Raw genomic sequence first — 260983 nt, 5'->3', positions numbered from 1 at the left:
GAACATTTGCCTGTTTAAATCATAATAACTGTCACTATACAGAGATGTGCTTCTGAATGTGGACGATGTGTCTTCTGATTTTGTAATGCAGTTCTGCTTGTGTTGAGTGATGTAAACAACTGATCGATCTAAACTCTTTAAACGTCAAAATTGATCATTTGATTTTTTTATGACACAACAGTGGTGAGTGTTCCCACCTTCTGCTCTTTGTAACTTAACGCGATCTTTCCTTTTTCCATTTTTGGACATGATTTTGGAGTATATCTTCGCAGTAGCGATTGGCCGCAAAGTAAAGCTATACCGGAAATGTACAACCCCACATCCGGTCTCAAACCAGGAAGTTAGCATTTTCTCGTGCGCAGGGTCTCACAGCTTCATCCACATCAAGCTACTTGCTATTGGGAGAACTACACAAGCACATTTGCACTGGTGCACTAGGCTTTCCATAGGCAAACAGATACAGACATGCTACCATAAAACAACCAATTCCTCTTAGCAACTTGAATGGCATCATCTTCTTTTAGAATAACCAACTGTCCCATATTTAGTATTTTTAATGGTTTTTTGGCAAAGTTGTAGGGTAGGCTCATCTGGGAGTTTGGGAAGTAAAATATACTTTTTCATTCATGTGTTTCGTAGCACTAGCCAATGTCTGTTCATCTGTTGGTGTAGCTTGCTAACCACACTAGCTAGCATTAGCTATTAACTTAGCAATTCGCAGTCTCATATTTTGTTCAGCTGTGTTCTGCAGGTGTGTCCACTTGGCTCCATCACCTCCTGTGTATACATTGTCTGTGTCTCAATCTGTTCTCCGTATGTTTTCCCTCATGTATGTGTGTGAGCTGCTGTCCTTCTGTTAGCACTGAGTCCGTTTTGCTTTATTCCTGCTTTAGCCCCCACCTATATTCCCTGTTCACACACGACTGTGTTGCTAAACACGAGTCCAACATCATCATCAATTTTGCGGATAACACAACCATCATAGGCCTCATCACAGGCAATGATGAGACGGCCTATAGAGAGGAGGTGATGGCACTGTACGAGTGGTGTCTGGAAAGTAACCTGACTCTCAACATCAGCAAAACTAGAGAGATGATAGTGGACTACCGGAAACGACCAGTCAGAGAACACCAGCCCATCCACATCAACGGTGTCAAGGTCGAAAGGGTCAGCAGCTTCAAATCCCTTGGAGACAAGATCACAGAGGATTTCTCCTGGACCCTTCACACAGACACTGCTATCAGGAAAGCTCGCCAGCGGCTTTATTTCCTGAGGAGGCTGAGGAAGTTTGGCATGAACGCCAACATCACCTCAAATTTTTACAGCTGTGCAATTGAGAGCTTGCTGACGAGCTGCATCACAGTTTGGTACAGAAGCTGCTCTGCCAGCAGCCGTAAATCACTACAGAGGGTGGTGAAGGCAGCAGAGCACATCACTGGCACGAGGCTTCCTGCCATTCAGGACATTTATCTCCAGCGATGCCTCCGTAAAGCACACAGCATCATCAAGGACCACAGCCACCCAGCACATCAGCTGTTCTCCTTGTTACCATCTGGCAGACGTTACAGGAGCCTGTCTGCTCGGACTACAAGACTCAAGAACAGTTTTTACCTCCAAGCCATACGACACCTCAACCACAACACTTAAACACACACAACACAGTCCACAGGATGCACTCAGAAGCTACCCTGCAGCTTTACAAGTACTCTGTTTAATCTGCACTGGTCACTCCACTTTATTGTTATTAGGGCCCGAGCACTAAACGTGCGAAGGCCCTATTGTATCTGCTCCGTTTCTTATTATTATTATTCAGGCAAAACAAGGGCCAAACTCATGAAATTTTGCACACATGCCAGGTCTGGTGAAAAATTTTGTATTTTAATGCATTTACATATGAGCACTGGAAAATGGCTCTACAGCGCCACCTATGCCTTGTTAAATGCAGCCCTACGACCACATCGTTTGAGCTACATGTATGAAATTTGGCACACATGTGTATCATGCCAAGACGAACAAAAAAGTCTTGGGGCCCATTGACGCAAACCCAACAGGAAGTCCGCCATTTGGAAGAGAAGGTGACATTTTGGCTCTAATTTTGCCATTTCCATGCCTCGAACTTTTTCGAACTCCTCCTTGGGATTTGGTCGTATAAGCTTCATCTTTGTTCAGTGTCAACTACACACCTGGGCCATGTTAAATTGCGGAGCTTTTGAGTTTTCACAATACGGTGAGGCCGTGGCGCCACGGCGAATTTCGATGACTCGCCATGAAAATCTTATTGCCTCTCATTTTGTCATAGATTTTCTGACCTTGACCAAAGTGAACACATATGATAAGGCTCCAGCCCTGAACATATTTCAACTGCCATATTTGACATCAGGGACAGCGCCACCTAGTGGGAACAGGAAATGTCATGTTTTACACTTTGGGGTACAGTATTGTGATGGGTGACATCTGCAGCCTCAAATTTCTCCAGGAAAGCCTTAAGGAGTTGGTCTTGGGTTACTGTGAAAACTGTGACTTTTCGCAAAAGGGTGTGACCCCAGCAGCATGGCGAACTTTGATGTCACGCCATGAAGAAACAAATTAGTATAACTCAATGAAATCCAGTCTGATCAGTACCAGACTTTACAGGCATGATGTCAGACCCGCCCTGAACAGATTGATGTGCCCATTGTCGGGAATACGCACAGCGCCACCTAGTGGCAACAGGAAATGTCATGGCTTAAATTTTGTTGTACTGATTTTCACAGGTTCATCGTGGCCACCTCAAAAGCGGTGAATATCACCATCAGTCCTTCATGATGCTGCAGTGCGAAAATTGTGACTTTAAACTGAACGGCGCACCCTGGTGGCAACGCTGTTCACCATGAAAAATAAAGTGGCTTTTGAGGGGCTGGGAAAGTTTAAAAAGTCTTGAACTTTGGCGCACACCTCCAATGTGCTTAAGGCTTTGTTGTTATGGGATCATTTTCATTGAATATCCCAAAATGGCTCCACAGCGTCCCCTACAAAATTTCAAAATCACAGCCCCTGCTCTGTGTTTTATGTATGAGTCTGAAACCTGGTAAGCTTATAGGAGATATCAAGATGTACAAAAAAGTCTCTTGGAGCAATATCCCAAATCCAACAGGAAGTCAGCCATTTTAAAATTAATGTGCAATTTTGGCAACATTTTCCCCTCTTTTCAGGCATCGTTCTTTGACGAACTCCTCCAAGGGATTTCATCAGATTGAACTATTCTTCAGTGTGTGGAATCCAAAGACCTTTGTGTTGTTAAATTGCGAAGCTTTTTACGTTCAGGGAAACGGGGTGGTTATAGCAGCACGTGGACTCTCAATCACTCGCCAAAACGCAGTAATCTGCTGTTACTCAAAAACACAATGTCCAATCTCACCCAAAGGTCGCAGGCACAATGAGACTCGAGCTCGGAAATGTTTGTTATGCCATTTGTACATAATGGTTAGAGTGCCACCTAGTGGAACGACTAACTAATCATGAATGAATGAGTTGAAATGTTAGCTGGTGGTTAAATGCACTCCTCCTTGAATCGCTACCTTATCGTGGTGGAGGGGTTTGTGTGTCACAGGGATCCCAGGGGCTATGTTGTCTGGGGGCTTTTGCCCCCTGGTAGGGTCTCCCATGGCAAATTGGCCCTGGGTGAGGGACCAGACAAAGAGCGATTCATAAGACCCTTATGAAAAGGACACCGAGGGAACAGTTTACCCTGCCCGGGATAGGGTTACCGGGGCCTCGCCCTGGAGCCAGGCCCGGGGAGGGTGCCCGAGGGCGAGCGTCTGGTGGCCGGGCCTTAGTCCATGGGGCCCGGCCGGGCACAGCCCGAAGAGGAGACAGGGGCCCATCCTCCCGCAGGCCCACCACCCACAGGAGGCGCCATAGGGGTCGGGTGCATTGTGTGCTGGGTGGCGGCCAGGAGCGGAGGCCCTGGTGGACTGACCCCCGGCTGCCAAGACTGGCAATAGGGACATGGAATGTCACCTCTCTGGTGGGGAAGGAGCCTGAGTTAGTGCGTGAGGTTGAGAGGTACCGGCTAGATATAGTCGGGCTCACCTCTACACATGGCTTGGGCTCTGGAACCAGTCTCCTGGAGAGGGGCTGGACTCTGTCTCAGTCTGGAGTTGCCCTTGGTGAGAGGCGGCGGGCTGGGGTGGGTATCCTAATATCCCCTCGGCTTGCTGCCGGTACGTTGGGGTTTTTCCCGGTGGACGAGAGGGTTTGTTCCCTGCGCCTTAGGGTCGGGGAACGGGTCCTGACTGTCATCTGCGCTTATGCGCCGAGTGGCAGTTCAGAGTACCCAGCCTTCTTAGAGTCCCTGGGGGGGGGGGGGGGGTGCTGGAGGGTGCTCCACCTGGAGACTCTGTTGTCCTGCTGGGAGACTTCAATGCTCACGTGGGTAACGACAGCGAGACCTGGAGGGGCGTGATTGGGAGGAACGGCCTCCCTGATCTGAACCCGAGCGGTGCTCTGTTATTGGACTTCTGTGCTAACCACAGTTTGGCCATAACGAACACCCTGTTCGAACATAAGAGTGTCCATAAGTGCACGTGGCACCAGGACGCTCTAGGCCGTAGGTCGATGATCGATTTTGTAATCGTATCAGCAGACCTGCGACCATATGTTCTGGACACTCGGGTAAAGAGAGGGGCTGAGCTGTCAACTGATCACCACCTGGTAGTGAGTTGGATCAGGTGGCGGGGGAAGACGCTGGACAGACCTGGTGCACCTAAACGCGTAGTGAGGGTGTGCTGGGAACGTCTAGCAGAGGCCCCAGTCCGCGAGATCTTCAACGCACACCTCCGGCAGAGCTTCAACAGCATTCCGAGGGAGACTGGGGACACTGAGTCCGAATGGACCATGTTCAGCGTCTCCATTGCCGAAGCTGCTGCATTGAGCTGCGGCCGCAAGGTGGTTGGTGCCTGCCGTGGTGGTAATCCCCGAACCAAATGGTGGACACCAGAGGTGAAGGGAGCCACTAGGCTGAAGAAGGAGTCCTATCGGGCTTGGTTAGCCTGTGGGACTCCGGAGGCAGCCGACAGGTATCGACAGGCCAAGCGGAATGCGGCTCGGGCAGTGGCTGAAGCAAAAACTCGGGTGTGGGAGGAGTTCGGAGAGGCCATGGAAAAAGACTTTCGGACTGCCTCGAAGAGATTCTGGCAAACCGTCAGACGTCTCAGGAGGGGAAAGCGGTGCTCTACCTGCACTGTGTATAGTGCTGGCGGAGCACTGCTGACGTCGACTGAGAAAATTGTCAGGCGGTGGAAGGAATACTTCGAGGACCTCCTTAATCCCACTGACACGTCTTCCGAGGAGGAAGCAGAGTCTGGGGATGAGGGGAATGACCCGCCAATTTCCGGGGGCGAGGTCACTGAGGCAGTTAAACAACTCCTTGGTGGCAGAGCCCCTGGTGTTGATGAGGTCCGCCCCGAGTTCCTGAAGGTTCTGGACGTTGTAGGGCTGTCCTGGTTGACATGCCTCTGCAATGTTGCGTGGAGATCAGGGGCAGTACCTGTGGACTGGCAGACCGGGGTGGTGGTCCCCATCTTTAAGAAAGGGGACCGGAGGGTGTGTTCCAACTACAGGGGGATCACACTCCTCAGCCTCCCTGGGAAAGTCTATGCCAGGGTGCTGGAAAGGAGAGTTCGTCCGTTAGTCGAACCTCGGATACAGGAGGAACAATGCGGTTTCCGTCCTGGTCGCGGAACACTGGACCAGCTCTTTATCCTCTCCAGGATACTTGAGGGTGCATGGGAGTTTGCCCAACCAGTCTACATGTGTTTTGTGGACTTGGAGAAGGCATTCGACCGTGTCCCTCGGGGTGTCCTGTGGGAGGTGTTGCGGGAATATGGGGTGTCTGGCCCATTGCTACGGGCCATTCGATCCCTATACAACCGTTGCAAGAGCTTGGTTCGCATTGCCGGCAATAAGTCGGACTCGTTCCCGGTGGGTGATGGGCTCCGCCAGGGCTGCCCTTTGTCACCGGTTCTGTTCATAATTTTTATGGACAGGATTTCTAGGCGCAGCCAAGTGGCGGAGGGCTTTCGCTTTGGTGGCCTCAGAATCTCATCTCTGATTTTTGCAGATGATGTGGTTCTGTTGGCTTCATCGGGTGAGGGCCTCCAGCTCGCACTGGAACGGTTCGCAGCCGAGTGTGAAGCAGCGGGAATGAGGATCAGCACCTCCAAATCTGAGGCCATGGTTCTCAGCCGGAAAAGGGTGGAGTGCCCACTCCGGGTCGGGGATGAGTTCCTGCCCCAAGTGGAGGAGTTCAAGTATCTCGGGGTCTTGTTCGCGAGTGATGGGAGAAGGGAGCCGGAGATCGACAGACGGATTGGGGCTGCAGCTGCAGTAATGCGGACGCTGCACCGGTCCGTCGTGGTGAAGAGGGAGCTGAGTGTAAAAGCAAAGCTCTCAATTTACCGGTCGGTCTACGTCCCTACCCTCACCTATGGCCACGAGCTGTGGGTAGTGACCGAAAGAACGAGATCGCGGATACAAGCGGCAGAAATGAGCTTCCTCCGAAGGGTGGCTGGCCTCTCCCTTAGAGATAGGGTGAGAAGTTCGGCCATCCGGGAGGGGCTCAGAGTAGAGCAGCTGCTGCTCCACATCGAAAGGAGCCAGCTGAGGTGGTTCGGGCATCTGACAAGGATGCCCCCTGGGCGCCTCCTGGGTGAGGTGTTCCAGGCATGTCCCACCGGGAGGAGGCCCCGGGGCAGACCCAGGACACGCTGGAGAGATTATATCTCTCGGCTGGCCTGGGAACGCCTTGGTATTCCCCCGGATAAGCTGGAGGAGGTGGCTGGGGAGAGGGAGGTCTGGGCCTCTTTGCTTAGGCTGCTGCCCCCGCGACCCGGCCCCGGACAAAGCGGATGAGGATGGATGGATGGATGGATGGATGGATGGATGGATGGATGGATGGATGGATGGATGGTTAAATGCATGAATTCCATCAATGTGACATCAGATCGGAGGTGCTGGTTTTAGGTGTTGGGCGTGGCTCGACGCGCCGGGGGTGCTCGGGCCCTCATAAGGCTGCTTGCAGCTTTAATTGATATTTATATTTAAAAGTGCGATACTGTGATTTTCTGCTGCTCATTCCTGTGCAATATCCCATCTGCCCTCCCGTCATATTTCTTTTCAAGATTTTCTTATTTAATCACTAGTGTACATATATTTATATTTATAGATACATATATATTTAGTCATCTTTTCTCTTTTACCACGTCTCTCTAATATTTTGCTCCTTACTATTTTTTCTATTTTTTTATTATTTTATTTTATTATATTTTATTATATTTTCTTCTACTGTATCATGCTGCTGAGTGACTGCTGCTCGTCAAACACATTTCATTGCAATGTTAACCCTGTGCTATCTTGCATATGACAAATAAAACTGAAAACTGAAACTGAACTGTTTGGTTGGTTCACCTTTTACCAGCAAGTAAAAGCTGTGGTTTTGAGTTAGACTTCTGTCTGGTGACCCTGCATATGGGTCCACCCTTTGTCTCTCACGTGCCAGTTTCATGACAAATAACCTAGTGGTGACATGGATGTTTAAGTTTTACATTACCAAATTGCATGAATTAGTGTTACTTATAATTAAAGTCTATCACTAGAATTGAGTGGTGTGCCCGGACCCCCGAGGCATCTACATAATGCATGTCCATTTGCTAAAATGTGTTGTTACAGCCTTCTAAATAACCTTTGTTAGTGCCTGAAGATACAGCTATGTGCTGTCATTCCTCAGGTAGTTCCTACCACCTAATTGAGCTGCACTCCTCCCCATCCAGCCCCACTACCACCCACTCAAATTACCACATTCCTTCCTCCCTAACACACTCTTTACAGTTGGAAGAGAAGGAAGATAGTGACAACTTTTAGGGGAGAGAGTAAACTCTGCACAGGAAATTCCCTTACAGAGTGATAGGTGTGTGTTTTAAAGGAGATGGTGAGATGGTCACAGTACATATTGTTTCAGGGGGTTTTGTAATAATATAGAAGAGAATTGTCTGTGAATTCTAAGTAAATCTGCTATTTGAAAATAGTCATTATATTTCCATATCGTTTTAGGGAATCAATATTTTGACAGGTCTTGGGGATTTTGGTGTCCATGACAAGTTTTTTTCACTATTGTATCCAACTAATTAAAATTATATTTTTGGACCACCTGGCAAGAGATTCTTCTTCTGTCTTATCTGGCATGCTAAACCTAAGCGAACCACAAAAGAATGAATTAGGCTTGTACTTGTATCAGTGAAACATTCTCATGTTGGTTTCTTTTAGCAGACTGTCTTCTGTTAAATCTAAAATGTAAAAAAAAAAGATCAAGCTGATTATCAAATAACCTTCATCACCACAGTATTTTACACACTGACAGCAACTCTTACATTTATTGACCTGATTACTGCAATTATCTTACATATGAACCTTCATCTTGCTTCCAGTTACAACAAACACTTTTTTATTAAAAACATAAACAGCCAAATCCTTCAAGTTTCTCCAGCCCTGTGGGCAGCACCCCAGGACAGAGAAGGGAAAACGCAAATGTCTTTGACTCAGGAAACAGGATGTCCCGGATCAGACTAGTGCCCTCAGAAAACTCAGACCACCAAACAAAGTAACTTTTTCCAAAACACAATATGGGACAATCGGAAGCTCAGGGGCCACCCAAAGCCCTTTCTCCCTTTTGATCATTCCTTCATCTGTGTCTTTGCATCTTTTCAGAAGCAAATCTGTTTCCAAGTTAAACAGACTTTCTACAAACTCATTCATAAGATGAAGAGGGATTGTGTTTTGGTTGTTAAAAACATGTAAATTTTAAACTTCCTGCAAGCAGTCCGGTGATGGATGCTTCACTATAGCTCAGTCATTTTGGTGTCCATCATTCTAATGTGTAGGCTTCTAACAAGATAAGACTCCAGTTTCTTTATTAGGAGCAGCTTTTATGCTGAGCTGAGCATTATATTGTTAGCATTAAAATTGTGATTCTTAAGGAGGAAATTACATATTGCCAAAGCTGCAAGAACATTAGTCACATTTTCTTCCGATGATTGCTGCAAAGACTGAATTTCAAAATGCAAAATCTGTAACTGACATCTTATGTACACAGGGTATTCCACGCAGCTTAAACCTCCATCCTGACAGACCATCTTTAGGGCAGAAAGTCTAAAGCCTGGTACCTATTGTAGCCAACCTTTACATGGAGGAAGTGGAAAGGAAGGCTCTTGGCTCTTTCAAAGGAAGAGTACCCAGCCACTGGTACAGATACAGTGGGGCAAAAAAGTATTTAGTCAGCCACCGATTGTGCAAGTTCCCCCACTTAAAAATGATGACAGAGGTCAGTAATTTGCACCAGAGGTGCACTTCAACTGTGAGAGACAGAATGTGAAAAAAAAAATCCATGAATCCACATGGTAGGATTTGTAAAGAATTTATTCGTAAATCAGGGTGGAAAATAAGTATTTGGTCAATAACAAAAATACAACTCAATACTTTGTAACATAACCTTTGTTGGCAATAACAGAGGTCAAACGTTTACTATAGGTCTTTACCAGGTTTGCACACACAGTAGCTGGTATTTTGGCCCATTCCTCCATGCAGATCTTCTCGAGAGCAGTGATGTTTTGGGGCTGTCGCCAAGCAACACGGACTTTCAACTCCCGCCACAGATTTTCTATGGGGTTGAGGTCTGGAGACTGGCTAGGCCACTCCAGGACTTTCAAATGCTTCTTACGGAGCCACTCCTTTGTTGCCCGGGCGGTGTGTTTTGGATCATTGTCATGTTGGAAGACCCAGCCTCGTTTCATCTTCAAAGTTCTCACTGATGGAAGGAGGTTTTGGCTCAAAATCTCACGATACATGGCCCCATTCATTCTGTCCTTAACACGGATCAGTCGTCCTGTCCCCTTGGCAGAAAAACAGCCCCATAGCATGATGTTTCCACCCCCATGCTTCACAGTAGGTATGGTGTTCTTGGGATGCAACTCAGTATTCTTCTTCCTCCAAACATGACGAGTTGAGTTTATACCAAAAAGTTCTACTTTGGTTTCATCTGACCACATGGCATTCTCCCAATCCTCTGCTGTATCATCCATGTGCTCTCTGGCAAACTTCAGACGGGCCTGGACATGCACTGGCTTCAGCAGCGGAACACGTCTGGCACTGCGGGATTTGATTCCCTGCCGTTGTAGTGTGTTACTGATGGTGACCTTTGTTACTTTGGTCCCAGCTCTCTGCAGGTCATTCACCAGGTCCCCCCGTGTGGTTCTGGGATCTTTGCTCACCGTTCTCATGATCATTTTGACCCCACGGGATGAGATCTTGCGTGGAGCCCCAGATCGAGGGAGATTATCAGTGGTCTTGTATGTCTTCCATTTTCTGATGATTGCTCCCACAGTTGATTTCTTCACACCAAGCTGCTTGCCTATTGTAGATTCACTCTTCCCAGTCTGGTGCAGGTCTACAATACTTTTCCTGGTGTCCTTCGAAAGCTCTTTGGTCTTGGCCATGGCGGAGTTTGGAGTCTGACTGTTTGAGGCTGTGGACAGGTGTCTTTTATACAGATGATGGGTTCAAACAGGTGCCATTCATACAGGTAACGAGTGGGGGACAGAAAAGCTTCTTACAGAAGATGTTACAGGTCTGTGAGAGCCAGAGATTTTTCCTTGTTTGAGGTGACCAAATACTTATTTTCCACCCTAATTTACGAAATTCTTTACAAATCCTACCATGTGGATTCATGGATTTGTTTTTCACATTCTGTCTCTCACAGTTGAAGTGTACCTCTGGTGCAAATTACTGACCTCTGTCATCATTTTAAGTGGGGGAACTTGCACAATCGGTGGCTGACTAAATACTTTTTTGCCCCACTGTATGTGGATGACACCTGGGTCAAAATCAAGACACAAGAAGTGGAATCCTTCACTGCGCACATTAACGCTGTGAATAAAAACATCAAGTTCACCAGGGAAGACACAAAGGACAACTGTCTGCCTTTCCTGGACTGCGCCGTGCACATTGAAGAGAACGGCAATCTCAACATCAAAGTTTACCGGAAGCCCACACACACGGACCAGTACCTCCTCTTTGACTCCCATCACCCTTTGGAACACAAACTTGGAGTAATCAGGACCCTACACCACCGGGCAGAACATGTTCCCTCTAAGCCTGAAGGAAAAAAGAAGGAACACACACATGTAAAGGAAGCACTCAAAACGTGCGGCTATCCTAAATGGGCGTTCTTAAAGTCAGCAAAGAGGCACAGAAAAGAAGATCAGACACCAGCGAGGGAGGATAAGAAGGACAGACGCAACAACATTGTCATCCCCTATGTAGCCGGTGTATCAGAGAAACTCAGGAGAGTTTTCTCCAAGCATGACATCCCAGTGTATTTCAGACCCAGTAACACGCTCAGAAAAAAACTGGTTCACCCGAAAGACAAAACGCCAAAACACAAACTTAACAATGTGGTGTATGCTGTACATTGCAGCGATGAATGCTCAGACCTCTACATTGGAGAGACCAAACAGCCACTTCACAAGCGCATGGCACAACACAGAAGAGCCACCTCCACAGGACAAGACTCAGCAGTCCATCTGCATCTTAAGGATAAAGGACACTCTTTCGAGGATGCCAATGTTCACATTTTGGACAGAGAGGACAGATGGTTTGAAAGAGGAGTGAAAGAAGCCATCTATGTCCACTGTGAGCGACCATCTTTGAACAGAGGCGGTGGTTTACGACACCAACTCTCTGCCATCTATAATCCAGTTTTGAGTTCCCTTCCCAGACGCCTTAACGCCCACTCACATCCTGGGCCATCTGCCCTCAGGAATTCGCATGATAAGGTGGGGCCAGGTTTCACAATGAACACACCCGAAACTCTGGCTGATTGGGACCCACGCCCAGTTTCACACCTTGGCTCAGGCGATTAGAGGATCATCAGGGGGTCCTTTTGTCCCTCTGTGGGGGGATACTCCCACTAGGTTTATATCTGGGACTCTCCACCATTTGACCTTAGAACTGAAGAAGCTTCTCGGATGAGAGGTGAAACGTCTTCAAGCAACTTAAAGAAGTCCAGACGCTTTTCTTCGCAAGCTCCTTTGACTACAATGACCTGGATGACTGAGAACCTTCACAGACATAAAGCCTGGTACAGAAAACACTTCAAAAACAAATTTTAGAGATTTTTTTTCTTTTTATAATCAAATCATTTAAATAACATTTCAGTCCAAAACTGTGCACTGCAATAGTTCAGTTGCCGTTAATGACTTTACAAAGCCGCGTAACAGATCCCTGCCTGGCTGTTGGTTTCTGACTCTTTACCAAACTCAGTGCAGTGCAACCTCTGTGCTCTTCATGCTGATTTTATAGTGTAGCAGTGATCTCACCGCAGGATGGCTGTAACTCTGGTGGTAGAGCAGGTCACCTACTAATCAGAAGTTTGGTGGTTCGATCAAGATCTGCATGCCAAGGCTGGCAAGATACTAACTAGTTGCTCTCTGATGCATCCATCGCAGCATGAATGTGTCTGAATGTTAGATAGAAGCACTTGCATAGAAAGAGCACAGGGATAAAGTGCTTGCATGAATGGGTGAATGAGACAAGTTGTGTAAAGCACTTTGAGTAAGTAGAAAAGCCAATTGCCCTCAATTTTTTTTTAAATGGTGGAAAAAAAACAACAAATCTTCACCTTTCTAATGTGCTCTCTTTACCCATGATTCAGTGTACTGAAACTAATTGAATCTATGTTGGCAGAGCTATGACAATTAAGTGTAATGGCAGGATACAGGCTGTTGTGTCAGCATCGTGAAGAACGCCGATGAAATTATAGCCTATAACAAATTGCATTTTGTTTCATAAGAAGAAGATCAGATGCAGTTGTTGTGGTCAGCATAGCTGCATTGTACAGTTACATTTGTTGGAGATGGTGTAAGTATGCATTGTATGCACTGCACATGTGTCATAGATCTAAATCAGGATTCAGTGTAACACAAATAAACTGAAACAAATACAGTAAAACTGTGTGCCTGGAAAAACATCAAGTTCTTCTCTTTTAACACAAGCTCCAAAGTCCAATTCAACACGTCCAGAGACGCAGGAGGGCGTTTAACTGTCCATCAACAGCCACCCAGCAAACATCAAAGCCTTCAAATCTTAATGACAAAGCAGTTAAAGGAGCAATTATCTCCAAACTGACCATGTATTAGAGGACACAGAAGTAGTGATTAAGACCATAATGACTTGTTTAAAACAATTGCTTTCTCAGTATTTCTACAGAGAGGTTGGCACTTTTTGAATAGTGTCAAGTCACGTTAGCTGCCATTTGGTTAAACTCTTTGCAGTGAAGCAGTAAAACATACTTGATTGGAGGGGAAGAAATGAAATAATCACACAGAACTCTATATCTTGCATTAAATTATCTGGATTTACATTTTTCGTGTCCAGCGGCACCACAAAGGCCAATTTGAGCAGGCAGAGGAACGCAACAGGTCCCCCTGGCCTCCAAGGCCATATGATCCCTCTGCCCACAGAGGAATAAGAGTGGGCCTTTCATTTCCTCCCTGCTCTGCACTCTCTGGTGCAGATGCCTGGTTACTTTTGACTCTGTGAGTATCTGTATGTGGCTCACAGCGAGCAGATCTTAATCCACAGCGGCGGAGACCTCTCCCTGTCTGTTGTCTTTGCAGACTTGCCCCTTGCTCTTTTTTCAGCGTCAGGAGGGAAACGTTTTCCATTAGGGGAAGGAGGATGAATGGTAGCTTTGTTGGTGGGTGTTCATGTTCAGGTCTTTGAGTCCCTTATGATCACCACCACTGCACCCACCCCAAATCTCACACCTGGCATAGTTGCCTTCACTTACCTTTCTTTTAAACCTTTGCTCTCTAAAAAATAAAGTTTGTATGTATCTCTTCTTCTATCTGTTCTTGTCTGAGCCTTTTTGATCACAGGAAGTAAGAAGGACAGGGAAGCACTGGTGAACCTTTGATCCAGATGGGGCCATCTGAGAGCATGAGTAAGCCCCAAGGGCCAGGACTCAACAAAGGATTCTCAGTCCTGCAGGTCTGACCAACTTTGTTTGGTGAAGAAAAGGAAAAATTCCATCTTTTCATCTCTCACTTGTCACCATCAGCACATTTTTACTCAGAAACTCCTTTTTTGATCTCTACTCTACTACGTGCAGTGTAGTAGTAGCTTTTTTAACTTTGTGTTTAAGCACCAACCTCAGGTTGTTACTAGTTAGTGTACTGTGAATGTCCATCTCTTAAGCCTGGATAAAAGAGAGGATTGCATGAAAATCTGTGCCAAATCAAACATATGGATCCTTCCACTATGGCAGCCCCTTTGGAAATAAGGGAGAAGACCAAAGTACGTTGTTAGTTAGGCACCAAATCTGCTTGGGAAAATAGCACTTATAAAGGTGACTTTATAAATAACTGCAAGAAGTCTTGAACAAACATTTATCTTCAGTCAGCAGAGCCAGTGAGTCAAAATGACTTTATTAATGTTACCAAAGTACCAGTGGAGTGCTATCAAGTCTCAAGTTAATGCTCCCAAAGAAAGTAGTCCAGCAAAAACCTGTTTAATAATTAGTCTTTTTTTTAACACAGTACCAAAGGTTGCAATGAACACTATTAAATAAACAGGACAGAAGTTAGAAAATAGAAAAATCAGTGAGAGTCAAAGGTGTACTGTACACCTCTGACTCTTATTGCACAGAAAAGTGTGGAAGCGGAAGACATAAATCAAATCAGCTAATTTACCAAAATGCCCATCAACTCCTTTAAGAAAAGATGTTGCAGGAAATGTGTCTTCAGTCAACAAGAAACAACGGAATATTTATGTCCTGCAATCATTCAACACCATATACACCTAGGTAGCTTTGTCACAACATCAGTGGTCAAAGAGGTCACAAACACCAAACCCTTTTTCATGAATGTCTGGTGGTATCCATGGATATTGCTTGGAGAAGCATGATGGATGCTGAAAGGGGTTAGAGGGAGACAAATAGTTGAGGGTCAGTTTGTTTGGGATTCTTGAGAAGAGAGAACAGTTCACAAAGCCTTTCTAATGGGAACCAGCTGACCGTCAATAAAGCAACGGCCAGGCTGAGAATATTTGTGTTTGTTGTGGACCTTTAAGGGGGGGTCTCCTGTTTATTATGCTTAATTTTCCCAAGCGCTTCAAAAAGAAGCAAAATAAATTTTTACCCTATTGAGTTCATTGGATTTCATTGAGCTACTCTTTGGATTTTCTCAGCGTAAGAGATTTGTTGATGTAGCATAAAGTGAAAGCCTCTTGACTTGCTGACCTTGTTCAACACTTTGAGTGTAGGTTTTCTTTGGATGATGTCTTCTTTTACAGCATGAAGCTGTTATTCCAGTTACTTACGAAGCATATGATCCGCTAGGTTTTAAAATATAAGACTGCGATAAGACTAGAAGTTGATGATTTGGCAAAAGGTGTGATGGACGCATATCATGTATACATATCAAATATTTTGCCAATAATAAGTACTATAAAAATGTAATATTCACTACAGTGCAAAGGTCTTTAGCCATTCCTCCTTTATATATTTTTTAAACAGAAAAATAGGAAATAGGTGTGGCAATTTCTTAAAACGTGCAAGCATGAACGAGAATCTGGAAACATGAAGTCAAAAACATCTTTTACAGTTCTAAGGAGTCAATATTTGGTATGGCTGCCTTTATCATTCAATATAGCCTAAACCTGAAGAACATTCAAAGCTCTTCTTTGGATGTTTCTGCCTTTTTGTTCCACTCTCTGTCACGATCTGCTCTGGGGAGGCCAATAGACTGATATTTTTCCACTTTGTGTTTTTACTATCCAGTTATGCATTTTTTGCACCGACTGTGTGTTTGAGAACATTGTTGTGCTGACAAATGAGATGAGATTTCCAGATGGTATTGTAGTGTGGATTGAAATCTGACTGTAATTTCCCATGTTTATTATTCCATCACTTTTGACAAGATTCCTGATGGCATCCCCAAAACATGATAGAATCTGCTCTGTGTTTTATAGATGGCCGTTGACACTCTTGTACCTCTCTCCTGACCTACTCCATACATATTGATGATGATTGAGATTAATAACTCAAGACCTGATTTTTAGCCTCAGCCTTTTCCTTTCCCTTCTTTTTCCCTTCCTTAAGAATGACTCCTTTTTCAACCTTCCACTGAGAGGATTTCTGATGGGGCAGGTGCATCCTTCAGGTGCCGTGTCAGGTCTTTGCTGAAGTTTTTTTCTACTAAAGGACATGACTTCCAGATACTGTTCACCAGCTGTAGTTTTTTAATATCACTTCTTATTTTGTCTCCACTTGTCCAGTAGGCAAAGTTTTTGCCTAATAGAATTTGGGAAATAGCTTATTGGTAGAAAAACCCTATTCTACATCTGTCAAATTATGTAACCTTTCATAGATTCAGTCAAAGAAATGGAAACAAATTAGGAATTTTGTGGCAGATTGACCAAAATACAAAGATACAATTTAAAATTGTTTCTTGGTTGAATTTTCTGTTATGTGTGGACACAACAGTGGAAACCTGAAATGAAGCTTATGAATAAGTTCAATGAGGAAGATCTGTAATCACTCATCTGGACATTAGGCTGTTTCTCTGTTCTTTACATCACTACCACTTTCCCACTCTGTCAATCTCAATACTGACATCATTACTTATCTTCTTCCCCGCCTTATTTGAGCCAATCAGTCTCCACTTTCCATGGTTTAAATCTATACTCTTCGTCATTCTCCAATTCAGTCTCTCATTCATGCAACCCACCTCCTCCTCATGTCCACCTCACAGACACCTCAGTCAGAGCTCCATCCAAGCTTCAGTCTTCATGTTCACCACCACCAGCATCTCTAGACTCTGGTGGGTCCTGTTCTAAGTCTGATCACTGCTGGGATTCTGTTTTGCCATGATGGATCATTGGAGTCTAATTGCCAAATAAATTAATTTCTCTAGCTCAATAATTCATGTTCAGGTCTTTGAAATTATCTCTCCTTATTGAAATACCTTCATAAAGCCCGGAGAGCTTTTCCTCAAGAACATTGTAAAATATGACAAGAAATTCAACTAATTCTCTAAATCATAACTTTAAACCAGACTTTAAACATAATAGTTGTAAAGACAACTCTGTAAAACATAAAATAAAATACAAGCTGACCTAAATATGAATTCAGTATATGCTGAATGATTAATGTCTTTCTTGCAGAAAGGAATTTTTTTTCTCTATATGTAAGAGTTATTGTGGGATATTTTTAGTGTGTTAGAGCTTCATCCAGAATAAACACAGAGATCATGCTCAGTTTATGTAGAGAGACAATAGATAAAAGAGAATTTGTTTCCTTTCTCCAGTTTCATGTCTTGCATTTCCTTTTTTTTCCCCTTTTTTTCCAAAGAGAAACAAAAGTGTTTTGTTTTGTCAGAGCTTCAGATGTGCTGCAGAGCATGGCAGTATTCCTCTCAAAAGACACTTGATTAATTTCTGGAAGTAATCCAAGTTGCTGTAGGTGTTGAACTGGAATGGCTGACTGTTTTCTCCCAATAAAACCTATGTAAGACTTTGATCATTAGCAGTCTGCTTCACAATCAGGCACAGTACACAAATAGGAGGCACAAAAGCACACTGCTCGTATGGATGGTTTGGTTTTAATATGAATGAGGCATGAGCACTGGCCAATGGCAGCACACAAAGGGCAAAAAATGAAACTGAACAGTGACAACACAAGGTGACAAATTGTACCATATGTGCAGTACACAAATGTTTTGTCAAGTGGACTACATTTCAGAGCTGCTCTCCATGTGAAGCTGTTGTTCCCTTTCAATTGTTTTATGCATTTCTGTCTCCTGATCACAACTTCAGCAGAAAAGCTTTATTTGCCTCTTGGCTCCTAAAATCACCATCCATAGTTTGGGTTTTTATTTTCATTGATTGAAAATTGGCATAGCTTGAGTTTTCAATTCCCCATGGTGCACTATGTGAAAGACAATCTCCAGTATTCAGAAACATTCTGTGTAACTGAATTTTCAACAGTAAACTGGCATTTCTATGGTTTCTAATCTCATCAACCACTAAAGATTTACAGTATGAGCCAAATTTACCCTTCTAGAAGCCTATTCATGCACTTTATATAACTTGCATCCACACCTATGGCCAATTTTGAGTAATTTAACCTAGAATGCATGTATCTGGACTGTGGGAGGAAAGTGGAACACCCAGGGGAAAGTGAAAGCATGCAAACTCCAATGAAAGGCTTGAGCCAGCCAACCAGAAGAGCACTGGCATGAGCACAGGTATAGAAAGCAAACATAATGTAACTTTATCATGTCAATCAACCTGTGTTCCTCATGTCTTTGTAAGCAAATGCCACTAACAACAAAACATTTTTGCTAGTATTTACTATGAAACATGCAGCACCTGTAATACTCGAGAGAAAAAAAGCCCAGTTGCTACTGAATTGGACTGTCTGAGTTTGCACATGGGATGATGGGCTGCCAGGAAACTTGATCTTACCCATACGACTCACAAACAACGTGCAGATGTCCCAATCCGCAAAACCTTGGCAGCATAACTGACTGTAGACTAATTTGAAAGGATACATTGTCAGATGAGAATGAGCGATTTCTGGCATTTACTTGTCACTGAATTTTTCATAAATCTTTCTTTGCTTCAAAATACAGCCAAACTAGGGTTCATGTTTGCCAAGCTTGTAATTAAACTGCAGAGCCAGGAATTCTGGGAAAAACAAAAGAAGAAAAAGTTTGGAATTCAGCAACTGTATTGGATTGTTTTACGAAATGTGAGGAGAGATTTCTGGATGGATGTTGAATTGTTATTTTGGCTGCAACAGAACTCGCTCAGTACATTACAGGCGGTGATGTCTGCTTTTGAGTTTCTTCAGAAGCTTTTCAAAGCTTCTCTCTTCAGTGCAGTAAAGTAAAAATGCAGAGTGACAGCGTCACATTCGTTAAGTTGATTAATGTAGCAGTTTTCATAAAGGCATTCCCATGAGCCACATAAACCCTTACTATTCATTGTACCTGTGCCCTGAGCTGTAAGCCTCTCTCCTTTGCCGTTCCTACTCACATAATACACCTACGGAAATTCTGTGCAGTAAGTGGCTTCTCATTAATGTAACTGTAAGTCATTTTTCGGGAGAAGCAGAAATTTCAGATAGGCCTGGAAAGTGGTAATGCAGCTATTTCTAGTGCGTCAGACCCCTGGATAAATCAGGACCTTGTCTTGCCAGTATTGACACAGCCCTGTTTTCTGTAGCCTGAAAGCGTGCCCTGTGTGAATGAGGTGAACACTTCACAATACAGACTTTTAGCTACCTGAGGACGGCGTAGTTCCACATCGATGACCTAAAGGATTCATGTATAGAGAGCTTTCTGTAGAGAACGCGAGTAATGTGAGGATGAAAAGTCTTTCATCATGAAAGACACACAAATGGCACTGAAAAAAACAAACTCACTAGGCTAAGACAAAATACAAGTTTATGCGAATATTAAACTGTGAATGTTAAAAAATATCAGAAAAGACTGCAAATGTCTTTTTGGCACTTGGTTCTTTATATTTTTTCAAACATTTTCAGTCCAGTCCTTCTACCTGACCATTTTCAGAGGATTTTTTTGTGTGTGTGTTAAGTGACTTAATACTGACCTATGAATCATTCAAGCGCAAAAAGTCACCAAACTCAAGGGATGCACCGGTGTTGGATTGAATTGAAAGCTTTTATTGTCATTCTACACAGTACAACGAGATTTAAAACAGCTCTATAAAAGTGTGCATGTGCTTACCACATTGTAAAAAAACTATACAATAATATAACTATACACATAATATAAATACACAGCACTGGGTGACACAGACAGACAGCCAGAGAATGATGACATGGACAATTTTAAGCACAGTGTCTAGTGGTGCAGTGGTCAGTGCAGATTTTTCAGTGCAAATTACTTTTGTACAAGTTTGAATTGAGTATGGTGATAGCTTTGTGGAAGAAGCTATCTCCAAGTCTGTTTGTTCTGACCCGTATGGATCTGAAGCACCTGCCAGAGGGCAGTAGGTTAAAAAGATGGTAGCCGGGGTGGGTAATGATTGTGATTTCAAATTAGTAAAGAACCAATTATATTTTTAGGTACTTTGTTGTTAGCAGCCTGCTACAAAAACACGTAATTTGTTCCTGTTTTTAGGTGAATATGGAAAAATAATTTAACAGGAATAAAACTGCATTTTTGTAGCAACAAGGGGATTCCCAAAAGCCAAAGACTCTGAGCACAGTATGTCCTTAAAAGTACAGCAGATGAAAGGTATCTGAAAGCGATGCTCTTACGAAACAAAGAGCTGACTCAGGACAAGAGGTGCTTCTGGCTTTTCTCCATCTTCTCTTCCCTGATACATTATCAGAAACGGATTGGGAGGCTGGCTGTTTTTAAGCAATTTATAAGGAAGGGGAAAAGCTGAGGTATACCAGATTAAATAAGAACTGGACTGAAAATCAGTGGCAACCACTGGGAGTGATGAATCCAAATTTGGAATCTACAGCCATCTGTAAAACACAATAGAGGCTCTGTCACAATTTAGGGCTTGATTTCAGGCAGTGGTCCTGGAGAGCTTGTCAGAATCGATGGAGTTATAAACGCAGAAAAGGACCAGATTGTGTACTTTTTATGTTGTAGAATAAAGGTGGTCATATCAAATACTGGCTTTCAAGTTTGTTAGAATTGTACAAACTCTGTTTTTGCCTTATATACTGTATTTCTTTCTATGTGTGCATGTTTCAATAGATTGCTATACCTGTGTCCCCAAGATATAAAACAATGAGGCATGGTTCAAGCCTTTTGCACAGTAATGTAAGTCATTGTTTTACTCATGACCCCAGCTTTTGTTCAGTGATTCTATTCACAGACCTTTTACTTTCAGTTTGTGCTCCATTTATTGTTATGAAACCTCACAATCTAGACAGCAAGCAGTAATTGTCCAGACATGAAGCGTTCAGTGGGACACAAAGAGCCAGTTTTTAATTACTGAAATAACCCAGTGACAGTCGGAGATTCGGTCACAAAAGTAATGCTGTTTTCATTCTGAACAGACCGCATAACTAAGTGATTCAGTAATTATAGTGAACCTAGATATAATTAAAATGTAAAACTCGTAAAGCTGCATAATACTTTTTGTCACATGTGTGCTACACAGTGGTTAAACACAACTGTTTATGTGTTGTGTTTGAAATTCCTGTGCAGACTGTTTAACCATACCTCAAAAAATGTGAAAAGAGAAAGTCAGAAGTATGAACACCACACTGGGTCAGTAAAAGCGGAGCAGACAGCGAAACAAAACAAAAGTAACGTTGGAAGAAATAAAAAGAAAAAGGTGTAGAGACAGTTAGAAGTTGAGTTGAACTTTTCCACAAGCAGTGATTTTCGTCAAATGTGATATCTGGGGTACTGGGCTTACACTAAACACGGATACATTTTTAGATGTCTAACTATTGCATGCCAGATTCTATGACTATTCCTTTAAATAATATCATGAAATATCATTGAATGATCAGCAGAATGCCATGAAAAAATGATTTTATACTGTTATTTTAAACATTTAGTATAATCATGAGTATATTCATCTTGCAAATGGAGTAAATCCAATAAAAATGGGTACATTTATGACAGAGGAAGCAGTCTTACAGCTGCACAAAAGATGCTTTATTTTCCTGAGTGTAAGTAAGGCTCTCGTCAAACGTTTGCTGTACTGCACTCATCTGTTTGGGGGAGCAAACAGAGCATCGTTTGCTTCCCCAACCTTCATTTCATGCAAGGGTTTGTGCAATGTCATAAAAAGCTTCTGCTCCAGAACAGACATTTACCTGTGGAAACATCATAAAGAGAAGGACTTTTTAAAAATCCTAGCTCATTTATTCAAAATAAATCGGCTGGAGAGGGAATTTGACCCCCTACTCCCACACTAAACCAGCAGCTGGATGAATTTTTCCAAGTGGGGGGTAAAGTCATCACAACTGGCACCCTAACCGACTTCATCAGCTCTTTTACGCTCCCTCACTGTTTGGAACCAAAACATGGGAGGATATGTATGTCATCCCTCCACTCGACTGTTTCAGATCTAAGCCCTTCCTCCTCTGAAGACACAAGGCCAAACTGAAAACAAAAGTGGGCTCAGCAGACCAGGCGTGCTGTTTCCTGAGACAATAATCATGTGCACAGCAAAGCCTCTACATACTGAAAAAACTTAAGTACCAACACATGAGGTAGACATAACACTAGCTATCTTGGCTAATCATGTCTGTAACTTTTTATTTTTTAGTCCAAAAGTCAGACATCCAGATTCAGAGTCTATTCAGCAGTCAGTTGAAAAATAATCAGCCCAGTAAGTGTCATTTATGTTATTTATTAGGCTATAATGTTTTAAAGAAATGTAGCTCATCCACACTCCTTTCTGCACTCTGTGCACTTTTCTGTCGTCTCATCTCTCTGTTGCATGCGAGTTACTGGAGAAGGTCCGGTGTGCCTTACCACAGGTGAACAGAACAGCTATTCACCTGATTTCCAAAGGTATTCACTGGACCTTTGCCACATGCCAATGAAGCATGCTCAGTCCAAAAATGCTAAAAAAATACTATACCTGCACAATGTGGTGCTAAAACATGTGTTAGTAAGGGAGTGGTGGTCACAGAACAGTCCTATACTGTATAAGAGTATGAATGGCTGTGGTCCCACAGGGGAAGAACAGAGATGTGGATGCAGAAATGTACCAAAGCATAACCTCAATTCAGCAGATCTCTCCTCCATTACCTACAGTGACTCTAATACAGCCTTCTGTGTGAGAGTAAGTCCATTATTCTGGAATAAGCTCATTAAAAACAGATGATAATGCCAGCACTGCCATTTTAGACACTCCACAGTTGTTTGGCAAGAATGTTCAAATCCTGATTCATGTTGTTTAATGGTGCACTATAATCAGCTTAAAGTACTGCTGCTCCTTTACTGGGCAGGCATGCATTTCTCCCACAAGGGGGCATTTTAATCTGAATGTCTGCCATTTTAAACTAATTTGTGCCCTACACTAATTTTTGGTATAAATGCATGTTGCCTGTTCATACATACAAATACAGTCACACACACAAAGCATTCACCATGATGCACGTAGTCTCGCTTCATGTGGCTATGAGTTGCACTCGTCGCACAGCCCAATCATTCCAGTCTACTAAAATTAAACACTGTGTTTTACTATTTCCACCCCTCACACATGCTTCTCTGTGTAAAAGATTCATATTCACGAACACACATTGTGAGTAACTCCAGCCACAAGGCAAATATTCCATGATATGTTTGGTTTTCTTTTTATCTATTTAAGAGTTATCACCACCACATGGGCGGAATATTCCAGAACACTGTTTCTTTGTCCACCTATGCAGGTAGTCCTCTTAGTTGGCCCAGTGACCCGTTTCCTGGTTTTCTAAGTAGCCCTGATCTCATATTTCTCCCCTCAGCTGGAGCTGAGCTCATTTACAAAGTGGCTTTTAGTTATTTTTGGTGGCACCACGTTAGCAAAATTGAACAAAATCACTATATATAGAAAGAGGCTGGGGCAATTTCTGTGCAATGGGAAGAACTTGACCAGCAGCTTATGGACAAAAGCCATCAAAGGCTATGTTCAGGCACAGGTTCATGCTTACATACAGTCAAAATGACGCCAGGGGCATTTTACAGGCATCCATATTTCACGAGTTGATAAGTGAGATTTGCCTCATAGTGCCAAGAACAACAAAAAAAGGAACTCTGCCTGTTTGCAACACAGACTTGAAATTTCACACTGTCCTCACAGAAATCTATTTGCTGAAATGGAGTGACTGATTGACTGAACAATCAGGGTTTGCAGAAAACCATGTTTTGTTTTTTATCCATGTCTTAAAAGACCAGTAAGAATTTCTTCTTTGGGTTTTCTGGAGGAAGAATGAGAAATACAATTAGTACATCTCTACCAAGAATCATATCAAGGATGATGTGTCTATAATATGATGAATGCAAGCCTCTTTAATTCGCTCCTCCTCCACCTCTAGCACACAAAAGCAAGTTTGGGATTTTCCAGATGTCTATTTTTTGAAATGGAGAGAAAGAGCTGAGTTTTCCTTTCCTCCAATTACTGTATATCTGATAAAGAAATGAAAGCTTTACTGCATTTACATGTGTATAACATGCAAACTGAAGATCTGTGCAGCAGAACCACAGCAAATGTAGTCTGGTGAACACATGGTGAAATTACAGCTCACTGGATTCTCTCATGTCAACTGTTGTCAGTTGTCAGCGTGACTATAAATTCAGTTACACAATAAAGATAAGGCCGGGCACCCTAAATAAAAACATGGAAATAAGTGAAAACACTACTGAAGCAATATTTAATTATTTTTAACTGTGAGACTGGCCTATGCAAAATTAAGATCTTTCCCATCATGTGATTTTGAGACGGATCCCAATAAAACAGAAAGAAAAGATGATAACATTTTAACTGTGAGTGAGGACTTGACCTATCAGACAGTTTTTAAATGCATGGAAGCTGTTTGAGCAAAGCTTATATGACCACTTGCTCTGATATGCCCAGTATGATTCAGAATATAAAATAAAAAAAATTCCTCTCAAATGTTTCCTGTTAATATATTTTCTTTGACTGATTTCAGATTTTGTCTTACATTTCCAGGTGTCGGTTATTATCTCCTATGTGAGCAATTTAAACACACATTTAAACCAGCCTGTGTGGCTCAGGAGTCCTACTCTCCTGTACGACCCTTGGAGCCTTCTCAGTGTAGGGGAGCCTGTAAACAAACTGGCCATCACCTCTCCTGCCTTTTTTCCTTCTCTATATTTTTCTTTCTCTCCACCATGACTTACCTAGCCTCGCTTCATCTTAATAAACACGCTCAGTTTGTTCATTTCTGAGAGATGCCCCCTGCCTTTTCTTCCTTACCTTCACACACAGCTGAAATCATCCTTCCTAAATTACACTGCAGACGTTCTGTTTCAGCAGAAGCACCTTTATTTCTCCATTTCTTCCTCTTTTTAAAAACTTTTTTATGAGATCAGTCATCCACCGGTGGCTCTCATAGCAGACATATATTAAATCAGCAGCGTTTTCTTTTTTACAAAATGTTGAAAAGAGTCAACAGTCGGTTTGGACATTAGATGATCTTTAACCTGTCAGCTTCCCAAATAAGCTTCCTAAAGTCTGTTTGCTGTCCAAATGCAGACATGTGAGAGTAGCTCAGGTCGAGTCAGTGGGAGTCACATACAGTATCCTGCATTTAGGAATGAACAGGTCGCAGAGCAGATGCCAATGAATATTAGGGGTTATATGTCTTTCTAAAAGACACTATAGCAGTATTAGTGAGAAAAGAGGGTCATCTATCTCATTTTTTTCTTTCTTCAGTTCAGATCAAATTATCCTTTAGAGGAGATTTTGAGACATGCAAAAAGCATTCACACTCCTGAAACTATCTAAGAATAAACTCTAGAAATCTAAAAATAATAGTGTGAAAGGAACAAAGTCTAAAACCACTACAGTTAATGGCAGCAGTCAGTCCTGAGCCAGCTGCAGTTTAACACTTGAGAAGCACATTACTGCAATATTGCCAAGTATTCTTCTTTATTGTTATCTCATACTCTTTATTCCCTATCAGCTACCAGCATCTAGCCCTTCCCTAACTCACTCCCCCCCCCCCCCCCCCAAACCCCCTCTTCCCTTCTTTCTCCACAGTCCTGCCATCTCTCAGCATTCCTCAAGTTCACCACACAGAGCCCCATTGTGTTAGTGTGTTAGGGGGGGAGCACGCAGTCCAACCTCTCACCATGTGCTGCCACTGAACCCACCTTAGGGGACCACAAAGCACTGCACAGCCTCTTCACACACATACACCCACAAACACACACCTTTCCTCTTTTCTGTCTCCCTGTTTTCTCCCTCATATCACTCTCCTCCATCACCCGTGTTTTCATTCCACCTTCTTCCGATCACACTTCCACTGCTTTTGGAAATTGCCCACCATCAACATTTCACCCTATTTTAATTGAAAAAAGTGTGTTCATAGATAAACAGTCCTGCTCAAAAAGGCTATTGAGGAGACCGAGGCTTCAAAGCAAGGCAGCAGACCTGGAGGAGGAGTAATGGCAAGAGGAATGAGGGAAGGTATAATTTGAGGGGGTGTGCAGTGCTGTATAACATACCTGAGGTGCCAGAGTAAGACCTCCACCCCATCCGCTCAGTCTGGGTTGGTGGGTAAAAAATAGACGAGAGGGGGACTGAACTGCTTAAAGCCTGAGGAGAACTCCAGCAGTCTGACCTGCTGCTAATTAACAAAGTTTAGGTTTATGTAGTACTATGCTGGATGTTACAAGTATAGGTCTTAGAATCAAGTATACTTACAAAATAAAAATACTTACAGTAGTAGAAATTGGTTAATATCCAGAAAACTTTTATGCAGAGTATGTGATATTACTGGACAGTTATTGTTAATAATAAGAAAGAAAGAAAGAAAGAAAGAAAGAAAGAAAGAAAGAAAGAAAGAAAGAAAGAAAGAAAGAAAGAAAGAAAGAAAGAAAGAAAGAAAGAAAGAAAGAAAGAAAGAAATTAGGGATTTTATTTTATTTTATTTTGCAATTGGTTCAGATGAAATATTTCTGAAATCTTACATTTCCATAAAACTGTGTGAGAGTGAAGAAGAAGAAGAAGAAGAAGAAAGGTGTTAAGGAATGTAAAAGGGGAATTCCAGTCAAATGTGGAGTTTCAAATGAAACGCAATCAGTTTTGTCATTTGGTTTATGGATATAAGTCATACTCGGATTCCTGTACTACTTCAGTACAAGCGAAACTCTGTGCAAATGTTTTGTAGTGCACGAATTGACCCATTTCACCCGCCTCAAGGTTAATGAGTTCAACTGGACCCATTTGAGAGATCACCACGTGTGACTCAGAAACATAATTCTGTAAGACTCTGAAAGTCCAGGAGGGCCAGGAGTCTGAATAACAATGTTGTTTTCTTGTTAAGAAAAGCTTTATGCGTCATATACCCTGAGCGATTTGTTGAAATACAGTCAGGGCTGTGTTTCACACCTTATTTGCTTCACAGTAAATACACTAATATCTAATGAGAATGAATGGTTAAAGAATATCATACAGGTAAAAAAAAACAAAAAACTGGCACACACAAGCTGACACACAATGTCTAACTGGACTCATGCACAGTCTGAGAGTTCAGCATTCCTGAGAGGCTTAGATCTCTGCTGAAAAGAATGAGCAGCCACACAGAGGGATCTCCTCACGAGATACAGAGCCATGTGGCCTGCTTTCACACAGATTACAGAGTCAGACCTGGGGACAGGCAGGAAAAGGGCAGATAGAGAAATACACTCACATCGTTTTACAAAACAGGTAGATTAGTGTGAGCTGTTACAGTATGTTTTTCACATCGGTTCTATACCGTGCTTTCCTGACTGAATGTGTTAGATGAGCTCATCAAAGTCTCCCCATGAGTCTTTTGCCCAAAATGATTTTTAGCTGAGTCCTGAGATTCAGATCATGCTTCAGTGTGAAATGTTCTTTGTTCTTTAAACTTTGCCACTTTACTAGAAATATAATTTGGTAAAATGAGAATACACCTTCGGTAAAATGAATAAACTGCACAAAAAACATTTTCTAAATCTCCAATACAAACATTTTAAAAGAGGTAAAAATAGAAGATGTGCATGCAAAAGACAGGAGCTCCAGATTAACAGGCTTCCACTTAACTATCTCAGCTGTTACTTGGACTTAATAACATCAATAGCATCATCATCCTTTTTCTCCAAAGTGCTTGCAACGTCAACTCTGCATTAATTTATGCTTTTAAATTGATGATATTCTAGAGAACATGTTACCTATGTTCTTTGTTTGCTTTGAATTTGATATATGTTATATGTTGCAGGCACTATTTATGACATATATATTTTTTTGTTGTTGTTTTTGTAACTCTAAATATTGCAGGTTTATAGAAAAAAACAATTAACACTTTTTCCATAAATAAGTAATTTCACTAAAAAGTGACACAAAGTAAAATTTAATTCAATTCAATTTTATTTATATAGCGCCAAATCATAACAACAGTCGCCTCAAGGCGCTTTACACTGTCAGGTAGACCCTACAATAATACATACAGAGAAAAACCCAACAATCATATGACCCCCTATGAGCAAGCACTTTGGCGACAGTGGGAAAGAAAAACTCCCTTTTAACAGGAAGAAACCTCCGGCAGAACCAGGCTCAGGGAGGGGCGGGGCCATCTGCTGTGACCGGTTGGGGTGAGAGAAGGAAGACAGGATGTTTTTTCCCTACTCTGTAGGTAAGAGTGTTATAACCTAACTCTACAGATTTGATCTCATTCTAAAAAATATACTTTTTTTTGCCTCAAAGTCAATAAATGTAGAAGCATTAAAATAATTTAAAAAGTCAAAGTTATAAATTCATTTTTTGCTTTTAGCCAGTATAACTTGGAGGGTCGTAAAGGTTTACATTTATCTGTATGGCTGAATGTGATGTCAGCACCTCTCTGCAGAAACTGAGTGTTGTATCAGTGAAGTGCACAGCTACACTCAGATAACAAAACTGTGTAACACGACTGCTGTTTAAGAGGGCACAGAGCCGAGGAAGGAGTCGAGAATCTCATTCGTGTGTGAGGAATGTACGCATTTGGGAAGAGTCTGTGAGTGTGTCTGTGCCACTGTCTGCCTGCATGACTAAGCATCTATTTGTCTTTGTGTATGTGTGTTTGTGGGTGGGGGTCAGGAGTGCACCATTGTGACAGTGTTGGCTTTTATTGATTCAGCTGGAGTGAGAGAGCTGCAAATGTCAGAACTGCAACAGACAGCATCCAAAGGATTTCCACCACCAAATTTACGGCGGGACTCCATCCTGCGCAAACACCGTCTGTGGCCAAACTGGCCATTGGTGCAAGAGTCTCATAAATGTCATCAGTATCGTACTCAAGTGTGAGCTGGGTAATCCAAACGCTTAGGAAATTTTACTTCAATTCTTCATTCTCTCTAGATTTCATAGACAGAGATTCTGAGATGTAGCTCGTGGGTTTTTTGCATTTTCTCCACTGAGAATATCGTGTCATTGTGTTAACACACGTGAATCCTCCAGACCAGCAAACTTTTAAAGTAATGGCCACACTTGCTGATGGTCAGTTAAATAAGTGCACTTGATTAGCAGCACCTGACTGCTACTCCAGCCTCTACGGATAAGGTTGTGTTTAATTTCTCACAGGTCTTATGTGACTGTAGACTTTTAAAATCCCCACAGGCTGTTTTAAAAGCAAGAAGACTTTTCCTGCTTTGTGAAAAGAATAAAAGTTTCACATGAATCATAAAGCAAAGCACGCAGAGACACATGAAGAGTCACTTTAAACATATAACGTAGTACATACTGGACGCTCATGTATGTACCGGCTCACTCCTGGTGGCCGATTGGCGGGGCCTGGCGCCTGTGGCCCGGCTGGGCTCCTTCCGGGGGGTGGGAGGCCCTCAGGCCTCTGGCCTCTGGGCCTGAAGCTCGGTCCTCTCTGGCACAGCTGGCTGCCGGCAGAGCCCGCGGGCACGCCACTGCAACCCCCTCTGGCCTCTGCTGCTGGGTGACCCCTCGTTTGGGGCTCTACTCGACTCTTCCCAGGAGGGTGGCACGGTTCCCCCCCTTTTGGTGGTCCTCCTCGGGTCCTTGTACTCTGGGGCCTCTGGATGTCTGGGGCCTGGATCTCCTCCATACCTGCTTCATACCCTGGAGGACGGGGCTATGGCTCCCCCACACTCCCTAGCAGATCGTTACATGGAGAAACCTTTGGAATGCAAGCATGCTGATCCACACAGGTATGCACACAGGTGTACACACGGGTGTTCACAGACGCGGACTACAGCTTTCTTGGCTGCTGCCTCAAAGCACATTGTGCGCTGTCTATCTTGCGTGCTGCACAATATCGTTTATTATTTAGTATCTACTGTTATCTACTGCTAGCTAGTTTATTGTGATGGTGCTGTTTTTTTTATTATGTTGCTCTTTGTTGTTTGCTTTCTCTTCTGTTTTTTTTTTTCTCCATACAGGTGATCCAGGTGTTTTGTTTGTTTTTTTTTTTCTTTCTCTCCCTCTCTTTCTTTCATTCTTTCTCCCTGTCCTATCCCCCAGTCATGTCTGTCCCGTTTGTAGCAACCGAAAATAAAATAAATTCATAATTATAATAAAGGTCAATCAAATGGACCAATATGGCAAGGCCATGATGATCCACTTGGTAAAATAAATCCACTTGGCATCTTTCTTGGCCTTAAGACAACAATTCTGATGGCTAAAGATCCAAACGGGACACAAAAAAAAAATGTAGTGGAAAAATTACCTAAAACATAAACGTTGAATATAAACATGGATTGCGTTATGTCTATATGTTAGTATTATTTGGCTACTGATGACTACTATACTATATTTTATTGATATAATAGCATTTTGCTTCTTTTTTATTCTCTTATTGACCCATTTTTTATTTGTTTGTTTTTAGCTGTTTTTCTTCAGACCTGCAGAGACACAGCAGCTGTGTTCACAGCAGCACACTGTGGAGCACTCTCAATGGACTTTTTTAAAGAGTGAAGACCAGATGAGCTGAGGTGGGAAGAGTCTCAAGAGTTTTTCAAGGGGAATGACAGTGTAGTTTGAGAGAGGTATGAAATTAACTACTCTGAAATGAAAGAGAAAAACACTGAGGAATAAGCCAGAGACTGATGACTGATCAGAAACTTTTCAAACAGTCCGTTGTATAAAGTTGTCCGGCAAAAGGACACAAGTACAACTTCTCTGTTTTTCATTTACACTCGAGGTTACCTTTTTTGATCCCTCTAACACAGTCCAACTTGAGGCAATGGGAACATCTTTCCAGCGCGAAGGCACACAGCTCAATGACTTTTTGCTTTGCAGTGGAGAATTGTCCTCCTTTTCCTGTTTTTGGACAGTCTCTCTACCACATCCACCTTGATGTATTTGAGAGTTTATCTATGTCTGGTCCCACTTATTGAAATTTTCTCTCCTCTTTCCTCCACATTCAGATGATTCATGGTTTTTGGCCAAGAGCTGCGACTGTGCATTTGTATGTGGAACATTCCATTTCCAGCAGCAGACACTATTTGTCCTGATATTATGAAACTCTATAGCAGCCCAAAAACACAGGCGAGAGAGGAGCAGATGAATTTGGGGTTCTTCACTAGTTTTAAACAACAAAGTCTTGTTTACAGGTGTTGTGGGGAGACACTCCCTTTGGGTTAAAAGGTTTGGTAAAGCCTTCTGTGGCTCTAGAGGAAATGTGTGAAGACTGAAGAATGCCTCATGAAGAAGTAGATCCAAGGACTAAAATATTCTGCTGATATGAAGAAAGGACCTCAGTAGACTCATTCTCATCTTTGCTTAGCATAAGCTTGAAATTGATTGATACTCACATAATGCTCTGAAATATCGTAGTTCTTTAAACTATCTAACATATTAAATGTATTTCATAAAATCGCTAGAGTGTGGGTCTTAAATAGAGACATAGCTGTCAGGTTTAACAAGGTACTGAATGACTGAAATTGACTGAATGCAAAGCTGATGAAATATTAAAAAGAAGAAAGAAAACGGCCTCTCTTTGAGTTAATGGCATGTTTTTATATGAATGCCTGTCATCTGAAGCTCCGGCACGCTGTAACCCGACTATTACTCTATCAAGAAAGCGACTTTAATTGGTAGATTATAAGACCTACTGTAGGTTCTGCCACATTACCCTATTATCAATATACAAAAACACATGGCTCATCCAGACTGGTGTCTGTCTGGGTTTTTATGTGTCCCACTCTTCAAATTAAGTTCAAGTAAACTTGGACACGAGATAAAAAGCAGCCATATACAGTGTATGTGACTGAGTGTACGAGACAGAGGGAGATAAATGAATAAAGAGGATGGGAGGAGGGAGGCGTCTGTGTGAATTGTATACTGTTCGTTCCCTACAACATGGCACCAATTAATCTGACTGATGGCCTTATAATTGTTACCAAATGTAGGTGTGGTAAGTTAGAGCCTGAGTTGCTGTGACTTCCTGTCATTTGATGGGTGGCTTAACTATTTGAGAGGAAGTGGTCACACTTTGATATTTGTCCTTTTCATCAGCATAATTGATACATTCAGAAAGCTGCACAGTGCTGAGCTCTGTGTAGAGTGTGTGAGGCGAAAATATGATGCAGAAGGACATTTAACAAAAAAAGAGATATGACATGGAGACCCTTGATTCTTCATCTTTCATTCCAATGCAGCCGGTCAAAGGTGTGTCACAGGTGTGTGAGTATACGATGAGTTATGGAAGACCAGTTTGCTATGGCCTTCTAAATCTGTACCAAGCAGGCTGGGTTTCTCAGGAGGCTCAGATACTGTCTTTTCTTTTTCTTGCAGGAAAGTAAACTTTATTCAGCAGCACTACACAAAAGCAAATGTTACTCACTCATTCCTCATTTGCAACCTTATAAAACTGAAGCGATTAGTTAATGAATCAAGTTGTCAGTTAGTTGCAGAAATGAGAGACTCTTAAAATAGATTTTAAGCTGTTGGTCAAACAGCTGAAAGCTTCCCATCCAGTTGATTTTTTAAACAATAAAAAAACATAAAGATGATTAAAATAAATTTTAATAACACAGCTCAAAGTCTAACGGTGTGTTCACACCGAACGCAATAGACGCGACCAAAACGCACCAGACGCCCCTAGCTTGACGCATGCACATTCGCACCTCAACGCGTGTCCAATGCGAATTATTAGCGCCTCAAAATATGCAATTTTGATGCGCGTGAAGCGGAAATGTGGGAGGACGTAGTGCCAGACGGTATATTTGCAAGATGACAGCTGTCGATCTAGCGTTTGAAGAGAGAGTCTCCCTTCTCTATTTACTGTGGAGAGCAGAGCAGCGGTGTTAAGGACGTCCTCGCTGTACCTGGGTCCATCAGGTCCTCCAGAAGCAAGCAGTTTGGTGAGTTTCACCATTTGCTCCAGGAGCTGCGTCTGGATGGCGGCCGCTTTCAGCGGTACCACCGTCTTTCCCTCGCCCAGTTTGAGGAGCTGCTGTCCCGCGGCGGTCCAAGCATCGCCCGCCTAGACACCAACTACAGGTGTCATACAGCTCCGGGTGGTTTGCTACGGCGTTGATTAGCCTTCCCTCCATATGGTGTGCAGACAACAACCTGGACCTCAATACCACCAAAACAAAAGAACTGGTAGTTGACTTCAGAAGGAGGAAGTCCGAGCTGCAGCCTGTCAGCATCAACGGGGAGTGCGTGGAAAGGGTCTCCAGTTTCAAGTTTCTGGGTGTGCACATAGACACAGACCTCCAATGGAGCTCTAACACCTCTGCGGTCTTAAAGAAGGCCCAACAGCGTCTCCACTTTCTGAGAATCCTCAGAAAAATGGACCTGAAGAAGGAGCTGCTGACCGTCTTCTACCGCTGCTCCATTGAAAGTGTGCTGACATATTGCATCGGTGTGTGGTTCTCCAGCTGCACCACAGCACACAGAAAGGCACTCCAGAGGGTCATCAACATGGCCCAAAAAATCATTGGACATCCTCTTCCCTCCCTGAAGGACCTGTACAGCACTCGTTGTCTCAAGAGGGCACGCAGCATCCTACGGGACTGCACACACCCAGGACACCGGGTGTTTAAGCTGCTGCCGTCTGGCAGGAGGTTCAGGCTGCTGAGGTCCCGAACAAATAGACTCAAGGACAGCTTTTACAACAGGGCAATAGCCCTGATCAATGTAAATAGCTGACCTGACTGGATACCTCCCTGGACTTTTTAGGGGGAGGTAACAATGTTTAAAACGATAACAATAATATTTATATTTATAACAAGGTGCAATAATAATTAATGTGCAATAATAACAGTGTGCAATACACATACACTTATTCTTCTTTTTTATACTAAGTTAATATACTGTGTTGTGCTGTTTGTTACGTTGTGATGTGTCATATCGTGTCGTGTTGTGTTATATGTAGTGCCGACGTAGGACAGTTTTTCCAATTTCATTGTACTACTGTACTATGTATGACTGTGCAATGACAATAAAGAGTTATCTTATCTTATCTTATCTTATCTTATCTTATCTTATCTTATCTTATATTGAATGAAGTATGAAGGGCTTTGGCTGGACCAGCCCCTTTGACCTAAGTCAGAGCCACGTCACCAGACTCCTGATTGGTTGTCGCGACGCGAATTGACGCTGGAGTTCAGATTTTTCCAACTCGAGCGGTAGACGCGATACGCGCGAATGCGCAAAATGCAACACAAAGACTGACGCACATATTTCTATGCACGCGTCAAACGCGCTAGTTGTGCTACTTTGCGTTTGACGCGTTTTCGCAACATTTAAGCCTGACGCTCTGGTCGCGTCTATCGCGTTCGGTGTGAACACACCGTAAGCTTTTCGATGATCTTTTGCACTTTTCACTTGTATTTTTGTTGAAGCCATTAAAGTGGCTGGTATTGTTTTCACCTTGTCTTGAGTCTGTTCTGGTGCATGTGTGCATCTGTGTGTTATCTTGGTAAAATTGAGGTCCTGATGATGCCTAATGTAGTGGGAACTGCCTTAAACTGAAGTTAAGCACTTCATGGGTGTTTCCTCTGTCTGCCTGTCTCTCCGTCTGTGGACAAATTCGGTTAACATGATGCCATCATGAAACTAGTGTGTTTGCGTGTATAGTCTCACACATAAGTACAGCCCACATGATGTCGGGGATGGAAAGCCCATTGCCCCCACCACTTTACTTCCCTGTCCTATATTTTTTTTCTTTTTCATTTGCAATGCACCCCAAAACCCGTCTTTAGTTTTGTTCATCTGCCTGTGCGGTGTAAGCTGTCGTCACAAATGGTTTGTATCCTCTTGTTGTCTTTTATTTTTCTTTGTAAAATACATGGTAACCTTCTTGATAAATTTACAATGGACGCAAAAAAACCTAAAATGATTCCAAGTTAAATCTCTGTTTTCATCCCCTTCAAGATTTCACCACCTGGTTTAATCCACAGCCTTCATAAAAGGTCCCATTCACAAGCATGACTGAGACGGGTCTCCTGCAGGAAATGAGCTCCATACGTCCTGAGTGCTGAGACTCCACAATACAGTACCTCCCTCACAAACAGGGCCCCCAGTGTTTTGACTGTGTCATAGCCATCAATTATGAGATGCATATCAACATCCTTTTGATGTGTTCAACAGTTTCTTGTCAGGGAAACATAATCTGAATGGAGGAGAAAGGTTGGATCTACTTTTTTTTTAGTATTTTACTTGCATGCATATTTTAAAACAACGCATATTAAATCCATTCATTCAATTGGACACTTACAGTGGAAACAAAATTAATGAACATGCTTGACTGATGTTAGCACACAGTACCAAAACTAGCGTTACACTTTGCTTCTTCTTAACTCATTTCATACTTGGAATCCTTTCACTTGAAGATCCTGCGATGATACAATAGTGGTGTGAAATGGTAGTGGCTGAGCTTTTGAAAGTGTTTGTTCTCCCTGAAAAAAACAGCAAAGAGGAGAATAAGTTCATTGCCAGCATCTCTTCAAATCAGAGCAAAAGAATCACTCCCAGATGGATTCATATAGATCACAGTGAGGCAGTTTGTCAGCTTGTTTTTCTTTGCTGTCTTTGTTCTGATTGTTTGTTTGGCCAGTTAAAATGGGAATTACACATTTTAGTGCAGCTGTCACTGATTAGCCTCTAAACCTACACAGATAAGCCATAACATTAAAAATACTGACAATCCAATGTTCTGCTGGGAAAGCCTGGAAATCCTGGAACTGATGTGAATGCTTCTTTGACACAGACTCCACTTAAAAATTGTTGCTGACCAAGGACATCTCTCAGTGTGGGAGGCAGGTGCCATGAGGCTAGGAGGATAGGAAGGACAGACGCAACAACATTGTCATCCCCTATGTAGCCGGTGTATCAGAGAAACTCAGGAGAGTTTTCTCCAAGCATGACATCCCGGTGTATTTCAGACCCAGCAACACGCTCAGACAAAAACTGGTTCACCCGAAAGACAAAACGCCAAAACACAGACTTAACAATGTGGTGTATGCTGTACAGTGCAGCGAGGAATGCTCAGACCTCTACATTGGAGAGACCAAACAGCCACTTCACAAGCGCATGGCACAACACAGAAGAGCCACCTCCACAGGACAAGACTCAGCAGTCCATCTGCATCTTAAGGATAAAGGACACTCTTTCGAGGATGCCAATGTTCACATTTTGGACAGAGAGGACAGATGGTTTGAAAGAGGAGTGAAAGAAGCCATCTTTGTCCACTGTGAGCGACCATCTTTGAACAGAGGCGGTGGTTTACGACACCAACTCTCTGCCATCTATAATCCAGTTTTGAGATCCCTTCCCAGACGCCTTAACGCCCACTCACATCCTGGGCCATCTGACCTCAGGAATTCGCATGATAAGGTGGGGCCAGGTTTCACAACGAACTCACCCGAAACTCTGGCTGATTGGGACCCACACCCAGTTTCACACCTTGGCTCAGGCGATTAGAGGATCATCAGGGGGTCCTTTTGTCCCTCTGTGGGGGGTTACTCCCACTAGGTTTATATCTGGGATTCTCCACCATTTGACCTTAGAACTGAAGAAGCTTCTCGGATGAGAGGTGAAACGTCTTCAAGTAACCTAAAGAAGTCCAGACGCTTTTCTTTGCAGCTCCTTTGACTACGATGACCTGGATGACTGAGAACCTTCACAGACATGTTAGGCTAATAGGTTTTCCTAAATTGGCTGCAGCCATAAATGTGGCCGTGAATGGATGTCTGTCTCTCTGTGTTAGCCCTATCACAGACTGGCAACCTAACTATCATGTGCCCAGTCTGTCACCCTGTGGTACTTGGCGTAGGCTGCAGACACACTGTAAGCCTTGGATGCAAATGGGTGGATGGACGGATGGACGGACAGACGGATGGACGGATGGGTGGGTGGATGAACAAACAGATGGAATGAAAGACAGATGGTCAGATGGACAGGCGGGCGGGTAGGTGGGCAGGTGGATGGGTGGATGGACAGACAGGCGGACAGGTGGGTAGGTGATGGATCGACAGACGAATGGACAGATGGACGGACGGATAGTCAGGTGGGCAGGTGGATGGATGGATGGACGACCAAACAGATGGAAGGAAAGATGGATGGGCGGGTTGGACAGACACTCGGGTGGATGGATGAACAAAAAGATGGAAGCAAAGATGGATGGATGTTATTTACAACGGTAATTTTTTTTAGTCAGCTGTTTGGTTCAGTTGCCTTCAGAATAAGAAACAAGCAGAAAGAGAAACTGTGGTAGGCGAGAAGTTTACAGTTCAGCTAAATGCCAGCTCTTCAGACGGTTTCAGTTGTAAAGCTCAAGAGGCAGCAGAGAGCAGATGTGAAGGTTTGCTGCTGGTGTGAGACTTCACGGACACTTAAACTGTCTAAACTGGTGTTTCAGGAAGTTATGCTAACATGATTCACTTCACCTTTTTGAGGTTTTTATTTCAAAAAACCACTCAAATCTTTTAAATTTAAGAAAAATTGGTCAGATTCAGGACACAGATAAACATAAATTACTGTACCGTTATTATTAGTAGCCAAGAGCAACACCTTAAATAAACCAGTGAAGATCATCCAAGATCAGTCAACAAATTCTCAAATGAATAAGACTTTTTTTTTTAGCATGACAGTTTTCTTTGGCCTGTGATAATGAATTCAGAGCTTTGCAGACAAAACAGACATGTTGGATTTGTTTGAGGTATTCAGGGCAGAAAGCCTCACAGCCCTGCAGAGCAAAAATCCAGAATCCCAAAGCTTGGGCTGTTATAGCGGTGGGAACACTGATCACACTGATAGACAAACCAGATACATTCAGAGAAAAGGGGAAGAAAACTGGGAAACAAAGAAAGAAGTGAACAAAGATACACTCGGGGGGGGAAATGACGTGTAAAATCTTAATGTTTGTTTTCTACTTAAACTATTTTTGGTCAGTTACCTGAAATGTTTGTAATGTCTGTAATCCTTTGCAGTCTGCTACATATACAGACATACATACCTGAGTTTTTGCTTGTCTCAGAAAGCTAATCAGCAATAGTTACCAGGATTTCCTCTTCTTAAATACTTTAAAAGTCGCTTTCTTTTGAAAAATATGTGAAGCAGTTCAGTAATGTGTACGTCAGCATTCACACATGCTCGTGAAGTTTCCACTTCTTACACCCACCGCTCTCCCTCATCATCATCTCCTCTCTCTCTCTCTCTCTCTCTCAGAGTGGAGGAGTCTCAAACACATGCTCAGACCAGTGAAACCAAGCTCTTCCACAGATTTGGACTATTTCAGAGCGCACTCCACCCCAGACTCCTTTAAGAGATTTCCACAGATGCTGCCACGTTCTATTGCTTTCCTTTATTTTCCTCTCATTTTTAACTCTTACCAATTGTTAAAGTTCTCGATATCTGAAATATGTTTATTCATTTGTGATATATTTCTTCTCACTTTATTTATATCCAAACCTTATACCCTGACTTTGATTAAAAGAAATCTGGACATCTCCTAATCTTTGGGCTGACACTTTGGTGTCAGCTGCTGCTAAATCAAACAGTGAGGTCTTTGTGTGGGACGGTCACTGACTTATGTCAACATAACTGTGCAGAGTTGTGGACTGATGTAGTTCAAAGCAGACAGGAGGGTGTGTCTGAGTTTTAATCATCAGGTATTCAAAGGTGGCCATGCAGACGCACAGTAGACTGCATTAACACAGTAATGAAACACGATGCCATTGCACTTCATTCCTTCATAATTAGAAATTATGACGGTGAGTATTTCAATGTGCAGTTTGATCAGTCCACCGTTACAGTGAGAAAATATTGTTTTGATTCCTACAATAAACAAAAATTGACACCTTTGTTGTAGCTGGGAGATGTGAAATTTTTTCTTCTCTTGACTTGGTGGAAAAAGCATTTCGGCTACTTGCTAATGTCCCTATCAAAGTCAAGATTTTAACATCCTGTGGAAAACAGGAAAGCACTGTGTGCACATACCGAAACACTGCTGCCTCCAAATAGGCTTTAGTCATAACTCTAACAGCAATGTTGGAAATCAATAGACTACACTTTGTTTGGTTTATTTAGGCAAGCTGGAAGCACATAAGACTTGTAGTTCCCAGCCTCTTTTCAAGCCCCATTAATAAACAACCAATAAACACCCAAGTTCACATGGCAAGCGTCCAGATTTCATTGCTTTAAATTAAGGGCTGTTGGCTGATTAAATCATGATATCATTTATGGTAAAAGAAAAAAAAGGGTGGTGGGCTTCAGATGTCATTTTGAGTCTAAAATTAGTGAAATGAGATGTCTGTGTTATTTTCACTGTCAACACATGACATATAAAGATCCAAACCAACAATATGCTGATCCCACCAGCACATCTGTATATCAGGCACTGATATAACACAATATTTATCTGTGCCATAAACCTCAAACCACAAGCCTTCTTACTAAAACCAGTTTTGATCAAATTAATGGCTTTCACTGTTGGACTGCTGACTTGTTCATCATTATGATGAATGCAGATACTTTCTGCTCCTGTTGGATTACGTTTTGCTAACAACCAGAGTTCACAGTAGTTTCAGAATGTTAATCAGCCTTTTTTTAATCGAAATAAAATAAATACATTGAAAATAAATGGACAATGTATCTTTAGAAATACGTCTCAGATGATGGTGTAAAGTTTATTGGTTAAATGTTCAGGGTTAGGATTAGGATTCTGTGTGCGGTGTGATAATGTATCTGTGTCGCAAAACTGTGACGTCGCAACAATCTGGTTGGTCGTTTGCAATGTTGAGCTTGAACCAACATTAATTATGATGATCAACACCAACACTGGCATATCAGACCATACGGTTGGTTGCTCTGTGACTTCACAGGCTGAGGCCTTGGTGTGGAGTTTCTATATTCTCGCTGTCTCTCCGTGCGTTCTCTCCAGATACTCTGGGAGCACCACAGGTAAAAGACATGAATGGTGTTAGGTTAACTGATGACTTGCTGTGGTATAGTCTGCCTGTCGTTGAGTTATTACAGCCCTAAACTGGATAAGTGAAAGAAGACGGATCGATATTTTTTGCCAGCTGCATAATTTGATTTTTTTCATTTAATAAAAAGAAAAATAGAAATGGGAACATTTGTGGAATTTCTACAAGAACAAAACAATTCCTGTGAATAGGATATCCTCATTTGGCTCTGTAGCAGAAACTAGGCTAGTAGAAATAATCTTATTATGCCCATAGGTCAAAGTGACAGTGCCAACCAAGCTGGTGGTGATGTCATGGCTGTTGTTTCAGCAGTCTCACATGGCTTCTCCCTGCTGTGTGGCCCCTTCTCTCTTTTTCTCTCTCTCCTTCTCTCCCTTTCGTCTTCTCTTTCTCTCCATCATCTGCCTCCTTTCCATTCAGGCTTCCCAAGCCCTCCTCTCTTTCACTTTTTTCTCTCACTTTTGCTCATTTTCTATTTTTCAGCACTGCCCCTTTCTGTCTACCCCATCCCCATTTCTGTACCTGCCTTTTCTCTATACTCTGATTATCTTAACAGACTGACTTCATTGCCAAAACATAGACCTATACTTACCAAGTCCCATAAACTTGAACGGCTTTAGAGGCACAGCAGACTGAACATCACAGTAAACTAGAACTGTCACATTGTTGCTAATCCATCCATCTATTTATCGATCATCTTCCAAACAATTTGTATTTATTAATGGAGTGAGTATAATTGTTGTTATTATTTATGTGTTATCATATTAAAATTCCTTAACTTTAAAAGCATTTGGTTTTAAAAGCAAGCCACCACAAATGTAAAACAATTGTTTCCCCAACCACACATTAGCGAGGATTGTTCCTCATCTCTTTTATTTTCTTATTATCGATAAACTCCTAACATTCTCCGAGGGCAACACAGCTGTCAGTTCAACAGAGAAAAGCTTTGAAAACCTGTCCAATCCTTAAACTGTCCGTGCACACTAACAGAAAGTGAGATGAGACGCATCCAAACTTCTCTGGGATTTCTGAGTGGGCTCATCTTCAAAGACGTGTGCGAAGTGCTGGCTAAACACAAGCAAAATATCTCAAACACCCTGACTTGAAATCATGCAGTAGTGTGTGCAGCCTTGTTTTATAACTGTACAACTTTTCTGTACAAAGCAGTGTAGCCACCCAGTTACTACGAGCGATGACTAAATAACAAACTAGTGCTGATTTTAGGTCTCCAGCCTATGAATAGATAATTAGTAGTTTAGTGATCAGCAGTCATTGATCCCTGGGTTTAACAGGGTTGATGTCTCAGCCACAAGATCACAAAAGGAAAACAATTATAAATTACTAGGAACACAACTATAGATAGTCACACACTGAATTTTTTGTTCAGTCCAAAGTGTAGAAAAATGTCACAACTACTAAAATTGCAAGATGTTCAACTTTCACGACAGTTTGTGAGTGAAAACATGGAAAACACAACCCTCAGCGTAAGTAAGTAAAACAAATAGACTGAAGGGAAAACGCAAATTAAATATGACGTGGATTCACGTTTGACCATGTATGTGTTGTTTTTAAAGTTTTAGATGGCTGCTTGGAAGTTTCGGTCATTAGAATGTTTGCATGTGTTTACAACACACATTTGCACAATCAAAGATCAGTGATATAGTCTTCCTGAACCTAGTTTAAATACTCAACAACTAAATAAACTAAACTGCAGTGCAATTTTCTGACCCACTGGACAGCCGCGCCTCTTTTGAGACAGCCGACTTGCAGGAATAGCGTGAATGCTGCACGCTCGGGACACATCAGCTGCTCCTGTGTCTCAAAGGTCAAAGCTCAGGTCACAACCTGCTGCGGGGTGAGGACCCAGCATAAATGATGCCACCAAACTGTCCATGGCCAATTATTTATAGCTAGAGCTGTAGCTGGAGAGCACGAGATGCTCTTCATGCATCTCCATGAGCATTTACTTGTAACCTCAGCTACATGTAACGTGGTTGGAGTGGGAACAAGTGGGTCATTACTGCTCAAACTAAACTTCACAAGTGTGAGGGGATGCATGAATGAATGTGGTTTTAAAGCCTGTCTTCTGTTAGAAGAAGCAGTCATTGTCTATTTTTAATAAGAACAAAAGGTGTCACCTGCTGAGAAAGAAAAAAGAAAGCAAGCAGAAGAGAACAAGAGTAATAGAATAAACAGCATCACAATGATATATGGGAATATGACAGTAAATATTAAATATTAAACATTATTGTGCAGCACATAAGATCAACAGAACACAGTGTGCTTTGAGGTAGGAGCCAAAAAGGGTGTAGTCCCAGGTGATTGATATATGCATTTTTTTTTCTCTCTGCCCGTTCTGTTGGTTTTTGTCTTTTGCCCTTCTCCCCCGTCCCTCTTCTCAGCTGTTTCTCTTTCCCTCTTTCTTTCTCCCCTTCTTTCCCCCAGTCAAGTCTGTCCCGTATTCAGTAAGTGAAAATAAAATAAACAATAAAAGGTGAATCAAATGGACCATTACGGCAAGGCTGGGATGGTCAATTTGGTAAAGTAAATCCGTTGGGCATCTTTCTTTGCCTTTAGACAACAATTCTGATGCAAAAGAGCCAAACGGGACAGGCCAAAAAAAAAAAAAAAAAAAAAAAAAAAAAGAACAAAAGGTGTCTAATTCTAAAATATCGTGTAATTTAATATAAAGGTTCCTCTTTTTAGTCGGAACAGAATCAGCTGATTCTGAGTTGCATGTGAAATGTTGGTTAGGCTTGGTCGTAGCACAACTATGCATTATGTGAGTTCAAGTATTTATGTGTTACAATGCTCCGCTATGCACTGTAAAACACTGGTTTGCAGTTGGAGTCCTTTCAAGTCTGAGTGTGAAACTGGCAATTTAACAAAGCTGTGTTCTTGCAATGCTGGTGGTCACTGTATTTCTATTCAGAATGTAACACACCGGGGTGAAAAAAACTGTATAAGCAGCATGTCTTTTGATGTTTGCTTGCCCAGATTAAGGGTTAGAAATGTTTTCTGTGTGACCAACAGGAAGTCAAATACCAATGAAAGATTGTAGATATTCTACTCTAATGACAAATTCACATTTACCTTAATCTGCTGATATTAAATAGCCCATATTTTCACACTGGTTTAATGAGCCAGTTATTTCATTCTCAAAATAAACCAGTGAGACACAGAAATTACAGAGCAGATGAAACACTGCAGTTAGAAAACTGTCTGAGCAAAGTGCAGATAGTCTGAGAAACTTTGGATCTGAAAGATCATACAGCTGGATCAAGAAGATTGGCAAGGAAATAAGAGTCATTACAGCACCTAATTATCACACAGGCAGCACTTCCTGTAAGTATACCTGTGTGGCATCAAAGCAGTGAGATCTCAAATTTAAGGATCTAGAGCTAAACAAAACTGATTAAAACATTTCAGCTCCAATCTCCACGATGCTGGATGACTGTCAGCACTGACTTGTAGCTTAAAACTGCTGAAGTATGAAGTCATAAATAAAGAGCTTGCTAATTAAAAGTCTGTTAACAGGTGTACCAAGCATTGTTTACCAGCTTTACTAAGACCACAGGAACAGTAAAATAACTTACATGAAGAGAGAGACCATTAAACGGAAGTAGCTAATAAATTATAAAAAAATATGCATCAATATAGTTTTTTTTAACCTTTATTATTATTATTTGTTTTAGTCTTGCCCTCATAAATATTTAAATATTAATGTATGGTTGCGTGATTGTGATTTTTGGATGGTTTTAATGCGCCTTTGCCTCCGTTTACTGCACACATGTCACTGAACCTACATGATGAAATAAATAGAAACGCTGTCAGTTTGCGTGACGAACAGGTTGTGACATCGTTACTATGCTTTCTATGAACACGGAGGGTGAGAAAGCGGGGACGGCACCAAAATAAGAGAGAAAAAGTTTCAGGCTTTTTTTGGGTTCAGTTCAGCACGTGGGGAAAGGAGTGGCCTGGGAGCGCAATAATGGGACCAAAGAGACAGATGGGAGGGAAACTGGGCTCGGATTACAGCCTGACAGGGGGTAAGGGGCCGGCCTGATATTTGGGAATATACGAAGATTCATTGAAGGTAACCGGGACATAAAACTACAGCGTCTGGCCTGAAGCGGTCGGTGCTGAGTTTGTGCTGCAGGTCCAGGTCCTGCCGCTGGATTCCCCCATCGGTTTTTTGGGAAGGGTGAAGGTCGAATGGTCTGGCTTTTGTAATTGGGGACACAAACACCAAATAACGAGAGAAGCCTCCGCTCCTTTCGCACCATTTTTTCTCCTTCAAGGGCCCTGCATGTCTAATATTTAGACATGTTCAGCTTTATGGATTCCAGGACTATACTGCTACTTGTAGCGAGCCAAGTTTGTCTATTAGCCGTTGTGAGATGTCAGGTGGAAGACGACCGTAAGTGACAGTTTTATTTCTCTGATGAGAAAAAACTCAACTTGTATAAAGAGTATACTAAGAGTTACTCGAATAATCATATTGTAAATAATGTTTCAGCACAGTACGTGACGTGTGGAAGTTTTTGGAACTTTTACGCACAGAAAAGTCACTGATATCTTTGATGTTTTCTGTGCATGAAAGGTTATTTATGTGATGACAGAAAGATGATTTCTGTGGATCTTCGGTCTGCCGTCTGTTTATGTTTTAATTTCTATGAGATGTAGGATGTAAGTGAATGTCACATCGCGCGCGAGAATGGAATTGATGAAGATGTGGTGGAAGTTAACGGGGAAAAAACCCTCAGAGCGTGCTTTTCTTTTTTATTTCTTATTTACTTTTGCATTTATTCGTCCTAGTTTAAGTTAAAACCGAAGATCATGTGATTCTGATTCCTACTTTGAACTCAGCTCATTGCCTTAAAAGCTACCTTCCCCCTTCTTTCTCAAAGTCGAGCTGCATGACACCTGTGGGTGTTTTAAGGGCCTTCGCAGACTCTCCTTTTAGCTGCAGATTCACTTAATATAGTGGGGGAGGGGGAGGGGATGAGCAAAAAGTGAAAGGTGGTCAGGCTCAAGGGCCTTTGGTGAAAAGTATTCACATTCCTTTGCTTTCTGAGGGCATCCAGGCAAATCATGGCTTGTTGGGGCAGAAAGCTGAACTAATAACTAAAAGCTCCATCAAATATTTCAAAATAACTAGTTTACTGACACGATACTCACCCTGTTGAGAACAAATCGTCCTTCATTCCTGCAGACTGTTTATATTTTTTTAATAACTGGAGTAGGATTCTTAATCATTATTATTGATTTTAGTATCCACAAGAGAGATCTGAGAGTAAAGGTATGCCAGCAGATTTGGGGCCAGAAATAATGTTCCATATGATTTCAGGCTTTCCATCTGCTTAAAAGATTACCCATAAGCTGTGACAGTCAGTCCAGAAAGAGACAGAGCCAGGGTGCAAGAGGGGTAACTGGAAAAATATAAAGCAGGGACTTTATTATTCTGATGTGAAGAAAGTGCAGTGTTCTTAATAATATACAAGTTGAGTTCAAGAAAGCTGGAGAAAAAAAGATGCCTTTTTTCCCAGAATAGAATAGAGGGGAATAGTCATGCCAAAGCAATTGGAAGTCTCAGGTTACCCTCTCAGAGATGTCAGTTCCTGGATTCCTGGTTATAATGCGAGCCCTTCTTTCCTAGCACTTTTTGTTTTTTTTAGGGAGACGGGGTATAGAGGTGTTATTGTGACCCTAGCACAGCAAGAGGACTGGAGCTCTAAACCTTGAGGCCACCAAGTGACCGTTCTTGAGGCCATAAAGTTAATCAGACATAGGTAGAATTAGCGCTGAGACCTAAACAGTTACTAAATAAATAAGAACGCGCTTGACTCTAATGTCCTCAAAGTACACCTGGATTCACTTTACAATTTTCATTGTTTTACTCTCCTGGAAAACAGTATGGTTGCCAGCATATGGGAGAGGAGACTCACAAACTATCCCCAGTGATGAAAAGCCAGCTCTCTGTCAGTTCTCCAGTAGATAGAGGACCCCTTATCTTACAATACCCCATTACAGGAGAATCTTTCATATTACAGCCAATGAAAGGACAGGTGCAGCCCTTTCATGGTGCATCCAGGCCTGTAGAAGTTCATGTCAAAACCGCAAGGTATGTGCATAAAAGCTGGCCATTTTCTTTTCTCCGGTGGGTTTGAACTGGCATCTGATGCAGCTATGGTTTCCAGATGGGGATTGAAATGTGCCCCGTGTTTATACAAGGCAATACTTTGTGAATTGCCCACTGTTTCTTTCCAAAAAGGCCTCATTGATGGCTGCTGAGGTCCGTTTGGATACTTAGACTTAAGCAGCTCTCAAAGGTAAATATAGCTACTGTATTTGCTCCTTGTCCTCTCACCTCTCAGCAGTGCGCACCCTGGGGCCTTTCTTTTCGTCACCTGGCCGCAGTTTCTGTGACTCCATTTTTTATTTTCAAGCAGGTGTTTGGCTGCCAGGCTGGAAAACGAACACGTTTCTGATTACCCGGATCTACTGTAAAACTGTGATGCCAGTGGCGTCATTTATACCACATACAGCAGCTGTATTCAGAAGTGAACCGCCTCCAGCACGTTCTCTTGCGCCCTTCACCAGAATGTGGCCTGAGAAAATAATCCAAACGTTTTCATTAACTCAGTGCAAACTTTGCCTCTTTTGCAGTACAGTAGGGTGTCTCCAGCTCTAATTGTCCTGTACTTAACTTGTTGAGGAATTCCTACACATGGCCTCCAGCTCCTGTAAAGCTACTGGGGGTTTCCTGCAGGTCTTGCATTGCTTGTCTGTAATTCTGCGAGGCTAAACTGCCACCTTGTGGCTACTTGAGAGGTTGCATTTCTCGGTCAAGTGAAGAAAAGCTTGACTTGAAGCAGAGAAGTTGTGGTTTATGTAGACGTTCTTCAGGGCATTAATAAGTCAACAAGAGAAAAATTAGCAAAGATAATTATGATAATAAATCAGGGAACAATGACATTTTTCTTTGTTTTTAATGCCTTTCTTTGAGGAATTAATTGTTCCCCTTTACATTATTATAAACTAAATCTGGTCTGGTTTTGGACTGCCAGATTAACTGTCACTGACAATTATATGTTTTTTATTTAAGAGTACTGTGCTGATATAGTGTGTTAAATAGTCTACACACTCCCTACTTTAATTTAACTTTCTGCACTTGTGTTGAAAAACATTCACTGAAAGGCTGTTTATGGCGTTATTTTGCATGCATTATATCACAGCATATGTTTCACAGCTGAATATGACATTGTTTTGTTTTTGTCTGTCATGAAACACACGACACTGACTCCTATTCGCATCTGATATATAATCTCTCGTTTTTTCCTTCCACTGCTACCTACCCGCACCTCTTCTGTGTGTCCCTTTCCATGGTCTCACACACAGAAGAGGACGCGTTTAGCTGTGTACAAGATGGACAGCGTTATAGTGACAAGGATGTGTGGAAACCAGAGCCTTGTCGCATCTGTGTGTGTGACACTGGAACCGTCCTGTGTGATGAAATTGTCTGCGAGGAGCTAAAAGACTGCCCCAAACCTGAAATCCCATTTGGAGAGTGTTGCCCCATCTGCGCTGCTGACCAGCCTCCAACCTCTGGTTGTAATTTATTTATCTCACATCTCACATAAATAAATTACTGCTCAGGATCATATTGTTTATTTGGGGGAGAAAACGCCACATCGCCTAAATTTGGTATTAATCAAAGGTCAGGTAGCTGCTGTTTAACATGATGTTCACTCTAATGTTCTATTTGGACATCTACTGTGTGACAGCCTTTGATTTAAATACAGTTTTCGAACCCCAAAGCAAACAAATGATGAGAAATAAACAACAACAGTGACACATCTGACAGGACTTCACTGAAACGCTACCTCGCCGTAATTTTTCCATAGCTGGCTCACCTTGGCCCCATCTTGTTTGAATACTCTCTCAGTATCATGAAAACATGTGGGAGTCATTAAGGAAATACCTCAGTCAAGCAGACACGGCTTCACATTTCTACTCTATATCCTCTCTGTGGATTTCTGCAGATCTGATGGCAAGAAAACACAGTGACTGCGTACTGAGAGTTCAGACTATTAGAAGGATCTATTCACCACATTTGAAAATGCCATTGCTGCAGATATACAAACTGTATGGGTCACATTTGGAAATATAAATAAGGTCAGCTTGAGTGAAGTCACTGTGTCAGTGCATGTGTCACTGTTTTCATTGCATGCTTCTGGATTAAAATGCTTTATAATATACTTATTCTTATTTTGAAGGCAAAACTGCTGAATTTTGAATTTAAGCTTGTAATCACATAAAAACAGAGCTAATAAAAACTGAAATATATTCAGACTACCCACTATCTGACTGTGTCAAACAGCATTATGCATCTGTCAGATCTGTACTGACTTTTATTTGATCTGATAGTTCCTGATATATGTACATGTATATGTATATATTAACATATTAGTGTATGTATATCAAAATTCTAAAGATAAATGTCATCTTCAACAAGAGTGTTGCAGAAAAAACTGTTACAACTTGACAAAAATGTCATTTTGATGCTTTTATTGATATTTAAGAATCCTATGCACTCTTGTGTCAAAGTGTTTAAAACAATACTTATTTACATTTTTCATTTTTAACCAAACCTGCTGCTTTGGCTTTACTGATCATCATAGTTTAACTTCTTTGAGTTGCAAAAGAAGGAACAATGAGCTTAAAATACTGTGAAATCAACAGAGTTCCTGCCTTTGCCCACGGCACAGAAGGTTTAACGTTTCAGTAGAAATACCATTTTGCAGTCTACTCCAGCTCCTTTGCTCTCTACTCTTACCCTCACTCTGCAGCTGGTTTGCTTTTGCTTTGAGCTCTTAATGCGAGATGGCGATGCAACCAACACTTGTTTACAGTCCTGATGGGCTCTTTGTGTGATGAAAATATGATTTGGAGGTGGTCTTTGGAGCAGTTTAATTCAAGAACATAAAATTGATTCCCGGTATTAATAGCCTTTCTCCTTCCAGGACGTACTGCAAGGCCAACATAGTTTGTTCACTAACTATGATCTGTTTTCTCCCTCTCTCCTGCTCCACACATAACAGGAATACCTGGTGCTAAGGTGAGACACTGTACATGTTTAAATGCTGCATATGTATTTGTCTGTGTATGCAATCGTTATGCATGTGTGTGTGTGCGTGTGTTTAATATCAACCTCTCCCAGCAATAATAGCCATATCTGTCCCAGACTTACAGTGTTGGGGAGTAACTGAATACATGTATTTAAAATACAAAATATGAGTAACTGTATTCCGTTACAATTACCGTTTAAAGAGGTGGTATTCAGAATACAGTTACTTTGTTGAAATGAATGGATTAGACGGCGGTATTTTCCTGTTTCATAAGGCTCTGCTCTCTTTGTTTTTGCTTTCCACGCTGGTGGAAACCCAAACAAAACACGCATTAAGAGGCTCTAATGCCTGAGTCTCAATCTCGCGGCCCATGTCACCTCTACTTGCGGCCCGCATAATGACGTGAAGAAATATTTTAAAAAATTATTCACAAAAATGATTTAATATGAAGGCAATAGGCAGAGTGTTACAGGCATAGCCGTAAAGAATGGAGCCTCATGGGCAGTGTAGTCCGTGCTGCAGGGAGAATGGACTAGTGCATACCTGTTATGTGTCTGTGAGTGAGGGAGAGAGAAAAAGTCAGAAAGTACGAGCTGTCACCGAGCAGAAACGGGAGCTGACATATTAGCCAGAGGTCCCTTTACTACGGTTCGGAGCCGCGGACCTGTTTTATATACACGCGGAATAGTTTTCTATGAGATCGCTGCAAAAAGTTCAGCCTTACCTAGTTTCCACCTACTGTTATTCATTTATATTAAGATTTAAAAATCTAGTCGGTATTGCTATGGCAAGTAACCTTCAGTAATAGTAATAAATCACACCGCAATAGTACATTCATGTAGTTGTAAAAATCATGATGATATATTAAGTAATCCAAAGTATTCAGAATACGTTACTCTCATTGAGTAACGTAACGGAATACGTTACAAAAGACATTTTGGGGCATGTAATCTGTAATCTGTAGTGGAATACATTTAAAAGTAACCTTCCCAACACTGCAGACTTATATCAGGGCTGCATGAGGGCCTTGTAGTTTAAGGATTGAGATGAGGCTTTGATATGAATGAGCTTTGGCAGATGTTTAATAGCTATTTCCTGTTCACACTGCGTGCAATATTTACACGTGCACTGGCGCTGCGGGGGATACTCACTTTGAACATTTTGCTGTGACCAATTTCCCGATAAAACTGCAAATTCCATCAAAAGCTTTCATCAGATGGGCTCTTATGAGCTGTTTTTCAGAGTGTGGTTGAGAAAAAAACAGGAACTGAGAGATGTTTGAAAATAATCAAACTCTCAGCTACTAATAGAGCCGATCTTATTTGCTGTTGTGTTCTTACCTTTTTCTTATCTCAGGGCCAGAAAGGCGAACCCGGAGACATTACGGATGTAAGTTGATGCCACACTCATAACATGCAGCATATCTGTGTTGTCATTTGGAAAAGCTTGTTTGTTAACTATGTTAGAACCGTAAACCCTGAAGTGACAGAGATTTCTTTTAAACTCACAAGACACACTCAAAACTCGCCGCGAGCCTGCAGTGGAGAAGTGTTCAGGTACTTTACTGGTAACTGAACTACTAGTAAAACCAGCAGTAAAGATAATACATCACACACACAAGCAGAAGGCCAGAAATCCCCACTGTTTTATCCATTATTAGTATAACTGGTGTATTAATGCGTAAGTAAATTCATCTATTTTAAAATGTTTTAAGTTGCTCTGTTTATAAAATCATAATGTCACATTAAGCTGAAACTATCAAAAGTTTTCGTGCATGAACTCAAAACACAACCAACACCACCAGTTTATATAAGACTGAGAGTGTTAGAGAGAAGGGAAGCGCTTCTGCCAAGCCGCTCATCAAGAAGACAGCCAAGCACAATAATGGCTCCATACATTCCCCATAAAGATCCTCACAGGCCAGCAGAGCGCAGGAGGGACAGAAAGTGAGCTCCCTGCTGCTGCTGCTGCTGCTGCGGTGCTGCACCTGGAAATGCTTTACCCCACTGAGGCAATACAAGCTCATGGCAGGAAATACAAAGGCATTGTTTATTGTATGTTTCTTCTAACGCTTTGCCCGAAGAGATTAGCAGTTAACAAGTCTCCTCTGATGGGAGACAGATCATTTTTCCCAAAACCTCTCTTGTGCAACTATATCTGGAAAATGTCAAGTTTTGTTTTAGGCCCAGAGATTAAAAAATGTGTTTTATTCAAGACCAGCTGATTCTTATCAGTTTGTTTCTTCTGTCCTTGTCTTATCCAGGTTATAGGACCAAGAGGACCATCTGGCCCAACGGTATGCACCTATTTCCTCATTTTCTCATAATTATTCCCCTTTGAGCACTTTTACAGACACTGCGTAGTATCTGAACGTGTTTAGAGTAATTATATAGGTTTTACATTTAATTGGCAGAGCAGTGACTGGAAATGGAAACTGATCTGATATAACAGTAGTAGAGTTAAAAGGCTTCAGCTGTTATTCAACACACAAGTTTTGAGATTATGCCTGAAGTTATTTCACCATCTCCTGTTCACCCAGGGACCACCAGGAGAGCAAGGACCCCGAGGACCAAGAGGAGATAAAGGAGAGAAGGTCAGTGTAACGTGTAAAATATAAGAAAAAAAATTCAATGACTCTTGATTTTCTACTTTTAAAAAAAGGAAACTCAAACCCTGCCCAGCTAAGAAGTACAGTATGTGTCATTGAATCGGAGCTTTAGGTCTCGGGCAGTGGGCTGGGGGATCTGTTATAGGTTGCAGGTTTGCAGAATGGTAGCCTTTCACTGAGCGACTCAGCCTAACTAGTCATCTGTCATTTCCATTAGGCTGTGTGGTCTGCTGAGGTTTGGGGTGTTTAACAGATGTGAGGCTGTCGGAGACTCATAATGTAAACCTCTGCTGCTCTCAGAGGGCCCATAGTCAGTCAGTGTGGGAAATCAGCACCATCACATTTGCAAGGCTTTGATCATCTCAATAATGTAACATCACTCGGATGTGCTAATGGCCGCAGGCGAGGAGTTTATGCCATGTAGTCGTCTTGTTTATGCAGATTTAAGCGCAGGACGGATCGAGCTTTGGCTAACCACTGTGAAGAATCATGGGGGTTTTTTAGGTACTCGGGTTCTTTGTTTGAGATTCCCTTGCAGGGTAATTTGTCACTGCATGCACAGAGGAATGCAGGTAGTCCAATTTGGCCAGGAAAATCATCACCTGAGTAAATGTGTAATCATTTATTCAGAGTGCACACAAGCTCAAATGTTGGCCACAGGTTGGAATTAATGAATGCTAAATTAAAATATGTTATGTAACACTTTCATGTTCTTACACATGTTTTATTCTCTCTTACGTTTGCAACAAAATGGGAAGATTATTACTTAATAAGATGATATTCCTATTTGTTTTGGTACTTGAATTGTGTCTTCTCAGTTGTGAGAAGCATTAATGCAGTTCAACACAGCTGCAGATATAGAAACATATAATATTTGAATAGAGGGAAAGAAGTTAGTGAGTGAATTTATGAGCTGATCTGTTGCAAATGCTTCTCGATTTGATTTTTTTGAGATTTGACAAAATGATTTGTGGGGCATTTTGTGAAACACGAGATTTTCAATTCATCTGAATTTTATATTTATATTTAAGGGCGGTCCTGGCCCCCGTGGCAGAGATGGCGAGCCTGGCACCCCCGGAAACCCTGGCCCCCCTGGACCTCCAGGACCTAATGGACCCCCTGGCCTTGGTGGAGTGAGTATCGCATGTCTAGTAAGGGCGATAGGCTAGCATTCACTCCAGACATGGGAGCTGACAGGTTGAATACTGATTCAAGGCCAAGAATGGGTTCACTTTGGCTGCTTGGAATAACTAGAGAGAGGGGTGAAATGGAGCAAAGAAAGAATCCAAGAGTACAAAAGATGTGGGAAACTGCTGGTGTTGGGAGGAGGCAGAAAGACAACAGTGAGGGGATGCAGAGGGAAAGAATAGATCGAATGCCTCTCATTCTTTGTAGCAGAAAAGAAAGGAGGGTGACTGAGGGTGGTGGAGGTAGTATGATAGACGTAAGAAGGGGAAGGGAAGAAGTGCTTTTTGGGGGGGTGGAGTTAAAAAGAAAGAGAGTCTTTGTGAGAACGGTTCACATGCCCTCTGTCTCTCCTCTGTCTGCATCAGAATTCACATGCTAAGCTCTACTACTGACAAAAAGAAGGTCAAAAGCTGATTCTCTCTCCAGCCAAAACGATGCAGCATCATGCAGTGATGCATGACACATGAACATGCTTTGCAAGTGTTGAAATTAAGTCATCTATTCGCTCTGTTCCAGTCAAATACTTTACCCAGATTTATACTTTTATTTCCCTGAGATTTCACAAACATAATAAACCACAAACCATTTTTGTTTATTATAAAAATCCTAAATATGTCCTTTGTTTTGCCTCCTCCAGAACTTTGCTGCTCAGATGGCTGGTGGTTTTGACGAGAAGGCCGGCGGCGCACAAATGGGTGTGATGCAAGGACCAATGGTGAGCAAGTGATGATGAGAGCTGCTGCCACTCCTGTGTTGTTTTTATCACCGCCTGATTTCATCTGCAATGAGGCTAAAGTTATGAAGTTTTCAAAAACAAAGCGCTTTGAGTCTATCCACATGAAGACCTGGGTTAGAGATCTGCATCAGCCCGCATCTGCTCTGCATCCCCATCCTGCTCTTTAACTGCTCTGGGGGGACATAAACAACTTCTTTCCATGAACTAGAGAAGCATCACCTGGTCATCAAACGTGAAAACTGTGAGATGGAAACATCATCATTCTCCTTTAGGAGAGTAGTTTCCAAAGCAGGATTTAAAGTCTGGGATGGGAAGAAACAATGAAGACTTCACTCAGTGTTCCCTTTTTGTCTTTTCCTTCTTTGTTGTTGGTTTATGGATGAAACCAAGAGATAAAAGGCACGTTTTTCCTGCTGCTGGAGGAAAGAAGCTGCAAAGTTCTGGGTCACAATGGAAAATAAACACCTCACATGGAGTACAGAGGGGTAATTTTATAAACCAAGGAAGCAGCCATTGATCTTCATTATATTTCAAGCTCATGAAAAACCGCTCCTGCTGGCATGGCAGCATGCCCGTGATGGAGTGAGGAGCATACTGGGAGCTATTTTGGTTTAAAGAGCCACAGAGAGGCTTGGCTGTCTCTCAGCCCAGCAGTGGTTTGAGACGCTCTGAGGGTAGGGGGACTGAAGGCGATCACATCCCCTCAGCTAGCGTCAGAGTGTGTGTGTGTGTGTGTGGCTTAACTCCTACTGACTGTCCTACCGTATGTCTGTCTGAGAGCTCACCACAACACTGAGCCTTATTGAAGGAAGTCTACGTTTACTTTGGCTTATGCCAGCTTGCTGTTGGAGAGAGCAGTGGAAGAGCAAACTGGACTGATGTTAAATCACAAGTAAAGCTTAAAACCCTCTTATATACCTGTAAATACCCCAGCTCATATCCTGGCCTTACATAGCTATTTAAACAATGCTGCTACTGAAATGCACGCACACACACAAACATATGTGTGCCCCTCAAACACACTTTCAAACATTCTGCAGATATAAAGCCCCATTGATACGTTTCTCCCCAGTGTGGTGAGGGCTTCCCACACCCACTAAAAGGTGACTTTCATTTGATTCTGAGGACCACTGTGCCCGGCTGTGACATTTTCTTTGGCTGCAAGCCCTGATTTTTGTATGAGGCTTCATAAGAGCCACACTACTGAAAGGAATATGTTTCTATCCAAGCAAGCAGCTGTCAAAAGTCATCGGAAGTCAAACTTTTTTTTAATAAGAAGAACTCGGGGTCTTGAAAGCTCTCAGCTCACTCCCTTGAACTGAAAAAAAAAAGCACAAGGATTTGTCTCAAAACTGTTACAGAATTAGTTTGGCAACTCCGACGAGACGCAGTTGCAGAGCAGTCGGAGATAATTTAGTTCAATTTAGTTTAAGACTCTTCCGCTTAGCCGGTGCCTGAAATCTCACTTATCTAAGATGAAGATTTTCACTATAACCAACAGTGAGTCATGCAAGAAGCCATGCAGAGTTCAGCCTCCTCTCTTAAAAATGCAACCCTTCAGCTTATGACCTTTGAACCACAGAAACACACAGTGAGTGGAAAAATTAACTGAGGAAAGTAGAAGGATGAAAGAAGTGAAGAGAAAATCTGATCCCGGGAGGAATTTCAAATGATTTATGGTTTTGACAGGAGAGCTGCTGAGTATTATGTAGCTTTGAGGCAAAGCAGGTGATGTGTTTTTATAGCTTCTCAGTGAATTCGCGTGGATAAAATGACCACTTAACAAATTTTACCAGTAATGCAAACTGTAAAAAGTTAACTGTGCTGTTGTGTAATTTGCGTGTTTATGTATTTTCAAATGTGTGTAACATGGACGGGTGGATTTATCTGCCATTATCTTCATGCTGCTTGTGTGTTGTCTTGTCTTCTTCTCAGGGCCCCATGGGACCTAGAGGACCACCTGGGCCAACTGGATCACCTGTAAGTACCTCCTGTACTCCCAAAAACAGCACAAAACAGGGCACACCTGTAGACAGGATCCTGTGGTTGGTCACAGACAGGGTACACATGGCAAAATCTCATAATTGTAATGTGATGTGTAATGTGCATATGCTACATTGTCTGCTCCTTTAATGTATTTAATAACAATATTGACCTTAAAATGGCCACTACTCGTGCAAACCTCAGGAATAAGTGCATACAACAGGCTTTAAGTAATGACTGTTTATACTGAGCCCTGCTTCAACCACGAGCGTCTGCTCCGGCTCTCCTCTGGAGGAAGATGGCAAGTAAAGAATACTTTCATCTCCCTGAAGGCTCCGGGGCTTTTTCCTGTGCCACGACCCAGACATACCATAGAACACCTGACAATTTACCTTACACCCCCCACCACACGCAAATGCCCTGCCTTGTTCTACCCCTGCCTGTAACCCAGCTCCACCTGCAGCCCTTACTCAAAGAATCCAGAAGCTGCTGAGTTGAAGGCAGTGCCACCTGACTTGCCTCAACTTGATCATTTTATCGCCCAAAGCCCCCATTTGCAGAAATGCAATTCCACCTTAAACAACTTTGGTCTGCTTTTAGATAGGACTTCCTTTTCTAAAGTTATGGTATATTTTTGAATCTTAGAAGCTTTTAATTTAGAAAAACAGACACACGGATGCCATAAGGGATCAAATGTGGATTATCTTCTATCGTATACACGTCATTACAACGAAGGATACTTGTATTTCAAATATTGCAGTTGGCATATGTGCAAGTATTCTATATGAGCGTAAAATTCAGCCTGATTTCAAACTTCTCTGTATCCCAGCAAGTTTCTCCACCCTTGGCTCTGTGTGATGACAATAAAAGAGGATATAGGCTCCAGCTCCCTGTGATAGGCAGTTAAAAATGGCCACTTCAGGCTCATAGCTCCAACTGTGAGTACTGAAATGTCATTGCTGTTCTTTTGTGTCCAAGGGGCAATTCATCAGAAGAAATCTGGCTTAAAGGGATGGTGGACTTGAAAGGAGAGGGACTCAAATGGCCTGTTTTAGACAGAAGGTGGCCTATCTCCTTGACCAAACCAAAGCTTGACAATGGCACAAAGCCTGCAGAGTCCAAGAAAGAAATTATGCAGCTAGGAACTGGCATAATAGATTCCCTTTAATCAATACCTCTTTGAAGATGTAGTTAGATTAGCAGACATTTATTAATATCTTCTTTGTCAGTGTATAAAAAATGTTTCACAGTTTGACTCTCTCTTCTTTTCACATCCCAGGGTCCACAAGGTTTCCAAGGTAATCCTGGAGAAGCTGGAGAGCCTGGACATTCAGTAAGTATCCCACCCTCCTGAGGTTTTGCATGTCCCCTCTAAACCCCTAAGCCTCTGCTCTTATTTCTTTTTTTCTTTTTGTTTTTTTTTTTATTTCTCATGGCTGCTTGACTTGAGCTGCTTTCTTGTGACTGATTATTTTTAAGGGGGTATTTCAACCATAAAAAAGCTTGAAATTTTTAAAAAATAATCATTTTGGTACAACATGTATGAAAATGGGCACAAGAACAACCCAAGAATAAAAAAAATAAAAACCCAGAGAGGTCCAATTGTCCAGAATAAGTGTGTTTAAACACTTTTTTTTATTTTAGGTAGTTTGGCTGTGGCTTACTGTACATACCTGTGTTGCATTTCACAGTCTGTTAGTTTTGCCAACTGTGGCAATATGGAAATTATGAAATATATAGACCTTGAGATATTGACATTAATATCTGTCTCCACCTTACTACACACATATTTTGAATAAAAAGGTCAAATCTGATTCTTCCATTATCCTTGCAATCATTCCTTTCCTCACATATTTATTTTTACAATTCATTATCTCCATAAACTCATCTTGGAGAGGAGATTGCATCTCTTCCAATCAGTTTTTATTTTCTATTCCTACATTTGCTTCTCTAAGTTTTTTAATTTTTTCTCCTCATTCCCCCAAAGTTCACTGAAACCACACCACCAACCCCTTCCTGTACCCAGCACTATTCTCTCAGCAGGTAGACAATGCAAGGTCTCCCCACTGCTGTGTTAATCTGCTCATGTGGAGTCTAGATATGCAGACAGAACGTCTCGGAGATGCCTTTCCCTTTTAAAAATGTGCCAGTGCATCGTTAGGAGTGATTAAAATCAAACTTCCTCCCAGAAACTAACTTGACAGTTGTAGAGGGGTGAAAATGTTGGCCAAGTGTAAAGTCCAGTCATGGAAAATCACAGATCAAAGAGGAGGCCAGTACATCGATAGATTAATAATCAGCACTTCTGTTCTATGTCCTTCACCAAAGCTGTACTTTTTGTGCAGCTGCTTAGTCATGAGACAACAACCCAGGGAGGAGAGAAAGAAAGCCTGTAAAGACCTACAAAACCCTTCTTACTGAGACACAGAATACTTTTATTTATAATTATTAATATTATTACGTAACTTATACAATCAGCAAAAGCAATTCCCATTTCAGATTAACACAGTATGGTGTCCTTTCTAAATTAAGGCGTTCATTATCTTTTTTTGCATAAGTAAACAATATTGGCGGCTTGCATCAGTGAGTGTAGCACTTAAACTGTGAAAACAGAGCTGATTGTCAGGAAACAGACACCAGCTATGAATACCAGTTCCTATGAATTAAAACGTAAAGTGTGTAATGTTGCCCTCTGTTGATTCTCACAGTTTCTCACCTGTGCTCATTTTTTCTGTTTCTAACAGGGACCCATGGGACCCCGTGGCCCCCCTGGACCTTCTGGAAAACCTGGAGATGATGTAAGTGTGACCATTGCAACTAAAATGAAATGCCTCACCTCTTCGCCAGGTTGGCAAAGGTGAGGTGGCTGTAGCTCAGGTGGTAGAGCAGGTCAGCTACTAACCGGAAGGTTGGCGGTTCAATCTTCACCAGTCTGCATGCCAAATATCCTTGGGCAAGATACTCACCCCATGTTGCTCTCTGACGCATTCATCAGAGTGTGAATGTTAGACAGTAAGCACTAAACAGTTTAGAAAAAGGGCTCGGGTGAATGAATTAGTTGTATAAAGTGCGTGAGTGCTCAGAGTAGAAAAGTGCACTCATGTGATTTCAGCAGCAGGACTTTCCAGTCTGAGTCCTGATGCATTCTCCACATAAACAGATGAATGTTGTCTGTGATGCTGTTTTATATGAGCAAATCCTTGTTTTGTATAGAAGTTTGGACTCAGTTAGTTTTTTGCGGTGTTACTAGCTGTTACTCCTTTAGCTGTAACAGCTCTGCAGCTGACTGAAGTGTTCCGCAAATCCTTCTCAAAGTAGAGGCTCAAAGTATGCTGTGAATTCAATCTTCAGAAGAATCTTCAAACAGCATTTGGACCACAGACATAAAAAAAAAAGTAATTCCTCCTTTTAGCCACATGATGGCAGCAAATGTGACATTACACGCTGTGTCCACTAGGGTGCTCTTTAGTCTATTCAACTACATACAAGTAGACAAAAAATACACAGACGTTTTTTATATGTAAGGAAGAATTGCACAAAATAACAACTTCAAATGCAGGTTTACTTTGGTTTTCACTTCACTGTCTCTGTCTTTGTTTTCTGTTTTAGGGTGAAGCTGGCAAACCTGGAAAATCAGGTGAGCGTGGACCTTCGGGACCTCAGGTGAGTTACTCCAGTCAGCTGGTGCTGATTCCAGTTAGATGATGAACTATTAATGCATTTAAATGCAAACTTATTTAAATCTGTAAATTAAGAAAGAATTTTAATATTTCTCGTTCTCTTTGTTTGCTAAACTGGACTCTTTGTATTTGTGGAGAAAGTAATTTCCTTTATACTCTTAGCTTCATGTTGATTCCCTCTGTTTATGTTGGTCTACATCTTTTCCTTTCATGCCACAGGGAGCTCGTGGATTCCCGGGAACTCCTGGTCTGCCTGGCATCAAGGGGCACAGAGTGAGTGTGTTTGTTGTCCTAGAAATTCCAGCATAAACAGGCGGGTGTTTATATGTCATGTAACCTGACGTCTCTGTCTTTTAGGGTTATCCAGGGCGTGACGGTGCAAAGGGAGAGACTGGAGCTGTTGGTGCTAAGGTGAGATGTAGTGATTTTTCTGACAGACCCACAGCTTGACACTTGTTTAATCCCCCAAGTTGCTGAACCATAATAACAGTTAAATCCTCTGTTCAGGGTGAATCTGGTTCTCCTGGAGAGAGCGGCGCTCCGGGACCAATGGTATGAGTTGTGGGCATTACACACACACACACACACACACACACACACACAGGTTTTTATATCTTCGTGAGGACATTTAATTGACATAATGCTTTCCCTAGCCATTTACCCTAACCATCAAAAATGAATGCCTAACCCTAACCCTCAGACTAAAATTAACCATAACCTGTTGGTCCCCACAAGTATAGTAACATTCCAATTTTTGGTCCCCACAAAGATGTCTAAACAGGTATACACACACACATTTGGTAAATGATGGTAATGGTGAGAACTTCTCCTCTTCTTTTCCCTCACAGGGACCTCGTGGTTTGCCTGGTGAGAGAGGACGTCCTGGAGCCAGTGGAGCTGCTGTAGGTGCCATGTTTCTCTCTAAACTGTGGTGTTGGAAACAAAACTTAATATAATTTATAACAGATGGTTGGATTGTCACCCCTTCTCTTTGTTTAGCAGTAAAGAAGTAAATTTAGAGCATTTATCAGGTGCTTCTTTTAGGCAGTTATGGCGATAATTGCATTAACCTTTAAACACTGTGTCGCGTTATTTGTTGATTATAAGAAATCATTTATCCAGCTGTGTTTTTTCCTGACTTGTCCTCATAATGCACTGTTCACTTTATTCAGGGAGCTCGTGGAAATGATGGCCTGACCGGTCCTGCTGGTCCACCTGTAAGTGTCCTCTTAGATGTCATGTAGTTTCCTTTTATTTTGTCCACATTTGCATTGAGATCTGGTAGGAAATACTGTACATGAAGTCAGAGCTGTGTTTCTCTACATGCACATCTCCACAATATGATAGTATCTGATCTTTCACACCTGGATGTGTCAGTGATTAATAGCCAAACTGACAGGCTATTTTCTCTCTGTAGGGCCCCGTTGGACCTTCCGGAGCTCCAGGCTTCCCTGGCTCGCCCGGTGCAAAAGTAAGTCACATGTTTATCTAAATGAAGCTCTCAGCACCTCTTCATATTCACCTTTGTGCTGGTTATTCTCTTTTGCACTGTTTGCCTTCTTTCTTTCTGTCAGAACACTGCCAGAAAAACTTGAATCACTTATTTAGGATTTTTCTGCACGAAAATAAAGTTAAAGTGAATATAGTTTTAGGAAGATTTTCTTTATATGAGGAAAAAAGTTATTATCTCAGAAAATGTCAGTACCCAGCTCAGGGAGGATTTTGTGGGGACAAGATGAAATGCTTCAGTGAAATTGGAGATGCCTGTGCTGCACTGAAAAGTGCTTTAAACCTCCATCTGTGTGGAAAATTGGGGAGGAGGGGGGGGTTTAAAGTGTTATTTTCCCTCTCTCACTCCCCTTACTGTCTTTTTTCTTCTTTTGTGTCTCTGGTTTGAATCTGATTTATTTCTCCTCCATGGCAAACAGGCTCAGATCTGTGCTCAAGGGACCTGTGCTGGTGGTTTGCTTTCTTCTTCAAGCCCCTTGATTGTTTAAGAAATCTCATAGGAATTGCAAATGGAGCGTCTCTTTAGAAAATTCAGGAGTGTTTCCTTGAAATAGCGAAGGCAAGCTAGGCTCAAAACGAGGGAAGGGGTGTGTTTGGAAATTTCATCATGTTATATTCAAAAACACGCACAGTATAGTTTTGTGTTTATCTGCAGAAAAGTCTGAATGGCTTTATGTATGTTTATGTTTCATGCCTTCGATGCCTTCAGGAACCTAAACTTCTTAAATGTGTTGATGAGATGTTGCCTCATTTAAGTCCTTTCAGTCCTGGCACAAAAAAAGCTAATAAGACAGAAGCAACATACACATATGAACCTTGACTGCAAAAACTAAAGAAACTATCGTTGTGAAATAAACAAATGTGAGATGGACAGTTTTTCTTCAGCTCCTGCTGCAGATGAATTCTATTATCCAACAGCGACTGAGTTACTGGCTCTAACATACTGAGATTTTTTCCCCCACTAAAAGCAAATTTAAAAACTACAAATTTGGCAGAGGTCTCATTTTGTCTTCATCTTTAGAGACAGTAAATTATTGGCATTTACAAAAGGCTGTAACATCAATGTTTTTGCACATACCTTTGACCTATGTGAGGTTATAGTTACTACTGCATGTGAAAAGCCTGCAACGCAGCAAGAATGACAAACACATTTCATGCATCAGCATGAAGTTGCACACTGCCACTGTGGTAAAATCTCTGGCTTTCGTCCGCAGGAGGTGGGAGCTCAGAATATTGAGTTAGGCTTTTTAATACTGAAGCACAAAACCTTGAAAAATCTTCTCCTCCTACATCTAATCCTTACTCCTCGATTTTATTTAAATGCTGTTGCTCCAAATCACAACAACTGTCACCTCGAGGCCTTTTATGCTGTTGGATAAAGAGTCCTCCTAGCCAGATATTAAAAGCTTCCAAAAGCAATAAACAATATGAATATTAGAGATATATTAAACATAGAAAAAAAACAGACATACCAAGGGAAGTAAGATGGCAACGGGAGAAAAGTTAAGATGAGAAGAAAGCCTTCTGGCAGAACGCTCTGAAGGCAAACTGCTCCCACGACCCACAAACTGTATATAAAAGATGGCATTAGCCACCAAGACTTCGCACAGGTTCTGTCTTTAGGGCTCAAGCTCAGCGTTTTAACTGTCACCATGTAGGTGTATAACAATTACACTTTGGCTCCAACCAAGTTGATGCCCTGCTGTTTTATCTATTTTGCTATAAATGGAACCACAATTTGCTAAATAAACACAGTGCTGTTTTCAGTAAGAGTTGGAATAAACATTTGAGCCCTTAAACTCTTCAGGAAAATGATTACTGAGAGGATACAGCAGGAGAAGTGATCCTCTGGGCTGTTTTAAAATAAATGTCCACACAATCAGACTTGTTGTTTCTGTAACTAGAGATGTTGCCCCCTGCTGGTGATGAGAAAGATCAGGTTTAAGCACTTCTACATTGCAATGGGCACTGAGTATTTTAATAGAAGATATTCATAATGTAAGAAGTTCATAAAGAGTTTAAATCTACTTCCTGTTTTTTAAATAAAGTTTGCAATAAGAAAGAGCCACGTCTGCAGCATCATTTTGCATCTACTTTTATCCTAAATCAATACCATTTTTTTATAATTACAAGCACTAGTATTTATATTTCACTACCAAGAAACCTATAAATCCCATAATGCATATTAAAAGGGCGATCGTGGCTCAAGAGTTGGCAGTTTGTCTTGTAATCAGAAGGTTGCCGGTTCGAGGGTCTTGAAAGGTGCTGTAAAAATGCAATCCATTATTATTATTATTATTATTATTATTATTATTATTATTAAAAGACATATGACGTTATTACATAAATCAATTAAATTAAACTATTTTTTTAATCACTCTTCTTTTCAATTCTATTTACATTTGTTTATTAAAACCCCATCTGGAAGTCTTTTTCAGTTACTCTGTGTACTCTGCTTACACATTACTCATCTGTCCTCTGTGTTGTGGATCAGGGAGAAGCCGGACCTACTGGTGCTCGTGGACCTGAGGGTGCTCAGGGACCTCGTGGAGAGTCTGGTACTCCTGGATCTTCTGGACCCTCTGGCGCTTCTGTAAGTGATGCTAGATCTCTTTATCTAAATCTGTCAGTTCATACCACTTTCTTTTTTTGTGAAAAGTGCAGCTCAGTTTCTTTATTACATGTTTTTCTCAGAAACTTGTCAGACTCTCTTTAGTGAGCAGAGAGAACTGTGCTGTGGAAAAGCAGCTTTTTGCTGTAGTTTAACATTGTTTGGACAGACTGTTGGTAGACCCACCCACACCATCCTGTCAGATGAGCCCCTGAACCCTTCCATCAACATCACCTGACATTTTAAATTAATAGGATTTGATTAAAGGCTATTTTTTTTGCAGGGTAATCCCGGTACTGATGGCATCCCTGGAGCGAAAGGATCTGCTGTAAGTTTAGCATTTTTACCTTTTCTGTATTTCAAAGTGCAACCTTCTCACTTAACGTTTTCATATTTAGACATGCAGGTAATTTTTTTCTTGCAACTTCAGAGTTACTTTACTGCATCTAATAATATTTGCATCCTATACAGAACATTTACAGTGATCTCTTATTGAATCTGACCGATTAAGCAGTGAATGATGTTGAGCTTTCTATTCCAGCTTTAAAAGCTGAGATGAAATACTTCTGATTCAGTGATCAGTCAGCTGACTGACTTCAGACCTCTCTCTGTCTCTTTTTTATAGGGTGCTCCTGGCATCGCTGGTGCTCCTGGTTTCCCTGGACCTCGTGGGCCTCCCGGGCCTCAGGGAGCCACTGGACCTCTTGGTCCAAAGGGAACATCTGTATGTACTGAGTGAATCATTCATAACAGACAGGATGCCCCCTTCATTGGAGTTATATTACTTTTAATCTATTTATATATCTGAATGTATTTGCAGTTTAATTGACCACTTGATGTTTGTTGTCCATTTCATATCCCAAATAATTAAAGCAGATCTTAAAAGCATAATAACTCATGCATTGTTTCTCTCTCTGTCTCTCTGTTTAGGGAGACCCAGGTATCCCAGGGTTCAAGGGAGAGGCTGGACCCAAAGGAGAAATTGTGAGTTTTGTTTCCTTCGACTTGTGTCTGTATACCCTGATCGGTTCATCAGCAAAACAGAATTCATTGATACAGTACAAACACTTCAGACTATGTCATCTGACAGACCTAGTACACATTTCCACATAGTTTAGGAACGCAAACCTAACAAAACGTATTACTTTAATATGTAAAAGTACAACATATTTTTTTCCAGTTTTGTACTAACCTTGTCTGTTATTCATCAGGGACCACCTGGTCTTCAGGGACCAAATGGCCCACTAGGAGAAGAAGGCAAGAGAGGGCCCAGAGGTGAGCCTGGTTCTGCTGGACCACTGGGACCCCCTGGAGAGAGAGTAAGTGCACAGCATGCTTTCTTTTTCCAGTTCTTTAAAACATGCTGCTCGGGAACTCTTGGGAAAGTAATATTAAATATATCACAGAATATCACAGTGTCAGGGTTTTCCTACACCTAACTTACTGTTATTGCTTACTCTGTGATGGATGGGTGTGTATTCGTTGGGTAAAACTTTGCAGCCCATTTAAGGCCCACTGTGAGATTGGGATATTGCTGTTTAAATAAAGATTAAATCTAATTTTGTGTTTTCCATTTAGGGAGCTCCCGGTAACCGTGGTTTCCCTGGTCAAGATGGTCTGGCTGGTCCAAAGGTAAGCTTCATGATGGTTTCACTGACACTCCAGAGAAGAGTTTTTGTTTGTGAAAAGGAAGTGAAGCGCTCCAAACAGCCAAAATGAGCTGAGTAGAGCATGTTTTAGGCATCTGGTCAGTAGTTGCAGGTGTAAAACTGTATGTGTGAATAAATGTGTGTGAATACATTCAGTTATATGTGATACACAGACATTTAATTTAAACTTTTCCAAAAGACATAAAAAAGATGTTTGTGTCATGACGTTATTGTTGTTATTATTATTATTATTATTATTATTATTATTATTATTATTATTATTATTATTATCATTATTATTTTAGTGTAGGTAGTGTAGAGAATTTTGACATGCAGCATGGAGGGAGTAATATTTACTTCACTGAGCGATAAAAGCATTTCCAGTCTGATGGTGATGATATAAGCTTGTTAATAATTGGCGAACTTACGCTTCAGAAGACCAATTAAGCAAAAATAGTTCAGCATACTTTGAAATAATAGTACTTCAAACGTAGACTAGAAGCCATCAGAAAACCTTGAAAACTGTGTAACTGAGATATTCATATCTATATTTTACTTTCTTGGTTGTGAAAGCTGAAACTGCTGAAACTGTTGTAAAAGTTCTAAAGAACAGGATTATTTCTCAGTTTAGCTGTTTGTTTTTCATGAATGTATAAATCCTTTAAAATTCCAAAATATATTTTTGTCAGAAAAGATAAATAATCTGCACATATTTGACTACACTGTAAAAGGTAAAACACGATGTATATGAAAAAAGCAGCTGACCTGATTTCCACAAAGCATTTTATTGAGCGTAAATTGACTCTGGTCTCCGTGATGACTTCTCTGAGAAATCATTTTTCCCCTCATTAACTCATAACATTTTTTAAATCAAGTTAAATTGCACAAATCAGCTGGCAGATTTTAAAACGATGCGCTTAATGAGGCACGTCTTTGGGGTTCACTCTGAATTCACAAATTATTGAAGGTCATAATAAAAATGTTATTTTCCTTGAAGAGTAAAAAAAAAAGTGCCATTTGTCAGCACACTTGTTTCCCTTTGACTTCATCCTGCACACTTTAGGAGGCAGCAGCGATGCACGCAGCCTCCCACAAGATGGCAGCATAGCTCACAAACCCATCACGCACACTGACCTACATGTCCCAAATCACCAAAGCCAACATCTCATTACAGTTTTTCTCAGTCGCTTTGGTGCGTTTCTCAGAACACCATTAACATTTGCACAGCAGTTAGTGCATTTCCCAAAACAATTAGTGCAAACTGCAAAACCTAGTGGATAGCCTGCAAAAGCACGTCACATGCACAGAATTGATTATCCACACCTCAAAAGCAAGTATCCATGTCAATGAAACTGTCAGTGCCATCAAAATGAAAAGTCTTGACACCATCTTTATGAACAAGATAGTCAAATGGCATTGTCATGTTTCCACTATGACAGTTTATAATTTCAGTGTTTCCCATTGCAAAAACAATTGGTGACACCTGAAAATGCTGACGACAGCACTATGGCCTACCTGTACAGCCATCTGAAATGTGCAGTAAAGTCACTGTAGATGTTATGGGAGTCTTGGGAGTAACTGAGACACTGAATACGTACGTTTCACATTTCCATTGTGTAGAAGTGTTTGTAATCCTACAGAATTGTGCAAAAGAAAAATATGCTACAGTCACTTGTGCACTGTAGAATACATGTAAACATAAAATCACCCATTTGGTAGAGCTGTGCACTAATGTGAACAATAAACAGCACATGTAACAGTACAGTAAATCATTCTGGCACATCCAGACGTTCCTGTCTGTCTGGCCACATATTTTCATCTACATCACAACAGATGTTATCCCTTGCAATGCAGCGAGGAAAGTATCTCCTGGAGTGGCAAATCCATCCTCTGCAGGACCCTGCTGTGATGTCGTCACATGCTGCATCCATGGCTGCTAGCAGGGCCATTTGCTCATGTGGATTTCATTTTTCTTGAGTACTCTGTCAATTGTTGAAATTGAAACAGATTCAATATTGCCAAATACCGTGTAATTCTCTATGACAGCGCTTTGTATGTCTCTCAGCTTTATTGCATTGTTTGCAATGACCATTGCACAAATGGCTTCTTCTTGCTGTGGGGTAAAAAGGGGCCCTCTTCCGCCTCCGCGAGGTTGTCTTACAATCCTATGTGGTGCAGAGTGAACTTTTTGTGAAATTGCAAATACAGTACAGTAACATGTGATGTGTCTGAGATGGCACAGTACAGTACAGTGTATTACTGTTTGCATACCTGTTTTTCCTACGGAATGTTTGAATGATTGAACTGACAGTAGTTCTTCCAATATTGGGTTGCACCCTTCGACCAGCCTCCTCCATGGTGAGGCCGTGATTGACAACATGGTCCACAATTGTAGCCCTTATTTCATTAGGAATCCGCCTATATCTGCCTCTTCTCCCTCTTCCCCTTCCTCCCCGCATCCTCACCCCTCTTCCACGGTGCTGACCTTCCATTTTGTGTCACAGAAGTGTAGAAATGGTACACACTAGCCCCTGCGCAGTTTATATATGCTTGCCAATTGGGGATTCACAGGATTCATCCATAATTGACAGTGAACAAGTTGTTTGTCATTGGTTACAACTAAACTTTCACACGCCTCCTCATGAGTGACAGCTGTAATTCACCCGAGATCAATTGTTCAATTTCGGAGACATTTCCAGGAAAAATGATACAGAAAGGTATAGGATTTGCTTGACAGATGGCCAATATTTGGCATGTGATAACTAGTTCAACAATTTTGTGTGTGATGACTCAAGCAATGGATGTATGACTATTAGTTTTATTGGGAATGACTATTCAGCATCCATAGGTATGATTACTTTTGACTGACATGACATAAGCAAATGGAAATGTCAGAAAGCAGCAGGGAAATGTATGGAAGCAACTGATTCATGTCCAAAATCATTTGCAGTTTGTTCAGAGAGAGGAGAAATTGCTACTATGATGTGCACAAATGACTGAGTGTTGTGGAGGTTGAACTAATAGTTATGAGAATTTCAATTCTGATCTGAGAAACGCACCAAAGCGACTGAGAAAAACTGTAAATATTATCTTTCCACGGACAGTTTCATTTATATCACAATTAATCTGTCTGAATTTAATCTTCTCATCTCCTGCAGGTCAATGAAATTTGTTCATCCTACTAAAAGAGAAACACATCTCCACTGAACTTTGAGATGTTTCCCGTCCTCTGTGTTTGACTTTACACTCTTCCTCATAATACAGGGAGCCCCCGGTGAGCGTGGACCCTCAGGAGCCAGCGGTCCCAAAGGTGCCAGCGGTGACCCCGGCCGCCCTGGAGAGCCCGGTCTGCCCGGTGCCAGAGTAAGTGCTTCCTCTACAGCGCGTTATTACGCATAGATGCTGGTGATCTGCAGAAATGTGCTTTAAATTTCCACAAATCTCAAAAGTGTTCAGAAGAACATGTTTATAGATAGATAGATAGATAGATAGATAGATAGATAGATAGATAGATAGATAGATAGATAGATAGATAGATAGATAGATAGATAGATAGATAGATAGATAGATAGATAGAGAAGTTGTACTTCCTCTTCCTCTCAAATATTTAATTTCAGCTGCAGCAGTAGATTGTTTATGTGCAGTCACCAAAATGAAATTAGAAAACAGAGTTAATGAAGCCTGTGAGCAATGTGCTCTCATTCATGTTTCCGTTCTTAGTCATTTCCATCAGCAGGTGCTGCTTCCTGCACAGGGGGCTAGTCAGAGGTGTAAAATCAGTCTCACATGGTGCCATATGTTCTGTAATCCCACCTTTCTTTAGCATATGTCTGCAAAGAGATGCCCGATGACTCATCCAGATTTAGCCAGTAATTCTCCTTCCTTTCTCTGACAGGGTCTGACTGGACGCCCCGGTGATGCTGGGCCTCAAGGCAAAGTTGGACCTTCTGTATGTTCATGTACACGTTTCTTGTTGTAACAGACATTAATTAGTCGTTGTTGTTTACTTGTAAATTAAGAGAAATAACTACACGCTGTGCATCCGCTTGCTGTATTAAAAGCTGTGTGTTATTTTTAATATCACATGTGAAACAACCAGGGAGAGACTTGTAATTTTACCGAATGTGCTCTGATCACATAATGACTCATGAGTGGTTTCATCAAATTGAATTGTGGGAAATTTATCCGCCCATTATCCGCCAGCCTTATACTGTAGCTTTCTTCCACGTTCTCGCTGAATTCAGGGGGCTGTGTTTTTTCTCTTTCACTTTGGGCTCCGTTTGCCACACAGTCTCCTGTTTTTAAGGATAACATTCAATCCTTATGTTTATACACTTTGTTAGTAGTGACGGTGGAGCCGTAAACTCTGTAAGCTGCACCACTCACTGAAGCCTCACTAATTAATTTAAACACCTAAAAAATAAATGGATTTGAAATAGTGCAACTCACATTTATTTGATATACAACATACATTTCTGCATAATGATTTCAGATTTGTAATATTATGATATTTGGCTAAATGTGCAACAAACAGCTAAATTTTTTGGTTGGATTACTAAATGAATGGATGTAACATTACTGAGGGATTATACACAGTGTGTCATAAATTTTGCTGTATATTAATTAGATTTTGTAGTCACATTTTTAATTTTGTTAGAGAAACATATGGCAGTTATTTACCGTTTGGCTTGACTTTACTCAGGGAGCGCCTGGTGAGGATGGTCGTCCAGGACCTCCTGGTCCACAGGGAGCCCGAGGACAGCCTGGAGTCATGGGATTCCCTGGACCAAAGGGAGCAACTGTAAGTAAAAAGAAAAAAAAGTACCTTCTATAAGGGAGTAATATTTTACAGTGTGTTGCAATGTGTTTTATTTGTCCTTTCTAAAACATAAATGCATGATTCAAAACTGCACAGTACCTGTTCAGCAACATGTGGAGTGCTGCTGAGTAATTTTATATAATTTGATGAGCATCATCACCTGTATCCACCTTTGTTCTCACAATAGGTGCAAAGGGATCAGCAGTAGCATTTTCACTAACCACTGGATTTTATTTCTGCTTTTCTAAGGGTGAACCTGGCAAGTCTGGTGAGAAAGGACTGGCTGGAGCTCCTGGTCTGAGAGTACGTTCATCGTGTTTCCATTTTATGTTTTGAAACTAACGCTCCTCAGATTGACTGCTGTGTTTTTATGAAGCATTAATTAATCACGTGCATAAAAACATAAACATGTTATGCTAAAGTAAAGTCTCTTTTTAGAGCCAAATATTTGTTATTGTCAGAAACTATAAACTTTTGATTAGCTTCATTTTTCAAGTACACAGTTTCACAGAGTCCAGCTTCAGCACGAGAAGCCTCAGTTATATATCTGTCAGATGTCTGCCCAGTTAAGAGCATCACCTTTGGCTTTAGTGCTGATATCTGTCAAACCTCCTCCTCCACCTCCCACCCCATCCTCCTCTGGCTCTCTCTTTCTTCGTCTCCCCAGGGTCTGCCCGGCAAAGATGGAGAAACTGGCTCAGCTGGACCCCCTGGCCCTGCTGTACGTATCTCTATCGCTCCCATGCCACTTTATATACCTTCAACATCGATATTATCTTATCCCTTTTCTACGTTTGCACTTAGAAGCAGTCTTTGTTATCTCCATTTCCCAGACTGCTTCTATCGTAGCTCTGTCTGGAAAAAAAAGTCTTTGACCAAATTGTCTGTACATCACGTCACACCATCACTGACTTACAGACTTTCAACTTCTTTTGAAGATTATGTTTCAGCAAACTAAACAAACCTTTTTGAACTAGAGAACATTTTGTATATGATAAATATTTTATTTTTATAATGTTTACTAAGAAGTGGAAGGTTTTGCAGAATTTTCCCACCATTTTAACTGTCAGCCAGACGTGAAATTGCACAATTTTAATGAATTGTAAAGTGACTGTAATCATGACTTTTAGGGTCCTGCTGGAGAAAGAGGAGAGCAAGGACAGCCTGGTCCCTCTGGCTTCCAGGTGAGTCTGCATACTTAACGCTTTGCTATAACACCTGTGAGCATATATGAGCAGTTGTATCACTACTTTTATATTGTGCAGTTATACATAGAAACTTCAGTTTATTGCTTTTCTTCTGCTGAGCAGTGCCAGAATTGGGAACCACTTATTTTTTCTATGATCACAGTTGTTTATGGTGCAACAGAGAAATATATGTATCATTCCATTAAAGTATATTTTAATGGAATGACACATATTTAACATGTATGTTAATTACATGAATTACGTGTTGTGAGCATTCAGGAAACATTTGCCCGGTAAGATTAGGTTATGTCTACTATTTAGCTAGAAAACTGCAGCTAAAGGGGCTCAAAAACTCTGAAACTGGGCACGTCTGTCACCGAGTCATATGTTGGGTATGAGTGTTGCAGAATGGCTCACACGTATGGTTTCACCTAGATGTGCCAAACTTGCTGGGCACATGTATCCTGTGCAGCAATTTTACTTAATCTTGCAAAATCTAAAGACATTTATAATCCAAAGTGTTCAAAACTGTGACTTGACATTAGGTCCTGCTGCAGCAGTGCAACAAATTTTAGTTATAGGTGACAATAAGGAAACTGTTGTTCTGCCAGCTCAAATGTTCCTTTTCAGTGTTTGATACTGGGCCACCTGCACGTTACAGCTACAGGAAACTGTTGTTTTGGAAATCAATACCACGAAGCTCCCGGCACACACTTCATGTGCTGATGTTAATGCCAGAGGAGTCTTAGATCTCTGCAGTCAGTGAGTCAGCAGAGCTGGTGACTTTTACACACGATGCTCTGCTGACTCTTCGCAAACCCGCTCTGTGACTTTACATGGTGAGCCACTAAAGCGAATTGTGGAATATCTACAGTGGCAGAAATTTCACGAACTGACTTGTTGCGAGTGGCAACCTGTTCGAGTACCATGCTGGAATATGATGAGCTCTGTAGAGCAGCCCATTCGTTCTTGTAAAAGCAGTCTGCTGGCCAGGTGCCTGATTTTATACACATGTGGCAACAGGACTGAAAACACCTGAATTCACAGATTAAGAGGCGTGGTCTCACACATTCCTCCATATGCTCCCTTATTCAGAAAGGATGGCTGCAGCAGGTGGCTCTGCATATTTAACAGGTTGGCAGATATGTTTCTTTACCAGATGACCTTTGTGATGCAGCCCCAGAGGAAGTTGTATCCCCTCACAGGATCAAACTGCGGCTCTTTCACTTGTACATGTCATTACTGAGTTCCAGTCATAGCGCCACCTTTTAGCAGCAGAGATCTTTTCCGAGCATATTAACAATTTCCCAAGCTCCTTATTGATGTTCTAACGATTTAGCTTATGAGTTTTCCCTGAACTGTGTTTCCATGGCAATGCAGTAAATTAAAATGTTTCAACATGAAAAAAAGAAGATGTTGTTATTCAGCCACAAATCACCTGATCTTTCCCAAGTTTCCGGTGACAGAGACACATACTGACAGGAAGATGGAGTCATACGTGACAGCCATAATTCAGTCCACAGGAAGTGATATGTAACTCCTGTCAGCACTGCAGGCCTGAAGACACGTTCATGCAACAATAACACCATCTGAAGCGTAGGGGGGTGCAGACTTGGATCTTCGCTGCATTCAGTGTTAATGCTTCTTCTCTCCTGCACACAGGGTCTTCCTGGCCCTTCTGGTCCACCTGGTGAGGGAGGAAAGCCTGGAGATCAGGTTTGTGCACTTTCATGATCAAATAAGACAAATAAGACAAAGATAAAAAAAGTATACAAAGATAGAGTATAAGATAGGAATTTATGTACTTACTCCAAGGTCATGATTCAGATTAATTACACAGGTAATTAAACAGTTTAAGCGCTGCTGCTTTTTTCCAACGTTATCAGTGACTGCAAAATTCTTAAGACTTAAGATGTCATCTACCAGATTTCTAAACTCTTAAAAATATATAATTACACTTAATATTTGCTTTTTGGCTTTAATTTAGTTTGGTTAGTGCTATGAGTATAAAGCATAACTAAGTATCTCAACAGCGATAGTCTTGCAGGTCTTTTAGCTTCTCTTTCTTTTCACCATTCAAGGGTGTTCCTGGAGAGGCTGGACTTGCTGGTGCCACTGGACCTAGAGTAAGTTCACGATCTTAACATAATTTCATTATACTGTAGGCTGCTGATTAACATACATGCCGCTGATTGTCACTGTGCTACTGTTCAGGGAGAACGTGGTTTTCCCGGCGAGAGAGGAGCCGCTGGCCCTCAGGGTCTGCAGGGACCCAGAGGTCTGCCTGGAACTCCTGGAACTGACGGACCCAAGGTGAGTCCAGCAGCCAATAACAAGCATGTTTTTTTAACTGATTAAATGTTGCTCCCTGAGGTTCACCCAACCCACTGCGAAACACAGTGAGATTTTCAATATTCTTATCACAGGCAGCAGAAACAGAGCAGTCTGAGCGTATAATTGAATAATAATTAGCTCGAGTGTTTGCGAGTTAAGCTGTGTGTACTCAGCATTTTAGCGTATATTTGGTGTTTTCAGCCTAAAATTAGAGAAAGCGGGCAGCATCATTCCTCACTCTGCTGCACTGAGCAGTCTAGTTAGTATGTGACAGTATATGACAATAAAACCTCTGCTCAGTTTTCCAGTTTTGAATCGCATTGCATTTTCTTTAAAAAAAGAAAAAAAAACGAATCAACTTAAGTGCCTATCAGGTCCCAGACTACAGGTCATAATCTAAACTGGTTCATTTATAGCTTTTATTTTATTCCAGTAAATATAAGATACTTTGTTGTCATTATACAAGAATGTACAACAGAATTACAGATACAAAGTATAAGGAGGATTAAAAAGAGAGCACAAACCTTCCTTTCCCTGGTAGAACATTTGGAAGTATTGCATGACGGGAGCCATGCTAGGTAAAAATGTACATGCTATCTAACCATCACCTAAAATCAATAAACCAAAGTTAAAATACACATTGTAAAATCTTGTCCATCCTGGTCACTCCCGATGAAAATTTAACATCTTCAGCTCAGCCTCCTGTCTTTTTGTCAGCACCACCATCTCCAAACCACACATCATACCCGTCTCACTACCATCTTTTAAACCTTCCCTTTCACTCTCTTTACGATCCTGCTGTCACAAATCACCCCAGACACTCGTCTTCATCCACTCCATCCTGCCTGCGCTCCCTGTGCAGGCTGTCAGCTGCTTTAGATAAATATAGTGTAGTAAAGACTGAGATGCAATGCAGTTCATTTTGTTAAACTTAAATTATGTACAGTTCATTCAGATTCATATTTTTCCTCACAGAGAAACATAATCCATTCCAAAGATATATAGCACAATATCTAAACATTTTTTAATCCCTGTGTTTGGACATTCAGAGTTCGATAACAAAGTCATGTCTGCAGACACCGTAACCGTGAGGGACATGCTTACAGTGTCTGCGGGGGGGAAATCAAAAGACTCAAAAATCTGATGGAGTGGTTTTGTTGCAAAATAATAGATGAGGGTTAAATATTTAACGATGTTATTCTGCAGAAGTCATTAAACACCATCGTTTGCTCACGTGTGTGCTTCAGGATATCGACTGAACCTCACACCGACTGTAACTGAGGTCTCTACGGTGTGGCTGGACTGAAGCAGAGCATTTTTCTTTCTTTTGTTGAGACAGAACAGCTTTTTCCTTCATGATCTAATGTTTGCATTTGTCTTTTTAATAACACATGTGCCTGATAAATGTTGGTGTAAGGTTGCTCCTGTGCAGGTTGTACTGTTGAGCTAATGCTAAATCAACAGAGTTACATTTGGCCACCAGGTTTCTAACCTTAATAAGCTTTTTCTTTGCTTCCAAAGCTAAACTTTCAGTGTTTCCTAGACTGAGTAAAAGCCTATTTTCCCCTAGAGGCTAAAAAATTCTAATTCCTGAGACAATTTAAGTTCAGCATCCTTAGGTTTTTTTTTACTGACTAAAATAGTAGATCTCTGATGTAATTCAAAGAGTGGAAAACAGAAGAAAACATATTTTTAATAAGCTCTCCTTTACTTTTAAACTTTCTTCCTTTGGGTTCTTGTGAATAATTGCTTTGTAGATAGCAAGCACACAGTTTTGTCAAAAGTTGAGGATTAGTGGTTGAAGAGCCATCAGTAACTAGAATTGAGCGTCAGTCAGCAGTTCAGGTCTGGACGTTTGCTTTATTTCTGTTTTCTGCATTCATGTTATTTCATAAATTTATAATACTTTAAAACAAAATAAAATATTTCCTACATTCACTGCAGCTGATGGCTCAGTGTGTCTCCAGTCAGGCTATACACTCACTTGCCATCTGTCAGCAATTTCCAGCCACTGCAGTGATTTGTCACAATGGCACTGTGAGCAGAGGAAGAGCTCAGAGAGGCTGCAATTCCCACTTTGGGATTGTTATCTGGTCATATTTTAATCCCAGTTCATAGGTTTTCATCCCCAGACATAAGTGGTTAGAGGATGAGGATTATAGACTGTGAGTGTGATGGTGGTGACGATGAAGAAGGGATGAACCAACACTCTGTAGAAAAGCAAGTCTCTGAAAACGATTTGTTTTATAAGAGGGATCGTTTGTCGGCCTCTTTGAGTTAGAGTATTATTCTATAGTATTCACAGCCAGTGTTGTGCTTGTGTTAGCCCTGTGGTCATGGCTTAATGATAGGCAGAAGAAATGCTGCGTGTGTCTGATTTATAGGCTGCACGATAAAGCACCGCAGCACAGCTGAAGTTTTGACTCAGAGTGAGCCTATAGGAGTACTTTTTAAAAAAACAATCAAAGTCTGCATTTGCTTTCAATTGTTTCAGCTTTGATGTGTGAAATAGAGATTCGTGCCTTTATGATAAAACGCCCTTTGTCCTTTTAATAACAGAATTAAAGGTAAACCCACCATCACAGCAAAACACCTGAAATTAAGATGTCTTTATGTTTAAATTAAAAGTGACCGACTCATTAGAGAGTTAGGCTTTTTTTTAACATTCTTCTGTAGCAAGAAGAAAAAGAAGTTGGCAGGATTATTTTCTCTTTTATTCTCTCAGTCATCTGTTAACCTTGAAGACAACAGGCAGGGACAAAGATGAGCATCGGCCTCTTTTGTTGAATGAGCAGATGTTCTCTCACTCTGAGACGGCACCGTGTTTGTGTTTCTGACTCATATTGTGGGTTATTAAACAAAGCCCAAGCAGAATCTGTCTGAAATGTGACAGAACATCATCACAAGCCTTTTTGCAAGTCTTTTTTAAAGACCTTGACTGAATCAGGAGGTATAAAACATCTTTGTGCATGTGTAGCAGGTGCTTAGAGAAAGTAAACAGTTGAAATGTCTCCTGTCTTTGAACCCAAACCTGTCATCTCATTATATTTTTGATTAATAATAGGGAGCGATTGGACCTGCAGGTACTGCAGGGGCTCAGGGACCCCCTGGCCTGCAGGGTATGCCTGGAGAGAGAGGAGGTGCTGGTATTCCCGGACCCAAAGGAGACAGAGTAAGCCATGATGGGAAACAAGTGTTAGCAAACTGAATGCATAAACACTCAATTTGTGGAATTTTCCCTACTTGAGTATAAATTTATGCATATTTTCTTGTCACACGACAGACTTTAATTCAGTTCTTTATCCCCACAGGGAGACCTTGGAGAGAAAGGACCCGAAGGTGCTCCAGGCAAAGATGGTGCCAGAGTGAGTGACTGTCATTCATTTGGGTTTTCGTGAATGACAGTAGCTTCTGCTGAATACAGATAGAACGACTTTCATTTATTTCCTGGAAATAAAATGTTGCATACATATCTATCTGCACATGTGAATCTCTTATTTACAGCATATTATACTTTAAATGTAATCTGAAATCTAAAATATTCATTCTTTTGTTCTTTAGAATAAAAGTGTTTTGTTATTCCCGCTGCTCATTTTAAAGCAAAGTGTGAAGTCTCTGTTCTCACACTACAAACCTCTCCAAGTCTTTATACTAACTATACTTTTTTGTTTCATGTTTCAGGGTCTCACTGGTCCCATTGGTCCCCCTGGTCCTGCTGGTCCCAATGGTGAGAAGGTGAGGCGTTTTTACTTTTATTTTATTTGATCTAAATGATGTAATGTCTTGTTCTGCACAAGTCTTTATTTAAGTAGGTTTCTATAATGTAAAGTTAACCTTCTGTATGATGTTGCTGATGTTCTTCCTGTATTTTCTCGCAGGGTGAATCTGGTCCTGCTGGTCCTTCTGGAGCTCCTGGTGTCCGCGGTGCTCCTGTGAGTGTCACAGTTTATTGTTTTAGTAAAGAAAACATATCAGATTAGGAATTTGGTGCATGCACAGTGACTAGGTCAAATCATCATATATTAGTATATTATATTAAGGCTTTTAGGCAGCATGCATGCTCTTATAAATCTCGTTCACCTGGTTTATGGTGTCACAGTTCAGCACCTCAGCCTGAATTATCATCATCTTTCTTTATTCTTATATTTATACTTAAGCTTTTCAGTTTTCCTTTAGAGCCAGGCATTTTGAAGTATTGGAGCAACTATTTTTAAAACATTGGTCTCAACAGATCCGCCATTTCTCTCAGTTGGCCTAACACCTGAGTTTTTAATGCCTCTGTGTCTTCATCTTTCAGGGTGACAGGGGTGAGACTGGACCTCCTGGACCTGCTGGCTTTGCTGGACCCCCAGTAAGTAGAAAGCCATCACCATGAACTAATCTTACTGCAGACTCCTGAGTGATTTATGTTTCGACTTGTTAGCAAAGTAATAGAAGTATAATTTTACTTTAAAGTGGTTCAACTTGCTTATTTAACTGCAAGTAAAAAAATAACTGCATCTACATGGCGGGGCTTTTCTACCGCTCATATCTAGAAACACTTGGACGTCTAACTGCCTTTACGTCAGTTTTAGGCCTCGGTGAATTATTATTTTCTTTATCTTGACACATGTCTTGTTTCCTCGGTGTAATATCTGTGGAGGGAAATTAGTGTCTTTTTGTCAAACATCCATTTAGTTATTGCCAAAGACTCACGATGGACATAAAATAGATGTTTTTTAATAAGCTGCATCCCTCCAAATGGATTTCATCAATATATTTGTGGCAGCACAATTTATCTCTAAACAGGTTGTTTTTTCTCTACCTTACACAATGATTAATTATTGATTTTCTGTCAGGATGAATAACATTACAAGGTATCTAAATGCTATTTGTTTCAGAGCACACCGACTATCACAGTACATTAGGAGCTGCAATTAAAAGTTTTGAAATTGTTGTGTAATTATATCTCATGTCCTACCCCAGCTCTGTATTTGTATTCTTGGACTCTCCTAGAGCAGCTGTTATTTTATCCTTTCTCAATGCAGCTCAAGTTCAGTTGATCTTCTAAAACAGCGGTCCCCAACCCCCGGGCCACGGACCGGTACTGGTCCGTGAGTTGTTTGGTACCGGGTCGTGAGAGTTCAGGCTCGCATGTGAAATGTATGGTTTTCAGGGTTTTTATCGGTTTTAAGTGTTATTTTTTTGTATGTATCGTTAAAACCCTTGTGTTGTCCTCGGGATTCCCATATACTTGTTTGCCATTCACCCAGGGACCATTTTTGACCCGAGGACAACATTACCTCGGTTTATCTGGGTCTTTTCACGTGTATTATGAATAAATCTTCCTTTTTTTTGGTACCGGTACTGTTTTACTGTATTTATACGCAACACCTTAAAGGCTGGTCTGTGAAAATATTGTCGGACATAAACCGGTCCATGGCGCAAAAAAGGTTGGGGACCGCTGGTCTAAAGCCACAGCTCTCCTTCCTTTAAGCTAGCTTTCTTCTAATTGGCTGTCCCAGTAAGACAGAAGATTTGAAATGCAGGTGGGGCTTATGTAGTTCCACACAGAGCTACATGCCTACATGACCCACATCTTCAAAAGAGAAAAAAAGTGCATGAAATTGAGTATTTAGAGCAGATTAATGCCTGAGCTTTTGGGCATTACTATTCACTGACTGCATCATTTGAACCTTTGGTCATGTTTTAAACTGAGAGCTGTGAAAGAAAAAAAAAAATATATATATATATATATATATATATATAATAGGTCCACTTTAAAGTGTATGTAACACAGACGCTGTGGGCACAACGAGGCTAAATGCTGCACCAGTAGCACTTGTAGACGAGAGTCATAAACTCAATGGCCTGACTTGATTGGGATTTAAAAACAGATTTGCGCATAATTTGATGTACTTCATCATAAATGGGGTACTTAAGCAGTTTGGTATTGCAGCGACACAAAAGACAAGTGAAGATATGTCATCTTATCTTAGATCTTATATTTTTTAGTTAGATCTGTTAACCGATAATTTAACAAACCATTTAATATATGATAATGGATCCACACAGGTTACATGTTACATGCAGTGTTAGCAGGTAAACAGAACTCCATGTGTAAAATGAGCCTTTAAACAATTCTTTTAGGTAATTGTGAAAGACCTTTGAAAGTATTTGATTATTAAGACATTGTTAGGTGTGGCTGTGTGCAGGCAGGAATAGGACCCAAGGTGCAGACTCCGGAGACAGATGTGAACTCAAAACAACTTTAATGTTAAACTCAAATATAACATAACTGGAAAAAAAAATCAAAATAAACTTACACCAGGAGGAATGACAGAACACACAGCTAGGAAAACAGTAGATCGCGACACGGACACAGAGAAACACAGGGCTTAAATACACATAGGGAGCAATCAGGGAATGGGTAACAGGAGGGAAACACAGCTGGGGCAAATCAGAACTGACGAGACCAAAGAAGCATAAACTGAACACACTGAGAAAAGACAGAGACCTTCAAAGTAAAACAGGAAACACATAACACAGACTGAACAAAGACACAGACTCACATGCAGGCACTACAAAGGGAACAGAGACGTGGGAACAGGGCAGACACAAACACTGACTGAACACGGGGATATAGGAACTTAAGATACACATAGACGCGAACTAGACAAGGGGATGCAGGTGTATTGATGTATATCAACAGCTGTTTCTGTCTTTTGCTTTCAGGGTGCTGACGGTCAGCCTGGAACCAAGGGAGAGCAGGGAGAACCTGGACAGAAGGGAGACGCTGGTGCTCCTGGACCCCAAGGACCATCTGGAGCCCCTGGACCCGCTGTAAGTGTCACTACATGTATTATTTCACTATAAATATGTTTTCTAAACCCAAAATAAGGTTGCACAAAAACACTGGATGTTTGTATCCCAGTTTTTCTTATTAATCAAAAGCTTTATATAACAGTACGACAGGCACTGAGTGACAGTTTTTCCTACAAGAAGAGAAACTGTTATGTATGCACAAATCAGCAAAACATTCATTTCTACCTCTCTTTTAAACATGCATGGTGGAGTTTACAAAGTGACAGCAACTGTTGGTGGTGATTGTGCTACATAAGGCAGAATAAGAAACTAGCTGACAGAAACGAGCTACTATAAAATACAACAAATGTCAGAGTGTAACACAGAATATGTTCATTTCAGGGTCCCACGGGTGTTTCTGGACCTAAAGGTGCTCGTGGTGCTCAGGGACCTCCTGTAAGTGATTTTTATCTATACCAAAGAGTCTCACTTTTAAATTATTTTACTCTTGTCTCATAATAACATGTGCAGGAAGCATTATTTTAGGATTTTATTTGTGACTCTGTCTAAATGCGCCCATCTCTGTTAGGGTGCCACTGGTTTCCCGGGGGCTGCCGGCCGAGTTGGACCCCCTGGCCCCAATGTAAGTTCAGCGTCCTGATGACTAAACCCTCCATCAAACTGACTCCATGTGCAGCTTTACACGTGTAGTGGTGATACCAAAACTAAGAGTATGATAAGAGCAAATGAAAAATTAAAGGAAAAGCAAAAATAAAGTGTTTTCTGTAAGCTGTTGATTATCGTGTGCTTCTGCTGAATATATTCCCTATTCAGCATTTTAAAGATGGTGGTGAATCTCCCCATAGTTCCAGAAACTCCTGTTGATGTTTAAATGGCTTTGAATAAATCTGCAAAAGCTATATTTTCAAAATCATCAACCATCTATTGACCTTTGATGGGGCATCCATGCCATCCTTTGAAAAGATCAATTCTGAATTGGTTTACTGGGTTCCCAAACCGAGCCAGAAAACATAAATCGTAATTATATTTGCTGGTGTATAACTGTAGTTGATATAATTTCAGAAAAATCTATTTTTGTCTGACTGTGGAGTTTATATAAAAAGATAAAGATAAAACTACATCTATCACAGGTATGGGAAAAAAAGAACAGCTGGTTTAATTTGTGTTTTATAAGCAAGAGAAACTGTTGTGAAACAGATACAGGGATGTGTTTTCTAATGCTGCCTGACTTCTTTGTGTCATAGGAAACCTTGTAATTTGCACCTATAAAGTGCTTACCTTTGCTGTTTCAACACCTCCACACTTCACCACGGTGTTTGCTTAGATTTTCATTTTCTGCAGACATGCTGCAAAGAAACATATTGTGAGAAAACAGGCTAACCCTGTAAGGGTTCTAATATACAGTCTATGTGTTATTTGAAGTCATATAGAGCTGTACATATCATCACTGGATAGTTAAAATAACAAAAAATACTCATATGTTTCAGTAATGATTCATATTTATGTGTCCTCCTCCTCACACTTGTCAGGGTAATCCTGGACCTCCTGGTCCTGCTGGTCCTTCCGGTAAAGATGGACCCAAAGGCGTGAGGGGAGATGGTGGACCTCCAGGCAGACAGGGTGATGCTGGGCTTCGTGGTCCCGCTGGAACTCCCGGAGAGAAGGGAGACGCTGGAGAGGATGGTCCACCTGTGAGTTTCTCATTCTACAATCAGATTCCATCATAAAACACTCAAGACACTGGCTGGCATCACCTGCAACTCCTTTTTACTTTGTAATACTTGAAACCTCTTCAGTGCACCATATTTAGGCGGTCGTTAGAGCTACTCTGGGGAGTAGAAAATGATCAGATGTGTTTGTTTTCTGCACGTCTGTCGGCGTTTGTGTGGCTCTGTCAGCCCAAAGAGCCAATTTTATCAGTAATGGAAACACCCTCCATTACTGCACAGAGCTGTCAGTGTCCATCACTGGCTGTAATAGCAGACCGAGACATCTGACAGCACAGGGTAGCACAGGCCAGTGACAGACTGATGACAGGAGCCCAGGCTTTTACTTTGCCTACCCCCAGAGCTGCCTGCACGCGCCCGTTACAAACACGTGACAAGTCAAGACAATGACATACCATACTATACATACCACAGACGATAGCTTACCCAAACATCAAGATAGCTGCTGTGCCAAGACTCCGTCCATCCTATAGATTACAGATTTTCAGCCTTGAACCATGTATCAGCACATCAAAGTCTTTGTCAGCTGAACTGGGTGCTCAGTTGTCACTTGGAGTGAGTTGTTTATAGTGGACATGTTTTCAGGGAGAGGACATGTGAAAGAGTGAGCTGTGGCGATGAGGAGAGGTGATGGAGAGACTGACACTGAAAAGTGCAACTGCAGCTGGGAATAAAATCCCATGTGTAGCAAATGACAGAAGAGATAAATCATAGGACACAAACACATCTTTGCTTTGCATTGTATTTGAACTGTATTGAGCGTTTGTCAGTAAACAAAAGTGATGCCTCAAAAAGTCATCACACATCACAAAACCTGCAAGAAATAGCGCCCTGCATAACCTCCGGGCTTTTTTCTTTTTTTTGCATGTCTGTATGTGTTAAATGAACTGTGCACACTCACCTGCCACTTAATTAGGAACAACTTGCTGCTGCTAGGTTAGACCCCCCCCCCTCCCTTTTGTTTACAAAAAGCCCAAATCAAAGCTGCTCTATTGTGGATGCCATCAGAGAATAGTGAATTTATTCTCATGTTCAAGACACCAGTTTGAGCTTTGTGACATGTTTCATCATCCTTCTGTTCACTGTGGTCATAAAGGGCCATAAAGACATGGTCAGCAACAATACACATGCAGGCTGTGGCATTTAAACAATGCTCAACTTTTATGCATGCATGTTTTTTATCCTGAACCTAGTTCTGAAGACACTCATTAGATAATGTCTTTCCAGCTTTCCGCTGACCAGTTAGGTGAGCCTGTGTGAATCGCAGCTTCAGTTTCCTGTTCTTAGCTGATGGGAACGGCACCCAGCGTGGTCTTCTGTTTCTCCATCAGCAGGCCTGAAATATACAAGGGTTATTACCCCTACTGCGCATTCAAGAGGAAAAGAGTTAAATCCCCTTTCTTCCCCATTCTGACTCTCAGTTTGAACTTCAGCAGATCTTCTTTACAATGTCTGCCTGCCTAAAGCCACTGATTTGCTGCCACATAATTGGATGATTAGATTTGCGCTAACAATCAGTGGAACAGGCGTGCCTTATAAAGTGGCTGGTGATTGATGGATCACTTTGAGTGTTTTATTAGCTGTTATCCACGAAAGGCTTCTCACTGTAACTTCACATTAAAAGGATAGAAATTAGAGCCCCATCAGTCCTCTTACTTAACTATCAATCATATATTTTTCTTTCTCTTAAACAATTCTTTGAAGACACCGTCACCTTTCTGTGTGACATCCTGTTATACCGGTGGCTAAAATTATTTAGTCCTAAACGCAGATATATTAGAGTCTATGGGACACCAGAATGAAAGGTGCTTGAACCTATTTATATTATATTACATTGTTTAGTTTGTAATTTTATATCCATGTATTCACTCGTTTTAGTATTTGTGCACTTTCTAGTTTGGGTGATTTTTTTTATTGATTAGGTTTAGATTTTCAGATTTGTTTTAACTAGAAGTTAAATTTATAAACTGTAAAATCTCTTGATTTTTCTCAGCTGATTTTCTTGGTTGTTGATACCTATATGATCAAAATTGTTTGTTGATAGTTGTTAAATGAATCCATAACCACCCAAAATAATAATAATAATAGTAAAAATCTATATAACCACCGCTCTGCCACTTTTCTCCTCTCAGGGCCCGCCTGGTCCTTCAGGTCCTCAGGGATTGGCTGGTCAGCGCGGTATTGTTGGTCTCCCTGGACAGCGTGGCGAGAGAGGTTTCCCCGGTCTGCCTGGACCTTCTGTAAGTAATATACCCACTCACCCACTCATAAAATTCAACTTGCAAATTGTCTGTCAGTTATTTAGTTTAATAAAACGACACATTATTTAGTCTATGTCAGAATAAATCCTAAAATATGATCCTCATAATTTCCAAGAGTCAAACATTACAAATTTAAAATGTTTGTTATCTATTTTGTAGAAATGTTATGTAGACATTTAATTCACAGTAATAGAGCTGAAATAAAATTACAATATAAGCTCATGTATTAGTCATGAGACATAAGCAAAATCATTTGTGATATAAATATTTGTGATATATAATGTAATACAATTAATTTTCCATGCTTCAGATAAACTAGAGAACAAAGGTTGTTTTCTTACCCGTTGATTTTTTTTATTGATTTTCTCCTTTTTTTGGATTTTGACATTTTGACATTAATTGATTGATCAAGAAAACAACTTAAGAAAAGAAAATCAGTGTTGAAAATAGTTGGTGATGTAATTATGTAATCGTTTTGGTGTTTTTTAAACTCTAATCCAGTAAAGTTGGAGCTCATAGATTTGAAGTGTTTTTCTTATTTGGATTTCTTCCACTTGTGTGTCTGTAGTTACTCAGATTGAGGTGTTTCCATATCTTTGCTGGAAGCAACTTAATATCTGTCAATTTAAAAACAAAAATGTAAACAAATGTAACTACAAATCTCTACTTTCCATTCTGTTTTTGTGCATTGCATTCATACCTGCAAAAGGTTTCAAAATCCTTGCACTGCAGTTAACATTTCGCACAGCCTCCCAACTTTTTCAGAAACAGGGTGGTAAAATAAATATTCAGGAAGACGCCTTAAGAGCAGAGTGCCTACTGTTTTGTCACTTAGTACGAGTGAATGTGCAAAGCCTTCAGACAGGCTCCACTGTCATTCTGCTGCCCTAATTGGGTCACAGTCAAATCGAATCTCACATGAGCTAGGGCTGCTCTCCATGTGAGTCTATCTGATGCACAAGATGACATGTGACAAGAAGCCTCCCCTTCTTGCGTCTCACACTATTAGATACGTGACATGAGCTTGTCCCCTACTTACAACATCTCAGTGGGCATGTCCTCACCATCAATTATTCATCCGTACGCATGAAAGGGATGCCAAGGAAACAGCAGTGATGCCAGGAAAGTCACCCAGGAATGTTTCAAGCAGAGAAAATGATTTTAGTAGCGGAAGTGAAGTCGAACTGTGGATTCAGTTACTTTTTTTTTTTTTTAAACTGAGGATAATATTTATGAATGATTTATAAAATTTGATATGTACTGTAGGAATATGCACAAGCATACTATGTACAAAAATGTACCCTTTTATCCCAGTTATATATAATGACCATCTTGACAGGTTTTTAAGGTGGCCTATGAGGACCTTTATAAGCTCAGTTAATCCTCTCTGATCATTCACAAAGCTGTGATTGGTCGACAAAAAGGACAATGACTACAGACCAGAATCATACTCAAATTAAATATGACATTATTTCTATATCCACAAGACCCCAGAATTGTTTCTTGTTTTCCTAATTTTACAGCAGAAGCTAAGCTTTTAACATAAAATGACAGCATTCATCAAACATGTTATATTCTATGTAGCGGACTAATCCGACTAAATAAATAATAATAACGGTAACAACTGAATGAAGTCAGTTAAAAGTCTTTTCTCTCATTTCTCCTCAGGGTGAGCCTGGAAAGCAAGGAGCTTCTGGTGGTCCTGGAGACCGTGGACCCCCTGGACCTGTTGGACCACCTGGACTGACTGGACCTGCTGGAGAGCCTGGCAGAGAGGTCAGGGAATAGCTAGCATGCAGCATGTGTGAATTAGATTCATATCTGCAACATTAGGGCTCTCAGCTGTTTTCCTCCGACAGGTGAAGTCCGTTACTATGCACCGCCGTTGTGTCATGTTTACATTTGCATTGTGTTTACACCACATTAATATTGCGCCTCATCGGAGCAGGTTTATTATGCAGCTGATCTGTATTCAGTTAAGGGGACATCTGGTTTGGTGGAAACTATTAACATTTGATTTGGTTGACAGGGCACCCCTGGATCTGATGGACCTCCCGGTAGAGATGGTTCTCCTGGAAATAAGGTGAGAAGCAAGTCTGGGTCTTATCATCCAATTTTTAATACCCTTATTGATATTTTGGAAACGTTCAAATCAGTATTGCACGATAGTGGCATAAGACTGCACAACAGCAGCAGCGTGAAGCAAAGCAAAACTGCAGCCGGAAGCCTGATGAGATGCTTTTATAGATTCAGCCTCCTGTAATATACAATCACATGCAATAGTGTTTAAAACACAATCATATTCACTCAGTTTTTTCTTCGTCTGCTGCTGGACTTCTGTATTTTGAGCAGCTTTATTCTGAGTGCACAGTTTTATAAAAATGTATTTATATAGTATATGTGCATTAAATTTTTATTTTTACCATCTGGTTCTAACATCTTTTATCAAACCTTGTGCTTAAGTAGATAGCAGTAATTGAGTTATGTTACGTTACATGTAAATCCCTGACTGTTGTGCTCTCACTCTGCAGGGTGAGCGTGGTAACACTGGTCCTGCTGGTGCTCCTGGTGCTCCGGGCGCTCCTGGTGCTTCTGGCCCAGTTGGTCCCACTGGCAAACAGGGAGACAGAGGAGAGCCTGTGAGTATTACCTCCAAGACAAGCTAAATTAAAATAAGATGTTTCTAGAAAAGCTGCAGCTGAAGAGCAAAGTTTGTTTGGCCTTATGAGATTTATATAAGGTGGATTTTTCTCTGCTGGAAATTAGCATATTGTCTGATAGCGAGTGCTGAGGAGTATGTCTCAAGTGTTTTATCCCTGAGTGACCTGTGGTCTAAGAGGAAAATTAAACTCTGTGCTTGCTTTTCTCATTTACATAACATTCAGTCAGTGTACTATGTTAACAATTGTAGACTATTTTATCACAGTTTGCTTCCTAAACGCAGACATATTTGACTGGTATACAAGCATATTGTTGAACAAGGAGGTACACAGCTGGTACACAATGACAAGTACAGAGTGAAGACAAATTGCTAAATCTTGAAAATGAAACTTACTGTAATTATTAATGAAATTTCTACTAGCAGATTATTAAAAGTTAGAATAATCGTCATTGTGTTCGTATGGTCCATAATTCCTTTTGTTTCTTTTGTGTTTCAGGGTCCACAAGGACCTGCTGGATCTTCAGGACCTGCTGGTGCCCGAGGAATGCCTGTATGTTTCTTTCTGAGAGAAACAAAGCTGCATGCCAAGTCTTGAATAATTTCTGGCCTGAATAAACAAAAGAAAATTGGTTTTGCCACAAGGCTTAAATTAACTCTTGAAATTCACACACATATTACCACGCTTTGTTCTCAGGGGCCCCAAGGACCCCGTGGTGACAAAGGCGAGGCAGGAGAAGCTGGTGAAAGAGGACAGAAGGGACACCGAGGCTTCACTGGTCTGCAGGGTCTCCCCGGACCTCCAGTAAGCATCACTCTCTGCCTGTAAACATACGTCTGCCTCCTGAACTTTGTTGTACACCAGCTCAGTCATTTCAACTAATCCGTGCCTTTGCTGTAGTGCAGTTTTCTTGTCATCATGCTTCAGGTATTTACTGTATTTCTTCTACTTTAGGGTCAACCTGGAGACCAGGGTGCTACTGGACCTGCTGGACCTGCAGGACAACGTGTGAGTACAAATACTCAACTGTAATAAAAAGTGGCAGTCACTTTGAAAAACCATTAGCTTCTTTAAATGCTTCATCTTCAGACCTTAACATCTCAAACTGTCTCTGCAGGGACCACCTGGACCCGTTGGCCCTGCTGGAAAAGACGGTTCAAATGGTCTGCCTGGACCCATTGGACCCCCTGGACCCCGTGGTCGCAGTGGAGAGACCGGTCCTGCTGTGAGTGCTTTTTTGTGCTCATTCAATTCATGCTCCTCTTTTTTTTTTTTAATTTAATTTGTTCCGTCACATATTTATAATAGTTTTTTTTATTACTTTTTGCTACATTCTGCAAAAAACAGGTTTGTGTTAAATACATGAGAATACCAAAGTTGTTTTCAAGAATTGAAAAAACAAGAATGGGACAAGATTGGAAACTGTGCACGACTGTCACGACCTCATGACATCATGAGTGCGAGATCTGAGGGGTTTAGTTGTGTGACGTGAGTTGAACATTTGCGCAAATAATTTCGTAGAACATTATTCGCTGGTTTACATCACAGTCAGTCATGACACGATCCTTCCTCTCTGTCCCTGTCGCAAAAGAAAAAACACTATTAGTCGGGGGGGGGGGGGGGGGGGGGGGGGTCAAATTTAAATCAAAACCATTATATAAATTAACACGTTTTATTGATTGGTACAAAGAGTAGCAGCAAAATATTATAAAGAGCCAGAAACATAATGTCCACATGGGACAAAATTAAGTGGATATAAATGAAATAAGTTTTTTTAATGTTTGTTTTTTATTATTATACCAGATTATAGCAAATTTGTTGTCCTTATTAAAGATAATGGTCGAAGACGTAAAGTCAGTCTGTAAGGAGGGCACACTTATGGTGTAGGAGCTGCAGAAACTGTGTCTGCATTTCATAATTTCATATTGAAGCAGGAATTGTAGGTGCACTGCAACAAGAAATGGACAAATTAAGTGGCAATTAATGGACTGAAAAACAGGAAGGAAAAATTTAGCAAAGGTCAAATTAAATGTGAGTATGAGTGGAAATGAATGACTCGCTTACTACGTGGATGCTGAAAGTGGGAGTGAAGTCTCAGACAAGTTAATAGAAATGAGATACAAGAACAGATTGTAGAGGATTTCCTGAACCCATCAGGAAGAGAGGCTTGACGGGTTTGACAGAAAAGGGCAAAATAATGCAGAAGTGCAATGATTGCAAGACTCAACAAAAAAAGAAGAAGTATATAACCCTCCCGTCTTTATTCTTTTCTCTCAGGGTCCTCCTGGAAACCCCGGACCCCCTGGTCCTCCTGGTCCCCCGGGCCCTGGCATCGATATGTCTGCCTTCGCTGGTCTGGGTCAGACTGAGAAAGGCCCCGATCCTCTCAGGTACATGAGAGCCGACCAGGCTTCTGGAAATCTCCGACAGCATGATGCTGAGGTCGACGCCACTCTCAAATCTCTCAACAACCAGATTGAGAACATCCGCAGCCCTGAGGGATCCAAGAAAAACCCTGCTCGCACCTGCAGAGACCTGAAACTGTGCCACCCTGACTGGAAGAGTGGTGAGTGACACCGAGGGGAATTGGTTAAATTTGGGGTGAGATGAGAAAACAGACAGGAATTTTTTGCCATCTCAATTTAGTAAAGTCAAGGTTTGTATTAGCCAAGGTTCTGCAGTTGGGGAGTGTTTGGATTGAGCTGATTTAGTCTGTTTTTTCAATATTAGAAAAACAAAACATTATACAATAAATTTCCAAGTATTATCAGATTTTTAATTTACCAAAGACCGAGAATGATGCGCTCCCATGTTCCTGTCTTTTTCCATCTGCAGGAGAGTACTGGATTGATCCCAATCAAGGCTGCACCGTAGATGCTATTAAGGTCTTCTGCAACATGGAGACAGGGGAGTCCTGCGTCCACCCCAAGCCTTCCAGCATCCCTCGCAAGAACTGGTGGACCAGCAAGAGCAAGGACCGCAAACATGTCTGGTTCGGAGAAAGCATGAATGGAGGATTCCATGTAAGTTGCATCAACATTTTTAAATTCTCTGTGCCTGTGAAACGGGAAGCGGATTCACTGCTATGCACATGTTAAACTATTTTAAAAAGTCAATGATATGAAAACAGTGGAGGCAGGTCGGCAGTTCAGCATAAATATTGATCATTGGTTGACACGTCTATGGATTCTGCTGCACGATGAGCAGTGCCTTTTCCATCGTTTTCTCTTAAGTCTATACTAGTCTTACTTAAAGCAAAGTTAAAAAGCATCTTGGTCTCAAGTAGAAACCTTATAAATAAAGTTTAGCAGAAGAATAAAAAGCACATTTTGGCTGAGCGAGGACATAAAATCAATGACTCCCTCTTAAAGCCCCTGTATGTAAGGTTTTTAAAATCTGAAACATCATCTCAACAACCAGTAAAAACACACATGCGTATAAACTGAACCATAAAAACAATTGCAACTGTTATTCTAACTTTCCCTTCCTTCAATTCCTATGCAATGCAGTTTAACTATGGCGATGACAGCCTGGCGCCCAACACTGCCGCCATTCAGATGACGTTCCTGAGACTGCTGTCCACTGAGGCTTCTCAAAACATCACCTACCACTGTAAGAACAGCGTGGCCTACATGGACGGCTCGACAGGCAACCTGAAGAAGGCCGTGCTGCTGCAGGGCTCCAATGACGTGGAGATCAGAGCCGAGGGCAACAGCCGCTTCACTTACGCTGTGTTGGAAGATGGCTGCACGGTAAGACCGGCAATATTGCTGACATCCATATACATTACACCCACACTGTCAGATAATCGTAAAAACGTAATGAGGGATGTTAAAAGTGGCTGAGAGAACAATAAAGCTCATACAAATTTCTTGCTGTGTCCACTCACGAAACTAATCTCATTCTCTCCAGTTCTGGAGTAGTTAGAGGTTGTTTAACAGCTGTTTGCACCTGTCGTTCTCGCTCTACAGAGACACACGGGAAAATGGGGCAAGACGGTGATTGAATACAGATCACAGAAGACCTCTCGTCTGCCCATCCTGGACATTGCACCCATGGATATCGGTGGAGCAGACCAGGAGTTTGGAGTCGATGTCGGGCCGGTCTGCTTCTTGTAAAGAACGAGGGATCAAATTATCGAGAAAAAAGAAGTGGAGATTTGAAAAAGAAAATAACATGAAAGAGGAGCACACCTCAGATAAAGGAGGCGAGGAAGAGGAAAAAAAGAAAAATCAAGACACTTTTTTTTTAAATGGGACTTTTTTTCTTAGTAGAAAGTGCTTTTCCAAGTTGAACTCCATAGGATATCTGCACTGAATGGCACCAGCACCTGTCATTTGTGATTCATCCAGCATTGCCTCCAGTCAGCTCGCCCCTGCCCACCCCAAACCACGGACTCCCTGTTTTCTCCAAAAATGCTACCTCCCCTTCTCCCTCCCTGCCAACTAATCTTTTGCATATTCGCGAACAAGAAGGAGGAAGTATGAGGAGAGTACAGGAGCATACGTAGGAATTGGAGAGAGAACAATGTGTTGGTGTTATTTATTTATTGTTTAGGTTGAGATCCCTGGTGTGACAGGACTGAGTTTGTTGCTAAGTATTGAAAAGTGGCTTACACACAAATAATTTCCACCAACTCTCTCTCGTACTTCCTCCTCTTTTCTAACCATCCCATCGCTCCTGTACAATATCCACTAAAGAATGAAACGACAACAATCAAGCTGCAAAGAAAGTGCAGGTGTTCCTATTTCTACTGCCACAGTGTGTCAAAAGTTACTGTGTATTATAAATAAAGTCAATGGTGCTATTGTTGTAAAACAGTTTGTATTTTTTATCAGCCAGATACTCACATTTAGTGACCTGTATATATGTATATATATGTATATGTGTGTATACATATATATACAGTTTCTCAGAGAGAGCATGTCGCCCAGGATTTTGGATTTCAGGGTGATAAAAGTCCCGGCTTGCCCCCCCCTCTTTGCTTCGTGCCTTCGTACATAAACAAATATGGCCCCCTCGTAAATTTTTACAATCAAGTCATGTTCATTTCTTTAAAAATTGTTTTCTTTTTCTTTTCCTAACATTTGTTTTGGTATGTTAAAGCTACCTCACGCTAAAAAAGAAGATCTTGACAAGTTGAAACTGAGGCCTTTTCCACCTCAAATCTTTACATGTGTGTGACCAACATGTTGAAGATTTGAAAATTTGATCATTAAAGCCCAGTCTGCTGCCCCCCACCCGCCCTGACCTTCATCCCTCTCTGCTTCCTGCCTTCAGTCTCCTCACAGCACGCGCCCTCTGCTTCACACTCACGATGTAAAGCGTGTTTGACTTTGTTGCTCCGGTCCTACAGCCAGCCAGAGGGTCCATTTGTGTGAGGTTGTGTATATTTTCTATTATTAATAATAATATTATTATTAATAATAATAGCATTATTATATTATTATGATCATGACTTGTTTTTGTTACGTTTTAATTAATGTAAATTGGAAATAAAAGACAAAACCAAGTCAAAGGCTGAAGTTGCGTTTTATTTATGTTCCGTTTTGTTCTCCCCGGTGATGAAATATCTCGTCCTTAAAAGAAACATTCAAACATAAATAAAAAAGACAACGTATCATATCTACCCTGCTTCTATTTTATGTTTCTGTGCCAATATCTGGATTTATTTCCAGGGAAGAGCAGTGATGGATATGGTTTAATTTTGCCTTGACTGATGATGGAACAAAACGTACCTGTGATGGTTTTCCAATCGTTTCCTTCACTTTTCATGCACAGTAAAGTAGAAATGGGAAACACTGCCAACTGCAATCAGCTCATACTGCGATTTGTCTCTCTGTACTTCATTTCTATTCTTCTAATTGCATTTTTCTATCTTCAGTAGAAATAAATCAAGAAGCATTTCTATAAACAAAGTAGAGCAATGTTTGTTTTATTTGTATTTTTTTTTTCTGTTTTTCCCCCAACGTCGCTTTTCATGGCTCATTTATTATTTAATGTAATACTTTCCAATATGAGTTTACCCTTGTTTGGATATTTTTGGGTGAACAAACAGACAAGAAAACAAATCACTGGGATGGAAATACATCATCAATAATAATAATAATAATAAAAAACTACAGGAAAAAACATTTGATTTTTGGGGTTGTTACAATCATCACTGGAGAGACCAGGAGCATTATTATAAAGATATGAAACTGAGCTCAGGCACATCAACACTAGATGTAGGATTTATGACAAACAGCTAACGTTCAAGAAATATTCAGAGTATGTACGGTTACACATACAGTTTATTCACAGGCAGTTTTGCTTTTTAAGTCACATAACGAGCGTCCACCGTTTTATTCTCGTCTTCTTCTTGCCTGCGGTTTACCAACAAGACTGGTTTCACACACAGATCGTAACAATATCAATAACTGACTCTAGTTCTGACAGCATGGGAACAGCGCAGACCTGAACCAGAATCTCTCTCTGAGGGTCCAAAGTAAACAAATCATACTTATCAATATAACACATTAAATGTTGACCTATTCCAGCGTGTGCCTCGGCTCTTCCCACTTTACCAACCCAGCTTTTAGATAAGATAATATTTTATTGTATATAATGACCACATAGACATTTGTACACTTTAATCGATCACATACGGATGATACATGAAAAAAGAAGCCATGCTAGCAGCTCTATGATACTGTATGGTCCCTCAGCACAGTGCTCTGAGCTAAATCCTACCAACATCCTCACAATGACAGTGCTAACATACTGGTATTAGTAGTTTACCATAACCATAACTTGGTTTTAGAATGGACCAACAGGTATTTGGTCCAAAGAGATTTTTTTTAAGTCATAATTATTACAAATTGATCTGAAGATCTGTGTGGCTCACATACCTATAAAAACATGTTATAAACTAGCTGTTCCCATTAAACCGCTCATTGCTGATTGGGTTGCATTGTTGCCCTTGTTTCCAAAGTCTTTTTTGTGTGTGTGTTTGAATACAATGAGAGTGAAACCTAAAATTATGCCGTAAATAACAAGCTTACTTTTCCCCATTTATGATCCCACACTCCGGTATGGAGACACGTTTTAAAGAGGTTGACTAGCAAACTGAAAATAGGGCTTTTTACAGTCTCTAATGCAACAGTGAAGGATGACAAATCCAGATTTATTAAATCACATTGCACACCCTCTCCTCACAGAATGCTAACATATTACCACAGTAAATCTGAATTCAATTAAATCATGTGATACTGGGTGAAATGCGGATGTTTATCCAGGCAGGGTTTGCTCTGCATGCGTGCAAAAAGCTAGGCTGAGGATTCAGTGCACCTGCGGTACACCTACAGGAATAGCATTAATTGTAACACTACAATCTGTCGTGTTCTAATCAAAGCAATTTATTATCAAAGTGTTTTGCTTATTTTCACACTGCCTTTTAAAAGAAAATCGATTGGGATGGGGTTGTGTAAAAGAAAAAGAAATGCAGCCCCAAATAATCAGGACTCGAGGTTTTCTACCAGCTCCTCTCTGGATAAATATGTGTATTAATAATTGTTTTCTAAATTGATTTGGACTCTCTGTACACCAGGCGATACTGGGTATGTATACTAAACGGACACACAATAGTTCACCTCCAGCTCTAATGGATTCCTTAGAGAAAATTTAGATCAGAGGCTTTCCAGTGACACAAACACTGGGTCAGTGCTGATATATTAAAAAAGGCTTAAATTATATCTGCGCAAAATCAATAATATCAAAGTAAAAACGGCCACAGCTATGCACAAAAATGCACGTGCACACGTACGCACACATATTAGACAAGCAATTATAAGATGACACACATTAGCGTTTGCACACTGTCCTCGACCTGATAAACACTCCAGCTGATTAGTGCCTTTCAGTAGTTTTATTAAGGGTCAATTGGTCAACGACTCCTAATTAGAGCTTAATTTAAGATAAAAGAACACAGTATGAAGCATGGTGGGAGGATAAAAGAGGGGGTGCAAGAAGATGTCTTACATGTTACACTTTCACTTTGTACTTTTAGGGATTGTTAAATTTTCTCTCAGTAGAGATGGTGGGATGAGTAAGCAAGTATTTGTTTTATCCACAATTAGCAAAAAATATGATGGGAAAGGAAATATGAAGACATTTGCAGGGTGTTCGGGAGCTGCGTTTCCTCTGTGTGTGCATCTTCCACTGCTGGTTTTCACCATAACTCCACATAGAATTTCAAAGTCAAGGTTGGTAAAAATAACATTTTCTTTTAAATTTCAGCTGAGCAGGAGTTTAGAAACCTGTACTGAGAGTATCTGTCTCAGTAGGGGTCTTGCGTGGGCTGGGTAAACTCTTCAGGTACTCCAAATGTCTGCGAGCCTCGGCTTGGTTCTGCCTCACATAGTACACTACATACACAATGACCATGAAGAACCACACAAACATGGTCACCAGCATGGCTACATCAGTGGTCTTCCTCTGCAGACTACAGAAATTCACCCCAGAGTCCAGCAGTTTAACCAGCGGTTGGCCTGCGTGCTCGCCCAGTGACCCCGGATCCTCCCACCTGCTCCCCTCACCCACCCCCCGCACAGAGCTCTCACATATTATCCCATTCACTGTCTCAGGCTCCAGGTTCAGAGTCTCCATCAGCTCCTGGAGTGTGCAGTCACAGTGCCAGGGATTGTGGTAAAGACGTGTCTTTGCACGAGTGGAACCAAACTCCTCCTTGCTGACGTGCCTCAGCTGGTTATGTGAGAGGTCCAGCAGGCGTAGCTCGGGCCCCAGATGTTGCAGGGCCCCAGAGGCAAGCGAGTCGATGCGGTTGTGGGACAGGTACAGGTCCCGCAAGCGGACCAGGTCACTGAAGGCACTCTCTGGGATGTTCCGTATGTAATTGCGCTCCAGGTGGAGGGAGACAGTTTCTGGTGGGATCCCCTCTGGGATCTCCCGCAGCCCAGCATCCGAGCACAACACCGTGGCCGTGTCCCAAGCACAGTGGCAGCTGTCCGGGCACTGTGGGAACACTTGGCCCCACAGAGCCAAGAACAGGAGTGACACACGAAGCCATGAGTGAAGATCCAGTCCTTTACGTCTTCCTCCACTGAGGCTGTTACATCTCGCCTCACACCAGCCCGTGCACATGGCCTCACCATAGCCTCCTGACACACACCAGGTCCCAGTTAGCCGCACACTGTTGCGCTGGGAGAATCTGACAGATTGAGAGAAAAGAGGTCAGTTTGGAAATGAAGACTCTCTCTCTCTCTCTCTTTACTTAATCTGCAAACACATGCAATCATAACAAATGCTCACAAGGGGAGATTATGATGTTTTGGGAGGAGGGGCAGAAAAAAGGTCAGTGGCTAAAGAGACAGACAGTGAATGAGCTTAAACGCGGCTTATTCCACGAAAGCCCTCCTGTATGGAGAGGCATGTAATACAAATGGACTCAAACATGTAAGAGGACAGTTTCTATGCTAGAAAATCACCCCTTGTCATGCATATCGAAGAAAAATGTTTGTTAATAACTCTGAAATGAAACTGGACTTTCAGTGGAACCATCAGCAAGTTTTATTGCAATGATTCCCTCACGAATCACAGTTCAAGCCGTAATGACGGTTTAAGTGATCTAATAGGGTTAAAAATCCTCTCTTGTACTTCTGCATTAAAGGGACGTAAATCATTATAAAAGATCATCTTAAACCCTCCCATTCCTCTCCTGTTGTGCTCCTCCAGAATAACAAGTTTAAGATGAGAAGGAAAGCATTACATTACACCCATCAATACATGCTCATCTCATTTATCCCTGTATTTATTTCCCCATGATGCCATATCCCCTTAATCATCTTCCAAGGGTGAGGTAGAGGAGATGTGTATTGTAGGATGTAGGTTAGAAAGGGGTTGGATCGATAAGCCCAAGCATTGCCTGCTGCACTATTAACTGCATGAACATTAATCCTGCCCGAGTCCCACAGTGTCAATAAGTGACAGGGCTGGAAAAAAAAATAACCCAGCAGCAATCTGGGTGTTAGCATCTGCTCGCTTCTCCCACAGTTTAGAGGCAAAAGTTTAAAAAAAGCAACATGAGCAAAACCAACTGGGACTCTGCTTTAAATATGTTTTTTTTTTTCCCCTTTCTTTAAAACAAATAAATAAAACCATGTGGGTCTGTAGGTGGTGTGAGGGCAGCCTGTTCTTGTTTTGCTGACACAAGCATGGCCATATGATGTTCTTGTTCCCAGACAGAAATCACAAAACACTCCTTGAATTTGATTAAAAGACTATCCTCTTAAAATGTCAAGCACCCTCCGCTTTCTCCCCATTTTCATAATAGAATAAAAACTGTCATGTGTCTCTATTGTCCTGACAGCAGGGCTGAGGGTTTCAACCCCGACTCAAGCGGCCTAGATTTGGATGATATGCCTGAAGGTGACTGGGTGACAGCCCTCTGATGTCCATCAAGCTGCCCTCTGTGCCTTATAAACTGTGCAGAGGATTTGGCTCTGCACTCAACGGTCCGTTATTAACATACTGAATGCAGATGCATGCAAATCCCCAATTAGCAAAAATAATCATCTGCTGCATTAATAAGAATGGGATTGAGAAAGACCGGGGTGGGGAGGCTCCCAAAGCAAATACAGCTGTGGTTACAGCTGGTGACTGCAGTTTCCAATTATTTTTTTTCTAATATCCCTTCCTAATTTTAAAAGGCCTTTAATCCGAAATAGAAAAGACATTCTCGGAATTTCCTGCACCCAACATAGTTTTTGACAAAATGAACCTGCACCGACATAATAACGATGCCGGTGAAATTTCATGCAGACTTTAGATGACATTAATCTGCGTGAAACAGGTCAACTAGTCTACCCGAAGCAAAGGGCGTCCACAAAACAGCGCTTTCCGTTTGGTGACACTAAATGTGATTTTTCTGTATCATTTTTAAACTTTTGTGCGATAAAAATGAAGTTACTTAAATTTTATGTGCAGCTTTTTTCTCCGCTTGCCTTATTAGGCTAAAGTTAATGCATTTCTTCTTCTTTTTTCTTTTCTTTTTTTTTTAAAAAGAGAGCGAGAGAGAGAAATTCGCGAAGGATCTGAATGTTAGGGCTCGTCTTTCCAAGTGAACATAAATAAACTCACCTGTAAAACCGTTTCTGGTGAAGTTTGGATCCACGCGGCGGGTGAGGATGTTTATTTAGACTCCGTTTGTAGTTTTTCTTCCCACAGACTGGATGAACATCATCATCCTCTTCTTCAGAGTTGACAAATTTCCCAAAAAGGCAGAAAAAGAAGACAGACAGAGAATCACCTGAGAGCGCGTGGCGGTCTGTCCCCTGCGGAAGGCTCCATCACTGACTGTCTCACTAGTGGAGGGTAGTTATAGCGATAAAGATGTGGGGCAAACTCTCTCCCTCCCTCTGTATCTGCTTGTGCGCGCGCGCGCTAGTATATGTGTGCGTGTGCGCGCGTGAGACGAAAACAAACGCGGGAGGTGTGCCCTCCACTCCTTCTGTCCCTCACTAGAGCTGGAATCAATCTCAGCTTTCTGAGAAGACGCTGGTTAACTTAATTAACCTATAGATATAATTAGATTCTTCCAACCATTTTTCCAGCAGAATCAGATTGAAACCCAGCCATGCGCACAGTTACACAGATTAGTAATTTATTTATTCATTTTAAGTAAGCAAAAAAAAAAAAGAAAAAAAAAGAGCCTAATCATTGTTTGATATAGCATGCGAAATAATAAATAGCCTATATCACCCGCAAAGCTGAGCGGGCTATTTACAAAAGCTGCAGCTGTTCACAGTTAGATAAACAGGAGTCCTGACTGATAGAGCTGAAAGGAAAACAGCATTAAAGGGAAAATGCGATTCTTCTAATCACTCCTGTTTTGTCCACGCTTAGTAGTGGAGGTCAAGTAGAAAGAGACTTCATTTGTCACAGTGTGCAGACACAGAGAGTGGATCAAGCTGAAAATGAAGACTGACTTGGACACGCAGGGAAACATAAGCATGGACCTACAAAGGAGCAGCAGAACATATGGCAGCCTTGACATTTTGAATTTCCACATAAATGACATGGAAACACCATCAGACCGGGAGACAAAACAGCAGAAAACAGAATGTATGCAGAGAGCAGGCGCACTCTCGGGATGAGTGACCTGCTCCGTCTCTGATTTTCTATTGTAAGCAGCAAAAATATCTGCCCATGTACAGCAGAGCCCTCAGGGGGGAAAGGATGGGTCTGACAGCCATGATGGCACCTCGTATCCCTCCTCTGCCTCTACAGCCCGTCCCGCTCCTGCTAAATCTATGACATTCCCACTCCTGACAAATACAGAACGCTGCAAGTATAATGCCTTTTTTTGCCCCCACATTCCAGCTGAATACTTGTGAATGTTTTGCCCTTGATGGGTGATTGTTTCCATGTTTGCCAGACATGATGCGGCAGACAGGCTGAGTTTTGTGGTTTTTCCAGATAGAAAACAAGGGACAAAGGGGTGCATAATGAGAAAGCACATGGCAGCAGATAGAAAAATCTCCTACTCAAGAAAAGAAAGAAAAAAAAGTATTGCACATTGTCTATTTTTGCTCCCTGAACTGAGAGCGAATAGCATGATTTTGGGTCCGAAGTTCAATTTGCAGGAAGAAAAATAAAAGCTGTACCACATGGTGAGAAGGCTATGGAGGGTCTATTTGTACAATATCGGATGAAGATCTTTTAAAGGATGCGCATGCCTCTGAGCAGCACGATGATGACAACACTGACAATATGAACTCCAAGGAAAACCATCACTGCAGTCAAGTGAAACAGTTTGGCATCATCTGTTTGCTCGGGTGTTGTCCTCAGAGGGGAAAACTGAGCAAACCATACAAATTTGTAAATACAAAGAGGCAGTGGAAAAGATCTGCCAGCCAGAAACAAAAATCTAGTTCTTTCTGTGCACACGGTCCGTGTTTTTGTCCTTTATCTGTGTTGTGAAAAGAAAGGGCAAAAAAAATAAAACCCACAAAACTCATGTGGCTATACCTCTCCATTAGGTATAGAGAGGGAGAGGAGGGGGAGCGAGAGAAAAGAAAAAGCAGTGGAGCATTTCTTGTAACTAGCCTGTCATTCTCTCGGGATTAAATCCACTAACAACAGGTCAGGCTGGGGGCAGGTGTTCTGCTGAGGCTCTCAGTAGCCATTTTTCCACAGCGTGGCCAAGTGGGACTCGGTAGTGCTGGAGTCGTCTTAAAAATGCTTACGACCGAGGACTAACACAAAGATCTGGTTTGCTGCTGTGTTGTTAAAAACTACAACACAGACGGAAAATCATCTCTGCTGACAAAACAAAGTATTAAAAAATGTTGCTTTGTAGGGGCTTTGGGTGACAGCAAAAGACTTGCAGCCCGTTTGTTCTGTAGCAGCAAAACCAGCGCATGGGCTAAAATGCAAAGCAGAGCTTTTGAGGACACTAAACATTTAGAATATAGTCACAGAGCACCCTGTGATTTCCTGTGCACAGCAATCAGGCAAGTGCACTTGACCATGAATAAGCCTGAAACTGTGCATGTGAGGGTAAAGTGGAGACTGGGAAGCTCAAATCGATGCATATTAGGCTACACATCAGTTCTTTCCTCCTTTCAATCTGATGCTTCTCTCAGAGAGTCTCCAATTCTGCCACTGTGATAAATGCACCTTTGCTGTGTCCTGCTCCTTTGAGTGAAGCAAGCTGTGAAAAGGGGTTATCTTCTACATCTCCCAAAACAATACAGCATCAGTTGGCAGGGATTACAACACCATGTGACTATAAAAGGCTGTGACAAATGTGTATGGATTGGATTGAGACCTTGGCTCGGGACCAGCACAATAGAGAGCAGAGTAATAACACTAAAACGTGTATCTGTGTGCTTCTGAGACAAAGGTAGCGTGCCAAAGAAGTTGCAAGAGGAAGCGCACATTTCCAAAGCCATTATATATTGTTAGTGCACTCTCAGCCAAATGGTAAACAATAATTCAGCAGCTGAAAGTTGAGAGCAGATATAGATTAGACGATACACCATGAGCTTTATTGCTATGAGCACATGCTGTCTGTGGGAGCTTGTTTTCTTGACATTAGATGGGGGAGGTCTAACGTTTGCCACAAAAAAAAGTAAAAGCAAGAGCGTGTTAGGAGAAAATTAACTGGATTTAAGAATAAATAGTCTGAATGCAACGAAAGGCAAATGAGGAGAAAGACATGAAGCCGAGCAACATTTACAGCTGTAACGTGTCCATTTTATTTTGCACCGCAGTGGCATTTGCACAATGACACCAGCGCTGATGGAAATAAAATGCACAGCAATAAAACCAGAGCGGTGCGTTATGTAGACGAAGAGCAGCGGAAGGTCAGACCCGTGGAGAATGTAATAAGAAGTAACAGGTAGCAAAAGGGGGAGGAAATCTGGTGTAATGATGAGAAAATTCAAGCCACATCTACCGACTTTATTACAGGGAAATTGACTGCATGACTCGTCCCAGTCCCGGTAACCCCGTCACGAGGCTTCCTTTGGTAATTTAATTTATCCAAATTAATCAGGCCTTATTACTGACGCTTTGATCTCGGAGCCAAAGGAAGTGGCCTCTGTATCTCTTTGTAGTGCTACGGTTAATGTCAGCACGCTGGAAATGAAAGGTGCAACCGTAGTCCAGGTGTCTCTATAAATCAGCGACTGAAAGGTAAGGCCGTGGTATCTCAGGCTTTGAAGATGCTGGTGTTGTTCGGTCAGATGGCAGCATATTATGGGGCGCGAGCGACAGCCAAGAGACTGGGAAAACAGCAGGTTTATTGCCGGATTCAAGCCAATGCTCAATTATTTACCAAAGACCAAAAATATGTCAAATCAGTCTTTTATTTCAAAAGAACTCCAGAACAGACATTTATAAGAACAGGCAGAGAGAAGAAGGATATTATGAGTCAGCACGATGACCCAGAGCCCAGAGTCTGCGTTGGTATATCACTAAACAACATGGTAATTAAGTCAGCTGTTTCCGTTCGCCGGGGACTGGGCGGCGGCCTGCAGGGTCCTGCGGGCCATCTCCATCGCTCCTTCCTGGGTCTTGTTCCCGCCAATAAAGCCTCCGGCGTGGACAAAGATGCAGCCCTTGATCCCGCTGAGCTCCGACAGCGCTTCATCCCGAACACCACGCCACTCTTCTGGCAGCGACAGCCTGGGACAGGAGCACAGAAGGGCAGGTTGGTTTACAGATGGACACTGTGGTCTGCTGATCACTTCATGTTGCGCATTAGTTTTGCAAAAACAAAATGTACTGTACATTATGAAAAACAGCAAACTCTGGAGTTTAGGGTAAAAAACCCCAAAACAGAGTGATTAACAAAGTCATTTTACAGACAAAAACAAAATATATTTGCACTTCTTAAACTTTTCAAATTCTCCGTGGCTCATATGGTACTAAAGTGAAAATCTGCTTCACAAAACAAGAAATATGAACGTGAACTTGAGCTTTAACAAAGTCCTAAATATAAACTGACTGAAAGCATGAAGACAATACTAGAATATTAATCGGCAAAAGCTCAGAAAAATGCATTTTTATATGTATATTAGTTGGTTGTAACTCATTTCTTTCATAATTTCTGAATGTTTTTGCACAAACGCTTGGATTACTCTCATCCTTTCAGCTTTCATGCCTGCAGGGGTAGTGGTGCTATGTGCAGCCACTCTTGCACATAGCACCACTATAATGGGCACCGACAAATAGACCAATACAATAAAAAACAAAAAAAACACAATCAGCTTTATTCTCCTCCAGCAATGTGGAAAATCACACCTCAGTGCAGCGACTGGAGAGCCCTATGGTAGCGGAGTGGAGTCAAAAGGCAATCTCGCAAAGTGGGGGAAAGATTGGCTCTGCGATGGTTTACGAGCCGACCTGGAAAACTTGTCTCTGGATGGAGCACGCAGAGAAAATTCATAAAAATGTAGAACAGCTCATTTACCACCTACTGCAGGTAGCATACATCTTTCTACAGCCTTGCCAATCACACCTTACCTGTTATCTAGCACGTGCGTTTATATCACTCTTTCCTTGACGGGGTTATTATCTCCATTATCTCAGACCCCTGTTCTCCTCAGAGGACTTTTATATTTAGCAATGTTTCATTCCGATTTAGGCCTGATTAAGCACTTCATTGTTCACCTTTCACCCACCGCCTGCTTCTGGAATAGACTTTAAATGCTTTTTAAAACGCCGAAATTCCCTAAAAGCGTCGGATGTCATACAAACCTTTGGCTCGTCTTTCTCTTTATCGCAAACTTGATGAATTATGGAACAGCACGGTCGAATTTGTCAGAAATAAAGTGACACGGTTGTCAAACGGTGCATCAGTTTGAAGCGAGCAAAGTGTTTTCTCTTGTTCTCTTTACTTTGAGCATTAACTGCCATTTTTCTATAACATCCATAATGATGAGAATGATTTGCATGTCGACTCCATTATGTCAAATCTTTTATCCCTAATAAGACTGCCATAGGACTACCTGGAGAGGCAAGCATGGCAAACCTATAATCCCCATTAAAGAATCAACCAATCGATAGCTGCACAGTGCGGCTGGAAAATGAGCTCTGAGGAAAGGTCAACAGGGCTGGTGATGAGGGAAGGAGTAGGAGGGGGCGGCTGATGTTGTTACAATAGGCCAGGAAGCTTTCGCTTGCGAGATGACCGGTCTAAAAATAAATCCACAATTAACAAATTAGCGTCTCATGAGAGAAGACCCCCTAAGACCTCAACTGAGACAGATAGTGGCAATTAGTGGGTCATTACAAAAATGTTACTTTAGAGTCGGAGACACATCCTCGAGACTTCATTACTGCATGTTTTCAGCGATATGAACGAAAGCGTGAACCTTCTGGTTCCTCACTGAGAACAGAACAAAAGGCACTTTTGTAGAAGCTGAAGTGCTGCATTTTTCTGCACCTTTACTCATCAATAACATGCACCAAATTCTGACCACAGATCTTCCACATTACACACATTTTTCCCTTCCACAATGTAAAATTTCTCTGCTTTTGAAGACAAATTAAATGGAATTATTCCCATTTTTTCTCCGAGGCATTTTCTCATATGATCCACTGTCATTTTATACCTGACATCGCTGCTTCATCTCGGAATTACAGACATGATTACAGATGACCAGCTCAATTTAATTATTTTTCAAGCAAAAATGTCATACAGTCTGGGTTTTGTTTTTTTGTTTGTCTTGCCCTTTGCTCATATGTTCAGATTTCAGACAAACTAAAGAGATCACCAGGAGACGGGTGATTGTGAAGGACATCAGTCATTATTTTCTGGCGCTTTATCGACTAAACTATCGACCAAAATAACAATCAGATGAAGTAGAAAGGATAAAGACATCGAGTCACAACCATCAGGTTCACCTCCAATACCGCGATACAGCAGGTAAATGTGGCAGCTGCCAGTGTGTATTTCCTGAAATAGAGGTATATGTTTCTGGCTCAGCTCATTCTGCTGTCAACCTACAGTATCATCCTATACAGCACATTTCCAAGCAAGGGCTGCTTTCACTCCCCTCTTCGTTCTCCCAGCTCACATTTACTTTGCACTACGATGCTGATAAAAATAGACCCTTTCCCCCCCAGGTGCAGTAGCAGGGACACAGGCGATAACAACACCCCTTCTGCAGAGTCGGCACAAGCCCGCTGGGAGAAAGCAGGCCACCCATAGAAAGAGCCATCTGGAGCTACGTTTTTATCCATCACACAAGCTATTGTTCCCATGTAGCGCCACACCAACCAGCATATTTGCATTAAATTAAATCTTTGAAGTGCTCCGCGACTACAAACAGGTGTCTTTTCTTTTTAGTCTTTGAAAGCGCGGCCGCCTGATGAGATTCTGGAGCAAAGTGGAAAAAAGTCTAACTGAGGGACCAGGCGAGGGAGGGGCGGAAGGTGTGAAAGGTGAGACAGCGAGATAGGGCGGAGGAGGGGGAGATAGAAGAGGACGTGGAGGCGGAGGAGGAGGTGGAGGAGGGGAAAAAAGGGATTAATGGGAAAAGAGCAAGACAAATGGGGGGGGGGGGGGGGGGGGGTGTGACAGAAATACTCTGCACAAAAAGAGCAAGAAGCACAAAAAACCCACTAATGGGATAATCAAAAGAAAAGAGGAGGAAAGGGGTGAGAGCAGCCACTGGTCAGGCCAGGAGCGAATCAGAAAGCTATTCCAGCGTCTTCCTGTCTCTGTAGGAATGATGTGTTCAGAAGGTCTCCCACTATTCTCAAGCAGTCAACAATGAGCCCCATCAAACCAAAAATAAAAGCACAAGGGCACATACTGCTGGAGTAACAAGACATGTGGAAACAGAGGTCAGGTGGGCTTCACAGTGAGAGATACCTGAGACCACACAAGAAAAAAAAAACCCACACATGACAACAAAGAGAAAGACATGTAACAGATGTCATGTGTTCAAAACCAGGAGAGCTACTGCGTGAAGGACCAGAAAGATCATGTGACTGGTACGATTTCTGCTTTTTCCTTGTTTTTGATACTATTTATAAGCGCAATTTATTTAGCAACAACCATTTAGTGTATTTATGTTGTTCCTCTCTTTAATGTAGCTCTCACTGTCAGAGGCACATTTCTAATTTTATCTCATTACATCAATATCAGCATCAATTTACTATTCACTCTCAAATGCAGTATCACAGATGCATATTAAGTTGCTGCTAGAGGAGCAGCGATCAATCATCCAGGGACCAGAATCAGTCGATTTCCACTGTGTTTAGTCAAGACTGGTGACAGCTGGTCATCCGATTATGATCTGTGGCGTTTCATGCATGTGCACAAGCACACGTAAAGCCAATCTCTAACATTAGTGTGGAAACACTTTACTATGAGTAACGACTGAAAAACTGGCCAAATTAAACCACAGGGAGACCAGCATGAAAATGTTTGTACCAACAAACCCAGTCAGACACTTAAACCATCTTCACCCAGCAAAACACGGACATTATAAAGAAGCTAACAAAGGAAAAGTGGCTAAAGCTATCCAGAGCTCCAAACCAGCCGCTTCAGTGTGAGCCTCGGTATAAGCAAAGGATCAAAGTGGGTAAAAGCAGGGTTAATATCCTCCAATCTAGAGACGTTATAAACATACTAGAAAATGTATTCACTCACTTGCCTTCATAGACATGATCTTGAACAACATCCTATTCCTAATTCTCAGGGTTTAATATGACGTTCCCATCTGGCTCGCTGAGGTCAGGACTCTGTGCAGGCCAGTCGAGTTCTTCCACACCAAACTCGTTCAGCCATGTCTTTATGGACCTTGTGTGCAGTCATGTTGTTGCTGAAGCAGGGAGAGTTTCTTTTATTGGAATTAAGGGGGCAAGCCCAACTCCTGAAAAACAACCCCACACCATAATCCCACTCCACCACAACTCTACACTTGACACAATGCAGTCAGATAAGTAATCCTGGCAACCGCCAATCCTGATTCATCGCGCCAGAGGAAAATGTCTCTAGTGATCTACAGTTTGTGCTTTTTTTTAAGGGAGCGAAATCCTGTAATTTACTACAGTTAATAACTTCTTTAATTAATAAATTAATATTCTGCATAGAAGAAAAGTTTATTTTTGTTTGTCACTTAAAGTATTTAGAAAGAAAACTGGAATCAGACAAAAACTATCAGCATCTCACACTTAGAAGGAAAGAAAGAGTCTTAATCTAGACAACAATCCCCAATTCTTCTTCAGTTCTCCACAAGCAATCCCCTCAAAACTCACACATAGCTTTTAGTCGTTGTCACAAAGGTCAGAGCTCAATTTATAACACAGTTTAAACATTTTGTAGCAGATATAACTCGATCTGACGTCTAAGAGGATTTACCAATTTTAGAGGATTAAAAAACAGATTGTGTTCACTTTGCACAAATTTCCTAACTCATTAGACGGTGTGTTCGATTAGTAAAACTTCTGTAACCACAAAATGCTTTCAGTAATGGAAGTGGTCTAGCTTTCCTGCTGAGTTTGTTGTCTGGATAAAATTGTATCTGACGTAGAAGAAAAAAAATATTGAGCATGGCGCTAATTCAGACAGACGGTGAAGTCAAGCTCGGCTATAATACTGGCGGACCAGCTGAACACAACGCCAACTCACATCAGCCGATACACTTCTATACGTCCAACTGGCAAAGTTCTCCCACACCTCACACAGAGTGTGCAAATCGAGCTGCCTGCTCTGCTCTGCGACTGATTCTTGCAGCTTAAGATGAATAATTCTCATAACAGGTAAACAGAAATCTCACCTGTCCTTCCTTTCCCCTCGACTCATCCACTTGTGCCATAAACACTTGTAGTTTATTATTTATTCAGAATTTTTTCCTTGCATTTACTTTTATTCGCGTTAAGTTTATAAAGCTTTTTTATTTCATTTAAACAGGGCTTTTTACTTGTTCTTCCATTGAAAAAAGTTTAAGAGTCAATTACAATAAGTCAGCTGAGGTCAAAGAAGTCACCTGGATGAGTGACGAAACATTTCTCCCACTGAAAACGCTACGTCCAGATGAACAGGGATGAGTTATGTGTATATATAATTTGTCCTGTGTGTCTTTTGCCCCGTCTTCCTCCCCTCAACCCCAACCAGTCGTGGCTGATGGCTGCCCCTCCCTGAACCTGCTTCTGCTGAAGGGTTCTTCCTGTTAAAAGGGCGTTTTTTTTTCTTCCTACTGTCACCAAGTACCTGCTCATAACAGGTTATATTATTGCTTTCTCTCTAATATTGTACCTAACAACATAAAGCCCATTGAGGTGACTGTTGTTGTGGTTTATATTCATAAAACTGAATGTAAAATTTAATTTTAATTTAATTGAATACAGCAGTGTTACAGGTGACCCTTCTTCACTCGCACACATGCACAGATACACAAACCTGCTGCAGAGAGCACATCAACCAAAGAATAAATAAACTTCTAATTAATTAACTACAGTTGATATAATCTTGTAAAATACTCTGACAACACGGTTTGCATATTGCTCTGTCACCAGACAAATACAAGCTGTAACAAGATGCGAGTCTAACAAACAGACTGGGAAACAAGATCAAAGATAAACCCACATGCTAGAATCTATCCCCGAGGCAAAACTGCTCATCTTCACAGCTTTGTAAAGCGCAAATCGCTTCCAATACTCTTCCACCTAAGTCACTGCTTCTTAAGTGCACATGCTGACCACTTAGGGCTACCACTTTAAAAGCGCAGATCAATATCCAGCAGCTCATGTCAAGTAAACGAAACAGGGAAGGAACATCAATGCTGGAAAGATTTTCTGCACCAGGAGATTTTTTTGTCGCTAATGTCTCTGTTAGTACCTGGAAACAGGTTTTTGTGATTATGAACACATTTAACACGACTCTGGGAAACATGGACTCTGCAACCGTACGGCACCAAGCAGCTATAGAGACGAATATCTGGATAACGTCCAGGATCAGCCTAGTGTTTGCCATACTTTGGTGATTATGTGTGCTACATTCTGGGATTTAGGGCACAACACACCCACTACAGGACTCCAGTGGGCCCGCTAGTGACATTATTAGAACAGCATTGTAGGTCGGTCTACGAGAAGCTCTTTGGGTAAACACTTTCCCCTCCAGAGATAAGAAGCACAGACGATAGGTGCTAATCATCTTTAAAAATTCACACAGGGGGTGTGGTGTTGTCATCACTGTCATTAGTGAGGGACCTGACAGGAACTCTAACATGGTTTAATAAGCCTAGCACTCTCATTTAAGTGCTAGGTTTGAGGATTCGGGTCATCTTTATTGCTAAAGTATGTCGAAATGCTGCTTATCACAACAGCAAAAATACCACCAGCTGCCAGTGCGACCACTCAGCCTCGTAGCACCTATGATATCAACCTGAAAATCTCACGTCACTTCGTTCTCGACTTATCGTGTTCTTAAAGTTTGGCATTGACGTTGCTCACCCACCCAATTAAACTGGTGCAAAAGGACAAACAGGAAAGGCATGTACATGTATGTCAGGCACAACTGACAGTGACTGAGCACATCTCTAAACTGTTGAGTGGCCTAAATGGTATTCATATTACAAAAGCATAGAAGCAGAAAATCAAAGGGGCTTTGTTGCTCAACAGAGCATCTCACTTTGATTCATGCTCACAAAAAAATCTTGAAATCAAAGCATCTCTCCTACCAGTCAAACTGGCATGTGCTTTATATCTTTCAGTCTGCTGTATTGAAGCACTGGGTATAATTAAGAGCAGAAAAACACACAAGAAGCACCTGAGTGGGAGGGCTGTGCAGGTGGCTGTGCTGAGTTGTGTTTATATTTTTTTAAGTTCCTGGGAACAAAATCTTCGGCTTAAATAAAGTATCTTCCTCATTCTATAAACAACCATTTCTATCCTTGTAGGAGTCCGTCTCTCACCGGATAACACGTCAACCCTCCGTGAGCGGCTGTCACACGGTCCAGTAAGCATGAAAGTTAAATCATAGACCATTGTTTGTCTCTGTCACCGGAGCTCAACGCAACACGTTGAAAACTCTGAAGCTGTCATTGTGTTAAAAAAAAAAAATCCAGTGTGGAAAAATTTATTGTGCGTGACTCAGTTTCACAAAACCCCTGCGAGTTATGCATGCTCGACTTCTGCTGAAGGAACTCATGCAAGAGGTCTCCTCCACGCATGCGACTGAATGCTACAGCTAAAGCTGAAAAAAAGGTCCTCAAATGGTTTTCAATAACATTTTACTAAAAGATAACCTTAAAATTTACCTGTTCTGGAAAGTGTTGAGCCCAGCAGGGACACACTGGACCCTCCACTGTCCATTCTGGTCTGGGTAAAGGACAAACTTAATGGGCGTCTCCACGTGGAGCTCCTTCTCTAAGGCAAACAAATGCTCCTTCCAAGGACATCCACCCTGGGAAAAAAGGAGTACCTCTCCACTGGGATCTATCTGGAAACAAGAATAGAACAGGTGTAACACATGTGACTAATGTGCAAAAATCAAGGACAGACACAAAAGCCTGTGTCTGTGGAAAGCTTCACTGTATAAGAAAAGCAGCAGCATTTTAAACTCATTTTCACCGTAACTTGTGCTTCTTTTATAAGTGATAAATGTCTCCTTCAACTAAACAACAACAGTCCTGATACTCTCATCATTTTTGATAATATTTACAGTTTTCAAAACAAGACAGAAAATGCTCAGAATCAGAATTTAATAAAAAGCAATTAAAGAAATTAAATTAGATCTAAGGAGCACAAAACAAACTTTATTCACAGATTTTTATTAAAAATACTCAAACATGAAATTCTGCAGTGAGTTTCTCATTATGGGCTAACAGATCAGGTGTCCTACATCTGCTTTTTTCTTTTTTGTCTGGTCTGTGTTTAGATATTTTTTGCTGTTTAGCTTCATTTGTTTCCATATCAACCTCAAAGTCATATTTATTTAGTTTATTTAAACCACAGTCGGTGTCTCAGGGAAAACACCGACTGTTCGGCCAGCGGCTTAAACAAAAACAAAAAACATCATCACTCACAGCCAATTCATCCAAGTATGAAATGGCTGGGATAAAAATTAGAACCTCAAAGTTCGAGGCCACGGTTCTCAGTCGGGAAAGGGCGGAGTGCCCATTCCAGGTCAGGGATGGGCCGCTGCCCCGAGTTGAGGAGTCTTATTGATGAGTGAGGAGCAGGAGATCGACAGATGGATTGGTGTGGTGTCAGCAGTAAATGCAAAGCTGATCTACATTCCCACCCTAGCCTATGGTTACGAGCTCTGGGTGGTGACTGAAAAAAGATGAGATTGTGAATATAAGCAGTGGAAATGAGCTTTCTCCATATGGTGGTGGGCTCAGCCTTAGAGACAGGGTGATTTTGGTCATTAGGGTGGCAAGTAGAGCTGCTACTCCACATTAAAGGATGCCTCCTGAATGTCTCCCAGGTGAGGTGTTCCAGGAAAGTCCGTAGGAGGCCCCAGGGCAGACCAGGGAGAGATTACATCTCTCGGATGGCTTTTTAACACCTCAGTGTCCCCCTGGAAGAGCAGGAGGAGGTGGAAGGGGAGAGGGACATCTGGGCATCTCTGCAAAGGCTACTCCCTCCGTGAACCAGATAACCATGAGAGTAATAAGAGGCCCACTGCTGCTGGTGCAAACAAATAAAGAAAACAAACAGAATGAAACAGAATGGGCAGCTTCGTACCTGATGCCTCTTCTTAACAGCTTCCTCCACGACCTCACGAGCTGGCAGCCAGGAGGACTTGTAGAAATCCAGACGGTCCAGGAACTCCTCCCCAACCATCTTCAGTGCCTTCTTGAAACCCTCCTAAGGATAAAATAGAGATTAAAATATGTGAGAATAAAGACATGTTGGATTTTTTGACAGCTGGCTAGACTTAAAACACTGATGTCACTTTAACAGAGAAAGAACTCTGTAGACTCAGCTGAACGCAGTATTCTTTTGATCATTTAGCTTCTTTCATCACTACTACAGCATCAGTTTGACATCAGCTACTTTACGTGAGACCGTGTACCAGACAAAACGGGGGTGATTAAGTCTTGTCTTACTACCTCCCTGCTGATCCCTGCAGCCCAAACCACAGCCCGATTTCACTCTCGCATAGTTTCACGAGCAGAAGCCCAAGAGGACGAGCATGTGAAAGAAAGCACGGCACAGATATCTCACACACAAACTCATGCACACACACACGCGGTATGTCATGCACAATCTGTATGCATCTGTTTGAGGGGGCTGCATTGGACCTGAGTATTAACAGTCATGGCTGGAGGAGATGAAAATCCATCAGGTTTTTCAATTATCAGCAGCAGCCAGTGCAGAGAGTTCAACAGGTCACTCTACCATTAAGTTGTCTACCAAACATTTTCCAGTTCAAATCTTTCTCAGTTTCCCATTTCACAGATATGGCTTCGCCTGCAGTGTTTGGAGGACATGAATTATAATCATGTGAAGTGGAACGTGAAAAAAAAAGAAACAAGAAACAAGCAGGTAACTTAAGGGGAAAAAAATGTTGGCATAGTCGACATATATGCATATCTAGGCTGTGGGTGAGTGTGCAGGAAACACTGATGAGAGACAGAAAATTCACACTCTGTTGGTCCTGCACAGCTCTCACAATGACCTCTGAGCACTGATTGCACCACACTGCACCTGTTTGCCCTCTTAAGACTATTTTGTAGTTTTGCTTCATCACAGGTTGCTCACTGTGTGTGATAATTAAATTTATCCCTTTTTTTATACTGGGGCACTACTGTGGAACAGCTGTCTGTTAAAATCGCAATTAATCCATGTTGCAAAGTATGCATGTTGCATTTTATTGTTGTATGTTTGCATTTGGATAATTATTTAGATTTTTTAAGTTCTCTTTTTTTAGTTTGTACTAATTATCTTTGCTTAAATTTTCCAATATTGTGTATCTGAGATGATGCTGCAAATCAGTAGGCTGAGATAACTAATCATCAATTATAAAATAAACTACCATTTTTTGATTAATAGTAAAACATTAGCAATTTTTCATGGAAAACAATACTCCATGCTCAGGTTTCTCCAATATGAAAATCGTCTGTATAGTGTTTTTGTTTGGGTTTTTTTACTTCTTGCATTTTATTGATTAAAAGGTTAAAACTCTACAGATCAACTGAGGTCATAAACAGGTATGTATTAAGTGCGCCAGTACATGCCAACGCTGCAGCATCGTCATTGGCCTATTCATATTGTGGGCTGTGATGCTTTTTGCAATAGGGTCATTTTACCCCCATTGCTAGGCGGTTGCTAGGCGACATGATGACATTATAATATATCACATATAATTAAGCTTTTGTGTCAATAAATGATAGGATGCTTTCATAGGGTCTTGTCGGTGTAAAAAGGCAAAAAAAACAGGTCATTTCAGCACGTTGCTAGGTGATTGCTAGGCAACCTGATGCCATCATAATATATGATGTATAACTGAAGTTTTGTGGATATAAATTAGATGTTATTGTAGGGTGTTCTAAGTGCACAGAGGTTAAAAACAGGTCATTTTAGCAAACTTCTCGGTAGCTGATGGGCACTGTGATGGCATTATAAAGCATCATGCATAATTCAGCTATTGGGAATATAAATGAGACTGAAATTAAAATGATAGGCAGGCATTATAAGGTGTTTTAGGTGCATAAAAGCTACTTTCTGTTGCTTCTTTATTCACAAGGGTTCAGCACAGTGGGCAGCGAGTTTTGATTTGTATTTTTTATAACTTCTTTTAACCAGAATCCCTTCCTGAAGCAGTGTTTAAGGGATTTGCGTCAACTTGAACAAGTGAATGTGATTGAACCGGTGATCTTTTTCACATTAGGCACAACTGTAAAACCACAATGGACCCACAATAATGCTTTATAGGTGGATAAATGCTAAAACTGGTACATTTTATGAAAAAAATATGGGAAAGGGATTTAGGGTCTACAGGGGATGAAGATACGTGGGATTCTATACTGTCGAATAATGGATTATACATTAGGGAAGCCAGAATACAAAATGTTTAATAGATATTATTATACTCCTTCAAGGCTTATAAAATAGGTGCTGGTAGAGATGACCCATGTTGGAAATTCCAACAAGCTAAAGATACTTTGATACATGCCCTCTGGGAATGCCCGCTGGTTTTTCCAGTTTGGAACAGTGTATTGAATTATATGCAGGCATGGATACCTTGTAACTTGCCCAGATCACCTAAATTATGTCTACTAGGAGACAAAGGAGAGGTGCCACAGTTAAACATCAGTTTAGAGTGTTAAGCGCTGCATTGGTAACATGTGCCCGTGTCATTTTGGAATATTTGAAGGACTCCCATACTCCAACGCTTAAAATGTGGAAAGAAAAAATGATTGGGAATGTTGCTGGAGAAAAGATGTTGGGAAGGTTACATTACGCGACTGAAGCTTTGGTGGAACAATGGGACAATTTTTCCACCCACATGTCTGCCTGACTTGGAAATTCCAGATTAATGCAACAGATGTTAAAACCTCTTCGTTTTTTTGTTTTTGTTATTTTTTGTTGTATTTTTGTGTTTGTTAGAAAATGCAAAATTTAATAATTATTTGAATTAAAAAAAATGCTAGGTAGCTGCTAGGCAACATCGTAATGCCTGATGTAGCTAAGAACCTTCAGGGACCTGAGATGTACCTGTGTGCCAATTTTGGTCGCTCATCTCCTGATGGTCTGAGAGGAGATCAGGGACAAAGACACAGACAGAGAGATATTTTGTGTATTATAAAAGAGAACTGTTCTGAGGACATTAAAGTGAAGAGAAAGATGCTGACTTGTCTGCATGCCACAGTTATACAGTCTTATATTAGCTCATTTTACTGCATTAGGCTGAGAAACGGTGAGCTTTGCTGTGGAAATCCAGGCAATGATAAACAAATAATAACTATAATTAATCCCATATAAGAGATGCGAAGTCACACACATGTCAAAAGCCACCTTCTGTCCTGGTATAGAGTACAGCTGCACTCACATGTACTCACCTCAGTATCCTGATCTGTGCTGTTCCAGCGTGGATTCAGGTGTGAGACACGTGCGCTCAGCGTGGTGGAGATGCTGTACCGGGCCTCCCCATCATACTGTGAGATGCCGTTGTCAACAGCATCCACCTCCTCCACAAAGTTCTCATACAGCTGTAAGCACATGATAGAGGCACGTGGCGGCAGAGGTTGTCAATCTGTTATGGCATCAGAATCAGCTGTTTCGTGTTTACACTTATTCCAAGCATAAAATCAGAGTAGTAAAAAAAGACAAAGCTTTTTCAAGAAGAATGCATGGAAAGGAATTAAACCCACAGGATATGTGTAGTTACAGGAAATATTAAACCTAAATGAAATAGGAAAAAAGCTGTTACTTCACAAATCCCCGAAAATACTGTACGAGCAGATGAACTGGAACAGCCATATTAAATGATAAAAATTCAACTTCACTGGAAGGTCATTCATGCAAGAGCTGACATTTTACAAGTGACTTATCAGTGGAGCTAAGCTCTGAGGCAAAACTTGATGTTTAGTTTGTCGGAACTGGCTAAGGACATGACATGCAGCATCCTAAAATACGTAGAGCCCGAGCCATGAGTAAAAGGATTACTCGGGGCTTTAAACAAACTGACACATCAAAAGAAAAATGATATCATGAGTTAATAGTGCTAATATTTATAGTGACCCAAGATTTGGCTGGCTTAATGTGCCCGACCATTAAAACACAATGGATGCCAAGGCCTCCTGCTGGCCAAGCTGTCTAAAATGCAAGAAACTGAACTCTGTTTAAATCTGGCTAAAAGACTTTGTCGTGTCCTTTTATATCTGTTCACACTCTACTGCCAACTGTGGGATGAAGGCAAATCCCAAAAAGTGTCCTAGTTTGTGCTTTTAAATCTACAGTTGTGGTCAGAGGTTTCATGGGTATAAATGTGACGGTAATTTGGAGAATTTGATCATTTCTGTGAACTGTTCTTTTTCCACTGTGGAATGATTGTACTACAAATGCACACAGGGTCAAATATATAAATACACTTCCACTAATATCTGGTTAAATGTCCCTTAACAAGTTGCACTTTTTTGCACTTTTGGCAGCCATGAACAAGCTTCTGGTATATTTCTGGCTGGATATTTGACCACGCGTCGTGGCAGAATCAGTAGATTTCATATAAACTGTCTGGTTTCCTGGCACGAACCCAGCGTAGTCTGCCAACTGTCAAGAGGCTCGAGTTCAGGTTAGCCTGCTTTAGCCTTTCCAAAACCACAGTACTCAACTGTATCCAAGTTTTAACTTTTTGGCTGTTGAGTTGAGGTGATGCTGAAGAATTTCAAGTTATTCCTTATTGATGTTTCTATCCACGTTGTGTAATGTACCAAAACCTCTGGCAACAAACAACCCAGAGCATGATGCTACCACCACCATGCTTGACAGATGGCTCAGTGTTCTCAGGTTTCTCAAGCCTAACCTTTACACCTCCATGTATTCCTTTTGTCATTGTTGCCTGATAGCTCAATCTTTGTCTTGTCTGACCAATGAGTGCTGTCAAACAAATCATTTTTATGCTGACATAGAGAAACTACCAGTTGTAGCCAATCGCTCATTTAAAAGCCTTTGGCACTGTCTTTTAACTTGACACTGTGGAACCATCAGCACCCCCCTATTAAAATATTTAAGTCAGTTTATGGATATATCTGAGCTTGTGTGGATTGCAGAAAATCCAAAAATAAACTCAAAACACTGGCATATGTAAGCGTAGAAATGGATGATCTGGCCAAATAGTCAAATGATAACATTTTGATAACATTTTCTAAATCACAACTCTCTTAAGATTTAGCTTAGAGCAGATGATCTCTTTGATTCGAGGCTAAAGGGTTCATTCACAAGCATATCCATCCTGTTTCCCCTCTGACCTTACTGCTAAAGATATTATCATAAATGGTGAATTGTGTCTCAGTGTCCCAACACTACAGATCGTTTCACACGATTCTGTCTTTAGTTTTCAAAATAACCGACAGAAGATGAAGAACGCATCCAACCCTATTGTTTATGTATAATAGGACAGTTTGGAAGGATTTCAGGATGCAATCTGCACAATTCTTCTGAAAAGCAAAATACACACCAAATTAGGATGCTGTGTCCCTTATTTTCTATTATAATTTTGTAATTGACAAGCTTGCCCACTTAATAGATTTTTGTAATCTCCCTCTTCCAGCTTTATCGTGAAATTAACAATGTTCAGGTTCCACTCACCAGCTGAGAAAATGTTTTTTTTGGCACAAGTGGACCAGTGGAAAACACATTTTCAATGGCGTGTTTATTTTGTGAATAAACATACAATCAGTAGAAATCCACTGCCTGCTATAAATCTGTCATCTTTTTCCTCTCACCTTGTCATAGAGCACTTCCAGCTGCCTGTCGTCCTCCTTCAGCTGCGTGAGCTGCGACAGCACTCGATGGCCAAAGTGCAGGTAGACCAGGCCGGCAGAGCTGAGCTTGGTCAGCCATGGCTTCTCTGGACAGAGGCTGTTGAAGGTGTCTGAAAAGGTCCTGAACAACAGGAAGAAAATGTGTTTATTAGTCTTTGCCTTTGAAAACTTTACCATATATACTGTGTAGCGAGAGAAGAACGGATTATTTATTTAAAAACCAAAACTTGTGATATTCATATTTTGTTCTAAAGGCCAATCACTAGACTTTTTTTCTGCTCATAACAAATAATTCATATTTTTTTCTCCTCTTCAGCAAAATACTGCATCTAGCCATGTGCTTGAAATTATCAATAATGACGCACTGGTTTGTAAGTGTGAGCTCACATAACCACTGGAGGCCTCTCAGACACGTGCTGAGATGGGTGGGCTCCAGCACAGAGTCACTGCTGGTCATTTAATTCAGGCTTAATTAGGATGCTCGGGCAGCAGCACAGCAGAAAACCGACCATCAAATGAATGAGTGACATACTAGGGAAGTAGGGGGTAATCACAGCCATTAAAGGGCTAATTGGCCGTGCAGAGGCATTTCTATGCTGACGATCATAAAATGGAAGTGAATGAGAGAGAGGAAAATGACAATCTGAAACGAAGAACGGCTAAAAGAAAAAACACTTACGAAGAAAAAGTCATCAAGCTGTTTGTGTGAAGTCAAGATCAAGCAACATCTCGCTGCATTAAAATGGGACAGTTCAGCTGAGCGCTGGTGATATTTAGGCATAAATTAAGTTTTATTTAAACATAATTAACATATAGTGTGCTTCACATACTGCACCAGCTGCACCACTTAATGTTGCTGATGTCTCTCTGTGTCATTAGAGGAAATTCACTTATTCAGAATTATGCAGATGAATTTGTCACTGATACCTCCAGGAGCTGGACTACAAACCGACTCCAAAGTAGCCTCAATGCCTCATTACAACCGTGTTTAACCCCAAATGTAAATGTTGCCTACAAAACACTGATTACAGCACATTAACTCAAAATACTTTTAGATTAACTTAACTCAGACCTTATTAGTGAATTTCTCTTTTTCTTTAGTGACTTAAATTACTGTAGAAACTTGGAGATGTTTTGATAAAGATTCAAACTGTCTCCAGGTTTTGCCTCCCGTGGTGGACATTTTGAACAAAAACGGTCGTTCAGATCATCTCAAAGTGGAAGGGGCACCTAAATTATGTGTTTTTGTATTTGGTCTAGGGCTGCCACGATTAGTCGACTAGTCACGATTACGTCGACTATCAAAATCGTCGACGACTGATTTAATAGTCGACGCGTCATTTGAAGCTTTGTAAGATCCCAAAAGCAGGAATAAGTAGTAGGATTTAAGAGTGTAATAACGGACTGAAACAGAAGATGGCAGCACTGCATGTACAAGGATGCCAGCTGCCGTTAAACCCCGAAGAAGAAGAAGCAGCTGTGTCCCAGAATTCATAGCGCGGCCCAGCGCAGTTGTCAACAATGGCGGCAGCTAGTTAGTTTTAATATTACTCTTATTATTCTTTCTGGGTCACAAAATAAACGTTTAACATATTTTCAGGCGAGAATGTAGCTGTGTAAACCTCAAATATCTGCTCAGTTTATCAAGACACCACATATTTTCAAAAGCGCTCCGACGTTTTCGGAGGCGTCTGTTACCCACTAGCTCGATAGCTAGCCGGGGGCCATGAGAGCACCGGACTCCCGGCAGATCGTTTTCAAACCCACCGCCCTACTCAGGTTAAACATATACAAGTCACTTAGATAACTTAAAAATGTTATTGTTTGGCTTTTTTCAGTATTTTATTTGTTCCTGAGTAAATCGGCTGAGTTTATTAAACTCCACCGAAACAATCTGCACATTTAATTAGAATTCAATTAACTATCATCTTGTCTTTATTTTTAGTTAGCACAGACCTTAAACACTTAAAGCTGTAAGCTAATGATAGTTATATAAGAGCAGATGCTGCTGGTGCAATAAGCTGTACTTTTACGTTCAATGGATGATGATCTGATTAGTCGACTAATCGCAAAAATAATCGGTGACTAGTCAACTATCAAAATAATCGTTTGTGGCAGCCCTAATTTGGTCAGTGTCAGAAACTCTGATGCAGACTCGAAAGACAAAGACTTGCAGTTCACAATGTCATCTAATGCATCTAATTCTGTCGCTTCCAACAAAATTGCTTAATCAGGACTTAATACACACAACCTAAGGAGATTAAAAATTTCCTCAGACAAACAGGATATATGGAGACTTGGATTAAAAGTGCCTCATTATATTTTCTCCCACTAACCCGAAAGAAACAGAAATATCTTTCATATTCAGATATGTAATATGTTGAATATGTAATCAGACAATTGTTATCTAAGTACTTTGATTTATTCTTCATGTTAGAGTTGTCTTTTTTACTAACTGCTCAGCTCATTTTTGTGACACACACCATATCTGTGCAACACGCTGGAGAGAGCAGCTTTTTTAAACCAGCCTCTCCGGGAAGAAAACACATTAAAGAGATTTGTTTTCATTTTACTCTGATGCGATTATTTTCCATATATTCCTGATAATAATAACAGAACCAGAACGTCAGTGTCGTAGCGGCTCATCCGGCTTATCCTCCATCTAAATTCACAGGTTACTGTAATGTGTGAAGTACACAAGGAAAGTGGAGTTTTCTTGTCACTGGTTGGCTGTATTGTACAAAATAATGAGAATTAATGCCATTACTCTAGGAGCAGCAATTCTTGTGAACATGGAAAAATGTCCATAAAATGCTGGATATTACCTCGACTTTACAGCTTGTACGAGGATGAATTCTGACCAATGCTACAGCAGGAGGAGTGACGCTCTTGAATTGTGGAAATACAGATGACAGAAAGACTTACAGAGCTGTTTGGTGTTGGTGTGGTTTGATTTGTCCACTTCTTTTCAAATCTGCTGGATGCTCCTTTTTTTAAGTTATCCATGTCATTGAACACCAAGATGTACTTATTTTTCGGATTGTTTCTGTGCATAACTATAATTCACAACACATGAAAATACAGCAAGAAATGTAGTGACTCGGCTCAAACACTGTTTAAAAAGAATACTATTACTTGGTAATTTCCCAGTTTCCTGTGCGGTATAATACCTGATGGAAAATGAGGGCTGGGAAGAGAGATAATGTCTAAGAGCAAATTTTGCCCGTTTGTGGGGTTTTTTGAAAGGCAGATAGTAAACAAGGAAATGCATTTTCATTTATAGCCAACTGTAAACAAATAATAGAACAGACTCAATAGTTTAAGTCTCAGAGAGCTTCAGATAGTAAATGATCTATGGGGCATTGCTGATTACACTTTTCCCATCGAATGAGTTCAGCAAGAGTTGTTAAGTCAACTCAGTGCATTGCAGTAACGGTGATTTAATTTAAAAATTGTTGTACTTTTGAGAGGCAAGCACCAATGACTCCATACATTTGCACCATTACTGTCCATAAATTCATTCATTTTCTTCCATTTATTGAATTCAGGGTCACTGTTGGACTGCAGCTTATTCCAACTCACATAGAGCAACGGCAATGTTTTTATACATTAGTATGTACAGAGTACAGCCTGAACAGGCTGCCAATCTATTGTAGAATTACAATAAAGGGCTTTTCTATTCTATTCTAGAAAGGCTCATCTTGCTGGTGGATTTGAAACTAAGACCTTCTTGCTGTGAGGTGACAGTGCTAACCACCATGCCACCACCATTACTGATATTCATATTTAGACCCAAATGCAGACATTATTACAGTAGATCAATCCCAAATATTAAATAACTGATCAACATTTGGTCACATTATAATGCAGTGGTCCCCAACCCCCTGGGGTTTTCAGGGTTTCCCTGGGTCTTTTCCCGTGTTGTAATTGAAAGAAATATTTCTGCGTTACCACAGCAACCAGAGAGCGTTAAAGGGCAGAGAGGAGGATGTTACTTTCAATATTGTTGGTGCATTTCAGGAGGATGCTGCTAATAAAGTTATACAATTACATTGTGAATTTGCGTTTATCACTATATTTACAAACTACCAAATACCAGTTTTTGTCTCGGTCGTATCGTTTTATTTTGTTGCATTTATCCGCGACACATTAAAGTCCGGTCCGTGAAAATATTGTCTGACATTAAATCGGTCCGTGGCGCAAAAAAGGCTGGGGACCGCTGTTATAATGCACTGAAGATATGCAATAAATACATGGGAGAAGGAAAGCTGCAGTATCCAAAAATCATTTTTCCTACATTGTTAAAGGTCCAAATTCAGTGAGAGTAGCAGTCAAATCAGCAAAAAAGGTTTTCCTTTTGCTGTTTATGACAAGCTGCAAAATGCAGAGCATGTTTGTCACCGCTGAAAAATATGTTTACTCACCTATAATTCTTTGTTAAGTCAAAGCAGTGAGTGAGCCGAGCATAAGCAACCAATCTTAATAATTTAACTGGGTATATATTTCTTAGCCTTCAAATTTATAAAATGTATTTTTAAACATTTTCTAATTAGTAGTCATTTGATATTTGTAAATATATTTATATATAATAACCACAGGTCCTTTAATGACTTGCACTCTTGTAATTGCATGCTATTTTATTTGACAGAATGTGTCTGCGATGCATTGGTACTGCTGTCAGCTCAATCTGTATGCTGTCACAAGTGAAATTGAAATGAGGACTACAGTTGTTCTCGCCAGCTCCTTCTCTAACTTCCTGTCGCACCAATCCCACTTACATTCATCTGTGCCATCACAACCATCTTGCCCCCCATCCGGGCATGTGAGTGACAGCCACAGCCTCCTGTGGCCCCGACAGCACTGCTGCAGCCTCTGTGCCTCGTGAACCGACAGCAGGGGGGCGTTCAATTCAAGGAGCGCTAATTATCACTAACCGCCTGCGAGGAAGAGAGCCCTGGCATATCTTTATCGCCGTGGTCATAAAAGCTATGGCTGATTATCATCAGGACATTAAGCTGACAAGACACCTGGAATAGGCTGATTACTCAACGTGATGAGACGTCGACTGAATGCAATCATCAGGAAGAAATTCTACACAAAACACAGAGCCTGTTACCTTATGATTCATGCAATCAGGGTGCTTCAAAGATGTCAGAGCAGAAGCCACCCCGAAATGTAGTTTCTCATCATTAGAACTCAGATAATGAAAAGAAATCCCAAAGGCTGTACGATGACGATGTTAAAGTGGGAAAAATCCAGGCGTAATAATTCCGATAAATTATTTTGGCTTGCTGGAGACGGTGCGCCTCAGCGCTTGGAAGTGACTGGAGATTGGTGCGTGAGCTACTTTAAAGATTACGCTTCCTTCCATTGGTACATGCGTATATTAGAGTCTGACCGATATAGGATTGTTAAGTCTGATACCAATATTTGGTAATTTCAAAATCCAATAATCTGATATGTCAGCTGTTTCTACTTTTAGAAAAATAAAATCTAAACAGAGTGGCTGACAGGGAAATAGAGAGTTCCCTCTGTTGGACAAACTATGTAACATCAACACTCATAACATGGCTGAGTGGTGTTTCTCCTGAAGCTTCTTTATCTTTTAAAACATTCTTTTGTTGATCCTTAAAACTACCAATACAGACAGAAAACACGAACAGCTCAAAATGCAACACCATGTTTTTTACAGCACTTGGAACAAAGCAAGATTTTAATCTTAAACTTGAAGTCAAATTTTTCAGCTGGCATAAAATTAATCTGTGATATGATCCTGACCCTTACTGTTGATGAACAGTGAAGATTAATCTCTCCCCCAGTCTTAGTTCAGAGTACATAATATTTTAGAAATCTACAGCTATAAATTTCTCTCTTTTCAGCAGCTTACTGCCAGAACTGCACCTCTGATGGTGGTCATAGCGGTGCCTCTTTGGGTCAAACTCTCCTCCAACGTCCACAACAATGTCGCACTCCGCCAGCTGTGCAGGGTCCCTGGTGCGAATGATTTCTCCATCCTGTGCAGCAAACAAAAAGAAATATATGTCAAACTAAATTAATAATAATTATTATTTTATTATTTGTTTACTTGTATAACACTTATCAACACCAACATTCAAAGTGCTTTCCAGAAACACAGGAAAAAAGAACAAACTAGCATGAAATTAAAACGATTAGTCTTTAAATGCGATGTGGGAACAGTTAACATGTTTCTGCCTGAGCATCTGAGGCTGCTTGGTGTTTGGTACGGGAACAGCAGTTTTAGTATATATTCTGGGCCCAGATCATGAAGGGCTTTTAAAGTAATGACTATAATCTGAAAATCAGTTCTAGAAGTAATGGCCCGCCAATGTAGAGTCATTAAGACTGGCGTAATATGTTCAGTGTTCTTGGTTCTTCTAAGAAGTCTGGCTGCTGAATTTTTCACCATCTGAAGTCGATTTAATGCTTTCTGATTGATACCTGTTAAAAGACCATTACAACAATCTCACCGGAGGGAAAAGAAAAAAAAAAACACGTGAAAAATTAGACCATAGAAGCCCAGCCCTGTGTTTGGAGGTCCAACCTTTAAGCTTTGACTGTATAAAGTATACGTCAATTCAAATATCGTTAGCTTCATAGCATAAGTGCCTAAGTCATTGACTTAGTCAAATGACTTAGGCAATTATGCTATGAAGCTAACGATATGTAATCAAAATGTTTCTGTTAAACTGCGCATAAATCACAGACATGTAGAGGTAATCAAATATGGTATTTTTGTTACTAATATAAATTATAAAAATTACAAATATAAACAACAGAGTGCCACAAAACAACGGTACAGCTACGACAGGCTATAACCTGGGTTTGATCACAGGTTTTATTAGGGCAGTGCAGCAAATCTCTGATCAATATTATTTTATCACCCATATTAAGTATTTAGAGACAAAATGTGCTATTAGGTTGAGATTAACTTAATTTAAAACTCCCTCAAATGTTCTGCAAACCTGGCTACACACACAAAAAATGTATTTTTAGTTTATTCAGACCATAACACTGAAATGTGTGACATATTCACCGTATTACGTCTTATGCTGTAATCGTTTTTGCAATCCGTTTACACACAGCGCCCCCTTTTGGTGGTTTTTTTTTTTTGGCATTACACTGGATCCATCAACAGAAGACAAGATTAAGTGTTGTTTCCAAAAATGCAGATGTGGCTTTATCCTTACTGTGAGGACTTCCTGGGAGGATTTAAATTCTACCTAGCCAGTAACGATGAGCACAGTGATTACATTAAAAAAAATTCAAAGCACAGCGTGGAGTTAGCAATAACCCCAAACATGTTTCTATCAATCGGCAGCGTGCTGCACCCACCGAGTACTCGGGTAACTGCCGGAGGAAGAAACAAGCCAGAACCTCGTCGCAGTGGAAGGTCCCGTTGTGGGTTCCGATCTTTGTAACGGTCATGTTTTCGGTGCAGAGTCTCTTCGGCTCACTTGACATGTAGCGCGTTTCTCCGTTAGCAAAGTGCACGGGCGAACTAAAGCAGCTAACCCGCGAAAATACCCTTCGTGACACACCTGCTGTTTCACTGGTTACCAGAAAATATCTGTTTTTTGTTAATTTAAGCGCCAAAGAAAAAACACGCACGACCCACATCCAGAGAGTAATCCACGAGACGCGCCAATGGCGGACAGGTTTGACAGCCGGACCGGATGTGCTGCTCCTGTTTAGAGAACTAAAAATGCCGGGAGCATTTTTGTTGTTGTCACCATTGTTATCGTTGTGTTGTTTGCCTTTATGGGCTTAAATAACTCACGCAGACAGTGATAAACAACACTGGTGACAACAACACAGGTAATTAAAGCGATTACATTATCTCAGAAGCTCGTTTGCAGGAGAATGATTTTATGCTAGCTCAACTTGTGTACAGCAGAGGACGCTGCAGAGTTAAAAAAGCAGGACTTGGACACTGTATAGTGCACAAATAGTTAATTATGTACTACTGTACATGATTTATTTTATTTAAAAAGTATATTCTACAATTACATAATAATAAAAATATTATGTTAAATTTATAAGGATTCGCGGTTTCGTATTCTCATACAAAATAGATATTTGTCAATGAGAGAGGAAAGAAAAGATACAAGGAGGTGAAGTGAAGGTGGAATAGTTTAAATGTCTGGGGTCAACTATCAAAAGCAGGGGACAGTGCACAAGAGAGGTGAAGCAGAGAGTGCAGGCAGGGTGGAGAGGGTGTAGGTGATTTGTGAGAGAAGGATGGTAGCAAGATTCAAAGGAAATGTTTACAAGATTGTAATGAGACGTGCTGGAGAAGGTGGCAGTGATAAAATGACAGGAGGCAGAGATTAAGACTTTCAGGCCTATAGTGTGAGGTAGTGCAATAAATAAATAAAAATCGTCTCATATCTATTTTTTATGTTTAGCACTATTTGATATTTACAGCAGTGATGAAAATTTAAATAAGTAAATGGAGTTTAAAAAAATGTAAAAGAAATGAGACAGAGATTGTGCAAAAGAGTATAGAAATGGCATTAGAAGATAATAACGTGCACACTTTAAATCTAAGAAACAGAAGCAGGAAGGTAAACTACAGAAATGTGATGGGGCTCCGGTTGAGCAGCTTGGACACAAAGTTACAGAGGCAAGGCTGAGACTGTTTGGACATGTACAGAAGAGGGATAGTGTACACTGTTCAGTGGATCCTGAAGATGGAGATGTAGGCAGGAGGAAAACAGGTTGAAGAACCAATAGAACAAGAAGATTAAATAAAAAGCAACACAGACACTGCGACAGGCTGTGCACTTTTTGTCTGTGAAGACGTTGTATCTCTCATTCAAGAGGAATCTTCAGTTCTACAACTGATGGAGACTCCAGGTATTTAACACCTAGCTGGGTTATCCCTTAGGATCTCCTCCAGGTTGACGCATCCACTACGTATTAAATACTTGGGACTCTCCATCAGTTATTTTTAAACTAAAAAAAAACACCTCTTGGATGAGGTGAAAGTCCATTTTGTCTTATTTTCACCTATTCACAGCTTTGTGCATTTTTAGTGCAACCTGAGGTCTTGGTGGTTACAAACCTTTTTGGGGGGTTTTCCCTTTTACACTTATTTAGGCCACTGTTCCTGCTGGGATGACACAAGAAAAGGTTTAGAGTTAGATAAAGTCATCTTTGGAGATTGATGGCTTAGTGTTTGTCCTGACAGGCAGTGTGAAAGCTCATGGGTGTGTGTCTTTCTATATTACATCCAATCACTGTCAACTTTCCATCTCAAGGATAATGTCAACAAAAAAGATGCACGTGACAACAAAAGAGTCTCAGCACAGTAAAAAAGTTAGTGCATTAGAAATGCGCATAAGACATATAAATATGAATGCAAATAAACATTTTCCTGGTCAGCTTTGTTCTACACTGTTTTTTACACCTTGATGGGCAAAAACTGTAATGTTGTTCCTTTTTAAATGAAATCTGCAATACAGTGACAGGTTTTTAATATGAATGGACACGTGCATGAATAATATTGAAACCTTGAGTTACTGTTTTTCCTGCCGTGCTGGAATTGGGATGGGATAATTAGTGAGGGTCAGGATCAGCGCTCACCCCCAACTCTCGTTCTCGCGGTATTACCTTCAAGGTTTATTGACAAGGTAATTAGCCAGATGGGACCCCAGTAGTAGCAGCAGGGCTGAACGGAGGTAGCACGGTTTCAGGGCTTTCCCGTGTGAAAAACAGCTGCACTTTCCTGCTTTACAAACCGATCTACCAGCGGAAACCAAACAGCAAGCCTGCAAAAGGTAGGCTTTTGTATTAGCGTTATGAAGGCACAGCCTGCTTCCTGCAGAGCCTCATTCATTCTTCCGATGTCGGTAATATATTCTTCCTGTCCAGTTTTAACGATCGCACGCAAATGTCTCACTGGCATCAATTCATACTGCAGCTGCTTTGCAATGCAGATGTTCCCCAAATATCGGCACAAAGAGTCATGAAGCCTGACACATTTAAAACGGTAAATACAGTCAGAGAATATTTGCTGCGATGTTAGTCTGACGTAGAACCACCAGGTGGCGCTGTGTCTCGGTCATTTAACCAAGTTGCTTCATCGTCTGTATCACCAGTTCAGCGGGCACATTGGCAAGTCTTTATTTCAGCCTAATGAAATCGATAAACATTGACTTGGAGTGGGGGAGTCCACAGAGAGGCCGGTGTAGGGTTTCTCCTGTAAAGGGACTTAAGAAGTCGACGCCCACACTCCATCATTCTATGTATTTCCTCTGAAGCCCCGATGTTATTCGTCAAAATACACAACTTGTATTTTATGGAAGACTACGAGGGATTTTTTTTAAGTGTCTCGGAGAAACGGAGCTCAACTCGGAGAGATTTAAAGGATATGAGACAAACAGAAAACAAAGAAAAACAAACGTCGTGCTCACCTCCAAATCATTAAACTGCCATACTGTTAATAGAACTTAAGCACTCACAATTGCATATATAATACTATTTTATATGCTGTTAAACTACTTAGTATAAAATGGCAATAAGAAAAAATGGACGCGCTTCTGTCAATGGCTTTCCTCTGCATATGTGGACATCACCAGCAATAAAGCACTGGGACACACAGGAACCTGCTCAGTAGTGGATTTATATTTATTTGTATACGTATTTTTATTCGTACATAACATCACATATATAGCTGGATATAAAGCCAAACCTCACAAAAGAAGAAATGAATTTAAAAACACCTTTCCCATAACAGGAACAAAATATCTTAGATGATACAGTCTGTCGGATTCAATAGAAAGATCAAATATACATCTAGTAGTCCATGAATACCTTAAAAAAACATTATATGGAACAATATACGTCAGTTTACTAGAGGTCCTTGGAACCCATCCACTACATATAATAATCGTAAAAAACAGGACAACAACAATTCCTCATTTAATCCTCCAGGATACACTGTTATATATCCAATGGGCTTCCCTTTGATGATTTCCCTTCCCTGTCAACAACTCTTTTCAACAGCCCAACCACCATTCCCCGTAACCACTGACCCTCCAGCTAACTGAAAATGTCTGGCTGTAGGGGACCTCTCATCATTTTTTCTGATGTAATTCTTGTGTTCAGAAATGTTAGCTATCAACTCCTTCTTATTGTTCATAACAAAATTCAGAAGGGAGCTTTATTAAATATTCTATATGTGTGGTACTAAAAGTGAATGAATGAAAGAACGGGATTAATTAAGAAGTTATGCCTATCAGTCTGTTTTGAAAGTGGGAAAAAAAACAGTCCGATCCTTTATGTTCTCATTTCAGGGAAAAGCACAGTGATCAAAAGGTTAAATGAGTGTATTTCTGGGATCAGAAAAATGTATAGAAATAAATTTTTGGCATTTACCATCCTGTGCCAAGGAGACATTCAGCTGTTTCAGTATAAATGGAAAAATAAAACGTCCAATTGTCCGTTCATCCATAGTCATAGGGCAAAAGGCAGGGTAAACCCTGGGAGGGATATCACAAGGCTAAACATTTGCAATGAATTTAGTTATTTTGTTGTGTTTTTGTTTTGTTTTTGCCTGTGAACATTTAAGCATAGTCTTATTTCTGTCCATGCTGCCAGGTCTGAGTGTATTTGGTGCATTATTGCTTTTGGATTTTGTAGCCTCTAAACAGTACCACGGACAGCTCACTCCTGAGCTAACTCCATCATAGTTTTATGGGACTCCTTTTTTCAGTTAAATTAGTGATTCTTAATACAGCTAATGTGTGAGTTGGTCAAGTAGGTAATTACCATAACCCATGTACCCGTGTATTTGGTGACTGCTGCATTATCATGCTGAAAAATGGAAAAACTTTCCATCTGAAGAAGAGTTTTATAGGTCTGCCACTTCTTTATTGTCCTATTCAGGCTCCTCAAATTTTTTGAGAACGCACTGCACCTCATGATGTGATACACCAGGTTTTCTGTCACATCGCATAAGAGTGCTTTGGGAATCATCTTGTTGTTGCAAAAATATGATTTCATGCCTGTCAAATGGCAAAGGGTGGAGTGCCCACTTTGGGTCGGGATGAGTTCCTGCCCCAAGTGGAGGAGTTCAAGTATCTCGGGGTCTTGTTCGCAAGTGATGGGAGAAGGGAGCCGGAGATCGACAGACGGATTGGCGCTGCGGCCGCAGCTGCACCGGTCCGTCGTGGTGAAGAGGGAGCTGGGTGTAAAAACGAGGATCTCAATTTACCGGTAGATCTACGTCCCTACCCTCACCTATGGCCACGAGCTGTGGGTAGTGACCGAAAGAACGAGATTGCAGATACAAGCGGCCGAAATGAGCTTCCTCCGAAGGGTGGCTGGCCTCTCCCTTAGAGATAGGGTGAGAAGTTCAGCCATCCGGGAGGGACTCAGAGTAGAGCCGCTGCTCCTCCACATCAAAAGGAGCCAGCTGAGATGGTTCAGGCATCTGACAAGGATGCCTCCTGGGTGAGGTGTTCCAGGCATGTCCCACCGGGAGGAGGCACCGGGGCAGACCCAGGACACGCTGGAGAGATTATATCTCTCGGCTGGCCTGGGAACGCCTTGGTGTTCCCCCGGATAAGCCATAGGAGGTGGCTGAGGAGAGGAAGGTCTGGGCTTCTCTGCTTAAGCTGCTGCCCCCGCGACCCGGCCCCAGATAAGGCGGAAAAAGATGGATGGATAGATGGATGCCTGTCAAAAGTGTAATCTTTCTATAGTGTCATATTTGACTAAAGAAAGGGGAACAAATTCTGTCTTTGTTACAGGCTGCAAGTAACCGAGTGCCTAATAATACAATTTAAAATTGGTTCTTTGCTAAGTTTTCTGTTATGTGTAGATAAAACAGTGGTTCATCTTACGTGCATTTTTATGCTTTAGTGATTTGTATTATGGGATTTAACAAACAAGCAAGCAAAAACTTGAAAATGGTCAAGGACAAGGACTGGATTGAAAATGAGTGAAAAAGCAGCCAATGTCCATCCAAAGAAAAACTTTGAAAAGCGTCAGAAAGGCTGAAAACTATTGATCAAGATCGCTTTTAAAAAATACAAACAAGTGTGGTGCAAAATGCAAAATATAAGAGAAAGTATACATGTAAAATATAAAGAAAGACTTTTTCATAGTGCTGTACTTTGTAGCAAAATTAATATTAATGGATTAAAAAATACTTTTGCAAGAACTCCTTTTTTGGCAAAATGTAATGGGTTCCAAAGTTATTCTTTCAGAATAACTTGTTTCCAATCAACATGGCAAGAACACGCAGAAGATGAGTTATTTTGTTATATTATATTATAGTTATTATATTTCTAACGTAAAGCAATCGAGAAGAAACAGTAACTATTGAGGACAGACAATTAAAGCAGATGTGGGTTTTTTTCATTGTTACCAATGCCAACATCACAGCAAATCTCTGAAAGGAAATTTTAAATCAAAAAGAGAAAATCCAGTTTCTTGACTTGTGCATGGGGCACAGCTGCCTCTACCTGTTCCCAGAAAAGAAATGAGTCATGGTCACAAAAAACTCAAATAAACAAGATTAAGTTTTTTTTTTTTCTTACCCAGCCTCGTTATACTGCTGACCACCCAGCTTTACTGTTCCCCATTGGCTTGTCTCAAACCATGAGTTACAGTTGTGGGTGGTGACCCAGAAAACGTCACAGTGCCTGTGATCTGCTGCTTCCAGCTTTACATGCTGCATTGATGGGAAATGAACCTGCTTTGGCTTTCCTTAAAAGGAAGACCAAAGCAGCTTTCAATCAAAGGACCATTATTTGCTATTGGACAAGTGGACGTCACATCCAGCAGTGCTACAGCACTGCAGTGGCTGTTGTGATCGGTAGAAAATCTGATGTTTTGCTTGGTTTGTTAAAAAGTGAACATAAGAGAAAAGGGGTGTGGTGAAAACCTTTATATAACGTATATATTATGCTTTAAACTACACGTCTCATTACCGACTAAAGCTGTGGATTAAAGTTAATCCAAACAACCTAATGTTGATTGTATTCAAGATTAAAAACACAATATTAAATTATTCATATTTAATATTTCAATATTAATTTATTAGTGTATAAATTCAGATTCATATGTATGTTAGGATTCAGGTTGTGCACTGAGAAAATATGTATCTGTTTAATATTGCTTCTTATGTGTCACAGTCTGGCGAGGGCAGACTGTATGAATTGAAAAAGGACCCAAAACGCAGACGCCAAGGAACAGGGAACAGAACTTGAAATGTTAACAAAAGGCGAGCCGTTTAATAAGGCTAGTAGAAGAGGTACAAACAAAGGGCGAGGCAAACTGAAGCAAAATTAACACAAACCTAAACTGGGGAATCTAAACAAGCAATAAGAAAAACCTAGGCAAGAAACTTGGAAGCATGGCATGGGAAACATGGCGTGGACAACAGACGACCTGAAAATCACACACTGAAAACAGAGGACTTAAATACACAGGAGGTGATTAGGGGAAGTGGGAACACATGGAGGAACAGCTGAGGGTAATAAAGCAGGACGAGGCAAGGGAAGCAAAACTAGAAACACTCACATGAGACATGGACCTTCAAAGTAAAACAGGAAACACACTGACTGAATTCTAAACATGCAAACTTAACAGCAACTGGGGAGACAGAATATAGGAACCTGAAATATGGTACAAAACCATCACAGTGGACATAACATGGAACACAGGGAAGCCATATGACGAAGCCAAAGAGCAAAACCTAAGATAACCATAACTGAGATCTAGGGAAACACGAAACAGTACCACAAAGGACTCAAAACATAATCCATAATATAAAAACACGAGATCTCTCCAAAATGAAACAGGAACATGAGAGGCAGACATAACAACATAAGACAACAGACATGAAACACACGAAGGGCAAGGGAGATTTAACATAGTTGGAACACGAGGGGGAAATAATAAGAACTAGAAACACTTAGGCATGATAACAAATAAACTTAGGAAACCTGATAAGCTTAAACATACACTATGAACATCAAAAGAACTGAAACTCAAAACACTGGGTCATAAGACCCAGGACCGTGACATTATGTGTTATTGTCCAGCATCCTAAGAGACAAAGTTCATTAACATAAGCTTCATATAATGAGATACAAACTAACTCCCCTGCAGCCAAAAAGAGAGGGAAAAAAAACACCTCAAAAATAAAACAGCATAAAATCATCAACATAATTATTAACAGTCCCCCTTTAACAGCTGGTGAGCTGCTAAACTCCCAAGGGTATTTGGGAAGTGTAGTTAATCCAATGATAATCTTGAGCATGGTTTACACATATTATCACTTTAATTGCTACGTGTGCTGTGCAATTATACCGTCAACAATTACATGGCTATAGTTTACTTGCCTGTCTGAGCAGTTAGTTCCCCGTAATAGATGCCCTTTATCAACACATGCAAGTAGAGCCAACAAAACGTATACTAATGGATTTTCCAGCACATAATGAAATAATTATATGGTCAGAAATAGCGAGATAACGCTGATCCATTATATAAATTAGCAAAGGAAGTCAGGATAAAAGAGGAGATGCTAAGATAAGAAGATACTGACAATTGAAGGTGACGATAGCTAACGAAGGTGTGTGTATGTGTGCATACACGTGTGTCCATCCATTAGAATGCAGAGTGCGTTCTCCAGTGTGAGTCACCCTCCCATCCACCCACCCACCTCACACCACCAGCAGCAGCATCTAACTGCAGTCACCACCCAGAATTACGCCTCTGACTTCACACTGGCCAACTGAGGATTCTGTTTCTACGGCAACATGCTCCAGATTCCTCCCCCTCTCATCTCCAGCAGCCCTCCCTCCAATCTTTTAACCCCCCCCTACCCCACCCTTCCCAGCACAGACCATGTGACTTTCAGGAAGGCTTCTCCAACCTCCCCTTTATTGTTATTAACCCTCTCCTGACTGGGCCGCTGCCAGAGGCTCTCAGCAGCATGCTGGCTGGCTGCCTTCTCGCTTCGCAGAGGTTTCAAAGGGAAATCAGACACATCTCTAATCTCCCTTGGAGATCAAAGCATTGCTTGATCTAAATGTTGGATTAGCATATTTTAAAACATAACTATGTTTCCTTAGTTGTGCAAGACACCTCCTAAACCTATTTACAATAGTGGTCTCTGAATTTAAAGAATCTATACTGTGTATTTACATGACTGTTAATAATGACCATGGATAACTTGGCTATCTATGTGAAAGGGTGTGTTTGTGACAGATCCTTCTATGCTGTTCTTGTTTTCAAATCCACTGTACGCCATCTGACCAGCATCAAACAGCAACGTAACACCTAACTAGTGAGCATAGTCATGCATGAAGCTGCTAAATGGCCAGGGATTTCACACAGAGTTGGTGGAGACCAACGACGGAACGAAAAGGCAGCGAATAGCAGACTGAGATGAATCCAGTGACCACGTGACTCTAACATGAACATCAGTGATGCTCTGTTGCAACAAGTGCAGGTTTTTGTTTGTTTGTTTTGGGGTTGTGGGTTTCCAAGTCAAAATGTTCAACTTTTAGTGTAGATGGAATTGGAGTTTGAAAGCTAGCTGAGATTTAAAGAGGAGTCGGAGAGTAATAAGATTATAAAGACACCTGAGTTGCTGCTTCAGTAAGAACTTACCTTGAATGGTTGCTTACCACTGCTCTGAATATTTTTATGTTGTATTGTAAGTATAGCTATTGTCTTGAGCCACCCCTCATTTTTTTATATTTTGCTAGGAAAAGTTGCAGCAATTTATTGAAACGTGCAAACATAAATGCGAATACGGTATTTAAGTCAAAAACATAGTCTGCACAATTCTAATAAGCTGAAGAGTGAATATTTGGTATGAGCACTGTTATTCTTTAACACACCCTGAACTCTCTTATGAAGCTTCCTGGAGGACATTTAAAACTCTTCTTTGGATGTTTCTGCCTTTTGTTTCACTCCTTTGTCAAGATGATTCTACACTTTCAATATCGTCGAGGTCAGGACTCTGGGGAGGCCAGTCCATGACCGATAGTGTTACATTGTGTTTTTCTGTTCAGGTATGCTTTGCATATGCATTGGCAGGGTGTTTGGAATCATTGTCATTGCTGTAAAATGTAACTGTTGTCAATCAGATGCATTGCAGATGATACTGCATTGTGGATAAAAATCTAATGTTACATTTCTGTGTTCATAATTTGATCTCCCCAACACCACTGACTAAAATGAAGCCCAAACCATGAGTGTCTCCACTGTGTTTTACAGATGACTGTAGACACTCACAGCTGGAAGTCTCACCTGACCGCATTCCTTCTTATTTTCAGTCCAGTTCTTGTGTAATTTGGCCTGTTGCTCAAGAGCAACAAAGCCCGATATCTTGGAAGCAAAACATAAAGAAACTAGTGGTGGCTCAAGACGTATGCACAGTATTGTAGATGATAGTTAGGAAGATTTTTTTTTTTTTAATGACACAGCAGCATTTAGTTGTTGTAAAGCTTGCGTACACTGGAAGCAATTCTCTCCACTTATCGTTTTGAAGCATAGGCTGGTTATTTGCAGACATTCCAGGCTCCAGTTGCCTAGGTAACCCCCTAATGTATTTACTACCAAGTCATATGTCAGTCATTGGTATCCAGCACTATCCAGAAAAATGGATCTTAGGTCCCGCCCACTTGGCTTCATCGTCGGTAATTTTGCCCTCAGTCACAAAATAACCACCGGTGATGGTAGCACAGCGACGTAGCAAGTGAATGACTTACTACGTCACCGTGAATCACTTCCAGTGTGGATGCAGCCTGATGGTTATACGTATATTTTATTTATATCTGTAATTTATATTTTATATTGTGATTTTTATCTGTATCATGATTTTACTGGAAAGCACTTTGGTGTACTTCGGATGCCTTTTCTCAAAAATAAGCATTGTAAAACCTCAAAAAGAAACTTTACCTGCCTCTGAAAGGTCAATAAAGGATTAATAATCAATTTATTAGTATGACAGTGGCTATTTAGACACTCCAAGTAGACCTGCAGTTTAAAATTAAGTATAGTATGGGGAAATTTGTGATTTGGGCCAAAAATGTTACCAACTGTTGTGAGGTCTTGAAATATGAACAGTATATAAAGATTAAATATGCCAAATTTTGTGAAAAGGGATCTGTCACAATGTTAAACCTGAAGGAAATCACCTGAATCACCAACTTAGCTTAACTTCATCGAGCCTTACGACTAATTTCAGATTTGTTTTGGTTCATTCTGGTAATTCTCACAGTATCGTTCAGCAGACAGTGAATTTTCAGTCAGACTGGTGACAAATAGAAAACAGTCACAGCTGGTGAAACGTCTTGTGGCATGTAGTTATAAGAGATCAAAAATGTGCAATAAGACATTAATGGTGTTCATTGTTTACTGGATGTGTAAACAACTGCTTGCTTGTCGCACATTAGTTTCCACTGTTTTTGTTCCCTCTCTAAGTGGTCAGTTTTAGGACGTTTACTGACCACTTTTAGAAACAACCACAGCTAGTCGCACACATACAGGAAACTGTCCCACACATAACATTCCGGCAGGGAGAACCCTGAAAAACCTCTGAAGGTTCCGGGGTTCAACGCCCCCAAACATACATTAACAACAACACTGTCTATAACACTTCCCCCCCCCTTAAGCAAAAACCCACAACATAGCAATTATGCATAAGTACAAAAAGAGAGGGAGAATTCAACACCACATTATTTTAACAATTCAGTCTATCAGGGGGCTTGTGCTGCCTCTTTGACCTTCTCAGTCCTGCTGCTGGGTTCTCTAGGCTAGGAGCCTGCTGAGCTCCTGTGACCGGGTTCGGCTCAGGTGACTTAGATTGCTCCACCAGCCCTTCTGGTGATACTGAAGAACCAATCCCGATCTCAGGGGCTGCTGACACGACTTCCCCTTCGGGTGAACCACTCTGAGGCCCCACAATGTCCACAGCCCTGTCTCCACCATGTGCGTGCGAACCACTCTGAGCCCTCTTCTCAGCTCCATCCGTGCGGGCTCTCACATGATCGATCCTTGTGCCTGCAAACTTGTCTGCCATCCAACAACTCCACCACAAAAGATACTGGCCCTGAACTGTGGTGAATGACGCCAGGCAGCCACCGTGAGCCACCCGTAAAGTTTTTGATATACACAGTCTCCCTGCCTGAAAACACAGCCTCTGGCATGTAGATCATGTCTCACCTTCTGCCCACCTTGTGACTGGGCGACTCTGGCTCCCACATCTGGGCGAAGAAGGTCCAGATGAGATCTGGGCTTCCTCCCCATCAGCAACTCCGCTGGGGACAAGCTTGTGGTTGTATGAGGCGTGATGCGATACTGAAACAGGAAACGGCAGAGCCTCTTTTCTATGGAAAGACCTGGCATTTTTTTTAGACCGTCTTTCAGCGTCTCCACGGCGCGCTCCGCTAAGCCATTAGAGGCAGGGTGGTAGGGTGCTGTGCAGATATGTCGGATCCCATTTCTCTCCATAAATTCTTGGAAAACCCCACTTGTGAACGTGGGCCCATTGTCCGTGACCACTGCCTCTGGTAATCCATGTGTTGCAAAGATTCTCCGGAGTGTGTCTGCGACGACTGGGGCTGTGATGGTCGGCATTATGTGGGCATCCAGCCATTTTGAATGCGCATCCACCAACACCAGGAACATGTGGCCCAAAAAGGGGCCGGCAAAAGCTAGATGAAGCCTGGACCATGGACGGCCAGGCCACTCCCATGGGTGGAGTGGGGCAGGTGGTGGCATTTTTTGGTTTGACTGACATTGAGAACAGGCTTTTACCTTGTCTTCCAAGGCACTGTCCATTCCCGGCCACCACACGAATGACCTTGCCAGACTTTTCATCCGAGAAATCCCTGGATGAGCCTCATGCAACACTTCAATGATCTGTGACCGACCTGGAGGCGGAATAATGACTCGGGAACCCCACAGGATGCAGCCCTCTTGAACACTGAGCTCCTGCTGACGCTTGGCATACGGTTTGAGCTGATCTTGCTCCACTGTTGCTGGCCAGCCCTGCAACAGCCACTGTTTAACCCGAGATAACTCTGGATCCCGTTCAGTCCATGCTTTGATGTTTTTAGCACAGACCGGAGAGTTCGCCAGCTTGTCCAGCAAAAACACAGTTTCTGGGGGCAAGTTCGACTGGTCGGGGACTTCCGGGAGGGGGAGGCGGCTGAAAGCATCTGCATTCGCATTTTCAGGTCCCGCCTTATAAACAATGCGATACTGGTATGCCGACAATGTTAATGCCCAGCGCTGAACCCGGGCTGAAGCCATGGGTGGGATGCCTTTTGTTTCACTAAAGAGACTCAGGAGGGGCTTATGGTCTGTAACAACAGTAAATGGGCGGCCATACAGGTACTGATGAAAACGTTTCACAGCAAAAACTATTGCTAAGCCTTCCTTCTCAAGCTGTGAATAGCCCTTTTCTGCTGCTGTGAGCGTGCGTGACGCATATCCGACCGGTTTCTCTTCCCCCTCTTCCATACGATGGGAAAGAACAGCTCCTATGCCATACGGGGAGGCATCACAGGACAGGACCACCTCCTTCTCCGGATCAAAATGCACCAGGAGTGGTGCCGATTGTAACAGTTCTTTTACCTGTCTGAAGGCCTTCTCCTGTGCTTGGGACCACCTCCACTGACTGTCTTTGTGCAGCAGCCCGTACAGGGGAGCAAGCATGCTGGAGAGGTCAGGCAAAAACTTCCCATAATAGTTCACTAAGCCCAAGAATGATCTTAGTTCAGCTACATTCTTTGGACTCGGGGCTTCTTTTACTGCCCTCACTTTCTCTTCCAGTGGGGACAGGCCCTGTGCAGAAATGCGATGACCCAGGTATGTCACGCTAGGGGCTTGGAAAACACACTTACTGCGCTTCAAACGCAACCCAGCTTCTGAGAGCTTCTTCAACACCTGCTCAAGGTTACGCAGATGCTCCTCTTCTGTTTTACCTGTAACTAAAATGTCATCCAAGTAAACAGCAACACCAGGAATGTTTTGCAGAAGATTGTCCATAGTGCGCTGAAAGATAGCCGGACTGGATGCAACGCCAAACACCAGGCGGTTGTACTTGAACAGCCCCTTGTGTGTGTTTATTGTCACATATTTTTTTGATTCCTCATCCAGCAGCAACTGCTGGTAAGCATGACTCATATCCAACTTTGTGAATGTCCGACCACCCGCCAGTGTGGCAAAAAGGTCATCCACTCGAGGCAGAGGGTAGGCGTCGAGCTGAGAGGCTTGGTTCACTGTCAGTTTGTAATCACCGCATATACGCACCCCTCCGTCCTCTTTCAACACTGGTACGATCGGGGCTGCCCAGTCCGAGAACTCTATTGGCTCAATGACCCCTATCTGTTGTAGTCTCTCCAACTCTGCTTCCACCTTGGCCTTCATGGCGTATGGTACAGTGCGTGGTTTGAAAAAGCGTGGCCGGGCAAAAGGGTCCACACACAGCTTCACAGTGGTGCCCCGGAGAGTGCCCAATTCATTCTTGAACACATCTGCATACTTTCCCAGTAACTCTGCTATTACCGTTACATACCTGATTTCCCTCCAGTTCAGGCGGATTTTCTGCAGACTAGGCCCCTCCCCTTTCACCACCAGCAGTGTTGCTGCAGCTTCTTGACCCTGATATGCTGCATGCACCTCTATAGCACCAAGCAGGGGAATGCATTCACCTGTGTACTGTCTAAGGCTTATCTCAGTCGCTTGGAGGGCTGGTGCCCCGCCCGAGTGCCACAAGCTGTGGTAGGTGGCTTGGCTGATCACCGAAGCTGAAGCCCCTGTATCCACCTCCATTTGTAGCTCCTTCCCATTTACCTGGATAGTGGCATAGATGGGCTCCGCACAGCACTTATTAAAGCCAACCAGATTAAACATGTTGAAAACACACTCATCCTCCTCAGGCGCCATGCCCTGCAGGTGATGAGTGTTTAGTTTGTGTTTTGTCTTCCATTCCTTCTTTGATTTCTCCTTAGTGCCCCTGCATTTCTTGGCTAAGTGCCCCTTTTTCTTGCAGTTATGGCAGGTACTGTCTTTGAAAACACAGTCCTTGGCAAAGTGTGCCCCCCCACACCGGTAACACTCCAAAAGCTCCCTCAGTTTGCCCCTCACACTCCGAGATACATGATGCACCTCGGTTGAGTGCATATTGTTGTTAGCTTTCCGAATGTCTTTAGTGTTATTAGCTGCCGTTTCTATTGCCTGAGCAATTTCCAAAGCTTTCTTAAAGTCCAGTGTGGGCTCCCCCAACAACCGACGCTGCATGCCATCATCATTTATACCACACACCAACCTGTCGCGGAGCATGTCATCCAGCACGCCTCCAAACTCACAGTGCTCCGATAGCTGTCTCAGCTCCGTCACATACGCAGCCACCGAAACTCCCGGCTTGTGTGAATGAGTGTGGAATTTGAACCGCTGAACAATCACGGAGGGTTTCGGGCAGTGATGATTTTGCACCAACGTCACCAGTTCTTTGAAACTGAAGTCCCCGGGCTTCCGAGGCGTCGTCAGGTTACGTATCAACTTGTAGGTCCTCGCTCCACACGCACTGAGAAGAACTGACCTTTTTTTTTTCTTCGTCCGAAATGTCGTTTGCCAAGAAAAAGTGTTCAAGCCTCTCGACATATTCAATCCAGTCGCCGTCTCCCTCGGCAAACTCCGTGAGCGATCCGATCGTAGCCATAGATGCGAAGTGGTAGTCCGACTGCAAAATCCGTAGCAAAAACTCAAAACTGTCCGCGTTCGGCTTTTATCCTCGTCGCCAAAAAGGTGTTATAACCTCAGGACAAAAATGCTCGGAAACTCAAGTGCCAGTTTTAGGACGTTTACTGACCACTTTTAGAAACAACCACAGCTAGTCGCACACATACAGGAAACTGTCCCACACATAACATTCCGGCAGGGAGAACCCTGAAAAACCTCTGAAGGTTCCGGGGTTCAACGCCCCCAAACATACATTAACAACAACACTGTCTATAACAGTATCAAACACACATCCTTTAGAGTTTTGAAATGGAAAGAGGAGCCACGGCATCCGGCAGTGATCTCACCTGAATATTGCCTCATTGGCACAACTGTCTCCTCGGCATCCCATTAGGAGACACGTTGGGTTGTATGTGTGTGTGTTTGTGTGCACGTGTCTGAGCACGCGCATGTGTGAATGGATGGACTTCATGAATGAAAGCTGGTTTTTTTTTTTTTTGGTTTTTTTTTTTTTTCCTGAGCTGCAGACAGGAGGTGAGATCATCTTGTTGGGATGGAGACTCCCCCCACCCACTTGCAACACCCTCCCATCGCACATCAATGCTGGTTGGTGCCAATCTTAATGAATCCCATCGACATACAATATGGATGAAGCAAACAGTACTGACAACCTGATTAATGAAAGTGCTGTCCAATATCAGCCTCCCCCAACAAACGGGAAGAAGTCACTCCGCAGTGCACATTGGCACAGGTGCACAAAAATGCAGACACACATCTTTCTTCAGTCATTAGAAAACTCCAAAAATGTCTGCCGCTCTGCTGTTGGCTTCCAGTCAACACGATGATGAAGCAAAGTGAAAATCATCTTTGCTTCTTATGTTCAACTTTGCCTTCAGCAGCAGAGTTGAGTGAGCTTTAATGATGAGCCACCTATTCAGCTACGTGTGAGTGAAAGTAACAATGAGTAACACAAGGGCCTCTCGATGAGGATCCATAAATAGCCTTTCAAGTAAGCCAGAAGCAACCCTCCCCCTCATTCTCTAGTCTACATCCCGCCACACACACACACGTATACCCTACCACCTTCCTGCTAACCGGACTTGGACAATCTGTGTCCACTTGGCACGAGGCCTCAAAAAACATACTGTATATTCAGCAGCAGAGCCGTGCATGCGCACATGCACACACATGACATTCCTCTTGACATTCTTCACTGCAGGAGTCTCTTAATTCCCTCCTACAGATTATGATACATGTTGCCAAACAATGCTGCATTTTTACATCAGCTTTTTGGATGGACGCCACAGTACCTCCACAGTAGTCCAACTGCTCTTTAGAAGTTTGATTTTCGTTTTAATATATATATGCAGAAAGAGTTTACGTTCTGGAGGTGTAATTTGCCAGGCAATCTGAATTCCAAATCTATTGTGTAATTATTTTAAAAGTAAATGGGATCCCCATCGAGTATCGTTCTTAAAAGCTGTCACTGTGCAGGCTGACGGCTTGTATCTAAAACACGCGATACCCTTCAGCGTTACTTCTGTTCTTGTTTCTGGTGGAGTTACCTCAACAGGAGCTGAAGCTGCATTGGTGGACATCAGAGGCAGCAGCGTTAATCCTTAGAGGCCTGAACATCACTGACGAGAGGCCTTCCTGCAACTACAAGGTCCACTGAATAAATCATGAAGAAAGTTTTAACGCAAAAAGATTGAAATAGAGGAAAAAAACAGAGTGTGCTTCTCTATTCAGACCGCCTTAAGACACAGTGAGAAGAGGATTGTAGATGGGGATTTCATAAAATAGCAAGACTGATTAAAGCTACTGAGTTTTCCTTGCAAAGCCCACAGTTTCTCCTTCATGTGATATTAAAACCCAAATGAAACATTCATAAACTACTTTTTGGCAAGGGTGTTTTGAATGTTCATTTGGGAGAGTAAGCTATGAGATAATGCTCCTTCACATTTGAAAATGAAAAGCATTAAAAATTACTATCAAAATAAAGTAATTAAATATTTAGAAGTACTGAAAAGGATAATTTAGTCTCTCACAGAGTCTGACTGTGTTAGTTATTAAATTGTTAATAGGCCCAGTATTAGTTTGCTATTGCTCTTGGTCCCCTTTGATGGACAGAATTATAAAAGAACTCTTGTTTTCAGTCTACTTCTTTATTACAAATCTTATTTCAAGCTTTAAAAAAAATGAAAACGTGTCTTGTTTTCACTTGGCGAGGATTCGGGTAGCACAGAATGACTCAAAGATGAATAAATGAAAACAGAAGCAATCAGTTTCTCCTTGCTCAGATTTCATGAGGGGCATCAAACTGAGCCGGCACAGTGATCTTTTTTTCATCGTGACTTCATACAGCATTCATTAGTAGGAGGAGAAAGTGGAGAATACTCGTGTTTGTGAGTGGTTTTCAGGTCTCTCCGTGGATTGTCTATGCGCTAGCTAGGATTTCCCTACTGTGTACAAGCGGCACAATGAGGTCATCGTTATGGATTTAAGCCCAGCACGGGCTTAATCTGGGAGATAAGGGCTGGATTTGGATTTACCACTCAAAAGGGTCATGTAGCTACAACCATTTACACTCTCAGTAAAGACAAAGCTCACCCACAGCATCCTCAGCTGTTTCACGGCCCTTTATGCTTTTTAGCTGGAGGTTCTCCACTGTTTACACAAATTATTCATCTTGCAGCATTTCTCTAAATGTCGGCAGTTTTAAGTTGTAATGTTGTTGTTCAGTGTCAATATTCCCATGAAATGGCTTGACAAAATCCTGAAACATCCTGGGAAAAAATGGATTGGATATGGTTAAAATGTTGCAAGTGTTACTTCTTTATTTTTGGTACTGTTAAAAACAAAAAGTCTGAAAATCCGATCTGATTGCAAGTTTAAAGGAAGCCCTCTGAACAATAGGTAGCGGAGACACTCTGTTTTTGTGAAATAATATAAAAAGTTTGTCCTCATCAGAGTTTCTCCTTTCTGTACTTTTAATAGTCTAGTTTTGTTTAAAATGTATTTGCATTTGTTGCATCCTGGATCTTGTTTGTATGATAGTTGGGGTGTTGGAGAACCATGTGTGCCCTGTACGCTGCAAGGCCTTGAAAATACCTTGAATAATAACTTTATTTAAGGTGAAGGCAGTTATCTGCTGGTGGCGTGGTTCCTCAAACAGAGCTGAGCTTTGTGTTAGAAAAAATGACAGTTGTTTAAATTAGTTTGATATTTTATTTCATTCAGGTTAATTATGGTCGCTTAGGGAAACAAATGACGCTGGGGGACAGTCCCATTTAGGTTCTGCATGTGCTGTCCTGTCTCACAGAAATGGGTCAGGAGAGATTGGAGATGATGATGATATAATTTTTTTTTTTTTAAACAAACAAAAAAAACGTCCTTCCTTCGTGTCCCTTTTGTGGCAGACGGAGTCTGCAGATTATCCATCAATTACTCTGCGCTCTGTTCAGAGGGCGTTAATAGGTTTTGAGGGGATTTAAATGGTGCTGTCCAGTCAAATGCTGCATGCTTTGAGAATGACATCATTTTGGTCACCTCACATGCCGGCTGACCCTCCTCCCTGCTCTAAGAGTAGCCTCACTCGAGCCCGTGTACCTGCGGTTGTCCCGTCTCTCACCGGACTGCACTCGTCACTCCAGATTTCTCCTCTGATAGGAGGGCATCAGCGCTCCCTCCCTCCCACACAGCCTCGCTTCGCTCTCTCCATCGCTCGTGTTTACTACAGCCTGGGAGAGACGGTCGTATAAATTGCCTGGGAGTGCGCATATCGCAGCATCCTCAGAGGGGAATTGAAAAGGGGGAGGAGGTGTAGGATCAAGAAAACAACCCAAACAAGGAAAAATATCTGCGTTTTCTATCGTTTCAAATTAACGCAGGAGAAAAACAGACCTCCACAGAGCCCTGCGATTGGAAACCCGCGCTGGATGTAGAGAAGGCTGAGCGCGGATGCTCGATACACGGACAGGAGGACAAGGGAGAAAATCAGAAAGGACCAATAAATCCTAGAGAGGAATAATCTTTTGCAGTCATCAGCGATGGACTCCAGTTATCGGCATTGAGGTAGGAATCGTCAAATTGGCTTCTTCCAGTCGAGTTGTTAGGCAGGTAAGCATGAGGAGAAGCGGGTGGTCTTTGCATAAAATAACACGTTACTTCTTTTATTTTTTTTCCCCAATTTAAAGTGCCATCGTGCGTTTGAGTGTAACTTCAGTGCTGTCAGTGATGCTCCACTGGCGCTCCGGGTCGTAACCGCAGGAGGTGCCAGGAGAGGCAATGATGCGCCTCCGATACATCCACAATGCGCTGGCCTGTAACAGACCGTAGTTGCTCCTGCGGCTCCCGCAGCTGACACCTCGAAATAAAGAAAGTGAGAAACGGAGCAGGACTATTAGGAGGCAGGATCAGTCGGATGTGACTGATGTGTACACCAGATGTGTCTTAGTGGTTGAGTTTCTCTTAGTGCATCACATAATAATGAGGGTGGTTTTTCCAGACTTGGGGGTTTGTTGTTAGTTTCTTGGATAATGAAATCTCCAGGCTGACTCTGCCTTGTTTCAGAGTCTCTGATTAATCTGAGGACAGGGAATTATGGATGTTTATATGCATCTTGGGTAAGTCGGCTAATAGCTCATTCATCAGACATCAGCACTTTACTTCTAGTGGGAGTGTCACAGTGGGATGGTTGATGTAGTCTAATGGTAATTCACTCAATTTCCCTCAAATTGACCTCCAAATTGACTGATGTAGAAATGCATGAAGTGCATCTCATAATAACTGAAATGGAAATTGATGAGCTCCAAGTTCGGGGTTTTAACAAAAGTATCCTGTTTTCTTATTGTGCAAGTTTATTGTCCCATCTACTCCAAAACTGTGCTCTGCATTGCTGTGACTGTTCCTCATATTCTGCTGGTTCTTTATCAAGAACTTGAACATGATGATGATAGTACTACGAACATTTTGACTTGTGTTCTTGTTTTACCGAGCATGTAAATCCTGTTGTTGCTTGTCCATCAAAGGAGTGGTTTACTTCAAGAGGCTCTGGTGAGAAATAATGCATTTTTCTTCTCCATTGAGTGTGCAGATGCTGCTGCCCTTGGAAAAATGTACAGCTTTCACGAACCCTGCAGAATTTGCTCATTATTTTGTAATCTTATCCATTTTAATGTCACTCGAGTAAGATGTGAATAAACAGCTGTCTCACCATTAGGACTACAGAGCAGCAGTGAGTTAATCCTGCCGAACTAAAAGCAATGCAACGCTAAGCATGTAATACTCTGTATCAGTGTGATACCTAACAGTGTCAGTTTATTCTAAGAACGGGGGGTTGGTCTCTTTATTTTCTGTGCCCTCCACTGAAGGCTTAGCTATTATGCTGCAGACAGAATGTTCTTTTATCTCATAACCATTTTTCACATTTTAGTGTTTTATATCTACCGACTGGCATCTACCCAGTTGATGTCAGTCTCCCGACTACAGGGTACATGTGGACTGACACCTGTCTGTGTTTGTAAGAAATGCAGAAAACGATTATTGTCTGTGGATTTTTGTATCTATATATTTTTATTCTGATCTTGAACTCCATCTTTTCCTTTGGTATCTGTGGAGGAAGTCAAAACCTTTAAAATGCAGTTTGGTGATATTGATGAGAGGCTCAGGAAGATGTGCTTTGTCTGCCTATCAGACTTAGACTACAGACTTGTGTTGCACATATGACGTCATAGTAGCCAAAGCTTCTTTTTTTTCTTTTACTTAAAATGGAGCTAAAGATGACTACGCTCTCCTGCAAAATCAGCCACTACTGACAACTTTCAGAAAGAGTTCATTTAATCTTGATTTCACTCATATTATTTTATTTAAATTCCCTTCTTTCCCTCTTTTCCAGTTTTCTTCAGTTATTCTGATGACCACAGTCACTCATGGCCCTCATGCATGAACCTCGCGCCCCATCGCCCTCTCTTTCCGGCTTCAACACACCCCTCTCCGATCCTCCGTCTTTTCGCCGCCTCGATGCCGAAACACCCTGCACGCCAGAAATGGACTTGACCCCAACCCAGTGCGTTCTTCGCAACGTCCTCTCCATAGACACCGGAGGTGCTGTGGAACCCGGGGGTGGAGGAAGAGAGGGGCACACTACTGGACACAACCAGACACCCTGCGAGGAACAACAGGAGCACTTTGCCAACAGTGTCCTGAAACTCCATGAACACGATGGCGGTCCTGGAAGGACGGAGGGAGAGGGACCGGATATGGACAGCAGTGCGGTCAGGAGCCAGGCGAATGACGCCAGGTTACAGTGCCAGTCTACAGGAGGGGGAGGAGGGTTTTTGGAGGGGTTGTTTGGGTGTCTGCGGCCTGTCTGGACAATGATCGGCAAAGCCTACTCCACAGAGCACAAGCATGACCTGGACGGTGAGTCGAACCATCAGATTTATTTCAGTGTAAATGACTGAACACAAATATGCCTGAATTCTCACTTTTGCTTTTGCAATAAAAAAACAACCCCTAGCTCTCAATTAAATTTAATGATAAGCTTTGATATGCTAATTAAATGATCTTATCCCCCAGTTTAATTACATTAAACAGACAGTAGGTAAATGACTCCCGCAAAGGCCACGTTGTAAACAAACCCCTTCCTGACATGAACGAGCTGCAGCCAGCGAGGGAGACTCTATCAGAGCTGTAAAGGGCTTATTTTCCCCTGATATTCCCCCCCCCCATCCTTTTTCCTGCTCGTGCCCACCACCCACTACCACCCCCACAGTGAAACTAGCTCCCTGTGACGCTGTGTTGTTTATGTGTGCAGCCACTACAATAGCGCAGGGCTCCCCTGAGACCCCTCTGCCAAATCTGCCTCATGAATTATGCATGGCCATGCTCTGACCCTGCGCCTCTCATCTCTATTAACACAAACCTGACACACGCATGAGGATGAACGCGTGCACACATAAACACGTCCGCAAATAGAAACATTTCATATCTGCCGCTGACATAAACGCATAAAGTCATATAAGGTGCCAAAAACAAAAGTTGATGAAATAAATAGAGCATCAGACATCAGGCACCAAGGTGGCAGCTTTACACTTCTCCTCATCTTTATTGCCTTCTGATGTTTTATCATCCATTTGACTTCCACGTATCCCCTCTCCTCCCCTCCTTTTTCCATCCCTCATTGTCTCCCTTCCTCTCCTTTTCATCCCGTGCTGTTATCACTCCCAGCCCATCTGCACCTCGCTGTTCCCCTCCTCTCTGCGCCATCACGGGGAGTCTCACGCACACCAATAAGAGCAAAACGGATATTATAAAAGTGAAATAAATGGGCCTTTTGTAACCAAATCCTCAGCCACTATATAACAACACCGACTCTTTTTTTCAGTATTGACTGGAACTAACAATATATATCTGTAAAAAGCTGGTCCTCTATTGATTCTGAAGGACTGAAGGTATCTGGTAATGCGCTAAATTGTCCCCTCTTTTTTTTTGTTTCAAATGAAACAAAGACACACGGAGATTCTGGTTTATCAGATGTGGCTTCATGTCTTTATTGAGGAAAATTTGAGGGGCTCATTAGAGACTGAGCCCACAATCAATCACCGGCATTAATCATTCATTTCATCCTTATTAATATGATAAATGTGTCTGAAGCTTCTTTCCCCGGGTTAAAAACAGCAGCAGGGTAGGCTGTCTATCTTCTCTCTATTAACAGTCTGTCTTCAGCCACATGGACCCCTGCTGACCGGTGGGGAATCCCCCTCCCATCTTTTCTCTTTGCACACAGACACACACACACGAGTGCTATCCAACCACCTCCCGTTCACCATACATCCACATTCAGACTCTGAAATTCCCTCCCTCTTCCAGCCCCCTCCCGAGCGCTGGACCCCTGTTTTGCGTCAGCCCCACAATGGCACTAAGGAGGATTTAAGAGGCTGAGAGAGAATTAACCGCAGGAGATTAGAGCTTTATGTCTGTCTGCCTGCACACCCCAGGCTTAGGTTAAGGTGAGGTTCAACAGCAGAACAAGATATCAACTGGGGATTCCGTTTTGAGATTTTACTCTAACGGGTTTAGCCTTTCGTTGCAGCACGCCAGCGACTGTAATGATGCTGGATGTTTCACGTGTTAGCAGGTTTGGGTTTATACTCGGTCTTTTTGGTGTTTTATGTTTGCTGTACTTACACACAGCAGTGTAAACACTGATGTTTAGCAAATGTCATGTTTACCACATATATCGCTTAGTAAGGATGCTAAAAACACACAAACCAGACAAAAAGTGGGGGGATCCCCAGTGTTTCGAGGATGTGTCACCTTGAAAACTTGTAGCAATGTCTCAGCGACCCACTTTGAACCACAAAGAGAAGTTGTCAGGGAATCATTAAGGTCCCTATTACTCATTCATTAGAGAGAATACATATCAGTTTAAAAGCTGCTGAGATTTTAAAGTATATTAGACAAACGACACAAGGGGCCTAATCTGTGTCACATCAAATGTCCCATAGTCTGGTAGCCAGGCTGACTTTTCAACATCACCAAACAAAGACCTGCAGCTACTTTCAAGCATCATTTTGCAGCAGAGTTTCATCATTCAGCATGACAAAACATGTCAGTAGACATTAGTGAAACCATTCCTTTCTTCTATATGCGCTTTTTTTTTTCTGGCTTCAGAGGAGTGGGAAGTCCCATTCGAGGAGATATCGGACCTGCAGTGGGTGGGCAGCGGAGCCCAGGGCGCCGTCTTCCTCGGTAGATTGCACGGCCAGGAAGTGGCTGTGAAGAAAGTGCGGAACATCAAAGAGACAGACATCAAGCACCTGCGGAAGCTCAAACATCCCAACATCATCACCTTCAAGTAAGCAGATGTGATCACTTGGCTTAGGTGGAAATAGAGAGGCTATCAATAATGGTTTCAGTCATTTTGAATAGGAAGAATGTTCTTTGATGGAATAAGATGAACATTTGGGCACTTAAGCTTTCATTTGTCTACATTTGTAACGGCAAACATTGCAAATTCAAACATAACCTTTCTTTACTCTGTCAGAGGTATCTGTACCCAGGCTCCTTGTTATTGTATCATCATGGAGTACTGCGCCCAGGGACAGCTGTACGAGGTGCTGAGAGCAGGGAGGAAGATCACGCCATCCCTGCTCATGGACTGGGCCATGGGCATCGCTGGAGGCATGAACTATCTTCACCTCCACAAAATCATCCACAGAGACCTCAAATCACCCAAGTGAGCTTTTTCTTTTTCTTTTTCTTTTTATATATACATCTAAGTTTAATTTTTTTTAATTTACGTTTTAGTGCATTATAGAAACAGTGGAAGGGTGAAGAAGCAATGAAAGAGATGCAGTGACTTCTAGATTAAAAGAAAAATAACAGAAGTGGGTCTTTCTCCATTCTGTTTGTTTTAAATAACCCACAAATGTTAATGCTTTACCCTTTGAAAACCTACTAGGAGAGGTTTTTGTCATATTTCAGACTTCTTATAAATCAAAATACTGGGTTTGCATCAAAAGTTAGTGAGGCTGGTCTCTGCCTTGCAGCTACCCTTGGAAAAGCCCAGAAAGTATTCTAATGGTTGTTAAATGTCTTTAATGCTGTATAAGAGTACAAGGAGCTGGTCACATGTTGTCTTTGTGGGGGAAAAAGTTCAGATTTGTGATGCTTATATCCCAAACCACAGCTTCAGAACCACTACTTTAGTTAATTGCAATTAACAGCTATGATCATTTGTATGATTTGTGAGGAAATTAATGTGAAAGTCCCCAAATGCCTCACCACTGGTCAGGGTTTGACAAAACATGAAGTGCTAATGTGTTTTATTACTGACTGTTTAAACCTGATGGATGGGATGTTTCATTCCAGCATACTGATCACCTATGACGATGCAGTGAAGATCTCTGACTTTGGCACATCTAAGGAGCTCAATGACAAGAGCACTAAGATGTCCTTTGCTGGCACTGTAGCCTGGATGGCCCCCGAGGTCATACGTAATGAACCAGTCTCGGAGAAGGTGGATATTTGGTGAGTGTCATAACTCCTCTGAACTGTCCCTTTGCATTATTGAAATTTTACCATAAGAGTTTTCTTATCTGTCACCAAATCAACACAGAATCTCATTAGTTGCCGTCTACTACGGTGCAGAGTGAAGGATCCTGTTCCCAGCCAATCTTTTCAGCATTACAATATCTCATTACATGAAATTCTATAGGGTCTCTGCTATTTCTGATGGGTTGCCCTCTTATGAGCACTGATTTTTTTTTTCCCCCCTCCACACTCTCTGCCTCTCTTTTTCTCCTATACTGTATTCCTCCACCAGTCTTCCTCTGTGTCCTGAAAGAAACGCTAGCTAATTTAATAATTGATTTGCCAGATGCTGCAGTGCTCAGGAGAGGCTGGAATAACCTTCCGAGCCTATGGATGCTTTGGCCCAGAGCCAGCAGTGCATTAGCAGAGAAGTGAAAATAGGATTAAAAAGCTTTTGATGTAGAAGCAAAGCAAAACATGGGTGTGTACTGCACAGTTTTGTTTAAATATATGTAAATCGCTTAGCAGTACTGTTTCTGACAGGAGTGCCGGAGGAGGAGAGGCTGTTGTTAAGGATTTACATGTGTTGTACATATTTGATTTAGTTATGACATACATTTCCTGAATGTTTTTAACGTTCTTCACGAGTCGAGAGAAAAAGACTTCCACAAATAATTTCTAAGCCAAGGGGAAAATACATGCAGTGCCTTGGGATCATCAGTACATATTCTCCTTTAATATAAAAAATCGTGAACATGGAGATGGAAGGACTCATTTTGAAACACAACATCATAAACCAACCTAACCTTATGTTAAGGTGCTGTTGGCACCTTGGATATTGTACACGGTCTCCATCGCAACCCAGAGAATCACCAGCAACAGACTTTCCTTAGTTACCGTCCCCACGGGTGCGCTCTCTTCTTCTTCTAGTGCTAAACTGAAACAGTGAAGCGTAATGGAACAAGTGTTATTATGGCTCTTATCGGCTGTATTTCTTGAATCGTTAAAATGATTAGCGAACATTGTTTCTTCCAGAATTAATTAAAATATCCCATAAAACATTAGAAAAATTAGAGCTGGTTCACATGATCCACAACTTCCTACATAATCCTTATTTATAAGCCAGAGTTGAAATGGTAATGTTGAGGACTGCCACTTTTAATGACATCATAGATGACATAGGAGCAGAAAAAACATCAATACTCTGTCATTTCTTTAAAAGTAGTCGTCAGAAACGTTTCTCCAGATGTCTTGAATGTCATTCAAAGCTCTTCTTTCTGCCTTTTTCTGCCTTTCTATGCTGTATTTTTTTTATTTATGACAGAATCTTTCAATAAATCTCTTTCAATAAATTCCCATTTTCCTTCCTCCTGCTGCTTGCTAGATATTTTATCTTTCATGGCCAGTTCTCTTCGAACCTTAGAGACGATTGTGTGAGAAAATCCAGTAGATCTGCAGCTTCTGAAATCTATGAGTACTTCCCTAAATGCACCGAGTTTCTTCCATGTGATTGGCTGGTTATATATTCAGTATATAAGGGGAATTATAGGTTCGCTTTAAGTTTAAGTCATCAAAGACTCCCTATAAGGCACTGGAGCTTTTGCTTGTGGTATCCATCAGAAACAGCTGCTGGAATAGCTCAGAAAGCAAGATTTCCTTCTCACAGGAAGTTAAAAGTGTGACATTTCTGTGAGGCTGCCTTTTATCTGCCAACTTCACATCTTTATCCAAATGTCTGGAGGAAAGAAACATGGCTCGTATCTCTGCAGGTCATTTGGTGTTGTGCTGTGGGAGATGTTGACAGGAGAGGTGCCGTACAAGGATGTGGACTCCTCCGCTATCATCTGGGGAGTGGGCAACAACAGTCTGCAGCTGCCCGTGCCCGACACCTGTCCAGAGAGCTTCAAACTGCTGCTGAGGCAATGCTGGTGAGCAGACGTGAAGGGAGACGAAATTGGAGGGAAGAAAAAAGATAAAATCGTTGAGAGGAAAGATGCTTTAAGAAGGTGGAAAGAATAAATGTCACACACAGAGGGGGACGCTAATAAAGCCATGATTTAAACTGTTCACAGGAACTGCAAGCCCAGAAATAGACCTTCGTTTCGACAGATTCTCCTGCATCTGGACATTGCCTCAGCGGATATATTGTCAACCCCACAAGAAACTTACTTTAAGTCTCAGGTAAGCTTCTTTTGCCCTTTTTATAGTTTCATTATTCTCTTCAGACAATCTGACCTGAATGGAAGATGCTCACATGCTTTCTTACGTTTCTTTTTAGCTTCTCTCTCTTCTCTCTCTGTGCACTCACAGGTGTATTGTTATAAGATTGACCCAAGGAAATATGAACCAGACCACAGAGACGGGCCTTTTTGTTAAGCATTATTTTTCAGAGCCAGTTTACACAATGTTGGGGTCACCCAGTAAAATTCAGACCTTGTAGCTTATTTTTAAAACAAATAAATATTGAGAATATGAGCTCTGTATGTCTGTTCGAACATCAGCCAGCATCACTAACAGTCATTTGTGGCATTTGTTCCCATTGTGCTGCGTAACTACAGCCAGAGCAGGCAGCTGCACACATGGGAGCACTAATAATACCTGTCCTCTCATTCACAACATATTATTGTGAGTTCCTCAGTCTCTGACCGTAGATCAGGACTCGCATGTAACAGGGAATAAAGAAAACATTTTACTGTCTTCGTGATATCACAGTGTAGTTCAGTAACACCGGGTGTCTGCCTCTGAGTGCGCGTGGAGACGCAAGGATACGACAAACATATTCGACCTCTGCAAACGAAACTGGATGAAGGAGAATCACAGATGTATAATTGTGTGGAAGATATGTTGTTGCTCAGCCATGCGGATCCATTTATAACTCAAGCATGTATAATTATGAGACACGCTTGTGCACACAGACTCACAAAATAAATAAGATTTTCTGTCCCTTTTTAGAGTAATCCACTGCTTCTCCCTCTGGTTATATCTCATGGTGCAAAACATAAACCTCTTTCATTTTCTCCACTTATCCTTGATCCTTTATTTCTCCCTGTCCCCCTTCCCCCCCCTGCAGCCCTCTGCAGTTTCTCCCCTCTCTGCCCCATAATGGATTTTTCTTGTGACGTTAGAAAGAAGTATTTGCTGCTGGAGTGTATTGATTGGTTTAATGGTAGGGAGCTGAGAGCAAGGAGAGAGAGGAGAAAGAGGGGGACTGGAGACAGGAGACTGCAGAGAGTCCATTAGCTTAATAAGAAGAGCATCCTTTATGCACAGATATACACACACATGCACGTGCATGTACACACACACACTCATAAATCTGACTTCCCTTCTCCTTTGATATGACAGTTATCAGATAACAGCTGTCATCCTGCACTGTGTACAAAAAAAAAGTGTGTACTGCATTTTTTTGTGGTGGGGGGGGGTTTGGGGTTTTTTGCCTTTCATGTCAATTCTTGTTCAGTTTTGCTCCATCAGTACTGATTATCATCTGACAGCCTAATGGATTTTGTCTCAGTGATATATACACGAGTCGCTGTGCAAATTATGAGGGTTTTTTGGTAGAAGATCAAGGTTGGGTTTACTCATAGCATTGAAATCATTTTTCATTAAGCTCATTTTCATGACTCATAAACTTGAGTCATATAAATTATCTCAGTGACAAACAGGAACTGTTTCATCTTCCAAGTGTGCAAATCTAATAAATGCAACAGTTAAAAAAAACAGAAAGAAAGGAAAAAAATGTGAATGTGCAATGAAGCATGTTTGATCACCCCACTGTTCTACTACAGGCTGCTGACCTCTGGTGACTTTATTAATAAAGGTGGCTCTGGGTTTTTGAATGTCTGTACATGCATGTATATTTTAAATTTAATAGCAAGTGCAGCATTTTATCAGGTTGACAAGGATGTTTTTCTACCTGATGTTATAAACTGTTCATTTGCACTTGCACTCGTTCTGATGGATATGTGGTGTTTTGTGTGTTCTGCCAGGCGGAGTGGAGAGATGAGGTGAGACATCATTTTGAGAAGATTAAGTCCGAGGGCACGTGTCTTCACCGGCTGGACGAGGAGCTGATAAAACGGCGCAGGGAAGAACTGAGGTAAGATGTACCTCAGTGAGATTGATATTATCATCTGTATTAGTTTATATTTGGCAGTGTAGCTCTGGGCTTCAACTTCACCGTTTTTCGTGTAAACACATGGAAAGCTGGAGGCAGACAGAGCAGTAGGAACTGAACAGAGTGAACTTTACTGACTGCAGATATGCCTTTAATTCAGAAACAACAGGAAAAGCAAGAGCTGGGGTACAGGTGGGTTGTAAAGTGGCTTGCAGATGCTTAACAAGTGAGAATACACCCTCTATGATATTTGCCAACTGAATGTGGAGACGGGTATTAGCTGATTTGGGACTGTGGCTGAACTAATGCTATAGTGGATTTATGTGAACATCACAGCCTGTATTAAAGTGGAAGTGATATTGAAAGCAGCAAAGGTTGATTAATGGAAAACAGAATGTAAATCCAAAATGTAGAGCAAATAATCAGTTTCTATATACTAGGTGTAGTAGGTAAGTATCAGTATTGCCTATTTATAGCCTTCCCCTACTTTCTTCCCCTCGCAGACATGCACTGGACATCCGAGAACACTACGAGAGGAAGCTGGAGAGAGCCAATAACCTCTACATGGAACTGAATGCTATCATGCTGCAGCTGGAGATCAAAGAGAAGGAGCTGCTTAAGTATGAAGACAAACTTAAATTTTTCTTTTTGCAGACTACAGGGTGTATCAGAAAAAATCCTCTGATGTCAAAACGCCATATTTTTTAAAGTAGAGGGCACAGACTGAATATAAAGTAATTATATATAAAGAAATTGATGGCTTCACTTATTAAAATACCCTAAAAGCTTTTTAATACATCAGCATCGGTGAAGTAAATAAAAGACGGAAAAGTGAATCTGAAATGTGACATAAGTGGCCATTACATATATAGTCATACGAGGCTATTGCATGTCATAGGCCGCTCTCTTATGCTCAGTGACATCCATTAAAGGGGTATTGACTTTGTGTTTAAACATTAGGAGGGAGCAGTCACTGGACAAGAAGTACCCAGGCTGCTTCAAGCACCACAGTACCAGACAGTCAGCCTCCTCCAATTCCATGGAGAAGCTCATGAAGAAACGTAATGTACCTCAGAAACTGCCCTCGCACAGCAAGAGGTGAGGCGACAAGGAAGATGTCTCGTCCTGTAGTTTATATAGCAATAATTTGCTAATAACATTCGTCTGTGTTTGTCCTTTCCAGGCCAGACTTACTAAAGTCAGACGTCATCCTCCCTAAGCTGGACTCATCCATGACCCAGGTCACAATCCCCAACAAGGGCTCTACCTCCCCCGGTCGCTCACGCCGAGGAAAACCTCGCTACAGAAAGGCTGGAAAAGGCAGCAGTGGCGACCTGGCTCAGCTGAAAGCCACTCTGTCCTCGTCTTTAGCAATGATCAATGCAACCTCGTCTGTTCCCAGCAAGCACCGTCTAGACCCCAGCGCAGCCCTCAGGGGCTTACAGCATGACCTTCTACTCAAAAAGATGTCCTCCTCCAGCCCCGATCTTATTTCTACCACTCTGGAGGTCGAGGGCAGGAGGAAAGGCCAGGTGAGATCAGGGCTGGACAGAGCGGGCAGTCAGAGCGCCTCAGCTGGGCTGGAAGAGAGCAGAAGGACTGATGGGCCAGAGCGGGGCCCTGACGTGGGTGTAGGCGGGGATGACTTGGCAGAAACGCCTCCACGCAGTGATACACCGAGCGAAGACGCGGCATCTATTCCTTTTTCCAGTAGCCCTGACTCCCCTTGTGGCAGAGGAGCAGCGGCGGGCAGGGCGTCCGCACTCGGGAACACTCGTGTCACCCACGAAGGTGAGGAGAAGGAGGAAGGGACGGTGATTACACGCTCTCCCAGAAGTCAACGGCTTACGCCTTCAGCACTGCTCTACAGGGCAGCAGTCACACGCAGTCAGGTGAGAATTTAATACAGCTTGTATGTCAACATATTTCTGTCTGAAGCTCGGAGCCATAAATCTCAACCTAAATAGCACAGACGTACACCAACATATATCAGTATTTCTGTCCATATTTTATCAAAGGGCTCTTTAATCTATTCAGAATTATAATTATAGGAGTTCACCTTTCGCGGTCTTGCTGTTTTCGCTGATTTTTTTTTTTCTTGTGCACTTTTGGATGCTTTTTTTTTTTTTTTTTTTTTTTTTTTTACAGCGCATTGTATTCTGCATCCTGATTGTCCATTGTCAATCTCGTGCCATGCCTCCTGTACAGGATGCGTTCAGCTTGTCAAATTTACATAAATCTTTGCTTGCTAGCAGTGTGACTCTGAAGTGCTGCACTGTATGTTTGTAAGTTTTCTTCCCAACGAACACAACAATCTCAACAAGAGAGAAAAGTGTGAAAATGTTTATGCCTGTCTAAGAAAAGTTTATAAAGTGTGTCGTGAGGGGTTTTACAGCCTTAAAACATCTATAATTGTAAAAATATAAAGTTGGCTACTTCGTGGATTTCACTTATCGCGTGTTATTTTAAGAACGTAACTCCCACGATAAACAAGGGACCACTGTGTAGTATTTTCTGATTTACTGAGTGATGAAAAGAGATGCGTTTGAATACCGAAAACTTGAATTTATGTACATGAACACTACATCAGGAAAAAACTTGAGGTTTCACATTAATATCTGTTGGTTTAAATTTCTTCTCTATTCAGCTACAGTGTCTCCCCTTACTTTGCTCAATATACAGTCACCGGACACTTTATTAGGTACCTCTTTCTAGTCTTGGATTAGGTTTCTTTGTCCTTTGCAATACATTCAATAATGTGTTGTAAACACTGATCAGAGATTTGGTCCATATTGACATGATAGCATCACAATTACTGCAGGTTTATCGGTTGCACATCCCAAATCCCCCCTTTCACCGCCTATTAGATTGAGATCTGGTGACTGTGAAGCCCATTTGAGTACAGTAAAACTCATTGTTATGTCTAAAAAACCAGTTTGAGATGATTTGAGCTTTGTGACATGGTGCGTAAGCTTGCCATCAGCCATCAGAGGATGTGGTCATGATCAGGAACAATACTCGGGTATGCTGTGGGTTTGAAACGATGTTCAGTTGGTACAAGGGGTCCAATATGTGCCCAGAAAATATCTCCCACCCCATCCTGCTTTTGCTTGATCAGTAAACATGGGATGAATCCAAGCTTTCATGTTGTTTACACTAAATTCTGACATTACCATCCAAATATTGCAGCAGAAATTGAGGCGTGGGAGCATTTTTTTTTCAATCTTCTATTTTCCATTTTTGGTGAATGTGTGCAAATCACAGCCTCGGTTTCCTGATCTCAGTGGACAGGAGTTAGCACATGGTGTGGTCTTCTGCTTCCAGGATTGATGTGGTGTGCATTCAGAGATGCTCTTCTGCATGGCTTGGTTGTAACAAGTGGATATTTGAGATACTGTTGCCTTCCTATCAGGTTGAAGCAGAGAGATGATTGTGCAGAAAAATCGCTGTAAATCAGCAGTTTCTGAAATACTTAGATCAGCCCGTGTGGCACCAACAACCGTGTCACATTCAAACCGTGTCACTTAAGTCACATGATGCTGTTTGAACTTCGGCAAGTCATCTGGACAGGCCCGAATGCCCCGAGCTGCTGCCATGTGATTGGCTGATTAGATATATTTGTTAATGAGCGCAACTTCCTTCTTTCCATTAGGTGCAACTCATTTAGATAAACACAACTAACACAAAAAACTCGAACCTTAGTAAAAAGTAAAAAATTCAGTGGGATTACGGTCCAATGAATTTGGAGTCAGTTATTGGTTCTTGTGCACTGACTGCTCACGTGGTTGCACCTTCAAAAGTCTGTTTTATGTGTTCTAGCCGAATAGCGTGAGATTGTTTTATCTATTCTCAGACTTATCAGACATCTCAGCTCAATTAAGTCTAATTACAGCACATTGGAAAATGCTTTTTCTCCACAGAGACGTGGAGTGTCATCAGAGGAAGAGGAAGGAGAAGTGGACAGTGAAGTGGAGTTGCCGAGGAGACGGTACTTAGTGCATTTTCATACCGCTGCTTGTTGTGTATCAATATCTGTATGTACTATCCTTTAGCCATGGTCACTAACATACTTGCGGATTTTCATTAAAATGCGTATTCTCATATTGCGTACCCTTTCAGGCGGCCTGTGAGCATCACCAAATGCCAGTCCCTGTCGACCTTTAGCTCAGAGAACCTATCGGTTTCGGACGGTGAGGAGGGCAACACTACTGACCACTCCCACAGCGGTACGCCCGACGTGGTCAGCACCAACACAGACGAGCGACTGGATGACAAGAGCGACGACCTGCTGTCTCAGGGCTCGGAGATTCCTGCTGACCCGTCTGACCCGACTCAGCTGGGCTCCGATGGTCTGTCTGAAAAAGAAGCCATTCTGCAACAAGTCAAGACGCAGCTCGCCTCAAATGACCCCAATTATGAGGTAAGGCAGAAAGAGTGAAATGTAGTATAGAGGTCTGATATCTGCCAGATACACAAACATCTTTTCTGGCAAGGAGATGATAAATTATCCTTCTATAATCTGTTCATTTTCTGACTCCTGATTTTCCTCCAAACCAGGGCCTGTATGATGACTCCGACTGTGACAGTGCAGAACTGGACCATTCGTGCACTGCAGACCCCAGTCAACCTCCAGCCAACTGGTGAAAACCGGGCACCTCTAACCCACTCCACCACCTGCAGACCTGGCCTCTCAATACCTCCTTCACTCTTAGAAACTCTGAGTCATTATCAGGGACATCGCAGAGAGGCAGGAAATTGAGCAATGTGTTCTTAACCACATATCCTGGTTAAGGAAACAAAAAAAAAAAAAGGAAAGTCGCATTTCCTTTGGAGATGAATGCAGCACGGCGATGTGACAGCACCTTTTGTTCTCTGAAATCGCATCAAATGACACCTCAGCGACACAAGCTTCGATCAAAGAGGCGACGTCTGCACCGTCTGTTGTCATGTTGTTTTCATGTCCTCCATCATAATTCATGTCCGTTTTTTATTTTTGTCCTAATGAAAATGATCATGAAACTATTTAAATGTCACGATCACTGGAGACGACCAGTGTCGCTCTTTTTACTTATAATTTATGAAATCTTCTGACTTGTCGTCTTTAAAAAAAAACAACTTATGCACTGTTTAATTTATTAGAAAGAAAACAATGTTTACATCTTTTTGTGCCGTTTACATTTTTATTTATAAATCGTGTCATAGATTACGTTTCCATTTTCTACTTCTGTTTTTAATATCGGTGTAAATATGGGATGTAAAATGAACAAATTTTTAAAATGTGAGATTGTATAATTTAAGGTGCTGATGTTTCTAATTAGGTGGAACTATTTTATTTGAAGCTCTCGGTAGTAGAATGTACTGTAGCTGCTGTTCATGTCCGAGCATCCAAACAGGAAAAGGAGGAACAAACATGTGAACAAGGAAAAGCAATATGTCTGCTCTGGTCTCACAGCCGGGTTCTTTTAGGACAGATGAGCTTTTTTAAAAATACTTATCGCACGTGTTTACTGTATTTAAAAATGCAAGGTCATTTTAAAACATATTCCCCCGTTTATAGCATTGAGAAAAAGCATGCGAGTGAAATAGTAGGGACACCTTACTGAAGTCAAACTGTGTCTCGGCTCTAACATGAGAACATCTGCAGAAATTTACACCCTCCAGTACCGAGTAACTGAAGGCACAAGAAACGCCAATACAGATCCTACAGCGTGGTAATTTTAGAAGCCGAAAATCATTTATGCAAAAACCCGTTTGTGTCCAGTAACTGATTCATCTCTGGCAGAAACATTACATCTCAACATTTATCTCTTTAAATGTGAACATTTTGGACCCAGACGTTGCCATTTTCATGCCTACTTAATTTGGCCAATTTTATTTATAGTCTACTCTCAACATAATCATCGGCCTCGCCGGCTGAAAACTTCGCCATCCAATGGTTATTTTTCACTCTTGTAAGGGCTGCGTCATAAACTGTGACACCTAAAACCCTTGTTTGTGTTTGTTCTCCTTGGCAAATGTCCTTAATGTGCGCCTGAATCTGACCGTACAACAGCACATCACGTTATTCCATGAATCCATGACTGATCAGGTCACACTCTATAAGCTAAAAATACAAAAAGGCAGCTTATTTTGTTCATCTTTGAAAAGAAAGAAAGAGACAGGTTATCTTTTGCAGTTTATATTTGTAGAAAGATTTTACAGATTGTGGCCCCCAAGGTTTGAAGCTAGAAATCCTCCTGCAGGATTAAAATGTTGCCAAAAAGCAAGACTACTGCCCTCTATTGTCCAATCGTGGAGGTACTCATGTTTCCCATGATGCTCACTGAAAGCAACCCTGTTAAATGTTGGCTTTTTATACTGCATTATCGTAATTATATTTAAAAAAAGAAAAAAATGAAATGCCGTTAAAAATAAATTCAAACTTGTAAACCAAACGTGTGGTTTCACTCTCCTTTCACACGGTGACAAAACTCGCGAGAGGGTTTGTGGTTTAAGCATTTCACATCTTTATTTCTGTATTCTTTTTAAACAACGTGGCACCCAGATCTACAGTCTCAAAGGAAAAGAAATAAACGTGCACAAAAGTTTTTCCTTTCCTGCAAATAAAAAATAAATTCTTGAGCAGAGCAAAGAGCAGGAAACTAGTGTTAACGCACAACCTTTTCTACTTCCAGAGCATCAGTGATTTCACTTCTTAGCCTCATTACATTTAACAGATCATTATCCAGGAGTTCACCCCCCCCCCTCCCTCCCACCACCCTACTTTGGTAGTTAAGAAAAAAAAAAATATTTCCTCCATTTAAAACAAATATTCCAACTTTTAGTATATAATCAGTCTTTACAAAAAAAGCGAGGAGAACCCTCTGCTTCCAATCCCTAAAGCCGACCCCAAATCCCCAAAAAACAAAACAAAACCTCCCATCCCAGCAAAATATCAACACATGATCTCAGGACAGGAGCGGGAAGGTTTAGGAATGACATGTAAAAGGGAAGAAACGTGACATGCGGAGTCATACACACTTTAAATTATCTGGATAAATTCATCTGAGTGTTAGAACATTTACTAAATAACCAAATATAATTTGTGACGGTGCATGTACAGCTACGTGTTCTCGTCAGTGACACAAGTGCAATCCATGTTACAAGCACTTCAATTGAAACAGTGACAAAGGGGTAGAATGCTGTGTATATCTGAAGCAAGTAAGTACAGGTATTAAATGGACAAACTGACAGGTGGATCTCAGAGAGGGGAGGAGAAAAACAATTTTAAAAAAAAGGAGTGGGGCGTATATAAACACAGAATAAAACAGTCACTCTATTCTTATTTTTGATACTTTTTTATTTTTCCTTTTTTGTCTTTTCCTTTTTAAAGAAAAAAAAAAAAAAAAAAGCTGACTGTACAGAACTAAATCTATGTCTATTCAGAGTTTTTCCAACTCATGTCTCTGATGGCAAAGAAAGAAATGGAAAGAGCGAGATATCCATCAAGAAAAGAAAAATGCCTAAACAACAAATCATTAAAACCTCTGACTGGACTCCAAAAAGGGAATTTAAAACCTAATCATTTGCTTTGTATGACTAAAACCAAAACAAAGAAAATAAATAATGAACTCAGTGGATCAAATCAGTGGCGGTTGACATAATTTTTTTTGCTTTTGTTTTTTTTTTTTTTTTTTTAAATGAGGAAGAGGCAGTATAATATATAAACTCTTAACTTGGATAGTTGCATTGACTGCTTAATCATAGCCGATGATATAAAAGTGAGATTTAGTGCAGATGCAGTGTCTTATCAGTTGGCTGCCAGTCCAGTGGCCTCAGAGGAAAGCCTGGAGAAACAGACAGAGACACCCAGAGAGCAGGGAGGGAGAGAGTAAGGCATGCAATCAGACAGACAAGATAAACAACAATATCATTATGTACATTTATATATATATATATATATATATTACTATGATAAAATCATCTGGATTCATTTAGCAGGAAAATTATGATTATACATAGAAAAACAAAAATTAGATGTTCAGTTTGAGCTCCTGCTGCCAGTGAGAGGGTCTCTTAACCAACAGCTGATCAAACTTACTGGTTTGCAAATGGAGCCGCATTAAAGAACTGGTCAAGAGTTGGATGAGAGGATTCACTCTGGTGCCACTTGATACAGCCCTTCTAGGTTAAATGAAACTCTGCACAGCACAAAAACTGCAACCGAGAGGAAACCGCAAGCCCGACTCTCTGCAACCACCACATCACAGTGAAGAATATATGAAGGGCGCTATCTGAAAACTCAGATGCCCTCATAACCCAAGTTTCACAAGCCAAACAAACTCTGCACAGGCTGTGGATGCATGCAAATAGTCTCTATGAAGAGAAAGAGGAGGACTGCTTTTCCCTAAATGTAATGTAAACAGCCAATTCAACGTCAGGTCAACTCCAGGCCTTAACAGCTGGAGTCCTGCAGGTTTTAGATAACACCCTGAGTCAAATGATTAGTTCATTACCAGGCATTTGGAGAACTTCAAGAAATATTGAGGAGGAAATTTAGCCATTTAAATCAGCTGTGATGGATCAAGGACACATCTAAAACCTGCAGGGACACCGGCCCTCGAGGCCTGGAGTCGAAAATGCATCTGCACTTGTAAACAATTACAGGCACACAGAACTGGAAATGCTGAACCGGATAACTGTTATCTGCTATCTGGCCCATGTGGCTACAGCGGAAGCCCTGAATAATTTGCGGCTGCCCCTGAAGACCGAGTCTGCAGACTAGCCGACGAGATCAAAGCCTGCCTAATGCCTTATTGTTCTAAAACCCGAAGCTACTCGTTTACAGCTCTGTGTGACAAAGGAAAGCAGTGACACTTCACGTTATGAAGCTGAAGTCTTCTTTCGGATGCAATCGATCATCTGCCTCCATCTTACCCTATCCCTGGGATCCTCACCGAGCCTCTGCATGTCATCCTTCACTACATCCATGAATCCTCGTTGTAGTCTCCCTCTTTTATGGCAGCTCCATCTTCAACATCTCCAAACCATACATCGCAGCAGGCCTCACTACCGCCTTCTAACCCTTCTCTTTCACGCTTGCTGCTATTCTTTCATCACTCATCTCCACCCCGCCTGCACTCTCTTCTTCACCTCCCTCGTCTGTTGCTTTGGATGGATGACCCCGGGTATTTAAACTCATCTACCTTCACTACATGTCCGTCTTGCTTTTACCGACTTTCATTCCTCTTCTGCACAGTTCACACCTCCACCGAATCTGCCTACAGATCACAATATCGTCTGCAAATATCACAGCTATGGAACTAATATTTACATATTGGTGAATTTCCTTTCTTAAAAACCAGCTAATGAACTAGGCTGTTCATTTATGTAGAGTCGGGCTTGTCATTTCTACCATGAGATAAAATAGTCTAAGGAACTCTTGGCTACAGAGTGTGCTTCATACAAGATTAATGAGAGGGCTAGGTCTTCTCATCCAACTCTTTGCAAGAAGGTGACCAGATATTCCCTAAAAGATCAAATTATTCCTTTCATGATTTGCTAAATCAGCTGCTTTAAGCTAAAGCAGATGGACGTTTTTGTATTTGTACCAACATGACAAAAGGATGATTTGGTGGCTTTGATACCTGAGGGTACTTTGAATTAATTTCTTACATAAGCAAAAATAATAATAATAAAGTCATCAAGATGCAATCCATTACAACAGCTAACAACAGTCACTTAAAATTCACTACAAGAAAACTTCTCATAAATACAATGTGACATCTTAAAGAGAGCCGCTACCTGAGCAGAGCTTACACAAAGAGAGAAATGCTTCAGTTAATCAGTGAAATAATTCCCTGTCCATGCTAAGTTCAAAGTTGTTCAAAAATATAATGCACTCAACATGTCATTTCTTTAGCAGACGAGTGAAGTCAAGCTACAGATTATCTATCTTAGAAATATGGCGTCGTCGACCATCTTTCTGGCTTTGTAACAATGGGCTGTTCGGTAGTAAGCGTGGCATGGCACAGCCAGATACAAAAGCAAGTGCAGGTACGGACAATAAGGAGCATTGTCGGTACTTCAGTAGTAGATGACTTATGTTTCCTCGGTTAGTAAGGGGAGAGCCTTCGCCTTTTAGACTTGGAGCCCAGCTCTGAGGCAATTTTGGGCTCAGTGGGAATTGGGTGTGCAGGGTTACTGGCCCCGCTGACAACATGGAGGGCCAGGAGAGGGAGGGGCTTGAGACTGAGGAGACTCGACACACAGGCAGGAGAGCTGGGGAGCAGGGAATCGGTGGAGGAGGTAGAGGAGGAGGAAGAGGAGGAGGGAGGAGGCGGCCCTGGAGCCAACAAGGACAGAGGAATGGAGGCTGTGGGGGGCACCACACAGGAGGAAGAGGAGGAGGAGGAAGAAGAGAAGGAGGAGGTAGCAGCAGAGGAGGTGGTGGTGGTAGTAGTAGTAGTGGTGGTAGTAGTAGTAGTAGTAGAGGTGGAGGGAGGGCACAGGCTGGTCTGTTCAGGGTTCAAGGAGGAGGAGGGAGGAGGTTTAGAGGACTCTACACTGTAGAAAGAGAGACAAGGAGAGAGGGACAACACAGTCGGGATGGGTCACAGGGCAGGCTGGTGAGCAATGGGTGGGGGGGATAGGGGCAGGAGGAGGGATGGGGGTAGGGTGTAGGGTGTAGGGGGAAAATCACTCAGGGATGTGACCAAAACACGAGACAGAAAGCATCAGTTACAAATCAGCAAGGAAAAATAAATAACATATCTAGTGATGGATCAGTGTGGGAGGACAGAAAAAAGAAACCGACACAAGTGCAGACTGACAGAGAGCTAGCAAACACCACAGTGATGGTTAGGAGTTAAAAGAAAAGCCAGTAATCGCTACAATCAATCATCTGCACATAAATCCAAAGAGTAAGGGTGGATGCAGTCGAGCTATCTGTGTGACAAAGTAAATAAAGCTTTTCAGTAATTACTGCAGCTGTGCGGCATTAGTGGAGTGAAACGTGCTGAAAGATTACATTTAAACAGAAAATAATCTTTCAGGCACGCCCACGTGACCCGACTTTTACATCTAGCCCCTGCAATTTCAAGTAAACCACCCCGGTGCAGACAAATAAGTCGACTTAAGCTGAAACTAACCCCATGACTGAATCAATTACCCATCTAGAGTTAAAGTTCTTTTCTTTATTATCTCACCTGGCGTTGATGAGGTACTCCGCCAGACTAATGCTGGCAGGCGAGCCTGTGATGGTAACCTGGCGGTCGGTCGATCCATCCACTGGATTTGCAATCTTGATCTGGGCACCTGACATTTGCCTGATCTCGTTGATCTTGGCTCCCTGGCGGCCAATGATGCACCCAATAAGCTAGTGGAGGGAAAAAAAAAAAAAAAAAAAAAGAGAGAGAGAGAGAGATACAGATGACTGATCGCTGCGATTATGCGTATGTGCGTCTAAGCAGGGCCTGCTCACTCTTAAACAGCATGACTAACAAGAAGAAAAATCCTCCACAGATGAAGCACTGGGCCCCACTAAAATTCTGTGGGATTTAAATCTGTAATAAATGCATGATTTAAATCAATGCAGGGGTAGCAAAAGATACAGAGTCATGTGAAAATAGTTTTCAAAGTACTCTTTGCAGTCCTGTTTGGGGGGGGGGGGGGGGGGGACGACGACGACCCAGTACAACCGATGACTCAGTAGCTCACTGAACCACTTTTAGCAGCAGTAACCTGGAAGCAGTCGCTCTCTTTATGACTTCATCTGTGCCTTTTGGCCTGCTCTTTTTTACAACGTGGCTTCAGTTAATCAAAGTTTATGGCAATTCCTAAGTTTCTTAAGGTGCTGCCACAACAGATTGACATCTAAACTCTGAGCCACTGCACACCAATTCTTTTCTTTTTCAGCCATTCTTGTTGTAGATTTACTGCCGTGCTTGTACGAAGCACATTTGGCCAAGCTTTATCCGTCAGACAGACGGCCTCAACATTTGACTCTAGAATACTTCGGTATTCACACGAGTTCATGGTAGACTCATGCTTGACACTTTGATTATCAGCTACTGGCTGCTCCTCAGCCTCTTAATTCCCATGGAAGCTGTAAGGGTGTTTTCACAGGAAAGCATAGAGTCCTGTGATATTCTCCTTGTTCACATGACTAAAAGTCCTAATTCTTAAACTTTGTGTCCAGGTGGTCAGGAGGTTTCTGGTACATCTAACATGAAATGTAGATTTCTAACCCACAGCAAGTGGGTGTCATATGCAAACCTTGCCCGAACTACCCAGGCAACTCCATCAGCCCTAACAACAGTAAAAATGAGCCTGAGCAGGACCATTTACTGCGGGTTGCTGCATTTGAGAAATGAAAAAAATAATAAAAATTTAAAGATAATGTGTGAAAAAGTCTTTCTAGTCTTCAGACACAACCAATGATGCTTCCACTGACCAACATGCAGTGTTATTTTTAATAGTGTTTGGGATGAAATTCACTTCCTGAAGGACTTACATCATTTGGAATGGTCATCTCATGGGAACTGGTTTGAGCAGAAGCATCCATCCCTGACAAAGAAAACATGAAAGTGCTTTAAACGAACCATAAAGAGAAGGTCCTTAAGATACATGAAGCATAAAGCAGATAAAATTGTAATTATGATCATTTTTAAGTCACCAAAATCAATTTGAAATGAACTCATTAGCTAATTATACTACGTTACTGACACAGTCAACTCACACTGACTCAAGATCGAAACGATTTGTTAAAAGGCAAAAAATTAAGATGTTTGATTAGAAAATAACAAAAGACCACACGGGGCTTTCCACACGTCAGCTGCTTTTCTGTAAACATGTGAGAAATGCCCTCAGTGTGTTCAGTGTGTCATCACAACCACCAGCAGCTGTCATTACATCTAGTTTAGCAGTACAGGATGTGTGAACGTGCGTTTTGTCACGTTCTGTGTTTGATCTGTAAACCTGGGAATTTTAAAGACTGAGCAGTTAAAATGTTGCATTCAAAGCCCGTGGGCGTTGCGGCGCTGCATACCAGTGAATCCCTGGTTGCTCGGTGCAATGGGGAACGGGCTCTGCTGCATAGCCAGCTGGTGAAGCTTGGTGAGCTGTGGAGAGATAGCAGCAGAGGAAGACTGTGAGAGTGAGAGAGAAGGCAGGGAGAGAGACGGAGGAAATGGAAAACACAGGAAGAGGAGGGGGGGAAAAAACAGAACGAGAATCACAATCAGTAAAGACAGATACACAAAGATTACAAGGAGATTTCACACAAATCACTTAATTTTGTGATGTGAGGACCTCTAATCCTTCATAGGTTTACTACATAGCTCACTGGTGTCTGACAATGTGAATTATGGCTTGTCTATGTAAGGTACCGCATAGGTATTCCTCCAAGGAGCAGGCTGCATGTCTTGGTAAAGCTTTCTCGCAGTCTTCAGGGTCAGGACAAAGTCACACTACACAAGGGACGAAGTTCCCAATATGCAGGTGATTTCCTAACCAGCAACAGTACACACCTGAACATAAACTGACAATCTTAGCATGACTCTGTACCAGCAGCACAGGAACTTCTAAGGAAGCGATTATGTGCGTATGAGCCAAAACTGCCAGAGTGAGCAATGACTAACTCATTATGTAATAATAATAATAATAATAATAATCATCATCATCAAGCATAATTAAACTGTATAAGTGTTACAAGTCTTTATTTTGTCTCTGGCTGGTACCTCCCTGCGCTGATGCCAATAGTCAGTGGCAGGTATGACTAATTATACACAGTCTATCACATCCAATGCTCCTGATGGAACTCATTAAAAAAGAGAGAGAAAGATTAATTGAATCAAGCGACAAGTGGCCATTGTAGAAAGTAATTATGAAGGGGGAGAAAGGAGAGAACAGTACGTTTATCTAGGACAGATTAATGAAGCAGACATGTGAAACAAGACAGCACAAAAGGGAAAAGACAGAAAAGTGAGCAGCAGGAACAGTTTACAATTCATGGAACAGTGGAGAGTCTGGACCAACAAACAAACGTCTGTCTAAAGAACAACTAATCACCAGTGAATGTATGAACTACATAGAATAACACTAACAATAGTATGTCAGCGTAAGGTAAAATAAAAAACAGGGGCAGGTTCAGCTACAATTACAGGCTGTAAAATGTGGTGGGGGCGGGTGGGCAGCTGTACATATTGTAATTATGGGTGGGTGGGTGGGTGGGGGGGGGGGGGGGGGTCATATAAAAATATCTACTGCACTTACATCTGGCTGTGGAATTGCGTGCTGTCCTTGTACGGCATATGCCTGAAACAAATGAAAACAAAGCTTTCATAGGCCTCACATCTGATTTTGTTGGGCAGCTCATTTCTCCAGCAACAACACTCTTGGTAAGCAAATCTCTCTCAAAACACATCAAAGCCTCGTTTGCGGCCTGAAAAGCCAACAGAACCTTTCATCGTCTAGCGTCACCAAACCCAATCTGGGAACTTGTCACAGAGTCTGCTGTGGGAAAGAGCCAATTTTCTGGGCCTTCTGCTAAATGCAATCCTCCTTTTTCAGTCCACACAGACTGTTCCTGCTCACAACTGAATGTGAAACAAATCATGAACATTCATTTCCAGATATCCATCTAGAGATGGAACTAAATATAACTACTGCAGTCACACTTTGACGACAGGAAGGTTAATTAGCTCATCAATATCTCTTCCCCATCATAAAGTCGCAGTTACTAACAACACGCATGAATCAGTGTGTTGGTTAGGCATGTTACATGTTATGGTAGGACAATTATGACCCAGTACTACTCAGCCAGCAGGTTTTGGGAATGAGTACAGAATAAATATTAGGAAAAAACAGAAAGAAGAAGAATTCAAAAAAGGAGGCTTTGCAAATCTCCTAACAGGTCGATAAGTAAACCTAGAAGATTTAATGTGTTCTGTTTCAAGATTTTTATCATCAAACAAGACCTAAAAACCAAGCTATAAGATTGCTTGCATTAAGTCAGGGAAAGCCAAAGGGATAATATTAAAATAAGTATCAAAGTGATCAAAATAGATTCCTTGTCCAAAGTCTCCACATTTCTAGGAAAAAAGGAAATATTTAGAGGCGTTACAGGAGAATTACAGAAAATCAAAGGAGAGATTTTTTTTATCAAAAGAAATGTAAAAAAAAAAAAAAAAAAAAAAAAAAAAAAAAGGTGTTTAGAAGGATAAAAAGAGCTTTAATGTTAGGCCAACAAGCACCAGAAAGCATTTTGGTTCAGACCAACATTAGTAGGAAATAGACCACCTCACTTCTGAAACCTGATGCTCAAAACAATGAAAAGCTCCATGGAAATGGGAGGAAATTCAAGGCTCTGAAACAAAAATCTTTTATTCTAGGTCTGCTGTGTATGGCTTTAAAAAAAAAAAAAAAAAAAAAAGAAAGAAAATTTTTTTTTTAAAAATTAGCACAGATACCGTTGTCTAACCTAAATCCATCCGAGCTGCTCTTTTACCTGCTTTCATGATCTTTCCCCTTTCATCTTCTTCTGACTTAAGTATCTTTTCATCACAAATCAGGTTTTCCAAGTACGGTATGTAACAAAATCCATAGTCAAATATCTCACACACACACAAAAAACCCAAACTCTGGCATCTACTGATTCCCTCCAAAGTATCGCATGTACCTGTCCGCCTGCAAAGATGACGGGTGATCCTGAAGGCTTGGGTCTGTAGGGGATAGTGACCCCCTTAGGGGGAGACTGTACAAAAGACAAAGGATCTGTTAATACACTGATATCCATTTTATCATAATGTTTTACATCTGTTTATATAATCATTAATACAGATTAGAGCTGGGCGATAGAACGATAACGATATGTATCGCGATATAACTTTTACTCGATAGAGAAATTAAGCTATCGCGATAGACCTCGCCGCTCTCGTCCTCTTAAAAATAAAAATAAAAAAATAAATAAAAAAAAAAAAAAAGGTCAGCCAATCTAAATTAAGTAGCGCAGAGCCGAACCAATCACAGCCGCAGCGTCACGTCGCGTGACTTGTTACGTACAGCACAAGTGCCAAGCCGCACGTGGGTTTGTTTGGGAAGCAGCCAGCGGGTAATGGAGCCAGCGCGTAATGGAGGAAATGAGTGTGCCGACTAGAAAAATCAACCGAGCGTGACCGAAGAGAAAACAGATGATGGTTCCAATGCCGGAGAGATTGTCGAACGGAAGAGCCATAGAAGTTCCGTAGTGTGAAGGTATTTCGGCTATTTCAAGTCTGACAAAAAACAGAGTAGCGTGCACTGTAAATTGTGCCGAAAGCAAGTCTGGAAATACAATAAACTGGTGCATGCGTCACACTGTGCGCCACGTTATTGTTTCGGTGAAATGAATTCCTACAATACTGTTACTGTTAATTCTACTCTCTGCAGTGTTTAAATGCTTACATATACACACAGTTACTGTCTGTCCACACATACGACTCGGTTCTGCTTCTATGCCCCAGCTTTGTTTACTTTTTCCCACCGAGGCTTCTAGACTTCTGATTGGCCAACATTTCGGTACGGTTAGGAATCTAGCGCCACCTGCTGCTTTGGCATGTTCATAGCAGCGTTTTCCTTCATTTCTGCCTTTATGTGTGGACGGGATTATTTTTTAAAACGAAAACGGAAAATCTCAGTTTTCAAAAATACCCGTGTACGTGTGGACGTAGCCTCAGTCTCTGACTGGAAGCGCTAATTCGTCATTCGGCTTTTGTCAGACTAAAGTAACTGTTAAAACTGTTTGAAAAGCTCAGCTATACAACAAGGAGAGATTGAGAATTTCCTTTTAGTTCTCAGTTTATTTGATACTGACAAAAGTTAGTCAGTTTTGTCTGTTCTTCTGTAAAACAAACTAAGATTTATTTTTAGAATTAATATTTTGTTTCTAAGTGGAATTGACAGTTTAGTCTGTTTCGTTTGTTCTGTTTTGAAACTTAAACGCTTTAGCGGCTGCCTTTTGTGTAGTTTGCAATATTTGCCTTTATTTATCTGAAAAAGTCTCGTGTTCCTTAAGTACATCTACCCTGTTGAACTTATTATGGGAAATAAATATTTAAATAAAAACAAGCTGCTGATTATTTCACATTTTACTTGTGAGCAACAGCACATTTAAATCTTACAAATATAGTTATTTGGCTTATATCGTGATAGATATCGTTATCGCCTGAAATGAAAAAAAACATATCGTGATATGAAAAAATCTCATATCGCCCAGCTCTAATACAGATTAAACACAGCTGCAGTGTAACAGTATCTGTGTTTTTATATATACAATAATATCAGCTCAAACCATAAACTCTTGTCTGAGCCTAATAAACAGCTGCTGAAAAGCCGAGAGATCATATATCTGAAACGACGACGAACAGCCACTTCATCTGCTTCACTGCTTACCTCAAGCATGACCACACAGATCTGCTTGACGCACTCAATTATCGACTGGGGAGTGCCAGCAATGGTGATGGCACGCTCCGTGGAGTTGGGGAGCATGTCTCCAGCCACTTGTACCTGAGCACCGGTTGACTGAAATACACAAATGAAAGAAAGTGAGATGCAGAGACAAGTGTTGCCTTATAACCTAAAGCAGAAAGGTGACAGTTGGCTGAGGTTGAAGAGAACACAGTTTTTGTAGTGCACACCTCTCGAATTTCCTTGATCTTGCATCCACCTTTTCCAATAAGCGAACCACACTGGCTGGCAGGCACCACAATGCGTAGGGTGACCGGGGGCTTGCTGGTAGCTGTGCTGTTTGTCATCGAGCTGCTGATATCCTGATCAACAAAAAAAACAAAACATTTGGGTTCATTCACATTCTGACTGGACTAGTCGTCGCTTTCTTCCTCTCTGAGGTCAGGAAAAAATGGAATCTACCTCTTCCAACTTTTCAATGATCATGGAGAATGCTTTAAATATGGCAGTGGTTGGACCTGCCAATGTAATGATCCTCTCAGGACAATTGCCCTCTGAGATGTTGATGCGAGCTCCGCTCTACAAAGAAAAGTAAAGAATAAAATGAGTGATCTGGAGCCTTTTGTAGCCTGTTAGTAAGTATAACTTTACATATTACTGTTTGCTACTATATACAAAAAAAGAAGCTGTGTGTAAAACACCTCACCTCTTCTCTCATCTTCTTCACAGATTCACCTTTCTATTTGGAGACAATAAAGACAAATTTAGTATAACTTAAAAACAGATCTTCGATGACTGAAAATGAAAATTGTTCATTTAAACAGCATCTTACCTTCCCAATAATGCTTCCAACTTCCTAAAAAAGGAAAGATCACATGTTATTAGCTTGAATTTGCCTTTTATTACCAGAGTTTCAAAGCTCCCAAGACACGGTCTGCTTAGCTTATAGGGAATTAAAAATAAATAAATTTAGAGACACAAAAAGTTATTACTTTCATTCCTTTATTAAATCCTCAGTTGTCACAGTCATTAAATAACGATGGATTTTTCATTAATCTCCTGCTGATCATTAAAACTCCTTCATCTAATCGTCTTTAGAACATTTGGCCTGATCCATCATGAACATCCACATTTGTATGTCCGGTCTGTCTCCACATACTCAACAAATGAGATCCAGGAGGCAAACTAGCACACAGCATCTGTGGGTTTCTTACACTTCTCCAGGCTGCGGTAAGATGCTACAAGTTAAGGAGCCGACTGCGAGTTGGCCCCATGCAGAGCATAGGCGCAGCTTTGCAGACCATCATCTACATGTTGTAGGCGTTTACTGTCACCAGGTGGCAATGTTAAAAATATTTGGAACAACCAGCCTGCGGGCTATTCTTGTGTCTGCTGTCGTTGGGTTTTTTCAGCCTGCAGGAGAAGACCCAAGTCAGAACATAACACGTTCAACCTACGCATATCATCACAACCATCCCGCTACATGCTGCTGGTTTTTCAAGGACTGCAAGCAAGCATGTCTGCATAGGCATATCCATAATCCTTCGCTTTGCCAAGCCAAATACCAATGCAAACACACACAAATGTGGTAGCATAAAGTTTTTGGAAAATCTTTTTGTCTTCCTTGTTGACATGACATACCAACATTTTAAACCACCATTTAAAAACTAAATAAATTAAAAAAAAAACAACAACAAACAAACAGGCTACTCTGGGACCCAAGAGATGCCACGTGTGGCTTTTGCACTGTCATAAAGCCAGATCGATTAGTGAAATTAGCATATTCCGTTTACCGATTTTAGATTTTAATACATTGGACAGTGATGCCATGAATATATTTGTGTAATATCATTTCAGCAAACACTTAAACAGGAGATTTTAAAGGTAGAAACTAAAGCTGAGTCATAAGTGAAAACACTTGTTTTGGTATGCAGGATTGTAACACTGAGGCAATATCCCTAGTCATCCTACTAATGTCCCTGCCTTCAGTATATCTCAGGGGGAGGCTTAATTTTCATAAATAAAACGTCATACACTATCAAATGCAGACACAAGCTGTCAATGGATGACCTCACCTTCCCATGCATGAGCAGCCTAATGGTAAGGGTGACATTGAGCCCGCCTTCAATCACACCGGAGTCCATGACTGCAACTGCAGGTCAGTACAGAACTGAGGTCTTTGGTCACTGAGATGGATCTAAGGAACACAGAAAAATATGCACACATTAAACTAGAAATATGGTGTAGAGTGAGCCGCCATTCATTAAATGAGACAAATATAATCTAAAATACTGTTCCAAGATGCTGGTAAATAAGCACACCAAGTATTTCGCTATTGAATGTTGAAGGCCCGTAGATCCCATTCACCCATCTTACTAAGCAATTATCTTACTAATTATACCAACTCACAACATTAAATTTTGAAATTGAAATTTCACGAATCTGTTGGCTGAATGAATACGGCCTGATAAAACAGTTCCAAACATATTGTGTTTGTGTGACATTTAAAAAAAGACTAATTCCACTTCGTGACTTTAGAGGATTCGAAAAAATAGTCCACAATAAATTTGGGAGATAGCATATGCTAACCTTAATGCTTATGAATACTGATGCGTACTAAGATGAATCAGACAAATATGGCCAAGGACTTTTACTAGATTCTCCAGGGTAGGTGAATTTACTTCCAACTATCTGAATGCTGCTTATGTGACTCTAAACAGGCGCTGGAAAGGCCTCGATGTTAACTAAAACACATATAGCTTATACGCTAACGATGCCTTAATCATTAGCTATGCAAGTTTATCAACAAACATGCGGACACGCTCGTCACGAACCGGACCTAAATTTCATAAAACACGCACACAACAATTTTCCGTGTAAAAAACAAGACATTTAGTGGCACACTTTGGCCGTGTTGTTTTAGTTAAACTCAAATCATTTAACTATTAAAAACTAGTTGTGAACCTGTTAGCCACTTAGCATTGTGGTCGAGCTGGAAAAATGAATGGAGCATGCGTGCGTTACTTAGCTAGCTAGTTAGCTAGCTTAATTTGTCAACGTTACAAAACAGCTGGCTAGTTATCGGTGGTCTTCATAGCGAGGTAGATTGGTCCAGTTTTAATCAAGTGTAGGCGATAAAGATGATAAAACATGCCCATAAAGGAGACATTAAAATAAAACTTCCCCCTTGGCTAGCCAAGCTATTGAGCTCAGTCAGCACGGAGACTGCGTGCTCATCATCACGCGGCCTGTTAGCACGCAGAGCGAATCGCGGCTAACTGCTGGGCGCGATTTCTTTCCGCGACTTCTGATCATAATAACAAATATAAAAAGAGCAAACAGCGAAATCAAACTCACCTGACTCGTGCGCTGATAGGTGATCGGGGGGAGGGTTGGGGTTGTAAGGGTAGAAGGGGAGAGGTTCGGGAGGGTAGAAACCCGGGGGAGAGTTTAGAAAGGACTCGGGGAAGAGGGAAGAGTGATGTGAGATCGAGCTCCACTCCTTTAAACAAAGACAACAAAATTGTGACCTCTGAACTTTTCCCTTTCACCCATCACAAACCCCGACTCCTCCCCGAGTCTGACCTATTTTTTTCGTAAAGCACGCCCCAATAAAATGTGGGACAGTTTGCGACAACATGGCAGGTTATTTGAAAGGACATAATTTAAAAAAATAAATAAATAAGAGTTATGCAATACAGTGCACTGCTAAATTCGTTTTGAAAACGAAAAGCCAGTTGATGGGAATAACAGACTGTCTACGTGTTTTATCTGTTTATATAAATTAACAGAAAAAGTTTTAAGATATCTTTCAGATTTCTTGCAGTTTCTAATATATTCAGATTTTATAGCTGAATAGAATACTTTTTAAGGAGCCGCTAGAGGGCGTAATATTCCTTACTCTCCTCTTCTTCGGCTGCTCCCTTTAGGGGTCGCTACAGAAGATCATCTGCCTCCATCTCTCTCTATCCCTAGCATCCTCCTCTGCATGTCCTCCTTGACTGCATCTATCAATCTTCTGTGTGATCTTCCCTCTGCATGGCAACTCCATATTCAGTATCCTTTATTCAATATATCCACTCTTCCTCCTCTGCACCATATCAGCCTTGCCTCTCTGACTTTTTCTCCAAACTGCTTAAACTCAGCTGTCCCTCTGATACACTCGTCTAATCCTGTCCCATTTTGGTTAAATCCCAGTGAAAACCTTCAGAGCATCTTCAACTCTGCCTCCTCTCTACCAAAAATCATAGCAGTAAACCCTTGAAACCTTTCTATTTGCCCTTGCTGTTATCCTTCTGGGACAAATCATCCCTGATTGGTCTCCACCCTCCCTACACTCTCTTCTTCACTCTGGATGGTTGACACCAGGTATTTAAATTCTTGTATCTTCTCTATTAAATCTGTCTCCTTAGTGAGCATAACATTTATTACAATTTCTTTAAAAAAAAAAATAATCTAGATCTTTCCGAGCAATGTCAAACACACCATAGACTTTTTATGTAACTTCATTTATTAATACAATTTATTTATTTAACTTTAAAATGAACGATATTAACAAGCAACAGGTTTTTTCTGCAGCCATGCACAGTAGTGATCATAAAATTAAAAAAAATATATACCTTTAATTAACTATATTTTCTATATCCCTTTTAACTTAATTACATTAAGAAAATCATCTGCACAGTGCTGCAGTCTCTTTTTCAGTTATCTACATGTTTGTCATTGTAATATTAGAGAATAGTAACAGTAGATAAATTGCAACATTTCACCTAAAAACCACAAACCAAAGTAAAATTCAACATGAGGTGGAATCCCAGTGCCGATTAAAGTTGTGACAGTAACACACACACAAAAAAAAGAGCTGCTGTATGCATTTCTAGTGTCATACATTTATACTGAACATGTGAGATTTGCTGCGACTCAGCAAAAATCTGCAAAAGGCTATAAGAACTGCTTTAATGCATTGACAGTTAACTGTTAGTAGTTAATAGTTGCGCTGTGCTGTTGTTACACAGCTTTTTTTGTGAAAGCCATGCTTCAAACCAGTCGCCTCAGTCTGAGTCGCTGCTGCTGCTGCTGCTGGAGGACTGTGAAGACAGAAACAGGAAATTATACATCTGTTAATCGTTTTAAAACAGTTAAAATATAGATTTTAAATCATAAAAAATGCCTGATCTGCTTAAGCAATCTTCAACAGTGAACAAAGAAACACACGGTTTTAAAAGTCACCACCAACTGTTTGCTCTTTTCACTCAAAACTTAAAAATTAAACCATAAACTCTGACATTCTAAATTTAAACCCAGTCTCACCTTGCCATGTTTGTAGTGCTTATGTTTGTGTGCCTTTTTCATCTTCTTGTGCATCTTTTTGTTTGCTTTGTGCCCAACTAGCCCCATTCCCATTCCTGCAACTCCCCCGGCTAAGGCTCCAGACATGGGATTTAGCCCTCCATGATGAGGATGACAACCTTTGTGTTTGCCGCCTTTTGGGGAGTGTGGATATGGACCTGGGTGAACACCTGCAGGAGGAACAACTGGATATCCACCTGGAGCCATAGGATAAGGGTGAAGTCCAGGAGCTCCATAAGGCATTGCCCCTGGTGCACCGTATGGTCCCATGGCTGGATTCATAGGAGCTGGGAACTGGCCAGCAGAATATGGAGGTGGAGGCTGGGGGAATGCTCCTGGAGGAGGGGCAGCAGGATAAGCAGGATTGTAGCCAGGAGGAAAGGCAGGATTTGGTGGGCCGACTGGAGGAGGAGGACCTGATACAAGTAAAAGCACACATCCATCTTACACACTGTATGCTTCAAACTCCTAAGCTATTAAGCAATTATAGACACACATAAAACATCATAATTAAATGGTAATCATGTTTGATGTCCTACCTTGATTTGGCCACATGGTTTATATATATATATATATATATATATATATATATATATATATATATATATACACACACACACACACACTGACCTAACAGAAAAATCCTAGAGGAAAGACAAAGGAAATGCAGTTTAAAAATATTGGATTAAATTAAAATAACACTTAAATATATCACTCGGTATATCTTGATTGAATTCGTGATTCTACCCAAATTAAACAAACAGCAGTTAACATTTAACAGCTTCTTCATTTTTCCAGATCAAAACCAGATATTCACTTTACAAAGACAGAACAAAAGGGGAAAGCAGTCGGTGTTTACCCTCAACAACAATGAGAAATATCTGGTGGGTTTTTTGTTTTTTTTTGGTTGGTTGTTGACAAAGAGACATCAGCGCCAGAGGCAGTTACTCACCTGATCACCTCTAGCTGTCACGGTTTCTCATTTCACAATTTGTGTTTGGTGTACACACGGATGCACAAAGTAAGCCATTTAATGCGAACACCTAAATAAAACTAAACCAAAGTAAACCCCTTCAATTGATCCTCCCTTTATGAAGGTCTTAATATCTGTCGTCTGTTTGTTTTTAAGTGTTTACCGTGGAAACTGTTACATTTTGTAGCACTTGTCAGTATAGAACAAGGCTCATCGCTGCTATAAACCTCAATACAACACACAACAAAGGCTTAAATGCCACATGTATACTCTTACAGAAGATGATCTGACAAAACATGAAGTCATAATTGCTCAACAGCTTGTAAATCCGCAACACTTTCTCCATGTTTCTCCACACAGCAAGTTCAGCACACTCAGTCAGTCGTTATTGTGAGTTTTAGCTGTTTGTCCCACACGTGTCACTTATAATAACTGCATCAAAATCTAAAGATTTCACAGGTTTTACCTTTGGAACTTACCTCGATTGCAGTGAAGTTTCAGGAATTCCGAAAGAGCAGTTTCGTGTTTGTCTTCCGCATCCAGCTCCCGGAAGGCTAAAGAAGCACATCAGGAAGCCACGCCCTTTGGGAGGGACCCTGCGCATTTTGTTTACGCAATGGCAATGGCCCATCACACATGGGAACATGGCTAAAACAGAAAACAATCTGAGTGATCTTTTTTTTAATGGGTGGAGTCAGGAGTTAAGGTGTGTGTCGTGACACACACACACGCCTGACTTGAAAGTTATTTTCACCTGTGACTCATGCCCTCATGGCAACACATAAAACCCATGACATCATGGATCAGCACTTGGAAATTGTTCAACAATACACAGATTTCAAAAGGGTTAATACAATCTGTTTACAGCAGACACGATGGCCGCACTGAATTACATAGTTTAGTTTTAATGTCCAAGAACTGAGTTTTTTATGCTTGTTGTCTCCAATGACATCAACACAGACTCTGTGCAATTCATAAAAGTTTCACAATTAGCTAAAGCACATTGTAAGAAATAAACTATAAAACTGACGCTACATTAAATTAATCCATAAATAATGTGATTAGTTATTTGCTATAATCAGTGTAATATTTCAAATTATGATACTTCAAAAGGCCTTTTGCGCATTGGTATGACCTGGGTTGTGTCACTGGAATACCTGAGTAAATATTCAAACATATTACATACATCCAGTTTTTTCAGTACGTGGAGGATCTCTTGACGATGAGTACAGGTTCATAATTTAAAGCCACCTGCAGATGGAGAGATTTGAGCATAACTGTAAATGTAAAATGGTACCTTTTTTTAAAGTTATGCTGTACATAAATAAAGCTATCACAGAGGTGGCCACAGAGTCGGCTGATCATTCATTACTCAATCCAAGTGAGATGAGCTTCAGGGCATGATGGCTGGATATTGTCCTTCAGGATTAAGGAAGATAAACATCCTTCCACACCTTTCATGGCCTCCATGGAGGTCTTACTGGTGTTTCACTGCTAATCAGCCACAAAATGCAGTTTGGAGAATGTAGGAAAAGAAAAATATCTAGTCTAACTGCATTATTCACCACATGAACGTGAAATCAAAATAATTTTAGCTACCATTTTGTTATCACAAACAGCAGCAAGCGGGATGAAGCTCTTCGTTTCTGGGGTCGGTTTCCTCAAACTGTAGTTTTCCTGGCTCAAACGTCATGTTTTTGTTAACATACAATAAAGAAAAAAGCTTAATTTTAGAGAAAAAAAAGGTCATATCGTTAGCTTCATAGCATAAGTGCCTAAGTCATTGACTTAGTCAAATGACTTAGGCAATTATGCTATGAAGCTAACGATATAATAACGTCAGCAAATTCGTGCTAATTTAACCCTCAAAATCACAATAATCTATTTTATTTTCGGGCAGCTTTGAAATCAGCGGGCAATTAAAACGAGTAATTGAAGGTGTGTTTGCAGGTGTGCGGGAGCCTAGCTAAAACTCACAGGCTAGCAGGGTGCTATCCACAGTCCAGGTTAGGCACACACACACAAGAGGCGGCAGAGAGGCCAATAAAGTAGCATTTGGTTACCTGTTTGTTCAGATAAACGTGTCCTACACCGGTTTTGAGGCTAATTTTGGTGATTTTTCTGTCTTTGGGGCACGGTTTTAAGGATGAATTCGCTAACAGCGGAGCTTGCTGATGTTTTTTTGGAGGACTCTGAAAATGATGTGACATTTCACGGCTTTTCCGACACTGAACTCAAAGATGAGGTAGGATTTTGTTTGGTTTTAGACCTTTAACCCTTCATATATACTGGGGTGACCAGAAAGCCAAGTACTAACTTGGAGTGGTTGTTTATGTGGGACACATTAGGCTGAGAGGTGGCTTAAATTGTTTATATACTACATTTAAAAAGAAAAAAGCACCAACTCTACAAGCTAATGTGTTTTATTTGAAGACGATTTTTACCACTTCTTCTGAGCATCAATTGATACTAACCTCCTTTTTATGATTTAATAAATCTGTATTCTCTTTTTCTTTTGTAATGATTCTTAAAGATGTAATCATGTGTGGGTTTTCTCTGGCAATAATTAGAATCGGCATGTATTTTGGTTGTTTCACGATAAAGTGTTACCAAATCCAGTAATTTTACTCTGCATTCATTCAGACAGACTACTTCTGTAAAGGGATTTGGCAAAAAGATCTGTTATTCTGTGTTGATATTCAGCAGAATTGCAGTTTTGGAGATGAAGCTCAGCCTGACATTTTCCCCAAGGAGGAGGAAACTACATCTAAAGCATCTGCTACTTCTACAGTTAAGCCCTTCAGGCTGAGGGTGGCTCTGCGCTCAGCTCCCTCTACCCAGCAGTCTACCGACGATGAGGATTCAGAGGCGGAGGAGAGGACGACACACAAGAAAGGAGTGAAAAGGACAGGACAGCGCAATAGGACAAAGGAGGAGAGACACGTGAAATTCGAGGATGGCGAGGCAGCAGCAGCTCGGCCTGCTTCGACTGAGGACCATGGTTCTGATTCAGCAGATGATGCGTCTGACACTTTCCTGGCCAGGAGAGAGCAGAACATTAAAGCCAACAAAGCCATGGTAAATCAGACACGGCACCACATACAGAGTTTAAAATGTGACAAACTGATGTGAAAACAAACAAATTTGGTCTCAGTGAATAGTACAATAATACTTTCAAGTGCTGACCTTCTACAGTGACTCCTGTTGCTCATCTTTAACAGTTGGCTCAGCTGATGGCAGACCTACAGAAAATGCCAGGAGGTGCAGGGCTGCTGAAGAAACAAGCAGGAAAACAGAAGGCAAAAGACAGAAGCTCTGTGAGTGTCGTGGAAAATGTAGGAATTTTCAGCAGATCTCTGAATTTTTGAATTTCCTTATGGATCGTATCACTCCTGCAGCATCCGCCGCGATCTGCTGCGACTGGAGGAGAGTCCAGGAGAAACCCAGAGCGGGCATCTCGCAGGCTGACAAGGTCCATGTCGGGAACGGAGGATCCTTTGGCCGCTGAGGAGGCAGAAGTGGAGCTCAGCTTGGAGGAGGAGCTGCTGGAGGTCAGTTCTGTCACTTATCAGCAGCCAGTTAAAGTCTACAAGGCCTTTGGAGCATTTGTTCAATATAGTGCAGTAATGTACATATTTACATGTGATTTATTTATTGGTTTAGCTTTGAAATAGATGGCAGTCAAGAAAATCTAATAAACATTAGTGTTCTGAACCGTGCGTATGCTTTCCTCAACCAACACTATACAAACATTTAGTGAACCAGAGTGATAAGGAGTGTGGCAGTGAGTGAAAGCCATCATTTTATTCTGCTCTATTCTCTAATCTGTTTCTTGTCAGTATCCATTTAAAACTTGAAGCTAAGTGGATTATTCTTCTCATCATCTGTTTCAGGTACGCCAAGCTCCACGGCGTCGTGGCGTCGCACGAGGTAATCGAAGCAAACCTCACGTTATTCGTCCGGTAGAAGAAATCACAGAAGATGATCTCGAGTTGGTCGCAGACAACATGACCGAGAAAGTCTACAACAGTGTCACAGTGAGTTCACTGCTGCTGTTATTCAAACCCCGTTAGCACTCAGTGTTTCCAGGCGATCAGGATACATGGTTGGATGAGGACTTCTGAGATAAACACTCTTTTTGGGTTTTGTTTTTTTTTAAATTCTGTACACATTGCCTTCACATAGTAATAAACCTATTCTTTAGGCTTTCGTGGCAAGCCTGTCTGTGTCCTACGGTCAAGAGAACATCTGACAGTTATATTTAAACTCCTTTTTATGAGTGTACATTTGTGACCTCCACCTTCTGCTTGGTGCTCTTAAGTGGGATTCATGATGGTGCGCTTGCCTTTATCTTTGGCTATGTAAAGTGAAGTATTTTCTATATGCAGCCTGTGTTTTTGTACATAGCCTGAAAGAGATGACGCTTTCTGTAGGTCAAGTGTTGACTGAAAAGGTAAAGGAGCGACAGAGCGACAAAACCATGCCATTCCCTTTAAACTGAATTTAGGCTTCTGCTCTGTAGAGGCTACAACGAAGCCTGCACAAGCAGCCAACACTGTTCCCATGTTTATGCCTGTGCAGCTGTGTTTCCATGACGTGTAGTTACATTTGTAGAGAGGTGCACAGCAGGTGATGGCGCAGGTTACACAGAAGGGTTTGAGGTTACGGTTCACCTAAGGTGTTGATTTACCAGAGGCAGATAAATCGACTTTAGCCTGGTGGCTAGGTAACCTAGCTTGGTATGCTTTTTTTTTTTTTTTTTCATTTTCTTTTTTTCCTTCTTCTCCACCTAATAATGATAACACTGCAGACTGCATAAACACCCAAGAACTGAGGGTTGTTCTATGAAGCAAGATTAACGGCTTAGTCAGCTATCTCAAGCTTAGAGTTTTATGTACCATGAAAGTGTACTTGGTTAAATCACCAGGGTTGGGAGCAGATTATTTATGTTCATTAAAAAATCTTAATCACTATTGTATCACATCAGATAATGTGTCTGGAATAAGCAACACTCGTAGGGATCGTTTTGTGAAGAAGAGTCATGTGACCTGTGAAATGAACCTTTTATCTGAGTGTGCACAGAACCTGAAGCGGAGAGACAACCGATAAAGATAAACCACCGTCCTGAGCTCAGACTGGTGTTTTTAGGGTTTTTTTCGAGCCAGAAACCTGGCTGTGCTGAATGGTGTTCATAATAAATCCGTATGATCAGAAAGCAAGTCTAGCTCCACATGTAGATTAGCAGTTTAATCAAAAATGCATTTACACAATCTAAAATTTGGAGAATGTTGAGGCTGGTTAGGGAATGTTGTAAAGCTACCTTTTATCATTAGTTTTATGTATTTTATATATTTTCAGGGTTCCACGTGTCATCAGTGCCGTCAGAAAACTGTTGACACAAAGACGTGCTGTCGCAGTGAGAACTGCCGTGGGATTCAGGGTCAGTTCTGCGGGCCGTGTCTGAGGAACCGATATGGAGAGGATGTCAAAAAAGCGCTGCTTGATCCGGTCAGACTGATGATACCCCAACACTGAACTGTGCAAAAGCAAAAAAAAAAAAAACTGTTCATCTTACACACACACACACACACTTATTAAAGTTTTGTATAGAGATATTAGGACACGGGTCATGTATAAAATTATAACAAAAATGAAACCTGTAGAAACATTGACCTCCCATCATACCCGTAGATTTGGGTTTTAAAACCTTCATTTTCTCTCCAGGACTGGAAATGCCCTCCCTGTCGAGGCATTTGCAACTGCAGCTTCTGTCGTCAGCGTGAGGGCCGCTGCCCAACCGGCATCCTCTTCCCCCTGGCTCAATATCACGGCTTCTCTGACGTCCACTCCTACCTCACCAGGTGACTTTGCAAGACTGTATTTTATATATAAATGGTGTTCCTTTTTTACCCAGATGGTTTGGAAAGTAGTGCCACATTGAGTCATTCAGTCAAGGGATTTTATGATGGCCTTAATAAGTCCTATCAAAGCCTTTTCCCCCTATTGCTAGTACAACTTAATGAGTAACCTAAAACCTCTCTTTACAGCCTCCGCAACAAACTCAAGACTGAGGTGGATGATGTAGAGATGTAATTTTAACACTAGAGGGAGCCAGTGTTCAAAGGTTTTATTGTGCAATGTTTTACTTTCTCTGAAAATAAAGATTGGCATTTTAACGTTTTTGACATTACATTCTTCAACTTATTTGGACAAAAAAGGGAAAATAATTTGCCTCAAGCTGGACCTTAGAGTGCTTAAAGCATGTGCAGACCAACTAGCAGAGGTTTTCACCATCTTCAACCTCTCACTACTACAGTCTGTAGTACCATCGTGCTTTAAGTCAGCCATCGTTCCAGTACCCAAGAAGAACAGGATGACCTGCTTAAATGACTATCTATAATATATCCCTGCCCACAATTGCCAAATGGTTTGAGAAACTTAGCATGTCACACATTAAGGCTGTTATTCCTGCAGACCTCGACCCATAATACGAGGCAAACAGGTCAACAGAGGATGCCATAATAACAGCTCTTCACACAACCCCTCACATCTGGACAGTAGTAACACTTATGTGGGAATGCTGTTTGTGGACTTCAGCTCCACCTTCAGTACAGTTCAACCCTGCAAACTGGTTAAAAAAAGCTAAGCAACTTAGGACTCAGTGACTCACTGTGCACCTGGATATTGGACTTCCTGAGCAACAGACCCCAGAACACAGAGAGCACACCACCTCCATCTGCATTCTGAATGTAGGTGTTCCACAGGGCCGTGTCCTCAGTCCCCTCTTATACTCTTAACCATGACTGTTCTTCAATTCACACCAATAACACCATTATAAAATTTTCTGATGACATGACCATTATAGGACTGATCAAGTACAATGATGATTCAGCCTACAGAGATGACGACAACCTACATGTGATCACAGCCAAGACTAAGGAGATGGTAATCGACTTCAGGAGGACAAAGCGATCTGACCACTCCACCCTCTACATTGATGGAGAGGAGGTAGAAAGCTTTAAGTTCCTCGGGGTCCAAATCTCGGCCGACCTTACCTGGTCCACAAACGTTTCCCACCAGGTAGGAAAACCACAACAAAGGCTATATGTTCTTAGGAAGTTGTATCAGGCCCAATTACCACAAAAACCGCTAATCAACTTCTACCGCTCCACCATTGAGAGCCTTCTGACCTACTGCTGTACACTCTGGTTTAACTGCTGTACTGTGGAGGACAAGCGAAAACTGCAGCGGGTGGTGAGAGTGGTAGAGCAGGCAATTGGCACTTCACTAACTCCACTCAGAGACATTTATACTGGCAGACCTCAGCAGAGAGCCAGCATCATCATCAAGGACCCCTCACAGCCTGGATACTGACCACCTCTTGTTTTGTTCTTTTATTCTATATTCTCTCTTATTCTTATCTACATATTTACATAAAAATGCTTTGTGATGACAGATATCGAAGCATGATGGCGCAAGTGTGCTGGGGTTACTCTCAGTGCTCGATAACTCTGTATCCTTACACTGCACTGATTAGTGTTTTTGGCTCTGATGTCATGTGCACGTGCTGTGGATCAACCGGTGATCCATGGACAGGAAGTCTGGACTGGCTCTCCGTTTAAAAGGTCATCGTTTCTGAGTTTTACTTTAACAGGCAGTGCAGAAACTGGTTTTAGCCGGTGGTGAGCAGACTTGTCCAGCTCTAACAGAAGAAACACTGCATGAGTAGTGTTGCAGATCAAGTGCAATTCATCAGCCACACCCGTTAACTGTGCAGGACTCCTCTGATGATCGTCTAGGCAGAATGAATAGATTCAGAAATATACTGCAGGAATTAGTTTCTGAACCATTGAAAAATGCGGTCGTTTTTCACAAGTTTTAACCTTTACTGTTAAAATTTTAACTTTTGAATACTTGTTTTATTTAAGCAATTTAGCAAGAGCATCAGATAATAAGAATATGATAATTAAATCACCTAAATTTGATCTTAACCTCACTGATCTACTCTTGGTTGATGCTGATTTCTGATATGTCTTGAGATGAAAGGTAGAGTAAAAAAGAAGTGCGTCATGGTCACAGCTGCAGTCCTCTCCGGGTCTCGCCTGATGAAGTTCAAATGGGGAAGTAGTGACTCGGTACAAAGTCCCCCAAATTCTGTCAGACAGCCAACACAGCAGAAATGAGCTAAGACAAAGCCAAAAACTGCAATTCTTTCAGTGTTTAGGCAGTTAATCTTCTTGTGCTCCTATTTTTGACTGAACTCCAATCTTCAGAGGAAGAACCGCCCCCCAAAACTTTTTCTTTTATTCATTTTCTCACATGCATGACTTGTTTACTTTGTGAGACACATCTATCGACACACATACTTACAGCTACGCCCCCTCCAGTCTGCTAGCTGTGCATTCTCCTGCACTGAGAAAACAGGTGGGCTGCAGAGGGAGAGATATTTTAGTGCTACAAATGAAAACACTGCAAGCAGCGAGTAAGGAAATTCTGTACGATGTCAGCACAACTGATTTACAAAGACATGAAAAAGTCTTTTCACTCTACGTTTTTCTATTTTAATCATCTATGGCTCTAAGAAAAGAACAAATATGTAAATATTAATGACAACACTGACCCCATTTTCATTACTGGACTTTATTAGAATGACACTAATAAAATTAGTAAAATGTGTAAAAGGTTGGTTCAAACCTTTGTGTACAGCAAAGATCAGAGATTTGGGAACACTGCAGTAAAATGTATTTTGGCTGAATTGTGACATGGATCATTTATTTGCATTTGTTCAAAGAAAAAGTACCACGTAATTTCTAACATCCAGTTCTTAATTGTTGAACGAGACAACTCGTTTCTTCTCACTGTACTGAGAACAGTCTTTAAACCAAATGTGCAACAAAGTAGTCTGAAGCAGCTTGATTTTCAGTTTCTCACTTTACATCACACAAAAGCCACAGTGGAAAAAAACAACAACCACATATCAGCAGTACAAAATCCTTCTTGTAATAAAATAAAGGAAAATGGATTGAAATGACATGACAATTAATACTTTTTAAATAACACGTAGAAAAGATTTCTCTTTGTAAACAGACCAAAGGTATGACTTAATACGGAATGCTATTTACGATTCCATTTGGTTATTTAGAATTATTCTGACATAATAAAATATAGAAATTTTAACCTGCGTCTATGATATGCTGGAAGAAAAGCAGTGCCAAAAGACGACAACGTGCATCTCAAACCTATTATAAAAGCAGTTTGTAGTGTTGCATATTTAAGATATAGTATATTAAAATATATTAAGATCTTGGTGTAATTTTTGATCCCCTCTTTTCCAGCACACCCGTTCACATTGAAATTACATTAGTGACGGTAGTTAAGACTCAAATGAAGTAAGACTCCGTGCACCTTATTACAGTAGCTAATCATGCACTTACCAAGTCAGACTGTGACACTGACTGTTGCTAAATTTTTCTTCCACACACTTTTGTTAAGAAATCATGTGAAGAAGAAAATCTTCACACACACACAATAGAAAATATGTTGTTCTGCTCTAGAAAATCTGTCACATTTGATTGTTTATTTAACTCAACATGGAAGCTATGTTTTTCCCCAAACAGATGACTCGTGACTGCAAAGCAGTATAAAAAATTATTTCCCATTTATGATTGGAAAAGCGAACTCAAGCCATTTCAGTTCACAGGCTCCAGCCACATTTCACTCCATCCACACTTCTGCCCTGCCGGCTCTCTGCCATCTGGCTGTGATAGACCCGTGAGTCCACAGTGGGCTAATGGTCGGAGAACCCTGGCATGGGAAAGGGCCTGGCAAAAGCTTCAACACGGTGGCGCAGATCTGCGATGCGAGCCACCGTTTCTGGGTCCTGAAGAAGGAAGTTCTTGAAGTCCTGGAGCTTTCCTGCAAACAACAACAGAAAAGAGAAATGCTCAGATGTTTATTCTTAGCTTCCTCTGTTTCACTACCACTGGACATTTTGTCTTCTCTCATGCAGCAATTTTAAAGACCGTGCACTATATTTGACTTTATAAATTCACTAATGCTATTACAGTTAATAATGAACAGTTTCAAACTGTGCTTTGGTAAAAAGAATTTCAACATGTTTTAGGCATCCACTGAGCTACAGATTAATCTGCCCCCCTCCTCACAGCAGGCTCACCTGTCTTTTTCTTGACATCCAAGGCAATCTTGAAACCCTCATCCATGAACTCGACAACTTGCACAAAGTCAGCTTCTTTGAACTGTCTCGAGGTCAGGGCTGGAGCACCTGACAGAGAAGAACACATCACTTAAGCTTGAAATACACTTCCCATTGTTCTTTTCCAGTTTAGATCTTTTAATTCCTGTTCTTGTGTTTTCCCCCTAATTTTGCTTTATAGTCTTTAAAAAAAAATAGCATAGAGTGGGAGCTTCTTAAAAGGTCAGTAAATAACCTATACAGGCTTGAGATGTGTCAAAACTACAACCGATCACCACATCAGATCCAGAAATTTCATTGCACTGTTGTGTCTGTATCGTTCTATTCTGTCTGGTGTTGCACTGTCTTTGCACATTGCACTTTATGTAGTCCTGTGTTGATTGTCTGTTATATGTCATATGCAGCACCATGGCCTTGGAGGAACGTTGTCTCGTTTCACTGTGTACTGTACCACTGCACATGGTTGGAATGACGATAAAGCCACTTGACTTGAGATGGGGGAGATTTAAATTAAGATTTCAAATGAATATACAGGGAAGCACGTGGTTTCTAATCCTTAATAAGTATGACCACCTCCTGGTGTGTGTCCAGCAAACACAGTGTGATGTGAAGCTGTTTCTCACCAAGTCTGAGGCCACCAGGCGTCAGGGCGCTCTTGTCTCCGGGGCAGGTATTCTTATTGGCGGTGATTGACGCAAGCTCGAGCACCCTCTCAGCTCGAGCACCATCAATACCCTTAGGTCGCAGGTCCACGAGGACCAGGTGGTTGTCGGTCCCACCTGGAACAGCCAGTTTTCAATAAATAGGAGGAAAATAAGTCACCCGTACATTACACGAGATTAAGGGAAAAAATACGCTAGGAATGTGTTTTACTGGTACGATCTTCCACTCTTACCAGTTATTTGGCTAAAAATATTTACTAAGGGATTAAAGAAAGGTGTATGTACACACTGCAGAGTATATAAACTGAAGGCTATACATCAAAACAAACAAATATCATTTTTGGATTTGTGCTTTTTTTCTTGTGTAATTTACATTTTGTTACAGGACATTTTAGATGAATTTTCAGTGTTAAATGCTCCGTGCTGAGTAAAGAAGTGCATGCTAGATTACCTGATACCAGAGTGTAGCCTTTGCTGAGAAGAGCTGCAGCCATAGCCTTGGCATTCTTTAGCACCTGGTCAATATACTCCTTAAACAGGGGAGACTGTGCCTGGACACACAGAACCAAAAGTGTACAGTAAGTTAGCCTTTACATTTGGCTCTGTAATACCCTACTCCAGGGGTAGACAACTCCAGGTCTCGATGGCCGATGTCCTGCAGGTTTTAGATCTCACCCTGAGTCAACACACCTGAATGATATGATTAATTCATTACCAGGCCTCTGGAGAACTTCAGGACATGTTGAGGAGGAAATTTGGCCATTTGAATCAGCTGTGTTGGATCAAGGACACATCTAAAACCTGCAGGACACCGGCCCTCGAGGCCTGAGTTGTCTACCCCTGCACTATTCCCTTTACTGACTGAAGTTTATGCAACATGTTCTTAAGCTCCTCAGCTTTAAGTCTTGAAAACAAAACACCAACAGATCCAAGTTTGCAGTTCGGTATTTGTGTGTTGTGCAGACCTGTCTGAGTGCCACTGCTACACCAGCAATGGCATGGTTATGAGGTCCACCCTGCAGGGAGGGGAAGACAGAAAAGTTGATCCTGTCCTCGAGGTCGTACATGATTTCCTTTCCCTTTTTGTCAACTGAGCGAACACCCTTCCGATAGAAGATGAGACCAGCCCTGGACAGAACAGAATCTTTTACTGATGAAGCAATTTTACAATTTTTACTCAGCAATTTGATTTTTGTTCCCACCCGTGTCTCTTACAGTTTGACCTTACCTTGCTCCACGGAGGGACTTGTGCGTGGTGGAGGTGACCAGGTCAGCATGTTCAAAGGGCGAGGGGATGGCTTTGGCTGCCACCAGGCCACTAATATGAGCCATGTCAGCAAGCAGGTAGGCATTGATGTTGGTGCACAGCTGGAAGAAAAAGAGGCAGGATGAGGGAACAGTTATAAAATTAAGACCAACATGTATACACATGTGGCAGGAAAGTTCCATTGTTCTGTGGTTTACAAAAGCGTTTAATTAGCCCTAAAAGGTGAGGTGAAAATACATTCTCTTTTCCATCTGCATTAGATTCAGATGGTTTTTGGCCCTTCTTATACATTTGTCCTCTATTTTAAGGTGACAGAGGACCAAGCTGTCACCTCAAAAAAGCTGATTAAGTTTTAAATACAAACACAAAGCTGATCCATCCTTTTGATACAGGATAACAAGAAGAAGAAAAGTGAAGCACACAACAGAACAGAAAAAGACGGGGTGAACACGGGGTGAACTGAGAATGCAGAGAGTTCTCCGTGCACCTTCTTGATGCGGGCATAGTCAATGAGCCGGGCATAGGCACTGGTGCCAGCGATGATGAGCTTGGGCCGGAACAGCTTGGCCGTCATCTCCATCTGGTCGTAGTCTATAAGTCCTGTTGCAGTCTGCAGTAAAGAAGGCAGATAGAGGAAATGGCCTTGGCCGGTCAATGATTACGTTTCAGAAAACACAGTTTGCAAGGACAGCACTGAACCCGTTATAAACATCTTACTGTAACATACTGAAAACTGGACTTTCTTAGTATTTGCTGGCTTATTGACTTTTGGAAGACTTCTCACACTGACATTGATAAGACATAAAAAAAATACATCAGTATATCCCAGCTAATCATTCGACACTGGTATAAACGGGTGTCAGTAGATATCAGTAGAAAGCTTTTCTACTTACATTTAGCTTGTAAGGCATTGACTCAAAGTAGATTGAGGTTGCAGAGATTCTTTTCACATCAGACATGTAGCCGTGAGTCAGACTGGAGTAAAACAAACAAACAAACAAACAATATATACATAAAGAATAAAACAGAAAAATCAGATTTATGAATTTAAAAAAAAAAGGGGGGGGGGGGGGGGGGTACAGCAAAAATACAGCAACAGTGAATACTAACTGTCCACCATCAGGCAGGTCCAGGCCCATGATACGATCGTGGGGATTGAGTACAGCGGTGTAACTGGCAAAGTTGGCAGGAGAGCCAGAGTACGGTTGGACGTTGACGCCCCACTGAGCTGGATCCAGGTCAAAGGCCTCCAGAGCTCGCTTCTGACAGAGCAGCTCAATTTGGTCAACCACTTCTGCTCCACCATAATACCTGAGGGTGGAGATGGAAACATGAACTACTGTGAATAACCTGCTAATTTCAGCTTTTTGTTAGAATTTAAACCTACAGTGATTAATTGTTTGGCCACAACGCACAATAGTTCCTTTTAGGCCAATGTGGCGAACTGTTATTTATGTGCATTCCCAGCAAACACAGCAAATAAATATCATTCAAATCTGATGTAAATCCAGCGTTCAGTCTTATGTGTTTTTGTTACAGTCAGCTCCCGATGAAAACTGCTTATACACCCGACAACAATCTCCAGCTACTTGCTGTCTATTTGTCTGTTGCTTGAGATTCAGCAGGTAGAACATATTGGGGGGAAAAAATAAACACTATGACAGGTATACATTATGGTAAAATATTTCCTCCATAGCGTAGACTGATCGGTATAAGCAAAGCCTTTAAGTACAGCACTAATTCTGTACTATCATTTGCAGTCATTACTTATCTGAAGGAAATAACAGAAAATTCATTAACTGAAAATAATATCAATCATGTTAATAAACAGAGGTGTAGCTGAATAAAAACCTACCTTTTTCCTGGGTAGCCTTCAGAGTATTTGTTGTTAAGACAGGAGCCGAGAGCTTCCAGAGCAGCGCGGCTGCAGAAATTCTGCAATGAAAACACACACAAGCGAACACTCAGATTAATGGCACGAGTGGACAGATGGGACAACGACAGCAAATTAAAGTCTGCGAAGTGATGGTGGGAAATTTTTCCCTGATGAAAAGCAATCAGTGTAATACTGTCTCTCTGTGTTAGCCCTACGACAGACTGGCAGAGCTCTGTCCAGGCTGTCTCTCACATCCTACGGTAGCTCAGATTGGCTCCGCCTCTCCACAAGTCTGAACTGAACAAGAGGAAGAAAATGGATGGGTGGATATTATTATATTAATATCTGCAGAAAAAGGTTTTTGTTTAGTTTTTTTTAATCAAATCATCCATTTTTTCTTCACCTCCCATGGAAGTATAGCTCAGATTATTTTGGTTTGTTTTCCTGGGAGTTTCTATTCATGGGTCAACGTGTGTTATTAAAACTACAAGACCCAGATTTACCTGCAAACATGCTCATCCAGTTCTGACATTCTCACACAGACTTTCATACATCTCCTCCTACATGTACTCACTTGACAAGTTAACACTGTCCTTGTGCCCCACTGTACAGCCAAACAAACAGCACCAAACAGAACAAGTTGCTGCGCTCAGACTTAATTGGATTCCATCTTTTTCAGGCCTAACTGAAATAGTGAAAGCTTTACCAAATTCAGAGGTCCAAAACAGCCCTAAATATGACAGATTTGGTTGTCTAAAATAAAAAAAATGTATGTGTGGCTACTGCAGGCACAATGTGAGCTCCAATTTAAACAAAAATGCTGATAAAGTAATCTACTCTGCACAGAAACTTGATAAAACTGTTGTCAGTGGATGATATGAACAGCACCTCCCTTGTCACTGGTAGAACAAAAGATAAAAGCAGGGCCGATTCAAATAAACTGTGCTTGGTGTGAAATGAAAAATGTTACTATTCAAAAGAACAGACAAGGTTTTATCTTCCGTTTCTTCTTCGCCACAGTAGTTGCAGCCCTGGCTGTGTAACATGTCTCTCTTGTATATCGTCACACTGGTCAGTAACAGGATCTGACATAAAATGAACACAGATAAATAAAGTCTGAATGCTGCCTCTCTGAATGGGGTGGTGGTCGTGGTGTGTTGTTATTCAAATGCTTCACCTGGAAGCTAACAGCTTTCTACTGCATCCGTCTGTCACGCCAACTGCTGTGCATATATTGTGTGTACACATGTGGAAAACTGTACGTCTTCTCATCGGAGGAATGTCTGTCTGAGCTGTACTGTGATGTGACTTGCAGAGTGAGCTGGGGAGGAGGCAGAATGAAGATATCAGCTTTATCTCACACTACAGTGGTCAGGCTTTGTGTTGAGAGGGGGCTGACATACTCCACTGAACTGTGGCGAAGAAGGAACAGGAGGAGAGAGAAGGAACAGCAGAAGATAAAACCTCGTCTGCTCTTCTGAATAGTAAAATGTTTTGTTTTCCAGCCTTGGAATGAAAACAAAGAGCTGCCCAAATCTTTCTGATAACTGAGCTAGTCTCGCTTACAACAAGCAGAGTTTCTTATAAGTGTTTTTACTATTAAAGAAGTCAAGTTTGAATGACTTCCAGCTTACTGTGGGCAGTTCCTCAGTGAGTGAATAATGAATTAACAGGAAGCTGGATATGAATTTATTCCTAACAAAACCATTTCTGCATTAACATAAAAGGTGTGTGTCGACTTATTCTGACTTTCAATATATGTTTATATTCATGTTAATCCACTTATTGTGCAGCCTATTCCATCCCCACTAGGGCAGGGCAATATGGCCAAAAATATTTATCACGATATATTTTTGAAAATTTACAATAACGATATAACTGACGATATAATTGACACTAGACAAAATACTTTACAACTCCACAAGTTTATTAGTGCAAAAAACCCCATCAATGTATTTTCACTTAAACAAGCAGATGGTTTTTTTATGTGCATTAAAGTTATATAAAAATTTAACAGTGCAAATGCAAATTCCTTGCTGACAGTTTAGCCAAAAGTAATTTCCAGTGGAAATTGGATGACATATCCTCAGCATAACCATGTATAATATCCACAAAAGGTTATACACATACGGTAATATTATGTTGAAGCACAGTACGTATTACTCCACGAGGCTCCTGACTACGGTAGCCGCAGTGCTCCGACAATCAAGCGGTGCGGCTTCGTAGCTTAGCAAAGTCGTACTAAAACATTTTTGACAGATTTTTGAGTGCCGTGTACCACATAAAATCAGTTCGGTAATAACGGCGGCCCACTTGCATGCTCTACCAAAAATTGTGCTTTGGTGTGTATCTGACGGACAAACACCAAACCAGTTCCACACCACTGAAGTTGCAGCATTTTTACAAACCAATTGTGCTTCATCCGTTTCATTCAATGATCCGCTTTCGCCCTTCTTATTCTCCGTCGCCGCCATGCTTTTTCCACCATGTGCGTATGAAAACAAAGGCACTGCGCATGCACGTTTTACCCATATTCTATCGCGATATTTCCTTTTCTTATCGTTGCCCAACGTTATACCGGTATTATCGTGAACGGCATGATATGGCCCAGACCTAATCCCCACTATAATTTGTTAACTAAATATACACTAAAAGAAAAAAAAAAAAAAAAGGCTTATACAAAAGCACTTAAATTTACATTTCTAAGATCTAGTACCTCAGATGCAATGAGCTCCAAACCACGGCACTGCCTGTCCTTCTCCTTCTGCAGCAGATTCCACATCTCGGGGTCATCCTGAGCCAGGCTCTCCTGACCCGTCCAAGGACGATCTTCATCCGCTGCACGGGTGGCAGCGTGAGACTGGTGGGCACGTGCACTGAGACAAACAGGGACTCGCTGGCACAGCGGCTGTGGGTGGAAGACGAGTTGGGAATATGAGGAAAGAAAATACAGAAAGGAAAAGGTTTGATTTAGAGTTTGTCAGCTTTACACAGATATCGCAGTTACAGTAGAAATGTTTTCTAAAACTGTGTCATTGCACCAAACTGGGTCATGAGTTGCCAGAGTGTGAGAGTGTGCGTGTGTGTGTCCATCATCCTGCAGCTAACAGATGGTTGTATTGGATTTCCAGGTACAACTATTGTATATTTCCCACCTAATCATGTCGTTCTCTTTGTAGCCTGCTGAAAGCTTATCATCTCAAAGTTGAGAAATCAAATTAGTTTGACTTGGTAGCCACAGATCATGGTGCAGTTAAAGTCCCTGTCATCTCCTAAAGTTGCTGAATTTTCATGGACATTTGTCAGTTTTTGGTCACCATGTTGCTGCTAGCTGTCCTATTACAAAGAACATCAATTCTCTAGTCTTTATTTGATCATTTCATATATTTAAAGTGTGATTCTAATTTGTCCTGTACAAATTAGGAGACATTTGCCTCCTTTCAACTACTGCGCTTCCCTTACACTCTAATGCAGCCTGGTATAATTAGAAGCTGGCGTGTTTTCGTGATATCAATAATCAGCATGGTTGTTCAATTATGCCTCTATCAGCACTTCTATAAACTGGGACCGACTTTTACAGCCTCAGTGTACCAGAAGGAGGCATATAGAGAACAGATTCAGCACTTCCTGCTTATCTAATCTGGACTGACCATGCTTCATCATGTGAGATGTTGCAGAATTAAGTCATTTGTGATTACTTGCGTTGCATTTTTGTTTTCAGTCTTCATGTATGTCAGGTGTGGGGAATGGCCCATCGAGCATTTCCTGATTTTTAAAGTGCTTATGATGTCATGTCTGACATCATCAGGTTAAACCAAGAGGAGGGGTTTCTTTTACCATAAGTTTGTTTTAGGATAAAAAGGATTTGTTGAATGTTTTTACTTATATAGAGCCATCTAGTTGTATAAATGTGTCAATCAGAAGAGTGGGGAGCTTTATGTAGCTCTCAGTCATTTGAGTTTTAGATTCCCCAGCTCAAGCTACTGGTACTGGCTAGACCAGTGGTCAGCAACCCCTGTATTTGATTAGTGTTAGTTTTTTTGTTTTTTTAAGTTCAAAATTGGAAGGTTATTGTGATCTTGAAATATTATAATAAAATTATATTTTATTAATTTTCGTCGCTCAAAATAAGCGTCACACTTCACATCAGAAAGCCACTCTCATTCAGAATCACAAATGGAGTGATACTAAGAACCTTCCAAGATGTTCCTTTACTCCAATGTCCTGTTATATTTTATGAAGCAAAGAGCAGATTAATTTTAGGATTTAAATCCTCGGAAAAACTTTAAAATGCTTAAATCACAAAATTAATTTCCCTGACAGAAAGACGTCGTCGTCGTGGACAAATCTCAACGCTATCCTCTGAAAAAGTCAAGTGTAGCAAAAAAAAGTACACAGAAATATTTTTCAATTTGAAATCACATGCCCTGACCACAAGACAAACCCTGTCCTGTGAGTCCATTAAAACTTTAATCAAGATGCACACCAAAATAATTAAATTCAACAAGAACAGCGTGAGTGCATGTGAACCACTCAGTTTCATGAAAAACGTCAAAAACACCAACAGCAGCGACTTTTAAAACCAGCTCTGAAAACATGAGATTTAGACTCAAACTTTCTGAGAAACTACATGAAAGTTCGGGAAAATGTTGAGTCAGCTTTGTTATGCATTCAGTATGTGATTCAGTTTTTCAGCATACCCAATCAACTTTGGGAATGTGGAAGTCTAGTACACTGTCCTCACTGTTCAATGACCCGATTTTAATTTGAATATATGATAAATTTGCACTGGAACGTTACAAAGACAATCTTTAAGAAATTAAGACAAAAACCTGATTTCTTGTTCATAAAAGGAGCCAAAATCTACATGAAAAGCTTATTTTCCCCATGTTGGATTATGGTAGTGTGATTTATAAGCATGCCTCTGCCTCCACTCTTAAGCCCTTGGATACAGTTTACTATTCTGCAGTCAAGTTTATTACTGCTGATTTTTATAGCGCTCATCACTGCATCTTTTACGGGGGAGGAAAAACAAACAAACAGCCCAACCAGATAAAATAACAACAGATGATATAGATAGCTGTATGTTATTGTCAACACATTATTAGGACGTTTTAAACCACGCCTGTATCTGGGGCATCCCAAACTTGTTCATATCAATGTAATTCACTGGAAGTCCGTACTAAGCTTGGAAAAATCTTTTTTCCTGTTCATTAAAAATCTGGGACTCTTGATAAAATAATTAATCATTTATAAAATGTTACTCAGCACTAAACTTTTGGTGAATTTATAATGATATTTTTAAACCATTTAGCTTCTTTTTTAATCTACACCAAATATCTGGATCCTGTCTCCTTATTAATTTACATTTGTATATGTTTTTTTTTTTTAATCTGATCTTTTTTATCCTGATTATGTTACAGTTTAGCATGTTTAGTTTGTATCCTCTTTTCTTATTTTAAATACCAAGCTTGTGATAACATTTTTGTAAAGTATTTATGACAGCAGTAAATACTGATGAGGATAAAGAGTCAAACAGCTGCTGGTGTGACTGAAACAATGACTTTTACTTTTCAAGGTGGACAAAACACCCACGTGTGTTACATAATTACCCCCGTGTAGAACATTTGGTGTTAGTGCTTTCTTGGTGCTCTCACCAAAACCTATGAGGCCCATTTAGCACTTTGAACATTATTTGGACCAAAACCAGCTTCTTCAAGTGTTGAATATTATCATCCGTTAACCTGTGCTTGCATTATCTGCAAACTGTTATCGGGATCAGGGCTCGACTTCACTCGACTTTATTAAAGCCCCTGTCAGCATGAAAGCCACTCATTAACCAGCTAAAAATACCTACAGCTTTTTCCCTTTTGGATAAAGTGGTGTAACACTAACAGACAAAGTTACCAAACCTACAGTGTGCCCCTCAACTTCTTCAAGTAGGCCAAAACAACACCTTACAAAAGTAGGTCACCAGGGTTTATATTTATGACTTTCCAAGCATACTGAACTAGCTTTGAATATACTGGGTTATTTTCAAAGCTTGTTGATATGAATATAATACTACAAAATAAATTAAACAAAGTGCGGCTTTAAAATGCGGCTTTAAAATTAATTATTCAGCATCTTTTTTCATGATCAAAACCTAATTTGTTTTTATATTTATTGCATATATTATTTAAACTCTTATTCCATTTCAAAGGCAGACGATACACGGTTCAACACCACTGCATGCATTCTTCCCTTCTGATCATCTATCAAGCTGTGCGGATGACACAAAAACACACATGTATGTCCACGCATCAACAACTCTAAGCATGAAAACACATCCCTGCCGCACACGCTCTCACTGAATATCATATCTTTAAATATGGTTCATGTGCCCCCTTATTAAAAACCATACACTTTAAATCCCTGTAGTTTGTTGCAGTTTGTCAACATGATGAAACTGAGCAGTCGCTGTTGCATCATCACGTGGACCCAGTTGCGTTCACCGAACTTAACCACTGGCAGCTAGCTTCCCGGTGGCGAGCAAACAAGCCTCGAGTTTGAAATGAAATGCATAAAGGACAGAAAGCAAACAGCTAGCGGTTTGTTGCATTCGCTAAATATAAACTGCACACTTGAGCTGCAGTAAGAAACATAACCCCACCAAGCCTGTGAATTGGTAAAGAGTAAACTCTGTCGTTAGCAAACAGCCAACCACGCAGAAATACGAGCTTAGTAACCCAACCGAAAACAACACCGGGGGCAAAACAGCGTAGAAATATATTTAACGGCACAGTTACCCGTGTGAGCTGTCTCAGAGCGAATAGCAGCATGTTTCCAGGTGTAAGACCAGACGAAGAAGCAGCGCACACACAGCTGGTACGGTCGAAAAGGCTGTTTGAGAGACGGTTGGTTACGCTCGTCCTACCGAAGGGGTCGATGGGAAGTGTAGGCACATTGTTTTGAGGACGACACATAAACTAGCGACGTCCCTGCAGCGCTCGCTCTGCTGTTTCTTTGCTTGCACACACTCTGTCCGTTTCAGGTTAGGTTTCTCTTATTCAGCGTTACATTTTGAAAATATCTATGTCTGCTAAATATAGCGGAGCATGTGTGACTTCTTTAATGGTGGCATGGAAGTCCAGCTCTTAAAGGCATAAAAACACTGCTCAAAAAATAATAATAAAGGGAACACTTAAACAACACAATGTAACTCCAAGTCAATCACACTTCTGTGAAATCAAACCTTCCACTTAGGAAGCAACACTGATTGAAAATCAGTTTCACATGCTGGTGCAAATGGAACAGACAACAGGTGAAATCACCGATAAATGAGTGGTTCTGCAGGTGGTGACCACAGACCACTTCTCAGTACCTATGTTTTCTGACTGATGTTTTGGTGACTTTTGAATGTTGGCGGTGATTTCACTCTAGTGGCAGCATGAGACGGAATCTACAACCCACACAACTGACTCAGGTAGTGCAGCTCATCCAGGATGGCACATCAATGAGCTGTGGCAAAAAGTCTGCTCAAACGGTCAGAAACAGACTCCATGAGGGCACAACGTCCACAGATGGGGGTTGTGCTTACAGCCCAGCACTGTACAGGACGTTTAGCATTTGCCAGAGAACACCAAGAATAGCAACTTCGCCACTGGCGCTCTGTGCTCTTCACAGATGACAGCAGGTACACATTGAGCACATGTGACAGTTCTCCACGGTGTCTGGAGGCAGCATGGAGAATATTCTGCTGCCTGCAACATCTTCCAGCATAACTGGTTTGGCAGTGCGTCAGTAATTGTGTGGGGTGGAATTTCTTTGGGGGACCGCACAGCCCTCCATGTGCTTGCTAGAGGTAGCCTGACTGCCATTAGGTACCAAGATGAGATCCTCAGACCCCTGATGAGACCATATGCTGGTGCAGTTGGGCCTGCAAGACAATGCGAGACCTCATGTGGCTGGAGTGTGTCAGCAGTTCTTGAGAGACGAAAGCATTGATGGTATGGACTGGCCCGCCTGTTCCCCGGACCTGAATCCAATTGAGCACATCTGGGACATCATGTCTCGCTCCATCCACCAACATCACGTTACACCAGACTGGCCATGAGTTGGTGGATGCTTTAGTCCAGGTCTGGGAGGAGATCCCTCAGGAGACCATCCGCCACCTCATCTGGAGCATGCTCAGGCATTGTAGGGAGGTCATACAGGCACGTGGAGGCCACACACATGACTGAGCCTCATTTTGACTTGTTTTATGGACTTTATATCAAAGTTGGATCAGCCTGTATTGTGTTTTTTCTGTTTTTATTTTGACTCCAAATCCAGACCTCCATGGGTTGCTAAATTTGATTTCCATTGATCATTAAAAAAAACCCAAAAAAACCAACAATAACAACAAAAAAACCCTTTTAATTTTGCTGGCCGCAGATTCAACTATGTAAAGGACAAAGTATTTCATATAAATATTTCATTCATTCAGATCTAGGATGTATTATTTTTGTGTTCCCTTTATTTATTTATTTATTTATTTATTTATTTATTTATTTATTTATTTATTTATTTAGAGCAGTGTATTTACACAATAATAAGATAAGCCAAACTTAGGAACTTTAACATTTAACACAACCCATAAATGTAAATTAGTAGCTTGATTATGTAGTAAAAGAAGAAAACGTTCCTTTAATTTTTAATCACAGTATGTAATTGAGTCAGTTAAAGCTCCGGGATATGGATCTGGTATAGCACAGAGGGTTGTAGATCAGTTTCAGCTGCTTGGGTGTTCATGAGATTTATAACAGGTCACCAGTTGTGCAACATAGACACAACCCCCAATACAGGAATGGTTTCACAAGTGGAGGCCGCTGACATTTTCCCCTCATCTTTTCTGGCTGTTTTTTCACCAGTTTTGCTTTTAGCTTGGGTCTGTGTCACTACTGGTAGCATGAGGCAACCTGGACCGTACAGAGGTTGCTCAGGTAGCTCCTCCAGGATGAATGCATCAATCAAGCCAGCAAATCTTCTGGCCAATGACAGGCACGCATACAAACATGTGGGGTCCTTACAAACTACTGATTACTATTTTGAATTGCTGGAATGAAATGTGGGCAAAATGAAATTTTTTGGGGGGGTGCCTTTATATTGAGCCCTCTGTGGCTTGATTTTTTTTTTTTTTTAATCAAATAATAATGTGGCAAACTTTCATTCCTAATACATCACCCAGGCCATATCAATACAGATATCCAGCTTTTTTATGCAATGTATAAACTGTTTCCCTGCAATTTGAATTATCTCCTGTTTTTATTGGAAATAACACATGCAAGGATGGCAGTGCTTTCTGAAGACAAGTAGCACATATTGTTCAGTGAAGGGATTTAATGATGGGCTTAAGTCCCATCAAAGACAGGATTTCACCGTCTAATCCAAGATAATAACTTCTCTTTGCAGTCTGCAACAAACTCAAGCCCGAGGCGGACAATGTGATGTGTGCGGACAATGTGTAGACATGTGATTCCAACACTAGAGGGAGTCAAAGGTTTAATTGTCGTTCAATGTTTTACTTTCTCTGTAAATTAATTTTTGTCCAGTAATTCTTTATGTCCAAGTGAAATTTAAGTCATAATTTGAAATGTTTTCGACAAACTGCATGTATGTGCGTGTGTTGGACTGATACAAAGAAATGAGACAAAGTATATTTATTATTTTAATCCAGCTGTTGGCATTTGCAGTAGTTGTATACAAACAATATAAAATCCCTTGTTTAAAATGAGCCAAAAAATAAGAGCACTTGTTGCCCAATTGACTTAATCTCGAGTTGCAAAGAATTTTTAAATGTTGTTTCTCAAAGCAGAAACAAAACATTTCAATAGTTAAGGGAAGCACAACTGTTCATGACAAGACTTGGTACATTTTTCATCTTATTTGGACAAAGGGAAAATAATTCAAGGTTTGCCTCAAGCTGGACTTTTTCCAGTTACAACTTTAGCATGTGCATTATAATAGAAAAATTATTAGAAAGTTTATGGACCAAAGACTTTTTTTTTTTTAAGTTTTGTTTATAAAATGAGTATGAACCTTTGGTTTTGAGCTTACATATTTACGCTGTCTGGAAATTATTATAAAATCCATCACTCTGAGCAGATATGATGAAACAATAGTTAACCCAAAGAAAGAAACTGAACTGAATGCAAGAAAAAGTGTTGAGGAAGAAGAGTACCACAGGAAGAAAAAGTACTGGAAGATCTGGACTGTATGGAATCCATTATTCTATGACAGAAAGGCTGAGGTTTACACATTTAATCTACATATACATTTATAAATGTAGGAGTAACAATATTAAACTTGATTGTGCATGAAAGGTTTAGAAATCTGAAAGGCAATCATGAAAGATAATCCTGCTTATACTAAGAATTTCTGCAGCATTTACACAACCAAATACATATTTACATAAAAAATGCTTTTTAATGACAGATATCAAAGCATGATGGCTTAAGTGTGCTGGGGCTACTCTCAGTGCTCTGATAGCTACATCCTTACACTGCACTGATTAGTGCTTCTGGCTCTGATGTCATGTGTACATGTCCTGGTCCACCTCCTATCATTTAAATATTATTCCCGTGGCAATCAGATTGCTGTTTATGAACACATCCAGTTCTCCCAGCACTGCAATCTGAGAACTGAATATGTTCTGCTAAAGATTGTTTTCATCTTATGTGTGGTCAGTTAGCCTGAGGTGCATGTGTGAGACAGGAGCCCAGTCTGATGGGAAAGGAAGCATCTATGAGAGGAGGGATGGCAAAATGGCAAAGCACAGAGCTTCAGAAACAAAAAACAAACAAACAAACAAAAACAAACAATGGGGGGGCTGGCTGAATTTATCCCTTTGCTAAAGAAGAGATAAGATTAAAGAGAGCGTAATATAAGCTACAAATTCAACATGAAGTGTGGTGACTTATGTGTTTAATTGCAATCCCACTATCAAGTAAGACCGTTCTTTACGTGTGATAAATGTTAGTGTAATGCCATTCCCATTTTAAGGAAATCAAATGGTGATTTTTCTAGTCTAACATTTTAATCCAACTGAGCCTTCAATGCCCAAGGTCTCAAATACGAGATGGAAACATATTTCTCCCTCAGTCCTCAAAATTTATAGTGTCTGTTGCATTGCATCTGTCACCACCTCTCCTGCCTGAAGCCTCTAAAAGCTTCTGCATCTGCAGTAAGGTGCCCTTTTTAAAGCCCCAAATGTCCAAATACAATATCCACCAAGGCCACTTTACTCCACCAATTTAGAAACTATTGCCATTTATTTGGTGAAAGTCCACCTGCATCATGTTAATACCACTGCTGGCTAATCGAGCCAAGCTCTCTGCAGATAAGGTTTCCATGGTAACGATGGTGTGCTGGTCATTTGCTGAAACCGCTCCGGTGCCGGCTTCTGTTCCTGCTGCAGGCGAAGCAGCGTCAGGTGAGACTGTGGTGGCGGCGTTGCTGCTGGTAACAGTTGGCGGTTTCTTGTTCATATGGGTCTTGACGTGCTTTGAGAGGTGGTCGCTGCGCATGAAGCGTTTGGGACATTCTGTGCACGCAAACTTTTTCTCACCTGAAGAAAGGTAAACAAAAATAAATAAATGCATGTGATAATATCAGACTTTTTGCTGCACAGTCAATGATCCATTTGAGATATGGTAATAGTTGACCCATTGGAGTCAGTCTGTGTGAGCAACCATTTACACTTCTTAATAAAAAGAAGTTTAAACCAGAAACATCTCAACTTTTTCTACCTGTTACTATCTGTGTTCTGGGAATCTCTGTGCTCCTGTACTGATGCTGGTAAACACTGACCTATTCAATCAAGCATGCTGGTGCTGGCGTACACTGTAAAATTACACCCCATTTAATGTGGCAAACACCTATCACACATTGGCTTATTCGGTTTTCACACAGTGAACTCTGGGACATTTTCCAACTTGTAGCACATTTTGTGAGATAGGCCACCTTGGGGCACGACTGTTACACCTGCCGTATTCTAGCATCAATGTTGGATATCTGCACTCACGTGCATTTTCAGTCAATGTCTAGAATAGTTAAAGGCTGCACTGAATTCCTCTGATCTTCACTGTTTTCGCATTAAAGAATAAAAGTGAACTTTCCCCACAGCAGACACATTTGGGAAAAGAGGGCTGTTAATAATAAAACAATGTTGGCTCAGTTCAACTCAGTCATCCCTGCAAGCCATGACAAGTGACTCCGCACAATAACAGGGCCTGAAACTAAAATACGCCAGTTAAACTTATACAATAAAACTAAGTCATCACTTATACCTGTGTGTGTCCTCTTATGGCGCTGAAGCTCATCTGAACGGGTAAATCGTTTGCCGCAGTAAGACCAGTTACAGACAAAGGGACGCTCTCCCGTGTGCCAGCGAAGGTGGGCTCTGAGGTGGGATGTCTTGCCGTAGATCTTCCCGCAGCCAGTGATGTGACATATGTGCTGCTTCTTTTTAGTCGGATCACTGCTTGATGCAATAACCACAAATCATGAGCGTGAGAGAAATTAAAAACAAGTGATATTCAAATAGGTCTCTGTTTAAAAGATTGTGAAAAAACAAGTTTGCTTCAACTTTTTTTTGTAGTTCAGTTTTATAGCTAACAACAACGACTGATTGTTGAATAAATACATGTAAAAAGGAAAATAACATTTAGACAGGAAGACTGCCATAACAGGGCTCTGTAACATACCGTCCTTCTCCATCCTTGCAGAAGGGGCAGGTACATGCTTCTCTACGGTTACGTCGCCCTTGAGGTGGTGGGCTTATATCCTCTTCATCCATAGCTGTATTTTCATCCAAACTTTCTCCACCCGTCTGTAACGGCTGCTCTCCTGTAGCAACGGAAAAGAAAAATGCTAAAGTCTGACATAACATACAAAGTTTGTCTAGTGCTTCATTAAACAGCTGCTGCTCTAAAAGCTTAAACCAGTTAAATTTTTACATGTTAGAGATCTAAAATACAGCTCTATAATTTCTGATCCAAAAACCATAGGGTTGAAGAGCTATGCGCTTTCTTCTCATAGCTCCTTATTGGCATAAAACCAAAACAAACAGTACTAATCCAATGTTAGTACAACTTTTTTTCTAAATAAGCTACATTTTCAGTAACAATGACAACTTTAGTCATCTGGTCTTTATCCATTATGCTTAAGTAACTTTAATGACAGAGTAAAATGTAGAAAAATGAGCCATTAACTAAAACAAGTCTAAACAAAGCCTGCTGCAAATGTAACTGCTGGGAGGCATACGATTTCACAACACTGTTAACAGACTCAGCGATTCTTTACAAACAGGGGAATTTGATAACATCTAGCCCAACAAACATGCAGACATACTGGGAGGAGCTGCCAGTGGCCAAACTTGGAAAAAAAAAAAGGGTAAAAAGAAAAAAAGAAGGGAGGGGTGCAGTTACACCCTTGCTATAACAGAGAAGTCGTGGCTGACCCACAATTGCATGTAATGGGACCAGCACGTGGAGGTACGTAGGGTCAGAGGGGAAACAAAAGCTTTAACAGGAACACAAACATGTGAAGTGGCCTAACGAGGTCAGAAAAGCACTGAACAAGCCAGACTGGTTCAACCAGTATAATTCACTACGTAGGTAAGAGGTGAAGGAATCAATCCAAAGATACAAGATAAAGAGGGAAAGAAAAACAGAAAGTAAATCTAATCTTCCAGGGTAACCATTGTTTACTAAACCCAACTGCAAGTCACATACTTTACAATTACCATGTACACCAAGTTCTTTAACTACCAATTAAACGGAAATTCTAACAAACACAAAAAGTTGTTTGTGTTTAGATAGAATCTAAAATTATTTATGAAAACTAAATGGTCCAAAGAAAAGCATCTAATACGAATGAAAGTCAGATCAACAGGTCTTAAACACACCAACTGCTGATATAGTAACCTGCATGTTATAATAGATGAAAATATTATGCATGCATTTTAACGCTGAATATTAACAGTTAATGAAAATCAGGCCACTGGCTGACCTGCTGTGCTGGCGATGGTGATGGGCAGCTGGTGCATCTGCAGCCCGGACCCCCCGAGGCTGTTAAGATTTATGGTCTGGATCCCTGGGATCTGCACGGTGTTGACGGGTACTCCTCCAGCTGTAGCTGTTCCCTGAGCCTGGCCGAGCTGGGGAAGGGACTGCACGGGTGCCAGTGTGATCTGCGCTCCCGTCGGATTCTGGATCTGAATGGTCTGCCAGGTCACTTGGCCGTTGGGGGCGACGGTGCGCAGCAGGATAGCCCCTGTGTTTGGCATGATTTGAAGATTTTGAAGCCCTTCCTGGCTGAGTGTTGGAGTAAACACTTGACCGCCTGTGGCTGCAACAGTACCGGCCTGGATGGTTTGGAGTTGCGCTCCACCTTGGATAACCTGCTGAGGCTGGATGAGGATTTGCTGTGGCTGCACCCTGTCTCTGTTGTCTGGCTGTATTGGGATACCCAGAGAAGAGGCCATGTTTTGCTGAAAAGTCCCTGTCACAGCTCCATTGCTGTTCTGCTTTTGGGTAACTCCATAAGAAGAGGTCGTCTGTGTAGTGACAGTGGAAGCACTGGTCATGTAGCCGGACTCGCTGTTGGAAGACACTGGCTGTTGTTGCTGCTGCTGCATGAGCTGGTTTCCCACTGCTTCTCCTCCACCATTGGTATCCCCCCCTGCAGCACCAGCAGTGACGGGTAACAAAGTGATGTTTCCATTTAGAGACACAGGCATATTTGCCAAGAACTGGGGCTGGTTTTGTAACAAACCATTGCCTAAACTTATGTTTTGTATGGGTATGGCTCCCTGAATGAGACTGGGCATGGTTATGATGTTTCCTGCTGCACCGGCTCTGTTACTCGCAGTTATGATCTGTTGGCCATTGGGAGAAGACACTATCTGAAACTGCTGGCCTGGTCCTGCTGCGGCAGGCACAGCAGACTCCTGCTGAGCATGTGTAAAATGCAGCGTCTGGCCATCCACTGTCTGAAACTGTGGAATGACCTGGTACTGGATGTTAGGCATCATACCTGATATAGTGGTAAGGACCTGCTGACCCTGCATTGACGGCGCCTGAGCAACTACAAAGGGCTGTTGTTGCTGCTGCTGACCCTGAGAGCTTACAGCTGGCGACAGCACCTGCCTGTTCTTGTTGAGGTCTCCTCCTGACATCACTCCTGAGGAATCTGTGGTGACTGTGTTGGAGCCTGAGGATGCTTGAACACTGAGAGGGTTTACCTGCCAGCTGTTGGCACTGGAGGTAAAAACAGCCTGGTTTAGGTCCAGTTGTTGCTGCTGATTCTGTTGGTGCTGGTCGGCAGGGGAATCGTTCTCTCCTGGGGTGTCAATGCGACTGCATGTGGCTGCCAACAAGGCGAGTGGTGACGGCTGCTGTGAGTCCTGGAAAAAGAATAAATGAAGGAGTACTTAGAAAGTAGAAATATAAGAAATGCAATGTAGAGTTACAAAAAAAAAAAAAAAAAAAAAAAAGTAACAGCTGCCAAAATATCAGGATGTTCAAGTAAAGCTGGATACTTGCATGTGATTGAAAGAATACATAATAAAGTTTAGGTGAAGAAGAGAGTGCAGGCAGGGGAGCAGGTGGAGATGAGTGTCTGGGGTGGTTTGTGACAGCAAGAGTGAAGATGGTGCCGCTAACTCAAAGGCAGAAGATGGGACTGGACGTGGCAGAGCTGCATACACACTGGAAGTCAATCGCTTGTCGCTGCTTTAAAGCGGACGGCTGGTCACTTGTGGACATTCCACGCTTCTGTTGCCTAGGTAACTCTCTAACGCATTTACCATCAGGTCATGTGCCAATCAGTTGCATTCTTCACTTTCACTTGTAGTCTTGTCCGTGGGTTACCTCAGGTCCCACCCACTTCCTATTGCTTGCGGTTATTTCGCTCATAGTCACCTGAACCCGTGGAATATCATCCACTTTCTGTGGTTTCTAGTCATCCGGACACTGTGAATCACTTCTAGTATGCACGCTGCTTTCAAGTTTCATTGGGCGTGACCAGTAGGGATGGGTTTAGAAATAATATTGGGGGAAAAGTCAGGTGGAGTGAGAGAGAATGTTACAGAGGCGAGCCCAAGATGGTGGACATGCACAGATGAGGAAAAATTGATATATTGGAAAAGGATGCTGAAGACTGAGCTGCCAGGCAGGAGGAAAAGAGGAAGACCACAGAGATTTAGTGAAGGAGGACATACAGAGGGTTGGTAGAGGATGAGGATGTTAGAGATGGGCTGAGATGGTGGTGGATATTTCGCTGTGGCATCCCCTAAACAAGAGGAAGTGTAGCCTGGTTTGGAAAGCCCAGTAACACAGTAAAATGTAAATATTGTCCCACTTTGTCCAACTCACTTTGAATCAGAAAATTACAAATTACAGAGTGAATTTTTAGAGTTTATTTTTTCCTTCCTTGCACATGATTCAGAGCATTTACGATACAAGATTAAATGGTTTAAAATGTCTATTAAAATTATTTTCCAAATTAATTTTCTGATTTAAAAAAATGCAAGTGATGTGGTAGATTAATTAAAAAGAAGAAGAGGGACCTCTTTTCTGGATGTCAGAAATACACACTCCACTACTAACAAGAACTTCATTAATAAAATTAACCCACTTTCTTGCCCTTTCCAGGGGAGTGGGCATCAAAGTGAGGGGGTGTGGGCAGGGGGTATGGGAGGGACCACATTTTTGTGGAGTTGCGGCGGGCTTGGCTTCCCCTCCCCCCAAACCCACCCATCTCCCTCCCACACTTTTAGTTTGCCCTATAAACTGACTCACTCCGCTAGCCACCCCCTCCAAGGCCAGCCAAATGGGCCGAGCGAAATACACACGAAGTGCCGGGGTTTAACGGGAACACCCCGTGTGGGCGACTTTTACCTGCCCATTCCCCACCCCGGTAACATGTGCTCTGGGGAGAAAATCAACAACCCTCACAGACCCCGACACAAACGAGCCATAGAAGCGATCAAACAGATGGGAAGTGCACATGAGTTCAGTCTGGCAGTATCTCCAGTGGATGTGTCCCGTAACCTACTTGTGAATTTGTGTTTCGCTTTTGACTGAAGCCTCCACCGCTCTCCACAGCGGCCATTTCACCCTGCTGCTGATCTGCGGAAGAAGAGTTTTTGTAAGAGTACATCTCCTTAAAGCACTTCACAAGAAAAAAAAAAAACATCACACATCGAAACTTACTACTGCGTGTAATAAAAAGGACGGAACACACGGAACAGCACAGGCCACGAACACACAATAAAAAGGGTGTTTTTCGGGGCCGCTGTGGGGCGATTCAGACAAGAAGTGCAAGAAAATCTAAGTGCTCACAGGGCCAGCTACATGCTAAGCTAACGTGAACTCACAAGTAAAGTGTGAGCTGAAGTGAACGAAATGTTTTCAGCCACCGCTGTAAGTACAACTAGCTGTGAGCTCACATCAGTTGCACGGAGTTAAGTGACACTATCTGCTTACCTATTAATTTAAGTCCAAACGTAAAGTTACAAGTGACCAGTTGGTTAATTGTTGTTAGCCGTGTATTTAAAAATTAGCGGGTTTGTAACCTTAGTTGGTCACTTTTTTTAAAAAAAACAACTCGGCATTTCGTTATTGGCACACGCCACATTTACGACACGGAACACATTGAAAACAACGTACTTCCACTCTACTCCTTACTGTTCAGTTATCGGTTCGTCCACAACATGCCAGTGAGTTTAAAAAGTTCACTTACTGCTCATAATTTGAAGACGGGAGGAGTTTCGCTGCTCTTTTTTCTGCTTGACAACTTTTCACAACTTCACACTAACTTGACGCCCCCCCTTCTTTGAAGGAGAACAGTGGGTGCGTTCGATTTATGAACGCGGCAGCCTACCCACGTCGGGGAGAACACGCGGTATAGGTTTTTAACAGGCTTATCGGAGAAAGTATTGACGAGGAAGTCATTAAATGAAAGTAGCTCCCCTATACAGCTCAAGTCCAATTCCAGTTACGTTTAATTCAAACATCTATGACCTAATTATTATCCCTTTTAGTTCTTAGTACAATATTCTTCGGTAGAAAGTATTTATCTAATATCAAAAATACAAGAATACGAGTGGAAAAATCTCCCAGTCGAAATAGGTAACCATATATTCAACAATGGGCGTTTTGCCATATTAAAAATTAAACTCACCCCCTGTTCGCTGCACTATCGCACTGTTCCCATGAATAAAAGAAGCACACCCTTTTAAGAGCCTCTTTTGAGCAATCGCTTCTTTTCTCCAATGGAGAAGGGCGTTTCTGCCAACGAGTATCAGTCGGACAATGTAATTGGGCTAGAGGCAGAAGACTGGGCGGAACCAAGCACTGTAGGTTGTACCCCTGAGTATGATTGACGTTTGGTTATCTTTTTCCGCTTAAAAGACGCCATGAGTAAACAGTTCTCGGAATATGGGCGATCGCCTTTATTCGGTCAGATACTTGAGCCTGTGTTGTCCATCTGAGACATTAAGGCTCGTGTATTGGTTTGAAAACGGAGGTGGGAAAGGAGGAAGGCCGCATGGGTATTTAAGTCTTGCCTCCGTGGCCACTGGCCACTCCCTGGTGGCGCCCGGTGGGTCGGGAAACGGCAAGGAGGCGGGAGGAGTTGGCCAGGGTGGCGGTGAAGATTTCCCCATCACACGCACACACTGGCTATGAACCGCGCGGGGAGGAGAAAATGGCTCGCCTGTGGGAGGGCTTGTATTATTAGGATTCGTGAGGGGGCTGTCAATACGGCAGCACATGTGCCCGTGTAAACAGGAGAGAGAGGGTGGAGCCCATCCCCAGGCCAGTCCTGCAGCCACCCACCTCTGTGTGAACTCCATCGCTGACACTTCTTCAATTAGACGCAGATATGAATACTTCTACCGACACACATTGATGCATGCATGACACCACCACACTCTGAACTGATCTAGCAGCACTAACTGAAGCATTCATGTAGTCTGGAAATAAATGGAGTGATACGATACCGTTAAAGAGAGGCTTTTCATCATATACTTTACTATGCAGACAATCATAACATCAGCTTTTTGTCCAGTATTAGCCCAGAAAGTAACATCACTACAGCATTTCATAAAATACAGTACTGTCCTTACAACAGATAAATAAAACTACAGCCTACATGCAAAATATCTGAAAAACTTGTAAATGTGGACCCACAGTTATTTTCAGAAACCATTGCTCCTGCGTTTCAATGGCACAGTTTGTTTTTTTAAATTAACAGTTTCTACATTAAGTGATTTTTTGTGAATATTTAAAGGAAAATACTAGATATGCATCATAGTGGAAAATGTTAACATTTATTTAAAACATGACTTTTACAGCTTTTTACCTGTAGGTGATTATTAAAAAGTAAGAATAATCAAATAAAAAATGTTATTTATTAATCAGGTGACAAATGTTGATTAATAAATAGCCTAAATCAGGGGTGGGCAATTCATTTTAAGGTTATAATAAAATTAAATAAATACTGGGCAGAACTGAGTTCAACTCATTCGTATCTTTACTGGTTTCATTAAATGACGCTTATTTTCACATTTTTTGTACTTTACTGCATGGATAGTCCTGATTTCTGAATACTCTAAATCCCAGGACTGCCCTCTTCTGACAAGAGACCTCTGATGTTGTGCGAGGAATCTGCAGGGTTACAGCTTCTTACAGCTCCTCTTACCACCACGATTACTTTGGGCTATTCCTCCACATCTGCTCCAGTTGTTCCTTCAGCTTCTGGTAGTTCTCTGTCTCCTCGTGCTCCTTCCCAATGTTGCTGTCTACTGGTATTACCACAGTCATCACTATGTCTGGTTGGTTGACCCGCAGCTGCTTGTCAGTCTGGAACTCAGAAGTCTCACAGGACATTAGGACCTTGCTGTTCTTGTAATCCATATGCAACACAGATGTTCCTGTACACTATCCCAGCCACTTGGTTGTATCTCTCAGGGTATGCAGTCCAAGCTTGTGTCTTGCATCCTGTTACTATGTGTTGGATAGTCTCTGGGGCGCCGTTGCACAGTCGGCAGTTTGGGTTCTGTCAGCTGTGGTAGAGTCCTGTCCTTTATGGTGCTTAGGGCCTGTTCATGTGCTGCCATGATCAGAGCCTCTGTGCTGTCCTGTAAGTCATCTTTTTCTAGCCGCTGGTAGGATTTCTGATGTCAGCTCCTTCTAATATATATATGAGCATCTCTGTCCAGAGGAGTGCAGTCCCAGAGTACCCAACATAATGTGCAGGACCTTCAGACTCCCAGGCCTCTGGTAGAAGACCTGGGCATAATGATTAGATGAATCAGACCCTTCAGGAGGATGGGCCCTATAGTTAGAGATTGTCACTATAGTCAAATTTAGAGGATACATCACATGTGTTAGTCAGTGCAAAAAATTATGCTAAAATGTCAAACTGGCATTAAGTGGCACACTGCACTGGGATGGGTGATGGCTACAAATGGCCTCTGTACTCCCATGGCATTAGCAAGGCTACACTTTTTTGGTGTCTTCATGGTACACTAAGATAGAGCAAATCTGCTTTTTCTTTTTCTATTTATGATTTTCAGCGACTCATTGCTCTTTTTAAGTAGTTTCCCAGCTGCATTGAGAACAACTACACACCTCGCAATAAAACGACTGAAGAAAATGATTGTGGGCCACTGGACGCAAAAATAATATTGATTTGTTTTGTAAAATTCAAATATCAAAGGAGAGGTGCAAAAAAAACAAGCACTATTTGCCTGTCATATGATTTGCATTCAAATCACTCGTGTCGCATCAGCTTTGCCTCTGACATTTCCACAGACCTGTCTGTGTTTTTGTTTCTGCAGGATGTGCAGCAGCTGCATCCCACGCTGATAAAACTTTTGTATTTCAGACGAGATGCAAAGTTACTTCCTACAAAGGCTTCTCAAACCGCTTCACCGCCAAGATCCGCGCATATTCAGCCCGACTTATAACTGACTGCTTTCGAAAGGAAATCACCAGAATCGTCGAGCGGTCGTTGATAAACGGGAGCCTGCTGGATGCAGTTTTAAGTGTTTTGTAAAGATTGCAGATGAAGTGTCTCGTATTTAAGTCGCCACATACAGGAAACGAGACAAAGAACGCCTCTGATACAGAACTGAAACCCGAGCCGATGAAGGTAAGGCTGCTTTTCGGTTGTCAGCATTGATTGAGCTCTTAAGGCAGCATGTAGACGCTTCGCTGTAGCTGAATGGAGAAAATCTTACTCCGTCTCATTATCGAGAACACACATCCAACATACGGCTCCTGTAAGCTGTATTATTAAGTAAGTAAATAATTATTCTTAATTAGTATAATCATATATATTTAATGGTTTACATCTCATCGATAAATTTATCTAAACTACACTTGGTTTCCCTTACACATTAAAGTAAATTACGACCTTTAATTAATAATAACTGCTTTTACTTTGAAGGGATTTAGACTGAACTGTTAGTCAGTCATACTGAAGGCAACTAGAAGCGACCTTATATCATTTTCTATTATCTGTGTTTATATGTGGTTCGCACTGCTAAATTCACTTCATGAACATTTAACCATAACATACCAATTCTTAATGAATATTTATCTATACATGTTTTATATTGTGTCTGTTATCTTGTCTCCAGCTGTCCTGGAGGTACAATATTTCACCTGAACTGTTTGTCTGACTTTGATGAGCCTTAAGCAGTATAGTCTCTGAACTTAATGTCATAGCTAGATTGATTTGCGTGTAGCCACCTCATTTTTACTGCAATATCAAGTATAATCTATGCACAGATGTCTTAGAAACACTACTGATAAGGAAGCGGCTGTTAATATCCCTATGCAAAAATGGCTCAATTTTAATGAGAAGGGAAATATCACTGAAAATCCTGAATACAGTTGACTTTAGAGTAAAGAGGTGTTCATTCTCCTAAAGTAAACATTAAAGCCTAACACTGTGTTGCTGCTTCAACATTTCATCCCCGGCTCTTTTGTTGCACCTTGGCAGCTTTGACAGAGCCATGTCCCCCGGCTGTCCTGTGAACTGAAGCGATGGAGAGCTCGTCCTCCACAGTGAGGCGGCGAGCATGGATCAACAGCAGCCGTCAGCGGGTCACTTTGGAAGACCCGGAAGGGCCTCTGTGCCCGTTCCCATCTGCCTCCATAGCGGACGATGATGTGTTCTCTGATGGTAAGAGCAGATTCTGGAACGTGGGAGGGATCGTCCTCCATGGTGGTTTATTATTAACTATCTTCAGCATACATCAAGTGACCAGCTGAACTTGAAGATACCTAAGTAGCTGGATACCCTGTTTATTGGGTAAAGAATAAATAGTGGGTTAAAAAATATATTTGTTGTGACCAATAGCAAAAATAACACGAGTTTATAACAGGATATACATGACAACAAGCGGCTAAGTGTCAGTTAATAATAGCACAATGCATGTGTTCCTTCAGTGGGGATCAGTCATAATCTTAAGTGCGATTTCCACAGGATGCCTTGCAGGAAAGATTGAGAACTGGCTTCTCAGCTGTGGGTAAGTCAACTTGTTTTACTGCTTGTTTTTCTTGTAAGATGATATTTTGAGCACTAAAGGACAAGTTGTAAGTCACTGGAAACTGGTTAACAAAGAGCAGCGCGTAGCAAGTGGAAACTCTCTGAAGTCAGGTGTTCCAGGAAGACGCTGCAGCAAGGCAGCCGCAGTATTGTTTTTCACCAAAGTCAACTTTGATGATGACTTATTATTGTTCCATTGGAAAAAAATAATTTTACAATGAACTTTAAACTATAAAACCAGTGCTCCGAACTGACCTTCTGCTGTCTTGGGAACACTTGTTTGCAGAAGATCAACCAGTGTTAAGTGTCACAGAAGGTACCTGTTACTGAGTATGATTAAAATATGTGGCCAGAGTATCAACATATAGATGTCTTCAGACGTAAGAATTTTTCATCACATACAAACTAAACCTCACAATTAACTTCTGCTGCTTCACTCTTTGTAATATTTCCTTATAGAAGAGGGAAAATGATATAACTAGGAGGAAATAATCATTTCCTTTTTTTTCCCATCAAACTGCTGCAAGGAACACAGACAGATTAGTTCACATTATGTCAGTTATCAAGAAGGAAGTTGCATTTAGTGGTCAATGAGTTTGCATAGTCTGCGTTTTCACTGAAATGGCCTGTAACACCAGAAAAGAGTACAGTAAAAGAAATAGGAGAGCGTAACCAGGCTAGTTTGAAGGAGTTATTACACCTACAAGAGGAAGCTGACAGATTCCAACAGTAAGTTGATTAAGAAGCAGCTCTCACGAGCTCTGGCAGTATCGTGCTGCAGATGAAGCTATCTATGCAAACTTAATCACTCGTTTGATAAAAGCATGACACTGATTGGATCTCACAGTGGGTGTGTTCATGTTTTAAATATTGGAATATTTTACAGGTCAGATGCCTGCTCAGAGAACAGCGGTCAGCTGAGTTTTGGTGAGTAGGAGCTGAAACAAACCTCAGCTTTAAAATATATTGGCATGCAGTATTACTTTTCATAATACTGCATACTGATACTTTTATCAGGGTTTCAGATTCTGATGTTATGTTATCAAATGTTTCTGTTGTCAGTGTTCTAAGGAGCTTGAAAAGAAAAGCGTCTGGACTTCTTTAAGTTGCTTGAAGACGTTTCACCTCTCATCCGAGAAGCTTCTTCAGTTCTAAGGTCAAAAGGTGGAGAGTCCCAGATTTAAACCCAGTGGGAGTTTCCCCCCAAAGAGGGACAAAGGACCCCCTGATGATCCTCCACCTAATCACATGACCCAAGGTGTGAAAACAGGTGCAGGTCACAATCAGCCAGGGTTTCGGGTGAGCTCATTGTGAAACCTGGTTCCACCTTATCATGCGAATTCCTGAGGTCAGATGGCCCAGGATGTGAGTGGGCGTTAAGGCGTCTGGGAAGGGATCTCAAAACTTGATTATAGATGGCAGAGAGTTGGTGTCGTAAACCACCGCCTCTGTTCAAAGATGGTCGCTCGCAGTGGACATAAATGGCTTCTTTCACTCCTCTTTCAAACCATCTGTCCTCTCGTGTGAACATTGGCATCCTCGAAAGAGTGACCTTTGTCCTTTAGATGCAGATGGACTGCTGAGTCTTGTCCCGTGGAGGTGGCTCTTCTATGTTGTGCCATGCGCTTGTGAAGTGGCTGTTTGGTCTCTCTCAAATCTCTCCACATTGGCCATCTGACCTCAGGAAATCACATGATAGGTTGGGGGGAGGTTTCACAATGAGCTCACCCGAAACCCTGGCTGATTGTGACCCACATCCGTTTTCACACCTTGGCTCATGTGATTAGTAGTAGTAGTAGAGGATCATCAGGGGGTCCTTTGTCCCTCTTTGGGGGGAAACTTCCACTGGGTTTAAATCTGGGACTCTCCACCATTTGACCTTAGAACTGAAGAAGCTTCTTGGATGAGAGGTGAAACGTCTTCAAGCAACTTACAGAAGTCCAGACGCTTTTCTTTTCAAGCTCCTTAGACTACGATGACCTGGATGACTGAGAACCTGCACAGACATGTTGTCAGTGTTCCTAATTTGAGCTGTTTTTCATTCAAATGAATCACCGAACCTCAAGGAGTTTATTATGTTTAACTATTACACGCAACAGCATTGTTTGTTCTGAGATTTTAGCCTGTTGTTAGATAGATGGTAGGCAACCTGATGATGTCATTATAGCTGATACAGATAAGAACCTTCAGAGGCCAAAGATAAACCTGTGTGTCAACTTTGGTTGCTCAGCTCCTATTTACGTACATGTTTGCAGGACAACAAATAGACGGATGTTTTGTGTGTCATAGTACGATAAGGAACTAAAGCTGTCAAAAGATTGTGGTGGAGTAAAAAGTAGAATTTGTTACTCCTTTGGAGATGCAGTAGGCGATTTTAAGTTTTAATTTGCACGAAAACGAAATGGTGAGGTAAAATACAGGTTTCTCATATTTGCTACATTCATAATAATGTACATGGAGGAAGTCTACATTACATTTTTAAAATTTATTTTAAAAGTATTTCTCATGTAATTATTCATGTCTGTGACTTTCTTGTCTTCAGAGTCTGTGCTCCAAGCCGGTAACTTTGCTGATGACCTGGGTCTTGGAGCAGATGGTAAGCATACGCTGTATATGTTCATGCATGGGAAGACAAATATACATGACTGCATGCATACTTAGTGTTATCCTAAAGGAATTTTAGGAATTACATAGATTTTTGCCTGGGGTTAGCTCTCTGTGTCAGCTCCCTAGTACAAAGAGTGTGCGATGTGCCACTGAGTCAGTGTGAGAATAGCAAAGGAGTGTTTCTGGATAATTCACATTGATTGACTGGAGATGTCAAAGGTCCTGCCCCTTGCTCTCTCTGCTAACTCTTCTAAATCAGACTGAGTGTTTGTCTTCACGTGACTGCATCTAACATATTAATTCCTGTTAAAGGAAAAAGGAAACTGCAGATAATGACAACCCCAGATATTTCTTGAGAATAGTTTTGCATTAATTTCCTGAAGACGTAGCCATAACCACTACTTTTCTCATATTCATCTGAAGATTAGTCAAGCCCTTAAACTAACCTTCATGTGTTCTCTGTACAAATGACGTAATAGTTGCTTACCCTTGTAAAAGACTAATAATAGAGCAGACTATATTACTATAGGAAACTTGACTGTGCATCCTGATGTTTTTAAATCTCTGTTTATGTTCAAATTAGACTGAGCAGTTTATATGTCAGTGACACACCCAGTGTTGTGCAGTGCCATGAGGATGTTTTTTGAGAAAGCTTGAAAGATATTTTGTTTATAACTCTTATGTTATGTCATGAATGGGCACACTTATTAAAAAAAAAATACAACTTTACACATATACAGATTCTTATGGATCACATGGAGATCATATATGAAAAAACTGTTATATGATTGTTGTTGTAGGGGTTAAGCAACAACATTAATAACCACCTAGCGGATATTCGGACTCTGGAACAATAAGCTTAGTGGATTGTAAGCAAAGGTCACAGGTTTTAAGACTTGTTGCATAGACTGAACAAGAGGTCTGAAACATTCTTCAGATATTTTGGCCCATTTTTTCAGCAGTTTTTCAACAGTTGCTACAGATTTGTCGGCTGTAAATCTGTGATACAAATCTTCTGTTTCACTAAAACCCAAAGTTGCTATTATTGGATTGAGATATGGTAACTGTGGAGGCTCGTCCGGCCCCAACAACCATGTTACATTCAAAGTCACGTAAATCATCCCCATTCTGCTCAGTTTGAACTTCAGCAGGTTGTTTTCACCATGTCCACATGCCTAAATTTATTGAGTTGCTTATATGCGAATGACTGATAAGAAACTTGTGTTAATACGCAGCTGAAATTGTGTACCTAACAAAATTCCTTCTAATATTAAACAGATAATTCAACAAAAATACCAAAAACTAACTCACATATTTTCCACGTCTCTTACTGAAATAAAACTGAAACCATACAGTGTTCAAAGTACAAAGTTATTAAAGGTTTAAGCTGTCAAACAAAGAAAGCTCAGTTTTCATTTACACAGCCATTAATTAACAGAAGTTATTAATTTGAGACAGGTTGGTGTTGTTGCTTGTTAGAGATCTTGATCGTCCCTTTGCAGGAAGCATTGCATTAAATGAAGGAAGAGTAGCGCCGAAGGGGATTTTCTACATTTACTCACATCATAGAAATATATCTACAACTTTATATCCTCTGTAGCGTTTTGTCTTTCCTGATAAGTGAATTTCTTCCTTGAGCAACCCTGTGGTATTGTGCCTGGGGAAACTGTTGAACCCAGAGGTGTTGAAATTTATTTTAACATGCCTTCCTTGTTTCAGCTTCTGTGGTAGAAGATGGAGATGTTAAACCTGAGCCTGGGTGAGTAGTCAGCATATAAGCATGTAGTTATGGCAGTAGCAGCAAAACAGGAAAACAACAAATATTTGGTAAAGAACTGGTAGTCATAGGCATATAGCATAGGTGATCTTTACACTATATTAAAGGCATTTCTCATTTAATAATTTACTTGTAATATACAAAGCTTGCTGTGTGATTGTTGTCCATCATGTGACTTTATAATTTTACAAAATCAGTATTAGAGAAACGTAAATAAATGATCTAATGTTATTTATTTATAATTTTGTTTCACTGTGTGGTGACCAAGAAGCTTGGTGCGACAGCCGTCCTTCAGACAAAAGAGCAGGCTCACCAGGTCAGTGACCAACTCTTCCACACGTCAGAATAAACAGATCACGCACAAATAAAGGCTTTAACATGCAGGTTGGATGCAGTCTAACATCTGACACGTCTTATGTTCAGCACCCCACGTCAAGGACTATGTTTGCCATCAATGAACTTGGGCCACAGCATAACTTCTAGCTGCTTCTCTGCCTCAACCTGGAAAAGTACATCAACGTAAGTCTTTTAAAGGATTTAGTATTCGCCAAATTTTCAAAAATGGTTTTCAGATGACATGGTATACACCATTTCTAACATATTATTCACTATAGTGGTTGCATCTTTGATGCTTTGATGATTACATTAGCTGTAATACAACATTTTCTCTCCTTTTTCTCACACTAGTATATCAGATGTCCTCGAGTTGTGTTCAGAGGATGCAGAGGAGACTTTGTATGAGCTGGGTTTTGGCTGTGAGGAGCCACAGGTTACTGTGCGCATCCCTCCTCGTTTCTTTACCTTTCCTTCTCAGGCTCAGGGCATCAACTTCCGACTCTTCTTGGATTCACAAATAAGGCGGATAAGAGAAGAAGACCCCAGCCTCTCTCTTGCTAGTAAGACTATCTAGTTGTAGTTCTTCTGTTGGTTAGCTTGCTTTGACTTCTGTAGCTGTAATCTGTATATAATTATTTGATCTGTGATAAGGTAAATTATATCCATTTATATAAGTCTCTTGATTCCCATAGGTCGTTTCAGACAGGTTCAAGTGCTGACAGCAATGGCCAACGCTTTCTATTCCCTGTACTCCCACGTGTCCCGCACTCCTCTCCAGAAACTGTCCACACCGGAGTTTACCTTCTCTTCCTCTGTGCAGAGGATCGAACGGTTCAGAAGCAGCATTCGAAGTGAGCCACGCTCTCCGGTAGAGAGGCTGAAGGACACTGTCAATAAGATGTGTCTCTACACGGGCTCTCCCCGGGGGTCTGACTCCACCTCTCCACAGCCTTCACCCAGGAAAAGATCCAGCCTGCCAGAAGTTGTGGATATAGTGTGGAAAAACAAGAGTGGAGTTAACAAGAAGCTGGATTTGGAGGAATGTAATAGCAATAATTCAGCTATGGATGTTAACCAGATCACAGACGGTGAAAATGGGCTGGAAACTCAACAGTCAACGACGGACATGGAGATTCTCGAGGACAGAAATAAAACCTGTGAAACGGAGATGGGGGATGATAATAAACAGCCAAAGGATGTTGACTCTGGTGAAAATGACTCCATGACTCAGGGTGTAAGAACATCTGTAGCATCATCATTATCAGAAGAAACTGTCATAGAAACCGACTCTGAATCATTTTCATGTCAGCCAGAGCCAGACTCATGTTTGACACAAACTAACAAAAGGACAGCGGAACTAAAGCCTGTTGCCAAGGTTACATACGATTTAATTTGCCCCCAGATAGTCGAGAGTGTACACCGGGCACCTTTTTGCAGTCAAAGGACACACAGTCTGGAAAGTTTGACTCCCCCAGAGAGAGAAAGCACAGATAAATCCTGTTCTGTATCACACAAATTCAGTCTACAAGCCTCCGTGACAAAGTCTAACCTGAATTCACACACAGACGATGTTGCCTCTTCAGGTGAGGCCACGCGGGGGGACGCATCTAGATCACTTCCTGTCTCGGAACCCAGTAGTAGCTACACTCATTACTGCATAACTGTGACTGGCTGGGAAGGCGATGATGTGCCATCCTCTTCTTCGAAAACATCAGATTCTAGTCATGCTTCGCATGGTTTCTATGGTGAGAAAAAGTCTCCTTCAGAGAAGCAAGGACAGTTTCTGAATCCTCTGATGCATCAGAGCCTGGGCAAGCTCTCCAGTAACCTTCAGCAGGTTAATTCCTTTGAGCTGGAAGAGGTACAGTAGTTTTACAATAGGCTTCATGTCGCTTGTTATCTCAGCACTACCATTTGAAAAGAGTTTAACAATGCTTGGCTGACTTTCATTAAACAAAAGCAAACTGAGTACGTCACAAACTGATTCAGTAAACATTTTCCAAACAGGCTCAAGTCATCATAATCATCATGATGAAAATGGTATAAATGGATATAACAAAATGATCAAATTATTACTCAAAAGCAATCTCACCTTCAAATATTCCATATGTTCTTTCCTCTGATAATGTTTGGTATTGGCGATGAACCATTTATGATTCATAATACGTGGGTGTTTTGTGTTGCTCACTTTGACCCAGAATACAGCCTGCATTAGGAATATGTCTTGCGCTTACATTTTTTCTCTTTCAAAAGGATTTTGATCATTGATTATTGTTTGTTATGTAAAGAAAAACAGGCCAAATAACAATATTATTTATCAGAAGTATTGAAAACCTAACCAAATGATACAAAAGAGGCTCTTATATTCACTTATATTTGGCTTCAAACACTGTATAGTGATAGACATCTATGATGCAATGACTTCTTCAGCTCTTGCTGTGTGTAATTGTTCATGAAATTATTTTTAAACAGTTACTAAGCAGGCATTCCCCTTGTCTTTTTAGGTGCATAGTGCAGGAGAGGAAGACTTGGGACAGTCAGAAACTCCAAGAACTACAACCTCACCATTTTCAAAAAAACATCCATACAAAGGTACCCTGTGTGCTCACATCTCATTTGAGGAACTTGACTTTTATTTTGTGAACACAGTTTATGGGAATTTGACTTGTCACAGTTTTAAAATAGCTGTTTGCAGTTAGCAGTGGTCATAAACTCGCTGACAGAAAAAAAAAAGATGCACACAGTTATAACAGTTAAAATGTGTGAAGTCAAAGGGTGTTACCATGTAACACTGCTCAGCTACATGTGAATAAACTTTGAGCTTACTGGAGGTCTTGTGTTGAGGTCAAATGAGGAACTGAGTAATTCAGGCAAACCCAGGTATAAAAATATACACTACTCGTGCTGGGTTGGACCCCTTTTTGTCTTGAGAACTGCCGTAATTCTTCACAGATTCAGTAAGGTGCTGAAAGCCTGCCTCAGACTTTCTATATTGAAATGACAGTACTGCGCACATCTGTGATGGGAATCTCCCATTCAAGCACATCCCAAAATGCTGTGTTGCACTGAGATCGGGTGTGTGTGGAGGTCATTTCAGTACAGCGAACCCACAGTGATTTGAGCTTTGTGACGTGGTGGTGGAAGCAGCCATCAGTAGATGGGTACGTTGGAGTTATAAAAGGATTGTCAGGAGCAAACAATGCTTAGTTCATACTAAGGGGGCCAAAGTGTGCCAAGAAAGTATCACCCACACCATTACACCACCACAGGTCTAAACCACTGATGCAAGGCAGGATGGATCCGTGCTTTCATGTTGTTTACATCAGAATCTGACCACACCATAGGAAGGTTCAATGCTTCAATGTCCGATGTGTTGTGTGTTCAGAGATGCTCTTCTGCAAGGCCATTCTCCTCTGACATCCACAAGGAATTTTTCACCCACATAATTGCTGCTCACTGGTTATTGTCTCTTTTTTTGCACCATTCTCTGTAAACCTTAGAAATGCAAAGAGCAGCCCATCTGGCACCAACAACCACGCCACGCTTCATATCACTTAATCTAAATCACCTTTCTTGCCCATTCTGATTGTCAGTGTGAACTTCACTAGGTCACCTTGATCATGTCTGAACATGAACATGCCTGACTTGCAGCCATGTGATTAGTCAATTAGATAAATGTGTTAATGACTGGTCGTACCTGCTAAAGTGGCTGGTGTGTGAATGTTTGAGCATGAATATGAATTCAGCATCACATGAGAGCTTGACAGATGTGTACACAAGTAGCTCTGCAGGTGTGTGTTTCTGTGCCTATGTAGGTCAGTGTGCTGCTGCACTTGTGCTGCACTTCCCAGAGTTTGGAGAACATATCTGTGTTTGCTCCCTCGTATAGGTGAAGTGGTCCGCGGTGACAGTATGCAGTCGGACAGCAGCGGCTACGCAGACGAAGAAGTCAGCCCCTCATCAGACAGACACAGCAGATGACAGAAAGCTCATGCAAACAGCATGTACGGCAGTGCCTGAGTTTGTGAAACTCTGCCGAGGACTTCCTATCAAAATAAAATCATCGTACTGTAAGACTTGCTCATGTCACGATTTTAAAGGTTTTTTTCAGTGAGAATATTTTTGAACAAAGTATTAAGTTTTTCCATTGTGCTCATATTTAACAAAGATTATTGTATTCTTAATAAGTAGACAGTGGAAAATCTTTTATTTAAATGGCAATCTAGTCATAATACAGGTGAAAGGCTGCATTTCAAAGATTATTCCTGTGGAGCTAACGTTTTACTTCCATTTATTGTTTTTGTATCACAGCAGAGGAGCATCACAAGTTTAATGTCAGCATCACCATCAGTTTCATGCACCTTGAACTCAGTGTCAGTGTGAATAAAACTACACAAATGTGTCCATCCTGCATTGAGCGACAGACGTTTTCTGTAGTAGTGCAAAAAATAATTTTATTAAATGACTTCACAGCATTTTACCAACTAACAGCTACAGTAAGGCAAGGTGAAGTGACACAACAGGCAGTTACACTGAATACTCTGGAAGCGAGTCATCAGCTTTTATGTGGAAACTTATCAGTCACATCAACAGAAAAACAAGGGGATTGTTTTAATACTTTTGGAAGTCCACATGACATGATGGCTTTGTCTGGTGTGTGATATTGAAAGCTTAACACACGAGAGTGAGTTTAATGTTGAGAAGAACAAACATTTATTATAAAACTCACTGTACCGCTTCCTTTTTCTGCCAACACATAGCTGTGTCTTTATCGCAACAGAAATGAATTTACAAACTTAACGTAAAGTGTGAGAAAGAAAAGAAATTAGACTGTGACACATCATGAAACTACGTGAGGGCAATTCATAACGGAGTTTCCAAAATATTAATGTTCTTTAGAAAACATAGCCAAACATTCAGAGCACAGCGCAGCAGACAGTCAGCTTTAATTTGGGGGTTTTAAATGTAAGAGCCTCTAACAGTGTTTTGGGGGTTGCTTAGCTTTGTTTGTTTGGAAAGTTAAAAAAAAGGTTTGCTTACACGGCAAAAGTAGTCGTTCTGAAACATAATAGACTAATTTATGTCACTGCGTAACGGACTGATGTAAAGCCAGCATGGAGGCTAGTTTGACACATCATGAGTAATGGGAAGCTGCCTTTGCTGAATCTTACAGTAAAACTATTTTACTCCTCTGAAGACCCAGTGACATGCTTTTATTTCCATGGAAACAGCAATGTGAAACATTTCATTAAATAAAACCATTTTCAACTCCCTGATTTAACATCAAAGTTACCTTAAAAAGCCCAGAACATTAAAAACATTATCAAGACACTGGGATTTCAGATACCACTGTGTCAGTTCAACTGACCAATTAGAACATATGGGGGAGGGGTGGGGGGGTCTATTGTAAAGGCCGCACAATAATATAAGTGGACTGTTTCAGAGAGAGGGCAACAAAAGGTGTAGCCACAAATAATGTGTTTATTAAACATTAAATCATATAAACCTAATCTAACAGACCCAAACAAAGAACTAGCATGTGACAGGGGGGCTATTTTCATACTAAAACCAACATTTTTTAACACTTGTGTGTAAAATGGTTAATCTTCAAGATGATTGTCCTATGACAATAACTCAGCAGTCTCTTTTTCTTAATTTTTCTTCAAGTCTGGGCTCTTTTAGGTCCGTGCATGAAAACAGGGATTTAACAAAGCAGCAGTGAACGGATGACTCCACTCCATTTTCTTCAGACCCCTTTCACGCCCTGGTCATTTCACGGCATCAGAATTTTATCTCAAGTAATTTGCAACGTATAGTTTACCACGATAGCACCATTTATAAATTCAGATGAAAACAACTAGGGTGATATAAAAAAGTAAAAATACATAATTAGTGATAAATATTGTAAATGTCAAGTGATTTTTTTGGGCGGGGGCAACTAAATCTTCATTGGCATCATCAATAGGACTTTTAAAAAATCTCGGGGCATAAAGAGTCTTCATTTCTAAATTTGAGGTAATTCATGTTATTTGAGTTCATCACAAAAGTGCCTCCGTCATCCAAAGTAGAAATTTATGATGGCATTTTGTAGTGGTGAGTTCAAGTCTGTGAGGGAGGGGGGCTGACACGCTCGTCATTTCCCTCCTGCCATGATTTTGAGGTACTGCAGTGCATTGTGGGCTGCGTTGGCTCGGGCACCATCTATGTTTGGGGCGAAGCCGTGACACACGGTGATTGGCTGCGTGGAGAGCTCCACGAGACACTGACACAGGCCGCTGAGACTGCGCTCCTCTGAGAACAGAAGGAACAAAATACAAAATCACGAGTTTCATTTTTATTATAAAATTGATATTTACAGGATTGCTGCTACTTTTTAAATAATATCATAACATATGTGTGGTGTACTTCAGAATGAAAGATTTGACAGTTAACATTGTTATTAATACTGTACATCTAATTCAATGTACCGTTATCATATACAGGCATAATAATAATATGATCAAAACTACTGTAACTAAAACATATATAAGAATATAGTAATAACTACCCTCATCTACTGCGTACTTTAAGAAAAACTAACACTTTTGTCACGATTACATAGATCATATAGTTTGCAGAAGATAAAATAATGACCGTGACAGGTTTTAATACTAAAAAAAAGAAAGAAAATGTGTGTTAATTACACAAATAAATCGAGCAGAGATAACAAACAAATGCCAATAATTCGATTCATTAATGTAAATCTGCTACGTTAAACTGTTGTTTCGGTGAAGAGCTTTAAGCGCCTTGTGATTTGGCGCTATATAAATAAAATTGAATCGAATTGAAACTGTCCACATTAAAAAAATGGTTCTACATAAAACCAAGATAACAAGCAGCTGCAGGCTACTTCCTCAATATCTGGTGACAGTAATAACGACCACAACACAGCTTGCCTTTTTTTTATGGGCATGACATCAAAATCTACCCTTTATCCTCTGCAAGTGCGTGCAGATGGTGCAAACCAGATGTGAAACAGTAAGAGGCTTTCACAACCTAACAGATCTTAAGCAGCGCAGTGAAAACTCCACCGAATTACCATATTTAACAGATACTAACAAAAATGCAGCTCTTCCTGTCAGCAGGCGCATCAGCAGCGGCTCTTTACGCTTTGTATACCATCCTCCTTTTAACAAGAATGCAAGAACGCAAGAGAGAAGTGTGACAGGTACGGTCTGTGAACTCACCAAGGTCCAGGTAGCTGACATCAAAGCGCTGCTCCAGAGACAGTTCACTCAGCAAAGAGCAGAAGTTGGAATCAGAGGGCATGCCCAGAGGGTGGCTGCGGAGTTGGAGGATCTTCTCACCGGCAGAGTTACGCAGAGAATCCCACGTGCAGCTGAAGCCTTTACTTTTACCCGACTCCGCTCTGCTGCCCATGTTCTGTGCATGCAGGAATTAATGGACAATGTCATTACGTGCAAGAACCATGAGACAGAAGAGTAACAACAGAGCATATGAATCAGAGATTATGCTAAATTAATAATGCTTCAGGAAATACAGAAAAATGAAATTTACAAAAATAGTTTGTTACTACGTAGAAGTGAACTAAACTCTAATTCCTCTAATGATGCTTAATAAACATTTGTCAGTCAGTGTAACAGCGTTTGATTCCCACCATAGTAAATGTATCATCTTCGGCATCAGGATCATTGCTGGTCCTCATATCTACGGGGACATCATGTATGCGTGACAACATCTTAGCTGCTGCGTTTCTCTTGGCTAGCTTCTTAGATGTACCACTTCCTGGAGAGGAAGAGGAGATTGCATCAGAAACCAAAGGATGTGCTTGATATCTCTTAAGTTTTCATGCTTTAAGAGAGTAAGTCAAGGAACGTCACAACTTAGTTGACCAGTGTGAAAGGTGTAACAAAAGATATATGATTTTGCTCAGTTTTATTAAGCTGTTTTCTATCAATAATATTTCATTAGTGAACACACACACACCCACACACAAAATTGTGTTTTCATGTCTTTGTGGGGACATCTAATTGACACAATGCTTTTCCTAGCAGCTTACCTTAACCATTAAAATTGAATGCCTAACCCTAACTGTAACCCTGACACTAAAACCACATTTTGAGTCTCAAAAATGAAACTCGTGGGTCAGGCATTTTGTCCCCACAAAGATATGTAAGCATGGTACACACATACACACATACACACGCGCACGCAGGCTGAGAGATTGAAACAAAGCAACGTACCGATTTCTACAAATCTCTCCACTCTGCAGGTCATGGTGAACTCTTTGCGATGTGCTGGACCAGACTCTTGAGTGACCGTGTACTCTGGCAAACGCCATCCTTTCTGCACCACCAGCTCCTGACAGAACAAAGTAAAAAAAGAAACCAAAAGTTGGAAAATTTATAAGCCGCAGAAATAATGAGAGCAAAATGAAACCTTGGTAGCTGTCTGCGTTTACCTGCAGAGCCCCTACAGGGTTGCATTCAGACTGCTGTGAAGTGCCTGTGGTCTTCATCTCTGACTGGGCACTACACAGAGGTTGAGAAAAAACAAAAAAGGAAACAATGAAACCACACAACGCTCTATCTTACTCTTGTTAAGTGTTGAAATGCTCTTCATAACATTCAGGCTGGCCTGCTTATTAGATGTTTAAAGCAGACTAAGCTGTATGGATAAACATTTTTAAATAATTTTAACTGTAATGAGGTTGTTTTATAAGAAAATAAATAAAAATTAAACAGAAAAACTGACCCATCTGCATCAGTAGACACATCAACCCCAATAAACCCGTCTACTCCAATACCAACTCCAGCAGGACCTCCGAGGCCTCCCTTTAGCATCTTCAGAGCAGCCTCAGCTGCTTTGTGCTTGGCTGCCTTCTTGCTGGGCCCCTGGCCGGTGCAGCTGATCTCTCCAACGGAGACGCGGAACGTGAAGTTGGGCTGGTGGGCCTGTCCCTCGGCCTTCAGCAGGTCATACACTGGGGTCTTGCCTATCCGCGTTCCATACTCCTGCAGCAGACTGATGGGCGTCTTTCCGGGATTCACAGCCAGCATTTGCTCAATACTACATAAGAGAAAAACCTCGCATGAGACAGACTCTCCAGAAACACCTTTTCATGCAAACAAGAAAAATAATTGTATATAGGGTTTAATATACTGTGTGTAACTTCATAGTTTTACTTTGTTATTTCTTATTTATTTTTATTTTCATTTTTATATCTATATTTATTTTATTTTTTAATCACTCTAGTTTTTTATTCCATTAAAAAATTAAAACAAAAACTATTAGGAGAGTAAAAATCTCACTAAATATTACGGGGAACTATATTTTTGATACTTTTTCTATATATTTTGAATTCTCTGTCTTCAAATTAGAGTTACAGAAACAATTACAGTTACATATATCTATGCTTATATTCACCAATTAAAGGAGATTTTAATTCCCCTGAAACTTGACAGAAATATCAAATAATGTTGACAGAAGAGTAGAATAAAAAAATGAAGTAAAAAGAAGAAAAATGCAATGATTTCAAAGTCTGATCTGTATAAAAATATATGGCTGCAAAAATGATCATAAAACATCTGTGCAAAGTTGTGCTTCATTCTCACTGGAGAAACCAAACAGCCACTTCATAAATGCACGGCACAACACAGAAGAGCCACCTCGACAAGACAAGACTCAGCTGTACGTCTGCATCTAAAGGTCAAAGGTCACTCTTTCAAGGATGTCAATATTCACATTTTGGACAAAGAAGACAGTTTGAAAGAGGAGTGAAAGAAGCCATCTATTTGAAGCACCATTTTTGAACTCTCTGCCACCTATAGTGTAGTTTTGCGATCTCTTCCCATGTAACTCACATGATAGGGTGAAGCAATGTCTCACAGTGGGTTCACCCGAAACCTCTGCTGATAATGACCAACACCCTGTTTCACATCTTGGCCCATGTGATGAGGCACATGATCAACAGTTGCTTACAATCTAGGACTTTCCAGCATTTGGTCTTAGAACTGACGTAGCTTCTCAGATGAGAGGTAAAACATCTTCAAGAAACTCAAAGAAGTCCAGTCCCTTTTCTTTCCAAGGTCCTTAGATTACGATGACCTGGACGACTGAGAACCTACACAGACATTTCTTTCTCAAGCCTTCAAGTGCAAGCTGTCCACAGTAATGTGCTTTAATAATGAATAATTCAGTGTTACAACTAGATAAGCTCTATGGAGCTCAGGTCCTCAAACATGGATAGACTTAGACCAAAAAAACAAACAAAAAAACCTTTTAGTGGAGATTTCCTGTTTAATGCACGTGCTGTAGATCAATACAGCCATCGCTGATCTAATTATTCATTAATAGTCACTTTCTATGGGAAAGGGGAAGCTTACAAAAGTTTTCAGTGTGAGTGTAGCCACTTTATTATCGGAGAGTCTGAACACAGTGTGGAAACTGAGTAAAACACCACGAATGTCACCAAAGTCTCCAGCAGCCCCGATGCCGTCATTCTGGCGTCACAGTTTTGCAACATGCAGCTGTCAGGAAAAAAAATGCTAGCAGCTCGTGTTTACAGCTCTGTTTCTGAAACCCTACTAAAAGCCAGCCTTCCCGTCTTGTTTGTTACTGGAGGAGGAGTGTGGTGGTCTGACCGGGGGAGCTGTTAGCTTAGCTTTACCTGGAGCACCCGGAGTTTCTCTTCCAGCTGTCCGATGCTGTCTCGTCGTTCATTCCCTATTTCACGCAGACAGAGCCGGTCGGTTTCGGATGGCAGATCCCCCCCACCAAAACAGACACTTGCTTTCATCAGACGCTGTTTATTGTTCCCCCTTACAGATGATGAGGCGACGGCATAAAGCAAAGCCCCCCCGTCACTGCCGCCCCGACAGACTACAATAGCGGAGTCCTCTGGCGCGATGATATGACGTCATCGGCTCACTGCGAAACATCTGTTTTGGCACATTTAACGTTGAGATTTCACGAAACATGTCTTTCTATGGATGGTACAGACAGAAGTAAACAACAGGCGTCCTCTTTCTTTCTATCTGTCTTTCTTTCTTCTCGTTTTGTTTCGTTTTTCTCTTGTAAACTGTGTTAATTAATGCCTGTAATCATCTTTATGAGGTAATATTGTAGAAATAAAGAATATAAAAAAAAAAACAAAAAAAAAAAACAACAACAGGCGTCAATCCAAGTATTTATGCACATTAGAGAGGTAAAAGATTCAGACATTCTTCTTTCGGCTGTTCCCTGTAGGGGGCGCTAAACACACCATCTGCTGTAGCATCGTCTTCTGTCACACCACCCTACTACATGTCCTTTTTCGCTGCATCTATGGATCTTCTCAGTGGTCTTCATCTTTCCCCCAGCTTGGCAGCTTCATCTCCAGCTCAAATCTCAGCATCTTCAGCTCTGCCTGCTGTCTTTTGTGAGAGCCATCATCTCCAAACCGTGAACATGGTCCACATTTTTTGGTAAATGATCGCTTTCACGGTAGCCAATCTTCCACCTCAGGCCACTGAGGATTTAAAAACAGATTGATAAGAAAATAGAGAAGTCCTGCATCACGTTGACTTACATTTGTTACTTAACTTTTAAGTTATTTGTTTAGCCTGTAAATAAAAAAAATGGCCTTACAGTTTATTTTTTTACAGTAATTTCTACAGTTGTATATGTTTTGCATGAGGTAGCTACACTGTGTATGTGCCCAATTATAGGCTACAGATTTTGATAAGTTTTACTGGGAATGGTGTGGTGTTCCTAAATGTAACCAGAAGAGGGCGACAGTTAGCTATAGATTTCCCCTGCTGACAGCCCTCCCTGTCGGGTCCCTGGGATGTCCAGCACCTGTCATATCCACTACAGACCAACGTGGCAACACGAGAAATTCCTTTCGTGTAGTGGACTGACCACCCTAAAGCTGAAAATAAGGTTTCGAAATCAGATATGCCCCAAAGTGTTTATTCTGAAAACATCCAGAGTTAAACCTCTACATGGAATAAAAAGGTTATAAACTTTCAAAATAAACATTTTCAGCACTTTTAATTTATTTTAAACAATTACAATGAAAAATAATTTACCCAAGTAAATGTTTTTACAATGATATTACAGTCAGGCAGCTCTTTTAATTTGGGATCTTTTCCCCTGCTTGGTTTGGAAAGATGTGTCTTCATAAATAGCCAAAGGAACCGTGCAGACCCCAGAAATCATCTGAACCCACAACGTCAGAGTCTCCTTTCCAAATTATGTAGCAGCGCTTTCGTAAAATGTTTCATTTTATTAGCATTTTCCACCTTTCCATGAATTATCTTTAATTCCGGGGATCAACAATTAATCCCATGATGGTGCGCTTGCAAAGCCCTGCTGGCCACTGTCGAACCGGAGCTCTGAAAACTTCGTCCACTGGCATCAGCGTGTCAGTGTGGATAAGCCCGCTTTGCCAAACGCAACACAAAGTGAACTGGCCATGACAATGAGTAGAGCTGCCTCCCATTTGAACTCCTAAACCTACAATCCGAGCAGCGTGATTTATCACTGACCCGAGTATCTGTGACCGGAGTGCACCCCTCCTCCTCATTACTCATACTTTCAGCGTTAATTTGTCTTATTCTCCGAGACTTTATTTATCAGCTGAAGGCTCCAATTTATTGACCTATAATGTGATAATGTAAGCGTTTTTATTGAGCTTGTGGTTAAATCTTTGACTGAATGAGATCAGCGATGAATGCCATCTCTTAGCAGTTACAGTATACTTCATCCAAATTGTATGCGCACATCCACAAACACACTTTCCTTTTCCCTGCCTTGGCCTGGTGCATTAGTATGTGTGGTTCTTTGCTTGCCAAAATCATCAGTAGATATCTTGAAGCCTCGAGCTGCTCTTTTTCCCTCCTTCCACAATATGATGTGTTTCCTTTTTTGTGTGTGTTTTGATCCTTCTCTTGCGGCCAGGCTGCGCTGTGGTGAGGCGCGGGTTCGAGTGGCGCTCCTGTGTTATTTTTGGCAGCAGCAGTGGTTGGTGGCTGTTGAGGAGAGAGGAGACAGAAGGGGGATAGCATGAAGACCAAAACCAAGGCTGTTTAAGGGATTTCTGTCTGAAGGAATTGCTTTGTAATGATCGCACACTCATTATGGATGTGCGTGCGTGCATATACATTCACTCACGCACACAGAAAAAAAAAGCTGGCATGCACATTTGTTCATTTAACACTTCTCAAACACCTCATATACATGCTCCCATTCACGGACCACACACTCTGTGGCTAAATTGCCCAACCTGTGATTTCTTTTTTCTTTTTCACTGAATCTACACGATCCACTAGCTGTCATTTGAATATATCAGCACAGTCACACATTTGGTTAAATTTCTGTGTTTCTGTCACACTGGGAGTATCTTTTGCTGTGAATGTTCTCTCTTTCTCTGATGGAACCAGACTGAGACTGACATGCTCAGGCAACACGCAGCGTCAGACATTCACGCCCCTCCCTCTGCGCTTCTGAAAACACCATTTGAAAAAGATTTTCTCCGACTCCGCTCTTGGCCACAGATCAAGAGAACGTTATTACTCGACTTTATTTATTTATATATTGTGGTGGTAATGTGTGTGAATGTATGCGCGCTTGTACGTATGTGTGAGTGAGTGATATGTAATTGTGTATGTATGTGTGTTAACCCGCAAAGATATTTCAATTTCTTCAGAATATTAAATAAACATGCAGCAGCAGCAGCAGCTTCAGTGAAGCGCTGCCTGCCAGTGGGTTTTGGGTTGGATGGGTGGCGGTGGTGGTGAAGGGGGAGAGGGGGTTTGTGGCCGTGGCTCTGGGGGGGTGAGGCAGCTCATGGTCAGGGCCCCCGCCGGACACACTGGCGCCTCGCGCTGGAGGACTTCTGAACCACCACACTCCTCCACCAAACCCTGCCAACCCTGGCTCCCAGCTCCCACTTCCAACCCAAATCGCTCCGTTCTACTTCTGCGTTTCGACTCTCTGTCTCTCTCTCTTCTCCCTCCTTCCTCCCTGACTGTTTTTTCCTTCTTCAGTTTCCTCATTCTGTTGATTCGCATCCAGATTCATTTACTATTCGACTCCGTTCTTTTTCTCACTTACTGCTGTTCTTTCAGTGGCGGTTCTCCCCGACTCTGTTTTCTCTACCTTTTCTCCTGAGAGCTGTGGGTTTTTACACCTCCGCCACCCCTTCTCTGCACTGTCTCTCTTAAATCCCTTCACTTTAAATGTTCCAAGGAAGTATTTAGTGGCTTGACTTAAAAAAAGTAAACAAGGATGGTTTGGGCTCTGTGTCAGTCAGAATACCGTCAAGATAGTAAGCATTTTCAAAAGGAAAGAACACTTTAATGGTGCTCTAGATATTTGTAACGGTATTAGGTTATAATGGGCCATCAATTTTCTGAGTGGTTTTCCAACCAGCTCCAAGAGATATAGGCCTGCTTGTCTTGAAAGAAAGAAACTTTCCATCATGGCAAAAATGGGGTAAACCGTGCTTTGCTGTATATGTTCTCGTGATAGATTCTGTTAAAGCTGTGATTTGCACGCGAAGACAGTCAGGATTGGGCGTACGTGATAATTGACAAACAGCCCACGTGTGCACCTCATTCAAAGCCTGTGTGCAAACGTGTGTGTGTGTTTTTTTCTTCAAAGAATATCAACTGCACCTATTACTGCGCATATTTGACTTATGGATGCCAAACATGTCTTTACGTGTCACACATGCAATTTTCTTAACCTAATTTTCCCCTGGAAGCAATTTGTCATCCGGAGGCCATTAAATGGGAAGCATATTATCTTTTTAAAGGGGCACAGAGTCACCCACAACCCTCCCACAGTTCCTATAAACAAAATGGCCTCATTTAGTGGTGCATTTGGTGCGTTGGGCAGTGAGGGAGCACTTCTTTTTAAACTTTAAAGGAACTTCACAGACTAGGGGAAAAAAGCTTTAATATTGTAAGATTAGCATTGGAAATAAGAGAAGCATTACAAGTTTGATGGTGTGAGGCGCACGGCTTATACTTGATTCATTAACACCAAGGTCGGCCAAACCTCGATCGCCAGTGTTACGGTGAGTGTAGCACAGCGAGGAGATTTAGGAAGTAATGCAGTAGGATTGGGATTGAGTGGAATTTACTGCGCAAATAAAGCAAAATCCACAAAGATGCTTAATCACTGAGAGACATCTTTTGTACTTTGAACTTTTTCATAGTGCAGTTTCCGCTTCAGCCACGTAAAGCATTGCTAAAAAAGATAAAAACAAATCACCAGCAAAGCATGCTTGACCTTTTTACCTCTTGCCCTCTGTTACCTGTAATGTCTTTCTCCTTTACCTTTGTTTCGTTTAGCCTGACCTCTTTTGCTCTTCGGGTCGTGCTATGGTTCACTCAGGTCACTTTACTTTTCCACTTTGCCACTAAAGCCTTATCTTGTCGTTACTTGCGGCCTGGCTGTTGAGCCTCTGGGCATGCTGACATTCTTTCCCATTTCAGCCCACTGTTCGCCACAGAGACCCAGGCACACCTGCAGACACCTGCGCTTTTGTCCTGCCTCTCACAAACCCCCGCCCGCACATGCGGGCAGGTAGAGGTAGGGGTACTTGTGCCTGTGGCTATATCAGAACACAGCCCATTGTTTTATGTGACTAATCAGTTAGGACCGGATAATAGCAGGAAAAGAGGTTAATTAGCATTTTGTTCAACACATCACGATGAGGGCTTTCATTCTAATGAACTGGAATCTGATCCCCTCCCCGGAGTAATTCATTAAGCTTGAGTTTGCGTAACTCATCGAGTCGTCAACGCTTAACAAAACACCGGGCGAGGAAATATTCTAAAATTGCTTCTTTGTTTTTGTTAGATCGGAAATTAGTTGCACGATGGCTTAAGCAGGTGTGTCTAGGATCCTCTGGAATAACCTTTTTAGTCTTATTAAGTCTGCTTTTGATTTTGTAAATGGAGCAAATGGGCACTTGTGGGCAAACCATATGGAACAGATTGTCCCAGCTTCTGCTTTTTGCCTCTATGTGTCACTGCATGTATATTTTCTTTTTACGCTGTTACTTGAAGAAACACTTAATGTTTCCTGGCTTTCTAAATAAAAGAAGTAAAAATAAAGTTAAGGCTACAGTATACCACCACCACTGCAAAGGCAGTGTATTTTAAAAAGGCAGAAAATACCAGTAGTAGCAGAGGTTTTAAAAGCCACTGACCGTCTTCTTAACCCCCCCACCCTCTCTCGCTGGCCTGACACACCCTACCCATACCTCATTCCCCATGTTTGCCTTTTATGTTGTGGACTCGACCGTGTGCCCACTTCAGACCACCATAAACATGTCGGCCCTTGATGACAGAGTCGGCCCCGGGACGTTTTATATAAATTGACCTCAACTACAGCTCATTAGAAGCCCTAAATTGGAACCATGCAGCCTGGGAAGTGTAAATGTTACAATAGTAGAGTCAGTAGATTCAGGGGGGTTCAAACAGCGCAGGTCTCCTCTTCACTTCTGTCATGAAAGTCTTTACTTTTATGAAGCCAGTGTTTTGTTTCCTGTTCTAGTTTAATGTATTGTAATTGTTTACGAATTGAGATTTTCCATGAAACTTGACCATATCTCTAAATTTGTCATGTGTGCTTGCCTGCCTTGCTATATCTTGTTGGAAATATGCTTAATTATGATAAAGATTAGCTCCTTAAATCATTGTTGTCTGGCACTGCTACTGGTGCACATATCTGGGGCCTCATTTGGTCTATCCTGAGGCTATCTCTCTTTTAAAACACAGCGGGAAATCCGCCCTCCTAAAGTATTTTTATTAGTCTGGAAAAGCCTGAGTAACCTGACAAGAAAGTGGTGAGAAGGACAAACAAGTGCCACTTGTTGGGACTTTAACTCTTCCTCAAACCCAGGAAAAGTGGCAGAGAAAAAGAGAGGCGTTTTAAAAGATGCTTGGGGGATCGGCTCGGCCTCTTCTCAGCGTCTGTATCTCCACATCGTGTCTTTCGTCCCGCATCCTTCCTTAATTGGGGTTCTTTGTTTGACCGCCTCCCTGGATAAACAATACAACCACAGCTCCCCTGTCCTAATCCCCTCTTCTTCTCTCTCCTGACTCTCCTGGAGCATCGCTCTCAGTAATTACCCCTCTCGAGCTGGAGAGTGGAGTAATTGTCTTGAGTGTAACTACAGTGGATCTCTGAAAGGGGGTCATTGTGTGGAGTTAAGACTCCAATTCAGTGAACAGCTTTGTTTGTGCTGCAAAAGATAATGAAAGTATTTGGTTAGCCAGGCTGAGGTGGAAATACAGTAAGATATGAAAAGAATGATGTGAAGTGAGGCGAGAGAAGGGGATAAAGTGTGATAAAATGATAAAGTGAAGGCTCATGGAAGAATTGCTTCTCATTATTTCTGTCTTCATGTTAAAGCTTCCTCTCTGAAGGATTTTGTGTAGGAACAACACAAAAAAATTCTCTTTCAAATTTTTTTTTACTCTTAAAAGCACCAAAATTGTCATTATTCCACACCATAAACCTTACAACATGTGTACCATGCTTCATCGCTATTTACAGTATCTTTTACACTCATTTCACAACAAGTCAGCAAACACCAGGACTTCAGTTCTGCCTAAATAACAAAATTAATAACCAAAAAAAATTAAGCTTTTACTTTACGTTCTTTGTTGTTGTAACCAAAGCGTTCTAGACATCATTTCTTGTGGAAAGTTATACAAAACATAGAAAATGCATAAAAAAATAACACACCTATATACATATCTATATACTGTTGTCAATATATAGTATGCACAAACAAGGAAGAAAGCCCTTATTGATCATTATTTTGCCAGGTATGGAAGACTTCACAATTAAAAGATTATATAAGAATTAGTTTACACGCACATTTAACTTCAAGGTTTATAAATAAAACTTTTAAAACAACCCCCAAACTCTTCCTTATAGCTAATAAATAAGAAAAAAACAGTCTTAATTTAATGTATTTCATTTTCTTTTTGGCCGGCTTCAACCATCTTGCATTCTTTTTTTTCTTCAGGTATTTCCTGCAGGTGCAAGATAATCTTTCATGTGTATAATTTAAGACATAAATTAGATTATTAAAGTAAATATGAAATTAAATTAGACATGGTAAGAAGCAAACAGCAAACAAAGGTGAAATGCAGTACCTTGTACAACAGAGTGTCTTTGGCAACAAAAAGCTGTAAGTGTAGATTGTCCATTGATTGTTTCAAGAATAATGAATAAGTATCAAAGTACAGCTGTAAATCAGATTTTTCTCTAGGCATGCAATGCTTCATCGACTCCATCATCCTGACCATAAGTCTCGTTTTAAAACTACTTTCCTTTTGCGGCTTCAGAGCTCTTTTCCTTCTGCTTTTGCAGATTAAATTTCCCCAGTGGTTTGTCTCATTTGAAAGGCAGAAAATGTGTGTAGGCTACAAAATTTGTGCACGAGCATGTTTACTTGTATGTGTTTCCGAGCAGACGTACTTTTGTGTATCCCCCTGCATGCATGCATTATGGATGTTTGCACATTTGCTCATAGTTATTCCTGTTCACATGTGCATATTGTGTTCATTTATGTCTCGGTCGCTCATATTTGTGCATGTGTGTCTGCATACATTTGAGGATCGCTATATGTTTGCAGGCTTGGTCATATTTATGCTTGTGTGTGTGTGTGGTCCAGAAGTGATTTCTACCTTTATCAGTCCTGTATCATATCAAGTCTTTTCAAACACTGTCTCCTTTGTATGTCTTGAAATAAAATACAGTTTTGTGTTTGTAAGGTGAGTTTTTTTCCTATTTAAAAAAAAACAAAAAGAAGAAAAGAAAACACCTCTAAAATTTCAAGACTTCATCAAGTCAGATCTCCAACAATCCACTGCTGTTCTCCACCCCGTTAGGCGTGCCAGTCTTCTCATCTCCGTTGGTGATTTGGTCAGCGACAGGATTGGTAGGTACAGCGCTGGAGTTGAGCTCTGTGGTCTCTTCGCTCCGAGAATCTGCGTCTCCCTCCACAGCTACAGCTTTGCCCTGCATTGCAGAATCTGCGTGGGTCTTCTGATGCTTTGAGAGGTGGTCGCTGCGTGTGAAACGCTTGTTGCACAGTAGACAGGTGAACTTCTTCTCCCGCGTGTGGGTGCGCACATGCCTCTCCAGTTCATCAGAGCGGGTGAAACGTTTCCCGCAGAACAGCCAGTTGCAAACAAAGGGCCGTTCGCCGGTGTGCCAGCGCAGGTGGGCTTTCAGGTGGGAGGCCTTGCCGTAGACTTTCCCACAGCCCGGGATGTGGCAGCTGTGCACTGGTTTCTTCCTCAGGGATGCAGCAGAGGCTCCCAGCCTCTCCAGCTCCTGGCAGTTGGGGCAGTCGCATGAAGACCGGGTGGGTGTAGCCCCTCCGCTGTAGCCCCCTGATCCCCTAGCAGGCTTTAGGCCCATGGGATTCTCAATTAGCCCTGCACTTGGCACAGGTTTGGGCTTGTACATGTCCTGGGGCAGCATGTGCTGGGAAGGTTGGAGGAGATGTGAGGAGGAGCCCAGTCCCACGGAGGGGTAAGGAGCTGGGTTAAGTGGTGTAAAATCGGTGCTGTAACTGGGCAGCTGTGGGCTAAGGGATGCCTGTGGTGCCACAGGCTGCAGGGAGGCCTGCAGACCTCCATCTGCTTGGGGCTGGGTTGCTGACAGCCAGTTGGAGTTGGGATGGACATCCCACCAGGAAGATGTAGCATTAGCTGGAGCAGCAGTTATGCCAGGGTGGATACCAGCCTTATACCACGAGCCATAGGGGTGTGTCATATCCAGCGAAGTATACACACTGGTGAGACAATCGGCTGTAGCATGGGCCTTGGACACTAAAAGAGACGGGTCCTGTGAGACCGAAGTCTGGAAGGAGTGAGAGAAAGGGTTATATTCTGTAGTGTAGCCTCCGGCTGAAGGAGGGGGACTTCCAGTGGGTGTAAGCAGCCCGCCACCTCCTCCTCCTCCAGCTGAAGTGAAGGAGCCAGTGTAGGAGTCTGCCAGGCCACTGCTGTCTGTGGTCCGCCCGTTCTTGGCTGTCTGAAGGTCAGAGGTCATGTTGTAGGGCTTCTTTACTGGAGAGGTGCTGGCAGTCTTACCGGGTGTAGCTGAATCCCTGACAGGGCTGGTGCTGCCAAACTTGTTGCAGGTAGCTGTTAACATAGCCAGAGGACTGGAGCCATAGCGTGCGTCTTCCTGGGGAGGAGGAGACACGGGAGAAAATTAGACTTTCTGCAGGAAATGGCTGCTTGCTGCTGCCGCTTCTGTCAGTGTCAACTCTAATAAAAAACGTATGTGTGACAACCACCGCTGGCTTTTCCTCCTCTCTCTGTTTTCTAAGTGGTCACGGCAATTTTAAGCAGTGGATGTTTGTGTTTGTAAAGTTTCAGCTGTGCTCAGCAAAGGAGGAACTCCCTCACTTTTAGTTTTGTCCAAACTGCTTTCGACCAGCTTAAATTAATTTAACATTTATGTTTGCTTGAAAAATACAAAAATCCACCTGAATTTACAGTTCTCCTCATACAGACGATTTAAATATGTACCAGGTCATCTAACTGCCATCATGGCAACGAGCTATTGTTCTCGGTCGTGATCTTATTATCTACAAAGCAAAAAATGTGCCATTTTTGAACTGAACCGATTACATCAGATTATATATTTGACTCAAACATGTCACAAGAATTTAATTTGATTTATGTTAGGTTCCCACGTGGCAAGTACCTAACGCTACAGCAGAACATTTCAGAGACTTTCTGCTGGATGCACAGTTTACACATGGATATAACTAATAAAACATCAGCTTATATTCCTGTATTTCTGTTTAAACTGTGCGCTGAGGTGTCAACTATCAAACCAGCTGTGACACATCTGTAACTACAGCATGTAACTTTTAATATTCGTGGTTAAAAATCAAATATTCTGCTAACTTTTAGATATAAATCTGACTCACTCTCAGTTCATTCACTTTCTCTCACAACACACTCTGGTTGAACTCCCTTCTTCATGCAGATTTTCCTCTGTTTTGTAAGTAATAAAAAGTCGTGACATCCTTTAAGATGAACTAGCCTGCTGCCCTTACAGGACCTGTTATCTTCATGTCTTGCACCTCTGACAGTTCCCAGATAAAGAGCAATCACATCTTAAGGAAACGCCAAATTTGTGCAAATATAGGCTCGGTGTGAATAGAAATATTTCAAGGCACTTTCAGCAGCTTAGCCTTTAGTATATTTAAATCTCTTTTATCACTCTTATTTTTTTCTCTCTCACTATGTATAATAACCTATGAGACGACCTGAAACTACTGGAAGTTTCTTCCTTAGTAACTGCACGACTTTCTTATAAATATTCCACCATCAAAAGTTTGTATTAAGAAGAAGGAGAAAAATGAAAAGCTACTTACAATTACATTCCCTACCTCCAGAATAGATGCGGCCATCCCTGAGAAACAAAATCCTTAGGAAGCTGAGGGGAGTGGGAGCAGCGCAGCTCAGAGTCCCGGGACAGTTTGGAAGAAGTTGGGCTCTAACGCGGGGAAGTGTTTTGAGGCACTCGGGTCCCGCCCCCTAATTATAGGCTATGGGCTCTTTGAAGACTCGCTAAGAAGCAATAAAAACCCAGAGCCGAGGGAAAATGGACGGAGATTGGTGGCTAAAATCAGGACATCCCACCTCCCCAAACGAGAGTGTCGAATCTTTTTTTTTTTTTTTCAATATAAATGCATGAATGGGTTAGTCATCAATCACAGTGTGGACATTATTTCAATTTCACTGGCATTATTTTTTCCACTGGGATTAGTCCAGTGGAGTCTGAAGGAAACGACTACATTTGACATCCCCTCAGAGAATTATCTGGATGGACTCGTCTATAGAGACGCTCACGCACGCCCTCAGTTATAAGCTGGCTGTGTTAGACACTAAACTGCAAAACTGCAAATAAAAAGTGCGAAACGACTTAAGCTTTCTCTTCTGCTTCTTCTCCGAGAGAGCAAAATAACAAAAGAACGTGTAGCCTCTGCCACATAAATTTAAAAAGAAGAAAAAAAAATGAGTTGACCGAGTCTGTGGTTTCTATCAGAGATTTTATTATTCTGGTTTCAACCCTCTCTCTGTTTCCAATATTCTTAAACGCATTTAACTGCCTTTTCAGACATTAACTGTGATGGTTAAAGAGGTTAAACTACAGAGGCATGCGAAGAAGAAAAGGATCCAGTCATTAAATAAAATAAAGAAAAGATTATCACATCAAATAAAATGAATTAAAACGCTTAGTTTAAAAAAAAAAAAGACCAAAAAGAAGAAGACTGTTTCCTTAAAGTGGGAAACAGGGGAAGAAATAAAAGATTAAGATTAAGAAAAAAGTGGAAAATCCAGAAATATGTAAGAAATATGTCTTGCCTAAAAAATGTATTTCAAATATTATGTTAACAGAGGAAAACTGTTAGTTAAAAAATGGGCTGTTGGATAAATTTTTCAAGTTGTTTTAAGTGTGCCAGCTTAAAACAAGTTTGCTCCCAAACTGCTTTTACACTGACTGGAGCAGTCTCTTTGCATATTAGACTCCATTTAGATTCACAAAACATAAACTATAAATTACTATTTGTTAAGAGGTTAATTCTATTGGTTTCCATTATATCCAAATTATTATATTATCACAAACCTGCCAGACTCAACTCTTCAGCTGATTCTTTTCATTGCATAACAATATAAAGATAAAAATTCATACACATTATGTAAATGTGTTAAATTAAGGAAAATTGAGCATAAATTAAAAACTGTACAAAACTGTACATTTATGGATCATAACATGAGCCCAAGAGTGAATGAAGGGCTTTTTACAGATTATTATTATAAAAACATTAGGATTTAAATAGAGTGGAATCTGTGGGTCTAAGCAGGCCTAAATGAAGGTTAAAGTAATGATATTTGCGGTGTTTACAGTACAATAACTGTGTTATAAATGGGGAATAAATATACATGTCAGTAGTAGCTTAGTTTTGATTGAATTTAAATTTCTTCTACTGAGGCTTCCCTACACGACAGGCCATGTTCATTTGACAGATTTTGTTCACTGGTTAAAAAAGTCAAAAACTCAACTCTGAGTCTCGAGTAAGACAGAATCTCAGTGCCTTTTTGTGGGCGTCTCGTTTTCTGAAGGAGAGCACAGAAGATTAAAATTGTTGTCAAAAATAAACATATAATTTCTGTCCTTATTTTCTCCTCAATTACAGGGCATGGTCAGAGCTGGGCTTGTCGTTCTGGAGAGTCTGGCCCTCACATGAACACAGCGGCTATATTTGGCAGTCTGCTCTCCAACTGACCTTCATCGCTTTATTTTCTTATTCCAGAAGGAGTGTGAGTGGAAGAACAAAGGCCACAACATGCGATAGTTCACACTGTCACACACTCCTACAAGACTGTGTTCGCAGTCATATAAACTTACAGAGCCCACTATGAACTGAGGGCAAAATGATGAAATATCTATCTATCTATCTATCTATCTATCTATCTATCTATCTATCTATCTATCTATCTATCTATCTATCTATCTATCTATCTATCTATCTATCTATCTATCTATCTATCTATCTATCTATCTATCTATCTATCTATCTATCTATCTAAATCCTCAGATGTGTTCTACGTGGCGGTCTTTTGACACTTTCAGGGGTATTTCTCTCCCCTCTCATTTGACACATGGTCTCTTACTGGTGTAAGGTCTTTAAGTGAAGTGTTCCTTTTCTTCTCACTCTTCATTAATACTTTATGTCTTACACTTAAGTGAAATGATAGGGGATGTAAAAAAAGCTCTCATACTCCTGTAAAGTGGTCTGCCATGGGCTGTTTTTCCTCATTTTTTATGAGACTTGTAGTAATCTGAAACTTTGGCGTGCTCCCATTTACAGTTCTCTTCAAAAGACAACAAGTGAGATCTATAATTAGAGAATGCGTTGAGCTCTTAACAGGCTCTTCAAAAAGCTTTCTCTGCCCTATTTGCTATTTTCTACGTTGTGTGGCTTGGATTTTTGCGTATAGACACTGTGAGCCCAATGAGCCTTTGGGTGTTGGGTGGGCATAGTTTTGTTGCTCAGGGCTGATTATAAGTTTCATTATGTTACTGTACATGTGACAACTATCACGTTTCATAGCTAGCTCATCAACCCATGTCTGTTTGAATGAATTAAGTGGTGTGTGATTGCCTTCTTAATAAAATCATTTTTATTTAGCCCAGTTTTCTGTCTAACCACCTGCAAGTTTAAATAAATAGATTCCTTTACTGCTTCATCAGTAATATAGAGCTGTTTAAACTTGGCTACACCTTACTCTGAGATTTTATGCAAACATGGAAGTCTTGTGCGTTTCTGTTGCACAGACACAGCACTGGCATCATCTTCTTCTTTGATTTGATTGCTGCTGGCAGGTAGATACTTCATTTTTGTTATTTGCCATTAAGTTCCAAAGATACTTAGAAAGTGTATCTTCCACCAAGACCAATACCCAAACTGGTAGTTTTGAAGAAAGTGTTCTGGGTCTGCACCAAAACTGTAATTTCCTAACTCTCTATGTCTTCACCAAGTTTGATTAATATATTTTCTGTTGTCTAATCTTCTTACATGACTGAAGGAATGCAATGAAACTGCATCCAACACAGACTGTCTCTGCCATGTTCACCAGTGGACAGTTTTTCTGTGGGAGCTGTTACACGTAGGCGAAGAATCTGCTGGTTTTTCAGCTTAATGGTGGGTTGAAATGATGGCAGTGACAATCTGGTGCTTTAAAAAAAAATCATGTTTCATACTCTGTACGTGACAACAATCACAGTTTGAAGTTTTTACTAATTAAATGAAACACAATATTTAAAAAGGCTCCTGTATGTCCTGTCTGTTCATGTAACACTGTGAATATTAATGCTAGTAGTAGTAGTAGTATTTATTTATTGTCATTGTCAAGAACAATGAAATTGCGTTTGGGGCTTCCATACAACCCAAAAAAAAAAAAAAAAAAAAGAAGAAGAAGAAAATAATAAATACCCCTTAAAACCCAAGTGTACATATTTAACCCAGTGTGACTCCAATGCAATAAGACAATCCTTAGCAATAATGTTCGTAGAAATTCAGACAAAGACCTGAGAAACATGACAAAATACAACAATGCAACCCATTCAATATTATTGTACTGTGAGATATGATATCAGATATGATAGTTATCTATTTAAGAAAGAGGGGGGGGGGGGGGGGGGGGGCAGGAGGGGGAAGAGAATAAAGATATGATGCACCAATGCAGACCAGTTCATTGCTATTAAGAAGTTGGATATGGTTATTGTCCGTGAGACAACCATATTGCTATTAATGCAATTTGAGAATCTGCCCCAAAAGGTTAAACGTCCAGATGGACAGAATCAACCTTTTGGGATTTACTTGCCTACATGATTGAGCATACATCAAGATAATTTGAGAAATTAGTTTTATTGTTGTATAATTATATGTTTATATGTCAGAAATGTAAAATGAAAATGATTAAAAATGATAAAAAGATTTCAGTCCTGATATCAAAATCCAGTTCTTCCACATTCTACCATACGTGTTCCTCGCCTTTTGGAGTATTTTCTAATTTAAAAAGAAAATATTGAAAAAATGTGTACACAGTGGAAGAGATTAATGTGAATAGGTCAGGATGTAGGCAACTCTGGAGCAGCTTATTTTATGTACTTGTGTCTCGGAAGTGGTAAATTTTAAGTTTATAATCTGGATGATTTTAAAGAAAATATATATTTTGGTACCTGGTACATAGTACCTCGGATATTATAGTCTTTTAGTAGTAAGTTCATACAGGAGGAATCTTTCCTGAAGTAGTAGTAAAGAGTAGGACAGATGATTTGTTGTGGTGTTTAATAGAAACGAAGCTCAAGACTGCCTAAAACATAGCAGCAGGACTTTCTAGATGTTAGGTAATGTCTACATATACTAGGGATTTTTTCATAGGTCTTTCTAACTTTCTGTTTTCTACATTGGTTTTAAATTGGCCTCTTGGTATCATTAGACCATTACAGCAACCAAGTAAGTGTGTATAATGGTGGATCAATGGAATATCTCGCCGTAATGCATTTCCCTTGAAAATTCCCTTTTGGGCTGCAACCCTCAGAAAATTAACAATGTTAATAATACTGCGACAGAGGGGGAAAATTGAAATGATTAGATGTGTTTTACTTTGGTGCTGATGGAAATGTGGTGAGAGGGAATCAGGGTCAGGGATAGACTTGCCTTGCAGCATGACTCCGTGCTATTTTTCCAGGCTGTGTGGTCAAAGATTCAGAGAGCTTGTCAACGGAAAATGGGAAAGCGAGAGAAGTGGGGGAGAAGAGAGAAAGAGGGAGATGTATAGACAGCGAGACTGGGAGGAAGAGAGACAGGGCAGCGCAGCGGTGACTATCGCGTTCATTTGTACTGCTGTTGATGCTGCTGATTGTGGCCTCCGATGTTAGTCACTTATGCCTTCGTTGAGTCCGACATGAAAAGGAACAACATGCTTTTAATAAAATGACCTGCCAGGCTCGAGCGGTCTGTCTCTGCTTTGGGGCACGTTGGTGGTTTTGAGTAATTCAACCGCCAACAGGCTACATTTCAACCAGTGGACAGAACATATTCAGACACGAGACGTGGTGGTAGTCACATACAGCAGGGACGATGATGTACCAGTAACCTTGTCTCTATATGACGAAAAGAAGCAAAATGTTTCCCTCTGCTTATTTCCTCGAGTGTTGTACCTGAATAGCTAAAAAGTTTGTTCCCATTTTGTGCCTCTGTGACCACACATGTCCAAAATAATCCCACATGGGGAGACATTACATTTTTCCCTCTATGAAAAACTTTTACTGTTAGCAGAACGACACACTTATTATCCCACTTTGGAATCACGAATGTTGTGCAACATGCTGAATATGTTGTTGCTGTTCAGCGTATTACATGCTACTATCAGCTCTGGAAAATACAAAAGTTCATCTATTCCCAAACAAATCCCAGTCCGCCGCCTTCTTGCTGTATACAAGCCGACATCTGGCCTGTAATCTCCCCGTCTGTCGAGGAGACCTGTGGCCACCTAATGACCCCAACAGGCGTCATGCATGCAATTGCCCAAGATGGTGCAATGACAGCAATGACAGTCTCTTTCAATATCTCTTTATACATACTTTGTGAAATGAGAGGGACTTTTAAGCTACTGTGCTTTTGACTGGACAATGTGCATTGTCTAGTGAGCAATGTGTGGCAGCATTAGAGTATATGTTTGATTAGGTTACTGTAAGTTCAGTCCACACTTGGATTTTCATAAAAACAGATTTGATAGTAAAAATAAATAAAGTGATGGAACAACACTTGTCTGGGTGATAATGTGCAGAACTACATAATCCTCAGGCTGAGAGAGAACTCTGATTTTACACATGATTTCACTTTAACATGAAGAAAAGAAAAGATTATTTGTAGCCTCCCTGCTACAATTGACTTGTGTATTATTTTTATTGATAAATCAGTTCAATTCAGGTTTGAGCAAAAGAATATTGTGTATTTTTGTGCATTTTGTGCAACTTTAGGATATTACCATACTGGTTTAAAATGCCTGCCACATCATCAAACAAATCTAACTTTAAGATTTTTGCCTTTATATTTCATGTGATTCGTGACTAAAGCGCTGGCTTAGATTCTTCCCGAATGATTAAAAATGTAATTTAACGTCTTACTGTGTTAAAAGTATGACATTTAACAACCAGCGTAGAGACTGAACCAGATTATTCATCACAGTGAGCAAAATAAGATGCATGAGAGAACAATCACCACATCAATAATCATTTTAGTTAATTAAGCCACGTGTGGTTGAACCCAGGGGGGCAGGAATAACTCTGACTTATCTGTGTCATTACTGTGATCTCGGTAATAGATTTTTATACTTTTTGCTATCACATGTTAACATTTATAGATTTTTTTGGATAATACTTTCATGTCAGAAGTTACTGATTTACACCCACCAGGCCAGCAGACCACCTTACCCTCTCCTATATCGCTGGTTTATACATATTTAGTGCCCCCAGACCCTGACAGCAGCTGGTGCTGAGGTTTGGGTGGGAGCTCATTACTTCTTGGTGGAGCCCTGCCAAAAAGAAGGAAGGGATTTTTAAAGGGAGTAAATTGAGGTTTTCTTTTTTGGGTTTCTTTATTTTGTACGGGCAAATCCGACTCCATGCGTCGTGTGATCTGTTCCATGTGTCGTGTGTGTGCCACCAGCAGGCAGCCCTGGTCCTCTAACACTGGAAATAACTTCCGCTCGCCTTCGTTTAACGAACTACCCTCCTGGGTGTACTTGGTGAACTGAAAGAGACACATTTTTACTCTTTGTTTGGTGAAGTCTTTTCATTTAAGGGTGATTTTTTTTTCTGAATTTTAATAGCAAAAGTTGACATTTTCTCCGGCCTCCAAATTTCCCTAGAAATAGTTTGTTGTCTAATTATGTCTGTTGGCAGCAGCGCATAAACAATTTCGCAAAAAGTTAAATACTTAACAACTGGCTAGTATGATATGATAATATGTACCTTTACAGGTTTTCCTTAAGAATCTTGACAAATGCAGGCCTGCACAGTCAATTACATTTTTAGATATATAGCACCAAAGCACACTGTGAGCACTTGTAGTCTAACTATGATTGTTTCTGTCTGTATGGCGTTTCTTTTTTCTCCCTTGTGAGATCCACTTCAGCTCTGTGGTCTGCCACTCACAAGACAAAGCCTCCATCTCTCTTACTCCTTCGCTCCTAACAGAGGATCGTTCAAAGCTTTACATTTGATGTCTTAGTGCCATAACGATGTGGTTTGGAGGACTGCAATTATCATTTATTTATGAGAGACATATTGCGCTGCAGGAGAGGGATAATATCTTCAAGTGGGTCAAAAGAGAGCATTTGTCTGTATGGGTGACCAAGAGTATCAGATGTCTCTAACTTTTGAGTGATTGTATGAAACAGAAGTGAAGTGTTCCTGACTTGTGTTTCCTTTTTTTCCAAGGGGAGGCTGATGTGGGAACTTCCTGATGAAACTTATCAATCAGGGAGACTGGGATGAAGATAAGGAAGGGGCTTTAAAGGGGTTTTGAGCCCATCAAAACTATAGCTTGATATTCCAAAGTGCCGGAGTTTAATCTGGAGTGAGCTAAAACCTAAAAAAGCTGTAAGTAATCAAAGAAATGGTGAGAGCAGCGGGCAGGGCTTACAATACAGAAATAGAATGACATAGGTAGGTAAAATAAGCAGGTCGCACCTAAAGGGGACTGACTTACTTATAACCTAAAACCCCTGAAATCAAAACAAAAAGGCCAAGCCGCACCATATGTGTGCAAGAGGAAGCTCTAGTCTCTCCTTTAGACCACCCAATGCTTCACCCACACACTCTTCTGAAAAACACTGAGACTGTGCATGACTGTATAAACCAAACTTAACATATTTCACAACATCTTGGAACTAACTTTAATATTTTCAGTTCATCTATTTTCTATGATTGGAAGAAATGCCAAACCACACAAGTAAAACAGACAGATTAAGGTATTGGCATATGGGCTTTTATTGCTTCTGAATGAAAAGTGCCCTGTTAGTGAACAAAAGCTTGGGCAAAGCTTTAATCAGGAGGCTGATGGGAATTTTTGTCAATTTCATCTAGAAGATAAACAATATCTCCACTCTGACTGAGCGCAAGTGTAGAAATCCTCGCAAAGCCCGCGGAGCTTTGACTGAAAATAAAGAAGAAACCTTCCTTCCCCCCACTTGCCTGAAGCCACAGCATGTGGTCTACTCTGTTGCTGCTCTAAAAATGGCAGGCGGGCGGCCTCGGGAGAAGCCCAGAACAGCCTCCACCGTAATGGCCGTGTGGGTGTGGCCCCTAGTAGATGGCTTTTGAGGGGGCCCCTCCCGGACGCCCGCACCCCTTGCCAGCGCCCAAGGGCTCCAGGCTGCCTGACCAGAGACACCGCGATGCGGCCCACGCTGAACCCAGGCCGAGTCGGGCTAGAGTGGGGTGGGCTGGGCTAGGCCAGGGCCAGGGCCAGGACAGGCTCCACAGCTGCTTTAAGGCAAGTTCCTGCACTCCTGCCCTCTGCTGGGGTCAGAGGGAAACAATGTGACCAAAAATATGCGAATCCATCACAGCCATGCAGGTCAAAGCAACATTTTAGAGAACAGAGATAAACACGGGAAGCGCCTTTTTTAATGAAATTGACCCACGTGCCAATTTTTCACAAAGATTTGCAACAAAGTGCTCGTAATCTATTTCAGTTCGTGCCCTCTGTGTGTTTTTACAGTTATTTTAATTTTCTATCGTTTTTATTATTTTGGTTGTGCAGTGCTTTGTGAAGATATGTCTGTAAAAAGCACTATAAATAAACTTTCCTTACTAACTTACATGAACACTATATTTAAGAGAGGTATTGAACTTTTTGTCAGACCGCATGTGCCTGCCACCAATAGCGCTGAGTTACTTTGAAGGTTAAACTACCCAAAAGTACATAAATAAGCTCAAACATGGCCGGCTTCAGCAGTTCAAAGAAGCTTACACGTGAATACATTGGCAATACTAATCTAGTAGCCTATATATATAATAATAAAACAACATTTAGGAGTTTTTTAACGAACACGGCTTCGCATTAAACATGATCTGCTTTGACTATATAACACGTAAACACAAAGATGTTTCCAGCTCTCATGCAAAACACAGACAGATTGTGCAGTCAATAGTAGGTCCCTGGCACAGGCTGACGCCAAGAAATGAGAGAAAGAAATGAGCTGGTATGCTATGTGCTACCATTTCCACTGTTTTAATGTGGTGAAGAAAGGGCTTTAATCCTTAAAAGGATCTTTGGCAGGTCAAACAAACAGTACAATTCCACATATGCATCCTGGCCTGTCATTGAAAGAAACACACAGCAACAACACTGGCGAATCGCATCCATCAGTTTTCACATTTAAAGCCCTGTAATAGGATACGGAACAAAAAAAGGAAGAAAACCCCCCCAAATGAACGGCTAAATTAAGCTCTGGGACGCCATGTAGTGTTGCTAACCTTAGCAGGCTACTGTATGGTTGAGTAGAACTAATGAAAGCCTCTCAGCTGATGATCATGTTACCCTCTGGCGGATGATACACCTAGCATCCATGACATATCATTACACAGGTTAAGCTTTGCTTGTAATACTGCAGATCTGACAGCCTGAACAGTGATGCTGAGTGATAGTGTGAAGCCAGCCACTCAGCCTCTGGTTTGAATCAGTGGAATGGGATTGAAGGGGCTCACTCTCGGTCGGTAGGTTGGCTTTTATTGCTTCTCCCCTTTGGTTTTAAACAGATCTGCCTGTTTGTGGAAGTGTGGCTGGCGGTCGGCTCCTCAACTGGCAAGGCAGCGGCGTTTAATTGCTCTTTGTTGTGGCGGGTTGGGGGAGAAGGAGGCCCTGTGGTTGTCACAGCACAATGGTGCTTGAGCCTGCCAGCACACTCACACATGCACAGGCACACACATGCACCTACACATTTACACAACATGCCGCGCATATTTTAATGGCACGCATGTGCATGTATTCAAAGGAGGACATTTTTGTTAAAATTGCCTTTTCCTGATAGATAAATGTCTAGGTGCTCAATGCTTCCTTTTTAAAAGAGCCGCTGTACAATAGGAAACTGTTTATTGGCATAACAATGCTGGTTTATAATGGATTAACTGAGTGTCAGAGGAAATAAAGGCGCATTATAGGGAATTACGGGGGGAATAAACAGAAGCAACATGGTTTGTGTATTTGTGCTGTTCTATGGAGGGGCAAGCATATAATTATCACATTTGCAGGGAAGAGCTGCTGAATAATGGGTCAGAGTGGGTGCAGCGGGGCAGCGTATCCTCCTTTATTCAGCCCCTCCCTGTGTGTGTGTGAGCTTGTGTGATAAAAAGAAACCAGAAGCAGAAACAGTGATGAACTAGTGTCTGATTACTGAAGAACAATTACATGTTCCTCTAAACCACATCGCATCCTGATTCCGATACACACTACCTAAAAATGCAGCTCTACCTTCTTTTGTTTCAGCTTTGCCATCTCATGTGACTCGTCCCCACCAAAAATGTTCTCGCCTTGTTTACTTTTCCTGCAGCCCCTGCACGTGTGTTTATCCAAATCTAAAGTATTCTTTTTTCTGCTCCTCCGTCACGGTGGCTTTTGTGCTCAACTGTGGTGAGTCTTGTGTATTTCTGTGTAATTTACTCCTACAATTGGAGGAACGATGTGCTCCTCTGCTGCGCTCGGCCCCCCTCCCCTCCTCTTCCCTCCCAGTGAGGTTCTTTCCATTGATGCACTTACTGTAAAGTGTTCCCTCTGCCTCCGTCGCTGACCACATCAACTTGGCCAATCACTGATGACTCATTATACACATATAAACAGAACAAAGCACAAACAGTCATCACAGAGTTACTGCATACGTTTACACATGCAGCACAGCAGTGTCTCTCAGCCACTTCTGTCTCGGTTTTTGTCTCCCCCCCCTCTCTTTTTCTCTCTCTTTATTTCTCCCCCAGTGTTTCTCTCTTTACCGTGAACACTGTAGCTCGTATGGATGCACACAGAGTGAGCAGAATGCTGCGCCGCTGCAATTTTTGGAAATGAAAATGGAAACTGGCACCAATTAGGAAAACCAATAAAGTAACCTCAATTCTATACGTCTGCCAAGTGGTAGAGGGGATTCAGCGAGAGAATATAGCATTACATCCAGCCTTTAGGTTATCATCCAGATAACATCGTCCAGTTTTTTAAACAGGGATGCAATTGCATCCATGCCGCCCACCCATCTGGTCTACAGAAGCAGGGCATCATATAAAGATAGATCTGGTATCACTTGGGATTAACTTGCTGATTTAATGTCTTATTATCTAACATATTTTCTCTCTACAAGACAAACAGATTTCACCAGCATCAAAGCATTTTATTAAGTAAGTCTGTGTTTATATCCACTTGAAGCACAACCAGCAGTTGAGCAGTAAGGGCAACATGTTGTGATTTAGGCAAACACTAATTGCATCCCTCATGGCTGCCATGGTAAATTGATTCCTGCAGAACGATATGTACGAGAGAGGAGAAGGAAGGCTGGAGATTGGTCTGTAAGTTTAATCCTGCCTCTGGTAGACACGCAGCAATGGGGTAATGACTCGTCATGACACGTCATAGACACCTCAGCTTCACTACTGGAACTTCAACATTATGCACTCCACACTGTATATAAATGCCACTTGTTTTGCACATATTCAACTCTGTATATTTTATATATTTTATTATTATTATTATTATTATTATTATTTTTATTTATTTATTTATTTATTTTACTATTTAATTTGTAAAAATGTGTATACACACACACACACACACACACACACACACACACACACACACACACACACACACACACACACACACACACACACACACGTAGGAAAATATTTAGTATACACATCCAGAAATGCATACACTATTATATATTGTACATATATTTATTAGTTTCAGGTTGGCCATTCTTGTATTTTGCTCGTTTGTGTTGTTGTGTTTGCACATCTCTGTTGCTTGTGGGGCTCGCACACAAGAATTTCACTCGCATGTGCTGTGCCAGTGTGCCTGCACATGTGATGTGACAATAAAAGTGATTTGATTTGATTTGATTTGATTTGACTCTGAAGCCCTCTGGTGCTGATGTGGTGTTGAGAGAGCAAACAGGAGAAAGGAAAGAGCGAGAGACCTGAGCTCCAGGAGAACCACTAAATGCTGCCACATTCATGCAGAGCAGTGACGCCATGCCACACGCCAGTCAGGAACATTGCCATATATAAACATGCCCACACACACACACACACACACACACACACACACACACACACACACACACACACACACACACACACACACACACACACACACACACACACAGCTCAGCCATTTTTCATTACAAGTGCACACAAACACACACATAAAGTATGAAGACCTAATGACACCCAGAAACAGGCAAAGAAAGCTCAATTAGTGTATACAAGTACAAAAATAAAACAACTCTTGGCACACAAAAAATACACAATGAGAAAAAAACAAGTGTAATAAAATCTGACAAGACATTTACAACTCAAGATCCACTTAGCAGCTTTACCAATGTGTTGCACCGTTGCTGCATCTCAAATTGCTGCTTCCATGACATAGACTGTATATAAAAGATGGTCATAACTTCCAGATTTAAAACGCAACCATGTTTGAGAATGAGATTTAAAAATGGGACTGTACTAACCAATGGGAGACATCGTAGTGTCTAAATCTTTAACAGTTTGTGTGCCATACTTAAAATTTGATTGCATCAAGTGTGTGAGCACTGACTGCCGCCTACATGAAGAGTCCATTAAGTAACTGGGTGTGTACTCTTATTGGTCAAAAACTTACATGTGAACCGTACCGTACACTTCTCAACTTCGGGCCATTTAGCATATCAGCTATGAAAGAGTCAAAAGGAACCACTGTTCTTTCAGGATGCCAGCTAGCTGCAGTTGTATTTCAGACACTGATGCCACATTTGTTGTTGAGTTTTTGGGTAATAACACTTGCTAATACTTCTTCCCTTTATGTGTGGCCATAGCCTTCAAAAACGTTAACTTTCAGCAGCTAGCATCACACACCCAAATGTTGGTAATGTCAGTTTTGCTATGTGCACATCAGCAGATGAACCCTTGTCAGACAGGTTTGTCAAGGTCAAGAATTGATTTTCATGTAATATAAAAGAAAATTCTAAAGATGATGTCATTATTGCATCGTTTACATTTTAATAGAATAGTTCCGGTAAAAACTGAGCGAACTTCAAACGTAGAGATTTGAGTATCAGCTGAACCATCAGGAAAAAGCAGTAAGTCTTCTTCTAAAAGTTAAGAATGATTTTTCATGCTAAAAAATGCAACATTTTTGCTTTGTTTGTTTACTGATGCCGTTCGGCATTGATGAAAACTTGCATATAACTCAAGGATGCACACACACAGACACACGAACATTTCTGTGGATAAGTCACAGTGACTTGTGAGCATAAATCCACAGAAATGTTGTCCCAAGTGATGCAAATGAATGCACGGTCACAAGCGACTGTTTGTTTTCTTTTCATGCCTCTTCCCTCGCTATGATGAATGTATCCAGTCAAATATTTTAGTATTATGCACACAATTTTATTCTGAACAGTAGTTTGTTACAGAAACCATTTCTCTGTGGCTCTTTGTAGAGCTGTGTTCCAACATTTGCTTCCTTCATGGCTCTTTTCTTCTCCCCTGGGTTGTCATTCCTCCTCTGTTCATCCTGTTCTATACCGTCTACTGTTTCCTGTCTCTTTTCCTGTCCTCTTTCCCTCCCTCCGTTCTCTCTCGCCATCCCTACCACCCCCTCTGTCTCCCTCTCACAGTCTCTCTGGCCTCTCTGTCTCCCTCTCCCTCTCAGTTGGACTCATGTGGGACTGATTGAGCTTGAGGATCCAGCCCTCATCAAAGGCGGAGTGTGGTTGAATGCGAGCAAGCCACTGAGGCTCCAATCTCGCACTGGTTAATGAGCCCCCCCTTCTCCCTCTTTCTTCCTCCTCCTCCTCCTCCTCTTCCTCACTCCCCAGCCACGGCACCCCTCCAGTCTCCCCCCGTTCCTTCTCTTTTTCCTCCGCCTAGCCACTTCACATATCACTTTTCTCAGTCATCTACTTTGCTGCTTGCTCTTATTGCTCCTTCAGCCCATTTGTTGCTCTTACGGCTTCCTCTCTATTCTGTCATTCATCTGTATTTCAGCGTTTCAGCATCCTCGTCTCCCTCTCTGCCTCGTTCCCCAGTCCCTCCACTCTCCGTCAGCCACAGTCCCTCTTCAGGCGCAGCTCCAAACCGAGGCTGGCGTCTGTCTCTCTGTGTCCGACTCCCCTCCTCCTCCTTTTCCCCTTCCTCCTTTTCTAACTACCACTTCTACCATCACTGCACCAATGATACATACGCTGCCTCGCTCTCTTGCTGCGGACCCAGTCTTTAATCACTGCAAGCACTCGAGCACATCCCAGCCACACTGTTGCAAGTGCACATATGCTACGTGCATGCAAATGCAAAAGCTAAACACAGGTGGGCAACTTGCAAGCTGCCACATGCAAACACATGCACACATTGGCATAGTTTTACTTAAGGATATATGAATAATTTATCATTTCCTCTGTTTAAAAGTAGAGAAGCAAGAAAAGTACCACAATAATTTGCATCAATGTAGTAACATTTGATCTGATTCCAGATGGTAACTGGAATCAGTGGTTGATGATTAAAATTCAGCAGCTTCAGCTCTAAACAATAAACTTTAAAGAAAACAGCAGCCAGCTCCTACAAAATGTCTTTTAACTGAATAATATTCAGAATCAACATAAAAAGGGAGATAAATTCATGCAGTTTAACAGAAAGAATTCATGATTGACCTTTTTGTCCAAAATTGTATTCAGTATCAGATTGGATGTAGTATATATGTATATATATATATATATTTTTTTTTTTTTTACAAATTATTGATAGATAAAATATTTTGTGGTGAAAAATATCCTATGTCTGTAGAATAAAGAAGCTTTGCACCCACTGCAAGAGGCTGAGGTTCAACAATGATTATTAAGGTAAGATTAACACGCTCTGCAAATAATAGTTTAGATTGGGACTATTCATTTATTCTATTCAAACCTTTGTGTGTTAATTTCATGCATATATTTATCGGGTAAGAAACCTAATCTTTCTTGCAGGGATCTGAATTTTTCTCAGAGTTATCTTTTTCTGCCTGTGTAGTACTGCGCATAAGCAGATTAAGGCATTAAAGATGGCTGGCGCTTTTCTTTTCATTTTAAAATATCTCATTTTAATTCAAAATCCAAGCTGGCAGTTAGAAATAACCACAGAACTTGTTGTTTTACTATAGTATTTATACTTTTGTGTTAATCTCAAAGTTACATATTTTTCTGATGTAAGTGACCTTGAACAACACAAAGAAGAACAAACAGTTTACCCACTCTTGTTTAGGATTTTTATAACTTGTTGAGCTTTAGACCAGGATCCCTATAATTATGCTCAGATTTAGTGGCTTCAGTTTGTTTATTAGATATGAAAAATGAAAGGTTTTTTTGTTAGATAATGATGTTGCGGATAAAGTACATTACTGTTTGTGGTCTAATTTAAAACATGAGGTAATGTTGTTACAATGCCGACATTACAGACAAGCAGGATAAGGCTCTTCACAGCTTTGCCTCTCAGACATTTAAATCTTGGGATGATGTTAAAATACCAAAGTGAACTGGTTAAGTTTTGCCGAGAAATCTCAATTTGCAAACTATCTTGGCCGTCAAAGATGTGTTTACCATATTGTGCGTCTGAAATAATGAGTCACAATCAAACTCAATCACACTGTAATGTGTCATTTTCGCGCTTGGGCGCATTCAGATGATTGTTGTAGAGAAATACCTTTGACTCACAGCTCTTTTGGTTGATTTTGTATAACAAAGCCGCACGATCCAGTCTGGTATTTCTTTCTTTAGACAGTGAACTTTGGCAGACGCGTTTCTAATGTGCTTTTGCACATTAGAAACGCCGAGACCTTGAGTTTGCAATTTGACCAGCTCATCAAATTAATTAAGTAAAGCTGAAGAATCCAGTGGTGTTGGTTTTTATCTCTGAAAATGAGAATGCAGAGAGGGAAAACATCACAGATGTTCTGTAATGTGAAAGAGTTTCATTACAGCAGAGAGCGACAGTCTCAGAGTTGTTACATGTGTAACCTCAGGGTTATAAAACAGTTTTGGGTGTTTTCTAATGATCGCGGTAAGGTGAGAATTGGGCAGAATTCAGAAGCAACATTTTTTTAAATATTTATTTGGTTTTGGCTTCTTTTGTCATAACCTAAACACAACTTACTTATACACAATGCAAAAACCACACACGTACTAAAACAGCCATCTGCAGTTGTTTAGCCTTTGCTAGCTGCCATCTTTGTTTCATAGAAAACTACTAGTCACTGCTCATGTATCATCACCTTCGCACTCAGCCTCACACCATTTTTGGCCGATCTCTTGTCTTTGTTGTGTGTGGTTGTCTGGATGAGGCAGAGGGGGGAAGACCAGCAGTCAGACCACAGCACATGTTTTCAATTCCCCCCTTGCAGACCTCCCCTCTCCTCTTTTGGCCTACTCTTGGCCTTCCATCTCTCCTCTCCTCTCCACCCGTGCGTCTTGCTTTCTGTCCAGGTCCATCTAATTGCCCATTAGATTTTTTGTTTGTCTATCTGCAGGCCCTGCCTGTCTGTGGCGTGGCATCCAGCTAAAACTATCCTCCAGTCCATGCCAATTACACCATGGGAGACCACTTCTAACATTTTATACTACATCGCTGCCAACTAGGTCTTCTTTCTACACTCACACACACACACACACACACACACAGAATACATCGTGCAATTTTTCATTAAATGTTTCAGGAATAAATGAAGCTCTGGTGGTCAATGAACACTGAAGCTCCTCCTCAAATCCTTTTTGGGTTTAGATGTTAAACACGTAGCTGAACATAAAACTGTAAAAACACAGCTCATGAGGGTAGAACCTGACATCTGGTTTTTCCCTCATGGAGTCTTTCATATATGCCATAAACAGTATATGTTCTCAAAGGGTTTTTTTTTCTTTTTACATCTCTTTTAAGAGACATTTGAAAAACTGTCACGTCTGTTTCCAAGAAAAACTGACTCTCAGCTTCACACTTTTCCAGTCCAAGACAGTGACCCAAAGAAGTCAAATGATGCGGTCAAATGCTTAACTAAACACTGTTGTTGCATTCTGTAATAAAGAGAGGAAACCTAGGAAACCAAAGGCCCTCTGAGGGAAAGTTATTAATATCCTGTCAGTGGTAAATTAACTGTACTTGTACATGTTTTTGCCCCCTTTCTTTGTTTGGTCTAGCAGTGGTCCTTCCAACACTGACTGTGTGTCCTCAGTATAGTGTAGCCTGAAACAGCATGGTGATAAAACTGCTGACAAGGATGAAGACGTTTTGGAGCATATACAGTATATATATATTTATATATATATACTTCATGTGCACATCTGCTTAGCTTATGGAAGAATGACCTATACAGTAGGTGGTTGTGTTTGTGTATCTGTATGTGAGAGAAATAAACTAAGGAAGCGATTAAACCGAGTCAAACTCAGAAACTATTTGGTTGACTTGAGGAATGGTTAAAGGATGTAAATGTGGAAAAAAAAAACACAAACATTGAGTAACAGAAACTTTCACTGTCTAGCTCATTTCTAGCAGGGTCAACAAAAGACAACTAACTATCTATGGACACGGCACGAAGCAATGCCACACACAGCGAAAGGATTCTCTCTACAGTCACGGTGAGGTCTGTGCGATGACAGGGGTGTAGTGACTGTAGCACAAAGTAATTAGAGACAGTCTCCACTAGGTCACAGTTTAGTCTATAGTGGCCTTAAAAGAGACAGAGTGGGAGTGAGTGCACAAAGACAAAGGTGAGAAGAAGGAGGAGTATGGCAAGCAGAAAGAAGATGTAATAACTCCGAAGCAAACTTACGCTCTGTTGTGGAAAAAGAATTTATGTTTTAATAAAGCTCCAATTTATGTTAGTGTATTTAACAATAATGGTAGATACAGTTGTTTCAAGTGTGAAAACTATGATGAGCCTACAAGGATACCGTTGCATTAGTTCATCGTGGTTTTTAGAGCCACCAGTTCGCTCACGTGAACCTAATTTCCAAGAGCGACTAATGGCTAACCCCCAAAAAACTGTGTACACACTTCCTGTTCGCTATCAAAAACTAACAGGGGAGAGACTTTTCACTCAGAGATGTTAAAATAAGTAAAATTGTGTGACTATTGTGCTTCTATCTGTCAGGTGACAGACATCTCAAAATGAAAGTTATATAGGTACTGATACATCTAATGTTTTTTGTCTGGTTCTGCTGCTGAACGTTCAAAGTTTTACTTAAACATGCCAAAAAGAAAATAAATGCACTGTTTATAATACAAATGAATAGAACTGGATTATTCTTAATGTTGCTCTACTTTGTAAGTAACATTTTTTTCATCTCACAGATGTCTGAAGTGAGGAAATTTTTTATTATTCAGTTCAGTTCAATTTTATTTATACAGCACCAAATCACAACAGTCACCTCAAGGCACTTTACACTGTAAGATAAAGACCCTCCAATAATAGCGAGAAAATTATGATTATGATTTCAACAAATTGGTAAGTACAATATATATATATTTTTTTTACGTTTTTAAAATATCAGCATGTAAAGTTATTAGTAACTGTCAAACAAGACAGTACAAGCACCTGAAAGCAAACAGCACAGAATGAATGTATGTAGTCGCTATCCACCACCGTCCAGCAGCATAAAGCAGATACTTGGCGTGTGATAAACATTAGCAGTCAGTTTGGTTATGAAAATGAATTTTAACAATGATAGAAATCAAACTTTAATTGCAGAGACTTCAGGATTTTAGGATTCGCCTGTCAAAAATAATACACTCACATACGTTCAGCAAACACAGTGCACATCAGTGCAGCTCTAAGAGGTTGATTTTGTTGGAAGTGACTCACACTACATCACCCTCTAACTGTCCAGATTGGTTAAAACTGCAGTACATTGGAAGGCATAAGACTGAGGAAGTTTACTCTGCATGAGTGCCATCCCTCAGAGCTGGTGTAGGCTCCTGCTGAAGTCTGCACATCCTGCTTGCCGCCTTGTTAACCTAGAATACCCTAATGCTTTCCCCTCTCTTGCTGCTGAGCCACACCGTAAAGTCATCCATGTTTCCATATAGTGAGGAAAGGAAGTAACGAGTGATCTCATGCCACAAATGCTCTTCTGCGGATAGATTATCTGATTGGCTTTGTCTGCTAATGAACCTTCCACAAATAATTGTTTGGGACATTATCCTGCCCCCATTCAGCTGCAACTTTTTTAGTTTTCTGCTCTTGGCTGTAGCATTTCTCAAGAGTCCACTTCAACTGTGGACAAACAGTAACTGTAGTAATAGTAATAATAACTCATTACACTCATTTATTGTCGTTCCTTTGAGGGAAATAGAAGGAAGAGGCAGAGAATGTGAGAAAGTAGGACCGCTGCTTTTGCAGGCCACAGAAATGTTTTCTGGGTTTAATGGCTGTTTTACATCACTGTCAGCTTGTAAAATGTTTTCTGCCAAAGCCTCATTTATGGAAGATTCAAGTTTTGGAGCAAACAAGAATTGTCAGATATCAGGTACAAGAATTATTATTACACATTAAACAGTATTAACTGTCTAATAGTAACACTGAAAAATAGCCTGTCTGTCAATGTGTTAATTAATAATATGTATATTTAAAAATAAAACATTTCTTTTACCTCTTATTTGCTGTGTGATCCATACACACGATCTGGATGTTTGAAGGCCTATATGTTAACTCAGTGTCACCATCTTGTGGTTGCATAAAACTGCTCAACATCATAAATGTAAGCAACTTTGCAGTGTCACAATGAATATCATGGATTTGCACATGCACTATAGAATCCTTATTTGCACACAAAATGCACAAACACAATCCTATGCAAGTAGCTGAGGGTGAAGGTTAACTGTCAGGTTCTGGTAGGCATGAAAAGTAGCAGAGAAATCATAAAATATGAAATAGTAAAATAAAATTTACACCTACTCTTGAAAAAAATGGGAGTTATTTTGACAGATGAATTAGTGTCCCCTCTTTGTAAATCCAGCCAGTTTAAAATGACCTTTCTTTTGTTGTGGGATACAACATTTTTACTGAGACTTCTACAATTTTCAGTTCAGTTTTTTCAAAGACTTTGATGGATACATTGGCCCAACTACAAATTTCTTTCCTTTGATTTTCAACTGGATTAAGATCAGGGCTCATGGCGGG

General features: G+C 41.3%; 12 protein-coding genes across 32 annotated transcripts; 4 read left to right on the top strand and 8 right to left on the bottom strand.

The window, feature by feature from the left end:
* Positions 1 to 44263: 44263 nt before the first annotated feature.
* On the top strand, positions 44264 to 92574 carry col2a1b (collagen, type II, alpha 1b). 2 transcript variants are annotated; one of them, XM_085407576.1, is made up of 54 exons: positions 44264 to 44595; positions 47577 to 47786; positions 49280 to 49296; positions 50663 to 50695; positions 51570 to 51602; positions 51846 to 51899; positions 52946 to 53047; positions 53740 to 53817; positions 55774 to 55818; positions 57101 to 57154; positions 58566 to 58619; positions 59431 to 59484; positions 59721 to 59774; positions 59859 to 59912; positions 60009 to 60053; positions 60350 to 60403; positions 60674 to 60718; positions 60919 to 60972; positions 63505 to 63603; positions 63905 to 63949; positions 64247 to 64345; positions 64552 to 64605; positions 64833 to 64940; positions 65200 to 65253; positions 68535 to 68633; positions 69166 to 69219; positions 69973 to 70071; positions 70339 to 70392; positions 70757 to 70810; positions 71220 to 71273; positions 72939 to 72992; positions 73358 to 73402; positions 73491 to 73589; positions 76675 to 76782; positions 76922 to 76975; positions 77292 to 77345; positions 77489 to 77542; positions 77908 to 77961; positions 80325 to 80432; positions 80796 to 80849; positions 80983 to 81036; positions 81944 to 82105; positions 84274 to 84381; positions 86071 to 86178; positions 86432 to 86485; positions 86934 to 87041; positions 87561 to 87614; positions 87759 to 87866; positions 88017 to 88070; positions 88180 to 88287; positions 89340 to 89628; positions 89898 to 90085; positions 90572 to 90814; positions 91034 to 92574. In XM_085407576.1, exons 1-54 carry the CDS (start codon positions 44502 to 44504, stop codon positions 91178 to 91180), a joined length of 4476 nt encoding a protein of 1491 aa, XP_085263702.1. In that variant the 5' UTR covers positions 44264 to 44501; the 3' UTR covers positions 91181 to 92574. The 2 variants fall into 2 exon arrangements, with proteins under 2 accessions (XP_085263702.1, XP_085263703.1); XM_085407577.1 differs by lacking the exon at positions 47577 to 47786.
* A 333-nt stretch (positions 92575 to 92907) lies between these two features.
* On the bottom strand, positions 92908 to 101772 carry LOC146670568 (leucine-rich repeat-containing protein 3-like). Its single transcript, XM_085407579.1, has 2 exons — positions 98199 to 101772; positions 92908 to 96270 (listed from the first exon to the last, which is right to left on the bottom strand). The coding sequence occupies exon 2, from the start codon at positions 96201 to 96203 to the stop codon at positions 95352 to 95354; it is 852 nt and encodes a 283-aa protein (XP_085263705.1). The 5' UTR covers positions 96204 to 96270; positions 98199 to 101772; the 3' UTR covers positions 92908 to 95351.
* Positions 101773 to 101914: 142 nt separating this feature from the next.
* On the bottom strand, positions 101915 to 124712 carry myg1 (myg1 exonuclease). The gene is made up of 7 exons (XM_085407578.1): positions 124370 to 124712; positions 122918 to 123030; positions 116978 to 117137; positions 114593 to 114742; positions 111273 to 111395; positions 109841 to 110022; positions 101915 to 102251 (listed from the first exon to the last, which is right to left on the bottom strand). The coding sequence occupies exons 1-7, from the start codon at positions 124652 to 124654 to the stop codon at positions 102062 to 102064; spliced, it is 1203 nt and encodes a 400-aa protein (XP_085263704.1). The 5' UTR covers positions 124655 to 124712; the 3' UTR covers positions 101915 to 102061.
* A 1970-nt stretch (positions 124713 to 126682) lies between these two features.
* Positions 126683 to 160258, top strand: LOC146670566 (mitogen-activated protein kinase kinase kinase 12-like). Of its 2 annotated transcripts, XM_085407569.1 has the most exons (15): positions 126683 to 126816; positions 143644 to 143827; positions 145650 to 146176; positions 148430 to 148613; positions 148803 to 148994; positions 149630 to 149788; positions 151561 to 151719; positions 151864 to 151972; positions 153781 to 153890; positions 154412 to 154528; positions 154869 to 155006; positions 155092 to 155800; positions 157829 to 157896; positions 158028 to 158328; positions 158466 to 160258. In XM_085407569.1, the coding sequence occupies exons 3-15, from the start codon at positions 145684 to 145686 to the stop codon at positions 158550 to 158552; spliced, it is 2826 nt and encodes a 941-aa protein (XP_085263695.1). In that variant the 5' UTR covers positions 126683 to 126816; positions 143644 to 143827; positions 145650 to 145683; the 3' UTR covers positions 158553 to 160258. The 2 variants fall into 2 exon arrangements, with proteins under 2 accessions (XP_085263695.1, XP_085263696.1); XM_085407570.1 differs by lacking the exon at positions 143644 to 143827.
* Positions 160259 to 160390: 132 nt separating this feature from the next.
* On the bottom strand, positions 160391 to 174860 carry LOC146670565 (poly(rC)-binding protein 2-like). Of its 5 annotated transcripts, none has more exons than XM_085407571.1 (13): positions 174690 to 174859; positions 173408 to 173529; positions 172165 to 172188; positions 172039 to 172071; positions 171795 to 171911; positions 171563 to 171694; positions 171318 to 171446; positions 169567 to 169641; positions 168162 to 168203; positions 166936 to 167035; positions 166402 to 166454; positions 165095 to 165264; positions 160391 to 161734 (listed from the first exon to the last, which is right to left on the bottom strand). In XM_085407571.1, the coding sequence occupies exons 2-13, from the start codon at positions 173474 to 173476 to the stop codon at positions 161698 to 161700; spliced, it is 981 nt and encodes a 326-aa protein (XP_085263697.1). In that variant the 5' UTR covers positions 173477 to 173529; positions 174690 to 174859; the 3' UTR covers positions 160391 to 161697. The 5 variants fall into 5 exon arrangements, with proteins under 5 accessions (XP_085263697.1, XP_085263698.1, XP_085263699.1 ...); XM_085407572.1 differs by having other exon boundaries at positions 166936 to 167008; XM_085407575.1 differs by lacking the exon at positions 160391 to 161734 and adding an exon at positions 161755 to 164453 and having other exon boundaries at positions 174690 to 174860.
* Positions 174861 to 176316: 1456 nt separating this feature from the next.
* On the bottom strand, positions 176317 to 178213 carry prr13 (proline rich 13). Of its 4 annotated transcripts, none has more exons than XM_085407565.1 (5): positions 178134 to 178213; positions 177295 to 177325; positions 177221 to 177256; positions 176643 to 177097; positions 176317 to 176419 (listed from the first exon to the last, which is right to left on the bottom strand). In XM_085407565.1, exons 3-5 carry the CDS (start codon positions 177234 to 177236, stop codon positions 176384 to 176386), a joined length of 507 nt encoding a protein of 168 aa, XP_085263691.1. In that variant the 5' UTR covers positions 177237 to 177256; positions 177295 to 177325; positions 178134 to 178213; the 3' UTR covers positions 176317 to 176383. The 4 variants fall into 4 exon arrangements, with proteins under 4 accessions (XP_085263691.1, XP_085263692.1, XP_085263693.1 ...); XM_085407566.1 differs by having other exon boundaries at positions 177221 to 177262; positions 177297 to 177325; positions 178134 to 178210; XM_085407567.1 differs by having other exon boundaries at positions 177221 to 177270; positions 177301 to 177325; positions 178134 to 178197.
* Positions 178214 to 179591: 1378 nt separating this feature from the next.
* LOC146670563 (cell division cycle-associated protein 7-like) lies at positions 179592 to 186144 on the top strand. 3 transcript variants are annotated; one of them, XM_085407564.1, is made up of 8 exons: positions 179592 to 179899; positions 180358 to 180732; positions 180876 to 180971; positions 181053 to 181205; positions 181548 to 181691; positions 183013 to 183162; positions 183379 to 183515; positions 184520 to 186144. In XM_085407564.1, the coding sequence occupies exons 1-8, from the start codon at positions 179801 to 179803 to the stop codon at positions 184536 to 184538; spliced, it is 1173 nt and encodes a 390-aa protein (XP_085263690.1). In that variant the 5' UTR covers positions 179592 to 179800; the 3' UTR covers positions 184539 to 186144. The 3 variants fall into 3 exon arrangements, with proteins under 3 accessions (XP_085263690.1, XP_085263689.1, XP_085263688.1); XM_085407563.1 differs by lacking the exon at positions 184520 to 186144 and adding an exon at positions 183702 to 184098 and having other exon boundaries at positions 180361 to 180732; XM_085407562.1 differs by lacking the exon at positions 184520 to 186144 and adding an exon at positions 183702 to 184098.
* A 134-nt stretch (positions 186145 to 186278) lies between these two features.
* LOC146670562 (serine hydroxymethyltransferase, mitochondrial-like) lies at positions 186279 to 198637 on the bottom strand. Its single transcript, XM_085407561.1, has 12 exons — positions 198461 to 198637; positions 194389 to 194580; positions 191652 to 191731; positions 190907 to 191107; positions 190690 to 190771; positions 190284 to 190406; positions 189758 to 189897; positions 189495 to 189657; positions 188981 to 189080; positions 188491 to 188646; positions 187829 to 187936; positions 186279 to 187569 (listed from the first exon to the last, which is right to left on the bottom strand). Exons 1-12 carry the CDS (start codon positions 198635 to 198637, stop codon positions 187442 to 187444), a joined length of 1650 nt encoding a protein of 549 aa, XP_085263687.1. The 3' UTR covers positions 186279 to 187441.
* A 2710-nt stretch (positions 198638 to 201347) lies between these two features.
* Positions 201348 to 209905, bottom strand: sp1 (sp1 transcription factor). Of its 5 annotated transcripts, none has more exons than XM_085407553.1 (6): positions 209880 to 209905; positions 208752 to 208825; positions 205704 to 207099; positions 204398 to 204539; positions 203981 to 204171; positions 201348 to 203259 (listed from the first exon to the last, which is right to left on the bottom strand). In XM_085407553.1, the coding sequence occupies exons 2-6, from the start codon at positions 208806 to 208808 to the stop codon at positions 202946 to 202948; spliced, it is 2100 nt and encodes a 699-aa protein (XP_085263679.1). In that variant the 5' UTR covers positions 208809 to 208825; positions 209880 to 209905; the 3' UTR covers positions 201348 to 202945. The 5 variants fall into 5 exon arrangements, with proteins under 5 accessions (XP_085263679.1, XP_085263675.1, XP_085263677.1 ...); XM_085407549.1 differs by lacking the exon at positions 209880 to 209905 and adding an exon at positions 209439 to 209589; XM_085407551.1 differs by lacking the exon at positions 209880 to 209905 and adding an exon at positions 209384 to 209450.
* Positions 209886 to 223053, top strand: tespa1 (thymocyte expressed, positive selection associated 1). 5 transcript variants are annotated; one of them, XM_085407555.1, is made up of 12 exons: positions 209886 to 212855; positions 213711 to 213893; positions 214197 to 214239; positions 215146 to 215186; positions 216802 to 216855; positions 218586 to 218625; positions 218912 to 218959; positions 219067 to 219162; positions 219331 to 219539; positions 219672 to 220840; positions 221484 to 221571; positions 222869 to 223053. In XM_085407555.1, the coding sequence occupies exons 2-12, from the start codon at positions 213755 to 213757 to the stop codon at positions 222958 to 222960; spliced, it is 2019 nt and encodes a 672-aa protein (XP_085263681.1). In that variant the 5' UTR covers positions 209886 to 212855; positions 213711 to 213754; the 3' UTR covers positions 222961 to 223053. The 5 variants fall into 5 exon arrangements, with proteins under 5 accessions (XP_085263681.1, XP_085263682.1, XP_085263680.1 ...); XM_085407556.1 differs by lacking the exon at positions 209886 to 212855 and adding an exon at positions 212864 to 213002 and having other exon boundaries at positions 218915 to 218959; XM_085407554.1 differs by lacking the exon at positions 209886 to 212855 and adding an exon at positions 212864 to 213002.
* Positions 223054 to 223406: 353 nt separating this feature from the next.
* tarbp2 (TAR (HIV) RNA binding protein 2) lies at positions 223407 to 229872 on the bottom strand. The gene is made up of 7 exons (XM_085407560.1): positions 229649 to 229872; positions 227734 to 228048; positions 227441 to 227510; positions 227223 to 227340; positions 226637 to 226764; positions 226206 to 226401; positions 223407 to 225270 (listed from the first exon to the last, which is right to left on the bottom strand). Exons 1-7 carry the CDS (start codon positions 229699 to 229701, stop codon positions 225113 to 225115), a joined length of 1038 nt encoding a protein of 345 aa, XP_085263686.1. The 5' UTR covers positions 229702 to 229872; the 3' UTR covers positions 223407 to 225112.
* A 7859-nt stretch (positions 229873 to 237731) lies between these two features.
* sp7 (Sp7 transcription factor) lies at positions 237732 to 240521 on the bottom strand. Of its 2 annotated transcripts, none has more exons than XM_085407547.1 (2): positions 240395 to 240521; positions 237732 to 239190 (listed from the first exon to the last, which is right to left on the bottom strand). In XM_085407547.1, the coding sequence occupies exons 1-2, from the start codon at positions 240428 to 240430 to the stop codon at positions 237841 to 237843; spliced, it is 1386 nt and encodes a 461-aa protein (XP_085263673.1). In that variant the 5' UTR covers positions 240431 to 240521; the 3' UTR covers positions 237732 to 237840. The 2 variants fall into 2 exon arrangements, with proteins under 2 accessions (XP_085263673.1, XP_085263674.1); XM_085407548.1 differs by having other exon boundaries at positions 240410 to 240495.
* Positions 240522 to 260983: the final 20462 nt, after the last annotated feature.

This window comes from Rhamphochromis longiceps, linkage group LG5, assembly GCF_057381845.1.
Source record: "Rhamphochromis longiceps isolate RC_006_pf linkage group LG5, R_longiceps_female_GT1.1, whole genome shotgun sequence".
Classification (NCBI taxonomy): Eukaryota; Metazoa; Chordata; class Actinopteri; order Cichliformes; family Cichlidae; genus Rhamphochromis; species Rhamphochromis longiceps.
The sequence above is the reverse complement of the archived record's forward strand: the minus strand, read 5'-3'. Positions and strand labels throughout refer to the sequence as shown.

What these genes read in the sequence shown, in the direction of transcription:
- LOC146670562 (XM_085407561.1), bottom strand. Translation starts at nt 198,637, where the DNA reads ATGTGTCGTCCTCAAAACAATGTGCCTACACTTCCCATCGACCCCTTC. An exon ending in AAGTCCCTCCGTGGAGCAAG is followed by an intron (nt 189,658 to 189,757) that starts GTAAGGTCAAAC and finishes TGTTCTGTCCAG; the next exon opens with GGCTGGTCTCATCTTCTATC. An exon ending in GCCTGGTGGCCTCAGACTTG is followed by an intron (nt 187,937 to 188,490) that starts GTGAGAAACAGC and finishes CTTCTCTGTCAG; the next exon opens with GTGCTCCAGCCCTGACCTCG.
- prr13 (XM_085407565.1), bottom strand. An exon ending in AGCACTACAAACATGGCAAG is followed by an intron (nt 176,420 to 176,642) that starts GTGAGACTGGGT and finishes CTGTCTTCACAG; the next exon opens with TCCTCCAGCAGCAGCAGCAG.
- LOC146670565 (XM_085407575.1), bottom strand. Translation starts at nt 173,476, where the DNA reads ATGGACTCCGGTGTGATTGAAGGCGGGCTCAATGTCACCCTTACCATT. An exon ending in GGCTGCTCATGCATGGGAAG is followed by an intron (nt 172,189 to 173,407) that starts GTGAGGTCATCC and finishes TTCCTTTTTTAG; the next exon opens with GAAGTTGGAAGCATTATTGG. An exon ending in TCATCTTTGCAGGCGGACAG is followed by an intron (nt 168,204 to 169,566) that starts GTACATGCGATA and finishes CATTTGTTTCAG; the next exon opens with GCATATGCCGTACAAGGACA.
- myg1 (XM_085407578.1), bottom strand. Translation starts at nt 124,654, where the DNA reads ATGTGGGTCGTGCGTGTTTTTTCTTTGGCGCTTAAATTAACAAAAAAC. An exon ending in GGCAGTTACCCGAGTACTCG is followed by an intron (nt 123,031 to 124,369) that starts GTGGGTGCAGCA and finishes TTTGCTGCACAG; the next exon opens with GATGGAGAAATCATTCGCAC. An exon ending in CTGTTAAGAAGAGGCATCAG is followed by an intron (nt 110,023 to 111,272) that starts GTACGAAGCTGC and finishes TCTTGTTTCCAG; the next exon opens with ATAGATCCCAGTGGAGAGGT.
- sp7 (XM_085407547.1), bottom strand. Translation starts at nt 240,430, where the DNA reads ATGGCCGCATCTATTCTGGAGGTAGGGAATGTAATT. An exon ending in TGGAGGTAGGGAATGTAATT is followed by an intron (nt 239,191 to 240,394) that starts GTAAGTAGCTTT and finishes CCTCCTCCCCAG; the next exon opens with GAAGACGCACGCTATGGCTC.
- tarbp2 (XM_085407560.1), bottom strand. Translation starts at nt 229,701, where the DNA reads ATGAACGACGAGACAGCATCGGACAGCTGGAAGAGAAACTCCGGGTGC. An exon ending in AGAAACTCCGGGTGCTCCAG is followed by an intron (nt 228,049 to 229,648) that starts GTAAAGCTAAGC and finishes TCTCTTATGTAG; the next exon opens with TATTGAGCAAATGCTGGCTG. An exon ending in GGAGAGATTTGTAGAAATCG is followed by an intron (nt 226,765 to 227,222) that starts GTACGTTGCTTT and finishes CTTCCTCTCCAG; the next exon opens with GAAGTGGTACATCTAAGAAG.
- sp1 (XM_085407549.1), bottom strand. An exon ending in AGCGAAACACAAATTCACAA is followed by an intron (nt 207,100 to 208,751) that starts GTAGGTTACGGG and finishes TTCTTTTTCCAG; the next exon opens with GACTCACAGCAGCCGTCACC. An exon ending in CCATAAGAGGACACACACAG is followed by an intron (nt 203,260 to 203,980) that starts GTATAAGTGATG and finishes ACCTTTCTTCAG; the next exon opens with GTGAGAAAAAGTTTGCGTGC.
- tespa1 (XM_085407555.1), top strand. Translation starts at nt 213,755, where the DNA reads ATGGAGAGCTCGTCCTCCACAGTGAGGCGGCGAGCATGGATCAACAGC. An exon ending in ATTCCTTTGAGCTGGAAGAG is followed by an intron (nt 220,841 to 221,483) that starts GTACAGTAGTTT and finishes TTGTCTTTTTAG; the next exon opens with GTGCATAGTGCAGGAGAGGA. An exon ending in AAAAAAACATCCATACAAAG is followed by an intron (nt 221,572 to 222,868) that starts GTACCCTGTGTG and finishes TCCCTCGTATAG; the next exon opens with GTGAAGTGGTCCGCGGTGAC.
- col2a1b (XM_085407576.1), top strand. Translation starts at nt 44,502, where the DNA reads ATGTTCAGCTTTATGGATTCCAGGACTATACTGCTACTTGTAGCGAGC. An exon ending in CTGGTCCCTCTGGCTTCCAG is followed by an intron (nt 71,274 to 72,938) that starts GTGAGTCTGCAT and finishes TCCTGCACACAG; the next exon opens with GGTCTTCCTGGCCCTTCTGG. An exon ending in GTGGTGCTCAGGGACCTCCT is followed by an intron (nt 80,850 to 80,982) that starts GTAAGTGATTTT and finishes CATCTCTGTTAG; the next exon opens with GGTGCCACTGGTTTCCCGGG.
- LOC146670568 (XM_085407579.1), bottom strand. Translation starts at nt 96,203, where the DNA reads ATGTGCACGGGCTGGTGTGAGGCGAGATGTAACAGCCTCAGTGGAGGA.
- LOC146670566 (XM_085407570.1), top strand. Translation starts at nt 145,684, where the DNA reads ATGGCCCTCATGCATGAACCTCGCGCCCCATCGCCCTCTCTTTCCGGC. An exon ending in CAGCAGTCACACGCAGTCAG is followed by an intron (nt 155,801 to 157,828) that starts GTGAGAATTTAA and finishes TTTTCTCCACAG; the next exon opens with AGACGTGGAGTGTCATCAGA. An exon ending in GTGGAGTTGCCGAGGAGACG is followed by an intron (nt 157,897 to 158,027) that starts GTACTTAGTGCA and finishes GTACCCTTTCAG; the next exon opens with GCGGCCTGTGAGCATCACCA.
- LOC146670563 (XM_085407562.1), top strand. Translation starts at nt 179,801, where the DNA reads ATGAATTCGCTAACAGCGGAGCTTGCTGATGTTTTTTTGGAGGACTCT. An exon ending in TTAAAGCCAACAAAGCCATG is followed by an intron (nt 180,733 to 180,875) that starts GTAAATCAGACA and finishes CATCTTTAACAG; the next exon opens with TTGGCTCAGCTGATGGCAGA. An exon ending in AGGCAAAAGACAGAAGCTCT is followed by an intron (nt 180,972 to 181,052) that starts GTGAGTGTCGTG and finishes TCACTCCTGCAG; the next exon opens with CATCCGCCGCGATCTGCTGC.